This window comes from Schistocerca serialis, chromosome 9 (assembly GCF_023864345.2).
Source record: "Schistocerca serialis cubense isolate TAMUIC-IGC-003099 chromosome 9, iqSchSeri2.2, whole genome shotgun sequence".
Taxonomy (NCBI): domain Eukaryota; kingdom Metazoa; phylum Arthropoda; class Insecta; order Orthoptera; family Acrididae; genus Schistocerca; species Schistocerca serialis.
Genome location: NC_064646.1, coordinates 42,942,408 through 43,202,133, shown reverse-complemented (window position 1 = coordinate 43,202,133; position 259,726 = coordinate 42,942,408). Strand labels below are relative to the sequence as shown.

The following is a 259,726-nucleotide window of genomic DNA, read 5'->3' as shown; positions in this document are numbered from 1 at the left end:
CCACCTTTTGCGACTCCCTGTTTGCTGGTATTGTAAGCAGTTCTCGTGTTTTACACTAATACTATTAACCAGTATTAAGTCTGCCCGGTTGCCCTTGCGGTCTAATGCACGGCTTTCCGGGTGGAAAGGAGCACCTGGTCCCTGGCACGAATCCGCCCGGCGAATTTGTGCCGAGGTCCGGTGAACCGGCCAGTCTGTGGATGGTTTTTAGGCGGTTTTCCATCTGCCTCGGCGAATGCGGGCTGATTCCCCTTATTCCGCCTCAGTCACACTATGTTGGCGATTGCTGCGTAAACAAGTTCTCCACGTACGCGTACACCACCAGTACTCTACCATGCAAACATAGGGGTTACACTCGTCTGGTGTGAGATGTTCCCTGGGGGGGGGGGGGGGTGTCCACTGGGGGCCGAACCGCACAACAACCCTGGGTTTAGTGTGGGGCGGCGGAGGGGTGAAGTGGTGGACTGCAGTAGTCGTCGTGGGGTTGTGGACCACTGCGGCTGCGGTGGGGACGGAGCCTCTCCATTGTTTCTAGGTCCCCAGTTAACATACAATACAATACAAGCAGTATTAAATTACAGTAATTACTCACTGTTTTTTGCTTCTTGATTCATTCCTAATGTTGTTCCACACAAGTGCACGAGCTGTAATTGCGTCTACACATGAAAAAAAAAAATTAGGTTAATTCAAATGAAACCTGGTCAGTGCATCTACCTATGCCTTGCACGTGAGGTGGCGCCATCTATTGATAGGGAGACTGACGTGTGCGCACAGTTTGATGTTGCATAGCGCCAGTGTGGTTTCACACCGAAGAGGTGGTCACACAAGTTATCGTTGTTCACCACCGAACATGCAGGCGAGTAAGCAGGAACAACGAGGAGTGATTCGATTTTTAGCGGCAGAGGGAGTTGGAGGCCGTGAAGTGTGTCGACGGATGAAGGCTGTGTACAGTGAGTACAGTCCGAGTCGTTCAAGTGTTGTGGAATGGCGCAAACGATTCCTCGAGGGGCACAAGTAACTGGAAGACGATGCTCGTCCCGGACAGGCTCATCGTGTCATCACACTGGAAATGGTTGCGGAAGTGAATGCTTTAGTCTCGGACAACCGCAGAATCATCGTGGACGAGATCCATCGGTTATGGGTATTAGTGTTGGCACCGCCCACGCCATAATAAATCAACACTCGAACTTTCGAAAAATCAGTGTGAGGTGGTTTGTTCAAGGATGGAATCGACTGGCTAGTGTCGCAATGGGATAAATGTGCCAACAGTTTTGGCGACTATTTTTGGGTATGTGTACTGTGTATAGCTACATTTTTGAGTTAATAAAATCATTACTGTTACTTTACACTAGTGACCGGGTTTGTAACGCCGGAAATGCATATCATCCTGTTTCCTTCTATTGTACCATAATTTTTTTCCCTATTTTGTCACCTGAAGATATGACATTTCTGTCTCTTTATTGTAATTGTTTTACTATTTGTATATATATATATATATATATATATATATATATATATATATATATATATATATATATGCATTAATGTCGATGTATAATTGGTTTGTTCTGTGAATATTATTTGTATTTATACGCTTGGTCTGGCCTAGGGAAAACTATGCTATCGAACGAATACATCGTTAGGTCGTGTGGAGAACCAAAGTGTTTAGGATTTAGAATTTTTAGGATGTTTGACGGTGTTAACTCTGTCGCGTAGAGTGCGGGCAGAGGAGAGTCTGGCTGGAGTAGTGCAGTGGAGCAGGTGTGTTGTGTGACGCTCCCGCGAGTTGCCGCGCTTTCGGGGTTTGCCAGCATGTAATTGCGCTCGACTTGCTATGTTAGTTTCTGACATGGTGTCGCGGACGGGAGCGTTAGCTGGCACACATCAAGAGCCCGTTTCGGCTGGAGACCGTGTCGAGAAGAAGGCGCGCCAACATCCAGCTTCTGCAAGAGCGACGGCCGACAATGAGTGACTGTCGCCACCTCCTCGATCGACGACTTCAAACCTTCAATCAACCAACAAGAAAGACTGGTAGCACGTAAAGTTTTAGAACTGTATGGCAGACCTCAGCTTTTTAAACTGTTGCATCACAGAAATACAGCAACGTAGCATGAACCTTTGTTGCTCATTGTCCCAATTGCATTTCCAAGCAGGGTCCCTTCCTTTTCCGGAATGAACCCGAGTGTCGTTGAAATTCAAACGCCAGCATTAAAATAAATTTCATTCGATTTCACTGCTTTAATTTCAAAGTTCAGTTAAGGTATTCATAACTGGCTACAATATTTAAATTGCACAAGCACAAATTAAGAGTGCGAGTTTTGTTACCGTATTTTAGCTTACCTGTGACTCCAGCTCAGCTTGGTACGTACTAAATTTTACTATTGTTAATTGTTCAGAATTATTTAATTCAAGTTAAATCTCTTATTTCTAAATTGCGTAGATTCAAGTAGCTTTTGAAATGATTGTTGAGGTAGCCCAAGACTAACCATATTTTACTGAATTTCGATGTGCTTCAGAAACAAAGCTCACTATTAATTTCAGTTACTAAATTAACTTTCAATTTTCCGGTTTTATTAATTCTTTTGCTAAATTAAGTCAGAGTGTAGCGAAATTTATTACTTCTGAAAAACTTTCAGTTTTCACACTAAACGTGTCAACCTTCAGTTGCCACGCTTCTAGTGCTAATTATACGTGTAATAACCTTTCTTTTTCAGTTACTATAGTAATTGTCCATAGGACTGGCGACCATAATTTCCCCCAAATCTCAAATATCTAATTACCGCTAGTTAATTGTTAACGTAACGGCCGCACATTTACTTTCTGTATTAACTTTACCCCTTTTCAAAATTAATTTCCACCAGTTTCATTTGCATTTTTCCTTTCATCAAGATGTAACCCTTTCCTCCCTCTTTACCGACAGATTAACTTCGGTGACGATTGCTTTTCCCAAATTTCCATTAGGTACACGCGGTTTAGTTTTTCACTGTCATTAAGGTCGATAAGTGAGGGGGAGGTTACAGGTTTCATTCGAATGCCTTTTATATATTCAGGACCAATGAAGAGCAGTGTTCTAAACGTCGAGCACCTGTGTGTGGAAGATTAGGAATGAAGTAGACAGGAAAAAATCGTAAATAACTGTTATAATTTAGCCTGAGAGCTGTTTACGATCGTGGCAAACAGACTTGTAAGGTAGCGAAGCTGTTACAGTACAGTGGCCACTGAAGATCTTAAATAAAGCGAAACGCTCATGGTCTAAATATGAGCATTTATTACAGTTGCAAAAGTCGGTAATATACCTGTAACTGCGGGAAAAAGGAGGGCTAGAAAAAAAGTCAACATGTATATAGTTGCAAATTATATAGGAATTAACGAAGGATGGCACTGTGATGAGAAAAGTAATTACTTTTTTCCGAGAAGTTAGAGGTTACTGGAAGATTCCATGCAACTGGGAAATCAGTATTTGTGAGGCAAAACTCTACCATTTGGTGAGCAAGATGTATGAGACAGGCGAAATACCCTCAGACTTCAAGAAAAATATAATAATTCCAATCCCAAAGAAAGCAGATGTTGACAGATGTGAAAATTACCGAACTGTCAGTTTAATAAGTCACAGCTGAAAAATACTAACGCGAATTCTTTACAGACGAATGGAAAAACTGATAGAAGCCGACCTCGGGAAAGATCAGTTTCGATTCCATAGAAATGTTGGAACACGTGAGGCAATACTGAACCTACGACTTATCTTAGAAGAAAGATTAAGGAAAGGCAAACCTACGTTTCTAGCATTTGTAGACTTAGAGAAAGCTTTTGACAATGTTGACTGGAATACTCTCTTTCAAATTCTGAAGGAGGCAGGAGTAAAATATAGGGAGTGAAAGGCTATTTACAATTTGTACAGAAAGCAGATGGCAGTTATAAGAGTTGAGGGACATGAAAGGGAAGCAGAGGTTGGGAAGGGAGTGAGACAGGGTTGTAGCCTCTCCCTGATGCTATTCAATCTGTATATTGAAGAAGCAGTAAAGGAAATAAAAGAGAAGTTCGGAGTAGGTATTAAAATCCACGGAGAAGAAATAGAAACTTTGAGGTTCGCCGATGACATTGTAATTCTGTCAGAGACAGCGAAGGACTTGGAAGAGCAGTTGAACGGAATGGACAGTGTCTTGAAAGGAGGATATAAGATGATCCTCAACGAAAGCAAAACGAGGATAATGGAATGTAGTCGAATTAAGTCGGGTGATGCTGAGGGAATTAGATTAGGAAATGAGACACTTAAAGTAGTAAAGCAGTTTTGCTATTTGGGTAGCAAAACAACTGATGATGGTCGAAGTAGAGAGGACATAGAATGTAGGCTGGCAATGGCAAGGAAAGCGTTTCTGAAGAAGAGAAATTTGTTAACATCGAGTATAGATTTAAGTGTCAGGAAGTCGTTTCTGAAAGTATTTGTATGGAATGTAGCCATGTATGGAAGTGAAACATGGACGATAAATAGTTTGGACAAGAAGAGAATAGAAGCTTTCGAAATGTGGTACTACAGAAGACTGCTGAAGATTAGATGGGTAGATCACATAACTAATGAGGAGCTATTGAATAGAATTGGGGAGGAGAGGAGCTTGTGGCACAACTTGACTAGAAGAAGGCATCGGTTGGTAGTACAATTTCTGAGACATCGAGGGATCACCAATTTAGTATTAGAGGGCAGTGTGGAGGGTAAAAATCATAGAGGGAGACCAAGAGATGAATACACTAAGCAGATTCAGAAGGATGTAGGCTGCAGTAGGTACAGGGAGATGAAGAAGCTTGCACAGGCTAGAGTAGCATGGAGAGCTGCATCAAACCAGTCTCAGGACAACAACAACAAGGAAAAAAAAGTTTTGTATGTTAACACCGTCACTGCCAGGGCCTATTTAAGTTCGAAGTGACACAATGCACCACTTTGGGGCTTCAAGCCCCTGCTGCGAGGGGCGCCTAGATGTGACGTTTGCGTTTAGCGCCACAACCAGTGCCGGCTATAGTGGCCGAGCGTTTCTAGGCGCTACAGTCTGGAACCGCGCGACCGCTACGGTCGCAGGTTCGAATCCTGCCTCGGGCGTGGATGTGTGTGATGTCCTTAGATTAGTTAGGTTTAAGTAGTTCTAAGTTCTAGGGGACTCATGACCTCAGAAGTTAAGTCCCGTAGTGTTTAGAGCCTTTTGAGCCACGACCAGTGGCGAAAACTGACAGAGGTCAAAGTATACGATGCAAAAGTGGGGAGGGCGTGGGGGCAGTAAACGATGAGCCGCTTGTGCGAGGGAAAGTCCTCGGACCAGCCCTGCTCACGGCCAGCTCCATGAATGACATGTCTTTATCGACAGTACTGTCAACGCAGCCTGCACTTAAGTCTGTGGCCTGCACTATGTTTAATATATGGCATACTTTGTTTAGTGGTGTATGACGTTTGTTCCTGTTGTAGAAATTTTTACTTCTGATGGACGACTTTAGTTCTCTTCCGCAATTCAAACACTCTTGTGAACTTTGCACTAAATCCCCGTATTCTAAAACTTATTCTTCTCGAAATCACTCAATCACCCCTCGAAGGGGCACATGTGAGAGAACGCTACAGCCTCTGTCGGCAGCATCGGTACGTAACGAGGTAGGCGCTCTTTCGCACTGACGTGCTCTAGCGTCCGAGCAATGTGCGGCAGCCCGGTACAGCTACGGCTATAGTGCGCGCAAAATGCTGTGGCCGCCAGATGCGCAGTCCGGTGGGGGAAGCTTGGGAGAGCACCAGCGATGGAGGGTCGCCCAGAGCGCTGGAGGGGAAGTGCCGCTCTAAACTGCAGCCTATGCTCACATTTTTTGGCAAAGGCCAGGATGGTTCCTTTGAAAGGGCACGACTGACTTCCATCCCCATCCTTCCCTAATCCGATGAGACCGATGACCTCGCAGTTTGGTCTCTTCCCCAAACAACCCAACCCAACGTCATTAGCCGGCCGAAGTGGCCGTGCGGTTAAAGGCGCTGCAGTCTGGAACCGCAAGACCGCTACGGTCGCAGGTTCGAATCCTGCGTCGGGCATGGATGTTTGTGGTGTCCTTAGATTAGTTAGGTTTAACTAGTTCTAAGTTCTAGGGGCTAATGACCTCAGCAGTTGAGTCCCATAGTGCTCAGAGCCATTTGAACCAACCAACCTAATTTTTTGCAAATGTTAAGTGGGGGCCCCTCCGTGCCCACAGTTGCACGGTGACCATTCAATAAGATCTGCCGTCACCTCTGCTTTCGTTAGTATCTGAAAGGAATTGCGGTGAAAATGCAGCGATTTATTTCCGTCTGGCTTGTCAACTATTTGTAACTTTCAGAAGAGCGTCACGAGTGGCGAATTTTGAGTAAAACCTACATATTTCTCTGGTTTCCATATCAAAATCTGATTTCCTTGCCAAAACACAGCGGAATTTACACTGCCTCACCTCACTAACATGTTGTGCAGACACAGTAGCTAGAGAGTTCTGAAACAGTGGTTTATTAAGTGAGAAACTGAGGAAAAGTAAAGTCAGTAGCTCATGGAAAGCACACCCTCGTTACAAAAATACGTGTAATGTCTTCACTTATGTTGTTCCAAAACGCATACCATTTCTCGTTTCACCAGCTATCAATGGCTCTCAAAAATTGGATTCTATCACCGAAAAAGTCTGTTGTTAGTGGAATAAAGCGGTAGATAATGAAGTTTTACATACTAAGGATGTAGTCAAATACTCTCCTCTTTGCGTGCTATCAATTGGCATAATCTCATTTCGATATCTGAAACCGTTTATGAAATGTGGGGAATGTTATGGATATTTCATTGTGGCTTTATCGCTGGCACAGCGCGATCGCAAATGAGGGTGCTATACATCAGATCAGTTTTCTCGAGATTGGTGACAGATAGATACCTCTACCCAAATCTAAAGAAAAATTCAGTATGTCAGCTAAATTTCATATGCAACAACATATAATATAACACACACCAAACGCAAAATCATAGCGGCCTCCATTTTTCTTTGAGCACTTTTTTCAATTTCACGCAGTGTCCTACTTTCACGTAAATATCACAATAGCTATTACCCTGAACGAAATGATGGGCATATCGTCATGAACCTGACGTATAAAGGTATAAGTAAAGCAGAATTGAAATTTTGTACCGTGTGATCTAATGCACGGCTTTCCGGATTGGGAAGGAGCACCTGGTCTCCAGCACGAATCCGCCCGGCGGACTTGTGTCGAGGTCCGGTGAGCCGGCCAATCTGTGGATGGTTTTTAAGAGGGTTTTCCATCTGCCTCGGCGACTACGGGCTGGTTCCCCTTATTCCGTCTCAGCTACAATGACGGCGATTGCTGCGAAAACAAGTTCTCCACGCACGCGAACACCTCCATTACTCTACCACGCAAACATAGGGGTTACACTCGTCTAGTGTGATATGTTCCATGGGGAGTCCACCGGGGGCTGAACCGCACAATAACCCAGAAAGAGTGGTTCAGTGTGGGGCGGCGGAGAGGTGAAGTGGACCACTGTGGCTGCAATGGGGATGGAGCCTCTCTGTCGTTTCTAGAGCCCCGGTTAACATACAACACAATACAATGCAATACAATACAATATAGTGTGCAGTTTCTGACATTTTTGTTACAGATCAAATGTTGTACCTTTTACTAGATACAGAAGCAAAGGCTTTCACAGATGCTCATATTAGTCTTGTTTTGTATCCTACAGATTAGGTAAAGTACGAAAGTATCTGTTGCATAAGTGAATTACTTTAAAATACTTGCAGAGCTATTTCCATAAATTGATACTTAGGATGTGGTCCTTGGATGTAAAACTTGGTGAATGACTAAGATTTTGAGACGACATATCATTAATATCTTGCCCACTATACCAATATAATCAACGTTTTGTAATCTATTACGCTTCCTATCTTGATATCGTTTCAGTATCTGTACTGGATTAAGCAAAAGGAAGAAAACGCACTTGCGTATTTTATGTAAATGCCTGACATTATGCATATAAAGGAATTTACTTTCTTACAAAAGCTTACTAAAGCATTTCACACATAGCGGTTATACAAGCATGGATGAGATTAAAAATTTATAGTTAAGAGAGCTATAAACTATCCCGAAAAAACAGTTCCAAAAGTGTTTCAGGAATTGGAAAAAGCACTGGGATAAATGTGTAGATGTAATAGGGAATTTTTGAAGAGGGTAACATTACTGTAGATTAACAAATAAGTTCACACCAAAAACTAAAAATTGATATGTGAACGCACCTCTTATGTCAAGCTTTTTACATACAAATCCAAAATAGGTTGTCATGTTTCGAAAGAAATTTCAGCAGTGTTTAGCGTAACTATCATGTATATATTTTAAGTAATGTGTCTGAGAATCAGGTGAATAGTAACTGAGATAGAGATTTAGTGACCGAGTACATTCAATGGCAGCTGTTCCAAAAGCATCAAAGATTTTACGTGATTAAATTAATTCTATTAGCGAAAAATTAATCAATTTTACCATGAAATTGTACAACTAGCGCTGTATTTGACTGCATTTATCGTGGATATCTGTTTAGCACTTGTACTACCATGTAGTACATTTCTACCAAAAGAAATTTTATAGTGTGTGAACATAGATTTGAAACATGTACAACGTATTTGTAAAGAAATTATTCATTGCCTCTTTACATAAATCGCATTTTAGAGGTCACCATCAACAGAGTCACTGTCCTATCGTAGTCGTCGTCGTCGTCGTCGTCGTCGTCACCACTTCCAAAATTAATAACTATGGTGTCTGGTATGTCTTCAATGATAATATCCTTAAGCCAGTACTCTCGTTCTAGTTTCTCTACGTCGAGGCAGTACGCACGCCAGTTATCCTGAGTTATCGTTTCAGAACCTGTAGTGATTGGGAAAAGTGTTCGTGTATGATTTTTTTCGGCTACTGCAAAATTTAGTTTGGAATAAAAAACGGAAACTTATAAAATTGCTACATACCTTCTTTTGCCAACTGCAGTATCTTCGTCATGCGAATATCTGCAATAATATTTCTTTCTTTTTTTTTTAGTTTTGCCCACGCCAGTTCAGTTGGATTTAAGGCAAAGTTGTGTGGTGGAAGTCGGAGTACAGTGTGTCCATGAGCTTTAAGTATTTTATTGATTTCAAATATTTTCTCTTCCGGATTATGTCGTTTAATTATATCAAATAATTTTGTTTTTCTCATTGACAAATCGGCTTCAGCCTTACGTTTTAATAACCAGTCAATCATTTCCCTTTTATTTGAGGACCTTGTTGGAGCTTTGTTAATCTAATTTTTGTGATATGAAGCGTTGTCCATAACAATAATGCAGTTTGGTGGCAGATTCGGAATTACTTTAGTCGATATCCAATTTTCGTAGTTCATTTGCCCACGGTAGTCACCTGTTGCACATCTGCCTTTATAAATTAACTGCACGTTGGGTAAAAATCTAATCTAATGTTGACTACAATAATTCTATTGCTTCCACTAACATTGTCCATAATGTCATCAACGCCAGGACCCTTCCAACATTTACTATGAGTAATGTTGTTATCCACCCAAGTTCAATCAATAAAAAAGCAGTTTCTGCCTACCTTCCTTAATTTTCTGACTTGGATCAGGTACTTACACCGCGAGTCAATTATATTCGTTGTTTCTACCAGAACCTTTCGTTTACTTAGAGACCTTTTCCAGGTAAATCCCATTTCACACAGTGCCTTGTGTCAAACATCTCTCTGCCAAGGAGAATGGACTTTTTGTTTTACGGCAGTGAGTAATTTGCACAATGTCGGCTCTGTTTTTTTTATTTATGTAGAAGTCCTCCTTCGTTTGACGAATGAGCGATTTTGTGAAACTGTTTATAATGATAGGTTTCCTGCCAAAATTATTAGTTTTCCTTCGTGATGATTCCAGTGAACTATGTGGTTTACTTTCGCATTCCTTCCTTTGCGTCCTATTGCCATGAGGCTGACAAGTGCATAAACTGCAGCTCTTTGATTGGGACTGGTAATATTAGCCAACAACAGTCCACTTTGTGTCGCCTCTTTAACAGACGCTGTAATAACATGAATCGAACGCTCGCTACTGCGCAGATACCTCCTCTTCTTCGTATTCTGCTCATTTTCTTGCAATCCAGGGCGATTATCCATTACTCCCGGATTACTCCCGGATACCGGAGTATGTCAGTAAGGACACAAAGTTAACTGAGTGACGCTGGCAGCGAAGATTCCACGAAGAGAAACGAGGTATTTCATTGCACGCGAATGTACACCTCTAGACTGGTAATGGGCAAATTATTTTGGGTGCCCCTGAAGGACAGTGGAAGGATTCTTCCAGAGAAGTCCACTTCCCCCACCAAAAGCGCTGCTCGTTCTTGAGTTTGCAGACAGACACGTGTGAGAGTAGTACTATAGTTCGTTGAATTGTTAAAATCAATGCTTGATGTCAGCTATAAATGAGAGAAACTGTACCTGTCAGCTCCATTTCATACAGCGCACAATGACAGGAACTCGGCTTTTTGCTCCGAGTCACGTGACTTAGACGCCGGATTCAAGCGTTAATACCATGGAGGTAGAATAAGGGGAGATGGCGCTACAGACTTACGCTGTACGTTGTTTTGAAGCCAGTGGGCGGGGCCTGCCGCCATCTTGGATCCCCCAAAACATTAGCAGACGAGGTTTACAATTGCTTCTTGTTCGTTATTTCTGTCGTGTGCACGCGATATTTGTTTTATGTACTAAATGTTACACTGTTTTAATGAACAACACACCATAAGGAACGCTACTTCAAACGTTTTTCTGGTCTTAAATGCCTATTCGATACAATAATACCACATGAAAATATGACGCTTCTGGCCTCAGTGCTGTAATTCCTTTCTGCTTATGTACTTCGAATAACCTAGAAGAGAAGTATGTGCTATGAAAAGCGTGCTTTCGTAATTCATTTCTATTCACTTTCATTGTGTTTATGTCGATAATTGATAAAGCCAGAACTCCAAAAGCAATGATTGATAGTTTAGAGGCACTGAGTTGTAATCGTTGCATTTTCAAGTCAAATGCAAATTTTAAATGTTAAAGTTTGCAAGAAACTTACCTTATTTACTTTGGTGACCCATAGACGTATGCAGGGATGATATAAACAAGCCAGCTGTCATTTCAACAAAGCCAAAGTTTCGTTAAATTACGAAGGAAAAGAACTGAATTTAAGATTCTCAGGCCCATTATAGTTTACAAATTTGCTTTGTTTTTAAATTGTACCTGCCAAGTGACTTTCAGTGTGGTGAATAACAGCAATTTACAGGGTAACACGACAACACAGTGATTAATGTAATGATCTTAATAGCCTGCACTTAGATAGGGAATTTTATTTAACAAATATATAACCCTTTAAGTACTTATAATTTAACCACTGTAACAGGTGTTCCACACATTTTACTGAAGATTTAATTAACTACATGTAGTTACTTCACTCTTATATTAAATTATTGCATTTTAAAACATTAGTAAATCGTGAGTGTGATATTCCTGTTAGTAAACAAAGAAATTGCAAGAAAATGTGTGAAAAGTGCAAACAATTCAGTGTTTACCGTAATAATATGTGCTTGGTGTGTCATATTGCCGGAAAAACAACCGAAATAAAGACTAAGGACATAGAAAAACGCTATAAAGACATTGCCTGCATAGCAACCACGTCCTACAACAGTGATATGAACGTGTTTCTCGATTCCGGTTATTGCTACTGTGAAAAGCGAGCTCACAAAGGAAATGTGTGGAATGTAAAACAATATTTCATTTTCAATGTGCAAATGCGAGTTCAAAATGGAAAATATGGTTATGTGCAAAATGTGATCAAAATGAATTGAATAGTAATCTTAAAAAGGACTGTAAAAACGAAATCATTATGGCGTTAATAGAAGAAATACGTACATTAAAATACAAATGTGATGAACTTTCATATATGATAACAGAAAATCGTAGTACAACTCGCACTGATAAAAGACTAGATCCTAGTACCCAAGTTTCAAATGAGGAAATTTCTTCTCGTTGTAAAAGATGCAAGAAAAATGTGAAAAGTGGAGTGAAGTGCAACGAATGCTGCATACTATTTCACTTTAGATGTGGAGAAGTTGATCCATCTCTTATAGAAGACATGAAATTGTTGACAAACTGGAAACGTGAGGAATGTAGGACAAGACCTAATGCTATAAGCCAACAGGAAGTTTACCATAGAGAATTAACAACAACAATGGACATGCAAAATAATGAAACACCGTCCCAGTCCACAGGGCAAGCACATTTTCAGAAAAGCAGCACAGGATGGATTATGCCTCGAGTGACACGTAAGGTAACAAACAACACAAAAGTGAATAGTTATCTTAATCTATGTACAATCCCTGAACATGAGAATACATACTCAGCTCTAACTCATGTAAACAATGACAGTGCTCATCAAGTGACAGTCCAAAGAAGACATACCCCAAACAAAACTGTGATAAAACAATCTCATCAAACAAACACAAAGGTACTACGAAAAAATAAACACTATAATAACCTAAAAGTTTCTCAGACAGTTTTGGAAGAGGGTTAGCTATAAAACTGAAAACAGATGATACAGCAGGAAGTTTCAAAATTCAGGGACTAGTAAAACCAAATGCAAGATTAAGCCAAGTTGTTGACAGAGTTGAAGAAGAATGCAAGAATCTATCATCAAACGACTATGCAGTAATTACAGGAGGCGCTAATGATGTGTATCAAGTTGCAGCAACAAAAGCACTGAAAGAGTCATTGGGTAAGCTAACACATACCAATGTAATAGTGGCTAAAATACCTCACCATAATGATCTAATATAACAATCATGTGTGAACAACGAAATAAAAAAGGCAAATAACCTCTATGATTCAGTATGTAAACATTTCAAAAATGTAACAGTGATTGACATGAATGATATTTCAGATTCCTGCCACACCACAATTGTGCCCCTTCGCAAACTGTGTCACTGTAACAGAGCTTGTCATACAAGCCATGGTCAGCATCTAAATGGGTTAGGAAAGTCACTTCTGAGCAAAAAAATACTTGGGATTGTAAGAGAAAAATTAAGCTCTGCTAATGAAACAATTTATAGGCTTCAGGGAAACTCCCAGTAGTGACGAATTCTAACACAAGTTGGATTTGGTCACAACAGTTTGCAAGGGACAGTAAAGATAATGCAACAGAAAAAGCAACAAGTATTCCTCCCAGTAACAAAACAGATTTAATGTTATTTCATGTTAATGTACACTCCCTAAGACATAAAGTTAATGAGTTACAGTACTTGGCAGACAAAATTAACTGTAGCATACTGGGTATTAATGAGCATTGGTTGCATAACTTAGAAATAGATATGTGTGTACCTTATGGCTACATGTTAGCCACAAAATATTGTAGAACAAATATTGCACATGGTGGAGTTGCAGTCTACATCAAAGAAAACTTAAATCTGCAGTATTCAGTGATAGACCTACACAAACATTGCATTGAAGGTGTATTTGAAGTAGCAGCCATAGTAATGCATACCCAAAAAATTATCATTGCTACTGTGTACCGTACACCAGCCTCCGATGAGGAAGTTCTTATAGAAAAACCAATTTCACTAATCAAATTATTCACTAAATACAAAAATCACAAAATATTTATTGCAGGTGACTTCAATATAGATATAAGGGAAAGTAGAAAGAATGTAAATGACATGGTTAACAGCCTAAAGGCACTAAACTGCTACTGTATAAATGAAAAACCTACTAGACTAGACGCATGCCTTGACAAAGTAATTTCTAATGTAAATCAGGATCAACTAATGCATGATGTGATTAAGTTAGAGTTATCTGATCATGACGGGATATGGGTCAGAATGGGCAGTACGAACCCAGAGAGAACTAAACAGTTAGTCACTTTCAGAATACTAAAAGAGAGCAATATTGTATAATTGAAACATGAAGTGAAGGTGGTAGATTCACGAAACACACTACACAATATAAAAAAATCTTGATGAATGTTTATCTATGTTTTTATGTATCATTACAAATTCAGTAGATAGCCACTGTCCACTTATCACAAAAAGATGCACCCCTAACAACAGAAAAAAAGCTCAGCACTCTAACAAGTGATACACTCCAGAGCTCAAGCAAATGAGGACACTGCTATGTATACTAAAAAATAATAGTGATAAAAATGAGGAAGCCAGGAGACACTATGTGACCCTTAAGACGTACAAATATGAAATAAAATAAGCTAAATGTAAAGTAAATGATGAATATAATGCAGGCTCAAAAAATGCCTGTCAAGCAGCTTGGAATATAATAAAAAGTGAAATTAATATGAGCAAACAGGAAGCCACAGTGCCTATAGATTGCAACATCCTTAACGAATATTTTATAAATTCTGCCAACTCTTCTTCTTCTTCTTTTGGTAAAAATAATTCTGATAATACTTCAGCTGCTGTAACCCTTCTTAAACAACAAGCACCAGTAACCAAGAAATTCTCTTGGTCAAAAATCACCTCCGGCCACATCATAAAATCCATAAAGAAACTTAAAAACTCAGAAACAGAGGACTATTATGGGCTTAGTAACAGTATTGTTAAACACATAGCCACTGCAATCTTAATGCCACTAACATATCTAACGAATCACATACTTGAAGCAAAAGTAATTGAAAACTGCATACATATCCAAATTTACAATTATTTTGAAAGTAATAAATTATTGAGTAAGAACCAGTTTGGCTTTCAATATGAACTATCGACAACCAAAGCAGTTGAATGCCTCCTTAGTAATATATATGAAGGATATGAAAACAAGAAACTCACTTGTGCTACACTGTTAGATTTAACAAAGGCCTTCGACTCTGTCATACATGAAATAATGATAAAAAACTAGAACATTATGGTACTGTAGATAAACCATTACAATTTTTTCAATCATACGTAAGCAATAGGGTACAATTAGTAAAAACAAACTATCAAAAGTCAACACCCATGAAAGTAAAGAGAGGAATTCCACAAGGCTCAGTGCTTGGCCCTTTCCTGTTCATTATTTACATCAATGACTTCTCAAATTATATGCCACGCAACAATCTTCTGTATGCTGATTATATGACACTAGTGACAGATGGAGAATATATGCAAGATGTCATAGAATACAACAAAGTAGTAACTGAAATGAGCAGTGACTGGTGCAGAGCCAAGCTTTTATCAATAAACAAATTGAAAACTGAAGAAATTTACTTCACTCTGAAACCAATTGAACATAATACAAAAAATGTCAAGTTACTAGGTTTACATATAGATCAAAAACTTACATAGGACAGACACACAAATTATCTATGTGGCAAACTTGCTCGAACTCTCTTTCTATTACACAAGCTGAGACACGTTATCAGTAAAAATCTGCTAATCTCCACATACTTTGCTTTTTTCCATTCACAACTGCAATACGGGGTACTTCTTTGGGGCAAGACAGTGGGTTCAAGTACCATCTTCAACTGGCAGAAGAAAGCAGTCAGGTGCATTTTAGGACTAGCACCAAGACAAAGTTGCAAAAATCATTTTAAAGACCTAAAGATAATGACACTACCTAGTATATACATTTATAATTGTTTAATATATGCTAATGAGAACATAAAGAACTTTAATTTAAGATCTGAAGTGCATGTTCATTATATTCGAAATAATAGTAACATAGACCTACTATACACAGGGCTGACATTAACACAAAAGAGCCATAAACACCTTGGCTTGAAATTTTATAACAAACTCCCAAAGGCTGTGAGCGAACTACCAATGAATAAGTTTAAGCAAACAATAGAAGTGTGGCTCAAATGTACGCCATATTACTCACTTGATGAGTTTCAAAACAGTGACACAAAAGAGATATGCTAAATGAAACAAAAAACTGCCATAAGAATTATACCTATGTGTTTGTGACAGTAATGTACCAACAAAGACTTTTTACATGGATATGTAAGATGTACCATAAATATATCTTGATGCTATTGTATAATTAACTGTTATTATTTATTATTATTATTATTATTATTACTACTACTATTACTATTGTGAATGAATAATTGTTGTATTATAAATATTACTTTGGCATGCATATCTGCTTGCCCTGCACAGGCACAATTATGTACAATAATAATTATTGTAATTTAAACAAAATGTATTGAACACACTGACGATGCCAATTGTATGGAAAACATACTGAAAGGCAAATAAAGATTCTATTCTATTCTATTCCAGGATATTTCTTGCCAGGGCTTTTCAGTTGCTTGGGAATAACCAAACAATGAAAACCAAGTGTATTGCTCACCTCCAGAGAGCTCTTCACATTTGAGTAATAAGAAATCTAAAGTCAAATCACAGAAATAAAACCATACTGTAAAACTTTACACTGCATCAGAATTTCAAGTATATGCATAAGAAAATAGCTCTTAAATAAGTCCACTTACGAACGAAATGTGATTTGTATAAACTTTAGACTAAAATCAGAACGATTAATACACCCGTAAGCAACGCAAGCCGGCATTTTTTCACTTCACGACTACACGGAATGAAACCACCGGAAGCGAATGTTTTGGGGTAGCTAACGTGGCGGATCTTCACTTGGGTCGGCTTCAAGTTTGTGACGTCATGATAACTCCTCTTATTTTTACCTCCACGGATAATACGGCAGAGATAGGGACATGCGCGGTCAATGTTATATATGGTCTTTGACATGGACGCTTTACGAGAATTCGGCTGTTTTTTTCGTGACGCTCGACAGAGACATGTTGCCAGCCACAGGTGGCAGCAGCTGTTTGTGCTGCGGCCCCCTCCACGCAGCTAGGCCGCCGCTCGGGCAGAGCAGGGCGCAGCGCGGGACAGACCAGTGTCGGCCAGACCGACCTGCCGGCGGACGTGGGGACTGAAGAAGGATGTGGCCGCTGCCAGCCGTTGCCGCGGCCTCCGTGTGCGCGCTCGCGGCCGCGGCGCTGTGGTTGCTGCGCCGGCCACTGCGGCGCTGGCGGCGCCTCGTCGCCTTCTCCGCGCAGCTGGCGGGCCCGGCTCTGCCGCGGCTCTCCCTGGGCGAGGACCCGCTGGCGGCGTTCGCGGACGCCTGCCGCCGCTACGGCACGCCCTGCAGGTGGGTGGCGCCTGGCGCGCGCCCGCTACCGAGTCGCCTGCACAGGCGGCTCCCGCCAGACAGTTTGTCGCACCTTGCTGCAAGTACTTGTCAGCTGGTGGAAGTTTCTCTCAAACTTGCACAAGTTATGTGTGTTCGATAGGCACAAAGACAGACGAAGCCCAACAATTTTACCACGGGAACCCATAAACGTATATACATGGGCACAGTCAGCCAAGGAATTGAGGAAAAAATTAGCCGCTTACTTTGTTCCGCCAGAACAAAAAGTAGAATGGCAGTACAGAGTCTTTAAATTTTAGCTGCTTTTTAATCTCGGCGTCAACATAAATGAACTGCATTCGTAATTGTTTGCATTTTTAAGAGTAGTTAAAAGGTGGTCTCTTGGTGATCTAGATCAGGGGTCTCCAAACTACAGCCCGCGGGCCGAAACCGGCCCGTGAGGGCGGGCAAACCGGCCGGCGTTAGCTGGCCGGACACCCCCGGTATTCGGCCCGCCAAATATTTGAGGTGGTGCCTGTACTGCCGACGATTGAGTTTCGAGGCCTATCGCGACCAATACACCGCGACATTGGCTCTGCTATTCGCTACAAGACTACATAACTAAACTTATTCTTGCGCAGCTTGAAATAACAATGCGTTGACATACTCCACATCTGTTACGTCTTGCAGTAATGGTGTTCCTAATAATGATTTTGAGATTTCGTTAACTTTGTAGGACGCTTTCGTGAACAATGTGCAGTGACACACTTTTTTGTCGGTGAAATTCGCCAGAATAAAATACGCCTGAATTTCGGTCAGGTACGTCCACCAATCAAAATTATGTAATTAAATAAAAATCGGAGTCGTTTCAGTGCTAACTATTCCCACAACCTTAGATTTTTGCGATTTCCTCTTTCCTTTAGCCTTACATTACAGTGATCGTGGAGTGCTAGGGTGTTTTAATCCCACTAGGTAGATCTTGGCCCTGATTACTTCGTGGAGGAGTCAATGTGGCCCGCGGACTAAAAAGTTTGGAGACCCCTGATCTAGATTAAAGCACCTTTCTATCCTGATTTCGAATATTTTATTGTACAATGGAGAAGAGATTTCTCGAAAATAGCGTACCACATTCTCGTAAAGTTCTCGATCTGCACCAAGTCCTCTGATTTTAATATTTTCAGTAGTGTTTCTTGATAAATATGTACACCTCTCTGTATCCATTTCTTCGCCCAAACATTTCTTTCTCTTCTTGACTTCTTTTATTTTCGTCATTATTCTTCTTCAATAATGGTAATGCAACAACGATGGCGACTGTCCTGGTCTTTAACACGACAATGTAAAAATACACTTGGCGAACTCACGACGCGTCTTATGTGGAAACACTTCTGCAAATAGTTACAAGGTCCTGAACTTAACTTGTCGAGATGAGTTGCGGAAGTGAATTTGCGCAAGTTTTTGTTCTTGTGTAAACACATCAGTAAGTGCTTCCACAAGTCACTTCCTAGTGGACACGTGCCTTAACACGCGCATCTACGTCTACATCTACATCGATACTCTACATATCACATTTAAGTACCTGGCAGAGGGTTCATCGAACCAGCTTCACAATTTTCTATTATTCCAATCTCGTATAGCGCGCGGAAAGAATGAACACCTATATCTTTCCGTACGAGCTCTGATTTCCGTTATTTTATCGTGGTGATCGTTCCGCCCTATATAGGACGGTGTCAACAAAATATTTTTGCATTCGGAGGAGAAAGTTGGCGATTGGAATTTCGTGAGAAGATTCCGTCGCAACGAAAAATGCCTTTCTTTTAACGATTTCCAGCCCAAATCCTGTATTATTTCTGTGACACTCTCTCCCATATTTCGCGATAATACACAACGTGCTGCCTTTCTTTGAACTTTTCGATGTACTCCGTCAGTCCTACCTGGTAAGGATCCCACACTGCGCAGCAGTCTAAAAGAGGACGGACAAACGTGGTGTAGGCAGTCTCCTTAGTGGGTCTGTTACATTTTCTGAGTGTCCTGCCAATAAAACGCAGCCTTTCGTCAGCCTTCCCCACAACATTTTCTATGTGTTCTTTCCAATTTAAGTTGTTCGTAACTGTAATACCTAGGTATTTAGTTGGATTTTACGGCTTTTAGGTCAGACTGATTTATCGTGTAACCGAAGTTTAACGAGTTCCTTTTAGCACTCATGTGTATGACCTCACACTTTTCGTTATTTAGGGTCAACTGCCACTTTTCGCACCATTCAGATATTTTTTCTAAATCGTTTTGCAATTTGTTTTGATCTTCTGATGACTTTATTAGCCGATAAACGACAGCGTCATCTGCAAACAACCGAAGACGGCTACTCAGATTGTCTCCCAAATCGTTTATATAGATAAGGAACAGCAAAGGGCCTATAACACTAACTTGGGGAACGCCTGAAATCACTTCTGTTTTACTCGATGACTTTCCGTCATCTCGGTGCTTACGTGAGCTCCCATAACCTGTCCCTTCCTTAACTTGAAGGGATACCGAACGAGTTGCGACTGTGTCCACGTACGCATTATTAGCTGTGTCGAGTGTACTTCAGTTGTAATTCGCTAGCACAGCTGACGATAAACAAACTGAGACTCGTGTCCGGCCTTCGACGTGCGAATGCGGCTCCACCTTTAGTCGAGACATACATATTTCTGCCATTTTTGCATGCCGCTCAATACAAAGACAGGCTGACCTTTACAGCCAACCACGACACTTCATGGACAAATGAATCTGTCTGTGACTATACAGAACAACTTCGGTCTTTGAAATAAGTTTTCACAAACTGTTAATGAAAATAGAACACCTGGAGAACATGTTTCGTGAATTGTATCGAAAACTTCACCAACTCCACGGCTATAAATTCATCATGGAAGACTGTAGCGCGTTTAAAATATGGCTTGGCAGTCTACTGTCTAGCTCTCCAGTGCCCTTCCACTATTTACTAATTTAACAGCGCGGTGTTTCCTAGTATTTTCCATTGTCTCACGAAGAATCGAGTTACTCATTAATTCGTAAAACTATATTTAACAACAACCACAATGCGCATAATGTTTTTCGGCTGCACTCCTGCAGCCGAGGCTTTTCATTGAATTCAGTAATGCAGGTGAGTCTATTCAGTTCCAGACCTATACTGAGACGCTGCCAGAGGTTTCTGTAATAAATGTTATATCTTGTTTCGTCCCACAGCGTTATCGTCAGAGTGGGATGTGAACTGTGTCACGGGAATTCGTCTTCTGGACTTGGCAGGAAGTTGCTGCATTTGTCCTACAAACTATTACCCTACTCCATGTCTACTCGCAAGACATATCCTACATTAAAATAATCTGCCACAGTTCAGAAATACACTCCTGGAAATTGAAATAAGAACACCGTGAATTCATTGTCCCAGGAAGGGGAAACTTTATTGACACATTCCTGGGATCAGATACATCACATGATCACACTGACAGAACCACAGGCACATAGACACAGGCAACAGAGCATGCACAATGTCGGCACTAGTACAGTGTATATCCACCTTTCGCAGCAATGCAGGCTGCTATTCTCCCATGGAGACGATCGTAGAGATGCTGGATGTAGTCCTGTGGAACGGCTTGCCATGCCATTTCCACCTGGCGCCTCAGTTGGACCAGCGTTCGTGCTGGACGTGCAGACCGCGTGAGACGACGCTTCATCCAGTCCCAAACATGCTCAATGGGGGACAGATCCGGAGATCTTGCTGGCCAGGGTAGTTGACTTACACCTTCTAGAGCACGTTGAGTGGCACGGGATACATGCGGACGTGCATTGTCCTGTTGGAACAGCAAGTTCCCTTGCCGGTCTAGGAATGGTAGAACGATGGGTTCGATGACTGTTTGGATGTACCGTGCACTATTCAGTGTCCCCTCGACGATCACCAGTGGTGTACGGCCAGTGTAGGAGATCGCTCCCCACACCATGATGCCGGGTGTTGGCCCTGTGTGCCTCGGTCGTATGCAGTCCTGATTGTGGCGCTCACCTGCACGGCGCCAAACACGCATACGACCATCATTGGCACCAAGGCAGAAGCGACTCTCATCGCTGAAGACGACACGTCTCCATTCATCCCTCCATTCACGCCTGTCGCGACACCACTGGAGGCGGGCTGCACGATGTTGGGGCGTGAGCGGAAGACGGCCTAACGGTGTGCGGGACCGTAGCCCAGCTTCATGGAGACGGTGGCGAATGGTCCTCGCCGATACCCCAGGAGCAACAGTGTCCCTAATTTGCTGGGAAGTGGCGGTGCGGTCCCCTACGGCACTGCGTAGGATCCTACGGTCTTGGCGTGCATCCGTGCGTCGCTGCGGTCCGGTCCCAGGTCGACGGGCACGTGCACCTTCCGCCGATTACTGGCGACAACATCGATGTACTATGGAGACCTCACGCCCCACGTGTTGAGCAATTCGGCGGTACGTCCACCCGGCCACCCGCATGCCCACTATACGCCCTCGCTCAAAGTCCGTCAACTGCACATACGGTTCACGTCCACGCTGTCGCGGCATGCTACCAGTGTTAAAGACTGCGATGGAGCTCCGTATGGCACGGCAAACTGGCTGACACTGACGGCGGCGGTGCACAAATGCTGCGCAGCTAGCGCCATTCGACGGCCAACACCGCGGTTCCTGGTGTGTCCGCTGTGCCGTGCGTGTGGTCATTGCTTGTACAGCCCTCTCGCAGTGTCTGGAGCAAGTATGGTGGGTCTGACACACCGGTGTCAATGTGTTCTTTTTTCCATTTCCAGGAGTGTACAATCGATCTAATTCAGCATGACTCAACCATTCAAAATCTACAAATAGGTAGAAACTTGCATGATGAATCCGTATAAATTGTTAACATCCATGTACAGGATTTAACTTGAATCAGGACACGTTCTGTAGTACAGCTCACCAGTTCGCGGGTTATTTGCCTTTGTCACAAAGTACACCTCGAATCTCGTTCTCAAAGAACAGCAGTTCGAATTCGGTTAGAAGGTCGAATACGAGACGTGTCGTTTTGAACATCACATCCCACGGCAACCCAAGCATGGTGTAGTAGAAGACAGAATCCAGTCTGTAGATTCCCAGGCACACACAATATCGAACTGTTCAGATACACCTGCAAGGAGGTGTGCGTACGTGCCATGTAAGACCCTGCATATTCCTCTACGTTAAGGTATTAAACTCCTGCTAAACACACATACTCACACCATGCGCTCTTATTCTGCATCTGCTATGGAATCGTACAAGGTACGTCAGTAGCGTGGTTTCGTCGAGTTTCGCCGTGGACGAAAATCAACGGCCAGAAACGTCTTTCTTCGTGGCTCCAGAAATATGGAAAACGAATGGGAAGAGACTGGGACTATGTGGAGCATGTATAAGAGCCTTCCAGCGAGACTTGTGCAGGCTGTTGTGGGCTGGCCCACAAGTTTCGAGTGTGCTGCAGGAGTTTCCACGGGACGTCTCACACACCCTCCATGCAGTTCCGATCCCTCCCCAGTGTTTCCCATATTTCTGGAGCCATGAGACATTTGTGGCCGTGGATTTGATTCGGACGGAGAGGTACATGCTTTGGTACGATACAGCTCCGTAGGCAACCGCAAACATTCATCTTCGAAGCCACTGACTGTCTTGTCTCACAGTATTAACAGTTATGGCTATTACTTGTGAAATAACAACGAGCTTGCGCACTTTTTTATCTAGCTATCTCGTTTTCATTTCACTGCCCCTTTCCGTGTCGTTCTATACCTACTACTGCACTTGCTTTTCCTCAGTCATTTCTAGAAAATCGAACCACCAGTCAAGCACATTCTAAGTAATTTTTTGTTTTGGTGGACCTGTTTGAATTGCTGCTTGCGTTGGAGCCCTTCTGCAGTCAGCCACTCCCAGTTTAGACGAGCATGAAAAACACACACACACACACACACACACACACACACACACAAACACACAATGTCTTCAGTGCTTGCACTCAGACACTACCTGTAGTCAGTCCATCTGTTGGCACATGACTGACAGCGTCATCTTCGGATGCGACGATTACATCGTCATCCGAGACCATCTGAGTGACATCTGTAATAATACACCTCATGTAAATAAAAACGTTCTAGAACATATTCGAATACACACAAAAGTATTTCAGTTCTCTTGGTCCACACTGCGTCACGCTTCTGGCTGCCACTTAGCTAGCTGTGTCATCAGTGTTGTTGCCACTACTGGGCTTCATTATGTCAATGATACAGTAACCACGAAACGACCCTCGTTATATGCCAGCCACTGGTGAGGTACTGGCTCAGTTGCGACGATATGTGGTGAAGGCGGTGCATCTGCTTCACTCAAGTTAAAGTTGTCAGCGTGCGGTGACGCGGTATGAATGTAACTGACATATATAATATTACTCTATTAAAAAAAAAACCACATTTATTCGTCATTAAATTTAATAAGAGCAGAGTTATTTTTCTTCTTCTTCAAAAGGCTTAGACCTGCACAGTCATACTGTTCTACACTACTGGCCATTAAAATTGCTACACCAAGAAGAAAGCCGGCCGCGGTGGCCATGCGGTTCTAGGCGCTGTAGTCCGGAACCGCGCGACTGCTACGTTCGTAGGTTCGAATCCTGCCTCGGGCATGGATGTGTCTGATGTCCTTAGGTTAGTTAGGATTAAGTAGTTCTAAGTCTAGGGGACTGATGACCTCAGATGTTAAGTCCCATAGTGCTCAGAGCCATTTGAACCAAGAAGAAATGCAGATGATAAACGGGTATTCATTGGACAAATATATTATACTAGAACTGACATGTGATTACATTTTCACGCAATTTGGGTGCATACATCCTGAGAAATCAGGACCCAGAACAACCACCTCTGGCCGTAATAACGGCCTTGATACGCTTGGGCATTAAGTGAAACAGAGCTTGGATGGCGTGTACAGGTACAGCTGCCCATGCAGCTTCAACACGATACCACAGTTCATCAAAAGTAGTGACTCGCATATTGTGATGAGCAAGTTGCTCGGCCACTATTGACCAGACGTTTTCAGTTGGTGAGAGATCTAGAGAATGTGCTGGCTTGGGCAGCAGTCGAACATTATTTGTATCCAGAAAGGCCCGTACAGGACCTGCAACATGCGGTCGTGCATTATCCTGCTGAAATGTAGGGTTTCGCAGGGATCGAATGAAGGGTAGAGCCACGGGTCGTAACACATCTAAAATGTAACGTCCACTGTTCAAAGTTCCGTCAATGTGAACAAGAGGTGACTGAGACGTGTAACCAATGGCACCCCATACCATCATGCCGGGTGATGCGCCAGTATGGCGATGACGAATACACGCTTCCAATGTGCGTTCACCGAGATGTCGCCAAACACAGATGCGACCATCATGATGCTGTACACAGAACCTTGATTCATCCAAAAAAGTGACGTTTTGCCATTCGTGCACCCAGGTTCGTCGTTGAGTACACCATCGCAGGCGCTCCTGTCTGTGATGCAGCGCCAAGGGTGACCACAGCCATGGTCTCCGAGCTGATAGTCCATGCTGCTGCAAACGTCGTCGAACTCTTCGTGCAGATGGTTGTTGTCTTGCAAACGTCTCCATCTGTTGACTCAGGGATCGAGACTTGGCTGCACGATCCGTTACGGCCATGCGGATAAGATGCCTGTCATCTCGACTGCTAGTGATACGAGGCCGTTGGGATCCAGCAGGGCGTTCCGTATTACCCTCCTGAATCAATCGATTCCATATTCTACTAACAGTCATTGATTGGATATCGAACGACGCGAGCAGCAATGTCGCGATACGATAAACCGCAATCGAGATAGGCTACAGTCGGACCTTTATCAAAGTCGGAAACGTGATGGTACGCATTTGTCCTCCTTACACGAGGCATCACAACAACTTTTCACCAGCAAAACCGGTCAACTGCTGTTTGTGTTTGAGAAATCGGTTGGAAACTTTCCTCATGTGAGCACGTTGTAGGTGTCGCCACCGGCGCCATCCTTATGTGAATGCTCTGAAAAGCTAATCATTTGCATATCACAGCATCTTCTTCCTATCGGTTAAATTTCGCGTCTGTAGCACAAAATCTTCGTGGTGTAGCAATTTTAATGGCCAGTAGTGTAGATTGCGTGCTGGAGTGTTTCTGTATACGGCCGGATCCAAGTTGCGTGCACACTACCATTTTCAAAAACAGTTGTATATTTACGACCAAAGTCGTGAGGATTATTCCCATCATTGTGTAAGTTATTTCCGGATCATTCCCGTGTATTCTGTGGTAATTATGTGTCAACCATACTGACATATTCACATCTTGATAAATTTAACATCTCTAAGTGGATTTTGCGATGCTACAATTGTACTGAAAGTTGCTGAAAGCAATGAACTCTATATTCTTGACCATGAAGTTACCATGTTCATCATGGAACCGTTGGGCATCGATGATAATATTTACGAAATTGAGATACCATCGTTAAATGCTTTAGATGTGATACTACATCCATTCATTTATATAGTCTTTGTACAACTGTCTTTTACGGTCGCAGGTTCGAATCCTGCCTCGGGCATGGACGTGTGTGATGTCCTTAGGTTAGTTAGGTTTAAGTAGTTCTAAATTCTAGGGGATTGATGACATCAGATGTTAAGTCTGATAGTGCTCAGAGCCATTTGAACCATTTTTACCACTGTCTTTATTACTGAATAATTGGCCACATGGTCATAATGCATAAGCCGGTTTGTCTCCGGTAAAATTTTTGGAAATTCGAATTCTATACAAACATCAATAGGGCCCATATTTACAGATTTATTCTGGTTTGAACAATACATTACTACAATGGGCACAACATCCGTAAATTCTCCCGGGATAATTATGCAAGCACCTTCTTCATTATGTTCGTAGTGTGACGTGCAAAACATTGCCTACATATCAAACAGCAAGCTGTTCACATTATTATTGCAGTCTTGCTGTAAATTATCACATAGATAGAACTCTCAATTAAGGCAAAGCTTGGCGTTAGTCGGTTTACAATGCAAGTTAGCAAAAATGTTCAAATGTTCAAATGTGTGTGAAATCTTATGGGACTTAACTGCTAAGGCCATCAGTCCCTAAGCTTACACATTACCTAACCTAAATTAGCCTAAGGACAAACACACACACCCGTGCCCGAGGGATGACTCGAACCTCCGCCGGGACCAGCCGCACAGTCAGTGACTGCAGCGCCTTAGACCGCACGGCTAATCCCGCGCGGCTGCAAGTTAGCCTGAATTATGTTTCAGATTCTCTTTCTACTCGGTTTGCGATGCGAGTATGATGAACCAGGATATTTCTAGTTGAACTGAAGTTTCAATAGTCCACGTTTATCGAGTAGCTTTTGGTAATACAGGATATTCAGACAGTTCCCATTACGATAAGCTCAGCGACAATTGGAGTCCAGAGCTTTAAAAGCTCTGAACGTTCCTCATCGGTTACCGAAACGAGGGACATGTTAGGCATCAGGCACAACCTTCTTGTCTTCAGGTGCAGCTACTCGTTAAATTGCCGTCTGTTGCGCTTCTTAGTAGAATGGAAACTTGTTTTACCTTGATGAGGACACATTTCATGCTCTCGGAATACGCCATTAGCAGTTTGAGTGATGTACAGGCATTAAATCGTTTCCATCTGGTCACTGGTCTGCCTGCTGAACCAACCAGGCGACGCACGCGGCGCGCACGTGACGCTCCAGGCATGACCACAACGCCGCCTCAGCTGGAGCTGGAGCTTGCCGCCCTGCTCGCCGGGACCACCTCGCTCACAAAGTTAGTTTAACACGAGTGTAGTCGCCGAGGCACAGGCGGTGTTTGCCAAATGTCTGGAGCTATCACTTACTTATTCTGGTCACGTAAATAGGTTCCTGGGGACAGCGAGTGACGAGTAAATCAAATGTAGTGACCTCTGCAGGTGCGGTTTTCCGTAAGATATGTCGGACACTGTGGCCAATTTTCTGACATGTGCAAATAGTTTTTAAAGTTTATAGCTGCCAAATAATCAAACCTTTTTTTACATGGAGGCATATACTTTTTCTGTGGCATTCCAAAGAGTCTTTGAAGAAGACATTTGTGACTACATGGATGAGAGATGATCGAATGCAAGAAGATAGTAGGGACATGAACCATAGAGGTCATACAAAACTCTTCCTTGCTGTGCCAAATGTTTTCTATAACTTACGGGGCTTAACTGCTAAGGTCATCAGTCCATAAGCTTACACACTACTTAACCTAAATTATCCTAAGGACAAACACACACAGCCATGCCCAAGGGAGGATTCGAACCTCTGCCGGGACCAGCCGCACAGTTCATGACTGTGCCAAATGTTATTCAGGTGCACGTAACCCATATGTTTGTCCTCAATAAGTGCACGAAGTGCTGAACCTGAACAGCAGTACGCGCTACGAAGCAGTTCGAGAGTGACAGCACTGTGTGTCGGACTGAGTGCAGCCCGGCAGAGGCCACTGGTGGCTCGCCGGTGTCTCCTCAGGGATAAAAGTCCAGCAATTTGCGTTTACTAAACGACTCATCCATCTACTTTCAAATGTCATGTTAAGAGCGTTGTAGCCTTCTTACGATGCCATTCTGCAAGGTGTAAGAACTCTTAGTATTAGCTATGAGTTTCTACAAGCTGTGGGAAGTTACAGTTGTAACACGTCTACAGACAGGGAGCTCTCCGGAGGGCTGGCCAGCACAGCTTCGAACAAGCCCAGGATCACTCTGACTGGCGCTCACCTGCCTCCAGTGGAGGTGAGTGCGACCTCGGCGGTGCAGCCACCTGGCCAGAACCCACCAGTCCACCTTCTGCTCTACGAGTCCCTCCGATGCTGCACGCCTTCTGGTGGCACATCTGTTTACTTTGTGATAAATGATAGGCCCGGGAAGAGGTCAGCTAGTGCTAAAGCCACACTATTTTGTTGAGTCCCGTGTACTCCAATTAAGCTAATATGCAAAATCTTCACGTCTCACTCGTAGTGACTTGGACTCGACACTAAATCCCAGAAACCTCCACTGGTGCAACTGATTCGAAGTAATTGCCAGTATTGGAACAAAGCTGCTACGGCTCCACTATCCATTGTTGCCAGAAGTATGCAAGATGGCGGCGATGACGTCATCCAGGATGGTGTTGTGTCGACTTGGCAACAGCGCGTGACTTCATCCAAGATGGTGGCCATGACGTCATCCAAGATGGCGGTCATGACGTCATTCAAGATGGCGGATTTTGGCGGGAAAGTGCCACTACCCCTCCCCCAGAAAAATCGTGGGAAATTAAACTTGCAACAGGATAATGCATCACATCAAGGTTATCTCTACTAAGATAAGAAAATCGCAGGAAGATAGGCCACTTAGGCTACCCCCACTAACCTAAGTCACCCGACCACCGCCTCCTCCTATTAACTGGTGCTAAGCTTGAATTTTAGCGGTAAACAAAGGTCACTTGTGGTTTCACTACCATCTTAAGAAAATTGCAGGAAAGAAAGGACACTGCTACTAACCTAAGTCATCCGACCGCTACCTCCTCCTACAAACTGGCGTCATGTTTGAATTTTGGTGGTAAAGAAACGTCACTTTGGCGTTTTGCTACCAACCTAAGAAAATTGTGGCAAACGTAGCTCACCTCCACTAACCTAAGTCACCCGACTGCCACCTCTTCTTAGAGATTGGTGGGAATAGGACTCAGCCTGCACTGGGCTGGTGGAGAGAGGAAGGAGTGTATTTATTTTGGAAGAATTTATTTATGGATGGAGTATATTTATCACAGTGATACAGAACACATGCTCTGACATGTCACACAGCACACAGACCTGAAAACTACTAGTAAAGAAGTCATGTATAATGCTGTATACATGCGCTTGCTAATTGTAAACTGTCAAAAATAACGCATCGCACAGTCTACAGACATGCGAACCACTCGTAAATAATGCAGTACATTTACGTCCAGATAAAGATAACCAAAAAACTCCTAAATTGTCAAAATAATAATCCATCTAAAACATTCTGCAAACGTTCTTGCTAATCGACAACTGTCGAAGTCATGCACCAGTCTTTATTTAAACAATTAGAGATACCACCACCATCTGGCATGTTCGCCAGGAGGTCCGCACTCCAACTGACCTAGTACTCAGTACTACCTACAGAGATGGTGGCCATGACATCAGATGATTATGCAAGTACCGTTATCCAAGATGGTTTCAAACAGTGTGTTCACCACAAGGTCTGGACCTAGTACTTGGTACCACCACCAGAGAGCACTGTCGTCCATTTCGTGACGTAACCCAAGATGGTGGGGGTAAATGGCGGGAAAACGACTCTGCCTGTGCTGAACATGAGATTTTATTTTGCAGGCAGTGTGTCCACCATGAGATCTAGACTCCAACTGACATAGTACACAATACTGCCACCAGAGTGTGCTGTCATCCTTTCTGTGACGTAATTTGTGATGGTGGTCTGTAGGGGGAAAAATGACGCGAAAATGTCTCAAACTGTGGTGGGCTGTTGGGGAGAGTAAGGAAGGAGTGTACTCTATTTATTTTGGAACATTTTATTTAGGGATGGAATATATTTATCACACTGGTACAAAACACATGCTCAGGTCACGCCACACAGCCCACAGACCCGTAAACTACTCCTAAATAACGCTCTGCACACATGCAAACAACTCCTAATTTTCTGAAATAATTTCAGTACAGACCTGCAAACTGCTACTAGATAATGCAGCACAGTGATGTGTAGACACGCTCGGATCTCGTAAAATGTCCAAATAGCACACGGCACAGCCTACAGGCCCGCTCGCAAAATAATGCAATCAATGCACGCAAGCACCGCTCTGCCACACCCTGTCCAGTGGACCGCCCGCACAGGAGGATACTGACAGACCTGCAAAGTGATGTGGCCGTCAGCTGTCAAGACACACACAGATGCCCGCATGCACACTCGGTACCTGAGAAATTCCTCTCGGAATACGTAATCACCAAGGTGCTGTTGATGATTCAATCAGATGGGAGTGAAGACTTATTTACAAAGTGTAGATGCTCCAAGCTGGACCACGTGCGTGGGTTCCTCTCTACCCTCCCTCTAACTGTGGTCTGGCAAAGATGCTGCAGAAATCTGTTCTAGAATAGCACAAGCTGCTTTCTCCTTAGCGGTTCTAACGGACCATGCATGACATGTGGCTGATGCATCACCATGCGTAGCAGTCCTAACATGATACCCCAGTCCATCATGTGTTACCCTTCCTGCTTTCAACACGCACAAACGTTCCCACCGCTATGTAGAGGCTCCTATATCCCAGCACAAAGGATGTTAATGAATCAAGCATTATAATTGGCTCTTATCGAATTTACCCACCGAATTACTGATGCCGTCAGTACTGAATCACCAGCCACCTCTTCTTTCTTTCTGCAGATGGGACTCTCAGCTTTAAAATAATTTTGCACAGATCGCTAAAGTGCATTGACAGTTAAACCCACAAAATTGTTTATAGATCATCAAATACATAGAAGACTCACAAGAAAATTGGAAGCCAGGAGCATATTTATCAGTGTAACTAATTTTAAATATTACCATTGCCGCTACAGTCTGACACCAATCGAGATACAGGTAATGTCTCCTCTTGATGGCTGTGCTTCTGGAGTGAATCTCAGTATCTATAGCACTCATAATTTTCCACATAAAAATGTTTCATACCCTCACAGTTATTGATGTGCTGAATCTATACGTCCCTCGCAATAGGACACACAGTCATCCTCTCTAGTCATGCCAGAACATAAACCACAGTAACTTTACAATGCAATATATACACATTTTACACAAACTATGCAGTTGTCATTTATATCTGTACAGCATCCGAAAAAATTACCATACTCCTACATTCACACCGACTTTATGTCACGATGCTCCTCAGTCCTAGGGAAGCACCATCCACCTTTTCTTTCTTTGTACAGAATTGACATTCAGCAGCAATAAGCTATTTTACACTGATCGCCATATTGCACCGACAACTACACCTCACAAAGTGCCATGCATATCGCCAAATACGGAAAGACACCTGCTCAATTACATTTTCCTCCCACTGCGGCCAGGAGCTTAAATATTAGTGAGTGAAACCGATCTCCAACTCTGCAATTTATCAACGCGTACCATGTCGCTGTAATAAACATACAATTCGTATCCTATGCCATACAAACTCACCCCTTTTACATCAGAAAGCCCTCAGTGAATCAAAGTGACTCTCAGAACTGATGTGCAAAGACAGGCTCGTTTCCTTCTCAGTACAAACGTGCTACTGTTTCTGTTCTGGACCTGCCTGCCTGCTTGCATTTCTACAGCCATCTCCAGAGTCTGGGATTACACGAACACAAGTATTTCCGCATCGTTTGCCATAATATTATATCATTTTCGCGGTACTTCTCGATATCAAGCTCACAGCAGTAGCCTCCCAATCGCTCATGCAACATAATTCTGAAGATATACACTGGAAATTGTTTCTCAACAAACCCCAAACCTTAGCTAGGTGGAGTGTGCTCTAGACCACTGAGTAACTAGAAACAAACAGATGAAAAATGATATTTCCATCCACGAATACCGATCTCGCTGATGTAACAGATTCCAAATCATCTCTATACTTTACAAGCCAACTAAGGTCTTGCCCATGTCTAGAGAACAGGCAAACGTGTCTCCCACATGCGAAATGCACACACCACAATCGATCTTCTCTCAACTAAATAAAGGCGTGAAATGTGCAGAAGCAGTCAACTAAACAATTTACATGGGAGGGAATAATGGTCCAGTGCAAACACACCTCCATACACAATGTTCTCAAGTTTCCATTTGATGACGAAAGCCACCCATCTTATGATGGCAGTCTCAATTGAACGTCATTTGACAATGTGCGAAGTATGGGAAATACACCGTGCTGTCGGCAGTGGCTCTCGAAATATAATTATCACTACCTTTCCTATGACTCGATATACTCTTCCCTTTGCTATCACAGTACTCCAAGTCAAATTCATACCCACCTTACGACTGGACATAGTCATTTCCTTTACAAAAACGTATAAACTGATGCTCAAATGCGAACATATCATGCACCCCCTACTACTAAGTACAATACTTTGTCAGTAGCTGATTGCCTTTGATATCAAATAATACTGACCGAAAATCAACGATGGGTGTGCATGTCTCTTAGATTTCTTCCTGTGAAGGCTACCACCGTGTCTTAGAAAGAGAGACGTAATCGGTCAGATGTTAAAAAAAAAAAAAAACCGATCGCAACAACTACTCCGTGTTATTGTCACAAGCGATCTTCGTTCTACAAGTGCACACAACTATCCATGTTAAAAGCTATACCCGCTTTACGAATCGAGGTACGACATTACCTCTGAATGAGGTGGTTTTTTCTGGACAAATACTGTGACGGTGTACGTAGGAATGTGTATTATCAGACCACAATGCACCCTCATGATAAAATTATCACATTTTGAAATTGATTCGGCTAAGGAATGGTGTATGTAACCGGTATTTGCCACTCCCTCAAACCGCCCCCAGGTAGATAATTCTATAGTATTTGTAGTGCATTCTGTATTGAGACCATATCATAGGTTCCGCGATATATCCACCGAGTTATAGGCAATGTTTGAGATGGAACACCACCGGTAGTAGTAGATAATGTGCTGATTGAGGTCGTAGGAAAAAAAAAATGTACACTAGTTTCTCAGATCTCTAGTGTTACACTATCCGCTAGAAAGGGTGTCTGGGATTTGGAAACAGCTCTTTCCATTCAAGCACATACCTGTGTTGGATCCTATTGACAATTCCTTTAATGATTACAACCACTACTCAATCATATTTCTGGCACTCTCATATCTCGCAATGAGTCACATTCCTCGAACCTGTCTGCTTCAGTAAAATTACAACCTGGTTTTAGCCAGTCCCTACACATCCTGCAGCTGCGTCCATTTCTACAGCTTCGCGCATGTGATCGTTCCGTTTTAAGTCGGAATTGAGCAGAAGTCGGAGAAAACTATACTCACCACCTTCCGCAACCCGTGTAGAAACAGAGCGACCTGAGTTACAGCGACAGGAGCATTCGATGGAAATGCGCGCATTGTGGTGCATTCCCAAACTACATACAAGTACTACAGATCCGCGTCCATTCAAATATATTACCCCCAACATGCTATCATCGTTATTCTCTAGCCCCAAACAGAGAAAAATTCAGAACTATAAAAGTTCCACTAACTTCATCTGATATACACTCCTGGAAATTGAAATAAGAACACCGTGAATTCATTGTCCCAGGAAGGGGAAACTTTATTGACACATTCCTGGGGTCAGATACATCACATGATCACACTGACAGAACCACAGGCACATAGACACAGGCAACAGAGCATGCACAATGTCGGCACTAGTACAGTGTATATCCACCTTTCGCAGCAATGCAGGCTGCTATTCTCCCATGGAGACGGTCGTAGAGATGCTGGATGTAGTCCTGTGGAACGGCTTGCCATGCCATTTCCACCTGGCGCCTCAGTTGGACCAGCGTTTGTGCTGGACGTGCAGACCGCGTGAGACGACGCTTCATCCAGTCCCAAACATGCTCAATGGGGGACAGATCCGGAGATCTTGCTGGCCAGGGTAGTTGACGTACACCTTCTAGAGCACGTTGGGTGGCACGGGATACATGCGGACGTGCATTGTCCTGTTGGAACAGCAAGTTCCCTTGCCGGTCTAGGAATGGTAGAACGATGGGTTCGATGACGGTTTGGATGTACCGTGCACTATTCAGTGTCCCCTCAACGATCACCAGTGGTGTACGGCCAGTGTAGGAGATCGCTCCCCACATCATGATGCCGGGTGTTGGCCCTGTGTGCCTCGGTCGTATGCAGTCCTGATTGTGGCGCTCACCTGCACGGCGCCAAACACGCATACGACCATCATTGGCACCAAGGCAGAAGCGACTCTCATCGCTAAAGACGACACGTCTCCATTCGTCCCTCCATTCACGCCTGTCGCGACACCACTGGAGGCGGGCTGCACGATGTTGGGGCGTGAGCGGAAGACGGCCTAACGGTGTGCGGGACCGTAGCCCAGCTTCATGGAGACGGTTGCGAATGGTCCTCGCCGATACCCCAGGAGCAACAGTGTCCCTAATTTGCTGGGAAGTGGCGGTGCGGTCCCCTACGGCACTGCGTAGGATCCTACGGTCTTGGCGTGCATCCGTGCGTCGCTGCGGTCCGGTCCCAGGTCGACGGGCACGTGCACCTTCCGCCGACCACTGGCGACAACATCGATGTACTGTGGAGACCTCACGCCCCACGTGTTGAGCAATTCGGCGGTACGTCCACCCGGCCACCCGCATGCCCACTATACGCCCTCGCTCAAAGTCCGTCAACTGCACATACGGTTCACGTCCACGCTGTCGCGGCATGCTACCAGTGTTAAAGACTGCGATGGAGCTCCGTATGCCACGGCAAACTGGCTGACACTGACGGCGGCGGTGCACAAATGCTGCGCAGCTAGCGCCATTCGACGGCCAACACCGCGGTTCCTGGTGTGTCCGCTGTGCCGTGCGTGTGATCATTGCTTGTACAGCCCTCTCGCAGTGTCCGGAGCAAGTATGGTGGGTCTGACACACCGGTGTCAATGTGTTCTTTTTTCCATTTCCAGGAGTGTAGTAGTCACCTAGGTGCCATTGCTCGCACAATGACGTGTAGCTGCAGTGCGGTCCAGCGCGGAGAAAGAGATTTCGCAATGCTTCCCCAGAATAGCGAAGCGTGCAGCCCTCCAAGCATTCCTAACGGTATACCCAGTCCTTGACTGAATTCACACCTCAAACTGCTGCTGCTACTACCGCCTCTGTGGCATGATCCTATTAAATATACAGGCACTGCAGAGGTCACTTTAAAGTTTGATCACCTATACTCTAGGCGAATGATCGTATCCCACAGTCTACACTAAATCGCATTAGACGCTCCCTCTGCTCCTGTTTAGTTGTTTGAAACCCTGTTTTCTAACACGCTTTTGTACAATGCCAAACATTTCGTTTTCCTGCCCTCAACTTTGAGGCCTGTGTCGAGTTCTAAACTGATATCAAGAAGTTCTGATCCACGGCTTATCGCAGGAAACTACACGTTGCACGGTGTAAATCATATTCTTACGGTGGATAGCATAACACGCCACACATTGGCTTATTTTAAATTAGACAGTTACAACATAAGCAAACTGGAAGAGTTTTACGGTGTTGGCATAGGTTTCCAGACTACAGTCCGAAGATGTATAACAAGCTCTAGATTTAGGCTCGTCTCCACACTGATGGAATAGCTGATGGCTCTGCGTTCCCTTTCAACTGATTCCTCGTATTGCAATCATGTACGTGATCAGTGTTTCGGTGCTATCCACGCAAAAGGTGCTGTCCATCCACCAAAACCGCTTCCCCAACTCATACAAGCGATATCAGTCAATCATTACATGGCAACCAACAGCCTGCCAGTACACAGATGGGATGGAAAAGACACCATCAATGTACTCTAATAATAAGCATCACAGTTGATAGCGTGAACAATTTTAGCAATTTTACCGTAACTTCAACACCGGCCAATGATGTGACAGCATGTTTCCCCAATTTAAGTATCATAGCTAAACCACCCTTTCTCCACTTTGCAAACATCATTGCGAACATGGATAGATGACTGTGCAGCATGTCCATTCATTGTTAATCCTCAAACACATAAATCATCGAAGTATACCAGACAGCGCTCCTCATATTTCTGTCACATCGAGCATAGTGTTTTAATTTACTATCTATCTTACTGCGTATGCGAGTCAGAGAGCATCTCGCTCTAATTGGGTAAAATTAGAGAATGGAAGACCCTCATCACACTGTCATTGACCAACCCGCCCTGCAGCACTGTTGGCGAATTAATCTACAACCGATCAGAAGTATACCCCTACACTCCACGTCTCGTGAATGAATAGAGCTCTCCGAGTCCTCAACCATCCAAGTGCACAAGATTTCATGTGATGCGTCCATGTCGAGGAGGTTAGCACTCCTTATCGATGTATAGTAACGGATTTCAGAGTGCCACGATGTAATAGCGGACAGTAAAGAAGAACAAGAAGAAGGTGATTTTTATACGCGCTGGAGTTGGACGTATTTTTACGTAAATCAACCAAGCTATCAACTCAAAAATATTGTTCTAGAGTCAAGGGTCGGTACCTGGAAGGCATTGGTAAGAGAGAACATAAACACACGCACTCCTAAGGCTACAGCGTTCTGCACTTAAAACGGGCTATAATGTTAGATCGCCTGCGTTTCCAACCTATTAGTCGTATGGAATGTAGCGCTGTTAATATTCCAATGTAAGAAATATATTTCAATCACAGGATTAACATCCTTCTTCCCAGTTTCTCTACAAGGAAAGAGATTGAAGCATAGCAGCAGTGTCCGATATTCGAAAATTACAAGTCATCCGTCACTAGCTCTGCAAACAGCACATATGTTGGGCAAATGTGTACACGGGGATTGCAGCTTCTCACAACCACCTATCGCGAACGTGGTTATGACTCTGAAGTCTCGATTTTACACCCAAGATGCGATAGGGAGGGATCGCATAAATCAAAGTTCGTTTAGAAGAATGTGTCAAGTTTCATCACACATGAGATGGAAGCCCTCTGATGAGCGACAGGTTTACAGTTAACGATCGCAAGTAGACAGTGCTTTAAACCACGTAGAGAACACGTGGCTGTATACGACTAGACTATGTCACGCGACTGATGCATTTGTACAGAGCACTGGAAAAAAAAATTGACCTGCAGCAACTTCTCCTTCTCTAGAATGCAACAGTCAACCATTAAATCGTACCTCGTTACAGCGCCATCTCAATCGATCACCCGGTCCACTCTCTGTTATCCTTTAACGCAGATGCAAGTAAGTTTAGAGGTGAATGGATCATCAACTACAGTAGTCAACTCGCGTATCCAAAAGTCTTCGACATCTTGTGGTTTCTCACTGTTGTGATCGTTAGCGGTACATGTGCATTGATTGATGACTTTGTACCTTTTGTTTCCTGATTTGTTGGTTATTGTAGAGATTCATTCTGATACTGGACAGAAATCTAGGATGTTGTCTATAACTGATTTGTGAACCGCAAATCCTGTGACAAACGTTGTCACCGTTCCTCTTCTGACAGCAGGTTTTCCTTTGTTATTTTCAGTGTCCAAGTGGTTTTCTTCTGTGAAACGCGTCTCTTATATTGCGAGGATTTTGACGTGAAATTTTTTCAGTACATCGGTTAGATGGTTGAATTTGCCTGCCTTGACCAGTGTTTTTGTGTTGAGCGTGCCAATACAGTGTTTTCGAAGTGATTTTGAGAATTGACTCTTCTCCTTTTCATGATGTTCCTGGTCCTCCGGAATCTGATGATCGAGAAAGTCCACAATGTTTACTGGGGCTTGGAGTAGTGGATATTTTTCCTGTTGTTCCATCATGATTTTCTTAAGTTTAAAGCGGTTGTGGTGATCTGTGAAGGAGAAATCAAGACATATCTATTGCTGCCACGTGAAGTTGGTGAACAGGTAATGTTGGAAGCTGAAGAAGTGAGTTACAATTTGTGCCAAGGCGGTACTTGAACCCAGGTCTTCCTGCTTACTAGGCAGGTATGCTAGCCACTACACCACCATGGTGTAACGGACATTGCTGCATGGAGTACCCTAGTCCAATGCCCTCCCTAACACAAACTTCAATCCACATCTTCATCTTATTTAGGGAGGGCATTGGACGAGGTTAGTCCACGCAGCAGTGTCGATTATTGAGCCGTGGTGGTGCACTGGCTAGCATGCCTGCCTAGTAAGCAAGCAGACCTGGTTTCAAGTCCCAGCCCTAGCACAAATTTTAATTCATTTCTTCAGCTTCCATCATTATTGTAGATAAAGGTGAGACTCAAATGTCTCGAGATGTAAGATCCAACAGCTATTGGCGAACAGGCGCTGAGCGCTAACCGTTGGATGCTAGATCAAACACTAAAGGGTTTAGGCCTACGTTAGTATCTGGTCCACCCTCGGTAATTCATTTCCTCAGTACCACCCATACCTGTGAGGCTTTCTCTAGTCCGCCACATGGCGAGGCGCCCGATGGGTCATATATATAAGACAAATACTCGATTGACGCCTTCCTAAGAGAAATCGTCCATTCCTTCTGAGCTAACTATGTAAGCGTAGACCAGATGTGGCTTAAATTCAAAGAAATAGTTTCGACAGCAATGGAGAGATTTATAAGGAATAAATTAATAACAGATGGTGCTGATCCCCAATGTTACACAGAAGAGATCAGAATAATTTTGCAGAACTAATTAAAAATAACGCAAAACCTAGACAGAAATTCGAAATTTAGTGCGAACTTCAATGAGAGATGCTTTTAATAATTTACGCAGTTCTAACAGTTCTGTTTTAATATTTTATATTGGTTTTATGTTTTTTGATGCTCTGTAAGATAAGAGGTTAGCATTAATTATTTTCTTTACGTAAGTGAGACCGTTAGAAGCAGAGTATCTTATAGGAGGCCAAAATAAATGTTTATTTTCAATTTAAATGAGCGCCATATTATCATAACCGGTTTTCATCGAAATACAGTCAAGGCCAAAATTCACAGATCTACGACAAATGGTATCTCTAATGTATTTGACCTCTCGCATAATTAACTCATGGAACTCTTCAGATTTAAATTAAATAATATTTTAAAATAATTTTATCACTTCTGCTCTTGTGGAAAGTAGTAAGAAAAGTTAATATTAAGACCGCCGCTTAATGGCGGCCAATTGTTGGCAGTCAGCGATCACTGCTTTCGTCTTCTTGATCGCTGAAGAATACTAATAATTCTCTCTTTTCAATTAAAACATTGCGATTAGTGGCTGGCATGTTCTTGAAATAATACAATGAACTCACTTTTACACATATATTTCCATCAATACCCTGATACACACCTTTTTATCGTCTAGTCGAAAGAACAAAAAGAACATCTGCTAGCGTTCAACGCTACACACAATATCTATCTAACAATAGTAACATGAGAATCAGAAACATCAGAAGAGCGAGTAGTAACTTTTCTTTTCCATCTTCTACAGTTATAAAAAGATATAAATGTTTTATTTCACCCTATTCTTTACTGCGATTATTGGCTTTCCCTACCGTAGTATCGACGTAACATTTTTTGTAAATAATTTTATATTTTTTTCACAATTTACTTTAAGTCTGTTCTGTTTGGTCTTATTCAATATTTTTATACACACTTCACACGCATTATTCGTAAACATCGCAAAAGGGACACTACACAGTGAAACTTTACCTCGAAAAAAACTGGCAGAAAATCCAAAGAGATTCTGGTTCTATAGGAAGAACACCAGCAGCAATAAACAATATTTTCACGACACGATAGCGATAGTCATGTTACCTGTGACAGTCCCACTAAAATGGAGTTTTCCACAATTCCACCACCAAAGAAGACGAAGTAAATATTTCAGAATTCGGATCAAGAACTGCTGCCAACATGAATAACTTAGAAGTGGTAGATATCCTTGGTGTAGCAAACCAGTTTAACCACCTAATAAAGGAAAGTCCTTCGGCCCACTGTTAACACCAATTAGATTCTTTTTTGCAGTATGCCGTTATACTAGCTCCATACACATACATCATATACAGCCACCCACTCGACGAAAGATTCATACATAAAGATGGAAACATGCACAGGTCGCACCAGTACCCAAGAAAGGAAGCAGGAGTAATCAGACCAATATCACTAACGTGGATCTGCAGTAGGATTTTGTAACGCATACTGTGTTCGAACTTTGTGAGTTAACTCGAAGGAAACGATCTGTTGACACACAGCACGGAATCAGAAAATATCGTTCTTGTGGAACACAGCTATTTCTTTATTCCCACTGAGTAATGAGTGCTCCTTACAGGGTATTTCAAACTGATTCCATATTTCTAGATTTCCAAAACGCTTTTGATATCGTTCCGCACAAGCAACTTCTAATCAGACAGCTTGCCTATCACTTCAGTAGTGCGACCGCTAATGGTAGGCGACGGAAGGTCATCGAGCGAAACAGAAGTGATGTCTGGCGTTCGCCAAGGAAGTGTTATAGGCTCTCTGCTGCTATATGAAAGGTTCAGGACACAAACTGAGCAGCCATCTTAGATTGTGTGCAGATGATGCAGTCATTTTCCTCAAAGTAAAGTCAACAGAAAGTCAAAACGAATTGGAAAGTGATTTAGACAAGATACTTGTATGGTGCGAAACGTGGCAATTGATTTTAAGTAATGAAAAGTGTGAAGTCTTCCACATGAGTAGCAAAAGGAATCCGTTAAATTTCAGTTACACAATAAATCACAGGTATCTAAAGGCTGTCAATTCACCTAAATACGTGGGGATAACAATGACGAGCAACTTAAAATTGGAACCATCACATAGATAATGTTGTGGGGAAGGCGAACCAAAGAGTGCGTTTCATTAGCAGAGCACTTAGAAGGTGCAACAAATCAAGCAAAGAGACTCCCTATACTACACTTGTCTGCCCTCTGCTAGAGTACTTCTGTACAGTGTGGGATCCTTACCAGACGGGATTGACGGAGGACATCGAAAAAGTCCAAAGAAGGGCAGCTCGTGAGAGTGTCACAGATATGAACCGAGTTGGGATTGCGCCAGTCATTAGTACAAACGCATTTTTCGTTGCCGCAAAATTTTCTTACGAAATTTAAATATCAGGCTTTCTCCTCTTAATGTGAAAGTAATTTATTGCCTACACAATGATAGATGGTCATCACAATAAAGTAAGAGAAATCAGAGCTCGCACAGAAAGATTTAAGAGTTCGTTTTTCCCGCGCGCTGTTCGAGAATGGAACGGTGGGGAAATCGAGTGAAAATGGATCGATGAACCCTCTGCCGGCCACTTAAGTGTGAACTGCAGACCAGTCACATAGATGTAGATATAGAACCCGTCAACGTTAATCAGGATTTAAATGCTGCCGGTTAGACCTTAGTGGGCAGTTTGCAACTGCGAGTGAACTGTCTGGAAGAACTGATGTCAATCTATCGCTCCTTGCGCTCTCCGTCGACTGCGCAGTCTGGTGTAGTACTGAAGTTAGGCACATTTTATTGCCGAATACCTCTCTGTTGAAGTGTCACATGTGAAACCTGAGGGGCAGGGGGAGGGGGGGGGGGGGGAGGGAGGTTCACACGCTGAGGATGTATGAGGGGTACACAAAAAACGGAATTATTTTTTAAAAGCTATATATTTTCAAATTGTTTACAAAACAACCTTATCCCCTTCAAAATACTCTCCATTACAAATAATACATTTGTCCCACCGGTGCTTCCACTGTTTGAAACATTTTTTTGTAGTCATCGCCGGCCGCTGTGGCCTAGCGGTTCTAGGCGCTCCACTCTGGAACCGCGCGACCGCTACGGTCGCAGGTTCGAATCCTGCCTCGGGCATGGATGCGTGTGATGTCCTTTGGTTAGTTAGGTTTCAGTAGTTCTAAGTTCTAGGGGACTGATGACCTCAGATGTTAAGTCCCAAGTGCTCAGAGCCATTTGAACCATTTTTGAACCGTTTGTAGTCATCTTTGAAATAGCTGACAGCTCCTCCCTTGTTTTTTTTCTTGATTTCTCCAATGTTGCCAATTCTATCACTTTGTCGTGCCCCTTTTCACGTGTGACAGTAAAAAAAAGGCGCACGGAGCCATGTCAGGTGAGAAAGCTCGGTGGGATAGTGGCACCATGCTATTTTTAGCCAAAAACTCTCTAACAGAGATTGCTGTGTGTGCAAGTGCGTTGTTGTCGTGGAAGAACAAGTCTTCTGCCCACACCGTCAGGCGGCTTGCGAAGTATGGATGTAGATGTTCTGTCTGCCACAAATCGGGTCTTTTTCGACGAACACTGTTGCACAATCTTCTTCAAACTTCCAGATAAGTGGTTTGATTGACGGTCTGACATGGGGAAGAAACTCTGAATGAACTACGCACTTGGCATAAAAAAAATCACATCAGTATTGTTTTGATGTTTGATATCCCTTGTCCACATTTTTTGGATGGGGTGACGATTACGTCTTCCATGGGCTTGGGTGTTCAGATTACATTATATTTACTTTCATTCCAATTGATCCGTAGTGAGGAGGTCCTCCAGGATGTAGAACATGTCAGAAAAACAACAATACATGGCAAATATTTACAACTCAAACAAATAAGCTAATGTACCATTCCACAGGTCCCAAGTGGCATGGTAGTCATTTTTTAAAGAACGCTATATGAAAGTATTTTACAAATACTAATGCACTGAATTTAAAATACGAAAAGTTTTTTTTATTTATTTATAAGGTAATAAACGTGTAGTACAACTACTAAATACTTATTTACAATGAACACATTACTGCACTGAATTGGTGCAGAAGTTAGATTGTACTTACACACACACACACACACACACACACACACACACACACACACACACACACACACACGCCACATGTTTCAGCTATACGTTCCTTTTGATTGTCATTCAGAACCTGAGGAACAAACTTGGTAGCAAGCCTTTTCATTCCCAAATCTTCCGTTAAAATTCACTGAACCGAGCTCCGAGATAACCTAATAATCTCTGACAGTTGACCAATTGTCTGTCGACGGTCTGTGAGCACAAGCTCACGAAATTTTTTCAATGTTTTCGTCGATTCGGGTGGTTGATGGGTGTCCAGATCGAGGTTTGACATCAGTAGACATGCCATTTTTAAATCGAGTAAACCACACGTACGCTTGAGTTTTTCCCTTAGCGTCATCTCGATAACCTGTTTTCAGCATTAAAACAGTTTCAGCAGCATTTTTGCCAAATAGAAAACAAAATTTCACAGCTGCATGTTGTTCACTTAGACTTGCCATCATGAAAAATGAAACTGGAACAATCACTGCGGATGAACAGAACAGGCCAGCTCGACAACACAGGCGGCACTGTATGGCAATGAGTTGTGCTATACACGCCTAGCGGCAGAAATGAGTACTACACAAGCTCCGCCAATGGCATTGTTATTCCGTTTTTTTTTTTCGCACCCCCTCGGAAGCGCAAGAAAAACTCATCATACTGACCTGTGTCTTGGTTGGCACAGGAGTTGCATTGTCTCGCTTCTACGTGGCCGCTGTCTCGTTCGTGCGGATAATGCGGAAGTATGGGCGTGGACTAGTGTCATCCAAAGGCGGCTGTGTGCGAAGCGGTGATCTACCAGTGCTGCCGGGTATAAATTCTCCGCCTCTGGTACGCGTAAGGACTCGTCGTTTCAGATCTGGGGAGATATGAAAGGGACGGTCGAAACCCGCACACAAGATCGATTCTCGAACATCGGCGACCAAAAGCTACCGTGGAAATTTGTCGCATGGACAGAGGTCTACGGTTCGTGCAAGAGTTCCATAAAGTCTGATAGGAGAATCGGTTGTGGTACACACCCCGTTGGGTGACTGCTGTGTTAAGCTCCACAGGTGGGTTCTGCCTCCCATGTTGCGCTAGGAATTTACTGGCGGGTGGCCATTGTTGTTGCTGCAGGAGTGCAAAAGGACTGTCGGCGAGGACTTGGCTTTCCTGAGAGATCACTGACATCTGTATCTATAAGGCGGCAGTCCGATGAGCCACAACGTCGGAAGCGGCTGTCTGGCACGGGCGACGAGGTGGCAGAAGTACGGAGTTGTCTCCAGAGCTGAGACGGTGTTCTGTTGCGCAGTGTGTTCGTCGCAAACGACCCGTCGCAACTGATGCTTCCGGTTTGTTTGCGAGCGTGTGGATCAGCGCCTCTTTGGCGGCAGCGAATCTGCCATCAGTCGGAAGGTGCCAGTACGATAATATGGGCGTGCTGCCCTGTTTTGCTCAGTAGAGGGATAAACTTGGAAGTGTCGTCGACGATGCCGTGGCTCTGTAGAATGACGTCAGTGGCCACGTTCGGTTTTGCAGGCTGTTCCCCGCGGTAGTTTGGGATGGAAACTTTGTCGTGTATGTGCTCCACAAAAAGCCTATCGTTGATGTGCCGAGTACAGCGGTTAACTTTCAGTAGCTGCTGTTACGCGCTGAGGGATCGTGGTGGGAATGCTCGTAGTTATTTATTATTTATTTAGCGTATGATACATAACAATCACAATAACACATAAACTATAGTACCGCGGACACATTAAAATACAGTTTAAATCCTTATATCTAAACCATTGATCCAATACTCCCCTTCGGAAGTAACCAGGTTCGATTTCGCTAGATCTCCAGGGAAGGCACGGAGGGGACAGTCCACTACTGTATGCTTCATTGTTTGTGGAACGTCAGCACAGTCACAGTATGGGGTGTCCACCCAACTCCATTTATGAAGAATAGAAGCACTTCTTCCCACACCACATCTGAAACGGTTAAGCCTGCTTCAAGTGTGTCTTGGCAAGCTAAAACCATTGAGCCCTACTGTTGGATCTTCAACTTTCAAGATGCCCTGTGGAGTAGTGAAATGCAGAGTGTAGGTGAATCGAATTGACACGCAGTTTACCGCATACCATGGAATACAAGGAGGCGCTCGTACACGATTCAGTAGCATACAACAGACTGTGAACGTCATACTCTCCTCGCAGTAGCCCAAGCACGGACCAAAGTCTCGCTCTCGTGTTTTGGATGGTGAGGTCTCCCAAGTGTAACTGAGACATTAGCTGTTTGGCTGCTGTCTGCTTGTAGAGTGCTGTGGTGCCATATTTGTTTGTGTTATTATTGTACCGTGCAGAAGGCTAGAAATTTTATAAGCAGGCTGCACGAAAACGAGGATGTGGTATAACCAAAACTAGTTTTTAGTTAAGTCACGATCTAGCTTGGGATATAATTCAAAAGTAATGTAATATACGAGGGTGAGTCAAATGAAAACCTTAAATTTGTAATAACAAATCGAAATTTCGCGCCGTTATCCTGTAAGTTGATAAGCGTGCTACAAACAGCGTGCAGAATGGCCTGTAGGTGGCAGCATAGTGCAGATGCACACGTACCGTCGCAGTATCAGTATAAAGATGGCCGCCCCACTTGTTACTTGCACCAGGGAAGAACAGCATTCTGTTATTCGGTTTTTGCGTAGTCGAAGTGTGAAACCTATTGTAATTCACCGAAGAATGAAGGTTCAGTACGGTGATGCATGTTTGTCACAGCGGCAAGTCTACAAATGAAGGAGGAAGATCGCAAATGGTGCGACTTCAGTGGAAGATGCTCCTCGTCCAGGTCAGGAACAATGAGTTGTGACTCCACAGAACATTGCAGCAGTTGAAGCCATAGTGAAGGAAAACCGCCGACTGACAGTGAATGACATTGCAGCATGTTTACAGATTAGTCATGGGTCAGCACACCACATTGTGCATGATATGCTCCAGTTTCAAAAAGTGTCTGCAAGATGGGTCCCACGGCAGCTGACTCCTGAAATGAGAGAACGACGTGTTGATGCTTGTGAAGAACTTCTTCGGCGCTTTGAACGAGAAGGTGATGGCTGCCTTGCAAGAATCGTTACTGGGGACGATACCTGGGTTCACTTCCACCAAGCGGAAACGAAGAGAGCGAGCAAGGAATGGCGCCATTCCTCATCACCAAAACCAAAGAAGTTTCGAACAGAACCATCAGCAGGGAAGGTTATGCTGACTCTCTTTTGGGACGAAAAGGGCGTCATTTTGGAGCATTACATGCCTAGTGGGACCACTGTCACCAGTGCATCATACACAGATCTCCTAAAAAATCATCTGAGGCCTGCAATCAAATCAAAGCGACGTGGATTGCTGTCAGCAGGTGTCATTTTGCAACATGACAATGCAAGGCCCCACACTGCCCGTACAACAGTTGCAACAATCACAGATCTGCATTTTGAGAGTCTTCCTCATCCAACATACCCACCAGACCTTGCCCCAAGTGATTTACATATGTTTGGACCACTCAGAGACGCAATGGGAGGAAAGAAATTCCGCTCTGATGAAGAGGTACGCCGCGCGGTCACGAGTGGTTGCGCGGACTACCAAAAGAATTTTTTTCTAAAGTAATTTATGCACTGGAGGACTTGCATTGAGCGTGGGGGAGATTCTGTTGAAAAGTGATACAGCTTTGTACCACTTCTGCACAATAAATAATACTTAAAAACATATTTAAGGTTTTCATGTGACTCACCCCCGTACTTTTTATGAGAGTGATACTAGCGCACCGTCATTTGCATAGATGCAGAGTTAGTTACGTTCTCCGGCTGGAATCTACACTAGCTGGTCAGCAGTGTCCGGACACCACTATGTGATGCGGAACCGACGACCAATGTTCACGAGAGGCGGACACGCCAGAAAGAGTGAAAGCAGAGAAGCAGTAAGAGCAGAGAGGTTCGGTCGGAAGACGAACGTGGATTTGCACCAAGTAGTAACAAATCCATCACTGAAGCTGTCCAAGTCCAGTGTCGGTGACGTGACTGTGGAGTGGAGATGCGAAGCAACGGCCGCAACCAACAGAGACCGGGCAGACCTCATCCACTGACGGACGGCGGCTGTCGACCATCGCACAGGATCGTTGCAAAAACCCGCACGAAATCAGAGGGAGGAACCACTCGAGGGTTCCAAAGAGCTGCCAGCAGAGCGGGTAGCACAACCAATCTGCGTGGGAGAGTCAAAAAGAATGTGCTGCAGTGGTCGAGCGGCTGCCCGTAAGCCACGCGCTTCCGTAGTCATTGCTGAGCGGCGTCTGAGGCTGACTGTCGCCCCTCCACAGGCACTCAGACACCTCACTGAAAGAGTCCTCAGCAGAGCACAAGCCGCCCTAAGGACGGAGGCTGGACACGCCTCACTTTAATCTCCACTAATAGGAGGTGACCAGACACTTTCGATCAGGTAGTTTACAAGGAAAACGTTGGAAAGTGGTGAAAAGGTGAGGGGAGAAATGCGGCTCGGCACACACCTGGTGGCTGTCAGATTACGTCAACGTGCTGATATGTGACGAACCACGGGAGGCGATCACATCAGCTGAGGCTGACTCTCACACGACTCAAACGATATACAGGGTGATCCACTGATCGTGACCGGGCCAAATATCTCACGAAATAAGAGTCAAACGAAAAAACTACAAAGAATTGAACTTGTCTAGCTTGAAGGGGGAAACCAGATGACGCTATGATTGGCCCGCTAGGTGGCGCTGAAATAGGTCAAACGGATATCAACAACTTTTTTAAAAATAGGAACCCCCATTTTTATTACATATTCGTGTAGTACGTAAAGAAATATGAATGTTTTAGTTGGACCACTTTTTTCGCTTTGTGATAGGTGGTGCTGTAATAGTCACAAACATGTGGCTCACAATTTTAGACGAACAGTTGGTAACAGGTAGGTTTATTAAATTAAAATACAGAACGTAGGTACGTTTGAACATTTTATTTCGGTTGTTCCAATGTGATACATGTACCTTTGTCAACTTATCATTTCTGAGAACGCATGCTGTTACAGCGTGATTACCTGTAAATGCAACATCAATCCAACAAATGCTCAAAATGATGTCCGTCAACCTCAAAGCATTTGGCAATTCGTGTAACGACATTCCTCTCAACAGCGAGTAGTTCGCCTTCCGTAATGTTCGCACATGATTGACAATGCGCTGACGCATGTTCTCAGGCGTTGGCGGTGGATCACGATAGCAAATGTCCTTCAACTTTCCCCACAGAAAGAAATCCGGGGACGTCAGATCCGGTGAATGTGCGGGCCATGGTATGGTGCTTCGACGACCAATCCACCTGTCATGAAATATGCTCTTCAATACCGCTTCAACCGCACGCGAGCTATGTGCCGGACATCCATCATGTTGGAAGGACATCGCTCGGTAGAACATTACGTAGGAAGTCAGCATACACTGCACCATTTAGATTGCCATCGATAAAATGGCTGCCAGTTATCTTTCCTCCCATAATGCCGCACCATACATTAACCCGCCAAGGTCGCTGATGTTCCACTTGTCCCAGCCATCGTGAATTTTCTGTTGCCCAATAGTGCATATTAAACCGGTTTACGTTATCGCTGTTGGTGAATGACGCTTCGTCGCTAAATAGAACCCGTGCAAAAAATCTGTCACCGTCCCGTAATTTCTCTTGTGCCCAGTGGCAGAACTGTACACGACGTTCAAAGTCGTCGCCATGCAATTCCCGGTGCATAGAAATATGGTATGGGTGCAATCGATGTTGATGTAGCATTCTCAACACCGACGTTTTTTGAGATTCCCGATTCTCGCGCAATTTGTCTGCTACTGACGTGCGGATTAGCCGCGACAGCAGCTAAAACACCTACTTGGGCATCATCATTCGTTGCAGGTCGTGGTTGACGTTTCACAAGTGGCTGAACACTTCCTGTTTCCTTAAACAACGTAACTATCCGGCGAACGGTCCGGACACTTGAATGATGTCGTCCAGGATACCGAGCAGCATACATGGCACACGCCCGTTGGGCACTTTGATCACAATAGCCGTACATCAACACGATATCGACCTTTTCCGAAATTGGTAAACGGTCCATTTTAACACGTGGAATGTATCGCAAAGCAAATACTGTCCGCACTGGCGGAATGTTACGTGATACCACGTACTTATACGTTTGTGACTATTGCAGCGCCATCTATCACAAAGCGAAAAAAGTGGTCCAACTAAAACATTCATATTTCTTTACGTACTAGACGAATATGTAATAAAAAATGGGAGTTCCTATTTTAAAAAACGCAGTTGATATCCGTTTGACCTATGGCAGCGCCATCTAGCGGGCCAACCATAGCGCCATCTGGTTTCCCCCTTCAAGCTAGACAAGTTTGGTTCTTTGTAGTTTTTTCGTTTGACGCTTATTTCGTGAGATATTTGGCCCGGTCACGATCGATGGACCACCCTGTATATTGTTGTAAGAGAACGAAATTGTGCCCTTCCACGCGCTTCGTTCTCAGTAGTTGGAAATTAACACTTTGATGAGCAGCGTTTGTACCTCTCTGGCGGCAAACATCAATTATTTTTTTCTGTCCACTATTTCTCGTTTAACACCTCGATTACTAGTCTAGTGAAACACTAGCAGTAGGAGGTGGGGAAAAAAGTTGTGCTTGGATTCCGCAGAGAACGCCTCGCGTTTAGCGGTCGGCCTTGGTGGCTGTCTCTCGCTTCTGACGCCGCGCCGATGCATGTTCCCTTCTAGCGCGGCGACTGTGCAGCGCTGCTCCGAGCAGGCACAGGTTTCCGTCCCGTTGTGAGTGATATACGCCGCCCTCCTGCGTCCTCAAGTACTTTGTCATCAGTTACACGATCCATTCGGGAGATTCAGGGATGAGGTATTGACTCGTCTCATGAATCTCAGAGGCGCTGCACATTGGGCACACAAACTACGCGCTACGCTTGAAAATTATACAGCTTACAAGCGGAAGCGGAACAGAGTCACTCAAGCTCTGAGCAGAGGAAAACTCAGACGTGCACATATATTAACAACAAAAAGTAGACCCATTGTCCTATGGAAAAACCTGTGTGGTCTGGGCCGGCCGTTGTAACGGAGCAGTTCTAGGCGCTGGAGTCGGGAACCGCGCTGTTGCTGCGGTCGCAGGTTCGAATCCTGCCTCGGGCATGGATGTGTGTGATGTCCTTAGGTTGGTTAGGTTTAAGTAGTTCTAAGTTCTAGGGGACTGATGACCTCAGATGTTAAGTCCCCTAGTGCTCAGAGCCATTTGAACCCAACGTGTACAATCGCAAGATATTTCATTAACATCCAGTGCTCCTCACCCCATAGTCAACCGAGATACCTAAAGAAGAGCGCCAATATGTTCACAGTTTCTTGTAAAAGCAATCCAGTACAAACGTAACTTCCTCAGATTTACAAATAAGGTAAAGAAGCACGAATTCTGTTGCTGCTGGACCATGAAGTTGTTTTTGTATGTCAATCCTTAAAACAGGTGGAAATTTAGGTTCAGGAGTATACTATTGTTAAGAAGTTTAATGAATTGCACAATTAATTGATTGCAGAAATCTCTCGGAACAATGTGTGTTGGTCAACTACCGCCAATAGTTTCACATTTTCCTGTGTCAGAGAGGGAGACACCACAATTATGAGTATGCCTGCAACAGACCTGGCGTTCGCCGTGCCTAGCTGACGTGACGTCACCAACAGGCGCCGAGGCCTTCCTTTGAGTCGATGTTGGTCCGATGCCGTACAGTCACAACGGAGGTGCCTCGTATCAATCGCTCCCCAGGGCTCGGTGTTAGGTCTTACACTCTACCCATTGTGTGGCAGTGATGTGTCCTAAATTGTCCCACTGTAAATACCACGTGTATGCTGATGACGTACAGTTGTATCTAAGCACAAAACCAATAAACTTCAAGGCAGCTATCGAGAATTTGAGCACCGAATTGTGTGCACCGACAAAATCCACACAGAATATAGGGTTAAAGCCTCAGTTCATCCAAAACGCAAGCGGTAGTGCTTGGTCATTCTAGGCTCATTACCACGAAATATCGCGAATCTCTACCATCTCTAATCTTCAATGGGACAAATGTCGAGTTCTCTCCCCGGGCAAAGAGACTAGGAGTAATAGCAGGTAAAAATCTAAATTGGATTGAACAAAGCAAAGAGTCTGGGTGTAATAGTAGGTCGAAATCTAAATTGGACTAACCACATGACTACAATGTGCAAGGTGTTTCTTCGATATATCTGTGACGGTCGGCTCTTTGATCATATTTCACCGTCACATGCACAGCTATGGTGGCTGCGTGTAGACGAGTGCAGAGATTTCCATACACCCTCTGTCTCCTCTACCGTCTCGTCGACGTACACCGTCCCTTATATCTCTCGTCTACGTTAACGCTCTAGTATGAGAAGCACGGCAGAAAGATCCGTTCCCGTCAGAGAAAAATCGTTTCTGTCTCACTTCATCGCTCAGACACTTTCTCGAAGTCGTTATCAGTAGCAGGACTATGAAATAACCCCCCCCCCCCCCCTCCCAAATCATTATATCACAGCTCTGAATAACAAAAAAAAAAAAAAAAAAAAATGGCTCTGAGCACTACGGGACTTAACTGCTGAGGTCATCAGTCCCCTAGAACTTAGAGCTACTTAAGCCTAACTAACCTGAGGACATCACACACATCAATGCCCGAGGCAGGATTCGAACCTGCGACCGTAGCGGTCGCGCGGTTCCAGACTGCCTAGAACCGCTCGGCCACCCCGGCCGGCTCTGAAAAACATCTTCAACTTCAATAGCTGGCCAATGATATATTCATTGGAGCAACGACAGTGTCTACCTGTAGCACTCGTTACCACATTACATCCTAATTTCCAACAAGATCTTTCTCATTTTCCAGTGCTCCTAGCTGTTGCAGTCTACTTAAATTTCTCAGAACTCGCTACATCAGAAAATATTTATTTTGTATCCCCATAAATTCTTTCTATATCTGCCACTATCATAATTATTGCTATATTATTATTGTTATTTGGTCATCATCATCATCATCATCATCATCATTATTTCTTCCAGTCTATCGTTGCGGCTAATTCAGCAATCAGTGTAAGACAGGAATTAAAGTTACAGTCTTGGTCGCGGAGGTTTTTATTTTCAAATTTCAATGTCGCATTTCGCCTGTGGTAGGCATCTTCAGATTACAGAAACTTCTCTCGGCGCACGCCGTCCATAAACTGATCACACGATGCGAATACATCGGAAAGATGCGACTGGGATATGAAGTAGTTGAAAGTACCCAGTGTCTGTCAGGTGGGTACCTCACTCGCTGCCAAGCGTAGAGGGCGCCGCAGAAGTCGGGAGCAGGTGCACAGGTCCAGACCAGAGCTTCGTGGCACGCGAGCGAAACGTGTAGGAGCTGCCCCGCTCACAAAACACGGAATGCGCAAAAGTGCGGTAACCGGGCCTCGAGTGCCGGTACAGCAGTAGAATCAGGCAGATGCCGCTGGACTACTTGCACCACTTCTGCGCATTCCGTGTTTTGTCAGCGGGGCAGCTCCTACACGTTGCGCTTGCGTGCCACGAAGCTCTGGTCTGGATCTGTGTACCTGCCCTCGACCCGTGCGGCGCCCTCTACGCTTGGCAGCGAGTGAGGTGCCCACTTGACAGACACTGGGTACTTTCAACTATTTCATATCCCAGTCGCATTTTGCCGATGTATTCGTATCGTGTGATCAGTTTATGGACGGCGTGCGCCGAGAGAAGTTTCTGTAATCTGAAGATGCCTACCACAGGCGAAACACCACATTGAAATTTGAAAATAAAAACCTCCGCGACCAAGACTGTAATTTTAACACATATTATTATTATTGTTATTATGTTATTATTTTATTATTGTCATCATTACTGGCGGAAACAGCAACAATAACAGTGTAAGTAGGCTGTTTAGATTTTTATATTGGTAACGCCACGTAGCGCTCTGTATCAAAAGCACTGGCTGTGCTGTGTGCAGTCTGTGGCTGGTTTGCATTATTGGAATATTCGCTATTGTAGTGTTGGACAGTTGGATGTGAACAGCGCGTAGCGTTGTGCAGTTGGAGGTGAGCCGCCAGCAGTGGTGGCTGTGGGGAGAGAGATGGCGGAGTTCTGAGAGCGGACGATCTGGACGTGTGTCCATCAGAGACAGTAAATTTGTGAGACTGGATGTCATGAACTGATATATATATATATATATATATATATATATATATATATATATAATGACTTTTGAACACTATTAAGGTAAATACATTGTTTGTTCTCTATCAAAATCTTTCATTTCCTAAGTATGCCTATCAGTAGTTAGTGACTTCAGTAGTTAGAATATTTTATTTAGCTGGCAGTATTGGCGCTCGCTGTATTGCAGTAGTTCGAGTAACGAAGATTTTTGTGAGGTAAGTGAATCGTGAAAGGTATAGGTTATTGTTAGTCAGGGCCATTCTTTTGTAGGGATTATTGAAAGTCAGACTGCGTTGTGCTAAAAATATTGTGTGTCAGTTTATTGATGATCTAAATAAGTGAAGAGAGAAATGTCTGTGCACGTTCAGTTTAGCTCAGCTGTTTGAAAATCAAATAACGTAAGGGGTTTATCAGCACAATCATTCATAAATTTTTCTAAGCGGAGGTTTAAACAGCTATAGTAAAAGTACTGCTAGTATTAACTTGATTAACTAGTAGTCAGTACTATGTATTCTAATAGTCTGTATAGATGCTCAAATCATTTTCTTACTGTCAATCATAATAAAATTATTATCATTTCTTCAGTAACTGTCAGGTCGAGTATCTAAAAAAAAATCAATCAGTGAATTATGTTTGGTTATAAAATTCCCATCGTGATCGTCTTGTAGATACGCCGTAGAAGTAATAGGTTAGTTTTTATTACATTGGAACCACTGCGCGGTTTCGTAATCTCTGGTTCCCAGCACGTAGCCATTCAAACATACGAATCATTCATATTTTGCCTTAAACGGACTTGGTCTGCACTATTTCGATGAAAACGGTGGAAATGGGTTTTGGAAAATGAAATAATGTAACTAGCTAGCGCGGTCTCACAACACTTCAGAAGGACTGTAGGGCGGGTGCTCGGCTGTCTGCCACTTGTGTTGCTGGACTTGTGCGTCGCGACACTTGCTGTTTTCTGGCAGTTTGGCGCACCACTTGACGACGATGATTTTTAACAGACATGCTGTCCCGTGCAGATTCTTCACTTTCTGACGGACGTCTGGCGGTGCTTGTACTGTGGCTGTCGAGGGAAGAGTAACAGCGTGTCATCCTTGTGTGGACTCATCTGGTAATAGCGTCGCCACAGTTCACGTTTCGGCATATACCGCACGCACGTCGGAAAGAAGTAATGGCCGCTATCGACAGGGGATCTCAAGTTGATTCCGTATTTCTAGATTTCCGGAAAGCTTTTGACACCGTTCCTCACAAGCGACTTCTAATCAAGCTGCGGGTCTATGGGGTATCGTCTCATTTGTGCGACTGGATTCGTGATTTCCTGTCAACAAGGTCGCAGTTCGTAGTAACAGACGGCAAATCATCGAGTAAAACTGAAGTGATATCAGGTGTTCCCCAGGGAAGCGTCCTGGGACCTCTGCTGTCCCTGATCTATATAAATGACCTGGGTGACAATCTGAGCAGTTCTCTTAGGTTGTTCGCAGATGATGCTGTAATTTACCGTCTAGTAAGGTCATCCGAAGACCAGTATCAGTTGCAAAGCGATTTAGAAAAGATTGTTGTATGGTGTGGCAGGTGGCAGTTGACGCTAAATAACGAAAAGTGTGAGGTGATCCACACGAGTTCCAAAAGAAATCCGTTGGAATTCGATTACTCGATAAATAGTACGATTCTCAAGGCTGTCAATTCAACTAAGTACCTGGGTGTTAAAATTACGAACAACTTCAGTTGGAAAGACCACATAGATAATATTGTGGGGAAGGCGAGCCAAAGGTTGCGTTTCATTTGCAGGACACTTAGAAGATGCAACAAGTCCACTAAAGAGACAGCTTACACTACACTCGTTCGTCCTCTGTTAGAATATTACTGCGCGGTGTGGGATTCTTACCAGGTGGGATTGACGGAGGACATCGAAAGGGTGCAAAAAAGGGCAGCTCGTTTTGTATTATCACGTAGTAGGGGAGAGAGTGTGGCAGGTATGATACCCGAATTGGGATGGAAGTCATTCCAGCAAAGACGTTTTTCGTCGCGGCGAGATCTATTTACGAAATTTCAGTCGCCAACTTTCTCTTCCGAATGCGAAAATATTTTGTTGAGCCCAACCTACATAAGTAGGAATGATCATCAAAATAAAATAACAGAAATGAGAGCTCGAACAGAAAGGTTTAGGTGTTCGTTTTTCCCGCGCGCTGTTCGGGAGTGGAATGGTAGGGAGATAGTATGATTGTGGTTCGACGAACCCTCTGCCAAGCACTTAAATGTGAATTGCAGAGTAGTCATGTAGATGTAGAAAGACACAAATGCCTGTAGGTCGGTGCTTATGTACTCGCTTCGAAGTCGCGCTATGTTGCATACAGCTTGCAACAACGCCCCGTGACAGGAACTTTTTGATTCCTCATTATATATAGTGTTTGATGCTCCTAGACAGCCAGAACTCAGTTAAGAATTATAGAGAAATTATAAATCAGTTAAAGAAATGAAAGGAAAAAAAAACCACAAAAGACCCTTGTGCAGATTTTCTAACTACTCAACTGCTTTGGAGCCAGCTGGACGCAGGTCGCCCACAGACCCGGAGGAAGTGGTCACTGGAGGGGCCTGGACCAGCCCCAGTGGCGGTGGTTCAAAATGGTTCAAATGGCTCTGACCACTATGGGACTTAACATCTGAGGTCATCTGTCCCCTAGAACTTAGAACTACTTAAACCTAACAAGCTTAAGGACATCACTCACATCCATGCCCGAGGCAGGATTCGAGCCTGCGACCGTAGCGGTCGCGCGGTTCCGGACCGAAGCGCCTAGAACCGCTCGGCCAGAGCGGCCGGCGCGCCCGCCCTCTGCCTCCGTGGGCCGCCCCCGTGTGTCCCGCCGTGGCCGGCTGTGGGGGCGGCAGCTGCTTCTCCCACCTGTCACCCCATTCGGTTCGCACCGGGTGACGCATGTAAGACTGCAGCCTGGTTCGGTTTTCGTCTTGCAGGAAGCTTTGCTGGGGAGAAGGCGACCACCCCGATTTCCAGGCGGTCCAGGCATTCAGAGTGCTGGCAGTTTTGCAGACGAGTTAACGAGATTTCAGTCGGATTGTAGAACCACAGTTTGTGATGCCGCCTGTAGGACGAGAAAGAGTCCTTTGTCTGAGAAAGGCGTTGCTCTCTTTCTGCGCGAGGTGGAAGAACGTCGCTCAGCTCTGGGAGGCAGTGAACTGCTGCAGGCAGAAGCGTACTGCGTACAGCGTGGGTGTCCTTTCTGAGCCGAATGCACACTTAATGGCTGTGGGTACCTGTTGAGCCATACCGCTGAACAGTAATGAGATGACGAATAAACTAAAGCCAGTGCTGTTGTCCTCAGATTGTTCGAAACGCCATCAAAGTAGTGACCGGTTGGTAGGACACATCATCAGGCTTCGGCGAATCTCGTCAATTAAGTGATGCAGTGATTTTTTTTTTCCTGGTGGGAGGGATGTAAGAGGTCTGTTAAAAAAATTCCGGGACTTTTTGTCCGCGAAATTTTTCTACGCCTAGCTTTTACTTATTGTGAATGGGCTCCTTCTAAATACCCCCCTCCACAATTGATACGCCGCTCCGAACGCCGTTTCCTGTGCTGGAGGCAGTCTTGGTACGCCTTTCGCTGGATCGCGCGGAGCGCCGTCTGCGAATTTTTTTTCCTCTCGTCTATCGTCGCAAATCTTCGTCCTTTCAGCGGGATTTGCAACTTTGGAAATAAAAAAAAGTCCGCAGGGGCCAGATCTGGAGAGAACGGAGGATGAGGCAGCACAGTGATTTCGTTTTTTGTGCAACAGTCACGCACCAACAGGAATGAACGTACGGGTGCGTTATCGTGATGCGAGAGCCACGAATTGTCTCGCCACATTTCAGGCCATTTCCTGCACACGTTTTCTCGCAGGCGTCACAAAACGTCCCCATAGTACCATCGATTAACAGTTTGTCCTGTAGCAGGAGTTCATGATGAACTAATCCTCCAAAGTCAAAGAAAAAAAAACTATCAGCGTGGCTTTGAGATTTGACCTGACATGATCAGAATCTTTCCCGACTTATTGCGAAGACTGAACCTCGGTCTCAACATCAGCGTAGGGATCCTGCATCGTTTGGTGTGTCTCTGTAAAGGTTTTCTTCAGTTTCACGCAAAACTTAATGCAGACGCTTTGCTGCTGTAAGTGTGCCATCTCGAAATTCGCAAACTGTGCGACACAACGTTATGCTCGGTACAGCACTGAACAATAACTAGCAGACATGCAACAGTGAAACTTACGGTAGTTTTTCATTAAACACAGGCGTGTGCGGGGATGCCAACCGTAATTTGTTTCAACATACCATTGGCGCGAAATTACGAATGTTGCGGAATTTCCTGAACAGACCTCGTATAAATTTTCGAGAGGGACCGAGAATCCATACATATTGTAATGATGGATGTATGTATGTGTACGCATTTCCGACATCTCGTCCTAAATCACTGGACAGGTTTCAAGCAAGGTTGGGACAGTTACACCTTAGTGTCAGGCATCACTCACCGTGAACCACCTGCGTATCAGAGAGATGGGGCTGGGAGTGAAAAAGAATCGTAGCCCAAAACGCGTGAATTACCAGACTTATTTAATTCAATATTTCACAATGAGGGCACTTAGCGACTTGCAGCAACCTTTACACATAATTTCAAACCTTTACAATTTTTTTTCCTAGATGACAACCCCTAGGAAATGTCGTAAGGAGTTCGATTTGGACTTGCTAAGATTGCGAAATTCGTTCTGCAAATATTTTGTAACGCACGTTTCGCCACTTTGATGCTCATTGTTAAGGTCAGGCACTGTCAGTGCAGCCTCAGTAGGCCAGGGTTCAAAATGAACCCGTAAGGTTCGAAACTAGTCGCCAAATGTAAGTACTGCAACTGTTGACAGATTCGTTAAAAATTGCTTTACGAAAGGAAAAAAAAAAGGTTTATGGCTTTTTTCCTCTGTTTTTGCACTGTTTGTACAGTAAAAGAGGCCTGACGCTCTAATTTAATACTTCTTTACTACTAACTGTATTCCCGTCACATTCTGCGGACAGTGTGCACATATAGCTCTGAATGTTGTTGTTGTTGTTGTGGTCTTCAGTCCTGATACTGGTTTGATGCAGCTCTCCATGCTACTCTATCCTGTGCAAGCTTCCGCATCTCCCAGTACTTACTGCAACCTACATCCTTCTGAATCTGCTTAGTGTATTCATCTCTTGGTCTCCCTCTACGAGTTTTACCCTCCACGCTGCCCTCCAATGCTAAATTTGTGATCCCTTGATGCCTCAGAACATGTCCTACCAACCGATCCCTTCTTCTTGTCAAGTTGTGCCACAAACTCCTCTTCTCCCCAATTCTATTCAATACCTCCTCATTAGTTATTTGATCTACGCATCTAATCTTCAGCATTCTTCTGTAGCACCACATTTCGAAAGCTTTTATTCTCTTCTTGTCCAAACTATTTATCGTCCATGTTTCACTTCCATACATGGCTACGCTCCATACAAATACTTTCAGAAACGACTTCCTGACACTTAAATCTATACTCGATGTTAACAAATTTCTCTTCTTCAGAAACGCTTTCCTTGCCATTGCCAGTCTACATTTTATATCCTACTTCGACCATCATCAGTTATTTTGCTCTCCTAATAGCAAAACTCCTTTAATGCTTTAAGTGTCTCATTTCCTAATCTAATTCCCTCAGGATCACCCGATTTAATTCGACTACATTCCATTATCCTCGTTTTGCTCTGAATACAACTCCAAAATTGCGTCATTGTACGACACGTACTTCAGAAGATATGATGGCATAAAGAGTGAGAGCGTGAAAAAGTGCTGCATCGTGCATTACATTTAAGTTTTTTACTTCGTCGTTACTAACTGTATTCGCAACACATTTTGCTACGAAAATAAATCATTGTATGACACATATTTCAGGAGGTATGACGTCACACACATCAAGCGCAAGGCCAGACGATGCGAGGTACGGGCGCGGACGCACAGCTGTAGACGAACACCTGGGCGACGCAAGGTTTCCCTGGTAGCTGTCTATACTAAGGATGTTCGAGTGGACGTAAGCTGCAGTAGTTAGGCAAAGACGAACAGAACTCCACAGGACAGGACGTTGTGCAGAGTCACGTGTGTCCAGAGTGCAGTCCGGAGAGCGCAGTAAGGACGACACGCATGCTGGCCGGCGACTTCAGCTTGCTGCTGCGGTGCGGTCTGTACTGGCGAGGTGAGCGGCCGGCTCTCGCCTGTTGCAGGGTGTGGGTGGGCGCGCGGCTGTACGTGCTGCTGACCGACCCGGAGCACGCGGCGGCCGTGCTGGGAGGCGGCGGGGGCGGCGGGGGTGGCGGGGGCGGCGGCTTCCACGAGAGGGCCGGCCTCCGGCAGTGGGACGCCCTGCGGCCCTTCACAGGGCGCGGACTCGCCACCGCGGCAGCGGGGGACGGCTGGAGCCGCAGGCGGAGGTAAGTGGCTGGCTGCACGCGCCGCTGGCCAAGTGCTGCCCCACGTCTAGTACAGAAACTTCCTCAACTAGATTAACGAAAAATACACAAAAGCTAAAGGCGGTTGCTTTAATGCCTCGGCTGTTCTACGTACTCTCCCCTCACCAGAGTACAATGCTCACAGTGTTCAAACGGCCGTCTGGAACTGTCGGGGAATTCCAATTGATTGGAGAAGAGCACAGGTAGTCCCAGTTTTAAAGAAGGGTCATCGAGCAGATGCGCAAAACTGTAGGCCTATGTCTCTCACATCGATCTGTTGTAGAATTTTAGAACATGTTTTTTGGTCGCGTATCATGTCATTTCTGGAAAGCCAGAATCTACTCTGCAAGAATCAACATGCATTCCGGAAACAGCGATCGTGTGAGGCCCAACTCGCTTTATTTGTTCATGAGACCCAGAAAATATTAGATACAGGCTCCCAGGTAGATGCTATTTTCCTTGACTTCCGGAAGGCGTTCGATACAGTTTCGCACTGTCGCCTGATAAACAAAGTAAGAGCCTACGAAATATCTGACCAGCTGTGTGGCTGGATTGAAGAGTTTTTAGCAAACAGAACACAGCATGTTGTTCTCATTGGAATGACGTCTACAGACGTTAAAGTAATCTCTGGCGTGCCACAGGGGAGTGTTATGGGACCATTGCTTTTCACAATATATATAAATGAGCTAGTAGATAGTGTCGGAAGTTCCATGTGGCTTTTCGCGGATGATGCTGTAGTATACAGAGAAGTTGCAGCATTAGAAAATTGCAGCGAAATGCAGGAAGATCTGCAGCGGATAGGCACTTGGAGCAGGGAATGGCAACTGACCCTTAACATAGACAAATGAAATGTATTGCGAATACATAGAAAGAAGGATCCTTTATTGTATGATTATATGATAGCGGAACAAACGCTGGTAGCAGTTACTTCTGTAAAATATCTGGGAGTATGCGTGCGGAACGATTTGAAGTGAAATGATCATATAAAATTAATTGTTGGTAAGGCGGGTACCAGGTTGAGATTCATTGGGAGAGTCCTTAGAAAATGTAGTCCATCAACAAAGGAGGTGGCTTACAAAACACTCGTTTGACCTATACTTGAGTATTGCTCATCGGTGTGGGATGCGTGCCAGGTCGGGTTGACGGAGGAGATAGAGAAGATCCAAAGAAGAGCGGTGCATTTCGTCACAGGGTTATTTGGTAAGTGTGATAGCGTTACGGAGATGTTTAGCAAACGCAAGTGGCGGGCTCTGCAAGAGAGGCGCTCTGCGTCGCGGTGTAGCTTGCTGTCCAAGTTTCGAGAGGATGCGTTTCTGGATGAGGTATCGAATATATTGCTTCCCCCTACTTATACCTCCCGAGGAGATCACGAATGTTAAATCAGAGAGATTCGAGAGTGCACAGACACTTTCCGGCAGTCATTCGTCCCGCGAACCATACGCGACTGGAACAGGAAAGGGAGGTAATGACAGTGGCACGTAAAGTGCTCTCCACCACACACCGTTGGGTGGCTTGCGGAGTATAAATGTAGATGTAGATGTAGGTGTTCAACTTGTGCGTCACACTGGCTCGAATGTCGGTTACGTCGCCGACGCGTTAACCTTCCGTGTAAATTTCTCCACATGGTCATTTTGCGGCACGTGCGGTGTAATGGCCTTGCTGGGGACAAAAGGTGTGAGCTGAAAATAATTCCGAGTTAAAGTCTTTACAAAATATTAATTTTGAACTATGTAGCTAAAATAAACGTTCTTAAAATTTGGTGAGTGTAACTCAGGTCGTTGAAAATAATAAACGTTGACCAGAACTTGTCTTCATTTCGTTGCCTCGCTGTAGTTGACGTTTCCTGTAAGTTTCTTAACTGAAAACGGACCAGAGAACACCGTGGTTCTCAGAAGACGTGAAAAGTCAATTATTATTTCAGCTGTACAGTTTATTATGTCAAAGATCTCTCATCGTACCGGGCCTCTCACACGATTTATTACATACACTACTGGCCATTAAAATTGCTACACCACGACGATGACGTGCTACAGAAGCGAAATTTAACCGACAGGAAGAAGATGCCGTGATATGCAAATGATTAGCTTTTCAGAGCATTCACACAAGGTTGGCGCCGGTGGCGTCACCTACAACGTGCTGACACGAGGACAGTTTCCAACCGATTTCTCATACACAAACGGCAGTTGACCGGTGTGGCCTGCTGAAACGTTGTTGTGATGGCTCATGTAAGGAGGAGAAATGCGTACCATCACATTCCCGACTTTGAGAAAGGTCGGATTGTAGCCTATCGCGATTGTGGTTCATCGTATCGCGACATTGCTGCTCGCGTTGGTCGAGATCCAATGACTGTTAGCAGAATATGGAATCGGTGGGTTCAGGAGGGTAATACGGAACGCCGTGCTGGATCCCAACGGCCTCGTATCACTAGCAGTGGAGATGACAGGCATCTTATCCGCACGGCTGTAACGCATCGTGCAGCCACGTCTCGATCCCTGAGTCAACAGATGAGGACGTTTGAAAGACAACAACCATCTGCACGAACAGTTCGACGACGTTTGCAACAGCATGGACTATCAGCTCGGAGACCATGGCTGCGGTTACCGTTGACGCTGCACCACAGACAGGAGCCCCTGCGATGGTGTACTCAACTACGAACCTGGGTGCACGAATGGTAAAACGTCATTTTTTCGGATGAAACCAGATTCTGTTTACAGCATCATGATGGTCGCATCCGTATTTGGCGACATCGCAGTGAACGCACATTGGAAGCCTGTTTTCGTCATCGCCGTACTGGCGTATCATCCGGCGTGATGGTATGGGGTGCCATTGGTTACACGTCTCGGTCACCTCTTGTTCGCATTGACGGCACTTTGAACAGTGGACGTAACATTTCAGATGTGTTACGACCCGTGGCTCTACCCTTCATTCGATCCCTGCAAAACCCTACATTTCAGCAGGATCATGCACGACCGCATGTTGCAAGTCCTGTACGGGCCTTTCTGGATACAGAAAATATTCGAGTAAAAATAACTGAAATGATACGTATAACCAATGCTGATTACGTTGTTGTTAATTATATATGTTATTTTGTGTGTGTGTGTGAGAGAGACAGTTATTTTATCTCAAGTTTTCTTTTGCAATACGCTTTTGACAACAGTAAAAAAATGGTTCAAATGGCTCTGAGCACTATGGGACTCAACTGCTGAGGTCATCAGTCCCCTAGAACTTAGAACTACTTAAACCTAACTAACCTAAGGACGTCACACACAGCCATGCCCGAAGCAGGATTCGAACCTGCTACCGTAGCGGTCGCGCGGTTCCGGACTGAAGCGCCTAGAACCGCTCGTCCACCGCGGGCGGCGACAACCGTAAATCGCTAAGTACAGCCATCTATGTGACGGAGGTACTTTAAAATTTCAGGTGTAATATCTTGCTAGTTGCGCTGCAGAACACTGGTCATCGAATGCAAGACGCCACGGTGCTGGGGTCTGGTGGAAAGTCCAACGAGGCGGACGCAGTGTTGCAATAGACGCCGCTGCTACGACCTCAGTGTAAACAAAGCACAGAGGCCGGCCTCTGCGCTAGCCCTGTCCTCGGCGGTCAACAAAGGCGGACATCGGCGTGCCAGGCTCGGCGCGGGTCCGTGTGAGGAATCCGTACTGCTGCGAGACGCTGCTGCCTCGAGGCGTGCTCCGGCGCGGGAAGCAGCTCTCGGCCCATTAGGAGGCGCCAGCTGCTACTCTGCGGCCGCAGTGCCGACACGGAAGCTTGTCAAAAGACGAGGATGACCAAAGTAATAGCCGACGTGAATCGTCGAATGTAAAGGACCCACTTCTCGAGAGGGATTTCTACAAGCTTTAAGCAGATAACTAACCGATCAGCACGTGATGGGAAAGACAATGTCTTCCTGCGTGTAGTTTGCGACATACGCAGCGGAGAAGAAGGAACAGTACCTCTGATTTTGAAAATAAACCGTATCAAAGTTCCGTCATTTTAGCACTCTGACTGTTCAGTGTGTAGACAAACAAACTCGCGAATGACGTCGGAAGATCCGCGGCACTGTTTGCAGGCGATGCTGTTGGAGACAGGAGACCTGTAACGCTAGCAGACAGTTCCGGGACGCAAGAAGACCTGCAGAAATTCGGCAGTTCGTACCAGGACTGCCAGTTTACACTCGACGTAAATAAAAGTAACTTATCGCGCATAAATTTGAGGAAATAGCACTGGTTGTTTCTTTACAACAGGACTGTACAGAGTTGCTCGTATTGTGCGCTCCAAACCCCTCAATGTGACAATGCAAAGGGAACAAAACACACACAATTAGTTTGCAGTTTCCGTTCGGCAAATAATTCTTTATGTAACAAATATAATTACAACAATATGAGGCGAGATATTTGAAAACTTATTTCTTTTGCAGGTTATGTGTCTTTAACAGGTTTTCTGAACATCGCTTGCTGACATGTCAGTTCTCGTTTCAAAGAAGGAATTTCCTGTTAATGTAGTTTGCACTGTGCCACTATCAAGTACGATTGACAATTTAATTTATGTTACACTTTATAAATAAATTCGTCTGTCATTTTTTGCTGCTTACTTGACGTAGCTGTAAGCCTTTGCCCTATAGTTCAACTGGCCCCTCTCTGCTATCACACCTGAATATAGATTTCCCAGCACAGAATATTTGGTATACATATAAGCAACTTTAATCATTAACGTATTATATTCTCACAAAGATTCTTCATGGATTACTTATAAGTATAAGTTATTTTCTAAAAAGTAATAATAGTATTCAGAAGTAGTTACAGTTATCCATGCCATTAAAAGAAATTATCTGCCTAACAATACATTCGATGGCCTAATGGAGTTTCTTTAGCTGTGATAAATAACTTAAATGCTTTTAAAACTTAACACGCAGTGCTAACTACATGTTTCAGACTAGTACCAGTGTTTTATCGAAAATTCAGATAAGCCCGTTCAAAATTAACATAAGAATCGATATTAGAATCAAAACCCTTCTCTCATCGAGATCGTGTCAACATCAGTAGCAAAAACTACGTGCGTAAACCTTTTACTTATGAAATTTCCGTCCAGGGAAAATCACCCTCTTTTGTTCTGTAAAATGTATCATAGCCTCACAGAATTAAGCTACAAGTCAAGTCAGCGATATAGTTTACTATCTATTCTGACTTTGTCTTATTTTGTGAAAATAAACCTGATTTTTTTGAAAAATGCGGTTAGTTTTGTAATACTTATAAACCAATCAGAATATGTTTATACAGGGTGAGTCACCTAACGTTACCGCTGGATATATTTCGTAAACCACATCAAATACTGACGAACCGATTCCCCAGACCGAACGTGAGGAGAGGGGCTAGTGTAATTGTTTAATACAAACCATACAAAAATGAACGGAAATATGTTTTTTAACACAAACCTACGTTTTTTTCAATGGAACCACGTTAGTTTTGTTAGCACATCTGAACATATAAACAAATACGTAATCAGTGCCGTTTGTTGCACTGTAAAATGTTAATTACATCCGGAGATGTTGTAACCTAAAGTTGACGCTTGAAACCTCCGACGTTCAGTTGCGTGTTGTAACAAACACGGGCCACGGTCGGCGAGCAGCATCTGCAGGGACATGTTTACGATGACGACCGTGTTTACGAGTGTGGCTGTAGTGCACTGTTGTGGTTTGGTCTAGCTGTCGCAGTGTCCACATGTAGCGCTTGCTGCTATTGTTATTCTGCATTCGTCTCCGCGCGCGGACCAACTGTAGTACACCGTGTTACCAGACGTCTGTGATAGCGTAGTGTTGTAGGAACTGTGACCGTGGTGTATTCGAACTCTGAAAAGGCGGAGATGATACTCATCTATGGCGAGTGTCGAAGAAATGCAGCTGAAGCCTGCAGGGTGTATGTAGAACGGTACCCGGACAGAGAGCATCCAACGTGCCGCACATTGCAAAACATCTACCGCCAACTGTATGCAACAGGTATGGTCGTAGCACGCAAACGGGTCCGTAACAGGCCCGTCACAGGAGAAGCGGGTGTAGTTGGTGTGTTAGCTGCTGTTGCCATGAACCCACGCATGAGTACACGGGACATTGCGAGAGCCGGTGGACTGAGTCAAAGTAGTGTCATGCGCTTACTGCATCGTCACCGCTTTCACCCGTTTCATGTGTCGCTACATCAGCAATTACATGGTGATGACTTTAATCATCGAGTGCAATTCTGTCAATGGGCATTAACAGAGAATGCGTTGCAGTTCTACCTGTTTACCGATGAAGCGGGTTTCACAAACCACGGGGCAGTGAATCTACGGAACATGCATTACTGGTCCGTGGACAATCCTCGCTGGCTCAGACAGGTAGAGCGACAGCGACCGTGGACTGTAAATGTATGGTGCGGAATCATTGGCGACCACCTCATTGGTTCTCACTTCATTGCAGGGGCGCAAACAGCTGCAACATACTTCGCGTTTCTACAGAATGATCTGCCAACGTTGCTCGAAAATGTCCCACTGGAAACGCGTCGACGTATGTGGTATCAGCATGATGGTGCACCTGCACATTCCGCAATTAACACTTCGCTGACCCTTGACAGGATGTTCGACGGGCGTTTCATAGGACGTGGAGGACGCATAAATTGGCCAGCCCGGTCTCCTGATCTTACACCTCTGGACTTCTTTCTGTGGGGTACGTTAAAGGCGAATGTGTACCGTGATGTGCCTACAACCCCAGAGGATATGAAACAACGTATTGTGGCAGCCTGCGGCGACATTACACCAGATGTACTGCGGCGTGTACGACATTCATTACGCCAGAGATTGCAATTGTGTGCAGCAAATGATGGCCACCACATTGAACATCTATGGGCCTGACATGTCGGGACACACTCTATTCCACTCCGTAATTGAAAACGGAAACCACGTGTGTACGTGTACCTCACCCCTCATGGTAATGTACATGTGCGTCAGTGAAAAAGACCAATAAAAAGGTGTTAGCATGTGGACGTAATGTGCTGTTCCAGTCTCTTCTGTACCTAAGGTCCATCACCGTTCCCTCTGGATCCCTACGTAATTCGGTGCTCTCCGATACACACGATCGAACAGCGGAGGAGTGGTACTCAAGCGTCAACTTTAAGTTACAATATCTCCGGATGTAATTAACATTTTACAATGCAACAAACGACACTGATTACGTATTTGTTTATATGTTCAGATGTGGTAACAAAACTAACGGGGTTCCATTTAAAAAACGTAGGTTTGTGTTAAAAAACATACTTCCGTGTATTTTTTTTAATGGTTTGTATTAACCAAGTACACTAGCCCCTCTCCTCACGTTCGGTCTGTGGAATCGATTCGTCAGTATTTCATGTGGTTTACGAAATATATCCAGCGGTAATGTTAGGTGACTCAACCTGTATATGGTCGTAATGAAATTAAAACACTTTGCTCTAAATTTACCGCAAATACGGCTACCCAGGGTACATTTATAATCTATGCTATCACTTTAAAAAGAAACCTTTCAAGTTATTATTTTTCAATTGCGTTTAGTCTTGATTTAAAAAAATTTCGATAAAGGGCAATTTATTTCAGTTATAAGTTGGTCACTGAATTGTATTTTAAGTATCGTAGCTTTGTTTTATTTCTTTTGATTTCAGCACAGCCAAGTCGCAAGAGTACGAGTGCTAGCAAAATTGTAAGTCCCCACTGACAGACTGTAATCGTAAACAAAAATACCTAGGCGCCACCTCCACTTTGGCCCATACAATTAAACAATTTGAACAAAATTGAAACCTCTTCAGGCGTTGGTGATATGAGACCCACAAACGATCCCTAGTTAAAATGGTCACTTGACATGGTTAATCAGCAGTAATAGCTATGCAGTACGAATGCCTTCAGTAATGGCTGCTTAAGAAGTGTGCTCTTTCTTTAACTACGAGGGTAATCCCAAAATTAAGTCTTCTATTTTTTTTTTTATAAGTACAGAACTCTGTTTGTGTGGCAGTAGGTCACACTGTTACGAAGAGCGCTTCACGAGCTGTGTGTAAACATGCGCACCACGCGCTGAGGCGCTCAGTCTTGGCTCGGCAGCCGTTGAGAATGGAGCTCCCGTTGGATGTTACCGCCAAATGCGAATTGCGCGCAGTTATTCGGCTTTTGAACGCAAAGGGCACTGCGCCGATTGAAATCCATCGCCAACTAACGGAAGTGTATGGTGAGTCGTGCGTGGATGTCAAAAATGTTCGTAAGTGGTGTAGAGAGTTTGCAGCTGGTCGGACCGAAATTCACGACGGAGAAAAGAGCGGGAGACCGTCAATTTCTGAGGAGACAGGTTGAGCAAAGCATGCGTGAAGATCGGCGGATCACCCTGGGTGATCTCTGCACGTTGGTTCCTGAGATTTCCCGAAGCACCGCTCACAGAATTTTAACGGAAACATTGAACTACCGGAAGCAGTGCGCAAGATGAGTGCCACGCATGCTGACTGAGGACCACATGCGGCAACGAGTTGATGCTTCCCGCGCATTTCTTCACCGCCTTGCAGCCGAACAGTACAACTTTCTGGACTCAATTGTGACGGGTGACGAAACCTGGGCATACCACTTTACGCCTGAGACCGAGCAACGATCACGCCAGTGGCGGCATCCTTCCTCGCCAAAGCCGCGGAAATTCAAACAAACACAGTCTGCCGGTAAAGTCATGACCACCGTTTTTTTGGGATCAGAAATGGGTATTGTTGGTCGACTTTATGCCCACTGGGACCACAATTAACGCTGACAGGTACTGTGAGACTCTGAAAAAACTCAAACGGGCAATTCAAAACCGGAGAAGAGGAATTGTTGAGCAAGGGCGTACACATTTTCCATGACAACGCTCGCCCACACATCGCTGGCAAACCCCTGCTCTCCTGCAGCAGTTTCAGTGGAACATAATCTCCCATTCACCCTGTAGTCCTGAATTGGCGCCCAGTGAGTATCACCTGTTCCCTAGGTTTGGCTGGAAAGCGATTCAGCTCCGACGACGAGGTGAAAGAGGAAGTTTATAACTTTCTGAACAGCATGGTGACGAGCTGGTATGACATGGGCATACAAAAACTGCCACAGCCTCTATAAAAATGCATCGACAGAAATTATGTCGAAAAATAGCCAAATGTTTAAGCTGTAAACTGATGTAAACCACTGCAGAAACAAACAGGTCTATGTACTTAGAAAAAAATAGGAGACCTTACTTTTGGGATTACCCTCGTATATCAGGGCGGATCCTTATGAACTAATGAGAAAATTTTCACTGTAGGAACAGGCTAACTTCACGCTGTCAAATGACAAGGTTTGTCATCTTAAATGACATGCACGTGAGTCATCAACTCGCTCGAGGCCCCAAAAATCCACCTATACGCAACCACAAAACAGCAACGTTCCAGTCCTTAGTGCGCGCCACACAATAATAAAAACAGCCACAACTCAGCCACCTCTGAGTGTGCTTCCAGAACCACCAATCAACAACGCACAATCAAAATAATTAACTCTTGTGCCATACAGCCCATAAACATACTTCTGTACCAATAAATAACTACGCAAGCCCGGCAAACATTACTCGCTATTAAATATCTCTCTACACTATCTGAATTGTTAGGTGAATCCTAATTTTATCAGCCACGAAACTAAAAACGAGATCCTCTAAAATTTATTTTGGAAGGATAAGCGAAAGAAAATACCCTGAAGAGCCAAAGAAACTGGTGCAGCTGCTAATACCGTGTAGGGCCTCCGTGACCGCGCAGAAGTGCCGCAACACGACGTGGCATGGAATCGTCTAATGTCTGAAGTAGTGCTGTAGGGAACTGACACCAAGGATCCTGCAGGGCTGTCCATAAATCGGCGAGAATACGAGGGGGTGGAGACCTCTTCTTAACAGCACGTTGCAAGGCATCTCACACATGCTCAATAATGTTCATGTCTGGGGAGTTTAGTGGCCAGCGCAAATGTTTAAACTCAGAAGAGTGTTACTGGAGCTACTGTGTAGCAATTCTGGACGTGTGGGGTGTCGGATTGTACTGCTGGAATTGCCCAAGTCCGTCAGAATGCACAATGGACATGCATGGATGCAGGTGATCAGACAGGATGCTTACATACGAGTCACCCGTCAGAGTCGTATCTAGAGGTATCAGTGCTTCCATATCACTCCAACTGCACACGCCCCACACCATTACACAGCGTCCACCCGCTTGAATAGTCCTCTGTTGACATGCAGGTCCATGGATTCATGAGGTTGTCTCCATAGCCGTACACGTCCATCCGCTCGATACAATTTGAAACGAGACTCGACCGACGACACAACGTGTTTCCAGTCATCAACAGTAGAATGTCGGTGTTGACGGGCCCAGGCGAGGCATAAAGCTTTGCGTCGTGCAGTCATCAAGGGTGTACGAGTGGGTCTTCCGCTCCTTGGTTCGCACGCTGACACTTGTTGACGGCTCGGCATTGAAATCTGCCGCAGTTTGCGGAAGGGTTGCACTTCTGTCACGTTGAACGATCTTCTTCGGTCGTCGTTGGTCCCATTTTTGCAGGATCTTTTTCCGGCCGCAGCGATGTCGGAGATTTGATGTTTTGCAGCCTTCCTGATGTTACGGTACACTCGTGAAATCATCGTACTGCGCCATTCAAAATGTTCAAATGTGTGTGAAATCTTATGGGACTTAACTGCTAAGGTCATCAGTCCCTAAGCTTACACACTACTTAACCTAAATTATCCCAAGGACAAACACACACACCCATGCCCGAGGGAGAACTCGAACCTCCGCCGGGACCAGCCGCACAGTCCATGACTGCGGCGCCTGAGACCGCTCGGCTAATCCCGCGCGGCAACTGCGCCGTCACAGGACGTATATTCGCCAATGAAATTCACCATAAATAATCCATGACGATTTGAGAAGAAACAGTAATGGGCATGACTACAGCACTAGAGGGAAGAATGGCCTTTGTTACTCATTGTTAAAGCTTTCAGTGGCTCACAAAGGACTTCAGTGTGCAGTAACAAAAATTTTTCGTCATTTGCCCAATAGCACAAAATTTCTGACAGGTAGTGACGCAAGTTTTAAACTTAAAATAAAATAATTTGTCCTGGTCAAGCCCTTGTGTTCCGTTGACGAATTTCAACTTAAAAACTGGCTGGCAGTTAAAACAAAGATTGTGTAGTAACATGAGTGGGACTAAAAATAATAATGTGTTGATTAATGTTAACACTAATCGTGTATACATACCCTGTAAACTGACTTCTTCTACATCATTTCGATAAAAGAATCGTTCAGATCATTTATGGAACATATAACTAAGTCAGTAACTAACTAACTAACTAACTCAGAAAACTTACATGCCTTATTTTTCACATTTCTTGGATATTAAACTTACTTTGAGATGCTAATTCAATAAGTAAAGGTGCCACCGAAAACATTTGTGCTTTTTCAACTTGACACAGCGCAAGTGCTACTCTAATGGTTCAAATGGCTCTGAGCACTATGGGACTTAACATCTGAGGTCATTAGTCCCCTAGACTTAGAACTACTTAAACCTAACTAACCTAAGGACATCACACACGTCCATGCCCGAGGCAGGATTCGAACCTGCGACCGTAGCAGCAGCGCAGTCCCGCACTGAAGGGCCTAGAACCGCTCGACCACAGCGGCCGGCGCAAGTGCTACTTCTGGCAGTTCAGAAAATGTAGAACGTAGACTTTCGTAGTGTATCATTAATTTGTATGCCTTTGCGAGACGTACAACACTTTCGCAAGTAAGGCAAGTGATGTTTGTCAGCGATTCTACAAAAAATATTTTTTCCTCCATCTATGCTCAAACTGCCGCGGTTCGTCCTGTAACTGACGCTTCCTGCTTGGTCCCGTTTCCACCAGTCTACACACACTGAGGTGCGTAACGCAAGTACCAGCTCATCTACACTTCTGTATGTTGACAGTTGCGGGATAGTGGCGCTCCTTAGCTTGTAGATTGGGCCTCGTTACACCGTCCAGTGTGTTGACCTCATTGCTATCACTCGAAGGCCTTCCACGCCTCCGCCGTCGGTATGTTGCCGTTCCGCCATCTAGGCCGCCCCCGTCGGCCTACGGTGCGCCCTTCGAGCCTCGGTTGACGCGCGACTGGACCCTACACGCGCCTGCCCTGTCCCTGAGACCCTGGAGCCGTCCTCCTCACACGGGACGTGTTTGTGATCGCGGCTGCTGCGGGCTACGGAACGGCCTGCCCACGTCTCACGGAACGTGACGCGCTGCTCAACGTGATTTGCGATCTCGGCGCTCTCCGGCGATAGCTGCGCGCTCTGTCTGCCGCGCAGACAAACCACACAGTTTCTGTACGAAAATGGCCGCGCGTAAAACAGCAGCTTTACCTCTGTCAGCGATTGTCGAAGAAGATGGGAGAAAATCACGAAGAAGACTCTCGATTCGTTGACGGCTCGAACAGTGAATTCCTGGTACAGGAACACCACATAATGCTGTTCATAGATCTGAGATACATACTAGTACAAGCAGTGCTTTTTTTTCTAAAAAAAAAGTTTGCTGGTACTCCGACATGGGATATAATGCAGCGAAAATTAGTTATAACTGAAGCATGGGATACCACCATCGGACTCTTCAGTTGACTTTACAGCTCAAATGAAGAAGGCGATACCGAGAAACACACAAACATACAAGACAAAGTGGTATCGAACACTTCAGTTTACATCACCTCAAATGAAGCATGCGATTTGAACGTACGCACATCCGTTTAGCACTACCAGCGCCCACTATTAGCGGGCGAAGGCACTACGTGCTTGTCGAACTGGCTGCCAACGATTCAGTTGTAGAGAACGGTTGCCGCAGCTTCGAAATGCTTGAAACAGTCAATGACATCGATTTTCCCACCAAAAACTGCACTGGTATCGTTCGTATTGCAATTACCAACACGAAAAAATGAAAGAAAAAATTTACGTCCTTAGCACTCTTCCAAGTTCTCAACATCGTAAAAAAATTACTTTGTCGACGAAAAAGTTTAGGGGTACGCATCCCCCAGCGTTCCCCCAGAAAAACAGCACTGGTATTTCACTAACTCAGCTGACTCGTCATCTCATTTTCGGTTTTAAATTGAGTATAGTTATAATACGGTGTCTAATGTACATTTGCGCATGCATAATATCGGTATTCTCGATCTTGCATTAACTACCACCACTATCAAGTATCGTACTTCATCACATAGATTTCATGATCGAGATTCGTTTCGTAATTTCGTTTGAGTGCAAGACGAGATTTCTTTCGAGACTGTTCATAACCGCTTTATATTTACCGGCAAAGTACAATTATGAGGTAGTCTATAAAACCGAGAGGTAGGTATATACATTTTGCAGAAAATTTTGTAACTTCCAGTGTGTAATTCGTGTTTACTTTCTGACGCAGTGTCAAGATTTCTGGCCACTGTGGAAAATTTCCAGTCTTTAGCCTTTGAAATAGGAATTGCAACAAATACATTATTTATAATAAATTAGGTCGACTTTTGCAGATAATAATCCATTATCTATTAAATTAATGATAAAGATCTAGAACTTTTTACAGCGAGAAGATGGAAAAAAAATTGGAAATAGGTGATCGTTAAGAAGCTGTCTTTGTACCCCTAGTTCACAGCGCCCGACCCTATCGACTGCACTACAGCTTCGAAATGGCAGCCCCTCCCTCCGTATGTCGTTCACAATGTGTAAAGACTGTATCTACAGATGTCATTATTTGATATTTAATACAAAAACTGCAGTAGAAAGACGCGCTTTCGATAGACCATCATTGTGCAGTAGCATTCAACAATATGATTCAATAGAACAGAAGTTATAACATTCAAAACAACTACAGGAAGTGTTTACCTACGATATATAGTTTCCTCTCATTTTTTAAATAGCATATTGTAACATTTTCGAGAAATCCTCAATTTGCTGATGCTTTGAAACAACTTATATTCACAGCACGTACTCTATTCGAATGATAAAGAAAACCCACGAGACAAGACGTTTAATGTCATAGAATATGGCGACTCCTAAGTTTTGCTTGTGACGTCAAAACAATGTCGCATCTCGTTGGCATACGTTCGTGTCCACAAGCCAAGAATCTGACGTACCAGATGTTTTATTTCACGCTTCGCAGCGTTGTGGAACGTAGAATTCCACTCTGTGATATTACAAGCTTCTCGTCCCCGTGCGTTTTCACGTGCCGCTAGGGGACGGTTTCAAAGTGCAACTAAACTGACGACACAGCTTCACGTGATGGCTGATACGGGACTGGCGCCGTGTACTGCTGTTTCCACGCACTCGTGTCAAAATTCTATTTGCACGGCTTTCAATATGGCGTCTACTCAGACCATCCGAACAGACCCTGGTATTGTTATTCAGGTTATGGGAGTAAAGTTGAGCCTAGAATCCAATACGAAGGAGAGAAATCATAACTTTTGGATTTGGAACTGTATTTTGGACAGAAATAACAAAGGGACGTATGACCCAAGCAACAATAGTAAACGAAAATCCGTTCTTGAACCACTTTCGGATAACGAAAGCAAATTTCGAGTAACTCCTGATCTGCGCATCGAGCTGTATTAAAAAATCTGATACACTGAAGATGCTTGCTTGAGTCAAACTACAGGTGACACTTTGATGTTTGACATTCGGCAATAATTTGTCATCTCTGCAATGTTTGTTCCACGTCCTCAAAACTACACTTTCAGTGTAGTTGTGTGATGTTTTGATGCTATTTTCTATGTCTTGGAAGATAATAATTTCATTCTTGCACCGCACATGAGTTAAGTATGATGAAACATTAAAGTTATTCTACATCGAAATTTGGATCTATGCTTCGTGCCTTATAGTTGATTTCTTTTATTAAGAGCCACACTCAGTCCGAAATTATACTGCTACCAGAAACCATGTTACTTAGTTTCTGACATCGACTGGCCAAGTGTTTAAGAGCATTTAAGAATCCAATGCAATCTGAATATGCTGACAGTACTGTATTAATTTTCATCATTTGGAGACATAAGTAAGCTACTTTGCAGCTACAAGTCACCTTTCACTAATCACTCACTGATACTAGCTTACTCACAAAAAAATTATATCCATGTGTCATATTTAAGAACATCATATACATTCTCCACACAGATTAACTATTATATGGGCAAGAACTTTTTATACGTCGAACTAGCATTTCCTGCCACTGTAGCACAACGAACGATATTTAAAACGACACCCACTTTGGACAGGTCTTGTATCTCTGGACTCCATATTTTCGTAACACAGGGACATAAATGTGTAAAAAACCATAAACGACAATAACTTCAGAAGTTTTGAAATGAATATGGCAGCTGCTTGCTTCTAACAGTGATCTTTACGGGGCTAAGGAGAGTGGCATCACAAAGTCGGAGTGTCTTTAACTGTTGTGGCACCGCTAAAAGTGGCACCACTTGTGTAGCACACAAGAATTTTGGTGTTCGCTTGCACAGCTTCGGTGACACCAGTCGAATGGTGCATGTGGGAACCTGGCTTTACTTAGCACAGAACTAAAGACCCGGATAAACTAACTGGGCTTAGCTTTGAATTAAATAATAAAAATTTACGTTAATTTTCTGTAATGTTATATTTTATAGCTTGCATAGTAGCTGCTTAGTCTGCTTTAAAACGTATATTTTAAGGACTCACTAGCTAGCACTAGCTGTTCACTTACTTCGCTTCTCCAAATATCAGCAAACACCCTGTCACTGTTTCTTTAGAGAATCCAAAAAGTCAGGCCAACGCATGTGCAAATTCAAGCGGCCCGTCAGAGATGGTGTCGTCAAACATGTTCTTTGTTTGATCTCCTAAAACCAAACAATGGAGTGATACGGAACGGTAGTACGGTTCGAACCCAGGCCAAAGGCGGAGGAGTCTTGTGCGCTATCATCTGTGCTACGAGAACAACTGATGACACTAATTTTATCTGGTGTGTCGCTTGAATCTGAATGCACAATGACGTGAACGGGTGACTTCGGTGGTAATTAACTCAGAAACAGTGGAGTGTATTGAATATTTTTCTTAAAAATTATTTGTGAACACAACCTGCCACTGACAAGCTTTTGAGACTGTTTCTCACCACCCTTTTATTTATGTGAGGACACAATTGTCCCTCCAGACGGTCTGCCCCAGGCGGTTGCGTAAGCCCACAGGCTGAAGCGGCTGAGTCTAGATGGCACAGCAGCTACCTGGCTGGCGTTTTGCCTGCGGCAGCAAATATTTGCTGTGTGTTAAAAAACAGAAGTGGCGCACAGAGCCACAAAACACTTCAAAGTTGTTTATAATCGAAACTGAAGTCAGCTAATGCATTGACATGTTTAATAAACATGGCACAACTGTCAAAAGGATGTAACCTCCCAACAGTTAAAATATTTATATCATTCACATTCAGTGTAACCTCCCAACCGTTTGTTATTCCGTGACTAACCTCCGAATAAAAAATGTGACTCATATATAACCTTTCAATAATTAACTGACTGTGAATCTAAACTGATAAATTTGGACGTCAGCAGTGCTGCGTCATGGCCCTGAAAGATCATTCTGAATAAATTGAAAATTCTTACCTCAATGAAGTCGCCGGATAACGCGTATATATCTGCTCCTATAAGAAATTTTTCTGGCGCAGCCCAGTGCAATGCTGGCCGCTAGACTTGTCATCTATAAAATGAAACAACTGATTTTTCTTTACGGGATGACTATCGATTGCAGAAATTAGTAAAGTCTTTAAATTCAGAGGAATGATTGTCAAAAAGTTAGTTTTATAAAAAAGATTATTATTAAAAGATTTTTTTGAAACATTTACATGGGACTTGATATAACAATAGTACAAATTTTGTTGTAACAAACTACATATGCGCGCGGCTGCTTTTACCTTATATTACTTCGCTCATGCTCCGCCATCGCTCCCCACGATCGGCCCAGCCAACTCCATACACACGACTGCTATAGTTCAATTCTTTTATCTTGGCGGTTCGCGCATGCCCGCCCAGACGCGGGAGACTGCTGCGTTGCCAGTTGTGCGCGCCAAGAGAAACGGCGCCATAGTATAGTATAGTTCGCAAACTTACGTTTAGGGGGGAACGCGCAGTTTATGAAGTAAAGCCACCACGGCCGCATTAACCCTTTCGCTGCTACAGAGACGTACTCCCCGCATTCCGCGCTGTGCGCGATTTTGTCATCACTGCACTGCTCGCCTGTGCAGACACATGGTGTTTCGACTGCTTTGACACACTTTATCATTCGATTTCACAAAAACTATTTGGCCCAAAAATTTGATTTTTACACATCTTCTTACTGATACCATCCCCCCATAAATGACTTAATTTTGTTTCAATGTTCAACGCAGTTATTGAGCAGCATTAGATGTAGTAAACCATTGCACGAAATTTTGAAGAGTTTGCAGAGGTAAAAATCCATAGCATATACTTTGCATATGGTCGATTTTAGTTGCAACTAGAAGTTTCAAAAAATTACATTCAAACGAATAAAATTCATAAAGTAAGACACTTCGATATTGTTTTTAAATAAAGAAAATATTAAACACCGAACAACGTTTGAACACTGATCACTTCGCTTAGCAACCATACACTTTAACCATTACGCTAGCGCAGCTCGTTATTCAACAGATCTCCCAGAGGACTTTAACATATGACGCAAAATACCGACAAACACTGTTGGTATGACTATGAATTACTCACGTTTCGTCGAAGTACAATAGGAAATAAACAATTACTGCTGTTCGTTATTGCGAAAAAGTGGTAAGTGAGAATGATACAAACACCTTTCTTTGCTATCGCCTGAATTAGGAGGCTTATTGCTTGTTTGGTTTAATTAATTAATAGAAAATGAAGCAATTGGTATAAATAATGGTTTTTCCAAACTTTCAAAAAACAAAGTCTGTTATCAAGACATTGCTTTTGTTCAATTACTTTATTTATGACTGAACGTTTCTAAAACTGAAAACACGCGTCCGTGCTCTGCACTGCAGTCGAGCTCTGGCAACGTCATTCTCTGTCCATTGGCTGACTGTGTTTTGTGACGTCAGATGCGCAGAACGAACCTAAACTCGGCAGCCGTCGTAAATGACGCGCACTTTAGCTACTACTTACTCCTACTGCAGCCGACACTGCTCTATGGTCTGAGATTCTCTTATAGCTTACATATCACAGGCAGCGCGTGAGCGATCCATTGAAATTATATCTGCTCGAGTGTGCTAGCAATAAATTCCTTAGTCCTGGACCTCTTACATAGTGCTACCAATAAATTCCTCAGTCCAGGACCTCTTATAAGGAAAGATAACAGTATAACAGAAAGTGCAACACAGTAACACAGCAGAAAATTATGGCTACGTCACACATTACTGGCAGCTAGGTAATGTTGGGGAAACGAACGATTACTGGCTGAATGCCTTTTAGAGATTTATTAATTCTTTCCAGTGATGTGGTGACTTACTGACTGGATGTGTACGCAGACTGGTGGAGCAGACGCTGACGCCGCAGTGGGTGCAGTCACAGAGCGGCTGGCTGCGCCGGGTGGCGGACCGGCTGGTGGCAGCCCTGCAGCAGGTGGTGCCCCCTGCAGAGCAGCAGCTGCAGATGCTGAAGGAGCTGCGCGCCTGCACGCTGGACGCCCTGGCCGGCTCGCTGCTGGGACAGCAGGCGCGCGCCACGGGCCGCCCGCCGGCCGGCTTCCCCCACCACTTCCTGCAGGCCACGCAGCTGATCGACCAGCAGGTGAGCGCCGCCGCTCCACGCCACCACTCCACCCCACTCTGGACTAGTCTGCACTGGGAGGACGGTGGGTTGGGTCTTCATCTGGCCCTCCAGTGTTTTGTGGTTTCCCCAAATCAAAATGGCTTTGAGCACTATGGGATTTAACATCTGAGGTCATCAGTCTCCTAGAACTTAGAACTACTTAAACCTAACCAACCTAAGGACATCACACACATCCATGCCCGAGGCAGGATTCGAACCTGCGACCGTAGTGATCGTGCGGTTCCGGACTGTAGCGCCTAGAACCGCTCAGCCACACCAGCCGCTTTCCCTAAATCTCTTCAGGTCGATACTGTGATGGTTTGTTTGTAAAGAAGTTGACTGATTTACTTCCCATTCCCCCCTCCCCAATCAAAGCTCGTGTGGCATCTCTACTGGCTTTATCATCGTTAGGCTGTCTTACTTCAAAGCACTTGTCCCATTTTCTGAAGTCAAAGTCAAAAACGAAAAAAAGATTAAATAAAGGAAAAAAGATTTAAATTCTGAGCCACCATTCAAGTGACGTCAAAAATCCAACTTTTCAGTTTCATCAGTAACATTGTCAATTAAACTGGCTGCAGGCTCATTCAGGAGTTCGCAATCGGAGTTCATAAGAGCAACAGACATCAGCTATGTTTTTTTCAGTGTCCATAACATACTTGTGAAAGACATTCACAAAAATACAGGTATTATCGGTTTCATCGAACTACCTCAACAGCGGCTCTCACTGCACTCTCTTCTGGCATCTCTTAAAAATCTCCATTGAAACGCCAGAGAAACTGGTATAGGCGTGTGTATTCAAATACAGAGATATGTAAACGGGCAGAATACGGCGCTGCAGTCGGCAACGCCTATATAAGACAACAAGTGTCTGATGCAGTTGTTGGATTGGTTATTGATGCTAAAATTGCAGCTTATCAAGATTTAAGTGAGACTGAACGTAGTGTTAAAGCTCGTGCACGAGCGATGAGACACAGCACCTCTGAGGTAGCAATGAAGTGGGGATTTTCCAGTACGATCATTTCATGAGTGTATTGTGAATATCAGGAATCTGGTAAAACATCAAATCTCTGACATCACTGCACCCAGAAATAGATCCTGTGAAAGCAGGACCAATGACGACTGAAGAGAATCGTTCAACATGACAGAAGTGCAACCCTTCCACAAATTGGTGCAGATTTCAATGCCGGGCCATCAGCAAGTGCCAGCAAGGAAACCATTCAATGAAACATCATCAATATGGGCTTTCGGAGCCGAAGGCCCACCCATGTACCCTTGATGACTGCATGACACAAAGCTTTACGCCTCGCCTAGGCCTGTCAGTACCGACATTGGACTGTTGATGATTGGTAACATGTTGCCTGGTCGGACGAGTCTTGTTTCAAATTGTATCGACTGGGTGGACTTGAATGGGTATGGAGACAACCTCATGAATCTGTGGACTCTGCATGTCAGAAGGGAACTGTTCAAGCTGGTGGAGGGTCTGTAATGGTGTGGGACGTGTGCAGTTCGAGTGATATGGGGCGCCTGATACGTCTAGATACGACTCTGACAGGTGACACATACGTAAGCATCCTGTCTGATCACCTGCATCCATTCGTGTCCATTGTGCATTCTGACGAACTGGGACAATTGTGGCAGCACAGTGCAACACCCCACACTACCAGAATTGCTACAGAGTGGCTGCAGGAAAACACTTCTGTCCTCCAAACTCTGCAGACATGAACATTATTGAGCATATCTAGGATGCTTTGCAACATGCTGTTTTGAAGAGGTCTCCAACCACTCGTAATCTTACGGATTTATGGACAGCCCTGCAGGATTACCTCCAGCACTACTTCAGACATTATGTTGTGGGGCATCGATGGTTGAACCCGGGAAGCCAGATGGCCGAGCTGAAGCTGGGGCCCACTGCGCCTCTTCTTGTCAGGAGGCTGAGCAAGTTCAATTGCGTCGAGGGGCTGTGCAGAAAGATACAGCAGTATTCTGTAGCATTGCTCTATTCACATAATTCGCGGTACTACGATGGGTGCAGCGCAGTGTCGGCGTGCCGCCCACAGCATTGTCCCGCGAGTCCAAACGGCTCAGCAACTCCTGGTATGCTGACACCACTGCTCTGTCACCAAGGCCGCTCAGCTGGAAGGCAGCCGCGCTCTGCTCGGTCACTGTTCACTGAGGTGTCACGTCTTGCGCCGCATAGCTGCCCGCGATTCCGGAGACTGTTACAGCCCCTGGTCCCTGCCACCCTCCACCCCATTTGGCCTGCTCTGTCCGACCATGGGATGAAGGTAGTTGCACTCGTCACCCGTGGCCCTCGGCTGCTGCTGCTCCCAGGACAGGACCAGACTCGAACCCGCACCCTTCTGGATGTGGTGCTGCAACTTGCCGCTAGTGGTGTTTGCCAGATGGCAACACCTGCCGCCGCCTTTGGCACTGCCACAGCGCTGCCGCGATTCCTGCAGCGCACGCCTCGCCCGGATTGGGTTGTAGGGGCACGACGGTATCGCCTTAGTACTGCACTGCAACTGGCATCTGACCTCGCAGCATCCCCTGGACGTGTTGTATTGAGGCAAACGGTGTAGACAATGCTTCGACAGAGTGGCCTTTACTGTCGGAGACCTGCTGTGTGTGTGCCTCTGATGCGTCTTCTCAAAGGGGAACTATCTGGTGCGGAGTCGTCAACATGGCACCTGAACAGTCGACAGTGGGCCGATGGTCTTTTAACAGATGCGTCCCGATGTGGTCTGGATAGCGATTCCCCGGCGGGTTCGCATCTGTAGGGGACGAGGAACTCGATTTCGGGAGGTGTGGGCAGGGATTACGTCAACCGCATGAACACCTCTTCAAGAAATTGTACGGGTGAACATGCAAGGCTTAACTGCTGTGACGAGACCTTGCGACCTCATGCACGGTTTTTGCGAGGTGCTGTGGGCCCAGACATCGTTCTGGTGGACAGTAATGCTCAACTTCATAGAATACAGGTGGTTGACGTTTTCTTGGAAATGGGAGATACTGCACACATGGTGTGGCCCGCTCGCTCTCCCGATTTGAATTCCTTAGAGCATGTCTGGGATGCAATAGGGACACGGGCTGCATCACTTCAGCATCCACCAACCACTCTCCAAGACTTACGAGCGGCTCCACAGGAAGAATGGGCGTTACTGCCTCAGCATTACGAACAACTTCAGTTGGAAAGACCACATAGATAATATTGTGGGGAAGGCGAGCCAAAGGTTGCGTTTCATGGGCAGGACACTTGGAAGATGCAACCAGTCTACTAAAGAGACAGCTTACACTACACTCGTTCGTCCTCTGTTAGAATATTGCTGCGTGGTGTGGGATCCTTACCAGGTGGGATTGACGGAGGACATCGAAAGGGTGCAATAAAGGGCAGCTTGTTTTGTATTATCACGTAATAGGGGAGAGAGAGTAGCAGATATGATACGCGAGTTGGGATGGAAGTCATTACAGCAAAGACGTTTTTGGTCGCGGCGACATCTATTTACGAAATTTCAGTCACCAACTTTCTCTTCCAAATGCGAAAATATTTTGTTGAGCCCAACCTACATAGGTAGGAATGATCATCAAAATAAAATAAGAGAAATCAGAGCTCGAACAGAAAGGTTTAGGTGTTCGTTTTTCCCGCGCGCTGTTCGGGAGTGGAGTGGTAGAGAGATAGTATGATTGGAGTTCGATGAACCCTCTGCCAAGCACTTCAATGTGAATTGCAGAGTAATCATGTAGATGTAGATGTAGCATGAAATTGATTACACCATTCACAGCATGCCCCGTTGTTGTCATGCCTGTATTGCTGCCAGATATGGTAGCACCCCATACTGAGCACATTAACCAGTTTTCAGAATGTATGTGCAAATCTGTTAACTTGGAAAAAACGAAGAACATTTTTGTCTACAGCTATGCACTTTGCTGTTGTTTACGTTCTGTATACTTTACATCGTTTCTACTTTACTATCACCTGTGTATACTGTTTTGGTGACAAAATAAGCGCAACATAGCAAAAATTTCCGTTTGTTGCTTTACTTTTGGACACCAGTGTATGTAGACATGAAGAATAAAGATGTAGAATGTTAATAGCGTTTGCTTTATTTAAAAAGCCTTAAGAGTTTCCACATAAAAAATTCGGAGGAATTATTCTTGAGTAGGCAGACCCTCATACAGTTGATATCTTTTTATCCAGAGTTTTCATCCCTCTCCCGAATATTTCTTTTATCCCCTTAATTGGTTATTAGATTTGAGTATTGAACAGGACGGGCGAAAGACTGCAGCCCTCTAATCCGAGAATTTCGTTCTTGGTGTATTTTTTTTTTATTACTTCAGTCTTGCTTCCATTACCAAGCACAACTTCAGGAGTGCCTCTCTGGTGCCATTACCTTTCCTAAAGCCAACCTGATCGTCGTCTAACAGATCTTCAGTTCGCTTTTGCATCTTCTGTGTGCTAGTGTTGTCAGCGCCTCGGATGCGTGAGCCGGTAAGCTGATTCTGCGATAGTTCTCGCTGTTATCTGCCCCTGCTGTCTTCGGTATTGTGTGGATGATATTCTGCTTAACGCCTGATGATATATCTCTAGACATACAAACCAATGAAGAGTCGTTTCGTTGCAAATTCTCCAACGATTTTAGAAAATTCGAAGGAGTGTTATCGACACCTTCCGCCTTATTTGATCTCAACTGTTTCAAAGGTCTGTTAAACACTCACCCAAATAAGGTGTCCCCTCTGTCTTTCATATGGACTCCAATTTTTTTCTGCAGATGCTTCATTAGACAGTTCCTTCCCCTTGTAGAGGATTTCGGTGTACTCTTGCCACCTATCCGCTTTCTCCCATACATTTTGCAGTGTATTTCCTCTAGCAGCGACAGTGTGACGATTTTGCTTTTCATTTCACTGAATGTTGTTTTGGCTTTTGTAAAAATCAGCTCTTCCGACGACCATTTTCTACGATTTCTTTACATTTTTCCTGTAGTCTTTTCGCCTTGGTTTCACTGTATTTGCTATTTATTTCATTCCTTAGAGGTTTACATTGCCGTTATTCACTGAGAATATTTGTACTTCTTTATTTCATCGACCAACTGAAGAATTGCTTCTGTTATTCATGGTTTCTGCGGTACCTTTCTTGTAGCTCTGTTTGACTCGAGAGTTGACTATAGAGTTGGAATTTCCATTTTTAGATATGTCCATTCCCCTTTAACTGAACTACCAACTGCGGTATCCATTACTGCTGTGTCTACAGCGTCATAGAACTTCCTATGCACCTCATAATCCCCCAGAACTTCAGTATCCAATTTTTTTCCTTGGTGATCCTACCGGACCATTTTTTCTCAAACTTCAGCCTACTCTTCATCATTATTAAACTGTAATGTGAATCTGTATCTGCTCCTGGGTGCGCCTTAGAATCAAGTATCTGATTTCGGAATCTCTGTCTCACCGTGATGTGACCCAACAGGAAGTTATCATCTACATCTACATCCATAATCCGCAAGCCACCTGACGTTGTGTGGCGGAGGGTACCTTGAGTACCTCTGTCCGTTCTCCCTTCTATTCCAGTCGCGTATTGTTAATGGAAAGAAGGATTGTCGGTATGCCTCTGTGTGGGCTCTAATCTCTCTGATTTTATCCTCATGGTCTCTTCGTGAGTTATACGTAGGAGGGAGCAATATACTGCTTGACTTCTCGGTGAAGGTATGTTCTCGAAACTTTAACAAAAGCCCGTACCGAGCTACTGAGCGTCTCTCTTGCAGAGTCTTCCACTGGAGTTTGTCTATCATCTCCGTAACGCTTTCGCGATTACTAAATGATCCTGTAACGAAGCGCGTTGCTCTCCGTTGGATCTTCTCTATCTCTTCTATCAATCGTATCTGGTACGGATCCCACACTGCTGAGCAGTATTCAAGCAGTGGGCGAACAAGCGTACTGTAACCTACTTCCTTTGTTTTCGGATTGCATTTGCTTGGGATTCTTCCAATGAATCTCAGCCTGGCATCTGCTTTACCGACGGTCAACTTTATATGATCATTCCATTTTAAATCACTCCAAATGCGAACTCCCAGATAATTTATGGAATTAACTGCTTCCAGTTGCTGACCTGCTATTTTGTAGCTAAATGATAAGGGATCTATCTTTCTATGTATTCGCAGCACATTACACTTGTCTACATTGAGATTCAATTGCCATTCCCTGCACCATGCGTCAATTCGCAGCAGATCCTCCTGCATTTCAGTACAATTTTCCATTGTTACAACGTCTAGATATACCACAGCATCATCCGCAAAAAGCCTCAGTGAACTTCCGATGTCATCCACAAGGTCATTTATGTATATTGTGAATAGCAACGCTCCTATGACATTCCCCTGTGGCACACCTGAAATCACTCTTACTTCGGAAGACTTCTCTCCATTGAGAATGACATGCTGCGTTCTGTTATCTAGTAACTCTTCAATCCAATCACACAATTGGTCTGATAGTCCATATGCTCTTACTTTGTTCTTTGTGAGCCACTGTCAACATCCTGGGAACCCACCTGGCACAAACTTTTTTATTTTTTTATTTTTTAAATCTAATGGGACTTAACTGCTAAGCTCATCAGTCCCTAAGCTTACACACTACTTAACCTAAATTATCCTAAGGACAAACACGCACACCCATGCCCAATGGAGGACTCGAACCTCCGCAGGGACCGGCCGCACAGTCCATGTCTGCAACGCTGTAGACCGCTCGGCTAATCCCACGTGGCAAACATTTTTTAACGCCAACACGAACACTTTTAGTATTCCGCAAACACTTCCTTCCCCTATCCCAATGTAGCACGACCATTCGTTCAGTGTGGTACGTCTGTCAGCAGTCACCAATTCGTTAACTCTCTGCACATTGTGTGGAGTGTGTGCATTACGAGGCCTGCCGCTGCGAGGACAATCCTCAATATTGCCGTGCCCGCTTTCATCACGTAACCCGCTTGCCCACCGACTAACTGTACTGCGATCCACAGCAGCATCTCCATACACCTTTTTCAACCTCTTGTGGATGTTTCCCACTGTCTCGTTTTCACAGCACAGGAATTCTATGACAGCACATTGCTTCTGACGAACATCAAGTGTAGCAGCCATCTTGAAGACATGCTGTGATGGCGCCAGGTTGAACTAAGTTTGAAAACAAGCGGGAAGGATGTATCTACACTCTGTAAAACTTTCACACATGCGAATGAAAACTGTATTTTTACAAAAATAGTGTGCATTTCGTTTGGAGTGACCCTGTTGTGTACATAGTTCCGTGTAGTCAGCGCGTACACAACTTTCCCAATAGAGCGCGCCCCGCCAAGCACAACAGTGCAGGCGCAGCGCTCGTCCGTCTCCACACCACGAGATGGCGCTGCCTTAGAGACGGACCAAATTCTGCTTCCGCTGATCCGTGTATTAATATGTAACGCAGCCAATGAGATTGCTGCTAACGTAGAACCTTTTCTCCTTGCAGATCAGACTCGCGCAGTGATACCTAAATGCGCGAGGTATTATAACGAGTGTACAGACCTCCGATTAGTCAGTCTGTATTAGTCTGCTTTATTCTGCATTTGTCTGTACCAGTCTATAGTCAAGTTTCAGTCTGCGCCTAATAAGATTACCATATTCCTGTACATAGCCATGAAGAGAAATGTATAGGCACTTTGTCAAGTATCAGAGATATGTGAGAATAAGATTAATGTACCAAGACCAAAGGAACTTCAGATTGTCAATTGTAAATAGCATCCAGAACCAAGTTAAGTAATTTTAATGCTGGTTATTATTTTAATAAATGTGTGTGGAAATTAATCAAGTTCTGTTTAAAGTTGGTCACCGTCAATCTGCTACTCTAAGCGTGCAAGTGGCGTTTCTATCGTCTGACCTAACGGCAGAAGATAAACACGCTACGATAAGACCACGAGACATATTGCTGACACTCACCTACTTCGTTAGAGCGACAAGTCAAATAATCTGATGGTGTGTGTACCGAAGGTCCTACAGTACACACCCCAGAGACCCTCGTGCTTTGCAGTAGGTAAAGAAAAAAGGCCCTTGTCCAGCCGATGTTGTCAGACTGTCACAATACCACGTTCAGCCTTCAGACATTCCATGCTGCAAGAGATAGAATTTTGCCTCTTCGTTCGTTATTCAAGTTATTCAATCTTTTCCCTCGGTCATGTCCCCTTGGAAGCCCTTCCCAAATATCTGAATGGAGGTTAATCTGATATCTTTTGATAATTGGGAGGTCACCACGAGACTTTCCCAGCTACAGGACACACGGCATGTATGTGCAGGTTTTGTGACTTTAGGACTGTGATGTCCATTGCTACCGTGGCGTGAGGTGGCGCCTGTGAGTGGGGCGCCCAGTTGGGGGTGCTGCTGACCAACGCAATGTTAGCGACAGCCCCGGACGGTGCACAAGTCCCGCCCAATCACCCGCCTCCACACCAATCCATATCCTAAGCTCCGCCCATGGTCTGCCGCATGTTCCAACATCAAAGTTGTTCGTATCACAGATATGCCAGTCATAAGAAGGGAGAAAATCAGTAGTTAGTACGAAATACAGTTTTTCCGGTACCATTGTGAAAAGAATTAGAAATATGCTCATTGAATATGCGAGCTGAAAAATCATCAATAAGAATGAAAAATAAAAATGGTATCGACACTGTCTTTTTTATTTCATGAGCTTTCATCTGCACTATATCAAAGAATCTGACATTTGTTAACTGCAGTGAGCGCAAATTTCCGTCACCTTGCGTAGTGTAAGAAATTCTGTTATGGCCAACCCAGTGTGCGATTTGCAGGGGGGTGGGTTCCCCCCCCCCCCCTCTGCATCAGACCATCCCCTCCTCTGGTTTTGGTTTATGCATCCCAACCTGGGATGTTTATTTCTCAAGCACTGGAGTAAAACTTTACATGTTGTTGTTGTGGTCTTCAGTCCTGAGACTGGTTTGATGCAGCTCTCCATGCTACTCTATCCTGTGCAAGCTTCTTCATCTCCCAGTACCTACTGCAACCTACATCCTTCTGAATCTGCTTAGTGTATTCATCTCTTGGTCTCCCCCTACTTTACATATAATTTAAATTTGTGGAGCCTAACACTGAACACTATGGTAGTATCGCCAAGTATGCTGTCCATTATCTCAATTGTCTAAAGTCAATGTTGTGCATAAACAAGGCAAATTCGATGACTTGGTTTGCTTCTGATTACCTCATTAAGACTAAAGAATATAAGAGTGAGATAATGCAGAAATGCGTAATGCAAGCAGTCAGATATTTATGCAGTGACATTCTTCATTAATATTTGCCTGTGTAATGGGTGAATTTTTACTTGTGAACTCTTATGACTGCTTGCTTATAGCAGACACGAGATTACTTTGAGTTTTTCTTCCTATTTGAGTTCTTCTTCCTATTGTTAAACATATGTACATAATTTCGTCAGTGTCATTCCAGCACATCTTATCGTACTTTAATGTCTGTTAGATATCAGTTTTGATAGCGGTTGGCCCAGGGTGCGATTTGTGCTTTTACCAGTGGGGGGGGGGGGGGATGTCTGAGGAGGTTAGTAGAATTAAATATGTTACTAGCTTGGACCGTGGCGTTACGCATGGTTAAACAGCTATTTATAAATAGATGTTAATGCCGAAACACAATATTGACGCATATGCACCATCAGAAAAGCCATCCCTTGTTATATCTTCAAAAGTACATTATAGGTAAAGCTTATTTACAAAATCATCTACATACGGTTACAGATATACGAGGGGAATTCAAGAAGTAGAGGCACATTTGTGAAAAGTTGTACTTATTCTGATGATAGAAAACTGAAACATATTAATAGTATTAATAGTAAGACTTATTAAAAACTTTCAGTGTTCGGCTCCACAAATTTAAATTATATGTAAAGTTTTACTCCAGTGCTTGGGAAATAAACATCCCAGGTTGGGATGCATAAACCAAAACCAGAGGAGGGGATGGTCTGATGCAGAGGGGGGGAAATCCCCCCTATCCCCCCTGCAAATCGCACACTGGGTTGGCCACAACAGTCAAGATTAGGTACCTTGTGGATGATAACTTTATTGAGAGTGCATATCTATGTTTCATTTTGACAGTATTACACAAACTGCTAAGAAGTACTAACAGCACAACGCTGTTAGTATGAACAGCCGCGGTAAAACAAAAAACGACGAACAAAAACACGACAGCGACGAGGACTACGAAAGATCATATTGATGCACTCTTGGTTGTTGGGGGGGGGGGGGGGGGTAGGTGTGGAGGGGGGTAAATGGGCGGGGCTTGTGCAAATGTCCGGTGCTGTCACTAACGTTTCCTTGCTGACCGCCCGCCCGTGTTTCGCAGGCCGGCCGCCAGCCGGCGCTGCTGTTGCCGCTGCCGCTGCTGTCTCTGACGGGTGGCGGCCAGGCCGGCGCGCGGCTGGTGCGCCAGCTGCGAGGCTACATCGACGCGGCCGTCGACACCGCGGCGCACAGCTCGACCCGCGGCCAGGAGCGGCACATCGCGCTCAGCTGGGAGCGCGCAGCCGACAGCGGCGACGACCCTGACAGGTGGGGGACCCTAGCGGACTCGCACTCTTTCACTTTTCTAATCTTGTTTGCTTTTATTTGGTCCCGAGCAGAATCCATTACACCAGATACATTTCCTGCACACAACGACACGAAAAGTACTGACACACACAGTGGTTACGGTTGCTACAGGCCACACCACAAGTTGGGAAACGGGGCCAAATTTCTAGTAGTTTACTGTCGAGTTGAGATTTTCAAAAATGTTTTATTTGTATCTTACAGAAACTACCAGGACGCCAATAAACAGCCTTTTAAACACGCCGCTAAGGGCAATCAAGTAATTTATAGCAATACAACAATGTAAAAAAAAAAATTTAAAAAAAAGCAAGCTAGCAGTACGGCAATAAACTACCTTTTAAAACACGCCAATCAAAGTATTCCAGAATGAGATTTTCATTCTGCAGCGGAGTGTGCGCTGATATGAAACTTCCTGGCAGATTAAAACTGTGTGCCGGACCGAGACTCGAACTCGGGACCTTTGCCTTTCGCGGGAAAGTGCTCTACCAACTTAGCTACCCAAGCACGACTCACGCCCCGTCCTCACAGCTGTGGCTAAGCCATGTCTCCGCAGTATCCTTTCTTTCAGGAGTGCTAGTTCTGCAAGGTTCGCAGGAGAGCTTCTGTAAAGTTTGGAAGGTAGGAGACGAGGTACTGGCAGAAGTAAAGCTGTCAGGGCGGGGCGTGAGTCGTGCTTGGGTAGCTCAGTTGGTAGAGCACTTGCCCGCGAAAGGCAAAGGTCCCGAGTTCGAGTCTCGGTCCGGCACACAGTTTTAATCTGCCAGGAAGTGCCAATCAAAGTAACTTATAGCAATACAACAATTTAAAAAAAAATTTAAGGAACATTAGTAAACAGGCTACTAAAGTAAATACAGAACTTTGTTAATAAAGTACGGTGAGGTAGTGAAGCTACCAACACCGTCATTAAAAAGATTAAACAAGTCTCAGCAAACACACGATTAATGGCAATAAAAGGATTTTACAAACTTCGAGGAATTAAAAATTTTTTGAAACAAAAGTGTCCTGGAATATCATTAGAACATAACAGATATGACGGATCCGTGTAAGGCGGCCACAACAAATCACCCACTCAGGGCTGCTCAGGCTAGACAGAATACTGACCAATTCAAATACGCCCGTAAACGCAATTGCCACTCTCAGGCTGGTCACTGCACCGACATTTAGCCAGCGAAAACTTGTACTAAGATGGCTTAACTTGCTGACAGAATTAGAGCTAACCCCGTGCAAGGAAACATTACACCACACAGTCCTGAATGAGCGACCACATGATCAACCAACAAGAAGCACGAATTTACTCATAACACACGACAGAATAGCGAAACAAATAAACTGCCAAAACTACACCTCCCATCGGACAGTAACGAGAGGAGGAAAGATCGCTGTCTTCAATTACACCGCTGCCAGGGACAGGAAACCCGATCGCCGGAGGCCACAAGGCAGAAGAGAAACTGGTTACACAAACTTATTACTTAATGATTAAACCTTTCACGAACTTAAGTTGCAATTATGCTCGAACAGGCAGTACACGACCTCCGGTGGCACTGATCCGCACATCCGACCGCGCACGCGTCGCCGGCGTACCCAACCCGCCACGGTCACGCGACAACACGCTCTGTCACCGGAGTTCACGTCTTCTCTGCAACGTTGACGGGTAGTGACCGCTCCTTCATGTTAGGTGTCTCCTTCTAAACGGAAGTGTTGAAACGGAGGATTTAAAGAAGTTTGTTAACTTCCCACCAGGGCGAAATGAACAGCAACTACTCGTGGGGCGATTCTGTATACAACCAACACGCGGGGAGCTCTTCCGTCAACTCGACCCGCTCGTTACACACAGCCGACATACATCACGTGGCGACTCGGTACAACCGACGACGCCTGCTTCGCGCTGGAGAGCCACACTGCCCTGCCGTGTCCACCACGCTCCCTCACGCAACACCCCTCCTTCCGCGCCACTACACGAGGTTACAACCGGGCAAAGACCTCACTTCCTCCGTAGCAATTTCCCGGAAGCAAAAACGCAGATATCGCTAGCAGAGGGAAAAGACAACAAAGCAGCCACTTAATGACAGACAGCATATCAAACAAACATGTCAGGGGAAGAAAAGGAAAACCAATGCAATCTAAACACAAGGTGTAGCACGAGTCGATACACGGCTCAAGTACATTCGTCTTGTTTCGTTACAAGATATAAAGCATAGTCGAACAAGGTAACGAGTCAGTAAAGTAAATTAGTCTCCCCACACCATTACAATAAAAGCCACGAAATCCAAACATGTAATAAACGCGGATGTATTTGTGTGTGTATGTATGTATGTTTGTTGCACATGTGCTCCTAAACCTCTGGATCGACTTCAATGAAACTTCATACACGTGTCACTTGCTGTCTGCATAGAACCACTGTGGGTTTAAGACCCACCTAACACTCAAAAATGTATGTGTGTGTGTGTGTGTGTGTGTGTGTGTGTGTGTGTGTGTGTGTGAGGGGGGGGGGTGAAAAAGAAGCGCAGTTCACGGCACGTAAATAGTCAGTCTATATTGATCCAGTGTTTGAGAATGAGAGCTTTTGTTGACTTGCAACACACTTTACACATAATTTCAAACCTTTGCGATGGTCTGGGTTCCCGGGTTCGATTCGCGGCGGGGTCAGGGATTTTCTCTGCCTCGTGATGACTGGGTGTTGTGTGCTGTCCTTAGGTTAGTTAGGTTTAAGTAGTTCTAAGTTCTAGGGGACTGATGACCATAGATGTTAAGTCCCATAGTGCTCAGAGCCATTTGAACCATTTTTGAAACCTTTGCGAAACTTTTTCTTGCTCAAGTCCCCCCCCCCCTCCCCAAAAAAAACTATGAAACGAAAAAAGTTTATCACTTTCTACTTTTTTCTGTTTATGTAATTAAAGTGCTGTATCAGACATACCCTTTTAATCGATTGCATCTTTACTGCTACACCTATTTGCAACACATTTTGCAAACACTGTTCACATATAACATATACCACTGAATGTACTTGAAAAATGTATCATTCTACGACACATATTTCAGGTAGACCACAGATTCTACAGTTGCATTGCACTTGCTCTGTTTTCTGTATGTCTCTGTCTCTCCATGTGTCAGGGATGGCTCCCATAACCCAGAGTAGACTCGAGTAACTGTTTGAGTGTGGATCCGCCACGCGCTACGTGCGGAGCGATGTTGGAATGCGGATCCACAATATGCTTCGTCCAGGTCGATCTGCCACGCATAATATCCAGAGTGATGTTGGGATGCAGATCCACAACATACCACATCCGGGATAGGGTTTGAAGGTGGGTCTGTTGTGCATTATATCCAGAGCGATGTTCAGAGACAGATCCACAACACGTCACATCTGGGATAGAGCTGGAAGGTGCACCAACCACACATTACAGCCGGAGATGTATTGTATGTTCGAAGTTGGATCCACCAATGGGAGGACTGGGTCATGGGAGCCATCCACATCACATGCACAGACACACACATACAGAAAACAGAGCAAGCGCACTGCAGCTGTAGGGTATGTGGGTGGAGGGGCTGGATGCATTCGAGTTCAGTGCTGTACTATGCTGTTCAACCAGAAAAATAGTGCATTTACATACACAACGAGAAATGATGTCATGATCGCATGGATAGAAGTGACATAAAATCGATAAAATTACGAAAAATTGCGGAAAAGGAGGGTAAATACCCTGAAGTGCAGGGAAATTGAGCGTGTACTTCTATATCTTCTGCTTGGTGTCGAACAATTCTTAGACATGGGAATGACGATGTGACAGCAAGAGAAATACGAGAAAACTTGATGTGGAAACAGGAAACAGTCTGTTTTTTCATCGAGGCAACATTCTATTGTATGTCTATTGAGGTATAGTGATACATGCCAGTTGACTACTGTATTTGACACTTTTAAGGAAAACAGAGAACCGTTTGCCTTTAAATTTACTTGCATCTGTGTTGCAAGTAGGATTGCATCTGTCAGGATTGCCGAGGGTGGATGGCGTGATAGTTTGAGATGAAGTTTTAATGAGGTAGGATTTAATGGTAGACTGATTATACATACTAGAGAGAGAGGGAGATGTTGCTGCAGGTCATTTGATAACTTTTTTCCGTTGTTCTGTCAGGACGCATCAGTTATAACTGCGTGTTCTGTGTGCGACTTAGAGCACTGTCTACTTGCGAACGTTAACAGCAAACCTCTCAGTCATCAGAGGACTTCCGTCTCATGTGTGATGAAACATGTCCACGCTGTTTCGACATATTGCTCTAGATGGACGAAGATATATGCGATGTACCCCATTCATCTACTGCATCTTGGGCATAAAATCTAGTTCAAATGGTTCAAATGGCTCTGAGCATTATGGGACTTAACTTCTACGGTCATCAGTCCCCTAGAACTTAGAACTACTTAAACCTAACTAAGGCCGGTATTACACTATCAAATTTCTTTGTCAAAGATGTGATCAAATATTCCGTCAAATATATTTGACAAAGATCTTAACGTAGCGCTAGAAGGGGTATTACACTGTCATCAAATTTTTCGTCAAAGTTCAAGATGGCTGACAACAACTTGTTATTAACCCCAGCAGTTGTACGTACCCAAATTGCATTGTGTGCACGTGCGGAAAAGAAGTGGGGGAACAAATGGAACCATACATACGAGGTTGACAGTCTTAAAAGTCCTGGGATTACAACTTGATAATAAATTCAGTTAGGAGGAGCACATCCCAGAACTGCAGAAACGCCTTAACAAATCTGTTTGCAATTCGAGTGTTAGCAGACATAGGCAACATAAAAATGAAAAAGCTTGCATAATTTCATTCCATAATGTCATATGGTATAATATTTTGGGGTAAATCTTCAAGTCAAACAAAAGTTTTCAGAGTCCAAAAGCGTGTAATACGTATTATTTGTGCAGTAAATTCACGGACGTCCTGTAGAAACCTCTTCAAAGAACTGGGTATACTAACTACTGCCTCTCAGTATATTTACTCCTTAATGAAATTTGTCCTAAATAATAGATCTCTTTTTCCAACAAACAACTCAGTTCACACATACAATACCAGGAACAAAAATGATCTGCACAAGGACTTAAAAGCACTTACTTTAGTTCAAAAAGAGGTCCACTACTCAGGAACACTCATCTTCAATAATTTGCCAACAAACATAAAAAATTTAGTTACAAATAAAGATCAGTTTAAAAGGAGCCTGAAAGACTTACTAGTGGCCAACTCCTACTCCACTGACGAAATTTTTAATAGAAACAAATGATGTTTTGTATTTATTCATACTATTAGTATTGTTATTTCAGCTTAAAAAAATTGACATGTTCCACATCCACGAGGATCTCCTCAGCACGGATCTATGGAACGAAAAACTAATCTAATCTGGGTGAAGCCGTGGGTTTTACGACAACACGATAAAAGCATTCAACAAGACTTCTTACGTGAGCTTACAGTGGAAGACGCCAAGTGGTACATCAATTACTTAAGAATGGATGAGCATACATTTCTGTATGTGCTCTGTGAGGTGTATCCTCATATCACAAAGCACAATATTCACTTAAGAACTGCTAAATCTTCAGAAGACAGGCTCACTGTAACACTCCGATTCCTTGCTACAGGAGAGGGTTATTTTATGTTAAGTTAGGTTAGGTTAGGTCAGGTCAGGTCAGGTCAGGTCTCGTCTCCAATCTTCTTATTTTATTTTTGTATTCAGGGTGCCTCACGTTGTAAAGCGCCTCATCAGCTTCATACATATCTATTAATTTTGTAGTTGTCGGCACACACCAATTGTATTTACCGGCAATGTTTATAAAAACACTACAGACGACAGAACGTTGCAGCGATGCTAGCGCTCCATGTGGTAACATGTCACATTGCAGTGAACAGAAGACAAGCGATTTCTTTGATCAAATCTACAGCGAGGCCTTAGATTTGATCAAATATTGGACGACATTTGACAAAGTTCCTATTACACCATCAAATATCTTGGACAAAGATTTTGGACAAAGATATTTGACAAAGAAATTTGATAGTGTAATACCGGCCTAACCTAAGGACATCACACACATTCATGACCGAGGCAGGAGTCGAACCTGCGACCGTAGTGGTGTCGCGGTTCCAGACTGAAGCGCCTAGAACCGCTCGGCTGTAGCGGCCGGCCAATGTTTCTTGACAAATGACTTTCTATTAGTTTCTGTTACATTATTATTTTAGACTATTCTTTCATAAATGAATCCAGAAATAAACGTAGCAACCAGTACAGTATTGCGTAATTAATAACAGAAATTTTAAGTGTGCCAGTAGTTCGTAATTCAAATGTTTCTAAGAGAAAAGTAATTTTAACTGTACAGAACTAGTACTTATCGATTATGAGATCGAAAATAAAGTAATTCCTTTTCATGTATTTTAGCTTGAAATATAACGTACTGTGTATAAAATTGTGTGAATGTTTTAAGAAAAGAAATTTTAAGTGTGCCAGTAGTTCGTAATTCAAATGTTTCTAAGAGAAAAGTAATTTTAACTGTACAGAACTAGTACTTATCGATTATGAGATCGAAAATAAAGTAATTCCTTTTCATGTATTTTAGCTTGAAATATAACGTACTGTGTATAAAATTGTGTGAATGTTTTAAGAAAAGCATCTGAGGTGATACTGATCTGTCCAAAGTTCGAAAAATAATACTGGTATCGACAACTACTGTTGAGGAAAAGTAATGCCAGAGGAGGATGTCCAGGACACCGTGCTAAGAGGGCACACTGTGCTACAGCGTGGGACGCTTTCCGGAAACCTTCGGATACAGAAACTACGCGTCCGCTCGCGACCCCGTTTCGCAGGCTGTCGTACATCTGTGGTGTGTCGTGGTCTCACTCGTCTTCCGTTTTCCTTTTTAAGTGGAAGAGCTGATTAAAGTATTCGAGGCTGTGAGTTGCTTTTCCACGAAACAGGATTTCCACTGCCGCCACCAGCAACGGGCGCCACTTCTCATTAACCGGTTTGATTGCCGAGAAACCTAGATGGCCAACCTAAGGCTAGACTAACTGCTTGTTTTTGTCAGCGCCGTCAGATCAGAAACGAAGGAAAGCTGGCGACCTCGTGTTTACGTAACCTCTGTGTCCTCCGTCACCTTGGACGCCAACAGCTGCTCGGCCAGGTTGTCGTCTGAGAGTCCAGTCTGTTGACAACGGCACTAAAAACAAACTGTGTTACGCGTTGGAGATCTAGTTATCTTGAGACCAACCCATTCCTTGTAACTGCCAGCATAAGATGTTAGTACGTACGCCCACATCTGTATTCCGTAATGCACGCCACATTACGGCACGGTGTGTGGCCGAGGATACTTCCACAGCCACAGCCAGCAACCGCCCTCTACTGTTCCGTTTAGGAGTGGCGCGTTGGAAGAACTGCAGGTCTCTGACTTTTCCCCAACGCTTTAATTTTGTCAGAGGTCTGAGAGATGAGTCAACATGTTGCTGATTCTTCTCGGAAAGATCGCTCTTGTAATTTTTAGCTGTAAACCTGTCCATTATCAAGACGTCTCTCTTGTGACATCTGCAGGAGTATCTTACAAAAATTGATAGAAAAATGGTTGAGCACTATCGGACCTAACAAACTCCGAAGGTTGAAAGCCTCGAGCAGGAAGTGGAGGACGTGACGGAAGAGAAGCTGTGGTCCTTCGTATGTCGCGCCCTTGCTGGTCTTTCTTACCCCACAGCTCACAGCTACACCCTGCGGATGGAGAACCCTCCGCTCCCTCATCTAGGGGACAGTCCGCTATAGCCCTGAAGCTTGTCCAGACTCCCTCGACCTTCATCTCGACATGACTTTCGTCTTGACGAATCACTGCCCCAGAGCTTAGCTGGCGACACGACGAGAGCCGCTCGCGTTTTAACCTTGCTATGGGAAGTGGATATTAATTGATTTAAAGCACACGTTTCAGTAATTGACTTACGGGCTGAACATGGGGAGGGCGCACTGGGCACTCCCTTCGGCTTGTTTCGCCTCAGGGGGGAGACATGGGGTGTGGGAGGGAGAAAGAAGGGGGTTCTAACCTAGTTTCAAGACAGTCCTGTGTACGCAATTTGGGTGCATAAATCCTGAGAAATCAGTACCCAGAACAACTACCTCTGGCTGTAAGAACGGCCTTGATACGCCTGGGCATTGAGTCAAACAGAGCTTGGATGCCGGGTACAGGTACAGCGGAAGAAGGTTCTTAGATATGGCCTATGGCGACAATGTAGAGGAGGTCGAGCGGTCAGGACTCGTGAGTGGGTATCGAGGTCTGCCGTTAAGTGTCAGAATAGAAAATTAAGTGAAATAGAGAGAATATATTTCAGTGTACGGTATACAAGGGGCGCACCTAGGGTCGGAAGTTACAAAGTTTAGGCCAGTCTAGGAAGTCGAACAACTACACTACTGGCCATTAAAATTGCTACACCAAGAAGAAATGCAGATGATAAACGGGTATTCATTGGACAAATATATTATACTAGAACTCACATGTGATTCCATTTTCACGCAATTTGGGTGCATAAATCCTGAGAAATCAGTACCCAGAACAACTACCTCTGGCTGTAAGAACGGCCTTGATACGCCTGGGCATTGAGTCAAACAGAGCTTGGATGCCGGGTACAGGTACAGCTGCCCATGCAGCTTCAACACGATACCACAGTTCATCAAGAGTAGGTTGGTTGTTTTTGGGGAAGGAGACCAGGCAGCGTGGTCATCGGTCTCATCGGATTAGGGAAGGATGGGGAAGGAAGTCGGCCGTGCCCTTTCAGAGGAACCATCCCGGCATTTGCCTGGAGTGATTTAGGGAAATCACGGAAAACCTAAATCAGGATAGCCGGACGCGGGATTGAACCGTCGTCCTCCCGAATGCGAGTCAAGTGTCTAACCACTGCGCCACCTCGCTCGGTCATCAAGAGTAGTGACTGGCGTATTGTGACTAGCCAGTTGCTCGGTCACCATTGACCAGACGTTTTCAGTTGGTGATAGATCTGGAGAATGTGCTGGCGAGGGCAGCAGTCGAACATTTTCTGTACCCAGAAAGGCCCGTACACGACCTGCAACATGCGGTCGTGCATTAGCCTGCTGGAATACAGGGTTTCGCAGGGATCGAATGAAGGGTAGAGGCACGGGTCGTAACACATCTGAAATGTAACGTCCAGTGTTCAAAGAACCGTCAACGCGAACGAGAGGTGACCGAGACGTGTAACCAAAGGCACTCCATACCATCACGCCGGGTGATACGCCAGTATGGAGATGACGAACACACGCTTCCAATGTGCGTTCATCGCGATGTCGCCAAAGACGGATGCGACCATCACGATGCTGTAAACAGAACCTGGATTCATCCGAAAAAATGACGTTTTGCCATTCGTGCTCCCAGGTTCGTTGTTGAGTACACCATCACAGCGTCAAGGGTAACCGCAGCCACGGTCTCCGAGCTGATAGTCTATGCTGCTGCAAACGTCGTCGACCATTCGTGCAGATGGTTGTTGTCTTGCAAACATCCCCATCTGTTGACTCAGGGATCGAGACGTGGCTCCACGATCCGTTACAGCCATGTGGATAAGATGCCTGTCATCTCGACTGCTAGTGATACGAGGCCATTGGGATCCAGCACGGCGTTCCGCATTACCCTCCTGAACCCACCGATTCCATATTCTGCTAACAGTCATTGGATCTCGACCGACGAAAGCAGCAATGTCGCGATACGATAAACCTCAATCGCGATAGGCTACAATCCGACCTTTATCAACGTCAGAAACGTGATGGTACGCATTTCTCCTCCTTACACGAGGCATCACAACAACGTTTCACCAGGCAACGCCGGTCAACTGCTGTTTGTGTATGAGAAATCGGTTGCAAACTTTCCTCATGTCAGCACGTTGTAGGTGTCGCCACCGACGCCAGCCAGCCTTGTGTGAATGCTCTGAAGAGGTAGTCATTTGCATATCACAGTATCTTCTCCCTGACGGTTAAATTTGGCGTCTGTAGCACGTCATCTTCGTGGTGTAGCAATTTTAATGGCCGGTAGTATATATATAAGGAACAGCAAAGGGCCTATAACACTACTTTGGGGACCGCCAGAAATCACTTCTCTTTCACTCGATGAGTTTCCCTCAATTACTACGAACTGTGACCCCTGTGAGAGTCATACAGTCACACAATTTCATTACAAGCTGCTTCTGCGGTACAGTGTCAAAAGCCTTCCGCAAATCCATAAATACGGAATTAATTTGAAATAGCAGAATATAAAATCGGTGGGTTCAGGAGGGTAATACGGAACGCCGTGCTGGATCCCAACGGCCTCGTATCACTAGCAGTCGAGATGACTGGCATCTTATACACATGGCTGTAACGGATCGTGCAGCCACGTCTCGATCCCTGAGTCAACAGATGGGAACGTTTGCAGGACAACAACCATTTGCACGAACAGTTCGACGACGTTTGCAGCAGCATGGACTATCAGCTCGGAGACCGTGGCTGCGGTTACCCTTGACGCTGCATCACAGACAGGAGCGCCTACGATGGTGTACTCGACGACGAACCTGGATGCACGAATGCCAAAACGTCATTTTTTCGGATGAATCCACGTTCTGTTTACACCATCATGATGGTCGCATCCGTCTTTGGCGACATCACGGTGAACGCACATTGGAACCGTGTATTCCTCATCGCCATACTGGCGTATCACCCGGCGTGATGGTATGGGGTGCCATTGGTTACACGTCTCGGTCAGCTCTTGTTCGCATTGACGGCACTTTGAACAGTGGACGTTACAGTTCAAATGTGTTACGACCCGTGGCTATACCATTCGATCCATGCGAAACCCTACATTTCGGCAGGATAATGCACGACCGCATGTTGCAGGTCCTGTACGGGCTTTTCTGGATACAGGAAATGTTCGACTGCTGCCGTGGCCAGCACATTCTTCAGATCTCTCACCAACTGAGAACATCTGGTCAGTGGTAGCCGAGCAACTGGCTCGTCACAATACGTCAGTCACTACTCTTGATGAACTGTGGTATCGTGTTGAAGCTGCATGGGCAGCTGTATCTGTACACGCCATCCAAGCTCTGTTTGACTCAATGCTTAGGCGTATCAAGGCCGTTATTACGGCCAGAGGTGGTTGTTCTGGGTCCTGATTTCTCAGGTTCTATGCACCCAAACTGCCTGAAAATGTAATCACATGTGAGTTCTAGTATAATATATTTGTCCAATGAATACCCGTTTATCAGCTGCATTTCTTCTTGGTGTAGCTATTCTAATGACCAGTAGTGTATGTAAACGATCTGGAAGACAATCTGAACAGCCACGTTCGGTTGGTTGCAGACGACGCTGTGTTTTATCGAATGGTTCAAATGGCTCTGAACACTATGGGACTTAACTTCTGAGGTCCTCAGTCTCGTAGAACTTAGAACTACTTAAACCTAACTAACCTAAGGACATCACACACATCCATGCCCGAGAAGGAGTCGAACCTGCGACCGTAGCGGTCGCCCGGTTCCAGACTCTAGCGCCTAGAACCTCTCGGCCACACTGGCCGGTTGTCGTTTATCGACTAGTAAAGTCATTAGAAGATCAAAACAAACTGCAAAACGGTTTACAGCAGATAAATGTATTGTGCGAAACATGGCAATTGACCCTAAATAACGAAAAGTGTGAGGTCATCCCATGAGTGCTAAAAGGAATCCGTTAAACTTATGTTACACGATAAACCAGTCAAATCTAAATGCCGACATTCAACTAAATATCTAGGAATTACACAGACGACAAACTTAAATTGGAAAGAACACATAGAAAATGCTGTGAAGAAGGCTAACCAAAGACTGTGTTTTATTGGCAGGGCACCTAGAAAATGTAGCAGACCTGGTAAGGAAACTGCCCACACTACGCTTGTCCGTCCTCTTTTAGAATACTGCTTCGCCGTGTGGGATCCTTACCAGACAGGACTGACGGAGTACATTGAAAAGTTCAAAGAAGGGCAGCAGTTGTTGTATTATCGCGAAATAGGCGAATGCGAAAGTATTTTGTTGGCGCCGACCTACATAGGAGCCGGCCGTTGTGGCAGAGCGGTTCTAGGCGCTTCATCCGGAACCGTGCGACCGCTACGGTTGCAGGTTCGAATCCTGCCTCGGGCGTGAATGTGTGTGATGTCTTTAGGTTAGTTAGGTTTAAGTATTTCTAAGTTCTAGGGGAATGATGACCTCAGATGTTGTGTCGCATAGTGCTCAGAGCCATTTGAACCAATGATGCGGGGTAACGCAGAATGCTGCAGTGTGACCGATACTCGTTCCCGGGTGGCAGGGGCGGTGGTGGTGCTGGTGGTGGTTGGGGGGGGGGGGGGGTGTTGACGGTGTGCCTGGTACACAGTGGGGCGCTCATCCATCGCGGGGGTCAGTAGTGGTCGACCGGAATCTGGGACAGCGATCAAGCCGTCCCTCAGATCGTCACGCAACCCAACGTGTTCCTTTACAAAGGCGAACCGAGAAGAACTGCCCCAATTTAATCTTCGTACCACCAAACAAATGAGCAAAATTAGTATTAGTGTGAGTCGTGTTGAGGAACGGCTGAAATCGTTAAAACTGAACAGAGTCCCAGGGACCGATCGAATACCTATCAGATTCTGAGTTAGCTACTCTTCTGACTACAATCTATCTTAGATACTTCCGACAAAAAACCGTGCCCAGTAAGCTGGAAGAAAGCACAGGTCACATCGTTCTACAAGAAGGGTAGTAGAAGTCATCCACGAAACTACCTTGACATCGATTTGTTGTAGAATCTCAGAATACAAGGGTGAGTCAAATGAAAACGTTAAATTTGTAATAACATATCGAAATTTCGCGCCGTCATACTGTACGTTGGTAAGCGTGGTACAAACAGCGTACAGAATGGCCTGTAGGTGGCAGCATAGTACAGATGCACACATACCGTCGTAGTATCAGTATAAAGATGGCCCCTCCACTTGCGACTTCCACCAGGGAAGAACAGCGTTCTGTTATTCGGTTTTTGCGTAGTGAAGGTGTGAAACCTATTGAAATTCACCGAAGAATGAAGGTTCAGTACGGTGATGCATGTCTGTCACAGCAGCAAGTCTACGAACGGAGTAGGGAGTTCGCAAATGGTGTGATTTCAGTGGAAGATGCTCCTCGTCCAGGTCAGGCACAACGAGTTGTGACTCCACAGAACATTGCAGCAGTTGAAGCCGTAGTGAAGGAAAACCGCCGACTGACAGTGAATGACATTGCAGCATGTTTACAGATTAGTCATGGGTCAGCACACCACATTGTGCACGATGTGCTCCAGTTTCAAAAAGTGTCTGCAAGATGAGTCCCACGGCAGCTGACTCCTGAAATGAGAGAACGACGTGTTGATGCTTGTGAAGAACTTCTTGGGAGCTTTGAACGAGAAGGTGATGGCTGCCTTGCAAGAATCGTTACTGGGGACGATACCTGGGTTCACTTCCACCAAGCGGAAACGAAGAGAGCGAGCAAGGAATGGCGCCATTCCTCATCACCAAAACCAAAGAAGTTTCGAACAGAACCATCAGCAGGGAAGGTTATGCTGACTCTCTTTTGGGACGAAAAAGGCGTCATTTTGGAGCATTACATGCCTAGAGGGACCATTGTCACCAGTGCATCATACACAGATCTCCTAAAATCATCTGCAGCCTGCAGTCAAATCAAAACGACTTGGATTGCTGTCAGCAGGTGTCCTTTTGCAACATGCAAGACCCCACATTGCCCGTACAACAATTGCAACAATCACAGACCTGCATTTTGAGTGTCTTCCTCATCCACCATACTCACCAGACCTTGCCCCAAGTGGTTTCCATATGTTTGGACGACTCAAAGACGGAATGGGAGGAAAGAAGTTCCATTCTGATGAAGAGGTACGCCACGCGGTGCATGAGTTGTTGCGCAGACTACCAAAAGAATTTTTGTTCTAAAGGAATTTATGCACTTTGTAAGCGCTGGAGGACTTGCATTGATGTGGGGGAGATTATGTTGAAAAGTGATACAGCTTTGTACCACTTCTGCACAATAAATAATAATTAAAAAATTATTTAAGGTTTTCATTTGACTCACCCTCGTATATTGTGAACTCAAACATAATGACGTATATTGAACAGAATGACCTCCTCAGTGGCAACTGGCATTGATTCCGAAAACACTGATCAGGCGAAACCCAACTCGTACTTTTCTCACGTGACAATATTGAAAGCTTTTGATCAACGCAGTCATGTATACGTAGTATCTCTTGATCTCCGAAAAGCGCTTTACTCAGTACCGCATCTACGCTTATTGTCTAAAGTACGATCAGATGGGATACCAAGCAAAATTTGCGTCTGGACTGAGGACTTTTTGGTAGGGAGAACGTAGTATGCAGTCTCGGATGCTGAGCCATCTTCAGATATTCAAATATACAAGTAACTTCGCGTGTGTCACAGAGAAGCGTTTTCGAAATCTTGCTGTTCATCTTATACATTACTTGCCTTGCGGACAATATTAATATGAGGATTATTCAATAATTAAAGAGACGAATTGGTCTGCAGAAGTAACTGTTGATACGGCAAATTTGTTAATTTTATGGTCTTAAGTTGGCATCACTGGGATGAGCCCTGATCAGCTGATGTACCAACATTGTTTTGTTTATAACCTCAAAAATACATTTCAAGATGGCGAGTCCGCTTGAAACGTCCACATTAGTTGAACAACGTTCCGTTATTCGTGTTTTACTTGCTGAAGGTGAGAAACCAGTGGATATATACTGTAGAGTGTCTAAAGTTTATGGTGAAGGTTGTATGAATTGTGCAAATTTTTACAGTTGGGTAGAGTAGTTCAAAAAGGGTCGCGACTCAGTGACTGACGAACATCGTTCTGGTCGATCAGTTGCAGTTTCAACCCCTTCACTTGAAAGTCGAATTGATGACACCATTCGTGCCGACCGCCGTGTGACTCTGGAGATAATAGTTGATAAGATTCAAGTTAGTGCTGGTACATTTGATAATATTATCTGTAACAAGCTAAAGTACCACAAAACATGTGCAAGATGGGTCCCAAAGGAATTGACGCGGCTACACAAGGAAATAAGGTTGAGAGCGTGCACAGAGCTAAAGCGACGCTATGAAAGAGAAGGTGAGCACTTCCTCAACAAAATTTTAACTTGTGATGAAACTTGGGTTCACTATTATGAGCCAGAATGAAAAAGACAAAGCGTGGAGTGGAAACACACCAACTCACTCGTTAAGACAAAATTCAAAATCCAAGCATCAGCAGGAAACATCATGTTGACGGTGTTTTCGGATGCTGAAGGTCCAGTTTTTTGTGATTATCTCGAAGAGCAGCGTACAATGAACAGCAAATACTACTCGGATTTGCTTTAAAACGAGGTGAAGCCTGTCATGAGAGAGAGACGTCGTGGATCTCAGGGGAGAGGTGTGATTCTCCAGCAAGACAACGCAAGTCTTCATATTGCTCAACTAACCCGTGAAACCATCGATAAAATGGACAGGGAAGTACAGCGTCATCCCCCTTACAGTCCAGAGTTAGCACCTAGTGATTTCCATTTGTTCCGTGCACCGAAGGAGGCGTTATGTGGGGAGAGGTTGCAGGACAACGAGGACGTGAAAAAATTTTTTGGGAAATTGGTTCACACATCAAGATAAAGAGTTCTTTGCAGCCGGAGTAAAAAAGGCTTGTAGCCCGCTGGAACAAGCGCATAAATATTGAAGGGGATTATGTTGAAAAGTAGAAAAAGTATTGTTTTGTAAAAATAAACGCTTTTTTCTCCAGACCAATTTTTCTCTTTAATTGTTGAATGACCCTCGTAATAACATCAGGAAAACACCTTATAAACTGTTGGCTTTAAAGCGCCACGGACCTGTCCATTTAGTCCAATCCCTAGACAGTCTGCTTCTGTCCTGAAGTAATATATGTCTGATACTGTGTGTGAGACAGTGTCTGTCTCTAAGAAACATCGTCTGAGATCGCAAGTACGGGATACATGCACACTTCAATCACATAGAAAATAAATATATATAAATGAGAGATATAAACAGGTAAACGCTACGGTCGCAGGTTCGAATCCTGCCTCGGGCATGGATGTTTGTGATGTCCTTAGGTTAGTTAGGTTTAACTAGTTCTAAGTTCTAGGGAACTAATGACCTCAGCAGTTGAGTCCCGTAGTGCTCAGAGCCATTTGAACCATAAACAGGTAAAACGTCTATAAATCTTATTTAGCAAGAGCTGTTTTAACAATAAATAAGTCTAGATTAGTGTTCGTTCGTTAGTGAGGGTCGTTATATGGGTAGGCAGCTCAAGCTCTTTATACGAAATCTTCTTTCACAAAACTAGTGAATTTGATGCATATTGGCTTATTACAGTGAAATGAATACTCCGAGCTGCATACAGGCGGTGACATAAATCAACGTGGACGGTTGAAAATGTGTGTCCCGATCGGGACTCGAACCCGGGATCTCCTGCTTACATGTCAGACGCTCTATCCACCGAGGACACAGAGGATAGTGCGACTGCAGGGACTTATCTCTGGCACGCCTCCCGTGAGACCCACATTCCCAACTTATTGTCCCGCACTATATTCATAGTGTCCCTGCTTACCATACTCACTACTCGCGGCTTTACCGCCGATTCCCTTAAGAGTTCGGGCTCTTTTTGTCCATCTGCGTAGAAGAAGATGGTGAAATGGCCGGTGAGCGTTATATATATATATATATATATATATATATATATATATATATATATATATATGGTGTTACAAAAAGGTACAGCATTTCCGGACACATGTCCACATAACATCTTTTCTCTATTTGTGTGTGAGGAACGTTTCCTGAGAGTTTGGCCGTACCTTTTTGTAACACCCTATATATATATATATATATATATATATATATATATCCGGAAATGCTTAATTTCCATGTTAGAGCTCATTTTAGTTTCGTCAGTATGTACTGTACTTCCTCGGTTCACGGCCAGTTGGCTCAATTGAAGGAAGGTAATGTTGCAATTGTGCAATCACGTCATCAACACAGATTTTCTGTGAACGTTTGGACAGGCATTCTTGGTGATGTCTTGATTGGGCCCCATGTTCTTCCACCTACGCTCAATGGACCACGTTATCATGATTTCATACGGGATACTCTACCTGTGCTGCTAGAACATGTGCCTTTACAGGTACGACACAACACACACACACACACACACACACACACACACACACACACACACATATATATATATATATATATATATATATATATATATATATATCCATTTCTTACCTGGATAATTACAGTTCCTTAACATTCTTCCAGTGAATGTCCATTTGGTATATAATTCTCCTGCAATTAGTATTGTATGATCACTACACTTTCTATGGATCAGGACGGATTGTGCTAGATGTTTTGTTACTGGTGTTTTATCATCAGTAAGATAAACCAACAGTAATGGATCTTTCCGCCTGTTTATCTGCAATACGTTACTCTCGTTTACGCTAGGGGCAAATGTCAGTACCTGGACCAAGCGACGATCGTTTGGATGCCTTCCTGTATTTCGCTACTGTTTCCTGGCGCAGCCATTAGATATAGGCGTTCAAGCTGCGCGCAGCACGGAGAAGTTTCTGTGGTACAGACCTGCCCCAGCGCAGCTTGGGTGTGGGCGGCAGGGCAGCCCTAACCGCGGCCTAATGGCTTCCTGATGGGACAGAGAGTCTGCAGCCGGAACTCGTTAGACCAGGCGGGCTGTCTTGGTACATGCAATGCCTGTGGCACGCGAGTTTCGCTGCTCGCCTGTCTGACTCCCTTGTGTGCACGCCTGCGGGCAGTTCCTCACGGGCAGACCTTGTAGTGATGCAGGCGTGCTGCTGCTGCGAGTGCAGAGTACGTCGCCATTTGTGAAATCTGCAACCGTACCAAAAGCAGGCCCGCGCAGCAAACACTGCAAAAGAGCGCACGTCACTCCAGTTCACAAAAAGCGTAGTAAGTGTGTCGGGTGCACAAAACTACTCACAGACCGAAAAGCACGTCTCCCGCAGAATGCTGGTGCACGTTCTGAACTCAGGTGTCACCGCAAGACGGTCTCCGCTGAAAGAACCAGCACAGATCCAGAAGAAGACTGCTCGTGTGAAACACAGCCTGACCCACTCGTACACGATTTCTTGCGAACACTACATGTAGGGGAAGGGGTACATCGCATCCTTCCAATTTTGTGAATCTCGCTCGAAACTGTACTACATTTTCGACCAGTGAACGAAATAGTATCATTAGCAGTATCTTCGTAAATGTGTGATTCGGTCGATCAATATTAGTCTGATACAAACCCAGTACTTTACACTGGACGGTGAACATTTTACAGAAACGAAAATAACGTCGGGTGAGATACAGCGAAGTTTAAAAACACTGTCGTGTTCTCATTATACAAAAACTATCTGTCAAGGGTCAAAGCAGTACAAGCTTGTTCGCTGACGATGACGTCTTCAGTGAAGAATCGTCGCCGGAGGGTTGCAAGGAAATGCAAAAAGATTTGCGTAAAACTTCCGCTTTGTGTAATGAATGGCAGTTGGCTTTAAATCTGAAATAATGCGAGATAATGAAAGTAACAAAGAGAAAGAATTTTACAGTATCCGTTTATAGGAGCCGGCCGCTGTGGAACAGCGGTTCTAGGCGCTTTAGTCCGAAACCGCGTTGCTGCTACGGTCGCAGGATCGAATCGTGCCTCGGGCATGGATGTGTGTGCTGTCCTTAGGTTAGTTAGGTTTAAGTAGTTCTAAGTTCTACGGGACTGATGGACTCAGAAGTTACGTCCCATAGTGCTCAGAGCCATTTGAACCATTTTTTGAACAACGTGAAAAACAGTTTTAATTCTCTCCTTCAGCAGAGCTGAGTTGTTCATTGTTAAAGAAACTTTACTGAATGAAATTTTTTTCAACAATTTATGTCCTTATTCATGTGCAGTGTAAGCTCTTTTCTGACCAGGTATTGTTAAACATAAATCAGTTTTTCGCTTTCAGCTATCTGTTTTGCTCTGTGCAAGAATACACATGGAAAAAGTATGCAGGTAGTCATGGAATACTTGCATTGTGCCACTGTACAAACGCAATAATGAAGTAACTAATAAGAAGACAAAAAAGGACGGGATGGTCTACAACGACACGAGTGAGGACTGACGTCGGCACGCGGCGACAGCACCGTCCCTCCCTCCCTCCCCCCCGCCATCCCCACCCCCACCTCAGGGCATCACGATGTCAACGGCAAAACTTTCCTCTCGAGCGACCTTGATGTTGTCGTCACGACAAGTGTCCTTACGTTGACAGCCTGTGTGAATGCCGCCATTTTAGCTGTGATGTGGACTCTATCGACATTCTGTTCTTTCCGTCAGCTGTGAATCGGCCTTAAGGCGGCAGCTGCTACTGCGTCACGTCTATTTGCTTTTTTCCTAATGTTACAACAAACCCTTGTATCGCTTGAATGAATCATATTTATTCGCAAAATGTCAGTAGTAGTAGTAGTAGTAATGATAAGCATAGTGGTATCTTACTGGTGAAATACAGGGTGTTACAAAAAGGTACGGCCAAACTTTCAGGAAACATTCCTCACACACAAAGAAAGAAAATATGTTATGTGGACATGTGTCCGGAAACGCTACCTTTCCATGTTAGAGCTCATTTTAGTTTCGTCAGTATGTACTGTACTTCCTCGATTCACCGCCAGTTGGCCCAATTGAAGGAAGGTAATGTTGACTTCGGTGCTTGTGTTGACATGCGACTCATTGCTATCCAGTACTAGCATCAAGCACATCAGTACGTAGCATCAACAGGTTAGTGTTCATCACGAACGTGGTTTTGCAGTCAGTGCAATGTTTACAAATGCCGAGTTGGCAGATGCCCGTTTGATGTATGGATTAGCACGGGGCAATAGCCGTGGCGCGGTACGTTTGCATCGAGACAGATTTCCAGAACGAAGGTGTCCCGACAGGAAGACATTCGAAGCAATTGATCGGCGTCTTACGGAGCACGGAAAATTCCAGCCTATGACTCGCGACTGGGGAAGACCTAGAACGACGAGGACACCTGCAATGGACGAGGCAATTCTTCGTGCAGTTGACGATAACCCTAACGTCAGCGTCAGAGAAGTTGCTGCTGTACAAGGTAACGTTGACCACGTCACTGTATGGGGAGTGCTACGGGAGAACCAATTGTTTCCGTACCATGTACAGCGTGTGCAGGCACTATCAGCAGCTGATTGGCCTCCACGGGTACACTTCTGCGAATGGCTCATCCAACAGTGTGTCAATCCTCATTTCAGTGCAAATGTTCTCTTTACGGATGAGGCTTCACCCAACGTGATTAGACTGTAAATTTTCACAATCAACATGTGTGGGCTGACTAGAATCCGCACGCAATTGTGCAATCACGTCATCAACACAGATTTTCTGTGAACGTTTGGGCAGGCATTGTTGGTGATGTCGTGATTGGGCCCCATGTTCTTCCACCTACGCTCAATGGAGCACGTTATCATGATTTCATACGGGATACTCTACCTGTGCTGCTAGAACATGTACCTTTACAAATACGACACAACATGTGGTTCATGCACGATGGAGCTCCTGCACATTTCGGTCGAAGTGTTCGTACGCTTCTCAATAACAGAATCGGTGACCGATGGATTGGTAGAGGCGGACCAATTCCATGGCCTCCACGCTCTCCTGCCATCAACCCTCTTGACTTTCATTTATGGGGGCATTTGAAGGCTCTTGTCTACGCAACCCCGGTACCAAATGTAGAGACTCTTCGTGCTCGTATTCTGGACTGCTATGATACAATACGCCATTCTCCAGGGCTGCATCAGCGCATCAGGGATTCCATGCGACGGAGGGTGGATGCGTGTATCCTCGCCAGCGGAGGACATTTTGAACATTTCCTGTAACAAAGTGTTTGAAGTCACGCTGGTACGTTCTGTTGCTGTGTGTTTCCATTCCATGATTAATGTGATTTGAAGAGAAGTAATAAAATGAGCTCTAACATGGAAAGTAGACGTTTCCGGACACATGTCCACATAACATCTTTTCTTTATTTGTGTGTGAGGAATGTTTCCTGAAAGTTTCGTCGTACCTTTTTGTAACACCCTGTATAATCGATGTATAACGAGAGTATCGATAAAACGAACATTTATTTGTCGATATATTTATACGTGTATTAAAAAATTATCGCAGGGAAATGACTAAATTCATACTTGTGCGTTGTCGTTGGTAGACCGACAGCATGTGGGGCCGTATGTTACGTAACAGCGTGGAAAACGTAACAAGCCTGCATGCAACAAACACTTTTTACAAAAATGTTTTCTTGCTTTTGGCGTACATACCACCGCAATTGCTGCCGTGTTGTGACCGACCACGAAGAATTACAAAGGTAATGACTTAACTACGATAACTTTTTTAATAGGCGCTAGAGTGTATCGGTAAATAAATCTTTGTCAGTTTCATGGTGATTCATTACTATACCACGTTAAACCTCCCCACGAAGATACTACTGTGCTTAGCAACATTATTATTACTGTTCCTCTCCGAAGAAACTTGGTTCACCATACAAGTGCTAGGTTGAAAGATGAGATAAAAAGAGTGACGAGACCGGAAGGCAGTGCGGTGTGAGAGGGTTGTAGCCCTACACGTGTGGCGTCGGAGGCGCCCCGAAGATTCTGGACTTCGATTTCTCGAAAACACTTCAGCAGCGCACCGCACTGGACCAACATTTGCTGTTTGTAACTATGTTGCACAGCGAAATATGAACAAAATCGATGAGGTACTGGATGTGGTATGTCCGTCCATAAAGTGCCGAGACTGGTTTTATTCCTGGTGTGTAAGCGGCGTCGGCGCAGTAACTGCGGTGTAAGCTTCGGCTAACAGCTCCCAAACCAGAGCCGTGCAGTCCGGTGCAGCAGCCGGCTGTGAGCGAGCGGGCAGTGTTGTATGTAGGTGGTCGGCGACCGGCCGCCTTGTGTCGACGTGTCAGCGTCCCAAATCGCTGTGGAGAAAATGTTCGATACGCTCTCCGGGAAGTTTTGAATAAGAGAAACGTGTGTGAAAAGTTCGTCCCCAACAACTTGACACCCGAAAAAAAAAAAAAAAAGAGATAGAGTAAAAGAACGCGTGGCCGCCTGCCGTGACTTTACTGAAATGAAAAACACGGAGTAATTCTTTTTTGGGAAAAATCATCACGGCTGACGGGACTTGATGCTAATAATGTCAGCCTACGACAAAGTGCGAAGGGGGAGGTGAACAGCGCCTCAGATAAGGAATTTCCTGACAGCTTTACGTGGTAGTGTGGTGTCACCGCCAGACACCACACTTGCTAGGTGGTAGCCTTTAAATCGGCCGCGGTCCGGTAGTATACGTCGGACCCGCGTGTCGCCACTATCAGTGATTGCAAACCGAGCGCCGGCACACGGCAGGTCTAGTCTAGAGAGACTCCCTAGCACTCGCCCCAGTTGTACAGCCGACTTTGCTAGCGATGGTTCACTGTCTACATACGCTCTCATTTGCAGAGACGACAGTTTAGCATAGCCTTCAGCTAAGTCATTTGCTACGACCTAGCAAGGCGCCATATTCAGTTACTATAATTACTTCAAGAAAGTATTCTGAACAGATAATATTGTGAATCATGCACCTTCAAGAACGACGTTCATCATTAAAGCTAAGTATCAAACAATTACGTCCGCTTTCTGAATTCTCATTCCTTGTCATGTTCCAGACCTCACGTCACTATAGTTCTTCCCTCCTCACGCCAGACTGCGTCAGCTAAAACGCGTGCATTTCGGCCTCCACTCGTAACACGGTGTTGGCTCTTCTGCCAACACAAAAGGTAGTATGAACGTCCTGTGCATTGAACTCAAGTGGAGGAAGACTCTGTAGAACACACGAAGCGCTGAAGCCACCATCTTAACTATTCTCTATTTTTTTTTTTTACTAATCCAATGGTGAAACTTTCTAGTTTGACGGAGTAATGTTGCCTTGTGAGATGCCATTCGGCTCAACCTTTTTCAAACTTCACCACACTATCGTGTCTTAGCAACCTTAGCTGAAGAATGGAGTCTAAATCATTTGTAAGTAGTAATAGGAGTGGTAGGCTACTTTGTAATTGCAAATGAGGCAGACACGCTAAAGTAGGCTCATATTCATCAAACGTCCGCAACTATGTTTCCAGCGAAACACGGATTCAATACAAAACGTTAGGAGTGTGTGCTCTGTAAGAGGAGTTTTCGACACGGCATCCGCCAGCTTTGGTGTGAGGTTCGAAAATGCGTAGGATGCTATGAAAGCTCTACCTGGCACGGCCTGAAATTTTCCCAGATCTGGCTGCACAAACAGGTTGCGCCGTAACGCGGCGTCCTTGGCTGGGAGCAGATTGCTGCAACGCACAGTAGAGAGACAGAGGCTGCCCCGAAGTCGTCCGCCTGTCGTAAGCCAGAGGGAGGGGCCGGGCTGCCTCCAGCCGCGAGGTCCCACTGGAGTCCAGACGGCAGGCGGCGGCCACAGAACGTACGCGGCCGCAGTGGCGCGTCTTAACACCCGGTACCGACCAGTTTGCCTCTTGGCGCCTTTCGAAACTGGTATTGTCAAGCGAGAATCAAATACAAAGTGACGAAACCAGTCTACACTTCTAATGGGAACAGGAAGCGGGTAGGAAGGTGATTTGTCACTTGAGTTCGTTTCCTGTGCCTTGGTGAGATGACGCCAAAGTGACGAGACACTGCTGGAAGGAGACATATGGTGCGAACGAAATCGGGAATAAGAACTTAATGGTCTTCAAGATGCCAACGACGTAAGTTAAATTGTATTTGGGGACTGCATCCCTCCTCTATTTTCTAAAGCTGCAAAACATAGATTTAGCCTATTCCCCGCCTATGTCATTGCCCTCTTCACAGAAGCACACCCCAAAAATACGTGTTTTAAATCGATGGGACTCATGGAACATCGGCCAACATTGTACTACATGCTTTCTACGAGAATAACTTTGAGTAATTAGTTCAGGAGCTCACACGAAGTGTAAATTGTTGCGATAACGTACTGGACCTCTCACTGACAAACAGTCCTCAGTAAACAGGGAGAGCCACGACAGATACAGGGATTGGTGAACGCAGTGTCGTTACAGCGTGACTCAGTACCGTAACATCCAAATCCGCCAAAAATAAACGCAAAACAAATCTATTTAAAAAAAATCAGATAAAAATTCGATTGATCCCTTTTTAAGAGTTAATCTTTATTTCTTCCAGACTAACTACGTAAGTGTTGACCAAATCAGATTCAAATTGAAAGAAATAGTGTTGACGGCAGTTGAGGCTTTTATCCCGAATAAATGAATAAAAGACAGAACAGGTCTCCCGTAGAGCACAAAGCAGATCAGGAGAGTATTTTAAAAAATGGTTCAAATGGCTCTGAGCAGTATGAGACTTAACTTCTATGGTCATCAGTCCCCTAGAACTTAGAACTACTTAAACCTAACTAACCTAAGGACATCACACACATCCATGCCCGAGGCAGGATTTGAACCTGCGACCGTAGCGGTCGCGCGGCTCCATACTGTAGCGCCTAGAACCGCTTGGCCGCCCCGGCCGGCGAAAGTATTTCAGAAGCAACGAAAAACGCGTGGCAGATCGAAAATAACGCAAAATTCCTGTGATTGGCGACACTTTACAGACGATAGACACTTAGTGTGTGCTTCAATGCGAGACGCTTTTAATGCTGACCACAACGAATCCTTGTCTCGAAATGTGGCAGAAAAATCTATTCCGAAGAGGTTCTGGTCGTACATAAAGTGTCCCAGCGGCAAACTACAATCAATACCTTCACTGCGCGAAAGTAATGGTAATTACAGTGAAATGAATACCCTTGGCTGCATACAGCATACGTCAACGGGGACAGTTGAAAACGTGTGCCCCGAACGAGAGTAGAACCCGCTTGCATGGCAGACGCTCTATCCTTCTGAGCCACCGAGGACACAGAGAATAGTGCGACTGCAGGGACTTGCCTCTGGCACGCCCCCCGCGAGACCCAAATTCGCAACTTAATGTCCCGCATAATATTCACAGTGCCCCTGCCCATTACACTCATTACTCGCGGCTTGCTGCCGATTCCCGTAAGAGTTCGGGCACTGTTTGTGCATCCGCATATATAAATATAGTTAAGGCTCGCCGGCCATTTGATCATCTTCTAATTCTGTGCGGATGCACAAACAGTGCCCGACTCTTACGGGAGTCGGCAGCAAGCCGCGAGTAATGAATGTAATGGGCAGGGGCACTGTGAATATTATGCGGGACATTAAGTTGCGAATTTGGGTCTCGCGGGGGGCGTGCCAGAGGCAAGTCCCTGCAGTCGCACTATTCTCTGTGTCCTCGGTGGCTCAGATGGATAGAGCGCTTGCCATGTAAGCAGGAGATCCCGGGTTCGATTCCCGGTCGGGGCACACATTTTCAACTGCCCTGTTGACGTATATCAACGCCTGTATGCAGCTAGGGGTATTCATTTCATTGTAATTTCATTGTAACGAGCTGCATGGTCACCGATGGTATCTGTTCTTGCGGACATGCCCGAAAGAACAGATACCACCTTGATATACGAGGGCTGTCCAGAAAGTAAGTTACGACCGGTCGCGAAATGGAAACGACTATGAAAATCCGATAAAGCTTTGCAAAGATGTGTTGGACAGTGACTCTAGTATGACTGTAGGTAGAATTATGTCGCTCTATTCATTCCTGAGCTATTAGTGAGCGCGTAAAGATGTTATAGAAAATAGTGTCTCCCGTCAAGTACGAGGGCCTGGTGAGAATTTTCCCCTGAAGCTATGCAACCAACATTACACAACTGTCGTGCTGTTTCTTCTTCAAGACAATTCTCAGTCTGATTCTGCAAGGGCAATGAAGATGTTCCTGCATCGTTTCAATTGGAAATGTTTGGTTACCCACAATACAGCCCGTAATTGTCTCCCACTGAGTTTCATCTCTGCTCAAACGAACCGCTGGCTATGAAGACAACATTTTGGCACAGACAACGAGCTTTAGGCCAGCGTAGAGAATTGGCGGAAAGCACTGGCGGCTGCCTTCTATGATGAGGGTATTGGAAAGTTGGTACAACGCTACGATGAATGTCTGAGTCAGATCGGCGACTACGTAGAGAAGTAGCTGAAAGGTGTAGCTAACTGTTACAAATGAAGCATTTCTGATTTTCACTGTGATTTTCATTTCGCGATCAATCGTAACTTACTTTCTGGACAGCCCTCGTATAAAAGCAGTGCCAATGTTGCTGACGACAACGCTACTAAAACGATGTTACTAAACAAGGTTTTCCCAAATTCCTTCACCAAACAAGACACAACGAATGTTCTGTTCTTCGCATCTGGAACAGCTGCAAACATGAGTAATCTGGAAGTAGCACAGGGCAGGAGCACGTACAGGAACTCTGGCTCATGTTTAAAAGAATACTTGACCATGCACTGGATTCATACGTACGCTGTACAACCGTTCATAATGAGAGCGAACCTCCATGGTATACAGTCAGTGTAAAGAAAATTCTAAAGAAATAGAAATTACTGCGTAATACGTGTAAAAGAAAGTGTAGGGCTATAGATAGAGAGATGCTGAACGAAATGCATCTGGCTGTCAAAGCAGCAATGTGTGATGCCTTCAGTGACTACAGTAGCAGAATATTGTCATATGAGGCAGGAACTGGAGCTGAGAGTAGGAAAGCAAAAGCTGAAATGCTTAACTCCGTTTTCAAATATCCGTTTACAAAAGAACCCCAGCAGAATTGCCCCGATTTAATCCTCGTACCACTGAAAAGATGAATGAAATAAATATTAGTGTCAGTGTCGTTGAGAAACTACAGAGATCGTTAAAATTGAACAGAGCTCCAGGGTCCGATGGAATCATTGTAAGGATCTATACTGAATTTGCATCTGAGTCAGCCCCTCTTCTGACTATAATATATCTTAGATACCTCGAGCAGAAAACCGTGCCCGTTTACAAGAAGGGTAAGAGAAGTGATCCACAAAACTGCCGTCCAAAATCCTTGACATCGATTTGTTGTAGTATCTTAGAACATATTCTGAGCTCAAACATAATGGAGTATCTTGAACAGAATGACCTCCTCAACGCCAGCCAGCATCGATTCCGAAGAAATCAATCATGTAGACCCAATACGCACTTCTCTCACACGATATACTGAAAGCTTTGGATCAAGGCAGTCAGGTAGATGCAGTATTTCTTGATTTCCGAAATGGATTTCACTTCAGTACCACTCTTCAGCTTATTGTCAAAGGTTCGATCTCATTGGATATCAAGTGAAATTTGTGACTGTATTGAAATTTTGGAAGGGAGCATGCAGCATGTTATCTTGGTCGCAGAGTCATCGTCAGATGTAGAAGGAACTTCGAGTGTGCCCCAGGGAAGTGTGTTGCGACTCTTGCTGTTCATGTTATCTGTTAATGACCTTACAGACAATATAATAGTAACATCAGGGTTTTTGCAGATGATGCAGTTATCTACAATGAAGTATTAGCTCAAGAAAGCTGCATAAATATTCAGTCAGATTTCGATAACATTTCAAAGTGGTGCAAAGATTGTTCACTTGCTTTTAAATGTTCACAAATGTAAAATCAAAACGAAAAATCTTAGTGTACTGTAACTACAATATCAGTGAGTCACTACTGGATTCAGCCAGCTCATACAAATACCTGGGTACAACACTTTGCAGGGATATAAAATGAAATAATCACATAGGTTCAGCCGTGGGAAAAGCTGATGGTGTACTTCGGTTTATTGGTAGAATTCTGGGGAAGTGCGGTCAGTCTACAAAGGAGATTGCTTACAAATCACTAGCGCGGCCAGTTCTAGGATATTGTTCAAGTGTATGGGACCTGTACCAAACAGGACTAACAGGGGACACTGGACATATATACAGAAGGGCAGCAAGAATGGTCATAGGTTTGTTTGATCTGATGGAGGGTGTCACAGAGATACTGAACGAACTGAACTGGAAGTCTCTTGAGGATAGACGTAAGCTATTTTGAGAAAGTCTGTTAACAAAATTTCAAGAACCGGCTTTAACAGATGATTCTAAGAATATACTCGTACTGCTATCCCCTACATATCGCTGACATAGGGATCGTGAAGATATGATTAGAATAATTACTGCACCCGCAGAGGAGTTCAAGCAATCGCTCTTTTGGGACTCAATACGCGAATGGAACGGGAAGAAACCCTAATAACTGGTACAGTGTGACATATCCTCTGCTATGCACCTCAAGGTGGTTCCCAGAGTTTAATGTAGATGTAGATGTTGATACCCTCGCTGTGGCAAAGCAACTGAAGTCACTTACTAAAGCCAGGTACTCCGGTCCACACTGTATAACAATTAGGTTTCTTTCGTGTTGCAGCATTATAAAGTATCTCGAAGAAAAGGATTAGTACAGGAATCTTTAAGTTACACCTTTGATTTTGAGGACATTTATGGGGAGTAGTGAGGCTCTTACTTTTCAGGTTTGATTTTTTTATTTGTCGTACCTCTTAGTTTGCTTCCCTTGCACGAAAAAGTGAGTTGTGTCTAATTTGGGCTTTACGGGGAAATAGGAAGCAGAATTCTTAGGCATCTATATTAAAAAAGCGAAAAATCACAAAAATCTTCCTTTGTATAAAAATTTATTTAACTGAACTAACTGATTAACTAATTACTTTCAGCTTAATTACTATATTTATTCTATTAACCTTAATAATTTAATTTAATATACTTCTACGTGCAATGTTTGTGAGACAAATATGATGAGAAAATCAAATTCTCTTTCACAAATCTTTATACTTTGACAAAGCCTCTTTTTTATGTCCTGGAAACTTACGATGTGGCACGGATACAACCTGAACCACATACTGCTTCTCTTTCTCGTTTTTCTAAATAATTTGTTAGAGCTTTCCAATATCTTCACTGCCCTTCCTGCCGGATTATTTACGGCTTTCAGTTCACTGAGTAAGTGTACAGGTTTTTTAGTTTTCATTTCCATGCGACTCTGAAGGAGTCTTGAGGAACTTGTCACTCGACTAAAATCTGGCAAGGAATAATCTCTTTTTAGTAGAAACAAAATGTTCGATGCCATTTTTGATGATACCTTGGGTTTGATCGACTCCTACATGAACCTTTTTTACATTTAGGTTCCGTGATTCAGTACATAAATCGATGTACGGTGCTTTGTTTGCAGAAGAGGTAGAGAGCCACGCTTTGAAATACAAACTGACAAGAAAAATACCAATATTCTAAACTGAATTCTTTTATTGTGGTGATAACTTAAAATCATCACGGGGTGTAAACATTTCCAAGCAATAAACGGTTGTCATCCACCTTGCATAAGGAACAGCCCCTGAAACATGGAAAGGTACTCCACTACATGGCATGTCGCCAATAAAAATTACTGTCAACTCTAAGAATTCTTTACAGTCCTCTCTAGGTTGCTCTTGTGTCAATGTACGTCGAGTAAATTCGGGTTTTCGAGACACATTGATTAGATTCAAGTGTTCATTGACTTCTGCGTACTGAATTCCAGTTTAGAATTTATTAACATCTATTACAGACCAAGTGTTTTGGATCGTATTTTTTTGTATATTGTTCTAGTAGGACCTGAGCTTCTGTGACCCATATTTTCCTCAAAAACACTTTGAGAATGATTTCATATATACCTGATGCCTGTAAAGTAAATAAAAGAGGCATTTTTCTCAGAAGTTTACAATCATAGCACGCACACGTTTGAAACTTCGTGAAGTTGACGATGTTCTTTTCCAGTCGCAGATCGCGATGGAGACACTTGAAGAAGTTGCTCAGCAGCACAGTCTGAAAGCATCACGAGAAGTCTTTCTGCAGAGTCGTCGTTCGTTAATGTCAGTAGCCGTTTATCATCCCAGTGCACGGTAGCGGCTTGTAATTCCTCATCGTTAAATTGGGTCTTTATTTCAGTAGGCTGTTTATCACCGAATGTGTCTCGGGAATTGCGACTAGAATGTCTTGAGGTAGCTTTAGGCTTGTAGCTGCGAGGATGTGAGCAGCTTCCCTGTCCTACATTTATCTCATAGATAAATTTAAGTTTTATGGGGTTTGTGATATAGCCAAACAGTAGGTAAGGTCATATATAACCAAAAAGTTGTATTTGGTAATACAACTAATATAGTCCGGGGACGTAATTCTGACTGGCGAGGAATAACTTATGGGGTTACCCAGGGCTCAATATTATGTCCACTATTGTTCAAATGGTTCAAATGGCTCTGAGCACTATGGGACTTAACATCTGAGGTCATCAGTCCCCTAGAACATAGAACTACTTAAACCTAACTAACCTGAGGACATCACACACATCCATGCCCGAGGCAGGATTCGAACCTGCGACCGGAGCGGTCGCTCGGTTCCGGACTGTAGCGCCTAGAACCGCTCGGCCACAACGGCCGGCCCACTATTGTTCCTCATATGTGTAAACGATCTTCCCTTTGACATGCAACAAGCAGAGTTAGATCTTTTTTCAGATGCCACTTGTAATCAAACCAAGCATCCTCACATAAACAGAAGAAATGGTACACAAAGTTCTTAAAAGTGTCATTGATTGGTTTTTTCCGAATTGTCTCACCCTCAATTTTAAAAAGACGCAACGTATTCACTTTTGCACGTGTAAGGGTACTACACCAATGATAAGTGTACCAAATGTTGAAGAAAAAATAAATGGGATGGGAACTTCAAAATTGTTTGGTGTTCGTTTCGATGACAATATAAATCAGAAAAAGCACATCTTGGAACTCCTAAAACAACATATTCCAGCCACCTTTGCACTTATAAGCATTGCAAATCTTGGGGGAAGACAAATCAGTAAGCTGACATATTATGCATATTTTCATTCAGTAATGTCACATGGAATAATGTTTGGGGTGCTCATTCCTCAAAAAGGTGCTGTAAGAATAATATGTAGTGATCATTCACGATCATCTTATAGACATCTGTTTAGGGAGATGGGCGTGATGATTACTGTTTCATGGTGTATTTATTCCCTGATGACATTTGCTGCAAATAAACCACTAAAGTTCAAAAGAAACAGTTATGTATGTAATTAAAATACCAGCAAGAAAAATGACGTTCATTACTCCACGCTAAGGTTGTTTTTAGCACAAAAGGGGATACACAATGCTGCAGCTATAATTTTTTATCATTTACCCAATGATATAAAATGTCTGACAGAAAAGTAAAATCTGAATACAATCTGAAAAAGTTTCTCTTTGACAATTCCTATTACCTAGAAGAATTTCTACTATCATAATGGGTAGGAATTACTCTCACCTGTGTATAAAAATACCTATAAATGTTCGCCGTTAATCATTTTTACGAATTAATTTGCGATGCGAGTGTAAAATGAGCCGCTACACTTCATTAAGATTTATTGTGCAAAATGATCCATGGACCATGACACTAACTAACTGTCAAAGGCAGCTGCAAGCTTGGGAAGCAACTACTACTGCAACTTGATGTCCGCTTCTCTCTTTTACTTGCAACAATTAAATTTATGAGATATTGTTATCAGCTGACGTTCCTGGAGACTTCTCGAACTCAAATAACTGTGACCCAGCAATACTTGAACTCGACGTAGTCAGTTCAGTAGGCTACCCTGAGAAGAAAATGGCAAGAAAGACATGAACGATTGTAATCAAAACGATAAAATGCGAGTAAAATTATCAGCACTGAATGAGTAATGAACTTTTATTTTATTTTGTTTTCGTATCTATTGATGTTAAAGATTCATAAACAAATGACTCAATTTCACTGAATTTCGTAACGTTCTCGCCCACGCCTCTTCCGAGCTGCCTCTGCTGTCTCAGCTTGTCCTCTCTCATTCTCAGATAGATGGTGGTTGAGGACCTGGCCGTTGTTTGAACTGTTGTTTGATAAACTATTTTTCTTCTGTGGTAACGACATTTAAGGCATTAGCATATGCTACGTCAATGACGCCATCAGGCGCTTCTTCTTGTTTTCGTTCCGTCCTACTTAGGACCACGGGGCTCGTTTTGACTCTTTACAAGGGTCTCCTGCTTCTTTTTAGCTCAGAAAGATTTCATTTTCTGTCTGTGAGCAAGCTTCCTCTCTTCTGTCCCCTCGGTCTGCTGGTTACTGGGCTCCTTTTGCTGGCGAGGGGCTCTGGGAATTGGGACTGATTGTAGTGGGTTCACTATTCTTTGTGGGTCACTCTCTATAGAAGGCCAGTCGCTTTTTCCTCGTAGATGTGATTATGTCAGCCTGACGATGGTACTCCTCAGTGGATAGTGTCAGAAGTTCCGTGCGGCTTTTCGCGGATGATGCTGTAGTATACAGAGAAGTTGCAGCATTAGGAAATTGCAGAGAAATGCAGGAAGATCTGCAGCGGATAGGCACTTGGTGCAGGGAGTGGCAACTGACCCTTAACATAGACAAATGTAATGTATTGCGAATACATAGAAAGAAGGATCCTTTACTGTATGATTATATGATAGCGGAGCAAACACTGGTGGCAGTTACTTCTGTAAAATATCTGGGAGTGTGTGTGCGGAGCGATTTGAAGCGGAACGATCATATAAAATTAATTGTTGGTGAGGCGGGTACCAGGTTGAGATTCATTGGGAGAGACCTTAGAAAATGTAGTCCATCAACAAAGGAGGTGGCTTGCAAAACACTCGTTCGACCTATACTTGAGTATTGCTCATGATTGTGGGATCCGTACCAGGTCGGCTTGACGGAGGAGATAGAGAAGATCCAAAGAAGAGCGGCGCGTTTCGTCACAGGGTTATTTGGTAAGCGTGATAGCGTTACGGAGATGTTTAGCAAACTCGAGTGGCAGACTCTGCAAGAGAGGCGCTCTGCATCGCGGTGTAGCTTGCTGTCCAGGTTTCGAGAGGGTGCGTTTCTGGATGAGGTATCGAATATATTGCTTCCCCCTACTTATACCTCCCCAGGAGATCACGGATGTAAAATTAGAGAGATTCGAGCGCGCACGGAGGCTTTCCGGCAGTCGTTCTTCCCGTGAACCATACGCGACTGGAACATCAAAGTGAGGTAATGACAGTGGCACGTAAAGTGCCCTCCTCCACACACCGCTGGGTGGCTTGCGGAGTATAAATGTAGATGTAGATGCTGTGTCTAATCCCGTTGGTGCCATCCTCTTGTCCTGTTGGCCCTGGTATTATCCTTAGGACTTCCTGTCCCATGAGCTCTAGTTTCCTGAGTGGACCGTTCCTGTTCATTCAGAGCGATGCAGAGGCTTGGAATATGGAAGACCATACTAATGAGTCTAATGCTTGCGTTTAAGGTTCCTGGAGAGGTACATTGGAATGTAAATGCTCTATCAGGGGTGGTAGATCCTCTCCTACCTGGCACATTTGGTATCTATTACCAAATTCTCACTCTTATTTGCTGAAGGCCGTGTGACCAAATATAGTCAGGACTTTACGAATGGTGGTGCCGTCTAGTACGCTGAGGTTATCTTTCTTGTATCCAATATTAATTCCAGTTGCTGATGGTTATGTGCAAGTCCACTCCCTCATAACACTAGTTGACAAATTTAAACTTTTTTTCTGCATCTGGTTTGTAAATGGGTGGATTTACCTAATTTTGGGGTCCTGAATACACTGGTAAACTCAGTTTTTCTCCATGACGTCACATTTCTTACATACATAGCAGAATAAAAAATGGTAATAGCGAAAATTGACACAATTAAGCCAAACAAAAATACGCATTCAGAACGTTTGAAATCAATACTGTTGTGTATGTACGTACGGACATGACGCCAATAAAAGGTCCGAATTAGTTCAGAAGATATTCTCACCTTTAATCGTCTTTGGTTTTTGAAAAATGCGACGACGGAGCTCTTCTTTTGTTTGCCGTTTCATCGCTCTCTCTAACAAGACCCCAGCAGTAGTCATCCATCATCAAAGGGTTCCAATGGCCTTGGTAACGGTGTACCACGGTAAGAATGTCTTGGTGAAACCATTCACCATGCTCATCGCTCACGGCTCCCAAGTTTTCTGGGAAGAAATCAAGGTGAGAATGTAAAAAGTGAATTTTAAGCGACATTCTACACCCCATGTTCTTATAGTTGTCCAACAGATCATTCACAATGGTAACATAGTGTTTGTCTCTTCTGTTACCCAAAAAGCCCTTCACAATTGCTTTAAAAGAAGACCAAGCAGAGAATTGGATATCTGTGAGTTTGGTATCAAAGGTTGGATCTTTCAGCAATTTTCTTATTTGTGGTCCAACATATATACCCTCTTTCAGCTTTGCCTCACTTATTTGGGAAACTTTTCTTTTAAGTGATTGAAGGCCTCACCTTCCTTATCCAGAGCTTTTACAAAGTTCTTGATAAGGCCCAACTTGATATGAAGGGGAGGCAAAATGATCTTATTGGGCTCAAACACTGGGGTATTGTTCACATTTACGTTTCCAGGAACATATGACTTCCTCATGGGCCATTCCTTGACTGTATAGTGGTTCTTGGTGTCACGGCTGACCCAAAGGCTGAAAAAGCAGCAGTATTTCGTGAATCCAGCCTGTAAACCTGTAAGGAGTGCAACAACTTTTAAATCACAGCAAAGCTGCCATTCGTGATCCTTAAATTTGATTGCCTCTAGCAGCAAAGCCATGGTTTCATAAGATTCTTTCATGTCTACTGCGTAAGCCGAAGGTACCAATGGAAATGCATTGCTGTTATGCAGTAGTACTGCGTTCAAGATGGTTTTACTGGAGTCAATAAATAGTCGCCACTCCTGTGGATTATGTTGTACACCTAGCTGCATCATCAGACCATTGACATTTCTACACACACACACTGAATTCTGCATATCGAAATACTGAGCGAAGGATTCACTTCTTGATCTGAAACAGGAAATTTTTGTCCCTTGAGCTAGAAGTGGCTTTCAAGTTATGGACAGGAACAGGTACAAAATGGCTCTGAGCACTATGGGACTTAACTTCTGAGGTCATCAGTTCCCTAGAACTTAGAACTACTTAAACCTAACTAACCTAAGGACATCACACATATCCATGCCCGAGGCAGGACTCGAACCTGCGACCATAGCGGTCGCGCGGTTCCAGACTGAAGCACCTAGAACCGCTCGGCCACCCTGGCCAGCCATGGGGCACAGGCAGATGCACTGAAGATACATTTGGATACTTCATTTTATGTCTAGTTTTGCTTGAGTGTCCTGAAATGTTTGTAAGACAGAAGTAACAGTTTGAATAAAGGTCATTAGGCTCTCATCACACCATCGGAATAGCGAATGGCATGGCTCGGCGTTTTCCTTTCAACCACTCAGTTAAAGTTGTAGTACAGGTTATGCAGGCAATATAAGGTGCAAAATTTTTATTGTGATCACCAACAGTACAATCAAAATACAATTTACATGCCTTCTTAACGAAATCAGTGATTGGTTTTCTTTGGACTTTTGGAGTGAATTTCCCACACACACAACAAAAGTTGTCAGGGTGGTTTAGAGAGCAACGAGATCTACTAGTTGCCATTTTTCTTAGTGTAAGTTTTAAACACAAAAAGTGTGCACTGTCTTTCACAGGAAACAATCACTGAGGATATCTCTCACACCACTGGATTACCACACCAACCATTTACTGACGATCTGTAGATCTTCTAGCTCTCCTCTGCAAATCAAAAACAAACAATTACATATCGAAACAGAACAGCAAAAAGCGAAATACTCAATATGAAAAATAAAAAACCTTAAAAACTCGAAAATGGCACGTGCTAGAACATTTTGAAAGGTATATTCAGATTCTTCACACCAAAATACGTAGTGTAACACCCCACCCGTTGCTTGTCCGATGTTTGCGTGTGTTCGCCCCTGACAAACAACTAACAGAGAAATTGGGAGTGGAACTGTACGCGAAAATGGATAACGCCAGATTTAAATGTGGCCCTGTCACCCCTAATTAATCTGCGGTGGTAGTGTTGACGATGAATCACACCTGTTTTTACTTCCAAACGTGAATGATCACAAACACTAAGAGTGTTCAATGACATCAAACACATACACAAAAATAAAATAACGCAAAAGGGTGAATTCAGGATCAACTACTGAAAGTAAAGGCTCTACTGAATAACAATAATTTTATTATAACCTTCCGATCAATGCTGAATTAAACACAATGAACAATTTACAAATTATCCTCCTGACTGGCATTGGCAGTGAACAGTGTTAAAATTGGTCCAAAACGCGATCTCTTATAACTTTGCTGACCGACTGACATCGACACAAAACGTAAAATACGGAGAACCACTACATCCCAAAGTACCGTGAAACCTTGTGGAAACAGCAATTGCACGTGATCCAACTATTTAACGTTACTCCTAACACAGGCCGAAGCGGGAGCCATCTCACCGTAATGTTCCTGTTTCAGCGGCGGTCTCCGACGGCGACGGCGCGGCTGTGTGTTTGGCGTGTGGCGTCTGGGAAAGTACACTCCTACACTACTCGGACAACAGACTGTTGTCCATAAAATTCTCTATTTGCAACGATCTTCCCGGCAGCAAAGAGCTAGTGCGGCTAACGTCCACTCAGAACGAAAAAACCAAGACGGGAGACGACTTGGCTAACGTCCTCTCAGTACGAGAGCCCAGAACGGAAGACCTTTACCGAGAGTCCAGCAAGATCGCTCTTCACCTTTGTTTTCTCCCCTCAACTCTTACCGAGCGAATCACATCACTAGAAGCTCTCAAAGTACCCAGTTTGCCAGTGCCGACCAATGTACAGCCTGGGAACAGAACTCTTTTCCACCATTCTTTTATTTCCACAAAATTTCACAAGTAAACTCCGCCCCCGCCGGCTGGGGAGAACCACAGCTGTGGGCAATAACACGTTTACTGGAAGTTTTCTCCCAAGAGACCACTCGAGATTTTCCCGGCAAGATTCCCCGTCGTAGCGAACACAGATTCTTGCATTGAATGTTTGTTATTCGGAACTCCTGGCCTGCCCCACTCGAGTTACTCGAAGGCGTAAAATTAGTGGGACACAGGCGAGAGCACGCACAGGAAAGCCTGTCCAGCTATCCACTGCTCTGTTTTCGTAACACTCGAACACCTGCAGCCGCACGTCCTTCAGAGGTTGGCGACCGCTGTGGCCTCTCTAAACGGATTACAGAAATCCCCCAGTTCACCATTCATACCGTCAGGCTGTGGCCTTCGGCGGCTAGGCGGGGAGGTAGCCGAGGTCTGTCTCGCGTACTGCCTTTCCGCAAAATCTTATAATTACAAAATCGCGTGCCGATGCATTTCCACATAGCTTTCCTACACCGTAATTTAGAGTATTACTCTAACAAAACCTAAAGTGTCGCGTTAAATGGATTCATGTAAGGTGTAAGGCCGTTGCCACCTTACAGTAGTAGTTGATGTATCATACCCCAGATGCAATATGGCTGTTGACTAGTGTGATCTTCTCCAATACCCAACTGAAGAGCAGGCGCAAGAGGCTGTCACCTTGCCTGACTCCCAATGAACGGTGAAACTCTGAGAGAGCCGACTCTGGGGACAGTGTTGGGGCTGGACCAGTGTGGTGACCTGCCGGTGTGCCCGCAGGCTGCCCGGGTCGGCGCTGGAGCAGCTGCTGTCCGCGACCGAGGACCGCCGACTGGTGAGTGAGGAGCTGGCCTCGCTGCTGCTGGTGGGCCAGCCCGCCACCGAGGCGGCGCTCTGCTTCACCCTGCAGCTGCTGGCGCTACACCCGCAGGTGAGTGGCGGCCGCCCCGCTGTAGCAGAGTGGCGAGGGCGCGCGGTTCTGGGGGCTACGCAGGACAGCCGCCAGTGGCTCTATAGTGCGCGTCATTTACGACGGCGGACGAGTTTAGGTTCGTTCTGCGCATCTGACGTCACAAAACACAGTCAACCAATGAACAGAGAACGACGTTGCCAGAGCTCGACTGCAGTGCAGAGCACCGACGAGTGTCTTCAGTTTCAGAAATGTTCAGTCATAAATAAAGTAATTGAACAAAAGCAATGTCTTGATAGCAGACTTTCTTTTATACAAAGTTTGGAAAAAGCTTTCTTTATAACAATTGCTTTATATTCTATTACTTAATTAAACGAAACAAGCAATAAGCCTCCTAATTCAGGCGATAGCAAGAAAAGGTGTTTGTATCATTCTCACTAACCGCTTTTTCGCAATAAAGAACAGCAGTAATTCTTTATTTCCTATTGTACTTCGACGAAACGTGAATAATTCATGATCAGACCAACAATGTTTGTCGGTATTTGGCCTGATGTTTTAGAGTCCTCCAGGAGTTCTGTTGAATGACAAGCTGCGTTAGCGTAATGGTTAAGATGTTTGGCTGCTATGTGATTGGTTCTGAGTTCAAACCTTGATTAGTGCTCAATGTTTTCTCTATTGAAAAACAATATCGAAGTTTCTTACTTCACGAATTTTATTCGTTTGAATGTAATTTTTTGACATTTCTAGTCTGTTGACTCTTCATTATAATCGTAATAAGTTTTCGGTTTTTCTAATTTTGTCCTCCAATATTTCTTTTCACAGCAATTAAAAACAGTGAAAAGGCACACATACACTATTCATGTTATCTGTTTTGTTTGTATTTCTTGTCTTCCGCAGTCGCTGTTTTACTATTCGCATTGAGATATATTGTTTTGCGACAGTATTAAAAGTATTATTTAGAGCAGAATTTCGGCTCGTACGTTGCCGAGCTTCTTGATTGACTCAATTCTGTGCTTTGCTGCTTTGGCAACATCATATTCAATGTTTTCGTCGACTGATCTATGTTTTGGTAAGTATTTGCTATCCGTTGTGACAAACACACATTGTTTGCGCACTGCACCTCACTGACAATATATTTTTGTTTCTGTGTTTTATTACGTCTACAATTCAGTTTCGGGTACTTTGCCAACTTTGGTTTAATCAGAACGTTTTAGAAAAAAGCGAAATAACTCTGGTATAAATAAAACTTTTATTACAATCGCTGAAGATGGAATATTTCCCAATATTACATACGACACCTATCTGGTACTTAAATTAAATGAGACATTGTTATACAGTAAATTTTATAAGAAACTTAGGTATCTTGTCCACAGTTCATTCCCAACATTGTGGCAACTAAAATCGACCATACGGAAAGGATACACTATGGACTTTTACTCTGCAAACTCTTCAAATGGTTCAAATGGCTCTGAGCACTATGGGACTCAACTTCTGAGGTCATTAGTCCCCTAGAACTTAGAACTAGTTAAACCTAACTAACCTAAGGACATCACAAACATCCATGCCCGAGGCAGGATTCGAACCTGCGACCGTAGCGGTCTTGCGGTTCCAGACTGCAGCGCCTTTAACCGCACGGCCACTTCGGCCGGCGCAAACTCTTCAAAATTTCGTGCAATGGTTTGCTACATTCAATGCTGCACAATAACTGCGTTGAACATCGAAACAGAATTAAGTCTATTATAGGGGGGGAAGGTATCAGTCAAGAGGATGTGTAAAAATCAAATTTTCGGGCCAAATACTTTTTGTGAGATGGTATGATAAGTGTGTCAAAGCAGTCGGAACTCCATGTGTCTGCACAGGCGGCGAGCTGTGTGGTGGTGACAAAATCGCGCACAGCGCGGAATGCGGGGAGCGCGTCTCTGCAACAGTGAAAGGGTTAATGCGGCCGTGGTGGCTTTACTTCATAAACTGCGCGCTCCCCCCTAAACGTAAGTTTGCGAACTGTACTATACTATGGCGCTGCTTCTCTTGGCGCGTGCGTCGTTTGCAACTGGCAACGCAGCAATCTCCAGCGCCTGGGCGGGCATGCGCGAGCCGCCAAGATAAATGAATTGAACTGTAGTCTTGCTGGACGTCGAGTCGAACTCAGATCGGACGACAGGCACCGGTTACCCACTCGACGCTGCTTCGACACTGTGCGAGAGTGGCTGCCGCGTGGTGGCATGTTACTCGTCCGGCAATCTGTGACTGGATGCTTTCCAACCGTGGTCAGGGCAACAGCCGATCACTGTCTGCATCGGGGCACGTCAGGACGGCACTGCATCTTGTTGAAAGAGAACACCGCACAGACCGTGAAGAGAGGGCTAGGCCATTGACCGTAACAAGTGAGCACTGTAAAGGTTGCTGTCCAAACCAACAGCTCGGGAACCAGAGGAGGTCGCATTGTGTAGCCAATGCCAACCCATACCATGACACGTGCTGGGCTCCAACGCAGCCTCACTGTTGTGCCAAAAGAAAAAGGCTTGTTGGCGCTCTGGTGGGTTCTGAGATTTACTTCTGAAGAAGACCGAAATGACACTACAGTACACACACAATGGTTGATCACTTTATTATAACTTGAACTGTAGTGTCACCGCCAGACAACACGCTTGCTAGGTGGTAGCCTTTAAATCGGCCGCGGTCCGTTAGTATATGTCGGACCCGCGTGTCGCCACTATCAGTGATTGCAGACCGAGCGCCGCCACACGGCAGGTCTAGAGAGACTTCCTAGCACTCGCCCCAGTTGTACAACCGACTTTGCTAGCGATGGTTCACTGACAAAATACGCTCTCATTTGCCGAGACGATAGTCAGCATAGCCTTCAGCTACGTCATTTGCTACGACCTAGCAAGGCGCCAGTACCATTTACTATTGATACTGTAATCATGTACCGTCAAAAGCAACGCTCATCATTAATGGATTAAAGTTAAGTATTCCACCAGCTACGTCCTTTTTTCTAAAGTCTAATTTCCTTGTCCTGTTCCAGACCTCACGCCAGCCTGCGTGAGCGTGCCTTTCGGCTTCCTCTAATATCACGGTGTTGGCTCTCCTGCCACCCCACAACATGAACTACACCAAACACTTAACTTTGCAACAATTTCTCTCTGCAGGAATGTCATGTGTACCATTATTTGATTCTGTCACTGAACACTTTCTTATCACTTGTTACAGTACAAGACAACAGTGCCTTCTCTCAAAGTACAATCAAGTATAAATTTCGCTACACAGTTCCATCCAATCGAGGGTGAGTCAAATGAAAACCTTAAACTTGCAATAACAAATCGAAATTTCGCGCCGTTATCCTGTCAGTTGATAAGCGTGCTACAAACGGCGTGCAGAATGGCCTCTAGGTGGCAGCATAGTGCAGAGTCACACATACTGTCGCAGTATCAGTATAAAGGTAGGTAAGGTAAGAACACCGTTCTGTTATTCGGTTTTTGCGTACTGAAGGTGTGACACCTATTGAAATTAATCGACGAATGAAGGTTCAGTACGGTGACGCATGTTTGTCACAGCAGCAAGTCTAATAATGGCAAATGGTGTGACATAAGTGAAAGATGCACCTTGTCCAGGTCAGGCACAACGAGTTGTCACTCCACAGAACATTGCAGCAGTTGAAGCCATAGTGAAAGAAAACCGCCGAGTGGCACTGAATGACATTGCAGCATGTTTACTCATGGGTCAGCACACCACACTGTGCAGGATGTGCTCCAGTTTCACAAAGTGTCTGCAAGATGGGTGCCACAGCAGCTGACTCCTGAAAAGAGGGAACGATGTGCTGATGCTTCTGAAGAACTTCTTCGGCGCTTTGAACGAGAAGGTGATGGCTTCCTTGCAAGAATCGTTACTGGGGACGAAACCTGGATTCACTTCCACCAACAGGAAACGAAGAGAGCGATCAAGGAATGGCGCCATTCCTCATCACCAAAACCAAAGAAGTTTCGAACAGAACCATCAGCAGGGAAGGTTATGCTGACCCTCTTTTGGGACGAAAAAGGCGTCATTTTGGAGCATTACGTGCCTAGAGGGACCACTGTCACCAGTCCCCCCAAGGGGTCCACAACTCTTTTGTGGATACGTGCGTAGCGAGCACGGGACCCCGAGCTAATGTGGCCCTCCTTCCTTTCTCGGCTGCATACCTTCCTTTTCCACATCCTTCCCTATCCCCCATCTTTGCCTCCCCTCACCTCTGCCTCTTTCCTTCCCTTTCTCCCCCTCTGGGAGTATGTTTTGCGCCTGCATCCGGAGACAGACGCTCGAAATTGTAAAACATTCTTCGCTTTCTCTGCTTGCAAGCCTTTGTCCTTCCTTTGTCCTTCTCTTTTCCTTACCTCTTCTCTTTACCCTTTTCTCCGCTGCGGCGTTGAGACCTCTCTTCTTTCCTTTCCCATTCTTTGTTCCTCCCTTTCTCTTTTTTCCTCCCTGTGCATGTCTGAAGGCCGACCCACGCATTCCCATGCATAGCCGGTGACGGGGTAACGCGTAATTCCTCGCCCCGGGTAGACAGGTAGGACACGTATGTACCCCCTGGTAAAGGCCAGGCCCAGGGAGGGGTGATTCCCCGAGCTGATACCTTCCGAAAGTGCCGATTGGTCCCTCTGTCCGTTTCTCAGGAGAAGTGACCTGAGGTGTGAACAATCACCTAAGGCGGGAGTGCCCTCAGAGAAGGCCCCCACAAGGGAGGAGCGCGCCATCGGAGACGCCGGTATCGTGGGGGATTCTTCCGCAATGGTTTCCTCATCATAAGTTCAATGAGTCTCAGCCACAGACAGTTCTTCCATCGTTGCCACAGTTCCTTGTTGTTTCTCGGTCTGACGACGGTCAAGACTTCTCCATGGTCAACCCTTTCATGATTCAGAAAGGTATCGACGCAATTGCAGGTCCTGTAAAGTCTTGTTCCCGGTTACGAAATGGCACCTTGTTGTTAGGAACAGTCAGTGCCCTCCAGGCACAAAAATTGCTGCGTACTTCACTGCTCCACACCTTCCCTGTCCAGGTGGAAGCGCACCGTACTTTAAATTCCTCACGAGGAGTCGTTTATACACGCTCCCTCGACGGATTGTCCGACGAGGAAATCCAACACTACCTGTCTGACCAGGGCGTAACGGCTGTTCATAGAGTCATGAAAAGGGTTGACAAAAACATCGTTCCAACCCGTACTGTCTTCTTGACATTTGACAGAGTTCAACTCCCATTGAAAATAAAAGCGGGCAACGAGATAATTTCCGTTCGCCCTCACATCCCGAACCCTATGCATTGCTATCGATGTCAGCGGTTCAATCATACCAGCCAGTCCTGTTCCAATCTGGCCAAATGTGTTATGTGTGGCAAGGATGCCCATGAGGGTGCTTGTCCACCTCCGTCCCCTCGTTGCATCAACTGTATGGATGACCATGCAGCTTCCTCTAGAGATTGCCCCATTTTTAAAGACGAAAAGCTCATTCAGGAAATCAGAGTGAAGGAAAAGGTGTCGACCTTTGCTGCTCGAAAATTATTCGCAAATCGAAAGCCCACTGTGCCTCAGACAGGTAAATACAGCACTGTCCTTGCCTCTCCTCGGCCACCAAAGGAGGCAGCCACGCAGACTTGTGATATCACCTTCAGTGCCACGGTTGTCAGATCGGCCAGCGCAAAGATCGCCCGTTCAACCTCCCCACTCTCGCCTGCTCACTCTATGGCTCACCCTTCATCGGGTTCTGCAAAATCTCGAGCCCAAAAGTCAGACACCCGGACTTCCAAAAAAGAGCCTACTTGTGAAGATTTTTTTACGTTCCCCAAATTCACAACCATTCGTTCCTCCTTCATCTAAACATCCTGTTTCCAAGAAGGCTAATAATAAACCCAGTTCCTCTCCTCCGCCAAGGTGTGTCTCATCTACAGCACCACCTGGCGGAAATAGCCCTCGGCCGTCTTCTGTGTCGCCGAGGCGCACTGCTGGCGGCCGATCAACCGGCCGATCGCTGGTGGCAGGAGCAGCTCCTGAACAACCTATGGATCAGGATCTTCTGCCTTCGACTGAATGCCGTTCGCAAGCTCTGAGCAGTTGTTGAGTTGAGGGCAACCTTGGTCACATTCTTCCATTTTCTGTCCATCCTATGTCCATTATCCATTGGAATATCCGCGGCATTCGAGCCAATCGGGATGAATTGTCGATCCTCTTACGATCCTACTCGCCGGTCATCATCTGTCTTCAGGAAACAAAGCTGCGTCCCCACGAGCGCTTTGTTTTCCCCCATTTTCAGTCAGTCCGATTAGATCTCCCCTATGTTGAAGGCACTCCAGCCCATGGAGGACTCATGATTCTTCTCCATGATACTCTCCATTATCACCCAATCCACTTAAACACTTCCTTCCAAGCTGTCGCTGTCCGTCTTTCCCTTTCTGGCTACACCTTCTCTCTTTGTACTGTATACATTCCATCGTCCACACCAATGGCACGAGCTGATCTCCTTCATCTTCTTGGTCAGCTTCCGCCCCCCTATTTGCTGGTTGGGGACTTCAATGCCCACCACCCGCTTTGGGGACCTCTGCATCCTTGTCCGCGTGGCTCACTATTGATAGACGTCTTCCACCAAGCGGATCTTGTTTGCCTCAACACTGGGGACCCTACATTTTTGTCTGCCTCCACGACAAATTTCTCTCATTTGGAACTTTCGGTCGGTACTGTTCCGCTAGCTCGGCGCTTCGAATGGTTCGCCCTTGCTGATACACACTCGAGTGACCACTTTCCGAGTGTCCTTCGATTGCAGCCACAACTGCCATATGTGCGCCCGAGACACTGGAAGTTTGCCCAAGCCGAATGGACACTTTTTTCGTCTCTAGCGACAATCGATGACCGTCACTTTCCTAGCGTCGACGATGAGGTCACTCATATTACGGAAATTATTCTTACAGCTGCGGAACGTTCAATACCTCGCACCTCCGATTTGCCCCGACGCCCCCCAGTTCCTTGGTGGAACGAGGCGTGCCGTGACGCAATACGTGAGCGGCGACGTGCTCTTCGCGTTTTCAGATATCATCCTACTTTGACCAACTGTATCCGCTATAAGCTGTTCCGTGCGCGATGCCGTCGCGTCGTCCGCGATAGCAATAAGGCAAGCTGGGACTTCTTTACTAAATCATTTAACATCTTCACTCCCTCCTCGGAAGTTTGGAGTCGGATTCGACGGTTATCTGGCGCGCCTAGTTTCTCCCCGGTCTCTGGGCTCACTGTCGCGCATGATACATTAATGGACCCCGTCGCAATTTCTAACTCATTGGGTCAATACTTTGCTGAGATTTCTTCAAATTGCCCGCCAATTTTTCTCCCGAAGAAACGTGCAGCGGAAGTGCAACCTCTCGCTTTCTCCTCTCAAAATCGCGAAAGCTACAATACTGTTTTCTCCATGCGGGAACCCCAACATGCACTCTCTCTTCTCGCTCCTCCGTCCCAGGACCGGATGGTATCCACGTCCACATGTTGCTGCATTTATCATACCATAGTCTGCGTTACCTCCTTCGCCTTTATAATCGAATTTGGACCGACAGTACTTTTCCCAGACGATGGCGGGAAGCTATCGTCGTTCCTGTTCCGAAACCTGGAAAGGACAAACATCTCCCCTCTAGCTATCGCCCCATTTCTCTCACGAGTAGTGTATGTAAGGTTTTGGAGCGTATGGCGAATTGCCGTTGAGCCTGGTGGCTGGAGTCCCGCAGTCTTTTAACACCTGCCCAATGCGGTTTCCGAAAGCATCGTTCTGCAGTTGACTATCTTGTTGCTCTCTCCACTTATATCATGGACAATTTTCTCCGGAAACGCCAGGCAGTAGCAATTTTTTTGATCTGGAGAGAGCATACGATACGTGTTGGAGGACAGGCATCCTCCGTACACTGTTCTCTTGGGGCTTTCGAGGTCGGCTGCCCCTTTTTCTTCGCGAATTTATGGCAGAGCGCACATTTAGAGTGCGGGTGAACACTACTCTCTCCCGTACTTTCTCCCAAGAAAACCGGGTACCCCAGGGCTCCGTGCTAAGTGTTGTACTGTTTGCCATTGCCATAAATCCAATTATGGATTGTCTCCTTCCTGATGTTTCGGGCTCCCTCTTTGTGAACGATTTTGCGATCTACTACAGCTGTCGACGGACTAGCCTTCTTGAACGACGTCTTCAAGGCTGTCTCGATCGCCTCCACTCTTGGCGCATCGAAACAGGCTTCCGCTTTTCTCCAAGTAAGACCGTTTGTGTTAATTTTTGGCGTCGTACGGAGTTTCTTCCGCCTTCCTTACATCTAGGACCTGTCAACGGACGTCGCTAAATTCTTGGGTCGTATGTTTGACAGAAAACTGTGATGGTCCTCCCACGTTTCCTATTTTTCGGCTCGCTGTCTGCGATCCCTCAACACCCTCCGTGTCCTGAATGGTACCTCCTGGGGAGCGGACCGAGTGGTCCTTCTCCGTCTCTATCGCGCCTTAGTGCGCTCGAAATTGGACTATGGAAGCATAGTTTACTCCGCTGCTCGGCCGTCTATTCTTCGGCGTCTCGACTCTATCCACCACCGTGGGTTACGTTTAGTGTCTGGAGCTTTTTACACCAGGCCTGTGGAAAGCCTTTATGCTGAGACTGCTGAACCTCCGCTGTCCAATCGACGAGCTGTGCTTCTGAGTCGTTATGCTAGCAATCTGCCTTCCATGCCTGCTAATCCGGCCAATGACATTTTCTTCGACGCCTCCTTGGATGTAGGGTATGCAGGCCGCCCTTCCTGCCTACTACCACCGGGAGTCCGCTTCCGTCAACTGCTCCATTCTCTTTCCTTCCGCTTTCCTAAAACCTTCTTGACAACATGGGGTACAGCACCGCCTTGGCTCCGTCCCCGGATCTGCCTGCTCCGTGACCTTTGTCAGTTTCCCAAGGATGGTACCCCTTCACTTGTTTATCGTCGGGCATTTGCTGCTCTCTGCGCACAATGAAGGAAGCCACATTTATTTACACTGATGGCTCAAAAACATCGTTTGGTGTATGGAGTGCCTATATTGTTGGCGACCCCCCAAATCGATTTCGGCTTCCCGACCAGTGTTGGGTTTATACTGCGGAGCTTTACGCTGTTGTCCAGGCTGTCCAATACATCCGTCGCCATCAGCGGATACAGTATGTTATCTGTTCAGATTCTCTCAGCTCTCTCCTCAGTCTCCAAGCTCTCGACCCTGTCCACCCTCTGGTCCACCGGATTCAGGACTGCCTCCACTTGCTCCACTTGGGGGGCGTCTCTGTGGCGTTCCTCTGGATCCCAGGACGTGTTGGTATCGGTGGAAATGAGGCGGCCGATATAGTTAGTGGCCAAGGCTGCAGTCTCTCTTCTTCAGTCAGCTATTCGCACCATTCCCTTCGCCGATCTGCGGAGTGTTTTATATCATCGTGTTGCTCTTTTATGGCACGCGCATTGGTCGACACTTCCCCATAATAAATTGCGGGACGTGAAAGCTCTTCCCTGTGCTTGGACCTCTTCCTCCCGAACTCGTCGTCGGGAGGAGCTAATTTTAACTAGACTCCGGATAGCGCACTGTCTTTTTAGCCATCGACATCTTTTAAGCGGCAGTCCTCCCTCACTCTGTCCCCACTGCTCTCAGCTGTGGACGGTAAGACGCCTTTTACTTGAGTGCCCCTATTTTACTCCGTTACGCGCCCGTCTACAGCTGTCGCCTGAAATATCGTCCATTTTAGCAGATGACACGCGCTCAGCCGATCGCGTTCTCGAATTTATTAGTGCCAGTGAGATGACGTCAGTCATTTGAAGTTCTTTTTGGGGACAACCAACCCCCTGCTATAGTGGTTTTTTTAAGCTTTCCTTCTGTTTTTAGTTTCTCCAATTTTTTTAGTTTCGTTCCCATTGCTGCTGGTTTCCAGTTTCGTTTTTTTACCTTTTCCTAAGGCACAGACCGGGCGGTAATGACCGTAGCAGTTTTGCGCCCTAAGACCATAACAAAAAAAACTGTCGCCAGTGCATCATACACAGATCTCCTAAAAAATCATCTGCAGCCTGCAATCAAATCAAAGCAACGTGTATTGCTGTCAGCAGGTGTCCTTTTGCAACATGACACTCCAAGGCCCCACACTGCCCGTACAACAGTTGCAACAATCACAGACCTGCATTTCGAGTGTCTTCCTCATCCACCATACTCACCAGACCTTGCCCCAAGTGATTTCCATATGTTTGGACCACTCAGAGACGCAATGGGAGGAAAGAAGTTCCGTTTTGATGAAGAGGTACGCCACGCGATGCATGAGTGGTTGCACAGACTACCAAAAGAATTTTCTTCTAAAGGAATTTATGCACTTTGTAAGTGCTGGAGGACTTGCATTGATGTGGGGGAGATTATGTTTAAAAGTGATACAGCTTTGTACCACTTCTGCACAACAAATAATAATTAAAAAAATATTTAAGGTTTTCATTTGACTCACCTTCATAACTTCCGCACTGCTGGCTGTGTAGTGAGACGAATTCGACATCTTCAGTGATGACTGCAGAGTAGGCTGAGCAGCACTCGCTCTGATGTAAGTAATCATTCTGCAGCAGTGGCGTAGGGATCTCCTGAGAGGGGTGTCTACGCCATCATCTCTAATTTGTCATTGCGTGTTTCACTGACTGTGGCTATTTTTGATTCTGTCGCGACAAACCAACTTTGCCACAGGATTTCCTCCATCGGACGACCCCACATTCCTCCCCGCCTGATCTCCACTCCACCGTCGTGTAGTGCTGTCCCACGTGACGACGACGGGGAGGGGGAAGGCCTGAATGCAGACATACACTATGTGGTCAAAAGTATCCGGAAACCCCCAAAAACATACGTTTTTCATATTAGGTGCATTGCCACGTACTCCACATCAGCGACCTCAGTAGTCATTAGACAGAATGGGGCGCTCCGCGGAACTCACAGACTTCGAATGTGGTCAGGTGATTGGGTGTCACTTGTGTCATACGACTGTACGCGAGATTTCCACACTCCTAAACATCCCTAGGTCCACTGCTTCCGATGTGATAGTGAAGTGGAAACGTGAAGGGACACGTACAGCACAAAAGAGTACAGGCCGACCTCGTCTGTTGACTGACAGAGATCACCGACAGTTGAAGAGGATCGTAATGTGTAATAGGCAGACATCTATCCACACCATGACAAAGAAATCCCAAACTGCATCAGGATCCAGTGCAGGTACTATGACAGTAAAGGCGGGAGGTGAGAAAACTTGGATTTCATGGTTGAGTGGCTGTTCATAAGCCACACATCATGCCGGTAAATGCCACACGACGCCTCGCTTGGTGTAAGGAGCGTAAACATTGGATGATTGGACATTGGAAAACCGTTGTGTGGCGTGACGAATCACGGTACACAATGTAGCGATCTAATGACAGGGTGTCGATATGGCATATACCCAGTGAATGTCTTCTGCCAGTGTGTGTAGTGCCAACAGTAAAATTCGGAGGTGTTGGCGTTATGGTGTGGTCATATTTTTCATGGAGAGGGCTTGCAGAGCTCGTTGTTTTGCGTGGCACTTTCACAGGACAGGCCTACATTGATGTTTTAAGCAGCATCTTGCTTCCGACTGTTGAAGAGCAATTCGGGGATGGCGATTGCATCTTTCAACAAGATCGAGCACCTCTTCTCAATGCACAGCCTGTGGCTGAGTGGTTACACGACAATAACATCTCTGTAATGGTCTGGCCTGCACAGAGTCCTGACCTGAATCCTATAGAACACCTCTGGAATGTTTTGGAACGCCGATTTCGTGCCAGGCCTCACCGACCGACAACGATACCTCTCCTCGGTGCAAAATTCCGTGAAGAATGGGCTGTCATTCTCCAAGAAACCTTCCAGTACCGGATTGAACGTATGCCTACGAAAGTGGAAGCTGACATTAAGGCTAAGGGTGGGCCAACACCATAATGAATTCCAGTATTATCGATGGAGGGCGGCACGAACTTGTAAGTTATTTTCAGCCAGGTGTCCGGGTACTTTTGATCACATAGTGTAGTTGAGGAGACAGCGAGTGAAACAACAGCTGATGGCAGTTCCTTGTCCACACACTGGTATCTACCTTGCGAGTGCTGAGGAATTCTGGCCGGAAAACCAGCCACGCCGTGCATGCCTGCGTCCAGTTGTAACCTCCCCCTCACTTATCGACCTTAATGACAGTGAAAAATTAAACCGCGTGCACCTAATGGAAATTTGGGAAAAGCAATCGTCACCGAAGTTAATTTGTCGGTAAAGAGGGAGGAAAGGGTTACATCTAAATGAAAGGAAAAATGCAAATGAAATTGGTGGAAATTAATTTTGAAAAGGGGTAAAGTTAATAAAGAAAGTAAATGTGCGGCCGTTACGTTAACAGTTAATTGGCGTTAATTAGATATTTGAGATTCGGGGAAAATTACGGTCGCCAGTCCCATGAACAACTACTATAATAACTGAAAATGAAAGATTAATGCACATATATTTAGCACTAAAAGCGTGGCAACTGAATGTTGACACGTGCTGTGTGAAAACTGAATGTTTGTCAGAAGTAATAAATTTCGCTACACTCTGACTTAATTTAGCAAAGGAATTAATAAAACCGGAAAATTGAAAGTTAATTTAGTGACTGAAATTAATAGTGAACTTTGTTTCTGAAGCACTACGAAATTCAATAAAATAAGGTTATTCTTGGGCTACCTCAACAATCATTTCAAAAGCTAGTTGAATCTACGCAATTTAGAAATAAGAGATGTAACTTTGAACTTGAATTAAATGATTCTGAACAATTAACAATAGTAAAATTTAGTATGTACCAAGCTGAGCTGCAGTCACAGGTAAGCTAAAATACGGTAACAAAACTCGCACTCTTAATTTGTGCTTGTGTAATCTATATATTGTAGCCAGCTATGAATACCTTAACTGAATTTTGAAATTAAAGCAGTGAAATTGAATGATATTACTTTAATGCTGGAATTTGAATTTCAACGTCACTCGGGTTCATTCCGGAAAAGGAAGGGTCCCTGCTTGGTAATGCAATTGGAACAATGTGCAACAAAGGTTCATGCTAAGTTGCAGTAATTTGGTGACACAAATTGACCAGTTTGAAAAGCTGAGTTCTCCCATACAGTTCTAAAACTTTACGTACTTTTAGTCTTCCTTGTTAGTTGATTGAAGGTTTGCAGTCGTCGATCGGGGAGGTGGCGACAGTCACTCATTGTCGGCCGTCGCTGTTGCGGAAGCTGGATGTTGGCGCGCCTCCTTCTCGACACGGTCACCAGGCGAAACGGGCTCTTGATGTGGGCCAGCTAATGCTTCCCGTCCGCGACACCGTGTCAGAAACTATCATAGCAAGTCGAGCGCTATTACAAGCTGCCAAACCCCGAAAGCGCGGCAACTCGCGGGAGCGTCACACAACACACCTGCTCCACCGCCCTACTCCAGCCAGACTCTGCTCTGCCCGCTCTCCATGCGGCAGAGTTAACACTACCAAAGATCCTAAACACTTTGGTTCTCCACACGACCTATCGATGTAATGGTTCGATAGCGTAGTTTCCCTAGGACAGACCCAGCATAAAAATACAAATAATATTTACAAATCAAACCTATTATACATCGACATAAATGCATAAATATATATATACAAATAGTAAAACAATTACAATATATAAAGACACAGAAATGTCATATCTTCAGGTAACAAAATAAGGAAAAAAAAATTATGACACAATAGATGGAAATAGGAGGATGTGCATTTCCGGCGTTACACAGTGAGGCAGACGCTGTGGTCGGGTCGCCAGCAAGTGGAAGTCACGGGGTGGTGTGATGGCTGTGCAGGGACAGTGCCTACGTGGACACCGCCTCAGGCCTGAGGACGTGCGCCAGCGTCAGTGACGTCAGCGAGTGCGGCGGTGGCAGGACGTCGATCTCGATTCGCACCAGTCGGCACGGCAGCAGCTGCGACAGGCGGGGAGGTGCGGACGGCTGCTGTCGCACACCCCAGCGGCGTGCCGGGTGTACTGAGCCAGACTCACTGACACGAGAGCACTGCAGCTGATCCCAGTGACTGCGATGCAGCCCGACGGAACCTTGAACGGTGCGAAATGAACGTCCCGAGACCTCTGTGATGACACCGTGCTCCCAACGCTGTTTCTTGTCGAAAACTCTAAAGAAGACTTCATCCTGCAGCTGAAATTTTGTCTAACCTGGCGGAACGAATTGCTTCCGCGGTGGCCACGGAAAATGCGACGGGGTATGGTGACGACGATTTTGTAGTAGTTCTGCTGGCGACTTTCCGACACGTGGCAAGGAGCAGTAGGCTGAAAGAAAAATCTTTAAGCCTTGCTCCCGTTTGTGTGGGGAATGAAGTTTCTCCACGTGACTTTTGAACATTTCAGTGACCTGTTCATCTTCACTGTTAGACTGAGAGCGAAAAGGAGCAGCAGTCACACGGCCTTTGCCACTGGCGGCACAAAACTACTGACAATCGGCTGACCTGAACTGAGACCATTTCCCGAAACAAGACCTCAGGAAGACCTTCAAGTCATAAAATAGAAAGCAAAAGCCAATACCGCCAGCCGGCCGGAGTGGCCGTGCGGTTCTAGGCGCTACAGTCTGGAGCCGAGCGACCGCTACGGTCGCAGGTTCGAATCCTGCCTCGGGCATGGATGTGTGTGATTATGTCCTTAGGTTAGTTAGGTTTAAGTAGTTCTAAGTTCTAGGCGACTGATGACCTCTGACGTTAAGTCGCATAGTGCTCAGAGCCATTTGAACCATTTGAACCAATACCGCTTAGCAGTAGTGGTGGACGTCATAGGGACAGCAAAAGCTAATTTTCTGTATGTGTCTACTACCAAAAACTATTGAGTGTTCGCCGGCCGCTGTGGCCAAGCGGTACTAGGCGCTTCAGTCCGGAGCCACACGACTGCTACTGTCGCAGGTTCGAATCCTGCCTCGGGCATGGATGTGTGTGATGTCCTTAGGTTAGTTAGGTTTAAGTAGTTCTAAGTTCTAGGGGACTGATGACCTCTGATGTTAAATCCCATAGTGCTCAGAGCCATTTGAACAATTTATTGCGTGTTCCAGAAAGGACCCACAAAATCGAATGGGTGCGTTGCCACGGTCCAGGCGGAAGTGACCACTCAGTAAAACGTTCTGGCGGAGGTGACTGATATTCTGCGCACGCATTAGCACAAGAAGTTCTTTTCTCTGTCTGGGCGTGCATACCCTGCCATGTTCATTGACGTTGCGTGGGCTGCCTTATGCGAATTACTCCCAACGACCTTGGTGCAACAAAGACGTAACTTGCCACTGGGAAGGGAGATGAATCACAGCCTGTGTGTCGTCATTCTCTGCACGCAGCAACAGAACACCTGGATAGCGTGTGACAATGCGAAAAATAGCACGTGTTGCAAAACTACCTGAAGAGCTGGGTCGGAAGCAGTTGCTCCAGGAATACGCCGCAAGTCAAGAAGGAAAGCTTGGAAGAAATTGAAAATTCTGAGTACCTGTATGATAAGGTGATTCCCCACATGAAACGAATGCTGTGTCGGTACTGTCTGGTAACTGAGGCAACAACCGAGAGTTCGAATGGTGCGCAGAGGGCTTGGTCAACAACTCTTATTGATAACTGGAGGGTATCAGCGCAACAATTCAGTTATTGCTCTGGCCATTCTGGGACAGGCTTGGAAGGATTGAACAAAGGCGTTAAAGGCAGATGATCTGCAGTCAAATAGAGCTTTCGGCCGTACAAATGTTGGTGGAACTTTGTTATACCGTAGATAACGGAGAGTGTCTCTGTTTCAAGTTGACTGTAATTACACTATGCTTTGTTGAGGGTTTTCGAGGCGAAAGCAGTGGGTCTATCAGATGAAGCTATTCTCCCAAACCCGGAAGAAGACGCATCCACGGCTAACCCAACAAGCTTAGCTGTATCAAAATGAAGCAGAAAACGGCGTCTTAATAATGTGTCCTGTAATTGCTGAAGTGTGCCCTGACATTCTTTCGACCGCACAAAGGGAACACATTTGCAATGAACTTAATGTAATATGTAAACCTTCCTATGACAGCTTGGAGCTCATTAACGTTAGAGGCTGCTGGCAGATCTCTAATTGCAGGCAAGTGAGAATTAGCAGGATGAATACTCTGTGTGATGTGCCATTTATAACTTGTCTTAAATATTCGAGTTCTTCATAGAGAACGGTCGCTTTTGATTGTTGCTCTTTAAACCAGACGCAAAAAGAACTTGAAACAAGCAGTCTAAATTGGCCAAATATTCAGCAGGTGTGCGACACGTGAAACAGTATCAAATGGTTCAAATGGCTCTGAGCACTATGGGACTTAACATCTGAGGTCATCAGTCCTCTTAGAACTTACAACTACTTAAACCTAACTAACCTAAGGATATCACACACATCCATGCCCGAGGCAGGATTCGAACCTGCGACCGTAGCAGCAGCGCGTTTCCGGACTGAAGCGTCTAGACCCGCTCGGCCACAACGGCCGGCAAACAATATGATCGAGGTAGTTTGTACAGAAAGGGACTTTTACTCTTTTACAGAAACCGTTGATAAATAACAGGTGTGCAGCACTTCCGAATAATAATCTTCGAAACTACAACACTCTCAGATTAGTGTTGATCACAAAATATTGCTTTGACTACTCGTCCAGTGGTAACTCTAAGTATGCCGAATGCAAGTCAGTTTTGGAAAAGAACCTGCCGTTTCCCATTGAGCCCAGTAATTCCTCCGGTCGTGGGAGAGAAAATGGATCCACGACAATTTGTGGGTTTACTGTTGCTTTAAAATTAGCGTACAGGCGTAAACATCCTGATGGCTTTTTGAGAACGACCAAGAGGGACGCTAACTGACTTGCGTGAACGGGTTGTATCGTTCCATTGTCTTTCCACAACTGCAGTTCCTGCTAAAGTTGCTCATGGATGGCATAAAGGACAGGCCTTTTACGGAAAAATCGCGTTTGGTTATTTTCTCTAACACTAGTGTGGGCTTCAAAATCTTTCTTCTTAATCGTGATTCTAGCAGTTCGCTGTACTTATCACACAAGTGACAAACAGTAGCACGAGACACTGACATACTGATTTGCAACGCGCAGTCTTTAACGCCCAGGCTGAACAAATCAAACAAGTCTGAGCAAAATGTGTTTCCAGTGTTCGTAGAACTGAATACGTGATATGCAACACATTTTGTAATGTTACGAAGAGTTGCTGGCAAACTGCACGTGACCAGTACTGGTATTTGACGACTTTTAAATGCAAACAAAACAGAAGTAGGCTTCTGTAGCCATTGGATACCGATCCTTTCATACGTGTTTGTACTGATAAGAGAAATAGATGAAACAGTATCTAACTGAAACGTAGATTTCATATATCCGTAATATATTATAGTATAATATATGTTAAAAAATGTAATCAATTCTAGTAAATTTACATGATCAAAAGTACGATCAGGTACACGGCAATGCTCTGAACAGAAGCAATCTAGGTAATGTCAGTTGAAATAAACGGTCATATATGTAATCTATTTGTTGTTCCTCTAATATATATACACACACACACAAACACACAGCCACTCAGTAAAATACAAGCTGTGTAATTCTTGTATTAAGTATGTGATCTCGTCGAGTGTCAATTCGAGTTAATTATGATCAATGAAGCGCTTAATCTCTATTTACTGTAGGCAAATAGTCTATTGGACCAATCACTACTACAACATGGGAACTCATTCATTTTACTTAATTCAGTTGTTGTATAGATTGGAATTGATTGTTTTAGACCCTGGTTATAGCCTTCGATGAGATACCGACATAGAAATCATTTCAACGACGTGTTAACTTTTACTTTTATTGGATTGAATAGTTTTTTAAATTGATTAGGATGTATTTTACACTATTGACTACCTTGTATCAACTGGGTTTCACACCATATTTTCGGCCCCTTACCATTTCTTTCGTGTTGTTAGGAACGAAGTTGTGTAAGTAAATTACGCCACTGTTACTTTAATATGATGACAGTACAGAATTTTGCAAACTTAACTCTAGTCTACTTTGCCCACCGTTCACTACTGGAAAACAATGAAGTTTATCTAACATATGTCTAGTTGGCAATACGTATGTTCTCCTTTTTATAGTTCAATACTTAAAAAAAATTACAATGTTCCACGCCTATATTATTATCCATTAGAATAACGACTTGTCACTTAAGCTTTTATATACTCCCATTTTTTAATACCTGATATTAACCTATCATAAAACGACTGTGCATATACAGCTTCACTTGTATTTAGTGATACCACGTAAATGGTTAATGTCCAGAGTGATGGCATTTTAACGGAAATGACCAAAAATATAATTAGTTCATTAAAATTACCCATTATGTAATATGGTTATAATAGAATTGTTTTGCATAATAACTCATAAATTGCTGTCGTTGCATTGGTTGTTTGTGTATGGTATATTGTATTCAGGGCCTGAAGATGATGTTGTGACAACATCGAAACTAGTCGCCAATAAAACCAACACCTTAATACAGCTGGAGGAATTTCGTCATTTTTTAACATATGAAACGTAATTGTCTGTAATTGTCTGTTGAGCCACTCTTAACTGGACAGAAAGTTCGTTCCTCTGTCTGTGTACTACTGCGGGACATGTAATGCCGCTGTCAACACGGCGCGCGCTTCCTGAGAGCCTCGCTGGAACTCAGCAGCGAGCAGCCCTGCGCGCGGTCTGCCTGCCTTGTAGACAAACTGTCTGGCAGCCTACCACACTGGAAACATTTGCCATCATGACAAGAGCAAGCTTTTCTGTCGTGACTTGAAAAACGCTGAGGGCAAGAATTTGTCATGTACAATGAGACTGATAGCTTTTACCTTTACGTTCATTGTTAACCTGAGCTCTGTTATTATTCTCTTTAACATTTGCGTGAATTGTGTGTGTCGTGCGTTTTTAATGCGACAAATACAAGGAGCCTCAAAATCATTTTCAGCTGTATCCACAATATTTTGAGGTTCAACGGTAGACAAAATTGTTTTCAGATCTGGATCTGGCAATTTTAAAATAGCAGCACAACTGCATGTGTCGCACACTACAGAATCTGAATTCGCTATAATAATAAACACGACCGAAGGTCAGAGAATGGGGGGGATAGAAGAGATGGACAGATGGGTGGCAGAAAATGGGTATAGAAAACGGGAAGGAGAAGATGGACAGAGAGCGAGGGCAGCAGGCGATGGACAGAAAGAGTGTGAGAAGATGGACAGGTAAAGGGGATGAGGTGATGGACAGCGAAAGACGGAAGGGGGGGGGGGGGAGGAAAAAAGAAAAGGGGAGGGGAGATGCACAGAGACAGGGAGCAAGAAGGGGGCTAGGACGTATATGCAATTCCCGTACATACCAGAGGAACGTGTGCTTTCTCTTATCCTTCTTTTCCATTTAAGCAGACCGGGCCACAGCAAAGCGTGGCAGGGTACAACTTGTTACGGATAAAATCAAAATAAATAAGTTTTCTGTACTGAGTTATCGATGGTAGCAGATGACAAACTGCAAAACACTGATTGCTACAGGAACCACAACATGTGTTAACAAAGTATGAAAAAAATCTGTTTCAATTTCTCCGTACTTCAGTTAAAAACTGACATTACGGACAGTTCAAATGGCCCTCAGCGCTATGGGACTTAACTTCTGAGGTCATCAGTCCCCTAGAACTTAGAACTACTTAAACCTGACTAACCTAAGGACATCACACACATCCATGCCCGAGGCAGGATTCGAACCTGCGACCGTAGCGGTCGCGCGGTTTCAGACTGAAGTGCCTAGAACCGCTCGGCCACAACGGCCGGCATTACGGACAGTAAAAAGCAATTTTTCCTGTTATAGGCGGAAAACAAATAAGAAACCCTCTGAAGGTGCTGTAGCATCTACGAAACATGTCTGGGTAATAAAGAAGAAAAAATTGTGTTTGCTGAAGGCCGAACCTAACGAAAAGCAAAAATTGACTCCCACTTCTGTTATGATGCGCCGAGTCACGCATGAAACTGGTCCTCAGATTACTGTAAAATATGCGAAATATAGATTGCACTGAGACGCACGCCATCATTGTGACGTATGCCTCGGTTGTCGCCACGACAATGGCGTCCCAAGCCACGATTCCAGAACAAGCTGCCTCGGCTGAAGGGAGGCATACGGCGTCGACCAGAGTCCGCTGGCGGGCTGTGCTGAGCTGTGCTGTGTCTGCTACCACTCGTGCTGTGTCAGCAGGCGTACTCACTTCAGACATTTTTATCGTGGTAATCCTGACGTCAGTCACCTTAAAATTTGAACCAATGACCGCGCGCTCCTGAGTGTGTGTGTTTTAAAATCGCACGAGGTATGGACAGAAGCCTGTGAAGAAAACAAAGATATCAAAAACAGAAATATGCCCACAGAAACTGCTGCACCTGCCTAGTATCGTCTAGGGCTCTCACGAGCACACGCAAGTGCCCCAACACGACGTGGCATCGGCTCCACTAAAGCCTCAATCGGTACCGGAGGTAACTGACACCATGAATGCTGCAGGGTTGTTCATAAATCCGTGAGAGTACGAGGCGGCTGAGATCTCTTCTGAACAGGACGTTGCAAGGCATCCCGAGATATTCTCAATAATGTTCATGTCTGGGGAGTTCGGTGGCCAGCGGGAGTGTTTAAACTCAGAAGTGTGTTCCTGGAGCCACTCTGTAGCAATTCTGGAAGTGTGGGGTGTCGCATTGTTCTGCTCGAATTGCCCAAATCCGTCGGAATGCACAATGGTCACAAATGGATGCAGGTGATCAGGCAGGATCCTTACGTACGTCTCACCTGTCAGAGTTGTATCTAGACGTATCAGGGGGGTCCCATATCACTACAACTGCACACGGCCCGCACCATTACAGAGCCTCCACCAGCTTGAACAGTCCCCTGCTGAAATGCACCGTCCATGGATTGATGAGTTTGTCTCCATACCCGTACATGTCCATCCGCTCGATACAATTTGAAACGAGACTCGTCCGACCAGGCGCTGCAGTCATGGACTGTGCGGCTGATCCCGGCGGAGGTTCGAGTCCTCCCTCGGGCATGGGTGTGTGTGTTTGTCCTTAGGATAATTTAGGTTAAGTAGTGTGTAAGCTTAGGGACTGATGACCTTAGCAGTTAAGTCCCATAAGACTTCACACACGTTTGTTTTTCAACATCGTCCGACCAGGCAACTTGCTTCCAGTCATCAGCAGTTCGATGTCGGTGTTGCCGGGCCCAGGCAAGGCGTAAAGTTTTGTGTTGAGCGGTCATCAAGGGTACATGAGTGGGCCTTCGGCTCCGAAAGCCCATATCGATGTTGTTTCGTTGAATGGTTCGGACGCTGACACTTATTGATGGCCCAGCACAGAAATCTGCAGCAATTTGCGGAAGGGTTGCACTTCTGTCACCTTGAACGTTTCTCTTCAGTCGTCGTTGGTCCCGTTCTTTCAGGATCTTTTTCCGGCCACAGCGATGTCGGAGATTTGATGTTTTACCGGTTTCCTGATATTCACGGTACACTAGTGAAAGGGTCGTGCGGGAAAATGCCCACTTCATCGCTGCCTCGGAGATGCTGTGTCCCGTCGCTCGCGCGCCGACTATAACATCACGTTCAAACTCACTTAAATCTTGATAACCTACATCCTGCGGAAGCTCACTGGCAGCGTTTGGGGTGCAGATCCCAAACTACTAAGAACATCAGCCTTGGCCTTGTGTTATTCCGCAGCTGAATACGCATGTCCTGTATGGTACAAGTCATCTCATGCAAAGCAGGTTGATGTGGCCCTGAACGAAACCTGCAGGACAGTAACGGGATGCCTCAAAGCTACACCTATTGATAAACTCCATAAACTAGCAGGTATTGCTCCTCCAGACATAAGGCGTGAAGTCGCAGCCAAACTTGAGAGACATAAAGCAGATCATAACACCGATCACCTGCTACATGGATACCAGCTACCAATTAGTAGACTCAAATCTAGGAGGAGCTTCATGAGAACTACTACACCCCTCACCGGTCGGACTGGAGCAGCCAGACTATCTCAGTGGACAGCAAAATCTGACAGTAACGATTGGATGACTCCTTCTGAGACCCTTCCTCCTGGTGGAAATCAAGTCTGGACAGTGTGGAAGTCTCTAAATCGGCTCAGGAGTGGCGTCGGACGAACTAAGGACAATCTGTTTAAATGGGGCTTCATGAAGGAATCTTCCACCTTGTGTGACTGCGGAGAAGAACAGACAACCAAACATTTAATTAACTGTCCTAGATGTCCTGTATCATGTTCCACACAAGAGCTTGTTGATGTTTCAGACAATGCTGCTGCCGTTGCACAATTTTGGGCTAATACCGTTTAGTTTGTTCTTTTATGATTTGACCTGATTTGTTATATTGTATATATTGTAAATATTGTTGTAATGTTTTTGACTCGAAATAAATAAATAAAAATCTTGGTAACCTGCCATTGTAGCAGCAGTAACCGATCCAACAACTGCGCCAGACACTCGTTGTCTTATGTATGAGTGTTGCCGACCGCAGCGCCGTATTCTTCCTGTTTACATATCTCTGTATTTCAATATCCATGCCTATACCAGAAAGCAGATGGCAGATGACAGATGGCAGTTATAAGAGTCGAGGGACATAAAAGGAAAGCAGTGGTTGGGAAGGGAGTGAGACAGGGTTGTAGCATCTCCCCGATGTTATTCAATCTGTATATTGAGCAAGCAGTGAAGAAAACGAAAGAAAAGTTCGGAGTAGGTATTAAAATCCATGGAGAAGAAATAAAAACTTTGAGGTTCACCGATGACATTGTAATTCTGTCAGAGACAGCAAAGGACTTGGAAGAGCAGTTGAACGGAATGGACAGTGTCTTGAAAGCGGGCTATAAGATGAACATCAACAAAAGCAAAACGAGGATAATGGAATGTAGTCGAATTAAGTCGGGTGATGCTGCGGGTATTAGATTAAGAAATGAGACGCTTAAAGTAGTAAAGGAGTTTTGCTATTTGGGGAGCAAAGTAACTGATGATGGTCGAAGTAGAGAGGATATAAAATGAAGACTGGCAATGGCAAGGAAAGCGTTTCTGAAGAAGAGAAATTTGTTAACATCCAGTATTGATTTAAGTGTCAGGAAGTCGTTTCTGAAAGTATTTGTATGGGGTGTAGCCATGTATGGAAGTCAAACGTGGACGATAAATAGTTTGGACAAGAAGAGAATGGAAGCTTTCGAAATGTGGTGCTACAGAAGGACGCTGAAGATTAGATGGATAGATCACATAACTAATGAGGAGGTATTGAATAGAATTGGGGAGAAGAGGAGTTTGTGGCACAATTTGACTAGAAGAAGGGATTGGTTGCTAGGACATGTTCTGAGGCATCAAGGGATCACCAATTTAGTACTGGATGGCAGCGTGGAGGATAAAAATCGTAGAGGGAGACCAAGAGATGAATACACTAAGCAGATTCAGAAGGATGTAGGCTGCTGTAGGTACTGGGAGATGAAGAAGCTTGCACAGGATAGATTAGCATGGAGGGCTGCATCAAACCAGTCTCATGACTGAAGGCCACAACAACAACAACAACCAGTTTCTTCTGCGCTTCAGTGTATATTCTGGGTGGTCCATTTACTAGCCAAAAACAAACATTGTGTAGATACCAGTGGAAGTTTAGAAACTGGCAATGACTGCCGCTCTTCTGTCTTTTCGGACAAGTCCTTTACGAGGTTACACGCGCTTTTGGTGATTTTGGGTGGGTCTTGGACTGCATCCGCGCCCGGTCATGACACTTTGAGCGCCTGTTGAGCGCTCTGGCAGCAGATTTGGTGAGAAACGTGGAGCGGGTGACAGGCCGTGTTCACGGACTGGCTGGCTGCCCGCGTCCTTGGGAGAGAAGCCGTCCAGGCGTCCAGGCGCGTGTCAGAGCTGGTTTTCTGTCCCGCAGGGCGCCTGCCTGTCTCACTGCGATCGAGAGAGTCGCCGCCGAACGCATCTCCGCCGTGATGGCCCCACCGGACGGAAAGCCAGAGGCAGACACCGCGGATCCGATCACAATTAACCTGGTTACTACCTCACTCGATGCTAAAGTTTTCGTGAAACATAGGTCACACTACATCAGTTTCTGATTGCCTGTTTTAAACTTCAGTAACTCTATTAAAAATAGACAGAATACCGTCATCTTGGTTTCGTTATGAAGTGACAGAACTAAAATCTGTGGCAGTAAATCAGCGATTTCTAAAGCCCGGATGTTGGGAAGTCCGCACACATGAATTAAATCCGCCATCTCAGATTTTAAGGATTAGACACTTGTCTGCAATCGACATTATATTGTAAAGTTGATGCATTGAGTTGTTCTGAAAGCGGTGCTGATATTCAAGACAATAAAAGCGGGCTAAAAGCTGTGAGCTATCTGGGTAAGTTAACCTTGGATTACTGAGCGTCTGTTTCATATATATATATATATATATATATATATATATATATATATATATATATATATATATAAAGAAAATAAATAAAAAGAAATGAATCAGTTTATATTTGGACATTTATTTTAACATTGATCATTATTCCGTTAAAATTTCAGCATATTAAACTTGATTCATAACTAAACTGGTGCCTTATTTAGGATTGTGAAAATGTGAGTTTGTAATCTTACGGAACACATCAAATATGGAGCCAAGACTGGGAGACTGCATACTACACTGCATTCATAAAATAAAACACCAAGAACGTTGAAACATATGCAAGAGGAAATTAATTAACCACAACCAACCGATTCAATTTTCACCCAAAGAAGTTACGTTCGTAGCGCAATCGTGTCCGTCATGAAATTACCACACTCTGGTATACTAAATTGCTACCAACTCTCTGTGAAATCTTCCCGAAAAGAATAGCTGAGGGCTACTTTGATGCTTAAACCACATGCTTCATGTGGTCAAGTTGGTTTACACAAAGAGTGTAACTCCACAATAATTTAGATAATTAAAATAAATTACATCGAAACGCAATTTACAAAAGAAAAACCTCGAACTGGTCTTACTATTAACCTGATGGGTCAAACAATTGTATAAGCACGTGGTACTGGTCTCACAAAGTACACCCTACGTGGGTTGAACATTAAGAAAAGTTGCTATATTGAAAAATATTGTCAAGACGAGACGTTATAATCTCACATACATTCGCATTTAAGATTGATGATCTTAGTTAGAGTTACGGATCATCCACATGTGGTTCCACTTTGCTCACAAAGTAGTGACTAACCAACTACTGGAAGATATTCTGAACTTTACACTCGAATTACACTGCGTTGCAATTTACGATAACATAAGATATTTTAGATCTAAACCTGAAATGAAGGTGATTAAATTTTCAGTTAGGCTGCACTTAAGAAATCCATTGTCCTACGGACTTAGCAGACACGCGCTTAGCCGGAGATCTTACCACTTCAGACGCTCGCCGCGAACCGACTGACCTGTGCTCCCACCTGAGGGGTGCCTCCCAAATACAAACGGAAGTGACCAGACAGGCAGCTTCCTATACCAACATGACAAGGGACGGACAGGACCATACTAAGAATAGAAACCTCTCTGCTTTTAGAAAGCGTAGCTACCTGTTCCGACGTTGGTCCTACTGTTCTCTAGCAGACAGGCTTGTCTGCTACCCTCAAGCATGCAACTAGAAATACATTTGCTCATTCATCCTCTCACACAGAAGGGAAGGGGGATGACAGTATCTTATCATATCCACTATATAAAAGAAAGCGCATGTAGGTTCCATATCAGACTGTGTGACAGGAATTACATATAAACTGAGTTTTAAAGTGTAGTAGTGTGACAGATCGTTCTTGTTTATGTGTAAAAGTAACACGTTCCACAGCTCAGTCTCCTCCCAGATAGAGTCAGAAACACCACAGTAAATTTAGAAGTGGAATTTATGCCGTAAATGACAACAGATTTAAGAAATTAACATGAAAGGAACCCAACAGAGACCTTTCAATACGTCAAGGATTAATTGCGTAATTCAGGTGAATAATGTGTTGTTTCCAAGAGGAATGTATCTCGGAATATGTATCTCAAGCACTCACAAAAATTAAACGAGAGTGTGAACGTTAAGTTTGAAACTTCTCCATGTTCTTACAATGCAAGGTGTAACTTTTAAGTTGACAAATCAGAATAACTCGAAAAATAAGCTTCACACGAAAAAATGTGTAGAATCTAAAGTTGATTATTTTCGAGGGTGACATCTGCTGGTGCTGAAATTAGCCCGCCTCCCCAGCCCCCTGAGTGTGGGGAGGGAGGTAACTTTAAAATTTCGAATGGGAACCCCCATTTTTTATTGCAGAATCATATTCTACATAAAAAACTACGTACATTTTGTCTTAAGCATTTGTTTTGATTCTTGGTAGTTGGCGCTGTAATTCAAGAAAATCCATGTTCTCATTTTTGCCTGGAAAATGGTTACAGATAAATAAAAAATGCTTATTTACTTCGTAAATTTCGATTCGCTAAAACTAAAGGTCTCCCTCTCTCCCCATAGGGTATGGTTTCATATACAGCAATTAGAGTTTTTACAAATGTTGATCCAAATATTAATTTTTTCCGCAGATTCGGATAAGTTTTGTTTGTTTGGTGGTAAAACTGTAATTGCCCTCTCTCAAACCCCTCCCTACGGGGAGAGAGGGAGAGTTTTAGTTTTAGCGAATCAAAATTTACGATGTAAATAAGCATTTTTTTATCTATCCGTAACCATTTTCCAAGCAAAAATGAGAACGTGGATTTTCTTGAATTACAGCATCAACTACCAAGAATCAAAACAAATGCTTAAGACAAAATGTACGTAGTTTTTTATGTAGAATCTGATTCTGCAATAAAAAATGGGGGTTCCCATTCGAAATTTTAAAGTTACCTCCCTCCCCACCTTCAGGGGGCTGGGGAGGCGGGCTAATTTTAGCACCAGCAGATGTCGCCCTCGAAAATAATCAGCTTTGGATTCCACACTTATTTTTCGAGTAGTTCTCGTTTGTCAACTTAAAAGTTACACCTGTGTATGAGAGTAAAGTGTAATCAGAATTACACGGATCTTGTAAAAACGCACAGAACACAAAGTTCTAAAGACAATGACACCAAAAAATTCCTAGCTCACGCACAAAACCAACGCTGCAAACATATGTGCACGTTGTTTCGACTAATAAGTGTGGATCAAGTAAAGTTGTGGATTTCGTTGCTGATGATAGAGAGTCTAATGAAGGCGAACGCAGACACACCGGACCTATTTGGTACAACCATTATCGCTGCATGCCGTCAAAACTGAACTGCGTAGAGCGGGCCACAGTTACTTCACAAAATTTTACTTTTGTGCTGCAGCCGAATATTTTCCTCAAATTAACTGGAATTACAGTAAATTACTGATTAAAGTGTAGTTAGCGTTGTTCTTTTCAATGAAGCAGCATTGATTTCAATTTCTGATGACCACATCGGACTTTTCTGGATTTAGAATGTGTGGAACGAAATCCGCTGGCTCTGATGAAGCCAAATGAGACACCAGTTGAGTGAAACAAGAAGCGAAATTCACGAGCAAGTTGCAGAAAGTTATATCAAACTGAAACACTTGCACTAGGCTGCGATCAATATGGAATTCATTTTGCCATTTTAGATTGTGGGAAGTCGGAGCTCATTCCAGCAATGGAGAGTCTCCATGACGGTTGGCTGCCGACTACTTTCGTAACAAGACAAAGGGAAGGAAGAAAGAGAGAGAAGCTGCCACGCAAGCTTCTGTTTTTGTAGACCAACTAAGAAATACATACGTTCGCCAGTCACTCACATTATTAGGGTCAGCCGCTATGGTCAGACGGTGAGTTGTTTGTAAAATCAATGCTAGCTAACGAGACATTGTAGTTTCTAAGTGCTTTTAAAGGTGCAATCATAGTGGGAGGTCTAAGCTCTCGTACGCATATCCTTTGTGGAATAATAAACATCGACAGTAGCAGAGGTTAATGTCATGGAATACATCCCACTACCGACAATACTTTACCATCCATGGGTGTGAAGACAGACGCCAGCCCTCCCTGAGAACCCTCATGTCCTGGAACAGCCTCCGGCATCGTACACTCAGCCCCATCGAAACAGAGGCACTCATCTTGACAGCCAACGAGCGGTACTAAGTCTTTCTTATTTCCGCCTCACAATCCATCGACTGTATAAAAGTATCTTGGACCAAATCTCGGCCGGAAACTAACTCTGTAACTTCATCCTAAACCATCCAACAAAAAACCCTACAGTAGACTTAAACTACTGATGGGCTGTTCGTGGGGATGCAGTCCTGCTAACATCGTCCTTTCTGCCTCTGACAGATTTCCTGCGACTAGCCAGTACTTCGCCAATGTAGTTTGGCCGCCTGTAGCCTCCATAATTTCAGCACAGCACATGCAGCATGTCCTCAGAGACCCGCTTACTGCCGCGCACATGCTCTGCCCGTTCACTAAGTCCCCTCCTCTCTTCCATTAATCCTGTACCAGTACTCGTATGTCGACAGTTCGATGACCAAAGTACTACTGTCTCCTCAAACCCTTACAAACCAGTGCAACTGCCACGACTACACCAACATACGTGTATCTCCCTCTACTACCTGCTTCTCTTACCGCAAGGAAACTTCAGCACTGCCCTCCCCCCCCCCCCCCTCCCCCCACCCTTATTCAAAACTCTGTGACGACGCATACCCCTCCTGTCAGCTATCGACATAGTCCCCCTATCTTCTCCTTCTCCCCCAACATTGCAAACCACGTCATTAGTTACAGGTAACCTTTTTTCTCCCTCTACAGTTTTAAGCCCCCCCTCGCTCTCCCGCTCCCCTCCCCCCCCCCCCCCCCCACCTCTCCACACATACACACTTTTCTTCATTACCAATTCCTTGTTGCCCCAGCATGTGTACCATCAACTGATCCTTTCTTCTAGTCGGGTTTTGTCGTAAATTTATTTCCAGTCTTATCGGATCAATGGACTGAAGTCTACTACCTGCTTCACCTATGATTCAGTCTATGTGGTCATTCCATGTCGTATCGCAACAATTGTTACGCTTAGGTATTTGTATCAGTTCATTGGTTCCATTTGTGACCCACTGAAATTGTAGTAATAGAATACTATGTTTTGAATTATGCGAAATGTATCATTATACACTTCTCAACATGTAAACGAAGTTGCCAGTCATTAGTTAAAACTTCCGGCTGAGAGGCCGTGGTCGATCGCTAAAACTTCTTCTTCCCGGAAGTTTTAAACAATGAAGACGCCGGCCGTGGAGGTCTACACGTTATGATAGGATGACTCTATGGGGAGGATATGTCGGTTATGGTACGGCAACTGGAGGGTCTACGTAAGAAGAAAGCTTTGTACGCTCACTTTTTTGCTGTTGTCGTGACACGGGGACAATTCCGAAGTTTTTGAAGGTGAGAAGACTGTTTCACTTGGCGCAAGATAACCGTATCTACTCTTGCATGAAGTGCTTATGCAACGGGAGCGGATTCACCAAATACGTCTAGGACTGGCGGTAACTAACAGTCAGCTGTTAAATCTCCATTTATTTATTAGCAATGCAATGCAGTTTTGTGACTGGAATAAGGTGGACAGACTAACGTTTAGATCTGTGGAACTAAGTGCAGAAGTGTCTTCTGATAAGTAGAAGAAGAAAATCGAGAATTTACAGAACGGCAGACAGGAAACACCAGTTACAGATGATTCCCGTGTGGTTATCAATCTGTCGGGAAGGGAATTACGTAGGCAAAAAATTTCTGTTCTCTCGAAAGGAGGAAATTTTGCAATTACTCCATCAAAGGTTCCTACGGAGGTTCAAATGGTTCAGATGGCTCTAAGCACCATGGGACTTAACATCTGAGGTCATCAGTCCCCTAGACTTAGAACTACGTAAACCCAACTAACCTAAGGACATCACACACATCCACGCTCGAGGCAGGATTCGAACTTGCGACCGTACCAGACGCTTGGTTCTGGACTGAAGCGCCTAGAACCGCTCGACCACAGCGGCCGGCGCCTACGGAGGATATTGTAGCTAATGTAGAGGCGGGGATTCGGCAGTTATCACCACATTCTGCTGATAAAATCAGGATGGAAACAGCCAGGATACTACGTAAAGCTAAGCCACCTAGCAGTCTCAAGGAGAAAGGAAGGCGTTACTAGAAATTAATGTGGCCATGGATGTTATTGTACTTTCTGCTGATAACGGTAACGCTACCGTTGTGAAGAAGAGTGAGGATTACCGTAGTGACTTTTTGGATTCTAACACTTAAAAATACTTCAAAAGGATCCTACAACAAAAGTGTTAGGAGCTACCAATCGATTAATAAAAAAGTCTTCCATTCCTACAGAGGATTAAAAAAATATCTATGTAAAACGGAAGCTTACCCTCCTAGAGTATATAAAAAACTCCGTCCGAACAGGCCTTGGAAGGCCCAACGGTCCGACCGGCCGCCAGATCACCCTCAGCCCAAAGGGGTCGCTGCATGCCGTTATGGAGGGCCATGTGTTCAGCACACCGCTCTCGCGGCCGAACGTCAGTTTCTGACACCTGAGCCGCAACTCCTCAATCAAGTAGCTCCTCAGTTTGCCTCACAAGGGCTGAGTGCAGCCCGCATGCCAACAGCGCTCGACAGACTGGATGGTCTCCCATCCAAGTGCTAGCCCAACCCGACAGCGCTTAACTTCGGTGATATGATGGGAACCGGTGTTACTACTGCGGCACGGCTGTTGGCCCTAGATTATATAGGTTATGGAAAATACTTAAGCCCAATGTCCCATTGAGACCGATAGTGAGGGCTATTGGATCGCCTACTCAAGAGTTAGCTAGACATCTCGCCTCCTTGCTACAACCACATACTGGTAAAACCGATTATCACATTAAAAATTCTGTGCACTTCATTGAAAAATTTAAGGAGATTACTGTCAGCCCAGGTGATAGCCGCCAGGGTAGCCGAGAGCGCTAACGCGCTGCTTCGTGGACTCGGGTAGGCGCGCCGGCCCCGGATCGAATCCGCCCGGCGGATTAACGACGAGGGCCGGTGTGCCGGCCAGCCTCTATGTGGTTTTTAGGGGGTTTCCACATCCCACTAGGTGACTACCGGACTGGTCCCTACATACCGCCTCAGTTACACGGCTCGCAGACATTTGAGCACGATCGCGCTATTTTATGGCTTACACTAGATGCAGACAATTGGGGTACACTAATTCCATCCTGGAGGGGTGCAGGGTGGCAACAGGAAGGGCATCCAGCCGCCCTCTGACACTAACATCGCCAATTCCGTAGTAACAAGGCCAACCCCGTGCTGAAGTGGGACAAAGGCCCAAAGCACATGATGATGACTGTCAGCCCAGTTTTGATGTGGTGTTTGCGATGTTTGTGTTTACCATGGTTCCTGTTGACAAAGCCCTTTCATACATAGCTGATATGTTTCCCACTGATATAGTAGCTCTGTTTCGACATTGCCTGCCCACGACTTATTTCCAGTATGATAATGAGTTTTATGAAGAAACCAAAGGAGTGGCCATGGGAAGCCCTCTGAGTCCAGCTGTTGCTAATCTATTCATGGAATTTTTTGAACAACAGGCGCTGCAGTCTGCCAGTAAAAGCCCTTTGAGGTGGAATCGATAAGTGGATGACACTTTTGTGGCATGGAATCAGGATGAAGAGGAATTGTATGGTTTCTTGGTGCACCTAAATACTATTAACCCAAAGATACAATTTACTATGGAGAAAGCAATGGACAACTAAATTTTTTCGATGTATTACTAATTAAACGGGCAGATGGGAGTCTAGGGCATAAAGTGTATAGAAAATATACACACACTGACCGTTACCTCCATAAGGATTCGAACCATCATCCCAGGCAAAAGAGAGGTGCCATTAAAACATTGGTGGACAGAGCTAATAAAATCTGTGAACCAGTTTATTTGCAAGATGAACCAAATCATTTGTTAACGGGTTTTAAGAAAAATGGATATGCTGACAACCAGATAGATCGAGCACTCCATCTCATAAGGGAAGTGTCTGACAACATTCAGCAACAACAACTGTCAGCTAGAAAACTTTTTCTTCCTTTTATTCGCAATATAACGGACCGTATTGGAAAAGGTCTCGCCAAGTTTCAAGTTGAAACAATCTTTAGATCCACCAAGATGGATAGTGAGTGTTTAAGATCGGCGAAAGACGCACAACACCCCTTATCAACTCGTGGGTTGTATAAAATCCCGTGTACCTGTGGGAAGGTTTATATTGGAACAACAAAAAGAAATGTCAATACCCGCATAACCGAACACAAAAGGAACTGTCCACTAGGACATACCGACAAATCAGCTGTAGCGGAACATGTTTTTAAAGACGGTGATCATGAAATAAAATTTAGTGAGACGAGCGTGCTAGCCAGAACATCGCATTATTATGCACGTATGTATTATGGTGGCAGGGGTAAAATACAGGGAGCGAAAGGCTATTTACAATTTGTACAGAAAGCAGATGGCAGTTATTAGAGTCGAGGGGTATGAAAGGGAAGCAGTGGCTGGGAAGGGAGTGAGACAGGGTTGTAGCGTCTCCCCAATGTTATTCAATCTGTATATTGAGCAAGCAATAAAGGAAACAAAAGAAAAGTTCGGACTAGGCATTAAAATCCATGGAGAAGAATTAAAACATTGAGGTTCGCCGATGACATTGTAATTCTGTCAGAGACAGCAAAGGACTTGGAAGAGCAGTTGAACGGAATGGACAGTGTCTTGAAAGGAGGGTCTAATATGAACATCAACAAAAGCAAAACGATGATAATGGAATGTAGTCGAATTAAGGCAGGTGATGCTGAGGGAATTAGATTAGGAAATGAGACACTTAAAGTAGTAAAGGAGTTTTGCTATGTAGGGAGCAAAATAAGTGATGATGGTCGAAGTAGAGAGGATATAAAATGTAGACTGCCAATGGCAAGGAAAGCATTTCTGAAGAAGAAAAATTTGTTAACGTCGAGTATCAATTTAAATGTCAGGAAGTCGTTTCTGAAAGTATTTGTATGGAGTGTAGCCATGTATGGAAGTGAAACATAGACGATAAATAGTTTAGACAAAAAGAGAATAGAAGCTTTTGAAATGTGGTGCTACAGAAGAATGCTGAAGGTTAGATGGGTAGATCACATAACTAATGAGGAGGTATTGAATAGAATTGGGGAGAAGAGGAGTTTGTGGCACAACTTGACAAGAAGATGGGACAGGTTGGTAGGACATGTTCCAAGGCATCAAGGGATCACAAATTTAGCATTGGAGGACAGCGTTGAGGGTAAAAATCGTAGAGGGAGACCAAGAGATAAATACACTAAGCAGATTCAGAAGGATGTAGGCTGCAGTAGGTACTGGGAGATGAAGAAGCTTGCACAGGATAGAGTAGCATGGAGAGCTACATCAAACCAGTCTCAGGAGTGAAGACCACAACAACAACATGTATTATGTATAGGGAAGCTATAGAGTCTCAGAAACAAAACAATGATGGTGTCCTTTATGCGCTCTATATAAGCGGGACCTCCGCGGCCTGGCAGCCTCTCCCGAGCGTTTGACTTTGTTTGGCACGACGGTCTCGTGTTCAAACTTTTTGAACAAGGGATACCGACGTCCCATATGGCGCTACTGCGGTCGTACCTGTCTGAACGAACCTTCCACGTGAGGGCCGACGTCGGTACGTCCACAGACCGGCAGGTACGTGCAGGGGTGCCGCAGGGGTCGGTTCTCGGCCCCTCGCTGTACTCCCTGTACACTGCCGACGCCCCTAAAGCGGCAGGAGTTGAACTGGCGCTGTACGCGGATGATACGGCACTGTTCACTCGCACCATGAACGGCCAAGTGCTGAGAAACCGCCTCCAACGCGGGTGCGACGGCTTGGGCTCACAGGCAACAAAATGGCGGCTGAAATTCAACCCCACGAAGAGCCAGGCAGTTGTCTTCACCTGAAGACTTCTGCTGCCAGGGCTTACGCCAGTCGAAATTCCGGGAGAACCTATTCCATGGAGTGGGACGGCGAAATACCTGCGGGTTACCCTAGACCGCAGGCTCACCTGGAAGCATCACATCCGTGATGTCAAAGTGAGAGCAATGGGAAGCCTTCGCGCCCTGTATTCGCTGATAAGCCCGCAGTCGTCATTGCCACCGCAACACGGCATCACGCTATAACTAACATTGGTCCGCCCACTGTTAGAGTATGCGACCGTGGTCTGGGGGAAAGCCGCAGGTGCTCACATTGTGACTCTGCAGCGGATACAGAATCGCGCCCTGAAGACTGCCATGCATCTTCCGAGGCGCTTCTCGACGCGCCAATTCCACGAGGACACCGGGATCCTGCCTCTCCGAGATAGGGTTCGCGCCATCGCCAAGAAGTTTTACGAGAAACCGGGCCAGTCTCGCAACCGGCTCATCCGAAGACTGGGCCAACAACCTCACCACAGGCCAACCACGCGTTGGCCTGACCTGCTGCGGGATTAAGTTTTTAACTAATCCCCCATCAGAGTGTATTTACCTCCTTTACAAGCTCCACCAGCAAGGACAAATCAACAAGAATGGTGAGATCTATTCTTCCCCCCCCCCCTCCCCCCTAGAAAGCACAGGAATGACAATTTTGTCTAAACTGCACCATCTCGAGCCAAGGATAGGCTCGTCTTTTCAGCGTCAGCCTGGCAGCCAGTCGCTGACTCACTTCGGAAGATGTTGTCCGCAGTTGGCAACGAAACGTCAGGAAGAAGAAGTCTTACAGATTGACCAAAGCCTCTCAGCCCGGAAGTTGTAACTAATGAAGACGCCGGCCGTGAAAGCCTACACGTTATGAACAAGTTGCCAGTCCTTGCACTGCTTTGAAATCTTACCAACATCTCCCTCAGTGTTGTGCAGCTTTCTTCAGGTAGCAACTGATTACAGATAACTGCATCATCTGAAAAAAAAGAAAAAATTTCGGACGTTACTGTTAAATTGTCTGTCGGATCACCGATGTACAGCACGAACAGGAAGTGTCCCAACTTACTTCGCTCCTGAAGAGACTTCTACATATGTCAGTGACTATCCATACAGTATACATGCTGCGTTCTCCCTAGCAATTAATCCTCAGCCCTGTCACAAACATTCTTCGTTCTCCATATAACCGTACTTCTATTAACAGGTATTGGTTGGACATCGAATCTGCCGCTTTCGGAAGTTAAGGAATACCGAATCCACCTGATTGCCTTAATCTAGGGCTTTGTGGATTCTATGTGAGAAAAGCACAAAATCGGTTATGCGAGACCATTGTTTTCGGAATCCCTGGTCGTTGGCACAGAGGCGGTCATTCTGTTCAAGGTGTGTACCTCGCTATGTATGAGTTCAGATAACTCTGATGTTGTTAAATACGCTAGAAAAATGGCGATGAAGATAGGAAGAGGCCCAGTGGTGAATAAAAAACTACAATACTATAATAGTGAAGACACATGTGCCACGAATTGTACAGTGAATATCAAGTCCCAACCTGATTTTGGCGGCCATGGATAGCAGTATGCAGGGGTAGGGATAGAGTTGTAAACAGTGCACATCTTAGCTGGCCGCATGGCGTGGTATCTACAACTACATCTACGTGTACGTGATTACTCTGTAAATTCACAGTTAATTTCCTAGCAGAGGCTTCATCAAACCACCTTCAAGCTATTTCTCTACAGTTCCACACTGAAACACCATACGAAAATACCGAAAACTTAAATCCTTCCGTGTTAGCTGTGATTTCTCTTATTTTATTCTGTTGCTTCATATTATATTTTTTCTCTTTAGTAAAAATTTCATTCCGCTCCCCCTGCCCCATATGGATGGAGGGCGGAATGACAGTGTCCTTAGTTCTGTTTGTGATAATAAATGATATATTTGTAATCTTAAGTAAATAAAATAGTGAGAATTAAAGTCGTTAAAAATGACTGAAGTTTCCCTCAATGTCATTATTGTATAAAGCGTTCGCAGATGTTCATTTAGGTAATCAGGTGTAGTTAATTGAAACTGTGCTGAGTATATTGCATTTGTAGCCTTTTCCCCACAGATTCACCCACGTATGTGTTCAGTGTGTATACTGAACACACTTCCTCCTCCCTCTCTCTGTGTTCATTTCTTCCTGCCTCTGTCTGTCCACCTCATCCTCATCTATCTCCTCTGCCCTCTCTCTTTATCCAGTTTCTCTGCCCCTTCTCTCTGGGTGTATGTGCTTTCGCACTCCACCTGACCATATCCTCCTCTCTATATCTCTTTCCATCTTCGCCTCCCCCTTTTCCTTTCCCATCAGCCCACTACTCCTCGACACCTTCCACCTGCTTCACGCATCTGCCTCCCCTTCCTCCCCTCTCTCTGTCCATTTCCTCCTCCTCCCTCGCTCTGTCCATCCCCTCCTCTAACTATCTCAACCAGTCCCTAGCCATGCTCATGGTCAGCATGTGTGGCCCCTGCAATACAGTTCAATAAAGCAGGCCGATACTACTGCCACAACACACATGTCATGCAGGGTAGCATACACATCAGGGGCTTGAAAATCATTTATTTTCTCCTGACGTAAAGGTCACCATGCGAAGCAGGTCGATAAGACAGGCCAGTACTATTCCAAGACAACACAGATGTCATGCGGGGCAGCCTACATCCTCCAGGGGCTGTAAAAATCGTGGTTTTTGTCGTCTCTGCTCGTGTTGGAGTTAGGAGGTTATAAGTACCACAGTGCTGATACTCATGAGGTCTGCTGTTTCTGTGCCAAATTTGGTTCAAATCGATCCAGGAGTTTGGGAGGAGATCTCAGACATCCCCCCCCCCCCCCCCCACACACACACTGATTTATATAAATCAACGTGGAACTTCAGGTTGTAGCATAGGCACCCCCTCCTGAGATTTGCATACTATAGAATTTTCTCACATTGCTGGCAGTCATTGTTTGTGAATTCACTAAACTGTCTATGACTCTGCTAAACTGCAATGACTGCCAACCATGATGAGAAACACTGCAACTTTAGCAGTCACTAAGTATTTTGAGTTGATAGCTGGAGACACAACTGTGTTATTAAAGGTAGTCTGCAAAAACCAGTTCATAGATGTTCGCTACTGATGAATTGTGTATATGACTGGAGCTAACCTCCTCGGCGTCAGTTAAGGCATGAAGATGGTGCACTGAAGCACCAAAACTAGTAGCCATACAATATATAACATCATAAGGACGGCTGTAGATGTTCCATTTTATTACATTTTTAGCGATTTGCAAATGGCAATATAAATTAATGAATTGAATAATCAGTGTGTGATCAAAGGAGTAGTGTTTCGCTATTTAGTTATTAACAACACTGTTGTGTGTTACTTACTTTATCTTGTAAAGCTGACACTGTTGAAGTGAATTATATTTGTAGGAATTGCACTATTCTTCAATGTAATTCTCATGATAAAATTGTAAATCGAAAATCATTCATTTCATTCAACAATAATTTTTCAGTTACTTAGGTTTATTCATTTTGATATGTGACAAAAGTCATGGGACAGTGAAATGTACATATACAGATGGCAGTAGCATCGCACACACAAGGCATAAAAAGGCAGTCTGCATCAGATCATATGAGTTTAGGAGATCTACCAACATCTTTCTCCTTGCACGATCACATACAAATCTAATATTGAAGCCACCACATATAATTAACTTTTGGTGCTTCCTATAAAATGGACCAAAAACCCTCTCTAGCTTGAACAGAAATGCTCTGAAGTCAGAGTTAGGGGACCTATAAACTACAACAATTAGAAGTTTAGTTTCACTAAAATCAACTGCCCCTGCACAACATTCAAATATCTGTTTAGTGCAGTGCCATGGTACGTCTATGGACTCAAATGGAATACTGTTTTTTATGTACATTGCCACTCCCCCACCCCACAAGGAACTCCTTGAAAAACAGCCAGCTGATCTGTATCCTGGTAAAGGAAGCCTCTGAATTTTCAAATTATTTAAGTGGTGCTCCGATATTCCAATAATTTCAGAGTCAACATCTGTACGCATTTCTCTAACTTTATCTCTAATACGAGTACCTCTAATATTTTGCTGATGTTTGCTAATTTCTCCACTAATTGAATACCTGGTCTCCTCTGAAGGTGATTCTTGTGTCAGAGGGATTTTCTTTAAACAGATATACCTATCAGCTGACTTCAATCTAAAAAAGGTGCAGCTCTAATACCAGCCACTACAGGAAGTTTTCCATGGGTGATCCCACCACTTCCTACTAAGTTATCACCTATAAGCTTTGCCAGCATCCCCTTCCCATATCTATTGAAGTGCAGGACATGCTTAGTGAAACCCAATCTATTGATAGACTCATCTGGCACCACTGTAATGTGAGCTATGCCCTCCGCCAGCAGTGTCTTCTCCACCCCCATATTAATACGCCTAAAAGCAGCAGTAGGCGCCTGCCATGACGCTGAAACAGTTGCATGAAGTGCACATTAGTGGCTGCAGTTTGAGTAGCTGTCTTTACCAGGTTACCAACTACAAGATGTTCCCTGTCCCTATCAAGACTATTTCCTGCTCCACCTACAATCACTACCTGATCCTCTTTCGTAAAATTCCTACATAACTCTCCTAAGCTGTCAGTGACCTGAGCCAATCCCACACTAGGCTTCACAATGCAGGTGACCTTGTAACGTGCGCTTGGGGCACACAATACTCATTAAAGCCTGTACTATGATAAGTGAATGGGGTTCACTTTACAAGACAGGATTTTTGTATAGATATTGACCGCGTGTACCTGAATGGTGGCTAATAAGACTTACACCTACTCTGTAATAACAATGATACGTCAAATAAATCCGAAATGCAACTACACGTCAGGACGGACAAGAAACAACACAGAAGATGCTACCAATTTGCTAATAATACGGTCGCCAGCCTAATTAGGCATTAACTGAGTTTCTTCCCTGTACAAGTTGATGTACATTCATGCAAAACAACACGTAGTAACACTGCATAATACAGTAAATTTTAGAACCAGAAAATCTATTGAACTGATAGTTTCACCTTCTGTACTGATATGGAAAAACCATGAATACATAACACTACACTATAATGTATACTACCAAACTTCGTACTGTCTATTGATCTGATTAAAATCGGGCATAGGTTACCCTAGAAATAGCACTTTCGAGCCACACACAAAATGTCAATTTTGATAAAGATAAAACACTGATAAATTTTGGATTTTATATTGACTTTAACTTTGCTGGTCAAATCAGTTTAAAACACTGCAGAATTCAAATGAATAAAAAGGTGGTGTGGACCCTGAAACTGTTATGATCACTGTATAAAAAAAATTAATTACTGACACCATTATGCGCTCAAGATTTCCAATATATGAGTTACTACTCTCTTTATCTTATTTCCTACTCATTTAAATACCTTTATATCTGTCTCGAAATAATTAAACTTCATTACTAAATCAATATTAAAGTTATCTTCCAACTTTATCAGACCTTCGTTATTCATTTACAGGTTCATTAACAAAACAGTTCTTTAAACACCATTCTAACATAGTTAGATCTGCAGGTAATTATTATTAACACAAACTTTAATTTTACATCTCGGGACACTCGGATTGCACAACATTTGGAAAGGACCCTATCTAGGTTAGTTGTGAGGATAATTAAATGATAGGAAAGTTCTGGTAAAATTTAAGTTATTATTGCTTAAGTCATTCTCTGGTCCATGTGAATACAGTACTAAAAGTTTCAACCTGCTTGTATCGATGCGACGGTTGGCGGGCGGCGAGATGGCGAGGCACAGAGCACACATACCACCACAGCTATGGCTCTTGATGTATCGGCACTTTAATTCTTCTTAGCGTCGCAATACTTTTCCATTTAGTGCCTATGGAATATTGCCATGCTGTATGGGCACTGGAACAGCATACCCGAGGCTCAGTGAAACTACGTCTTCCAGGAGAGCCTCCTCGCTCCAGAACGTGTTGCTCAGACCAATGCCAAACTCCAACTACTGCTGAGCCCGTTGTGCCGTGCAGTGCCCGCGTGCATTTTCCCACGCTCGCCTGCCGTCCACCTTTTACCGCTCCCTTACAGACAGGGTATTCACCCGAGGTTTTGCATTCTACATATCCTAATACATTGCCTACGTATGGACCAGACGCACAATTACAATTTTAATATCTTACAACAGTCTCAACATTTGTTACGCTTCAATTCTATTACAATATTGTTTGACATTTGACATAAACATTAATATTCACATTGAAAATTGTTTACAGTTTTCTTAACACAATGGCATGAAACAAGAAAACAAATGAAATCAGAACATCAATTACTCAAGTTTAACGAAAAATCAGATGGAAAAAAATTATTTATATGTACAACAGTACAACGTCGTTGTTGTTACAACCTAATACTCACTCCTCAACACTTCCTGCAACTGCTGGCCCACTCCTCCAACATGCGAACTACCTAGCAGCACAACCTTCTTCGTTTTGTTAAACTTTGCAACTGACCTAGGCCACCTAACTGCTGAGGACTGTTACATGTTCCCTACATCTACAGCTACAAGACGCTCCTCTCCACTCAACTCTGACAGTTGGTCAAATCTGTTGAATAAACGCAAAGTACAACTGTCTGAATACCTCCTTCTCCTCTTAGCTGCCTTCTTGGCATGTGCCATTTCCCATTCCCCAGCACCCTTCACCATCCTCATCCTATCTTGTTCGTCCTTTGCGTCTTGCAACTACACCTGAAGGGCACAGATATTACACTCCTGCTCCTCTATCAACTTGCTTCTACTACAGATTCTGCATTCCCAGGGTAGGATCTCACTAGAATGCCCACTGGCTTCTCCAGTACACCCACCCCCCTCCTCAATGAAAATACTTGAATATTCTTTGAACAAATTCCACACCGTAACCCACTACTGACAAATCTACAACAGAACCCACGCTTGAATGTCATCAAAACGATTGCTGTTAATAATGGATATAACCAGAATATGATCGATCAATTGCTTAATAAGAAAATTTCCCAAAATTGTTCGACTTTGAGTAATGACCTCCCCACAGATACCATAGAAACTAAAAAAAAAAAAAAAAAAAAAAAAAAAATTATTTCCATCCCTTTCTTGGGTAACATTTCGTATAGGATTAAACGTCTTCTAAATAAAAAATATAACTGTAACGTCTCCTTTTCTACAGACAACAGCTTAAAAAGAAATCTTATACATTCAGTAGAAATTGCTAACGATTGGTTTTCTAATTCAGGTGTATACAAACTAACCTGTAATAACTGCCCCTCATATTATATTGGTCAAACAGGCAGGGCTGTTAAAACACGATATAAAGAACATCTATTAGGTAAAAAAGGAGCTAATGTTCACAACTCTACTTTTGCTGAACACCTCTTGATAGCCGGCCATACGCCTAAACAGTTATCCTACACGGTTATCCTACACAGACAAGTTAAAGGACGGAGACTAGATCTGTGGGAAGAGTTATTTATTTTTAAACATCTAGCGCTCAAAGACGGTAATATACTCAATGATCAGTTGAACCTTGCCTGTAGACAATTCTTTGAAGGCTTTAAACCCGTACTATTTACTTCATAACATTGGTGTTGATAACCTCAGTTGTCTATTTCCTCAGGAAGCTATGATGCATTTTTGTATCTCTAAGCTCACTACCTTTTATGCAATGTGATTTACTTATGATGTATGGCTGCCACTACACTGGCCCTCATGTAATTCTCGCTTATCCTAAAATCTCGGATCCCAGTGAATATGTATTAACTAGATTGTGGACCAGCTTTCGTAATTTATGTCTTAAGACGCCATTACTGTTTATTTTAAAGTTTTGACTTATATACGTTTTATGTGCTTCACTAATATGGTAATATAATTTTACTTTGGCTGTATATGCCACTGCATGTAACTCATGGCGTATACGCCACCTACTTTTTTGAAATATGTTCCTACGTTATTGTTTCTAAGGCTCCCACATTGTCATAATGGTAATGTTAAATGCTTTCCTCTTATTTACTGTCACTCTATCTAAGGACGCAATTAACATTTATAATTTACATGTAGCTTCAGTGCCCCAATCGGCACTTAGTACGCAACCTGAGCGCCACCTGCCCTGGTCGCAGTGCTACCACGCAGACCGATTTTACTCAGTTGCTTATGCGCTCTCCAGCTTCCATGTACTTAATTTTATTTATCTGACAAACCCTACTCTTAGGGCAATATCTGATTTTGACTAATGGAGCTACGGAGACGTTTGTAAAAATGGCAACGACGTGTTATTCCATGTTAATATAATAGTGTAAGTACAAGAAATTCTTCTCATATTCTGTAACACAAGGTTCTCTTAATATATGTTAAACTCTAAGCTTGACTTATGTGTATACCTTTCATATAAATCACGATGTTCATTTCCTCAGGCCGACTTCTGAAGAAGATAGGTTTAAACTTATCGAAACCTAGGTAAAGATTACTTTATCCTGTGCAACGGGTCGGATGTTTTTAAATCTAATTACTTCTCACTCGTGATAAAATTTTAATAGTTTCTGAAAAAACTAAACATATATATTACTTAAGTTCAATGACAACAGTACAACTATTTAAAGAACTTACGATAGCGTTCTCGAAATTCTCTGTCTACTAAGGAAGCAACAACTTTTATTAATACTGTTAAACCACAACTAATACCAATACCACCAAAACTTCACACAATTTCTTAGCTGAAACCAAAAATTCAAGCAGCCACTGGAACACCCAATGAAATTAAAACAGTAAATGAAAATTTTACTCAAATATTTCTCTAGGAACAATAAGAAACGTCACCTGAAAGCTACCGCACGAAATTTACTACATGACTTCAATGCACAGACAACTCTAAAAAAGCACAGTTCCCAAAAGTACGTTAGACCATTATTTCGCCACAAACAACACGAGACACCGTTGAAAACTACTAAATTTAATAACTTCATAACAGTTGACGAACAACATTGTCAGGCCTTAACTGAAGAACCACTACAGCTACAACTGCGCTCTGCAAAATGTAAACACACTGCTAATATTTGGATGAACGAGTCAAAACTTCACTCATGCTCATAAATTAAGGATAATTGCAGAATATGGTGCCACACAACGTGGCACTACAAAACACTGGCGCTAATAGTATAGGCACATAGGGAACACACACGACACAGATCTGAAAGTCCATGGTATTGGTGATAAGTTGAGAAAACCGTCCCGAAACACATATGCTACAAAACGCCACTGTTACCTGCGCAAGTACCCCGACATCAATATGGGATATGATCACCATGCACATGTACAGAGGCCGCAAAACGGGTACGCATATTCTGGATCGGGTGGTCGAGCAGCTGCTGGGGCATAGCCTCCCATTCTTGCACCAGTGCCTGTCAGAGCTCCTAAAGTGTTCTAGGGGTTTGAAGACATGCAGCGATACATCGACCGTGAGCATCCCAGACGTGCTCGATGGGGTTTAGGTCTGGAGAACAAGCAGGCCACCCCGTTCGCCTGATATCTTCTGCTTCAAGGTACTGCTCCACGATGGCAGCTCGGTGTGGCCGTGCGTCATCATCCATCAGGAGGAAGGTGGGACCCACTGCACCCCTGAAAAGGCAGACATACTGCTGCAAAATGACGTCCTGATACACCTGCCTTGTTACAGTTCCTCTGTCAAAGTCATGCAGGGGTGTATGTGCACCAATCATAATCCCACCCCATACCATCAAACCTCGACCTCCATACAGGTCCCTTTCAATGACTTTAAGGGGTTGGTATCTGGTTCCTGGTTCACGCCAGTTGAAAACCTGGCGAGAATCAAGGTTTAGACTATACCTGGACTCGTTCGTGAAGATAACCTGCGACCACAGTTCCAATGACCATGTACTGTGTTCTTGACACAAGGATTTAAGGGCTCTCCTGTGACGTCAGCGGAATGTACCTTTCAGGTCTCTGGGCGAATAAACCATGTCTGTTCAGTCGTCTGGAGACTGTATGTCTGGAGAAGACTGTTCTAGTGGCTGCAGTAAGGTCCCGAGCAAGGCTACCTGTAGTATTCCGTGGCCATCTGCGGGCACTGATGGTGAGATATCGGTCTTCTCGTCGTGTTGTACACTGTGGATGTCCTGTACTGTAGCGCCTGGACACGTTTCCTGTCTGCTGGAATCGTTGCCATAATCCTGAGATCATACTTTGTGGCAGATAGAGGGTCCATACTACAACCTGCTGTGTTTGACCAGCCTTCAGTCGCCCTAAGTATTCTACCCCTCATAACGCCATCAATATGTGTTCTTTGAGCCACTTTCAACGCACAGCCACCATTAGCACGTCTGAAAACGTATGCACACCTACTCCCTGCACCGTACTCCGACATGCATCTATACACCTCTGCGTATGTGGACTGCTGTCAGCGCCACCGTGCGACGACCGCAGGTCAAATGCACCGTATGGTGGTACCCCGAGGTTATTTAAACCCGTGAACCGCCCACCAGAGCGTTGTTTCACCATGTATCAGCATTATACTTAATTTATGAGCATGAGTGTACTAAATTTAATATCCGAATACAGTGCACAAACAACCTTTAGAGCACCTAGCCTTAGGACCGCTACAGCAGCAACCGCACGCCGTGAAATGTAGACACACTGCTGAGGGCTGAATTTGGATGAACGATGTAAGTACACTCACAAATAACAAATCACTTGAATCAGTAACACAGAAAGAAAGACTCAGATGAATGAAAATCCACTAATAAGGAACTTTTGTAGCAAATATTGACACAAATGAGTTTTAAAATAAGTAACTGAAGTAATAAGAGTTCTTGAACATGATTTCAAAACACATTTTTGTATATGTGACCTGCTCCAAGCTACTCTTCTATCACAGTGAATATACTGCAGGTAGGAGGGCTGAGGTTGTCGCTCACTGTACAGTAGTTCGCACTAGGGCATTACGCGGCTGCATTGGACAGAGAGAGTGACAAATGACCAGTGTACACCAAGTTTGAAAACCGTAATTTCAGGTCATAACTGTGTAGTATTAGACTTATGGCTCAAATTTTCGCGTAGGGTCGATTCCTGGGGCTGATATCTCGCAGGTGTCCTTTTTTTTCTCCTTAGTGTATGGAGTCAAGTTAACTCATCCCACAGCTAAGTAGCAGAGCCCCTTCCGCCATGTGACGGCAGCTGTCGTGTGACACCTGCAGGTGCAGACAGCGGCGGCGCGGGACGAGCAGCTGCTGCGGCGCGCTGTGCTGGAGTCGCTGCGGCTGTTCCCAGTGCAGCCTCTGCTGGCCCGCCAGCTGTCCGAGGACGTGAAGCTGTCGCCGGCAGGTGGCCGGGGCCAGCTGCTGCTGCCACAGGGCTGCATCGCCGTCGTCTGCTCGCCGCTCACACAGCGTGATCCCGAGCACTGGCCCGACCCGGACGCCTTCCAGCCCGACAGGTACCCAACTGCCGCTGCCATCTATTTGTTTTCTAACATGTTCACCTCTCAGTTTTACGTATCGACTCCTCCGAGGCAGGTGGAAAGTACAACACATACACATGCGCACACACTCAACACCTTTACCCACAATAGCTCGTAGCTGTGGCTGCCAACTAAGTTCTAAGCCCATATGGATCCTGTGCTAAAGTGAGTCCACCTGTTCGTTTCTGTCAGTCGCCACACTTCAGCGATGCTGCACCTTGCAAAAACTCACCTGCCTTTCCTTCAGAGCAAATCTTTTTAAGTGGTACTCCAACTCTGAATGATACGTCCCACCTGGGAAGCAGTGATACCAAAACATACTGTTTTTTACAGTCGGTTGCTGGTCAATTGTTTTTTCATTCAGTCGATTTTTTCAGTTGACTGAAGCAACAAAATGAAATGTCTTCTCAGCCACATCAGCTGTATAAATGTTTTTTACTCACTCTGTGGCTCTGAGTAATTTTATTCACACGTTTTTTCGGCCTTTTTGGCTATACATGGTCCATGACTACAGTTGTCACATTTTTTTTAGACAAATAACCGTATGAAGATATGAGTGTGTTTATTCATAAATGTGTGTATGCCGTGGAATGACACCAGAACGTTTTACTGCTTTATCCCTGTGTTTGAAAACAGTATGAAAAAAGCATCAGGACTGCTTAAGGCACTGTACTACACTTGATGAATTGTTTTGCACACCTCCCTCCGACGCGGAGCTCCTCACTGCGGTCACCGATGTGGATCTCGAGGGCTGATGTGGTACAGCGGGTTGTGCCTTGTGTGTCGCTGTGGTCCTGATTGCACGCACACGTTGTTTAACACAACACTCTCATGCGCACCTTCCACAACACTAGCTGCTCTCATTGCCATTTGGTTAGTCACATTTACACTTCTATGGTGACGCTGTATGGGATGAGAGGGGTTTAATGATTGTTGTAGACTGACTTATTTGTCTTCTTTATGCCACAAAATGGTGCTAGAAACATTGTCTATCATTATCCACCATTCATAGTATCTTAAAAGCTCATATAGTGATCAGTTACGGCTGCTGCTACCCTACAAGTGTCACAGTTAAATATAAAGTGACTGGCAGTTTCCACATGACCAAAGGTGTCATTGCCTTTCTTGTTGAATTTGAACAGATAAACTGAATATGGGCCATGCCCCATTAGGCAATGTACCATGTTCTAACTGGGGTTTACATGGCCAAGGGCTAGACATTCTAGAGTGCATGGGAGAATTGGTGGACTCTTTGCCTTTTTCACTGTTGTCTCATATTTTTTGCCTCATACACACTTTCCAGTTCACGAGTTGAGCCTTAGTTGTTACCATTTGGTCTAAGACTGATTGGAGTTTTGTCAAATTATTTTATGTAACCAGTGGGAGGCTGCATGACATGTTACTGTAATGCATACCATATAGATTCCTAGGAGCACTTGTGAAGTATCGGTTGCTGTAGTGCTGAAAGCCCCAGTGAGTCGGAGGAGCACACCCCTCTGAGCATTTTGCAGCATTTTCCTGTTCTGCACACACAGAAGTCTGTACACCCAGAACCACTTGCTGCGAAAGCCGTGTTGGATGTGAAAAGGGCATTGTGATAGATTCAGCAATAACTTCTAGTTCACTGTCGAGATGCTGTTTTGTTCATGATATTGCTTGCTTTGTGTGTGAATTGTTTGGATTTGCTATATGAAGTTCGTCTGAGGTATTATATAACAGAAGACTGTGGTGGCAAATAGGTTTACACCAGATCTTCACGTCTCTGATCATGTAGATTAACAAAGGTTCACCATGATTCCTGTAGAATCTGTTGTTGATTCTGTAGGTATGGCTCAAATACTCCAAGAGAAATCATAACCAGAGAATCTTGTAATCTAGAATCCATAATTTCAGACGCAACTTCTCTATGTATCGTCCTTAGGCACACCATATTGTTTATGATTCGTCACACTTTTAAGCAGTTAACAAATTCACATCTCGTGACACGGAAATCACGTCCACATCTACACTCAACACTACCCTGTCTGTAACTCCCTACGTTATGTCCACCATGTGGCAAAATGAGGTCAACTGAACTACTCAGAAAAGCAAAATCCATTGTGGATTGCTATCTTACATAATGAACTGTTTCAAAACTGACTTTCATGAATATGTTCCTCAGGAATATTTCAATCATTTCCAATAATGTTTACATTCTTTGTTACGCTGTTCGAATGTTTAATATATATCAATAGACATTCATTTAGGAGATTCAAAAGAGTGACAATATTGGCAGTAGTTAAGTGTCTGGATTTTGATGCAAAATATTTATCGAAAAGTCTTACGAATATTAGGGTGTTTATTTGTAAAATAAATCTGTTACGTTACAGTATGACTGTCTGGTGAGAGGGAAGTTTTCTAGTTTAGCTGTAGGATATCTTCCTGATTAAAATTGCCCTTTAAGGCATATGTGGGTGGTTCTCTGTGGGGCTCAGTTAATTTGGTATCTATGCATCAGTGCTCGATCCGCAAGAGGACCTCATACGCCATTTCCTCAAGCTCAGCTCTTCAGCACATCATTCTTGTCAAAAATATTATAGGGATGCATGGCGTCCATTCTTTTGGGTTTGTCTGAAAGAACAGACAACACATATAATCCACAGCTGTGATTCAAATGATGTTAATTAAAAGTGGATGGTGGGAGCGAGAAAGGAAAGGAAATGGAAGGAACTGATAATATTAACTGCATCAGGACGTTATTCAGAATCAGCGGCGATTGGTGAAAACGTGTCCCAGACTTAGACAGGAACGTGGGATCTCGTGCTTACTAGGCGTCTGGGTTAACCACCCAGACAGTGTCAATCGCAAATGCACAGACTGTTGGCACACTCCTCGGCTGACTCACATTCCTGGATAGCAGCACCTATCTGCATTCCCCATCCATGTCCTCCGTGCTGACCACATTGAGATTCCACAGGACGTCGAATGTAAGTGAGCATCTGCACCGATAGTTGTGAGTTCATAGCCCACCATCGGATATCAATTACAGACATGTTCAAAAGAACAGACACCGTACAGAATCCTAGGAGCAAGGAGCATGCCAAAATACACTACTGGCCATTAATATTGCTACACCAAGAAGAAATGCAGATGATAAACGGGTATTCATTGAACAAAGATATTGTACTAGAACTGACATGTGATTACATTTTCACGCAATTTGGGTGCATAGATCCTGAGAAATCAGTACCCAGAACAACCACCTCTGGCCGTAATAACGGACTCGGTACGTCTGGGCATTGAGTCAAACAGAGCTTGGATGGCATGTACAGGTACAGCTGCCCATGCAGCATCAACACGATACCACAGTTCATCATGAGTAGTGACTGGCTTATTGTGACGAGCCAGTTGCTCGGCCACCATTGACCATACGTTTTCAATTGGTGAGAGATCTGGAGAATGTGCTGGCCAGGGCAGCAGTCGAACATTTTCTGTATCCAGAAAGGCCTGTACAGGACCTGCAACATGCTGTCGTGTATTATCTTGCTGAAATATAGGGTTTCGCAGGAATCGAATGGAGGGTAGAGCCACGGGTCGTAACATATCTGAAATGTAACGTCCACTGTTCAAAGTGCCGTCAATGCGAACAAAAGCTGACCGAGACGTGTAACCAATGGCACCCCATACCATCACGCCGGGTGATACGCCAGTATGGCGATGACGAATACACGCTTCCAATGTGCGTTCACCGCGATGTCGCCAGACACGGATGCGGCCATCACGATGCTGTAAACAGAACCTGGATTCATCCGAAAAAAATGACGTTTTTCCATTCGTGCACCCAGGTTCGTCGTTGAGTACACCATCGCAGGCGCTCCTGTGTGTGATGCAGCGTCAAGGGTAACTGCAGCCATGGCCTCCGAGCTGATAGTCTGTGCTGCTGCAAACGTCGTCGAACTGTTCGTGCAGACGGTTGTTGTCTTACAAACGTCTCCATCTGTTGACTCAGGGATTGAGACGCGGCTGCACGATCCATTACAGCCATGCGGATCAGATGCATGTCATCTCGACTACTAGTAATACAAGGCCATTGGGATCCAGCACAGCATTCCGTATTACCCTCTTGAACCAAGCGATTGCATATTCTGCTAACAGTCATTGGATCTCGACCAATGCGAGCAGCAATGTCGTGAACGATAAACTGCAATTGCTATAGGCTGCAATCCGACCTTTATCAAAGTCGGAAACGTGATGGTATGCATTTCTGCTCCTTGCACGAGGCATCACAACAACGTTTCACCAGGCAACGCCGGTCAACTGCTGTTTGTGTATGAGAAATCGGTTGGAAACTTTCCTCAGATCAGCACATTGTAGGTGTCGCCACAGGCGCCGACCTTGTGTGAATGCTCTGAAAAGCTAATCATTTGTATATCACAACATCTTTTTCTTATCGGTTAAATTTCGCGTCTGTAGCACGTCATCTTCGTGGTGTAGCAATTTTAATGGCCAGTAGTGTAGTATGTGCATTTGCCGTAATCACTGTCTCGGTGGTGTAGTGGTATATGCTTTTGTTTAATAAGCAGCAATTCCCAGGTTCGAGTCCCTATCTGGCACAAATTTTCACTTGTCGCTGCTGAATTGGCGTAAACTCCCGATGCAGTTGATACCGCCCCTCCTCCCCCCTCCCCCCTCCATCTTCAATTTACGTAATGTGAGAAGTCTTCCCCGAAAATCCTTGATGTTGGTGTCCCATCCTGTGCCACTTTGTTGGCCCCACAGTGTGAGTTCCGGGATGTGTGCCTCAGGTTCCTGGAGGAGCACGAGGCGCGCAGGCACCCGTTCGCCTACCTGGCGTTCGGCGGCGGCGCGCGGCGCTGTCCCAGCAGCGAGCTGTCGCTGCAGCTGCTGTGCGCCGCGCTGTCGCGCCTGCTGTCCGCCTTTCGCGTCGCCGCCGCGGGCGACAGCCGCGACCACCTGCAGGACCTGCGCCTGCGCGCCGTGTTGTCCCCGTGGCGCGGCTTCCAGCTGCGGCTGCTGCCCAGGGCCTGATCGCAGCCGGCGGCGGCTCTGCTCCGCTGCCACCGGGCTGTCACTGCAACACCACAAGACAGTTTCCAGCTTCGCTCGTTCTCGAGTGTGTGGTAGAAGTGGTTACGTCAGCCTCATAAGCTGTAAAAGACAAAAGCCACACACCATACGCAGTTATTCGTAGTTTGAACGTCAACGTACATGACCTCGAAACAGAAAGCTCCAAATTTCCTCGTGCACCACTTTCGAGGGGTATTCAATAAGTAATGGAACACAATTTTTTCTGATGGCAGGCTGGTTTTATCCAGGATTATTTCCCACTCTTTTGGCTTCAAGACCCCTTTTTTTTCAGCCTTATCTCCATTCAATACGACGGCCTTATGCCACCTTACTGGGAGAGCCGGTGTGCTGATGTGATGTTACTCTACTGGTTGACGTCAGAGCCAATGTCCTGCTGCATCAGTAAGTTCCGCATTATCCAAGGAATGCTTCCTTCAGTATGGTCAAACAGATGGAAGTTGATAGATACAAGATCTGGGCTACATGTTGATCAGGAAGAGCAGTGCACTGAAGGTCTGTGCATTCCTATTGGATGCCCAGACTTGTATGAGGCCTTCCATTGTCACGAAGAAGAAGTTTGTTTGGATTTTTGTGGTGGCCAACATGCTGAAGTCGTTTCTTTAATTTCCAGGGGGAAGCACAAAATTTTAAGTCCACCAAATGGTGGACAAACGTGTCAGCGCTACCAACAATGCGTCCAGTTGAGCCTTAGGTGTTTGATCATGGTCTGTGCATCACCTCCAATAAGAGTGTCTGCAAATTCCATAATTGCAGGAGTCACACCTGTGACTCGCATTCAGGAGGCCGATGCTTCAATCCCGCGTCCGGCCACCTTGATATAGGTTTTCCGTGATTTCCCTAAATCGCTCCAGGCAAATGCCGGGATGGTTCCTTTGAAAGGGCACAGCCGACTTCCTTCCCTCATCCGATGAGACAGATCACCTTGCTGTCTGGTCTCCTCCCCGAAACAATCCAATCCAATCACACCTGTGTTCAGCTGGCAAGCATACAGGAGATCAGACACGTTTACACGACACTGGTACGATGATGGGAAACCCCTCGTTTAACAACTCACCGTGCTTTTGTTCACTGCCAGGTCTCCGTAGACATTCTCCGAGCGCTACGAGTATTTCCGATAGTCCCGTTTTACTCCGAGAGGAACTCGGTGACAGCACTGTGCTTGGAAAGCACCTCCATTAGAGACTCCATTTTGAAGACTGTGTATAGCGCCGCCATGTGTCAGAACTTTATGAAACTATAGGGGCAGAAGCGGGAATACTGCACGACGTCCCACAACAAATTTCACATTTTTTTATCTGCAACTGCGCGAGGAAAAAGATGTGCTGCATAACGTATTGAATGCCCTCCTTGTAAACGTGTTGCAGAACTGCAAACAGCCCTGCGAATGTGTAATTTCTGGATTCCTGATCTGAGGTCTTGTACATTGACAGCCATGCTATGCATAACTGTGTGTAGCACACCACTATTGTTTTATACAACTTATGAGAAAGATGTGTCCACATCTATTATATTAGTGTTTGATGAATCACCATTTCAAATCAATGGTGTGCTGGAAACAATATGCTTCTTCGAAAGACATACGGCTTGGTGACGGTAGCATGTGGGGAAAACTATGCCAGAAGAATCCACAGAAGAAGAGTAAACTGACATGATTACAGTTGCGACAGCTGTCCACAAAGAAATATTTCCTTTATTACAACACATAAAAGTTCATTGTTACTGAAAATAAAAATACATTATCCAGCCTCTGGTGATTGTTTAATTCGTTAAAAGCCCAGCTATGCCTTGCCCCCAAACAATAGGTTACTTTAGCCTGCTGCGACGTTTATTTCATGTCTTCTCTGTAGTACAGACGATGAGATGTTGGCAGTTCCCCTCCGTGGAGACTGTTTCTTGGGGGATTTGGGAAGGTCCTTTCGTGCAGCCCTTGTGGCACCCTGCCAAGCCCCATCACGACTCCAGCCAGAACCCGTGCACTCTCTCCAGTGACACGGGGCGCAAGCGCCAAACTATGCAACGTGCTACTCGGCAAAATTAAATGGCTGCGTGTGCTGGCGGACCCGCATTAATCTTCTGCTCTGCTACACTGCGCATTCTAGCTTTGACCCTCGAGACTAGGACTTTAGCATTTGTTTAAAAATACTTGCATTGCGCCTGAGCGGCTGGAATTTTGAGAGTACACTTCTTTCAGTGTACTCCTGCTGCTTGAGAAATTTTCAGGGCAAGTTTCGACATATCGGATTGGACCATTCCCTCGTGAGTCTGATGCCACATGCTGCGACGGAGTGCGGCCCACTTCAATTATTCCAGCGTTGTCGCACGCTATTGCTGTCACTCTGTGTGTCTGGTTTGAGGCTAATAGCGATCTGTGGGCTGTTCATTCTCTCCCTCTCTGCTCTCATTGCTGTAAGCATCGTGCTGTGATGTTTTACACCCTTGTGGTGGGTCGTGGTTACAGATTTTATGCGTGTGGGGTGGCCGCGCGAGACTGTATTTGCGTTTCTTGTTCAGACCAGTAGCTCCGGCGCTAGGCGCACGATAAGACTGGAAGGATGTGCTGTTAGTGGCAGTGCCTGTGAAAGTGTTACACGCCTTCTATATCCTGGTACAATATGCCAGGGAATGTATCTGCAGTTTTCCACATTCAGTGTGAGCAAGGAACTGATTATTTTGAAAATCTGTGATGAAGCGCAGTTGTTTCCTGCGCCCTGCTTCCGAGTGGTGCGCCATGACCCCCTAGGGCGGTACACGGATTAGTAATCGATCATCAGTGCCATCCACAGAAATCTAGTGCTGTTGTACTGGTCTGCCTGAAAGTAAAGCTGACTAAGGTGCGCTAAGCTGTCCAAGTTCCGCTGCATGTGAAATAGCAAGTTTGGGCTGCGGACAGTTTCCCATGTAGAGAGCATTGCGCGTAGCGGCATACCGCTAAAGTTTTACATTGGGCACTGGTAGTGTCCTGCGGTGATGGATGAGTGACTGCTACATGTGGTGTAAATTGTGTTGTGGGGTAATTCTCATTGATGGGGATAAACTGATGAATTCACTTCCCTTATTTAAATGTGGGAGTCTGTTAAAAGGAAAACTCAAGAATTTATATTAATCTCTTAATCTGAGTGTGTATTATCACATGAGTAATGTTTAACCATTCGAGTAACAGTGGTTCAAATGGCTCTGAGCACTTTGGGACTTAACCTCTTTGGTCATCAGTCCCCTAGAACTTAAGAACTACTTAAACTTAACTAACCCAAGAACATCACACACATCCATGACCGAGGCAGGATTCGAACCTTGCGACCGTAGCGGTCGCGCGGTTCCAGACTGTAGCGCCTAGAACCGCTCGGCCACTTTGGCCGGCTGAGTAACGATGGCATCGACAGTCAGTTTTAGAATGTTTAGTACTGAATGAAAACCTGCAGTTTTCAAAGAGTGTTTTTTTTTAGGGCTATACAGTTTCTTAATATTGCATTTATGAAATTTTAAATGAAAGTTCCCTCAGAATACCTTTGATATAAAGTTATTTAATCTTTTGATATTCATCTCTAATCTTGTGTTGTCTGTCATATTTAAGGGGTGTTACCACCGTTAGTGGGCCGTGCTTCTTACACTGATCTCAGTTCCGTTGTTGTATTCTCCAACAGTTTATTGAACGTAACTTCTTCTACAATACAATAGCTGGCTCTACAATAGATGTAGACGTCCGTCGATCTAGCTGGAGATGTGGTTCCTCTCGGTCGGCTAGTACTTAGATTGGCAGTGCAGTAGAGCGGCTTCAGTGATATCTTCTTGGAGACTCTGCTATAGCGGTTGCCATTAGCAGCGGACGAAGACTGGTTTGCCTTCAACCGGCCGGGCCTATATAGTGAGCTGGAGCCAATAGAAACCCGGCATAGGAATCCATGGCCGGATATGTCACGGCGACCTCTCCAAGGAAGGTTCCTATTAATCTACTGGAATCTTCGGCGTGTTTACCTGATGTCTTCGCCTGTTTGGGTGTTGGTTTGTTTCCCTCATAGCATGGCTGTTATGCAGTGCTGCCTGCCATTTAGGGGAACCCGATGGCAGACAGTACACACGTCAAGGCGTCTGCGGCCATTACTGCGGGATCACTGGCGCGTGACATCGTTTCACGGGCTGGTGGACCAGCAGCGACGACCGAATCTCCACTCTAGCCTCCGAGGCTACTGTACTTGCTTCAAATGTATTTTTCAGTAAATGCTATTCAGATCAACCTCACGTGTTACTAAATACTACACTTCCTCTCCCAACCAGTAAAAAGTCGGTTCAAGACTCAAACGCAAACTCCGCTTTAGGGGGCCCATCACTTGCCGCCCAAGCCCACAACTGGGATTGGCCGAGTCCACTGATGTTACCGAGCTCCAAAAACGCTTAACGAGATTACTTCACATCCAGGCATTCCTCCCAGTCAGCTTCAGAAGCCGGATGGATTTGTTTCAACAAACCACTTCCGGTTGCTACTAGCAGTCCTAGGTGCCACTTCTTGCTGGCACCTTCAGAAGTTTCTTTGCAGCGACTGCCGGTTAACACCTGTTACTGTGGATAGTCGCCGCTGTTTGAGCCAGCGTTGTCGGCCCCAGCAACAACCGGTTTAGTAGGATTAGCGACAGACTGGCCCACTACCTCCAGGCTGGAGAGAGAGCTGCCCTGCGCCCCCCCTCCCACCCCTCCCCATGTGCTGGCAGCTGGCTCTGGCACAGGGCGAGCACACACGCGGGTAACCACCAAGTGAGGTGTCGCAGAGAGAGTGGGGGACACAACCTGCTTTCATAGAACTAAAACACGATACTAGTAGTAAACTGGCTACCTGCTCCCGCTCAGTGTGGCTAGCGGTACGTCCCTATGGTCGGGCAACTCGTCTGTGTAGCAGTGACAACACACGTGCACAAACACTCCTCGTGAAGCAGTCTGTCTGTTACCGTAAACTGTGTCAGAATCTTTGTATAACTTCCTGAGGTTAGCCTTCACGCACAGACAGAAAAACGCAGCGTGGGAGTTGAACTTATCATATGTACATCTACATCTACGTCTACGTTATTACTCCGCAATTCTCAATCAAGTGCCTGGTACAGGGTTCATCGAACCGTCTTCAAGCTATTTCTCTACCGTTCCACTCCCCAACGGGGTGCGAGAAAAACGAACGCTTAAAGCTTTTTGTGCGAGCTCTGATTTCTCTTCTTTTGTTATAATTATCATTCCTCCGTATGTAGGTGGGCGCCGACAGAATATTTTCACACTCTGAGGAGAACGTTTGTGACTGAAATTTCACGAGAAGACCCTGCCGCAACGATAAACGCCTCTATTTTAATGATTGCCATCGCAAGTCGTTTATCATATCTGTGGTTCTCTCTCCTCTACTTCGCGACAGTACAAACCGAGCTGCCCTTCTTTGGACTTTTTCGATGTCCTCCGTCGATCCTGTCTGATGCAGATCCTACAGCAGTACTTCAGAAGAGGACGTACAAGCATAGTGTAGGCAGCCCTTTTACTAGACCTGTTACATTTTTTCACTTAAATCGTAGTCTTTCGTTTGCTTTACCCACAACATTATCTATGTCATCGTTCCAACTTAAGTCACTCGAAACTGTCACCCCTAAGTATGTACTTGAATTTACAGCCACCTTCTGAACTGTCAGAGGTACTGCTTATATCATCGCGGTCACAGCGAGTGACAAGTGGGTGTACTTATTTGTCTTGAGTCGGCCGTCTAAACATTTGACGTATTCTGACACGCACAGTCGTGGCACGGATTCAAGTCGGTTTGGCAGACCAGCAAACGGGTCCACCTGCACACTGGAATCCGTCGGGGTTTCAGAGGCTCACAGGGAAGTACCTGTGTTCTGAATGAACAGAACGCAAGACCGCGTACTTGTATTTTTCGGGAACGCGCATTTAATAACAGATTGCCGCCGTCCATGACTTCAGTCGCCGAACGCATCGTGGTGTGCCGCCTTGACCAGTTGGCAAAGTAGTAAAGTATTCGCTGCTGCGACGTAGGGCTATAATATCTATTTCTCAGCACCCTGTTCTTTCGAACCATATTTTTCCTTTTTTTATATGGTAGAATATAGATGCTTGGTGGTCGTGTGGTTTGCTGCCATAACCTGGATTCACGTGTATGAAGTGAAGTGGAGCGAGTAGTGTTCTGGTTAGTGTCGTGTGTCGATCCCCTGCAGATCACTTTATCCACCATAGATCCTATTTTAGTAAGGCTTTTGTTAAATAAATATTTTTTGTATGATGTTTCTTTAATAATTTTGTTGTCTTCTCTTGTTTAAAATCAATAAATCGATTGTGAATTAGACTACAACTTCTCCCTGAGTTCTGATTAATAGTTCCGTAGCATTTTTATGGTAGTCTAGATCAGAAACATAAGGAGTAGCTTTTTAATTTCGGGTCCACTGCGTTGATCTTTTACTTCATTAACAATAATCGTCTTTCAACTTTTTACTTTTTACTTTTACAGATGTCTGAGTAGGCTACAGTAATACATACGTCTTTGCCTACCATCGGGTATAGCTTGTATGTCGTTAAAGACAGTGTCTTTTCAGCTTTCCCCACGAGGAAAGCGTCTACAGGCGTTAAATCTGTGGAATGGACCAGCCAAGGCACAGGTCCTCTGCTGCAATCCAACGATTTGGAAGTAGTTCGTGAAGACATGCTGTGATACTCTGTGCACTGTGGCCTGGACAACCATTATGTTAGAACCAAAGGCTCCTCCGAGTCTGCAGAGAAACGTCTTCTAGCAACCGCGAAAGCTGGTCTTTTAGGAGGCTGGGATACTTGTGTGTGTTTAGTGTTCTGTTTATGAAAAATGGGCCTATCAGCTGATGACTCACTACCCCACTCCACATATTTACACTCCACGGACGGTGATGTTCCACCTAAGAAAACCAACGGGGACTGCCAACAGACCATTAATGAATGTTTTGGAGGTTTACCTGCCATGGCTGGTAAATGTGTCTTCATCACTAAATAAGATACATGGTACATCTGGAGCTTTCTGTCATAATGCCCATGCACAGTTTCCCATAATTGTTTCCACGCAGCTCTTGATGGGCACAGATGTGACAAGAATGAAACCCACGTCGATCGAGAATGCATAAGAAACGTGCCTGACTCATGCGACTTCCTCGTGCAATTACGTAGGAGCTAACGTGTGAAACAAGTGCAACAGCAGCAAGAACATTAATTTCCATCTCGTCTGTCATCACTTCTTTCCTTCTGTTGTGTTGTCTATGGGTTACGCTACCACTTTCACGTAACTGGTTGAAGAGATTGATAAATACCTCTCAAGATGGTTGACGTCTATTGGGATATCTTGCAGCATACGCCGTACAAGAATGAACTGCATTCTTCCTACACTCTCCATACACCGTGCACATGTTGGCTTTTCCTGCACTGGTAAATCCAATCGTCCATTTTCGACCTACTGCTTGCAATGCAACACACTAGCTGACTACCAAGTCGCAATGCACTTGAGGAACACACAAACCCACTGTAAGAAAACATAACAACATCGTACATAGCAACTACGCAGGTTGAATGGCACAAACAAGGGTTGGCGTGGAAACTTTTCAAAATACGATATCACGTAAACCATTCACACAATCAATTTCCGTAATGTCTGCGGTGCAAGTTTTCAGTAATTCACCCTGTATTTAATCGGCCCATTACTTTCGATATTTACGCAATGTGTTTTCAAAGAGGGGACGGCAGCTGCTCTCTCGCACCCATTTTAGAAGCGAAGTCCTACAACTGCCCCGTGCAAGACAACTTGCCCAGCACATTCACACTGATTGCTATTACTGTTATATAGAAACACGCAAACAGCAGAAACTACTCGTAATGGGTGATTTGGAGTTCTATTTAATGTTGTTGTTGTGGTGTGTAAGTGTTATTGTAAATGGATTCCTGAATAGCGCAGATCTCTCTCCTCCCCTGCATCTCCAACTCTAGTGACTGTTCATTTTGCACACAAGTACGGGATCACCGTTTTCGGTGCTAGCAACCCCAGAAGTTGCGGTCCATCAACGAAAATTTGTTCCCCAAGTCAAACAAGCATTGTCGCTCAATCATTATGTGGTACCAAATGCACGGATGGGCTGAATAAGACACCACCGATCTACTGTAATATTATCCATCACAGCTGATATCGCGAAAAATTTTACAGTAAGTCCGACACTGGCCAATCATGTGACAGCATGTTTTCCTAATTTCAGTATCATAGGTAAACCATACCTCCTCTACTTTGCAAGTATCATTGCGAGCATTGATAGATGACTGCTCAGTACGTCCATTCACACTTAATTCTCGAACACATAAAAACGATCAAAGTATATCAGACGACGCTATACATACACTCCTGGAAATGGAAAAAAGAACACATTGACACCGGTGTGTCAGACCCACCATACTTGCTCCGGACACTGCGAGAGGGCTGTACAAGCAATGATCACACGCACGGCACAGCGGACACACCAGGAACCGCGGTGTTGGCCGTCGAATGGCGCTAGCTGCGCAGCATTTGTGCACCGCCGCCGGCAGTGTCAGCCAGTTTGCCGTGGCATACGGAGCTCCATCGCAGTCTTTAACACTGGTAGCATGCCGCGACAGCGTGGACGTGAACCGTATGTGCAGTTGACGGACTTTGAGCGAGGGCGTATAGTGGGCATGCGGGAGGCCGGGTGGACGTACCGCCGAATTGCTCAACACGTGGGGCGTGAGGTCTCCACAGTACATCGATGTTGTCGCCAGTGGTCGGCGGAAGGTGCACGTGCCCGTCGACCTGGGACCGGACCGCAGCGACGCACGGATGCACGCCAAGACCGTGGGATCCTACGCAGTGCCGTAGGGGAGCGCACCGCCACTTCCCAGCAAATTAGGGACACTGTTGCTCCTGGGGTATCGGCGAGGACCATTCGCAACCGTCTCCATGAAGCTGGGCTACGGTCCCGCACACTGTTAGGCCGTCTTCCGCTCACGTCCCAACATCGTGTAGCCCGCCTCCAGTGGTGTCGCGACAGGCGTGAATGGAGGGACGAATGGAGACGTGTCGTCTTCAGCGATGAGAGTCGCTTCTGCCTTGGTGCCAATGATGGTCGTATGCGTGTTTGGCGCCGTGCAGGTGAGCGCCACGATCAGGACTGCATACGACCGAGGCACACAGGGCCAACACCCGGCATCATGGTGTGGGGAGCGATCTCCTACACTGGCCGTACACCACTGGTGATCGTCGAGGGGACACTGAATAGTGCACAGTACATCCAAACCGTCATCGAACCCATCGTTCTACCATTCCTAGACCGGCAAGGGAACTTGCTGTTCCAACAGGACAATGCACGTCCGCATGTATGCCGTGCCACCCAACGTGCTCTAGAAGGTGTAAGTCAACTACCCTGGCCAGCAAGATCTCCGGATCTGTCCCCCATTGAGCATGTTTGGGACTGGATGAAGCGTCGTCTCACGCGGTCTGCACGTCCAGCACGAACGCTGGTCCAACTGAGGCGCCAGGTGGAAATGGCATGGCAAGCCGTTCCACAGGACTACATCCAGCATCTCTACGATCGTCTCCATGGGAGAATAGCAGCCTGCATTGCTGCGAAAGGTGGATATACACTGTACTAGTGCCGACATTGTGCATGCTCTGTTGCCTGTGTCTATGTGCCTGTGGTTCTGTCAGTGTGATCATGTGATGTATCTGACCCCAGGAATGTGTCAATAAAGTTTCCCCTTCCTGGGACAATGAATTCACGGTGTCCTTATTTCAATTTCCAGGAGTGTATTTCTAAGACCTCACGCATAGTACTCGATTAATATCTTTGCTTTTGGCGGTCACAGAGCAATCTCGCCCTCTTACGTTAAAAGACCATCCTCACCTCGGCATTGACCAGCCTACCCCGCAACATCGCTACCCAATTAATCCTCAACCGAGCAGACGAATATAGCTACACATCACCTCACTCGACTGAATAGAGCTTTCCTAGTCCTAACCCCTCCAAGTGCACCACTTTTCTAGAGATGTAACCAAGTCTTGGAGCTTAGCACACCATATTGATCTATAGTAATAGATCTCAAACTACCTTAATTTAATAGCATACAGTTAAGAAGAACAAGAATGGAGTGATATTTATACGCAACGTACTTCGACACATTTTTACCTCAATAATCCAATCTATCATGTGTAAAGTATTGTTGCTGCATATGACTAGAATGCAGGCTATATCACGTGACTAAGGCATCCAAATAGAACACTGGGGAAAAAAATTTGACCTTCAGCAATTTGTCCTTCTCTAGAATAAATGAGTCAACGTTTAAATCGTACCTAGTCACAGCTCTATCTCAATCGATCATCCCGTACACTCTCTGTTATCCTTTAACACAGATGTGAGTCAGTTTAGATGTGAATGATTCTCTGTCCTCCTGAAAAGCATCAAATACAGTATTCAACTCGCGTGTATCACTGCTACCTCAGTGGACATACACTACAAGAAAAATTCAACGAGAAAAAATTGACTACCTTCCTGATTCCGCTCGCTTCGATGTCATCGTTTTCCTACATTCCTCTTGTTGCCTCATACTTGACTCCATGTACAAATTGCTCCCTGCGAACCAGAAGATAAGCAAGTACATCCTCATTTTCACAGCGTTTCGGTCTATATTAGGTTAGTTTATATGTATGTGCTAATCAGTTTTCGCATTTCTTTCTATTTTATGTCAGAATGATCCATGCTACCGCGACATAACGTATCGTTCTGTGTTCTAAAATTGCGTGTAAATGTAACCCAGGCGTATCCAGTCACCTTCACATTCGGAGAGCGCTTGCTCTGTTTTCTGTATGCCTTGTGTACATGCACGCCTCGCGGACGGCTCCCGGCGGTAGAGTAGGGTTAACGTTCGAATGTGGATCCGCCGCGAGTTATATCCGGAGCGGTGTTCAGATGCGTATCCGCAATATGCCGTGCACAGGGTAGTCTTTGAAGATGATAATAAATAATAATAAATAACTGGAACAGCTGTCCGAATGCAGAGGCCTGTTGGAGTGTATAGATCTATAAGAGTTAACTTTGATGTCCTCTAGACGACTGAATAGCGAAGTAATAGTATGTGTTGGGCGGCTTTGGTGATCAAGTCAGAATTTGAGAAGATGATTGATTTGGGTTGGAGTGTTATTCGATGGGATGTAGATTGTTCGGTTGACTACTTCTGCACATTTGCTTCCTTTATTTAGTTGAGTGACGATCGATTGTGGTGTGTTGGATACACACTTGTCTGTTCTCGAGACCTGGGACAGACCTTAGTTGATGTGTAAATTATAGCCAAGATCTCGAATATGTTACATGACTGAGACCGGTATTCGAGAGTGGAAATATCATTTTGCGTATGTTTGTTTCTAGTTAGTCAGTGGTTTACAGCATACTGCACATAGATAAAGTTCGGGGTTTGTAGAGAATTAATTTGAAGTCTATATCTTGGGAATTATGACGAGCTAGTGATCGGTAGGGTGTAGCCTAGTGCATGATATTGAGAAGTACAGCTAAAATGGTGTAATATTATGGAGAAAGTACATGTGTTCTTGCAGGTTATGAGTCTAAGAATGTTTGTAGAAATGCGAACAGACAAGGGAGGAGAGACAGTAAGGCGTTTGTGCTGAGGGGGGACGATACCGAATTTGTAAAAAGAGTTCTGATGGTGACTTAGGTCCACTGATGTAAGAGGGAAGATTAGCTCTGAGTGTCTGGTCTGCAGAGAGAAAGAGCAGGTTGACGGTGCTTTCCTAGGATTGGAGAGCATTGCTGTATATAGACGCTGTAGGAATAGGATACTTTTTCGCATGCTGTAGAGATATACCGGATAAGTGCACTGTTTTGTGTCAAATTTGTATATACTGTACTGTAAAGTTAATGTGGTTTACCTTGTGTAGCGTTTGTATATATTGCATTGTAAAGTTAATATTATTTATGTTATGTGATGAGTAGAGAGGAAGTCGTAAGGACGGTAGAGATATTTCCAGAGTAACAGGGGTCAAGAGAGTGTATTTGCGATACTCAGCTCATTGTCGAATGCCAATGAATTGAGACCATGATCGTAACATTTAACTGTAAGTATAATGACATCAGCAACTTCGGTATTCGAGAGTGCCAATATCATTTTTTGGTCTGTCTGTTTCTAGTTACTCAGTGGTTTATAGGATGATGTACTTCGAAAAATTTTGGTGTTTTTTTGTAGTCCATGAGTCTGGAAATGTTTGTAGAAAAAAAAGCGAGCAGTCAAGGAGGAAGAGACAGTAACGCATTTGTGTTGAGGGGAAGCGATCACCGAATTTGTGGAACAGTTCTGAGAGGGACTTCCATCCGTTGGTGTAGAAGGGCTGATTACCGCCGAGTGTCGCGTGTGTAGAAAGAAAGAGCAGGTTCACAGTGTTTCCTTAAGCCGTCGGCACACAGACCGTGAATCCGAACGTTGAGCATTGAGCGTGCCGAGTTTCTGACGTCATAGCGTGGAATGGCAATTTCGGGAATCTTTCCGAACGTGCAGAGCAATATCTGGCGTGTCAGATATTCTGAGCGTGCGTCTGAGCGTCGACCAATGAGATGGCACAACGCCACCTACGTCACACGCACGCCGTCTCCCTTCAGTACAGAGTTGTGAGGCACCATATTGGCATTCATTTCAAGCCTATATGTATATCTGCCGTTTCTGAGCGCCAGCTAATTGAGAATCACTGGAAAACCCGTTGTTAGTTGTGTTACTCGTTCCAATAAAATAATGAGAAACATCACATTCTTGGCAAAAGAACAATTTGTTATAATTAAATTTCAGTTAGTAACATATTTATCTACGATTAACGTTTTTAGCAAGGGTAATACAATATGGCTAAGTGAAAAGTGAATGTTGTTGGTTTAGCGTAAAGAGAAGCGTCTCTACCTACTAATGGGTGTTTGTTGGGGTGGTGGTTCGCGTCTAGAGACTTCCAAATTCTTTTTCCCTATCATTCGCGTTTTTATTAGGTTCTGATACTTTATTATTAGTTTAATATAAGTATTTGTTATAATATTTGATGTTATGTAAATATAAGCTCACCTTTTTTTGAAGGTTGACTTTGTTGCTTTGGCTTAATCTACAGGACAGCTTGCGCTACTTGTATAAAGGTATTTTGCTCCTTTTTCTTTTACGCTTCGTAATTGACATGTTGCAAAGGTTCTGCTACTGGGTAGGAACAGTGATCAAGTAAGACTGACCTTGGGATTTTACTAAATTGTGGGAATGATGAAATAACGTTCATCTTATGCGGAGAAGTATTCCAAATTTGTACCGCACTGTTTGTATTGGAAGTTTTATACGCCTGTGTCCTTATTGATTGGACATGGTACTTCCCTTTTCGTGGACGATGGAGGAAATGTGCATTTTAATAGAGCTAACGTGGGAATTCTACGCGCGCGTCGAGTAAACAGTGTGATTTACGAACTAGAAACATCCCTCAACTGCCGCTGGAGTGCGTTGCGATCGCGTATACCAGGTTGGGGCCCACGTACCGTGTGCACAAGTCACATCGTTCCTGAGCGTTCAGCAGCACGTTGAACTTGGCACGCTCAACGTTGACGTTCGACAGCACGGTCCGTGTGCTGATGGCTTTAGGGGTGGAGAGCATTGGGGTATGTAGTTGGTATTGTTAAAGTTACTGTGGCTTACATTGTGTAGGCTTTGTATATATTGGATTGTAATGTTACTATTGCCTATGTTATGGGATGAGTAGAGAGGATGACCGTGTGCGTGCGTGCGTGTGCGTGTGCGTGTGTGTGTGTGTGTGTGTGTGTGTGTGTGTGTCAACACGCCTTGCATTCAGCAGCAGAGACGAGCGGTACGTGGAGGTGCCTCGAATATGAGGCTGGTGTGCGCGCTGCTTGGAATGCAACTTTCACCGGTGTTCGGCGCCGGCGGCTGGCGGGTGCGCGCTGTGGCTGCCTCACTTCGCGGGGGTTGTGCCGCGCGCGGTGAAGCGTCAGTCAATCGTCACTTATGGTCCGTCAGAATCGCTAAGGGGGGACAGCGGGTTCTGCTATTGTGGAATGGAATTCCGAAGCGTCTTCGCCGGACCGCAGTTAAGAGTGACGAAGGCCGAACACGCGCGGCATTGCTTGGAGTGTGCATTGTGTGTGTGTGTGTCTGTGTCTGTGTGTGTGTGTGTGTGTGTGTGTGTAAATAAACGCTCGGTCATTTAGGGCGCCTACATACAGCTTTGGCCTGCGTTCGGTTGAAGCTCGAGGTTGCACTTCCGCCCGATCACATCAGCACGTGTATGTAGGTGATCACGTATTTGGATAGGAATTTCACAGGTGTTACGTATGAGGGAGTTGCCGCCACTTCATGTTTGCGGAAGCCGAGCAGGGGCTGTGAGCGTTTCGAGCTCTTAGGTATACGTCAGTTATCGCTGCCTGCTGTGTACTCAATGGACTGAGCTTGCGCGCGTTGATTGCATTATTTCGGGATCGGGTCGGTAGGTCTTCATATGCGGTCTTCATATGCGCTATTTGAATAGTTTATGAGTACTTAGCGTGTCTACACATCACTGTGGTGTATTATTTAGGAGCAGTTTGCATATCTGGACCGAAATTATTTGCGAAAATTAGGAGTTGTTTGGGTATTTGGAAGTAAATGTTTTGCATTATTTACGAGCGGTTCGCATGTCTGTAGGTTGTGATATGAGTTATTTTTAACTGTTTACAATTAGCAATCGTGTGTATAGAGCATTATAAATGAGTTATGTGGGTGGTTTGCAGGTCTGTATGGTGTGGGGCATGTCAGAGCGTGTGTTCTGTGATACATATACTCCATCCGTAAATAAATTGCTCCCAAATTAATACAGTAAACTCCTTCCTCCTTCCATCAGCCTAGTGCAGGCTGAGTCCTTTTACCAACTGCCCCCTAGGAAGTGTTGGTGGTGGTACGCATCGTTTTCAGCAATTTTCTTAAGTTGGTAGCAAAGACGCAAGTGAGCTTCGTTTACTGGCAGATTTCACACTTGGCGCCTGATCGTAGGAGGAAGTGGTGGTCGGGTGGATGAGGTTAGTACAAGTGTCCTTTCTTTACACGCAATTTCCTTAGATCAGTCCCAGAAGCATAAGCGACCTGTCTTTAATGCCAGAATTCAAACTCAGCGAGGGTTCCTAGCAGGAAGTGGCGGTCGTGTTTCTGAGGTTAGTAGAAGTGCCCTTTCTTTACGCGCAATTTTCTTAGGTTGGTTGCGAAAGCGCAAATGAGGTTTCTTTACTGACAGAATTCAAACTTGGCGATGGTTCCTAACAAGCAGCGCCGGTCCTCTAAAAGTAGTTGAAAGTAGGTAGTTGACCACCTTTGCATACGTATATGAAATTGTAAATTGAATTATTTAATATGATTAAAATTGAAATGGAATTAAGTACTTGGGTAATTGATAGGTTAGATGGGCGATGCGGGTGTTAGTGTATTTACAGAAGACTATGTCTGTCGTGTGTATTGAGGGGGCAATAGAGAGTGTTTGACATAAGTGGTTGGACGTCCGTGGGGCGCATGCCCGATTATAACACTCGCGTGAGAGAGAGTCAACTAACTTAGCGAGGGGTATTGTGATGCAAACGTGCTCTTGTACAGTCATGGCGGATTTAACTGTTGAGCAAACTTTGGCGCCAAAAGTGTGGCACGGCGTTCTCAATCGGTTAATAATAATAATAATAATAATAAATGATAACACATGATAATGAATGTTGATAAATGATAATGAGTAATAATGAATAATAAATGATAATGAATAATAATAAAGAAAAGGAAGGTTTTGCATGCATTATCCTATTGGAATTTGAATTTGGCGCCAATTTTATGGAGAGGTGGGAGTTAGGTTAGGTTAGTGGACGTAGCCCAATTGGTCTATTTTCCCGCCAAAATTCAAAATTGCCGCCATTTTTTCTCGAGGGTTAGGTTAGTGGATGTAGCCCAATTGGCCTATTTTCCCGCCAAAATCCGCCGTCTTGGATGAAGTCATGCGCTGTTGCCAAGTCTACATGCCGCCATCTTGGATAACGTCATCGCCGCCATCTTGAATAAATTTGGCAACAATAGGGAGTGGGGTGACGCTCTCTTAGTCCCACTACTGACGACCATCGATCTAGTGTAGCAAAAACGTGATTCATCTGACGAGGTGACCCGTTTCCATTGATCCATGGACACTGGAATCGTGGTTAATGCTGTCATTGGGTCCACATGTGAAGACATAGGGGTGGTCTGCTGTGGAGCTCCGTGTTCAACAACGTACGATGAACGGCCTGCTCTGAAACATGTGTGCGTGCACCAGTACTGTGCTCTTTCGGAAGAGATGCCACAAACCGCCACCTCTCCTGCTTTACAGAGCAGACAAGCCTCCGAAGCCCACGTTCTCTGAAGAGTCGTGGACTTACAAACATTTTGCGCCTAATGGTAGTTTCGCTGTAATTCTACCTGTTTCTGTAGATGCTGACTACATAGGCCCATGAACTTACGATCAACTACGGCGTTTTCGAGATACTTGTTCACGGGCTCTGTTTAATAATGGTATCATTTTTGTCAAAGTCGCTCATGTCAGTACAGTTCCCCATTTGCGGCCCGTGTCGTCACTAGAATGATTCCCCATTCGTCACTGATCCACTTATACATTTTCGTTACCGCTTCACGTTCCTGTAATGCCACCAGAAGACATCCCACCTCGTGGTGGGCAATGGTCAAATGTTTTGGCATATCAGTGTATATGTAGCAATAAGAAAACGTGATAATGTCAGTACGTGCACTTCAACAATATAGATCATCAATGACACTGCAGTGCTCCAGTTTCTTTTCGTATATAAACGGCAATGCAGTGCAGTGCAACACAAAACATCCTTACTAATTTTGTAAACGTTACTAATGAACTTAACAATGAGTTTCTGCTTTTATAGCAGTTCTTAAGAATAAAATGATTCATCCGGGTAGAGGACACAGTCAGGTCAGGTCAATTAAATAACTACGCATAACGTTGCAAAGCGATGTGAAATGGAACAAGCACGTAAGGACGGTAGCAGGGAAGAAGACTGATGGACTTCGGTTTATTGGAAAAATTCTAGAAAGGTGTAGCTCCTGGTTGTGGGACACCTGCGTGCAAAATCAGAGCGACCTATTCTTGAGTACTGTTGAGTGTTCGGGATCCCCATCAGATCGGATTAAAGAGAGATATAGAAACAATTCAGAGGCGCACTGCTAGATCCGTTAGCGGTAAGTTCGATCAACATGCTAGTATTTCGGAAACGCTCCGTGAACTCAAGCGGGAAGTCCACTTTCTTTCTGCGAAATACTATAAAGAAAATTTTAGACTACCGGCATTTGCGGCTGAGTGTAGAACGATTGTTCTAGCGCCAACGTAAATTACGCTTAAGGACCACAAACATAAGTTAAGACAACTTAGGGCTTGTAATGAGGTAGGTGTTGGAAACTGCCCCTAAAAGGCGGAAAAATCAGCAGTGGTCAATGGTATGAGGATGCAGAAGGCAGTGGAAACCACAGCATTAAAGACACATTGTGTGTATCCACAGGACATGTGGCCTGTAATCGAAAAAAATGTCATGATGATCTCTTCATTAGCAAAAGATTCCAGGCAAGCCCCCATTTGGATCTCCGGGAGAGGAATGCCAAAGGGGAGGTGACCATGAAAGAAACATTGAATAAACGACGAAAGGCTAACTAACGTTCTACGAGTCAGAAGTTTGAACGGAGTAGGGAAGCTAGAGAATCTGAAAAGGGAAATGCGAAGGCTCGTTCTAGATATACGAGGGTAATCCCAAAAGTAAGGACTTTTTTTTTTGTAAGTAGATAGACCTGTTTATTTCTACAATGGTTTACATCACTTTACAGCTCGAACATTTAGCTATTTTTCTACATAATCCCCATTTCTGTCGATGCATTTTTGTAGACGCTGTGGCAGTTTTTGTATGCCCATGTCATAGCAGCTCGCCGACATGCTGTTCAGATAGTTATGAACCTCTTCTTTGACCTTGTCGTCGGGGATGAATCGCTTTCCGGCCAAATGTTCTTTTAACCTAGGGAAGAGGTGATAGTCACTGGGCCCAAAGTCAGGACTACAAGGTGGGTAGGTGATTACGTTCCACTGAAACTGTTGCAGGAGACCAACGGTTTGCCGAGAAAAGTGTGGGCGAGCGTTGTCATGGAGAATGTGTACGCCCTTGCTCAACAGTCCTCTTCTCCGGTTCTGAATTGCCCGTTCGAGTTTTTTCAGAGTCGCGCAGTACCTGTCAGAGCTCATTCAGGGTGATCCGCTGATCTTCAAGCATGCTTTGCTCAACCTTCAACACTCTCTCCTCAGAAATTGACGGTCTCCCGCTCCTTTGATTGTCGTGAATTTCTGTGCGACCGGCTGAAAACTCCCTACACCACTTACGAGCATTTTTGATATCCATGCATGACTCACCATACACTTCCGTCAATTATCGATGGATTTCAATCGGCGCAGTGCCCTGTGTGTTCAAAAACCGAATAACTGCGCGCAATTCGCACTTGGCGGTAACATATAACGGGAGCTCCATTCTCAACGGCTTCCAAGCCAAGACTGAGCACCTCAGCGCGGCGTGCGCATGTTTACACACAGCTCGTGAAGCACTCTTCGTAACAGTGTGACCAACTGCCACACAAACAGAGTTCTATACTTACAAAAAAAAAAGGAGAATTTGCTTTTGGGCCGGCCGGTGTGGCCGAGCGGTTCTAGGCGCTTTAGTCTGGATCCGCGCGACCGCTACCGTCGCAGGTTCGAATCCTGCCTCGAGCATGGATGTGTGTGATGTCCTTAGGTTAGTTAGGTTCCAGTAGTTCTAAGTTCTAGGGGACTGATGACCCCAGATGTTGAGTCCCATAGTGTTCAGAGCCATTCATTCTTACTTTTGGGATTACTCTCGTAGTAGGGGTCAGTGAAGTGAAACGGAAAGAAGACAAGGTTTTATGGTCAGACGAGGATAGGGTAATATCTCAGCAGTAGAAAATGGTATAATGGGAGAAGCATTCATTATGAATAGAGTGGTAGGATAGAGAGGGAGTCACTGTGAGCAGTTCAGTGATTGGGTAGTTCACATCAGAATCGACAGCAACACACTAGGTTGTCAGAAAGTGGCCAGCATTGCAGTTTTGTTGGTCATGCAAAAGGCCGCTTCACATCCATGTGTTCGAGGAAACTGTGCGTGATTCCACTAATTTTTCTAGGTCGTATTGTTTGTGCTGACGTATCACACAACAAAAAATGTTCATGCAAAGTTGCCTTCAATAAATATGCACCTTTCCTTCTACGTCAGAATGGAAGGAAGTTGAACAGCGCATGGACACGTGGAGAGTCTCGCCTGAGGTACGTGGGGACAGCGTCGACGACGACGATATCGACGACGGACACGCACGCTCCGGAGAGCACCACGCACGCCATCGGCAGCAGCAGGATCTGCAGCTCCGTCTGGGCCCAAAGCACGGCAACACCGCACAGTCCCGATGCTGTCGGGCTGACAGCTGCAACACCAAAGTTCGTCTGTGTATGCGGACGTACGCGTACGTGTGAGAGTGCACTTTGTGCGTGTTCATTTTCCAGAGTATCTGCTGTGAAGCACGCGGAGCCATCTCAGCTATTAATGGGGCACCTATGACTTTACCATAACACGCGACTCACTACAGGGTGTCTCACAGTTTTCAATCGGCCAATCTGATGATACATAGTTGGGCTAGCACCGCATGGTGATCAGAGCCATGTAGCTGGCCAGTGCAGGTATGAACTCAGGCAGTGGACTAGTTCTGTTGAGAGGCACCCACATGCCTTGCTCATACTGTGGCATCAAGCAGTCAGGCCTGCAAGATGAGTGGTTTGCCATGCGAGTGGGCTCATTCTTATTTATCGAGTAACATGAACTCTCGTACTCACAATTAAGTTACAAATTATTCTTCTGTTTGAATATTACGCAACGGAAACGCACATCTGACTATTAGTAATTTACACAAGACTGACTGTTCACTATACACTGGCAATACCACATTTTCTTTCTTATTTAACAGCTTTTATCAACACGTGACCATCGCACTGAATATGAATGGCGCACACATTATAAATTCTGGATATCATGACAACATACAATTCGAAGGAAAAGGCCACCAATCTTTTTCTTTTCACTATCTTATTTATTCCGATAAATTCTATAACCTAAACACACAAAATCTATAACCTACAACAATAACACATGAGAAATTCCGCCCAGTGGGCATAGCTTTACATGGGTGATTCTCTATCTTATGATCTCGTGGTTATTTAAAGCTACAGTGCACTTTCTGGATAGGATGGTGGATCTTTTGCTATATCTCACACTTCGACTCTCACAACCATCATCACGAAACTTTCCTCCAGACCGAGCGGTACAAAAGGAACATGCATAACACACTATCTCTGAAACTACCTTGCTACTCTCACATGCAAAGCACACATACTCAAATTACATGACATACACCACACTGCAACATGGAATACAACACAAGGAATAGTCACAACATTATAATCACATCACTTCCACCTTTCCCACTTCAATTAGTATTCATCCCAGTTTCACACGACACTGCCCCACTTCGTAACTTTTCTTTCCTACTATGAACTCTGGAGGATATATGCACGTCTTCCTGTGCAATGCAAGCCAAGTGGCGTTGCTGGATAGACGGCTGACTCACCTTGCTTCTGTCTCAGAGTATTATAGTTTAAATCAAGCGTCACACGGAAACATAACACGCAAACTAGTATTAAGAACAACATATTCATCACACACACGAGTCCTCAACTGATACCATGGACGAGTACTTCTCTTTATCCTTTGTCTCATACACAGATTGAGACTCACACAGTACTCACCACGTGGAAGTACTCGTCTCTAATTTCAAGTCCTGCTCACGCCATTTCTTAAATATATCCAACTTATAGTACTCACGCTAGTAATTCAACTTAACTTAAGCACTCGGAAGTATTTCAACTTATAGCTACACATGGTTTCATTGTGACCGTTGGTCACTTCCGAAGATTACTACGATCCCCTTAATATTACCTGCATGACATTTAATTCTCCCCACAAAAGTTCCTGAAATAGAGAAATTATTATTCCAAACTACTCTTAAGTATTTCACATGCATACTATGTCTCCACTCTTTTGTCTTTATGGAGCACACCTAAGACAGGTCTTACCAACACTAGATCCAGCGGCAGAGTGCTGAAACACGGCCGTTCTTCAGGTCCTCTCGCACCTCTGCCGAAGTGGGGGAGCACCTTGCTACCGTATTGTTCAGCCACATTTCAGGCGCTCAAAGCTCCGGTAAATTTCATCCCTTTGGTTCCACCAAAGGTGGCCAAAGGATAGTCTCAAAGATGATCATATATTCACATTCACCATCTGCGGTTAGCAGACGACCATACATTCATTCATTTCACAGATCTCACCAAACTGGATGTAGGGATTTATTTTGTGAGAGTGCACATCTGATCAATTAAATAAATAAATTGTCATTCTTTCCCACACTGGTATCCGGCTTCGCTGTATTAATTGAAATTGAGTTATTTTTACAAAAAATATGTTGTTCTGACAAGAATAATGAAGTATGTTGTACCTATTTTCAATGTCGGCGGTACTGTACCCTTTCACTGTCACGCACAGAGCACTGTGGTTGTCCAATGCGCAATACGCCGTGGAAGAGACCGCCATTTCCGTGCTGCAGGCAGAAGGACCATATCCAGACGGATAGGACATCGGATTTGACGGGTTCTGTACCCACTGTGAAGCAGCATAAGGGACCTGAAAAGACACTTCAAAAGCCGGAAAATACCCAATGATTTCGAGCACCTGCACGATGAAGACCACAGCGACCTGTCTGCCGCAATTCCAGACTGTTACATTAGAAATCCCTCCCACTTCTTTTCAGGGGCTTGTGAAACAGGATTTAAAGTGTCATCCTTATATGCTGGAAGTGGCTCAACAGTTAGGGCTGGGAGACAAAGTGAGCAGGCGCAATTTCTGCACAACGTTACCGGACAGAACGGACGAGTCCTGTGATGCGTGGTTGGGTTCATCTGAGTGGGTTTGTCAACAAACGAAGCTTCCGATGTTACTCCCACAGACCCGCAGCTACTTAGTGAGGAACCCAAGGATAGCCCGAAGGTCGTTGTCTGGTGTGCTACTGAACAGCCCATTGTAGCACTTTTTTGTTTTGTTTTTCGGACAATAACAGCCAGCCAGTGAGCATCAATTCCGAGCGATATGCGGACATGATTAACCATTACTTCATTACATAAAATGTATTCACAGTTGTCTGTACGAACTACCAGCAATTGGATAATGGAATGACGACAATCAAAATTTGTACAGTACCGGGACTCGAACCCGCGTTTCCCGCTCTACGCGAGCGGTCGCATTAACCGCTTTTTTGTTTTTTGACGATTACCACTTTTTTACTTTTTTATTTTTTATTTCTTTCCATCTTTTTATATTTTTCTCTGTTTATTTTTATTTTTTATTCTTTTTTATTTTTTGTTTTTGATTCTTTTTTATTTTCTTATTTTTAGAAAGGCCCTTAGGGAAAAAAACCTAAATGCCACCGCCACTTTTCATCCTATAACAAAAAATCTGGTCCACTTCAGGCGTTGGCTCCTGACCAAACCTACCCCAGAGAGCTGCCTATATACCAGGGGCAATATGGGAAATCAAGGTTAGGGCTATCCTTACAAACAAAACAAAATCTTCCTTTTTCTGAATTTTATTATTATTTTTATTTACTTTTTTTTTGTTTAGTTTTGATGTGTAATTGATCAGAGTCCTTCTGCGCCCCGCTGGTAATATGTTGAGACACGTCTTCTCGAAATTGATGTGTTCCGTTAAATTGTTCAGAAATGTTCATTGGTTCAAACAGGAAACCTTCTTCTCTCTTGGCTTAACACATTCCAGCTGCGAGGCGGGTCGTGGAAAGCACTCCCAAGGAAGTTCGAGAAAAATTGTCTGTTTTTTGGGTGGCGGACAACGACATAATGACGGTCGTTGAGGTATGTCCAAAAATCGAGAACAGAGTCTACAGTTTGTCCCAATAGGTAGTGAGTGGCATGTCCGCGAATCCAATTCACAGCGTTGGTCTTTGTCCGAGGAAAATAGTCACGTTCCGAAAATAATAATGAAAGGGGACTAATCCGAACCGGAATGTCCCGCGTTAGAAAAGCCACAATACGACGAATCAAGTGCCAAACCTCCGCCACCGGTCCGCAAACAAACCGATGTTCGTCACTGTCTGGCACTCCACACGTGGAACATAGAGGTGATTGGGCGAGGTGGATACGATGAGGGCGAAATTGGTTGATTTGCTTGCCATTGGCAGTTAGGTACCAGACAGACTGAACATTCGTGTCAAGGTAACAGGCGAACACTGCGCGCCATACATGACGCCAGTCAACCTGGGGGAACTTTTGTTCAATCGGGTTAGGGGCCGCTTTGGCTATCGATGCACGATCTATGGCCAGACCCAGACTTACATATGTCGACGTTCCTGCGTTCCAGCTTGTTTTCGTACGTACATTATGTAATTCCCACACAGGACAGGGCATTTTAATTGAAAGTCGCTGTCTGGTATCGACAGGAAAATACGAGGTCTGTTCAAAGAATTCCTTAACTTTGGCCACAAAATTTCTCAACACTTACCTTTTACTTAGTGTGCGTGGTCTCCTTCGAAATACTCTCCTCCACAATTGATAAGCCACTCCCCAGGTCGTTTCCACTTTCGGAAGCAGTCTCGGTACGCTTCTTGCTCGATCGCGCGAAACGGTCTGCGAATTTCCTTTTATCTCATCTATCGTTGTAAATCTTCGTGCTTTCAACGAACTTTGGAAATAAAAAAAAAAGTCCATAGGGACCAGGTCTGGAGAATATGGAGGATGAGGCAGCACGGTGATTTCGTTTCTTGTGCAATTGTCACGCACCAACAGGGATCAATATGCGGGTCCGTTTTCGTGATGCAAGAGCCATGATTTGCCTCGCCACATTTCAGGCCGTTTCCTGCCCATACGTTCCCGTAGGCGTCGCAATGCGTCCCGATAGTACTATCGATTAACGGTTTTTCCCTGTGGCACCAATTCGTGATGAACTAATCCTTCAAAGTCAAAGAAAACTATCAGCATGGCATTGGTATTTGACCTCACCTGAATAGCTTTTTCGGTCTCGAAGTCCCTTCCCGCATCCATTGTGAAGATTGAACCTCGTTCTTAACATCATAACCGTAGACCCACGTCTCATCACCAGTTATGATTCTCTTAAGGAACACCTCTTTCTCATGTGCGCGATGCAAAAGCTCTTCACAGATTGCGAGGCGAAGGTTTTTCTGGTCTTGGCGACAACACGATGCACTCCAAGATGCTGTGTCCGCATTTCATGACACGATCCCAGCCAATATTCGATTGGTACGCGCAATTTCGTTGACGTTCCTGACACAAGCGTCGGTAAGCGTCGAAGGACGTCCTAAGCGAGGGTCATCTTTAATTTTTTTTTATTGTATTTCGATTCCCCCCCCCCCCCCCCCAAGGAGACGGGCTGGCAGCAGCGTATTACGCTGCTCTGCAGCCTACAGACTTTTTAAAAGTAACAATGAGGATAAGAAACAATAAAAGCTGGCGATAAAACGGTGACTGAAATTGTAAAACGGCGGAAAATTGTGGAAAGTTAAAAAATAAAGCAAAGGGGTGCCAAAGCTAATTAATACACAGGAAGCAGACAGGGAGCATAGTACACAGAAAATCAAAATACATGCCGACAGTCTGGTTTCTGTTCGCAAGAAATATAAAAATCTCACTCAGCGACAGTATGATGTCCGTTCGCAACACTTCGGAGAAGACACACAACACTGAACACTCACTGTAAACACTGTACCAAAATGTCGGCACAAAGATAACACACCATAACTGAGGGAAGATGGGGGGGGGGGGGTGGACATGGGCAGATGGGGGGGGGGGGGTCATCTTTAACTTCCGTCCGGCCATTTGTAAACCGCGTGAACCATTCGTAGCACCGAGTATGGCTTGAGAGTTCATCACCGTAGGTTTCCTGCATCATTTGATGTGTCCCTGTAAAGGTTTCCTCGAATTTCACTCAAAATTAAACGCAGACCCGTTGCTCCGCTAACTCTGCCAGCCGGCCGCGGTGGCCGAGCGGTTCTAGGCGCTTCAGTCCAACCACGAGGCTGCTACGGTCGCAGGTTCGAATCCTGCCTCGGGCATGGATGTGTGTGATGTCCTTAAGATACGCAGGTTTCAGTAGTTCTAAGTCTAGGGGATTGATGACCTCAGATGTTAAGTCCCATAATGCTTAGAGCCATGAGAACTACTTAACTCTGCCATCTAGAAATTCGCAAACTGTGACACACGACGTTCTACTCAATACGGCACCCAACGATAACTACCAGCCAAACAACAGTGAAACTCGCGGCAGATAGACATTAGACGCAGGCGTGTGCAGGAATGCCAACTGCATTTAGCTCCAACAGACCATTGGCGCGAAATTACGAATGTTCCGGAATTTCTTGAACAGATCTCGTACCATATTGTAGTGGCTGCATTGTTAAGGAGAACGATGCAAGTCTCCTTCGGACACGCGGGTTCTGACGCAGGACCGACGACATATGGAAGTTTGGGTGTGGCCGTGAGTTGTTGCACGGATAGCCAAAGCGGGAAATCCTTGTTCGAACCCCGGTCCGGCACTCATTTTCGCTGTTGCCATTCCATTCTACAACTCATAGTTCGTATTCGCAACTGCGAGTGCATTTCACGTATTTCATAACAACTGTAGTCACCACAGTGCATCTACATCTACATCTACATGATTACTCTGCAATTCACATTTAAGTGCTTGGCAGAGGGCTCATCGAACCACAATCATACTATCTCTCTACCATTCCACTCCCGAACAGCGCGCGGGAAAAACGAACACCTAAATCTTTCTGTTCGAGCTGTGATTTCTCTTATTTTATTTTGATGATCATTCCTACCTATGTAGGTTGGGCTCAACAAAATATTTCTCACCCCACAGTGGGGAGTGAAAGTTCGGATGATCTCATTGGCCATGGTATATCACGACATCGTGAGAGTAATCTATGTGGGGAGTGGCTTCTCAGTGTAGTCAGTGAATTACGCGCTGAAGGAACATTGCATCGTCGCAGGCATTGCAATATCGAAATTCTTCATTCCACAGCTGCGTGGAGGTTGCCTAATGTACACAATATGGTTTCAGCAAGATGGGGCTGCAAACCATACGGCGCGTAATACACTGACTACGCTGAGAAGCCACTCCCCACATAGATTACTCTCACGATGTCGTGATATACCATGGCCATTGAGATCATCCGAACTATCAGCCCCCGCTGTGGGGTGAGCTCAAATTATTATTATTATTATTTTTTTTTTTTTACGGCGGCTCCACAATACTGATGAGTCGACAGTCACAGTCTAGGAAGAGACAGAGGCCATTTCTCAACAAATGATTGAGAACGTAATGAAGAGCTTCCGTGAACGTGTTTAGCAAAGCTTTGCCAATGATGGAAGCCATTTGTGTGACGCACTTTGTAAGAAATCATCCTGCGGTTGGCTTTCTAGTAACGAAAATGTGTGTAGACCAGTTATCTAAAACTTATGTTGGGATAAATATGCGATAGACCTCATATAACATTACCGTCTGCTACTGCTGTACCATAACCTTAAAGTAGGAGGCAGATCGTGAAATAAAACTATCTTCTTAAAACAATTATGGCATAAAGCAACAGAGCAGTGTTACCCTCTGAGAGGAATTTTGTTATGTTGGCCATGTTGTACCTAACGGAGGTGGCTTATTGGAAATGAAAGTCAGAATTACGTAAGTATTTGAACAGTACAAACAATATTTTACCTATCTACACTGTTCAAAGAACAAGGAAAACGGTCGCCAGCCTAATTAGGAAAGAGGATGATTGATATTCTTGTTCAAGAAATTAAGTATGAGTAACCTTGACGGACACACACAACCTATATTTTGCCACATGCGAGTGCAACGAACTCTGACACCTGCATATGTTCACGGTTAAGACTGGAAGCTAACAGAGCAGAACAAACTATTTGCGTAAATATAACAGATAACGAAACACACTATTACTTTCAGGATTTATTCAAACTAAATGGTCTTTATAACATTACTATTAACATTCACTGCAGAATCATAAATTGGACATAGGTTAAGTATCATTTTTCAAACACTTTCCTAATTGACATATAATTATAAATGTTGTTCACTGCAAAATTATGAGCTGGTGACAGGTTAAGTCTCTCTCAACTAAATACTTTACTATTTAAAATGAATGTTAATTGGAATTCACTAACAGGTTACTTCTCACTGTCTTTTGAATAAAGAGATTATTGTTTTCATAAATAGTGGTAAAGGATAACCGGTGGATCTTATTACACTATTAATATGCACTTTCAATACCCGAAAGAAACAAGTGCTTAGCAAGCAAATATAACTTTCCACAACTACAATTCACGACTTTTGCTGCAGTGAGACACAATGTTGACAAATTTACAAGAAACTGGCTCACCTTTTAAAATTTACTACAGGCAGCACTATGATCATTAACTAAGCAAAGCTCTATAAGCTTCAGTTATAAGAACTTTTAAATTTTAAAAGAAACGGCAAATTGTCTTTATTACCACAGGCTTCTACTTTCAAGTAAATGATTAAATAGGTGACTTTAACACTCCAAAAAAACTTTAAATTGGACTGTTTCCATCACTGGGAGGCTTTCATCTTTTCCACAAACTAGGACACTCGGTAATCATAGTTCAAATGGAGAGGAACGTGAGACGTGTTGTGATAGGGAAAAAATCAAGGTAGGTAGATGAATTCAATTATAAGTTACCTTATATTTGAGCACACTAACACTTCCAATAAGCTGATCCTTCACTGTACATTATTATAGTATTCCGTTACAGTGATTGCGCAATGTGGTGGCAATTGCATGTTGGTAGGTGGATTTTCAGGCAGAACTGCTGGACTCTGTCCCTTCTTGGTGGCGATGATGGATACCAATTCCAGAATCGTTCCAGCTATTTATCCATCCGTCCGAGGCATTGGAAAGTGGCAGAAAAAGCCTCTCTCGGAACCAGCACAATATACAACTTTTACATGGCAGTGCACAGTCTGGTAGCTCGTCCCCGATTGACTCTTGTTCCACCTTTTCCACCTAGGCCAACCACAATTTGCGCGCGCTACACAGTTCCGTTCCCGAGGGGAACCACACTATCTCTTACACACAAGATAACTAAGAATTCTAAGCGAAGGTCAGCAGTTTACATAACAGCAAACAATCATTTTAAACAAAACGTATCATTTGCTCATATAGGTAGTTCTAATATACAGTAAGTTTTGTCTCCCTCCAATTGGGACAAAGAATTTAAATGACAGATATCTGTCATTTGCATTTGTCATCTGCATTACATAGAATCAAACCAAGACATCAAAGTTCTTACAAAGAAAGGAGTATACAATTTTGTGTTATCTATTCAATCGAACACATTTCCAGAAGCTCAACGATGTAACATTAAATGAAACAAAAAGACAAAATAAATCAGTAGAGTATTAGAGCTATGGTGTTACACTCATAATAACCAAATGAAAAGTAAAACTTTCTGTGAGCCATCCTGTAATTGTAAAGGCATATTGGGATACGGATTGACAAAGTTCTGACACGTGACGCTATTCTAAAACGACCGATGAGGTTGTTTACGCAGCCTTCACTCCCAACACTCGTTTGACGCAGCTCCCCACTCCAGTCTTTACTCCACAAACCTACTGCAAACCACACCCACTTAACCTGCTTTCTGTAGGCAAGCTTTGGTCTCGTTCTACAGTTCTTAGGCCTGCACTCTCCTCCGTTACCAAATTAGCTATTCCTCGATGACTCATCACATATCATATCAGTCTGTTAGATGTATCATATCATATCAGTCTGTTCCTTGTTTAGTCAGGTATTGCCGCAAACCTCTTTCCACAACTACAATTCACGACTTTTGCTGCAGTGAGACACAATGTTGACAAATTTACAAGAAACTGGCTCACCTTTTAAAATTTACTACAGGCAGCACCTGTTCGTTACTTATTCGATCCATCCATACAATATTCAGGATTTTTCTGTAAACGTTTCAGTAATACCCGACATTAATTAATTAGAGCTACATTGACACTTGAGTTCAGTATGTTTTGATAGAACTCTGCGAATTTCTAGAGACGAATAGAAGCCTACACCGCTTTTAGAAACAAGTAAATCTTCAAAAACAATCGTTTTCTAGTGCCTTTACGGTCTGAGGAATCGTTCATGTTCTCGTAGTTGTAGATATTAACAATATCATTTCTAAATTGTTATTGGAGTGAAAGGGGAAGCAGGTGACTGAGACATCATTCGTCAAATAATGAAAGAGGATGTGAGTCAGTCCCATCCCTCTGCTTAGGTGGTTGCAGTATTTTCAGAATCTGTGGTCCCAGACATCAAACCATCTTACAGTCCGACTCGCAGGGAACTGTTCAGGAGAAACTATCTCTAAGTGTGAGCTTAAGTACTAAACAATATAAAAATAGTAAATCCCCAGGGCAATATTCATTCAATCCAGAGCTGTTTAAGTATGCGAGCAAGTCATTTGTAGACAGATAACTAAACTTCTTAAACATGACCTGGTCAGCAGATGATATACCTGAGGACTGGGCTAAATCCACTGTCATTTTCTATCCTCAAAAGAAGGAGAGCTGGAAATAAAACAGTGATAACTGCCAAGGAATACGCGTACTGTCCTCTGCATATAAAATACTTGTCAACATCATCAAAAATAAATTGTACACACGTTATGAATCCATGATGGGTGAGGAGCAAAATGTCTCTCGAAAAGAGAAATGATGCTGTCATGGCTATTTTTCATTGCAACTGCTAACATAAAAACACGGAGAATTCAGTCTAGAAACACACATTGCCTATGTCGACTTAAATAAGAAAAAAAATTCTATCAAGTCAACAAAAACAAATTATTACAGATTCTGGCAGATCATCATGTTCTCCAGCAGTTTATCGACAATACATACGAAATTTACACAGCAAATTTAAACTATGTCAAGAAAGAGGACACTTTTTGAGAGTGGGACAGAAAAAAAGCTTGAAGGAATACGACAGCGATGCTTGCTTATAATCTATGTGAATAAAATCATCCAAGAGTGGATGCTTCACGCTTTGCAGATAGCTTATCCCTTGTAGCGAGTTAAGAGGATGACCTGCAGCATTCTGCACACGATTTACAACCTGTATCCGGTGACTACAGCAAGGACCTCAATAAGGATGAACAAAAACCTATGGCCTTCTGCGGAAAATACCCTTTACAAAGTGAGAAGTGCCTGAGAAATAAAATTCTGGAAAGACTGAAAACATTCACATATTTAGACTATGAACTATCCTCTCTGAAAGAAGCAGACCTAGATGGAAAACCCACCAGATATACAAAACCAATGGGAGGAGTCATTAATAATGTATCATTGATAATGTAATGAAACCTTCCCTAACTCAAAAGCGCACCAGATGCGTCTTTATAAGACCTTATGTGGCGTTCGCTGTGTTATTCAGTGGTTTGGTATTTAACTAATTTGTAAATGGAAATGATAATCTTATTTTATTACATTGAGTAATTACTAAATAATTTTTCTCCCGGCTAAAGATTTGATCAAGTTGCTAAAGAACTCCAAGTTAACGTCGTGTTAAAGTGTTGTCTGTAAGTTGTGTAAGTGTCACTAAATCACAGTTCATACAACAGATTCTATACAACTATTGATTAAGATGGAAGCAGTTATCTTCAGCAAAATGATCATTAAAACCACCGAATATCAGCCGCGCACAACACTGACATATGTTACCTGAAACAATATTCTTCGCAACTCGTGCGTAATTAATTTCGGCTCCATACATCAGCTAGAAAAGTTTCTTATAAGGATCGTGCTATGAGCACAGTTTTTAAAGAACCAATCTGGTTCGAATCATTTTCATTAAAATGAGTTCGGGACCACCGGTGCACATTTATTTTTACACATTTGTATTACGTTCAGCATTTATGTCTGCAGAGTTGCGTAATTTGAATTTGCCGCTGTGATAATTGTGAAGATGACGGCAGACAATTGATAGAGACTTTTTATTGTTAGAGCAAATAAGTATTTTAAATGCTTATTGAACTTTACAGAAACTCTACTTTCGTATTGTGCACTATTTAGACTTCATCAAGCAAACATTTGATTTGTTTCCAAGGAAAACACAGACAAAAACGCGATACAAATCGCTATCATCAATGGCTGCGCTCCTTGCAGCGGAAAGAAACAATTAACACAGATAACGCTTACTGAGAGAGGAATTACAGTTACAAATAATTATTCACCCATGTTTATAATAATAATGAACTCTATTTTCAAGTAATAACTAACAAATAATTACAATTTCTTAACAGACCACAGTTCGATATGCGTCTTGCGTGCTGAACCTACAAAAGCCAACCAACAAAAGGTAAAAACAAAGGAAGACAAACGCAGATCATAAAAGGAATTTACAATTATCATTGTCTTTGTATGATACACATCGATATGTCTAATTACATCATAGAATATTATATAAATAATTAATATTTATAAGTTTTCATTGTTTTTTCATACGTCGAGTACATAATGTTTATAACTGTTAGAGGCATAATTTCCTCTCGTCGCACTGTAGCCAAAAATTTATCTCGTGGATGTTACACTTAGCAAGATCTGTGTTGTGCCATGTTATGACAGTGAAGCCTGACCAATAAAGGCAAAAGACTAACAGACTGTGAAATGAAATTCTTGAGACGAATAACTGGTTACATCAAATGGGATCACGAAAGAAACGAAGGCGTGTTGAAGGAACTAGAAATAGAACTCATTCAAAACTACTCAAAAGTATCGAAACAACTGGAGGAAACATAAACTGAGGTGACAAAAGTCACGCTATAGTGATATGCACATATACAAATGGCGGTGGTATCGCTTATAAAAGGGTAGCGCATGAGCGGACATATCATTTGTACTCGGGTGATTCACGAGGAAAAGTGCTCAAAGTGATTATGGTCTTACGATGGCAATAAACAGACATGGAACGTGGAATGGTAGTTCGAGCTAGACATATGGGATATTATATTTCGGAAATCGTTGGTGAATAGAATATTCTGAGATAGACTGTGTCAAGAGTCTTCCGAGAATACCAAATTTCAGGCGTCACCTCTCACCCCGGACAACGCAGTGGCCGATGGCCTTCACTCAAAGACCGAGAGAAGTGGCGTTTGCGTAGAGTTGTCAGTGCTAACAGACAAGCAACACTGCACGAAATAACTGCAGAAGTCAATACGGTACGTACGACGAAGGTATTCTTTAGGACAGTGCGGCGAAATTTGGCGTTAATGGTCTGTGGCAGCAGACGGCCGACGCGACTGATTTTGCAAACAGCACGACATCGCCTCCAGCGCCTCTCCTGGGCTCGTGACCGTATCGGGTGGACATCAGACAACTGGAAAACCGTGGACTGCCCAGATGAGTCCCAATTTCAGTTGGTAAGAGCTGATGGTAGGGTTAGAGTGTGGTGCAGATCTCACGAAATCGTGGACGCAGGTTGTCAATAAGTACTGTGGAAGCTGATGTTGGTGTGTTTACATGGAATGGAGTGGTCCCTCTGGTCCATCTGAGGCAATCATTGACTGGAAACGCTTACGTTCGGCTACTTGGAGACCGATTTGCAGCCATTCGTGGACCCCATGTTCCCCAACAACGTTGTCATGTCAATGGGACACAATTTTTCGCAGTTGATCTGAAGAAATTCTGGACAAATCGAGCGAATGTTTTGGCCACCCAGATTGCTCGACATGAATCCCTTCGAACATTTATGGAACATAATGGGGAGGTCCATTTGTGCACAACCTCATTCAACAGTAAACTTTTGCAGTTGGTGACGGCTATGGAGACAGCATGGTTCAGTATTTCTGCAGGGTCTGTAAGACGTTGTGGTCTCCTGACCTTCATTGCTTACATATTGCGCTCTCACAATCATATTCCGCACATCAAGACGCTTCATTCGAACCCGAACTCGATAAGATAAAGTCAATGTTGTATGAATTCATGTAAATGATACGCAAATAACAAGTGCGCACCGGGGTTGAAATACTTGAGGCTGGCGCACACACATACATTCCAGACACGACGGTCACAGGAGCTTTTAGTTCGAGAGAGGCAGACCACACACCGGGAGGCCGGTCCCTTCAGAGGACGAGTCAACCTCAGCCGCCCGTGGAGCGGACAGCGTGTGCCCGAGTGAAAGGGGGAATGACCCCGTGTTCGGCTTAAAAGCAAATTCCGTTACATTGTGTGGGAGCGTCCAACCTACACACTCTTTACACATATCACGCAGTCTCAGAGATTTTCACAGTGAGATAGCACACGCCAAACGCCGATACTACAGACTTCCAGATTGGTCGCCTTAAACGAAACGTCATTCTCCCGTTTTAGAAGAGCAATGCTGATTGGCAGACGATATTTCTGACGCCTTGAGCTGAAGGAGTAATGGAAGAGACCGAAAGATATACCCCCTCACATCTGGTGTGGAGAGGCGCCATTGCTTTGTCGCTCTTGGAGTGAGGAATGAGTCTCTCCTCAGTACTTCACTGGGAGAGCACCTCTGTGGAGAGCGAATCGAAGTGCGACTCTCTATATTGAGTCCATGCGATTAAGCGTTGTTTGCTGTGTTGGCCGACACACTTATTGTGCAGTGTGAATGGGCACAGTTGTAGTTAAATGCCTGCGAGCGAATTTTTGAGTGGCATCGCGGTGGACTGGTTATGTGACCGGTGTACCACGCCAATAGTTAGACTAGGGGCGAATAGGAATCCTTGACGTCATCAAGGCGTAGGGAGAGTTTGATTGGCGAAGGTCAATCCAGATAGAACGAGAGTTATCTTATTTGTCAGCGGCTAGCGGCGCGGACAGCAGTCATCGCAGCTTACAGTACTGTGCACTACAGCTATTGCGAGCCCCACATTTCCTCCACAACAGTACACTTCACTGCATTTCACACGCAACAACCTCAACCGTACCTAGCAACAGTCTAAAGGATAATTATTCAAGTTGAGTAGGCGCGACTCTCAGCTATTCTGCCAAGTCAATAACAATCTTAAACTTTGTATAGAAACTTCATTAACGAATCCTATCCTTGAGAGGTGACTTCGCATTCCGAAAAGAACCAGTATATAACTTGTCAAAATATCCACGGGTGTGCTGCCGGTCTACAGTGTCCAACGGGCACAATATTTCGGCGATCATACATGTCGCCATCATCAGGTGAACTGACGGACTGAGCTCCTGTGAACGTGCCGGCACGGAGATCCGTACGCTATGGCTGCTCAGAGGGAACTGGGTTCGGTCGCGGCGGCGGCCGATTTAAATACCCTCCGCCCGCGGCGCGCTCCCTCCGCCGTCCGCGCCCCGCGCCATGGTCGCGCGGTGGAACAGATTGCGACGGCGTCTGAGATGACATCGGAGTGATGGCTCTGTCCGCCGTGGTCGTCACAACTATACGTTTGCTCGATTTACTCTTGATTAACCCGATCGCTGGTTCCCAAGCCTTGCTAAGATTATAGCCACAGTCACGGTTTATGAGGTCGTCATTGGTGCGAATTTCGATGGCCTCTCTAACAACGCTGTCCCAATATCTCGACGTCTGTACCAGAATCCTCGTGCGGTCATATTCCATGGCGTGATTTTCCGACAAACAATGTTCAGCGACCGCCGACTTGCTCGGATACATCAGACGAGTGTGCCTCTGGTGTTCACGGCATCGATCCTCGACGGTACGCATCGTCTGACCAATATACGACTTGCCACATTGACACGGAATCTGGTACACGCCGGCCTTCCTCAAACCGAGGTCATCTTTGGCGCTCCCCACTAGTGCACGAGTTTTATTTGGAGGACAAAACACAGTTCCGACCCGGTGTTTCTTCAGAATGCGAGCGATTTTCCCCGAGAGTGCGCCTGTGTATGGAATAAATGCAGTGCCTACCTCCTCCCTCGTGACTTCATCCATCTCAAGGGGTTGTGCTGCAGTGGTTGGGCGGAGAGCACGTTGAATCTGCCACTCTGAGTACCCATTTTTTCGAAATACAGTTCTCAGATGTTCCAATTCCTGGGGTAGACTCTCTGCGTCAGAGATAGTGCGCGTCCTATGTACTAGAGTTTTAAGTACCCCATTCCTCTGTGAAGGGTGGTGGCAGCTGTCTGCATGCAAATACAGATCAGTGTGTGTAGTCTTCCGATACACCCCATGACCTAGGGTACCGTCAGCCCTTCTCTTGACCAAGACGTCAAGGAAAGGTAATTTACCCTCCGTTTCAGTCTCCATAGTGAATTTGATTTTGGGGTGTATGGAGTTTAGATGTGTAAGGAAGTCACGGAGTTTATCCATACCATGTGGCCAGATGACGAACGTGTCGTCCACGTAACGGAAAAAGCAAGTAGGTTTCCATACGGATGACGACAGGGCTTCCTCCTCGAAGTTCTCCATGTACAAATTCGCTACCACCGGTGAGAGTGGGCTACCCATGGCGACTCCCTCCGTTTGTTCGTAGGTAGGCACTGCATTTATTCCATACACAGGCGCACTCTCGGGGAAAATCGCTCGCATTCTGAAGAAACACCGGGTCGGAACTGTGTTTTGTCCTCCAAATAAAACTCGTGCACTAGTGGGGAGCGCCAAAGATGACCTCGGTTTGAGGAAGGCCGGCGTGTACCAGATTCCGTGTCAATGTGGCAAGTCGTATATTGGTCAGACGATGCGTACCGTCGAGGATCGATGCCGTGAACACCAGAGGCACACTCGTCTGATGTATCCGAGCAAGTCGGCGGTCGCTGAACATTGTCTGTTGGAAAATCACGCCATGGAATATGACCGCACGAGGATTCTGGTACAGACGTCGAGATATTGGGACAGCGTTGTTAGAGAGGCCATCGAAATTCGCACCAATGACGACCTCATAAACCGTGACTGTGGCTATAATCTTAGCAAGGCTTGGGAACCAGCGATCGGGTTAATCAAGAGTAAATCGAGCAAATGTGTAGTTGTGACGACCACGGCGGACAGAGCCATCACTCCGACGTCATCTCAGACGCCGTCGCAATCTGTTCCACCGCGCGACCATGGCGCGGGGCGCGGACGGCGGAGGGAGCGCGCCGCGGGCGGAGGGTATTTAAATCGGCCGCCGCCGCTACTGAACCCAGTTCCCTTTGAGCAGCCATAGCGTACGGATCTCCGTGCCGGCACGTTCACAGGAGCTCAGTCCGTCAGTTCACCTGATGATGGCGACATGTATGATCGCCGAAATATTGTGCCCGTTGGACACTGTAGACCGGCAGCACACCCGTGGATATTTTGACTATCAAATACGCCGGGAGAAACTCAAGAATCACAGTATATAACTTGTTCAATTCATAACTAAAAGCGCCATTGTGATTTCTCAGAATTTTTGCAAAATAAATAATACTTTTCGTTAGTTCCATGTTTTTCTTACACTAACTAGCACCACTCCAGCACCCAAGTATCCCACTAGTTACGTAAGACATTTTGTGAATTTTTGTGTCATTTCCTTACAGCGGACGACTCCAGAAGATATTTATTGCTGAAAGTTTTTCAGGCATTTCTCTTTAGAACGTTAGGATCGTCTGTGTAACTTCTGTAGTAGCGTGGGGGTGGAAATTGCATCTTGCAGGAACCACAGGGTAAAGGGTACATCTCAGATTAATCCGTTGCGCAGAATAACAGAATAGCAGATCAACCCCAACACACCACAGGTCATCCGAGGACTTGCTGAGTCCACGCCACGTCAAGTTGCTGCACTACTCCAGGCAAAAGGAGGTCTGACACTATATTAGGTCGTATCCCATGACCTCGGTGTACATAAGGAATAAGATCGAAGAATATCACCAAATCCGTGCTACACTGCCGCTCCAATAGTGTAAGATCACCAGGTCGACCTATGGGAAAATTACAGGAGAACTTCTCGATGAGACTGTAACAGGTCAAGAGGGCACATGTACTAGAGAGGTAGGTGGTGATAACAATAGCTCTCTTAGGGATATTTATGCCATATATATCCCTCTGCATAGCTGAGTGGTAACGCATTTCCCTACTGTAGTGTGGGCCCAGGTTCGATTATCAGCTGGGTTGGAGATTTTCTCCACTCGTGGACTGGGTGTTGTGTTGTGCTCATCGTCATCAACGCACAAGTCGCCCACTGTGGCGTCACCTGAAGTAAGACTTGTAACCCGGCGGCCGAACATCCCCGGGTGGGGCCTCCCGGTCATCATTGCCACACGATCATTTAGTTTTTTCGTGGCATACGTAGCATAGGAGTGTAGTCACCTTTCAAATACACGGGCCATGGAACATATTACAAATCTTACTTGTGCCACTTGAGCCTTCGACCTCCATAAGTGTTTTAATTAAATACACAGCACAGCAACAATTACTGTAATTATAGAGCGTTAGTTCCTCTGTTTCCACCATGCTAACGTTGCGTAATAATTTTAAACATGAAAACAGAATAAGTCTTATATCAATATCAAAATATAAACGTTCAGAGTCAAATGAGTTATAATTTGACGAAAAATGTTTCACCGTCGCTGTATTGATTTTAATCTTCATTATTTTCATTCATGATGAGCTGAGACACACTCGTATTGAGATACACAGCAATACAGTAGAATTCAAAACAGTCTTTACACACAATAGTTTCTTTATTTTATGTCTGGTTTCGATCTATGGCATCATCGCCGGCTGCATCAGTCTACATAAACTAGTAAACAAAACTGTAAACAACCTGCAGCCAATATGCTGACAGTGACCCTGCACCACAGATTTTTTTGTTATGTTTTTACGTCTTTTGTTTGCCTGTATTCTGGCTAAATGATTTTTTATGTTTTCTTTAATAATTTAGGAAGACAGTCTCATCTGATGAAGGTTTCATAGATCATAATCGGTCATAAAATAAGAAAAAATTTCCGATAAATGACTTTGTTGAATCCTACAAATGGTACATATTTTCAGTCACTTTATGGCCTGTAGTTATTTTTAACAAAAGTTTGATAAACCAGTCTTCTAAAAGAGGTAGAATTAAAAAAAAGAAGACATTCTGGAAGAAACTACTTTTATTTGGTGTGATGGAGCTATGTCCTCTTGTGGCACAGACGGACTAGGACTTCAGTCCAACCTTGTTATAATTGTTGGGTGGAAATCAGTAATGGGCTAAGTGCCAAAAAAAAAAAAATTTAGTTGGACCCGAAAATCTAAGCTAAGTGCCGTTGCCAACATGAAAAGCTGGCTGAGCGCCAGTAGTGCATATAAGACCCGAAAGATGGCATGAGTGGTATGTGCCGCCCTCTGGTGAAGCTCAATAGGGACAAGTGCGACAAAGCTTTATAATGGTTTGCGACCTTTGTCTGCGACGATACAGTGCAGCCACACTCGATTGTACGCAGTGACACGAGAAGAGGAAGACACAAGGGAGAATGCATTCATGATGAAAGCAACTTTCTTAGAAGTGAAGAGAAACTTGACGTGAACAAGTGGCAGTGAAATGGCTTCGTGCCTTCTTAAAGCACTCAGCAGACCTTAGGCCGGTATTACACTATCAAATTTCTTTGTCAGATATCTTTGTCAAAAATCTTTGTCAAAGATATTTGATGGTGTAATAGGAACTTTGTCAAATGTCGTCCAATATTTGATCAAATCTAGGGCCTCGCTGTAGATTTGATCAAAGAAATCGCTTGTCTTCTGTTCACTGCAATGTGACATGTTACCACATGGAGCGCTAGCATCGCTGCAGCGTTCTGTCGTCTGTAGTGTTTTTATAAACATTGGCGGTAAATACAATTGGTGTGTGCCGAGAGAACTACAAAATTAATAGAGATGTATGAAGCTGATGAGGCGCTTTACAACATGAGGCACCCTGAGTACAAAAATAGATGAAGAAGATTGGAGACCTGGCCTGACCCGGCCTAACGTAACCTAAGCTAACCCTCTCCTGTACCAAGGAATCGGAGTGTTACAGTGAGCTTGTCTTCTCAAGATGTAGAAGTTCTTAAGTGAATATTGTACTTTGTGATATGAGGATACACTTCACTGAGCACATACAGAAATATATGCTCATCCATTCTTAAGGAACTGATGTACGACTTGACGTCTTCCACTGTAAGCTCACGTAACAAGTTTTGTTGAATGCTTTCATCGTGTCGTCGTAAAACCCATGGCTTCCGTTCCACAGATCCGTGCTGAGGAGATCCTCGTGGATGTGGAACATGTCAATTTTTTTAAGCTGAAATAACAATACTAATTTTATTATTATTATTATTATTTTGAGCTTTTCCTCATTACAGAGGCTTATCTCCAACATAATAATTTACTTGGAAATTACAATACAAACAATAAACGTTCTTAAACTATAATGTCAAAATATTTCTCCAGGTGTTTCCATCTTGTGTGTCCTCTTCCTCTGCGCCCATTCTCCTCATTATGTGCTGTACATTTTGGAGGCAGGTTGTCATAGGTCGTCCTCTTCTTCTTCTCTCCTCTGGCTCCCACTCCAGTATCAGTTTTGGTATTCTGGTTTTCTCCATTCGTCATACATGCCCGCACCACTGTAACTTCTTCCTATCCATTAAGTCATATATTCTTTCTTTTATTTCCATTCTCCTTATTACTCCGGTGTTCCTTATCTTTTCTTTCCTGGAGATTCTTGCCGATCTTCTCCAAAAGTCCATCTCTAGAGCTTGTAATTTTTTAATGTGCTTCATGTTAACTGTCGAGGTCTCCGTTCCATACAGAACCACACTCTCTAACATGGATTTATATATTAGTTTTTTAGTTCTGCTCATTACATTCCTGCTCCATAAGACTCTGTTAAGCATCCCAATGACCCTCCGTCCGCTACTAATTCTTTTATTGATTTCTGACTCTGATTTTCCCTCGATTTCTAACATGTATCCCAAATAACAGAAAGTGTTTATCTTTTTGATTTTCTTTCCTTCAATGTATAGCTCATCTGAATCATTAGTCAAGTATTCTGTTTTTTGGTAATTAATCTTCAAACCCCAAGTTTTGTATGCTACTGCTAGTTGATTGCACATATAGTTAGCATCCTCCCCATCTTGTGCTACGACTACTCGATCATCAGCAAATAATAAATGATGTAGGTAAACTCCATCTCTTATTTCTAATCCCATACTATTACATTTACGAGACCATGTTCTAAGGCTAATATCTATATAGATTTTAAATAATGATGGTGACATGGGACAGCCTTGTAAAAGGCCTTTGCTTGTTCTAAATTTCTGTGAAAGTTTATTACCAACTTTCACTTGGCAAATGTTATCTTTATACATCTGTTGTATTATTTTAATCAAGGGAGGGTTTATGTTTGCCATATGTAGTGCTCTCCAAAGTAATTTTCTTGGAACAGAATCATATGCTTTTTCTAGATCTATGAAAATTAATCCTACATTTTTTGATTTTTCCCTATGTTTCTCCAAAATCTGTCGTAATGTGAAAATATGGTCTACACATGATCTCCCAGCCGTGAATCCACATTGTTCTTCTTGGGTTCTAAAATTTTTTTTCCAGTTTGTTTTTAATTACTTTCGCAAAAATTCTCATTAATGTGTTTGTAACACAAATTCCTCGATAGTTTGCAATCCCTTTTCTTAAATATTGTATTAATGTAACCTAGCTTCATCTCGTTGGGTATTTAATCTCCATGTATCATTTTGTTGAAGAGCTGTGTTATCAGTTTCACAATTTTATCACCACCATATTTCAGGCACTTCAGATTGATATTGCCTGGTCCCGGTGATTTACCATTCTTTCCTGTTCTCAACGCCTGAAGTACTTCACTGTCTAAAATCTTGATCTCATCATCCTCTTGTCCTTTATCTTCCCCTGTTCCTTCTTCTAGATATTCTTCTCTGTCCTCATTTTTAATAATTTTTGGAAATAATCTTCCCATTCCTGTTGTGTTATCAGTTGGAGATTAGTTTTGCTTTTTGTATCCTGTCGAAGCCCTTTCAATACTGACCATGCTTCTTTTGCTCTCCCAAATCCTAATTTGCTATTCACCTTGGCACATGTTCTTTCCCATGCTTCATTTTTTGCCATCCTTATTTTTTTCATCACTTCATTCTTCTTTTCCTTGTATATTGATCTTGTTTCTTCTGATTTATCATTCAACCACTGAAGGAACGCATTTCGTTTTTCTCTAATTAGGACCTCTAGTTCCTCTGACCACCACTCTGCTGCACAGTTGTGGTTGCTATCTTTTTTACCCAACACCTCCGTTGCTATGATTTTCACATTAGCTTTTATATAGTCATATATTTCCTCTGTACTTCCTTCAAATGATTCAACCAGTTTCCTTTCCATCCTGGCCACAAAGAGTGTTCCGATACATTCGTCTTGTGGGCTGTCAATATTAAAAGGTAAATTTTCATCTTTCTCAGTCTGGTTCGTTTTATTTATGTTACTTGTATCACTCCTTGCATTCTTCCATGGCCAGAAAGACTTTATTTTAACTAGATAGTGGTCTGATCCACACTGGGCTCCTCTATAAGATCTGACGTCTACTGCTTTGAAACTACTTGTTTGCCTAATGATAATATAATCTATTATAGAACGAAGTTCTTTGGTGTTCTGTTGCCAAGTATATTTATGAATGCCCTTATGTTTGAAAAATGTGTTGGTAATTTTTAGATCAAATTGCAATCAATCGTTCCCCATTGTCATTATATTCGTCCTCTCCATGTTTTCCTATTATTCTACAAGATTCTCTAATTCCTACCCTTCCATTCAGATCTCCCATGATAATCAGTTCCTTTCTTCTTGGGATTTTTTCAATAGTCTCCCTGAGGGTGTCCCAAAATGTATCTTTCTCCTTATCTTTTGTGTCGTTCGTGGGTGCATATACGCCAATAATCACAACTTCCCTAGCAAATAATGTCATTTCAACAGTTATAATACGTTGATTGATGAATGTCCAATTTGTGATTCTTTCTTTCCATGATTTCTTTATCATAATGGAGACTCCTGCTTTGGCTCTTACTGCTTTTGATACCCCACTCCAGATATGTACATAATTATCCAGTTCTTCTTCTCCTTGGCCTTTCTTCTTTGTTTCAGAGAGTACAACAACATCCATGTTGAACACGTCAAGTTCTGCAGGTAGTAAATTTATTTTAGTGGAAATACCTTGCACATTCCAGCATCCAAACATAATTTTCCGTTTCCCATCGCCAGTTCGTCGTCCAAAGTTCCAATTTTTCCGAGGCATATTATTAGTTTTTTTAGCATTTTTATGTTTTTATGTGAGTGAGGAGCTGGCCCACTGCACAACCCCCAACCCGGAGGACCAGGTAATTTTTACTCAAGGTTTTCTTCCTTTAGCCTTTGATAAGCCAATATCATACTACAAGGCAGCAATTGCTAGTTTTGGTCCACCCCGGGTATTTTATTTCCCCAGTACCCACCATATCTGGTGAGCATTCCCCTATCCGCCACCTGGGGAGGCGCCCGATGGGAGACCAGCAAACTCCACACGGGAACAATACTAATAGTATGAATAAATACATCATTTGTTTCTATTAAAAATTTCATCAATGGAGTAGAAGGAGTTGGCCACTAGTATGTCTTTCAGGTTCCTTTGAAACTGATCTTTATTTGTAACTAAATTTTTTATGTTTGCTGGCAAATTATTGAAGATGAGTGTTCCTGAGTAGTGGACCCCTTTTTGAACTAAAGTAAGTGCTTTTAAGTCCTTGTGCAGATCATTTTTGTTCCTGGTATTGTATGTATGAATTGAGTTGTTTGTTGGAAAAAGAGATATATTATTTAGGACAAATTTCATTAAGGAGTAAATATACTGAGATACAGTAGTTAGTATACCCAGTTCTTTGAAGAGGTTTCTACAGGACGTCCGTGAATTTACTGCACAAATAATACGTATTACACGCTTTTGGACTCTGAAAACTTTTGTTTGACTTGAAGATTTACCCCAAAATATTATACCATATGACATTATGGAATGAAAATAGGCAAAGTATCCAAGCTTTTTCATTTTTATGTTGCCTATGTCTGCTAACACTCGAATTACAAATACAGATTTGTTAAGGCGTTTCTGCAGTTCTGTGGTGTGCTCCTCTCAACTGAATTTATTATCAAGTTGTAATCCCAGGAATTTAAGACTGTCAACCTCGTATGTATGGTTCCTTTTTTTCCCCCCGCTTCTTTTCCGCATGTGCACACAATGCAATTGCGGTATGTGCAACTTCTGCGGTTAATAGCAAGTTGTTGCCAGTCATCTCGAACTTTGACGAAAAATTTGACAGTGTAATACCCCTTCTAGCACTACATCAAAGATCTTTGTCAAATATATTTGAAGCAATATTTGATCACATCTTTGATCAAATCTTTGACATAGAAATTTGATAGTATAATACCAGCCTTAGCGTCGCAGGAAACGAAAGCTTACCATTTGGTATGAGACAGATATGATGAGATAAATCGTGAACTGCTGATCTCTTGCCATTCGTTTATGTCATTTGACAGAGGTTTTGGCCAGACTGAAAGATGTAAGAGGCAGGAACAATGTAAGTACCTAAGGAGTCTGGAGAATGTGTCACCTAAGAGTCGATTTACGGTCACTGTGCTCCAGCCTGAGGACTTTTTTTTATTTTGCAAAAAGCTGCCGATACACGTAGTAACACAACGATGGTAAATATGTAGTTAGATCCAAATTTAAAAACTGCTCCTGGTGTCATCAAGTCGAGAACAATGTTTAACGAATTTGAAGACGGGAACACTTAAGGTTTTGAAGGAAGGAGTTACCACTGACATAATAAAGAACTTTGTTTTACCGTCCCAAGAATGTAAAAACAACATGGCAGCTGAAAAGAAAAGGTATCTTTAACAGATGCTCATGTACTTGAACGTAGCTGATAGAACATTTTTCGAACAGTTAATCAGTTGAGTTTGCTTTGTACGCTATTGAATTAAAAGAAGAATTAAAAATATTTCAATCACAGTATAGTGTATTTGTAAAATGTTACTATTAAAAAGACTGGCAAATACTTGAGATTTGTTTCATTGGCAGCTACCGATAACTGCCGATAACTGCGTGCCATTAAGCAAGTTCTGCGTTTTTCAAAATAAAGTATTTATTTTCATTGATAAAAGGAAGCGAGTTTAAAAACTTTTTGCAATAGCTGTGTGACTCTTACTGGAGACAATAAGTAAAAAATCTTGTTCAGGTTTTTTCATTAAAATATTTCAGACAAAACAAACAAAACAAATTGAATAACTCGGGACCAGGATTTTGGCACTTACACCCCATACCACCAGATGGCAGACACTGTGGTCGCCAGCAAGCGTTGTGTGTCGATAGAGTATCAACCGAAACACCGATCCAGTTCGTGCTGCGTGCTGTCGCCCAGTAGGACATGTCTAAATCGTAATGAAGTGGAACACCAGAGCTACGGAGTGTAGGAAAAGTGTATCTGTGCGCTGTGAATCCGAAAATCAATGGGAGGTGAATAGGTAGAGCGTCAGGCCATCGTGCGAAAGGCCCCCTGTTCGAAACTCACTGACGGCGATTTATTATTTTTTTTTTCACAGTTTACGCTTGAAATTGTTATATGGGAGAACATTTTTGTGACGTGTAAAAGCAAGTTTCGGAGTTTGTAGCATTATATTTTTGGCAGTCTGCTTTCTGTTCGCTAGTCCAAACTAGCAAACCTATAGCGTACATTTGTACACACAGGTGTGGTGCTGTCTGTACAAATGTACGCTATATGTTGATGGAAACCCAGTTCTAAGCAAAGAAGGGAAAGCAGAAAGGTGGAAGGAGTATATAGAGGGTCTATACAAGGACGATGTAATTGAGGACAATGTTATGGAAATGGAAGAGGATGTAGATGAAGATGAAATGGGAGATATGATACTGCATGAAGAGTTTGACAGAGCACTGAAAGACCTGAGCCGAAACAAGTCCCCCGGAGTGGACAACATTCCATTAGAACTACTGACAGCCTTGGGAGAGCCAGTCCTGACAAAACTCTACCATCTGGTGAGCAAGATGTATGAGACAGGCGAAATACCCTCAGACTTCAAGAAGAATATAATAATTCCAATCCCAAAGAAAGCAGCTGTTGAAAGGTGTGAAAATTACCGAACTATCAGTTTAATAAGTCACAGCTGCAAAATACCAACGCGAATTCTTTACAGACGAATGGAAAAACTGATAGAAGCCGAACTCGGGGAAGATCAGTTTGGATTCCGTAGAAATATTGGAACACGTGAGGCAATACTGACCTTACGACATATCTTAGAAGAAAGATTAAGGAAAGGCAAACCTACATTTCTAGCATTTGTAGACTTAGACAAAGCTTTTGACAATGCTGGCTGGAATACTCTCTCTCAAATTCTGAAGGTGGCTGGGGTAAAATACAGGGAGCGAAAGACAATTTACAATTTGTACAGAAAGCAGATGGCAGTTATAAGAGTCGAGGGGTATGAAAGGGAAGCAGTGGTTGGGAAGGGAGTGAGACAGGTTTGTAGGATAGCCCCGATGTTATTCAATCTGTATATTGAGCAAGCAATAAAGGAAACAAAAGAAAAGTCTGGAGTAGGTATTAAAATCCATGGAGAAGAAATAAAAACTTTCAGGTTCGCCGATGACATTGTAATTCTGTCGGAGACAGCAAAGGATCTGGAAAAGCAGCTGAATGGAATGGACAGTGTCTTGAAAGCAGGATATAAGATGAGCATCAACAAAAGCAAAACGAGGATAATGGAATGTAGTCGAATTAAATCGGGGGATGCTGAGGGTATTAGACTAGGAAATGAGACGGTTAAAGCAGTAAATGAGTTTTGCTATTTGGGGAGCAAAATAACAGATGATGGTCGAAGTAGAGAGGATATAAAATGTAGACTGGCAACGACAAGGAAAGCGTTTCTGAAGAAGAAAAATTTGTTAATATGGAATATAGATTTACGAGGTGCGGCTAGAAAAAAACCGGACTGATGCTGGAAAAAACATTTATTTACAATTATTTACAATTTCATGTTATCTCCTTCAATGTACTCTCCTCCTCGGTCTCTACACCGCTCCATACGAATTTTCCACTGTTCATAGCAATGCTGCAGATCATTTTCGGTAAGTCCATACATTACTTCCGTCGCTTTTTCTTTTACTGCTTCAACAGTCTCAAATCTAGTTCCTTTCAAAGCTGACTTGACTTTAGGGAAAAGAAAAAAGTCACAGGGGGCCAAATCAGGTGAGTAGGGTGGATGATCTAAGATGGGAATGTTGTGTTTTGCCAAAAACGTCTTCACTGACAACGCACTGTGAGCTGGGGCATTGTCTTGGTGAAGGATCCATGACTTTTTTCTCCACAAATCGTTCCGTTTTCTCCGTACTCGCTCACATAGGGTAGCCAGGACGCTAATGTAGTAATGCTGATTCACTGTTTGTCCCTCTGGTACCCAATCAATGTGCACAATCCCTATGACGTTAAAAAAAAACAATCATCATTGCCTTGAATTTCGATTTTGACATTCGTGCTTTTTTTTGTCGTGGAGAACCAGGAGTTTTCCAATACATCGATTGGCGTTTAGTTTCGGGATCGTAAGTAAAAACCACGATTCATCGCAAGTAATAACATTTTGTAAGAAGGTGGGATCACTTTCAATGTTTTCAAGGATATCAGAACAAATCATTCTTCGGCGTTCCTTCTGTTCAATTGTGAGACACTTTGGAACCATTTTTGAACACACTTTGTTCATGTTGAAACTTTCATGAAGAATCTGCCTAACACTTTCCTTGTCAACTCCTGTTAACTCAGACACTGCTCTGATTGTTAAACGGCGATCTTGTCGAACAAGTTTACCGATTTTTTCAATGTTTGCATCAGTTTTTGCTGACAATGGTCTGCCAGTGCGAGTGTCATCACTGGTGTCTCCGCGGCCATCTTTAAATCGTTTAAACCACTCAAACACTTGTGTTCGCGATAAACAATCATCGCCGTACACTTGTTGTAACATTACAAACGTTTCACTTGCAGATTTTCCTAGTTTGAAACAAAATTTGATGTTAACACGCTGTTCTTTCTGTACATTCAACATTTTCCGACGCACAGACAAAACGTCAACTACTTAAAACAGACGCCACGGGCAGACTGAGTGCAGGAGGCAGATAAAACTCGAGCAGTAGGCGGGGCGAGAGTCACGTGACAGGCCACGCGACTTTCAGCCTTATTGCATTTGTTTTATTGTTTCACCAGTACTAGTCCGGGTTTTTTCTAGCCACACCTCGTAAATGTCAGGAAGTTGTTACTGAAAGTATTTGTATGGAGTGTAGCCATGTATGGGAGTGAAACGTGGACGATAAATAGTTTAGACAAGAAGAGAATAGAAGGCCGGCCGGAGTGGTCGAGCGGTTAAAGGCGCTACAGTCTGGAACCGCACGACCGCTACGGTCGCAGGTTCGAATCCTGCCTCGGGCATGGATGTGTGTGCTGTCCTTAGGTTAGTTAGGTTTAAGTAGTTCTAAGTTCTAGGGGACTTATGACCACAGCAGTTGAGTCCCATAGTGCTCAGAGCCATTTGAACCATTTTTGAGAATAGAAGCTTTCGAAATGTGGTGCTACAGAAGAATGCTGAAGATTAGGTGGGTAGATCACATAACTAATGAGGAGGTATTGAATAGAATTGGGGAGAAGAGGAGCTTGTGGCACAACTTGACTAGAAGAAGGGACCGGTTGGTAGGACATGTTCTGAGGCATCAAGGGATCACCAATTTAGTATTGGAGGGCAGCGTGGAGGGTAAAAATCGTAGAGGGAGACCAAGAGATGAATAAACTAAGCAGATTCAGAAGGATGTAGGTTGCAGTAGGTACTGGGAGATGAAGAAGCTTGCACAGGATAGAGTAGCATGGAGAGCTGCATCAAACCAGTCTCAGGACTGAAGACCAAAACAACAACAACATGTTTGCTAGTTTCGACTAGCGAAGAGAAAGCAGACTGCCAAAAGAACATTGCTAAAAACTCTGAAACGTCCTTTAATGTGACAGAAAAACGTTCTCCCATAAAACAATTTCACGTGCAAACTGATAAAAAGTCGCCATCAGTGGGTTTCGATAGAGGGACCTTGCGCACAATGGTCTGACGCTCTACCTACCAGTGATCTTCAGATTCACATCTCACAGATAGTCTTTTCTTACACTCCGTAGCTCTGGTGTTCCACTTCATTACGATTTAGACATGTTCTACTGGACGACAGCACACATCACGAACTGGATCGGTGTTTTGGTTGATACTCTATCGACATAGAAGTTTCGGTACCGGTCTGAGTGTCTTACATGTGGAGGTTTGGGTGTCAGCCCGTTATTCGTTTGCGCTCTGCAGTTATTTGTTTGTGTGAGGTGTCGGGCTGCTCACCCAGCAGGAGCCTCTTGCTGACGACCTTGACGAGGTGGATGATGGCGACGTAGGTGATGGCGAAGCCCGCGCCGTTGATCATCGAGTTCTGGAAGCTTACCTCGCTAACCGTGGCCACGCACGCCTCGGGCCCAGCGGTAGAGCTGTCCAGTGCGCTCGCTGTCCAGTTGGCGCCACTGTTGACGAAACGGTCCACGGAGGTCAAGTTGGCGAAGGCAGATACTTTGGTGGCAGTGTATTCGGCTGTTATGCTGCGACATGTTGATTGTTTCTGTATGTCCGTCTTTTCAGAGATGGTTGTGTGCCTCGGCTGTTCACTACAGAATGTCAAAACAAACACCTTTCATCAAATAAAACAACAAGTTTACTTTTACCAATCATTGCTTTTTTTAACTCCACAATGAGTTTGAAAGGTTTAAACCTCCATCATCAGGTGGATTTACATTTGTTGGTATGATGTGTGTGTGTGTGTGTGTGTGTGTGTGTGTGTGTGTATGTGTGTTGCGTTACGATTTTTTGGAGTAACTATCTAGTGGAGAAACAAAACAGTATGGTTTTGGGTTTATTTTGACAAAAGACTAAACGTATATCTAATGGTAAAACTAAAATAACTAAAATAGAGTACCTCCAGTGGTCACAGGCTCCTTTCACTGTCATAATCCATCACATGTATACTGTTATATTTTGTGAATAATTTGCCAAAAAGCATCGAGCTTTGAGCGGGAGCATTATCGTCATGCAGTTTTCACGATTAATTGCACCACAATCCTGGTCGTTTTCTTCGGATTCCTCCACGCAAACGGCCCATAACTTCCAGGTAGTATTCCTTACTGCCCGTGCGACCATAAGGCAATACCTCATGATGCACTATCTCACTGTAATCGAAGAAAACAGTGAGAAGAACCTCTACGTGTGATTCGACTTGCTGATGTTTTTCCGTTCTTGGCTCTTCAGGCAGTTTACTTTGGCACGACTGGGCCTTGGTTCCGTCGACATACCCATATACGCTTGTTTCAAAACCTGTTATAGCCTTCTTTAGATGTTCCCGATCGTCGACTACATTCAGCAACTTCTGAGCGATGTCTTGGCGAAGTCATTTTTGGTCGAAATTTAACAGTTCCTGTACAAATTTTGCTGCTACAAGTTTCATGTTCAAAACATTAAAAAAAAAAAAAATTGCTTGGCTTGAGCCAAAGGATAAGCCGACGCCATCAGCAACCCCTGTGAATGGTGATTCGCCTATCTTCCAGCCTAATTTTCTTTACTTCTTCCACATTGTCGTCAGTTACTGATGTCTTAAGGCATGTCGTCTGCGGCGACTTCTCGACCCTCTGTGAAAAGTTTAAGCTACTCGTAGACTATTGTCCTACTCACAGCGCATTCACTAAAAGCCACTGTCAACAATTCGATTGCGGTGCTGCACTTCATTCCATTTTTCAACTAAAATTTCATGAAAATTCTTTGATCCATCTGTTCGAAAGTAAAAGTTCGCTGAGCACTCGAATACGCATATAACCTTTTCGACTGTCAACAATAAACTAAATATTCAAAACAGCTGAGTATGCAACCATACATCACGAACATCTGTACTAACAAGATAAAAACAGTTATGAAAATCGAATATACAAATCACGTGAAATTAAAAAAATTTCCATTAGTTTTTTGATCACTCCTCGTACGGGATGTTTCAGGACTAATAGTAAATATTTTAGATGATGTTAGTTTCGACTATTTCGAGTAAAACGTCTCATGTACTGTGTATCCATTTGTTATTGGTTACAGAGATAGAGGTGATTCTCATCCACATCTGCATCTACATGATTACTCTGCAAATCACACTTAAGTGCCTGGCAGAGGGTTCATCGAACCACCTTCACTATAATTCTCTATTATTGCAATCTTGAACAGCGCACGGAAAAAACGAACGCCTACATCTTTCTGTGCATGCTCTGATTTCCATTATGGTATTATGATGATCGTTTCTGCCTACGGATGTCGGCGTCAACAAAATATTTTCGCATCGGAGGAGAAAGTTGGCGATTGAAATTTCGTGAGGAGATTCCGCCGCAACGTAAAACGCCATTGCTTTAATGATGACCACCCCAAATCCTGTATCACGTCAGTGCCGAAGTAGAGGCTCTGAGGCCTGGGGAGCAGATAGCTGTGTGCTGCCCCACACCCCACCCCTCCACTGACGTCACTGACGGAGGATGAAAGCTGTCGGTCGATGACTGGTCCGTCAGGGCCAACAGCTAGATGGCTGACTGCCTTCCCATCTTTTGGAAACTTTGTTCTAGTCGTTTTTTCTTTTTTTCGTCATTCTTCTGACTTACCTGATGTGGCCCACCACAGTGTGTCAGAGTAGCGTTTAGACCCGCCAAACTCGATAGTTAGTTGTACATACCCCGGTATACATCTTCCTCTGTAATATCATCGAAGTTGCTCGCTGACGTCTTAAGACATTCTGTTCCTTCCTCTTGTCGGCTTTCTCAACAAGTTCCTCTCATCTTAGTGAAACTTGGTTCGAGTCGTTTTTTCTTTTTTTCGTCATTCTTCTGACTTACCTGATGTGGCCCACCACAGTGTGTCAGAGTAGCGTTTAGACCCGCCAACCTCGATAGTCAGTTGTACATACCCCGGTATACATCTTCCTCTGTAATATCATCGAAGTTGCTCGCTGACTTCTTAAGACATTCTGTTCCTTCCTCTTGTCGGCTTTCTCAACAAGTTCCTCTCATCTTTTGGAAACTTGGTTCGGGTCGTTTTTCCTTTCTTTCGTCATTCTTCTGACTTACCTGATGTGGCCCACCACAGTGTGTCAGAGTAGCGTTTAGACCCGCCAAACTCGATAGTCACTTGTACATACCCCAGTATACATCTTCCTCTGTAATATCATCGAAGTTGCTCGCTGACGTCTTAAGACATTCTGTTCCTTCCTCTTGTCGGCTTTCTCAACAAGTTCCTCTCATCTTTTGGAAACTTGGTTCGAGTCGTTTTTTCTTTTTTTCGTCATTCTTCTGACTTACCTGATGTGGCCCACCACAGTGTGTCAGAGTAGCGTTTAGACCCGCCAAACTCGATAGTTAGTTGTACATACCCCGGAATACATCTTCCTCTGTAATATCATCGAAGTTGCTCGCTGACGTCTTAAGACATTCTGTTCCTTCCTCTTGTCGGCTTTCTCAACAAGTTCCTCTCATCTTTTGGAAACTTGGTTCGAGTCGTTTTTTCTTTTTTTCGTCATTCTTCTGACTTACCTGATGTGGCCCACCACAGTGTGTCAGAGTAGCGTTTAGACCCGCCAAACTCGATAGTTAGTTGTACATACCCCGGTATACATCTTCCTCTGTAATATCATCGAAGTTGCTCGCTGACGTCTTAAGACATTCTGTTCCTTCCTCTTGTCGGCTTTCTCAACAAGTTCCTCTCATCTTTTGGAAACTTGGTTCGAGTCGTTTTTTCTCTTTTTCGTCATTCTTCTGACTTACCTGATGTGGCCCACCACAATGTGTCAGAGTAGCGTTAAGACCCGCCAAACTCGATAGTTAGTTGTACATACCCCGGTATACATCTTCCTCTGTAATATCATCGAAGTTGCTCGCTGACGTCTTAAGACATTCTGTTCCTTCCTCTTGTCGGCATTCTCAACAAGTTCCTCTCACCTTTTGGAAACTTGGTTCGAGTCGTTTTTTCTTTTTTTTCGTCATTCTTCTGACTTACCTGATGTGGCCCGCCACAGTGTGTCAGAGTAGCGTTTAGACCCGCCAAACTCGATAGTTAGTTGTACATACCTCGGTATACATCTTCCTCTGTAATATCATCGAAATTGCTCGCTGACGTCTTAAGACATTCTGTTCCTTCCTCTTGTCGGCTTTCTCAACAAGTTCCTCTCATCTTTTGGAAACTTGGTTCGAGTCGTTTTTTCTTTTTTTCGTCATTCTTCTGACTTACCTTATGTGGCCCACCACAGGTTGTTAGAGTAGCGTTTAGACCCGCCAAACTCGATAGTCAGTTGTACATACCCCGGTATACATCTTCCTCTGTAATATCATCGAAGTTGCTCGCTGACGTCTTAAGACATTCTGTTCCTTCCTCTTGTCGGCTTTCTCAGCAAGTTCCTCTCATCTTTTGGAAACTTGGTTCGAGTCGTTTTTTCTTTCTTTCGTCATTCTTCTGACTTACCTGATGTGGCCCACCACAGTGTGTCAGAGTAGCGTTTAGACCCGCCAAACTCGATAGTTAGTTGTACATACCTCGGTATACATCTTCCTCTGTAATATCATCGAAGTTGCTCGCTGACGTCTTAAGACATTCTGTTCCTTCCTCTTGTCGGCTTTCTCAACAAGTTCCTCTCATCTTTTGGAAACTTGGTTCGAGTCGTTTTTTCTTTTTTTCGTCATTCTTCTGACTTACCTGATGTGGCCCACCACAGTGTGTCAGAGTAGCGTTTAGACCCGCCAAACTCGATAGTTAGTTGTACATACCCCGGAATACATCTTCCTCTGTAATATCATCGAAGATGCTCGCTGACGTCTTAAGACATTCTGTTCCTTCCTCTTGTCGGCTTTCTCAACAAGTTCCTCTCATCTTTTGGAAACTTGGTTCGAGTCGTTTTTTTCTTTTATTCGTCATTCTTCTGACTTACCTGATGTGGCCCACCACAGTGTGTCAGAGTAGCGTTTAGACCCGCCAAACTCGATAGTTAGTTGTACATACCCCGGTATACATCTTCCTCTGTAATATCATCGAAGTTGCTCGCTGACGTCTTAAGACATTCTGTTCCTTCCTCTTGTCGGCTTTCTCAACAAGTTCCTCTCATCTTTTGGAAACTTGGTTCGAGTCGTTTTTTCTCTTTTTCGTCATTCTTCTGACTTACCTGATGTGGCCCACCACAATGTGTCAGAGTAGCGTTAAGATCCGCCAAACTCGATAGTTAGTTGTACATACCCCGGTATACATCTTCCTCTGTAATATCATCGAAGTTGCTCGCTGACGTCTTAAGACATTCTGTTCCTTCCTCTTGTCGGCTTTCTCAACAAGTTCCTCTCACCTTTTGGAAACTTGGTTCGAGTCGTTTTTTCTTTTTTTTCGTCATTCTTCTGACTTACCTGATGTGGCCCGCCACAGTGTGTCAGAGTAGCGTTTAGACCCGCCAAACTCCATAGTTAGTTGTACATACCTCGGTATACATCTTCCTCTGTAATATCATCGAAGTTGCTCGCTGAAGTCTTAAGACATTCTGTTCCTTCCTCTTGTCGGCTTTCTCAACAAGTTCCTCTCATCTTTTGGAAACTTGGTTCGAGTCGTTTTTTCTTTTTTTCGTCATTCTTCTGACTTACCTGATGTGGCCCACCACAGGTTGTTAGAGTAGCGTTTAGACCCGCCAAACTCGATAGTCAGTTGTACATACCCCGGTATACATCTTCCTCTGTAATATCATCGAAGTTGCTCGCTGACGTCTTAGGACATTCTGCTCCTTCCTCTTGTCGGCCTTCTCTACAAGTTCCTCTCATCTTTTGGAAACTTGGTTCGAGTCGTTTTTTCTTTTTTTCGTCATTCTTCTGAATTACCTGATGTGGCCCACCACAGTGTGTCAGAGTAGCGTTTAGACCCGCCAAACTCGATAGTTAGTTGTACATACCCCGGTATACATCTTCCTCTGTAATATCATCGAAGTTGCTCGCTGACGTCTTAAGACATTCTGTTCCTTCCTCTTGTCGGCTTTCTCAACAAGTTCCTCTCATCTTTTGGAAACTTGGTTCGAGTCGTATTTTCTTTCTTTCGTCATTCTTCTGACTTACCTGATGTGGCCCACCACAGTGTGTCAGAGTAGCGTTTAGACCCGCCAAACTCGATAGTTAGTTGTACATACCCCGGTATACATCTTCCTCTGTAATACCATCGAAGTTGCTCGCTGACGTCTTAAGACATTCTGTTCCTTCCTCTTGTCGGCTTTCTCAACAAGTTCCTCTCATCTTTTGGAAACTTGGTTCGAGTCGTTTTTTCTTTTTTTCGTCATTCTTCTGACTTACCTGATGTGGCCCACCACAGTGCGTCAGAGTAGCGTTTAGACCCGCCAAACTCGATAGTTAGTTGTACATACCCCGGAATACATCTTCCTCTGTAATATCATCGAAGATGCTCGCTGACGTCTTAAGACATTCTGTTCCTTCCTCTTGTCGGCTTTCTCAACAAGTTCCTCTCATCTTTTGGAAACTTGGTTCGAGTTGTTTTTTCTTTTTTTCGTCATTCTTCTGACTTACCTGATGTGGCCCACCACAGTGTGTCAGAGTAGCGTTTAGACCCGCCAAACTCGATAGTTAGTTGTACATACCCCGGTATACATCTTCCTCTGTAATATCATCGAAGTTGCTCGCTGACGTCTTAAGACATTCTGTTCCTTCCTCTTGTCGGCTTTCTCAACAAGTTCCTCTCATCTTTTGGAAACTTGGTTCGAGTCGTTTTTTCTTTTTTTCGTCATTCTTCTGACTTACCTGATGTGGCCCACCACAGTGTGTCAGAGTAGCGTTTAGACCCGCCAAACTCGATAGTTAGTTGTACATACCCCGGTATACATCTTCCTCTGTAATATCATCGAAGTTGCTCGCTGACGTCTTAAGACATTCTGTTCCTTCCTCTTGTCGGCTTTCTCAACAAGTTCCTCGCATCTTTTGGAAAATTGGTTCGAGTCGTTTTTTCTTTTTTTCGTCATTCTTCTGACTTACCTGATGTGGCCCACCACAGTGTGTCAGAGTAGCGTTTAGACCCGCCAAACTCGATAGTTAGTTGTACATAACCCGGTATACATCTTCCTCTGTAATGTCATCGAAGTTGCTCGCTGACGCCTTAAGACATTCTGTTCCTTCCTCTTGTCGGCTTTCTCAACAAGTTCCTCTCATCTTTTGGAAACCTGGTTCGAGTCGTTTTTTCTTTTTTTCGTCATTCTTCTGACTTACCTGATGTGGCCCACCACAGTGTGTCAGAGTAGCGTTTAGACCCGCCAAACTCGATAGTTAGTTGTACATACCCCGGTATACATCTTCCTCTGTAATATCATCGAAGTTGCTCGCTGACGTCTTAAGACATTCTGTTCCTTCCTCTTGTCGGCTTTCTCAACAAGTTCCTCTCATCTTTTGGAAACTTGGTTCGAGTTGTTTTTTCTTTTTTTCGTCATTCTTCTGACTTACCTGATGTGGCCCACCACAGTGTGTCAGAGTAGCGTTTAGACCCGCCAAACTCGATAGTTAGTTGTACATACCCCGGTATACATCTTCCTCTGTAATATCATCGAAGTTGCTCGCTGACGTCTTAAGACATTCTGTTCCTTCCTCTTGTCGGCTTTCTCAACAAGTTCCTCTCATCTTTTGGAAACTTGGTTCGAGTCGTTTTTTCTTTTTTTCGTCATTCTTCTGACTTACCTGATGTGGCCCACCACAGTGTGTCAGAGTAGCGTTTAGACCCGCCAAACTCGATAGTTAGTTGTACATACCCCGGTATACATCTTCCTCTGTAATATCATCGAAGTTGCTCGCTGACGTCTTAAGACATTCTGTTCCTTCCTCTTGTCGGCTTTCTCAACAAGTTCCTCGCATCTTTTGGAAAATTGGTTCGAGTCGTTTTTTCTTTTTTTCGTCATTCTTCTGACTTACCTGATGTGGCCCACCACAGTGTGTCAGAGTAGCGTTTAGACCCGCCAAACTCGATAGTTAGTTGTACATAACCCGGTATACATCTTCCTCTGTAATGTCATCGAAGTTGCTCGCTGACGTCTTAAGACATTCTGTTCCTTCCTCTTGTCGGCTTTCTCAACAAGTTCCTCTCATCTTTTGGAAACCTGGTTCGAGTCGTTTTTTCTTTTTTTCGTCATTCTTCTGACTTACCTGATGTGGCCCACCACAGTGTGTCAGAGTAGCGTTTAGACCCGCCAAACTCGATAGTTAGTTGTACATACCCCGGTATACATCTTCCTCTGTAATATCATCGAAGTTGCTCGCTGACGTCTTAAGACATTCCTCTTGTCGGCTTTCTCAACAAGTTCCTCTCATCGAAGATTCCGCAGAACCCCCTCATTTCCTAGTTTATCCTTCAAACATTCAACAACCTTCTGCAGCAATACATCTCAAACGCTTCGAATGTGTCTTCTTCTCCTTCTCTCAAAGTCCCCTAATCACTTCCATACAACGCTGTTCTCCAGACATACGTTCTCAGAAATCTCTACCTTAAATTAAGTCGTACATTTGATACTGGCAGATATCTTATTGTGAGGAAATTTCTCTTTGCTTGACTTACTCTGCTTCTGAAATTCTCCTTACCGAAGTAAGCACAGTTCACTTGCATTATCTACAATGAAGCTCTCTATTTTGATGTTCACTTTATTGATAAACTTATTTCTGCTATTCTTCGCTCCTTAGGTCTCTCAGTTGGTAATGTGTGCTCATTCCAATCAATAACTCTCGTATTTGAATAGGACAGCTGAAACAACTTATCAGACTGTACGCTATTTATTAATGTAGCAACATTTTCGAAATGAATATTTGTATCTCTTTGATGGTGAATATTTCAGCACTCGCTGTTGTGTTGGTAGCTGTGAGAAAAACACAGAACCTACAGTTTTAAGGAGATCGACGACTCCATCACTGCTGAACTGCTGCCTTCTAAGAGGAAGAGGAATCACGATTTCCAATTGTTATATTACACTGTGCGTTCTTTCCCCCGGAGCACTTACTTGGAGTAGTTGGCTTGGAAGCGTTCCACGGCGACTGGTGGCGACATCTGGCCTGCCAGAATGGCGATGACGTCACACACGGCAGCATGGTGCTCTGGGTAGGCTTCGTTGTACTGGCCCACTCGGTTCAGCAGCTCCAGCAGCCACATGTAGAACTGATTGGAGCTGCAAAGCCATCACACCGAGCATGTAAAGACCGCCATACTGTAAAATAAACTGCCAGAAAAAGAATTAGTATACCTGGAAAGACGATGTCGATTTTGATCCGATGGTGGCATATGCGACCTGGCGGATAGTACATGTATTGATAATTGTTCCAACGTCATCCACCAACAGATAGTGTATCGGCACAACTACCAGAGTATTATCTGTGTCCACCTTTTAATAAGTAATGCTCACAGCCAGAAGGCTCAGTACGATGCAAAGCTATGAAGCAAGCAGGACGCACTCGTGCTTCCTACGGCCAACTGAACAACTTTGAAAAGGGTCATACTGTAGTCTTCCAATTGGTGCGATGATCCTTTCAGAGAACTGCCACACATGTTGGATGTGCTGCATCAGTTGTGCAACAGTGTTGCTATCAGGGTCATGTGAACATTCTCACACATGCAGGCAAGTTTCTGGATGACCATACAGCACAGACCACTGCCAGGATAGTTGTATCATAAAGGCAACAGTGGCAGATCGCACAGTTACCACTGCACAGATAAGAGGGCTTGTGAACCAAGACCATCAACACAAACTGGTGCAAACCAGTTATTAGCAGTGGGACTACAGGCATGCTCACCTCCAGCCCGTCTTCCACTCACACAACAGCATCAACACGTACAGCTTGATTTGTGCTGTCAGATCATCACTTAAAAATGGAATAACGCACAGTGGTCTTCAGTGATGAAAGCAAATTCTGCCTGTACGTTAGTGAATGTCATCTGCGTGCATGATGGAGACCTTATGAGCGCTCTCTCGTAGAGCACATTTGTCCAAGACTCACTGGGGGAAGTTAATCAGCATTCGGTATGTGCAGAATGGTGTTAGACTCATTTTTCTGCCATTATTGCAGTAGGAATGTGAGATGTTGTTCCACCAGGATAACGCTGACCCAAACACAACCTTTGAAACTCAGTATGCTGTGCAAAATGTGCATCAACTTCCCTGGCCAGCACAATCTCTGGTCGCCAATTAAGCACATGTTTGATATGATGGGGATGTGAAGAGACTCGTGTGACCCGAGAACAACAACTCTTAGAGAACCACAGGAACAGGTCAATCAGGCGTGGCACCGCATATCCCAGGACAGTATTCGTCAACTGTGTGATTGAGTGCATGCCATAGTCAGCGTCTGAATTGCAACTCGTGGAGGCTACACCACATACTAATACAGACGACTTTGCACGGGTCGATGTCTGCCGTGCGGAGTGGCTGTGTGGTTTGAGGCATCGTGTCACGGACCGTGTGACCCCTCCCACTGGAGGTTCGAGTCCTCCCTCAGGCATGTGTGTGTGTGCTGTTCTTAGCATAACTTAGTTGCTTTAGAAAGCATAGCTCATGCGAAACGCAACTCGCCCTTTGTTCACATGATATCTTGCGAACCATGGATGAAGGGTATCCCACGGACGCCATATTCCTTGACTTTCGGAAAGCGTTTGACTCGGTGCCCCACTGCAGACTCCTAACTAAGGTACGAGCATACGGGATTGGTTCCCAAGTATGTAAGTGGCTTGAAGACTTCTTAAGTGATAGAACCCAGTACGTTGTCCTCGATGGTGATTGTTCATTGGAGGTCAGGGTATGATATGGAGTGCCCCAGGGAAGTGTGGTAGGTCCGCTGTTGTTTTCTATCTACATAAATGATATTTTGGATAGGGTGGATAGCAATGTGCAGCTGTTTGCTGATGATGCTGCGGTGTACGGGAAGGTGTCGTCGTTGAGTGACTGTAGGAGGATACAAGATGGCTTTGACAGGATTTGTGATTGGTGTAAAGATTGGCAGCTAAATCTAAATACAGATAAATGTAAATTAATGCAGATGAATAGGAAAAAGAATCCCGTAATGCTTGAATACTCTATTAGTAGTGTAGCGCTTGACACAGTCACGTCGATTAAATATTTGGGCGTAACATTGCAGAGCGATATGTGGTGGGACAAGCATGTAATGGCATTTGTGGGGAAGGCGGATAGTCGTCTTCAGTTCATTGGCAGAATTTTTGGAAGATGTGGTTCATCTGTAAAGGAGACCGCTTATAAAACACTATTACGACCTATTCTTGAGTACTGTTCGAGCGTTTGGGATCCCTATCAGGTCGGATTGAGGGAGTACGTAGAAGCAATTCATAGGCAGGCTGCTAGATTAGTTACTGGTAGGTTTGATCATCATGTTACGGAAATGCTTCACGAACTCTGGTGGGAGTCTCTGGAGGAAAGGAGGCGTTCTTTTCGTGAATCGCTACTGAGGAAATTTAGAGAACCAGCATTTGAGGCTGACTGCAGTACAATTTTAAGGCCGCCAACTTACACTTCGCGGAAAGACCACAAAGATAAGATAAGAGAGATTAGAGCTCGTGCAGAGGCATATAGGCAATCATTTTTCCCTCATTCTGTCTGGGAGTGGAACAGGGAGAGAACATGCTAGTTGTGGTACGAGGTACCCTCTGCCACGCACCGTATGGTGGATTGCGGAGTATGTATGTAGATGTAGAAGTTAGTTTAAGTAGTGTGTAAGTTTAGGGACCGATGACCTAATCAGTTTGGTCCCTTAGGAATTCACACACATTTGAACATTTTGCTAATATCTGGTACTGCATGTGCTGATGGTCTGTAAATGTAGTCATTTCATGTACTCCATGTGCACTGTTACTATAATAACTTTTGAGTGAATTGGAAATCTGTAAAATGGTGTACTATTTTCTTCTTGCAGTGGACTATATTATGGCATTATAATATGTATAAATGTATCACAAGAACAGAACATGAACATTTTGTGGCCAGATGACCGTTAACTTTGGAATGCTGTAGATGGCGTGGGACTGGTGCCAGACAGTGAACCCATCATCTGCCACTGATGCAAGTCATCACAATGGAGTGATGGGTTCGATGAATCCTCTTCTAAGCTCTTAAATATGAAATGCAGGGTAGTGATGTAGATGCAGAAGTAACTGTCAGCTGTATCGAACCAGCATGGTAAGATTGGTGGACATGTAGATATGACAGAATGGCAGAAAGCAGCTGTCACGATAGAAGTGCCCAGAAGCACCCCATTGATGATGATGTCTGATTTGTTGGTATAACAACACAGACTATCCAACGTGTCTACACTGTGTGGTGCTACGCTCACAGGAATGCAACACGGCCTAAGAGCAATGGTTGTAAAAAAGATGCTGACTGACAGGTGTACGAGATGAGTGTTCTGCCTTGTCAATGAGAGTCGCTTCCCAGCCCCAAAGGAACTGCTGCCATCAGTGAATGCGTATGCATGTCGACGAGTTTCTAAACTAAGAGTGGGAAGGGAGCTCCTGTTGTCATCTTGAAAGATGAGAATGTGTTTGAAGAGGCGGTAGAAATGATAACACGGAGTCATAAGGAATGACGAAATAAACGTTCTGGTCCATGTTCACACTCACCAATATCAGTGGGCTCAAGCCAAGGTACGAAAAACACGTAAACACCTCTGTTTTGAACCATGCTCTCCAACTACTGTTGCTTAACCGCCTTATTGGGTCATCAGTGCACTCGACGCCTTCTATCATTAAAAAAAAAGGGGGGGGGGCAAAATCGTTATTAGTTGAATGACACTGCACACTTCTAGTCGGCTACTAGTTTTTGTTCATTGGTCAATTGGCCTTTTGCGAGGCACCCAGCATAAAATATCCATTACTTGCATCTCCCTTTCAATACCCACTCTCAAACTGGTTGAAATGAACCTGTCTTCACTTAGAGCAACACTTCCTGTTGGATGTGGAACTGCTTGTTGTTGAGAATGTGCTAGACTGGACTCTTGTCCCGGTCAGTTAGGGTCTCTTAATGACCGCTGTTCTTACGCTGTGAACACCACATCAGTCCCTGTACTCACATAGGATACTTTGCAGTGATACACTAACAAATTGGGCCACTTCATGCACGAAATTGTCATGGTGACGTCCAGACACGGTAGCTCCTTTCTATCATTCCGTCATCATCTGGCTGTGCTCGTTACACACACACACACACACACACACACACACACACACACACACACACACTCGCGCGAGCGCTGGCTACTTCATTGCCGTGACTTACGTCGCCAATGGGGCATGACACGACTGCCTGGTATCAGTCCTCCACCATCTACAGCAATCGAAAGCGACCAGTTTGCTTTTTTAGATGGTAGGACAAATTTTGTCCACTGAGCTTATTTTTTAGAACTTCGTTAGTAAATAGCATTTTCCAACATTACCCCAACACAGGATTAATGTTGCTGTTGTGTATTTAGTCCCAGTTGGCGTTCACTTGTACTAAAGTCAGTTTGGCGCCAGATTCGAATGTTGTTTAAGTTTTTACCTGCCTCTGTGTGTGTTCAGCTGTTTCTGTTGTATTTTTTCTGTACAATTCATTTAAAAAGTTAAATAACATGCCACTGCATAATGTAATGTAGTCGTTTATAACACTCTGGGGGTCCAGAGTGGAGACACTTCTAACTGTCAGGAATGTATAGGGCAAGCTGTAGAGCATCTTTCAGTGCTAATAAATCATGATTAGTAAGTTAACATTTATTCATTCAGATTTACAGCTTTGTGTCTTCTCGTTAGCCTCAGCTGATGTGTCACACCAGTGACACAGTGAAATCCCACTGACTCTTGTTCTCAGCTCGGATGGCTGGCCACCAAGTCCACTGCTCTAGCAATTGAGCCAAAGTCTTCTGCGCTGCTGTGCGGCAGTTTGTAGCCGAAGTCATAGCATGAAACTATGCCCCCACACCCTTAGAGCATCCTCGATCCCATTCGGGACCCATCGGGATGTACCAATCTGATGGAGATTGTGAGGCGAATTGATCCTGGCCCCACCAGACAGGTAAGCCCTTGGCACCCTGAAGTGACTTCAGGGGGGAGGAGGAAATTAGTGTTTAACGTCCCGTCGACAACGAGGTCATTAGAGACGGAGCGCAAGCTCGGGTGAGGGAAGGATGGGGAAGGAAATCGGCCGTGCCCTTTCAAAGGAACCATCCTGGCATTTGCCTGAAGCGATTTTAGGGAAATCAAAGAAAGCCTAAATCAAGATGGCCGTCCTCCCGAATGCGAGTCCAGTGTGCTAACCACTGCGCCACCTCGCTCGGAGGTGACTTCAGGAACAGAGGCACCAGATGACCCCCCTCGCCCAGTTGTGATGATGATGTTAATGTGACAAGCACCACGAGACGTACCACGACTGGAAGACCATCAGTCTCCCAATTAGCAATATAGTACATGACAGCCAGTGCAAGTATCATGAGTGGCAGGTTGTGCTTACTTGGATGTTGTCACTTCAGGAAAGGTAAACAGTTTGTCCACGAGAAGTGCTGGAACATCTAACACATGGATGTCACTACACTATAATAATCATTGAACTGAGTGCTTTGGTATGAACGGTACCAAACCTCATGACCAACTGAATTCAGAGCTAGAGGCCAGCAGTATTCATGGAGACAGTTGGAGGTAATAACGTGAGGCTCTGTTTGCTATGGCCGAATGTAGCCCACTTCTTTGCTAATGCTGAATGGTCCCCATTCTGCTGTGTTTCTTAACAATTGTTACTGGCTCTTATTGCACTGTCAAGTCTTTGAAATGTTCTGTTGCATCTGAGGTAGTGTCTGTTGCTTCACATAAAAAGAGCTAATGAATCTCTCTCTCTCTCTCTCTCTCTCTCTCTTGGTTGACTTTTTACTTAATGTGTAGCTTGTGGCTGGCGATTGGTGCTGATATGGCAACGTGTGCTCATGTACGTAACCAGCTTACAGTGTTGATTGTTTCTTTCTGCTGTGTAGCTATATCACCAGGTTTGCCTGATGTCATCTATGGCTGTGCTTGGGTAAACATAAGAAAAATTTTAATTTCTTCTCCATTTCTATTCTGTGACGTAACAATATATTTACCTTCTGCTGATATCCTCTGCATGTGGAAGTTTTCTTCTATTGCGAAGTTATAAAGTTCATGGTATGTGGTGTGATTGGATTTTACCGTTTTTAAAACTCTTTCAACTTTAGCACAAACTTGCTGAAACACGTTTGGGTTTATTTGTTTGCAGAGCAGGCCGACCTTATATTTAGTAATTTTATCTGCGAAGACGGCCACTGGAAGTGCAGCAAAGCCAAACTGCAATCCCATGAAGATATGGAATGTTGTTGTTGTGGCCTTCAGCAGCTCTCCATGCTGCTCTACCCTGTGCAAGCTTCTTCATCTCCCAGTAGCTACTGCAACCTACATCATTCTGAATCTGCTTAGTGTATTCATCTCTTGGTCTCGCTCTACGATTTATACCCTCCGCACTGCCCTACAATACTAAATTGGTGATCCCTTGATACCTCAGAATATGTCCTACCAACCGGTCCCTTCTTCTAGTCAAGTTGTGCCACAAATTTCTCTTCTCCCCAATTCTAATCAATACCTCTTCATTAGTTATGTGATCTACCCATCTAATCTTCAGCATTCTTCTGTAGCACCACATTTGGAAAGTTTCTATTCTCCTGTCTAAACTATTTATCGCCCACGTTTCAGATCCATACATGGCTACACTCCATACAAATACTTTCAAAAAAGCCTTCCTGACACTTAAATCTATACTCGATGTTAACAAATTTCTCTTCTTCAGAAACGCTTTCCTTGCCATTGCCAGTCTATATTTTATATCCTCTCCACTTCGACCATCTTCAGTCACTTTGCTCCCCAAATAGCAAAACTCCTTTACTACTTTAAGCGTCTCATTTCCTAGTCTAATACCCTCAGCATCACCCGATTTAATTCGACTACATTCCATTATCCTCATTTTGCTTTTGTTGATGCTCATCTTATATCCTGCTTTCAAGACACTGTCCATTCCATTCAGCTGCTTTTCCAGATCCTTTGCTGTCTCCGACAGAATTACAATGTCATCAGTGAACCTCTAAGCTTTTATTTCTACTCCATGGATTTTAATTCCTACTCCGAATTTTTCTTTTGTTTCCTCTACTGCTTGCTCAATATATAGATTGAATAACATTGGGGACAGGCTACAACCCTGTCTCACTCCCTTCCCAACCACTGCTTCCCTTTCATGCCCCTCACCTCTAGTAACTGCAAACTGGTTTCTGTACAAATTGTAAATAGCCTTTCGTTCCCTGTATTTGACCCCTGCAACCTTCAGAATTTGAAAGAAAGTATTCCAGTCAACATTGTCAAAAGCTTTCTCTAAGTCTACAAATGCTAGAAAGGTAGGTTTTTGTCTTTCCTTAATCTATTTTTTAAGATAAGTCGTAGGGTCACGTGCTCCAACATTTCTACGGAATCCCAACTGATCTTCCCCGAGGTCGGCTTCTACCAGTTTTTCCATTCGTCTGTAAAGAATTCGTGATAGTATTTTGCAGCCGTGACTTATTAAACTGATAGTTCGGTAATTTTCATATCTGTCAACCCCTGCTTTCTTCGGGCTTGGAATCATTATATTCTTCTTGAAGTCTGAGGGTATTTCGCCTGTCTCGTACAGCTTGCTCACCAGATGGTAGAGTTTTGTCAGGGCTGGTTCTCCCAAGGCTATCAGTAGTTCCAATGGAATGTTGTCTACTCCCGGGGCCTTGTTTCGACTTAGGTGTTTCAGCGCTAGATATCGAATAAAGACCAGCAAAAAAGGAATAGGAGGGATGCTTATTTGTACGAAGGTCGGTGCCGTTTTGTGTGAAATGTTTTCTTGAACATACGGCAGCCCGGTGCTCACCTCGTGTACAGTCCGAACTGTATGAAGCAGGCGACGGTGGTGCGGAGCAGGTACGGCGGTCTGCCTCCACATGTGGCGGGCGTCAGTCCGTTCACGCCGGCTGGCGAGGCCTGCAGGCCGTCCTCCTGGACAGCGGCACACAGGATTCAGAGGGCTGCGAGGCGTCCGAGTAGTCGGCCGTCAGGGACACTCTCTGCAGTCTCCGGGAGCGAGCTGGAATTAACTTCCAGACCACGGAAACGTCGTCTCTACGAACCGACACGAATTCCACACGCTGCAGTCTTGTGAAACGCAGGTCACTCTCTACGTCCAAGAACCCAAGCTGATAACATGTTCTTTGACTAATGGGACGATTACGATTGAGTTCCGCGCTGTCTGTCAGTGAACAAAATACGGTTCAAATGGGTCTCGTTCCATAGCTGCTCACGCTAACCACGGGACCACGGCGCTCCTGAGCTCACATTATCCTTGATGTTGGCTTCTTGCGCATGGACTACTCAGTTTGTATATTTTGCTTATTTTTTTCATAGCTCCACACACCTTCTTCCTGTTTTCTCGATCGATCTGTGTTCAGTTTTTCAAGGCCTATCCACTGTGCCAACTTATAACTAAATCTGAGGGGGGGGGGGGGGTGCGATGGGGAGGCTCCCTTGTAAGCACTATGAGGCCATCAGTCCCCTAGACCAGGGGTCTCCAAACTACGGCCCGCGGGTAAAACCGGCCCGCGAGGGCCGTCAAACCGGCCCGCATTAGCTGGCCGGACATCCCCGGTATCCGGCCCGCCAAATATTTGAGGTGGTGCCTATACCGCCAACAATTGAGTTTCGAGGTCTATCTCCACCAATACACCGCGACATTGTCGGAGCTCTATCTTTACAAAGTGGAAGGTCATGGTTAAACTTGTGGCTATCCACAATAAACATACAGTCCATTCTCCGTGCGATAGTGAAAATAAAAACGGTTAACAGACTAGCTTGGCGAAAACATTTTAAGTAAAAAAATTCTTTGCATTTTTTTCTACTCACGAGTTTGGTGCAAGTCTTTCAAATGGATGCCACTTCGGCGACTAGCCTTAGTAATCAATCATTATGGAAGATACTTCTTAAGCCAGGTTTCACTTTCTTTACGTATTTCGATTTTCAGATGTTCCTTGTCTCTTCGAATTCAAACTTTGAATTGTCCCACACCTACTATTACAGCGCATAAAACACTAAAAAACTCGTGACACACTCGCAACATAGACACAATCAACCAACAGAACCATCAAATATATGCTCTGGCTCTGCTACTCGCTACAAGGCTACATAACTAAACTTCTTGTTGCGCTGCTTGAAATAACAATGCGTTGGCATACTCTACCTTTGTTACGTCTTGTAGTAATAGCGTTGCTAACAATGATTTTGAGATTTCGTTAACTTTGCAGGACGCTTTCGTGAAGAATGTGCAGTGACACTTTTTTGTCGGTGAAATTCGCCAGAATAAAATATGCCAGAAATTCGGTCAGGTACGTCCACCAATCAAAATTATGTAATTAAATAAAAATCGTTGTTCCCACAACCTTAGATTTTTGCGATTTCATCTTTCCTTTAGCCTTACGTTACGGTGATCATGGAGTGCTAGGGTTCTTTAATCCCACTAGGTAGATCTTGGCCCTTATGACTTTGTGGAGGAATCAACGTGGCCCGCAGACTAAAACGTTTGGAGACTCCTGCCCGAGACGTAGAACGACTTAAACCCAACTAACCTAAGGACATCACACACATCCATGTCCGAGGCAGGATTCGAACCTGCGACCGCAGCAGCCGCGTGGTTCCAGGCTGAAGCGCCTAGAACCGCTCGGCCACTGCGGCCGGCTGAACGAAATATGGACTTACAGAATGGTAATTTTTTAAGGACTCTCTACAAGATGGAAATCAAACATTGCTCTCAGGTGAACGACATCGTCCGAAGTAAAAGTAACTGTGGCAATTGCTGAAAACCGTTGTTGGAGGTATGATACAAGGGAAATGAATAACTGGCAAGCGGCAAGAATGCAGAAAAGCATCCAGTTACGTCGTGCTGTATACTCGAAAAGCACCCTTGTCGTATAAGTCGTGGATAAAACAAAATTGTCTTCATAGTGGTCTGCAGGTATGAAACCATTCTTCTAAGACAAACAGGCGAAAAAAAGAACAACAACAGTAAAGTAAAATGAGATTGGAGAGTAGGAAAGGCTGTGACGTTGTGGTACCAATACAGAGCCCATTTTGAAAGCTATCATCTTGGGTGCAACACTTAATTTTCGGAAGAAAAGGAAATCGCGTGACATATCAGACACACACAGAATTACACGAGCAAAACAAGAAAATATGTAGAGATGCGGAACAAGGCACACATGTGTGAGAATTCAGTGGAATACCAGACATACTGGCGCAAGTTACGACTAAACAAAAGTGGTTAGTTTGGTATCAGCATGTAATGCGAAGAGGTAGAAGTTGTTCTAACGGCTGTGTTGAAAGGTAACGTGGACGGGATAAGCTCAAGGGGAGGACTAACGCAAAGACTGGTAGACAACATGGCCTGCTTCGAAGTGCTCCAACAGTTCATGAACCAGTCCGTTTCTATGGTGTAAAAAACCGCCATGGTACCTGAGGCTTTCCACTCTTAAGATTCCCACTCCCATTACTTACAGAACTGAGTGATCTTCAGCTTACCATAATTACAGGGTGTTACAAAAAGGTACGGCCAAACTTTCAGGAAACATTCCTCACACACAAATAAAGAAAAGATGTTAAGTGGACATGTGTCCGGAAACGCTTAATTTCCATGTTAGAGCTCATTTTAGTTTCGTCAGTATGTACTGTACTTCCTCGATTCACCGCCAGTTGACTTCGGTGCTTGTGTTGACATGCGACTCATTGCTCTACAGTACTAGCATCAAGCACATCAGTACGTAGCATCAACAGGTTAGAGTTCATCACGAACGTGGCTTTGCAGTCAGTGCAATGTTTACAAATGCGCAGTTGCCAGATGCCGATTTGATGTATGGATTAGCACGGGGCAATAGCCGTGGCGCGGTACGTTTCTATCGAGACAGATTTAGACGTTCGAAGCAATTGATCGGCGTCTTAGGGAGCACGGAACATTCCAGCCTATGATTCGCGACCGGGGAAGACCTAGAACGACGAGGAGACCTGCAATGGACGAGGCAATTCTTCGTGCAGTTGACGATAACCCTAATGTCAGCGTCAGAGAAGTTGCTGCTGTACAAGGTAACGTTGACCACGTCACTGTATGGAGAGTGCTACGTGAGAACCAGTTGTTTCCGTACCATGTACAGCGTGTGCAGGCACTATCAGCAGCTGATTGGCCTCCACGGGCACACTTCTGCGAATGGTTCATCCATCAATGTGTCAATCCTCAATTCAGCGTAAATGTTCTCTTTACGGATGAGGCTTCATTCCAACGTGATCAAATTATAAATTTTCACAATCAACATGTGTGGACTGACGAGAATCCGCACGCAATTGTGCAATCACGTCATCAACACAGATTTTCTGTAAACGTTTGGGCAGGCATTGTTGGTGATGTCTTGACTGGGCCCCATGTTCTTCCACCTACGCTCAATGGAGCACGTTATCATGATTTCATACGGGATACTCTACCTGTGCTGCTAGAACATGTGCCTTTACAAGTACGATACAACATGTGGTTCATGCACGATGGAGCTCCTGCACATTTCAGTCGAAGTGTTTGTACGCTTCTCAATAACAGATCCGGTGACCGATGGATTGGTAGAGGCGGACCAATTCCATGACCTCCACGCTCTCCTTACCTCAACCCTCTTGACTTTCATTTATGGGGGCATTTGAAAGCTCTTGTCTACGCAACCCCGGTACCAAATGTAGAGACTCTTCGTGCTAGTATTGTGTATGGCTGTGAAACAATACGCCATTCTCCAGGGCTGCATCAGCGCATCAGGGATGCCATGCGACGGAGGGTGGATGCATGTATCTTCGCTAACGGAGGACATTTCAAACATTTCCTGTAACAAAGTGTTTAAAGTCACGCTGGTACGTTCTGTTGCTGTGTGTTTCCATTCCATGATTAATGTGATTTGAAGAGAAGTAATAAAATGAGCTCTAACATGGAAAGTAAGCGTTTCCGGACACATGTCCACATAACATATTTTCTTTCTTTGTGTGTGAGGAATGTTTCCTGAAAGTTTGGCCGTACCTTTTTGTAACACCCTGTACAATACATAAAGAGTAGCTCGTAGTTCTTGCAGACGCAAGAGTTATAATTAATCGTGTTAAAGACGGTAACAGACGAAATTGCTATCGAAAAAACAGTTCATGTATATCCTAAGGAAGAAGCAATAAGAACAGTAGAATATTCAAGATAGTTGGGTGTTCGCACTAATGAAATGCGAAATGGAAGAAACATATTGTTGAACTGCTGAAACAAATAAGCCCAGCAACTGTTTCTCTTCGCATACTTGCTAATCTAGAAACAAACAAATATAAATCTTAAGATGTTTTGAATATTTCCACTCATTAATGGCGTATGAGATATTTTCCTGGGGCAACTCATCACTTAGGAAGAAAGTATTGGTTGTACAAAAACGAAATAGGGGAGAGAGTGTCAGTGAAGTGATACAGGTTTTGGGGTGGGCATGGTTGAAACAAAGACATTTCTCATTGCGGGGGCGTCTTTTCACGAAATTTCAATCACCAACTTTCTCCTCCGAATGCGAAAATACACTCCTGGAAATTGAAATAAGAACACCGTGAATTCATTGTCCCAGGAAGGAGAAAATTTATTGACACATTCCTGGGGTCAGATACATCACATGATCACACTGACAGAACCACAGGCACATAGACACAGGCAACAGAGCATGCACAATGTCGGCACTAGTACAGTGTATATCCACATTTCGCAGCAATGCAGGCTGCTATTCTCCCATGGAGACGATCGTAGAGATGCTGGATGTAGTCCTGTGGAACGGCTAGCCATGCCATTTCCACCTGGCGCCTCAGTTGGACCAGCGTTCGTGCTGGACGTGCAGACCGCGTGAGACGACGCTTCATCCAGTCCCAAACATGCTCAATGGGGGACAGATCCGGAGATCTTGCTGGCCAGGGTAGTTGACTTACACCTTCTAGAGCACGTTGGGTGGCACGGGATACATGCGGACGTGCATTGTCCTGTTGGAACAGCAAGTTCCCTTGCCGGTCTAGGAATGGTAGAACGATGGGTTCGATGACGGTTTGGATGTACCGTGCACTATGCAGTGTCCCCTCGACGATCACCAGTGGTGTACGGCCAGTGTAGGAGATCGCTCCCCACACCATGATGCCGGGTGTTGGCCCTGTGTGCCTCGGTCGTATGCAGTCCTGATTGTGGCGCTCACCTGCACGGCGCCAAACACGCATACGACCATCATTGGCACCAAGGCAGAAGCGACTCTCATCGCTGAAGACAACACGTCTCCATTCGTCTCTCCATTCACGCCTGTCGCGACACCACTGGAGGCGGGCTGCACGATGTTGGGGCGTGAGCGGAAGACGGCCTAACGGTGTGCGGGACCGTAGCCCAGCTTCATGGAGACGGTTGCGAATGGTCCTCGCCGATACCCCAGGAGCAACAGTGTCCCTAATTTGCTGGGAAGTGGTGGTGCGGTCCCCTACGGCACTGCATAGGATCCCACGGTCTTGGCGTGCATCCGTGCGTCGCTGCGGTCCGGTCCCAGGTCGACGGGCACGTGCACCTTCCGCCGACCACTGGCGACAACATCGATGTACTGTGGAGACCTCACGCCCCACGTGTTGAGCAATTCGGCGGTATGTCCACCCGGCCTCCCGCATGCCCACTATACGCCCTCGCTCAAAGTCCGTCAACTGCACATACGGTTCACGTCCACGCTGTCGCGGCATGCTACCAGTGTTAAAGACTGCCATGGGGCTCCGTATGCCACGGCAAACTGGCTGACACTGACGGCGGCGGTGCACAAATGCTGCACAGCTAGCGCCATTCGACGGCCAACACCGCGGTTCCTGGTGTGTCCGCTGTGCCGTGCGTGTGATCATTGCTTGTACAGCCCTCTCACAGTGTCCGGAGCAAGTATGGTGGGTCTGACACACCGGTGTCAATGTGTTCTTTTTTCCATTTCCAGGAGTGTATTTTGCTGACGCCGACCTACATAGGGAGAAACGATCGTCATGAAATCAGAGCTCGCACAGAGAGATACAGGTGTTCGTGTTTTCTGCGCGCTGTACGGGATTGGAATAACAGGGAATTACTGTGAAGGTGGTTCGATGAACCCTCTGCCAGGCACTTAAACGTGATTTGCAGAGTATCCATGTAGATATGGAGCAGTGGGAATAGTGTGTGGTGTGAACTGACAATAAACCTGTGGACACCTCTTCAAGAAGTGATGCATGTTAATAGCTGCTTCCTCACGCGTATATTCGCTAGTAAAATTAGTCATAAATAATCCAGCATAATTTGAAAAGAATGGTGGCGTCAACAGCTAAACAACTAAAAGAAAATATACGGACTTAGCTAATTAGCAACCGCGCTCTCAGGGTTCCGTACATACTCAATTATGTACGCAGATGCTTCATCTTTGCCGGCCGGAGTGGCCGAGCGGTTCTAGGCGCTACAGTCTGGAACCGCGCGACCGCTACGGCCGCAGGTTCGAATCCTGCCTCGGGCATGGATGTGTGTGATGTCCTTAGGTTAGTTAGGTTTAAGTAGTTCTAAGTTCTAGGGGACTGATGACCTCAGAAGTTGAGTCCCATAGTGCTCAGAGCCATTTGAGCTTCATCTTTGGATTCTGGTGATTGAATTTGCGAGTATCAATATATGAAACTTAAATGGCCGTATTTTTTGATTGCGTTGACTCAGAAGCTTAAAGATTTTACACTCGGCAAGGGACTGTAGACTTCCTAGTAGAAGGACAAACAGGCAGACGGACAACAAATATAAAAAAAATTAAGTGATATAATTGCAAAGTAACAGTTCTCGGATTTTCCCTTGCTTCTACAGTGAAAACTTGCTTCTCGCCAAATTTCATGATTCTAGGTCAACCCTATACGTTTCCACGAGTGAATTTCAGAGTATCAAAGTTGTTACATAAACGCCCGTATGTTCTGACTGTGTGGAGTTCGAAGCTTAAATTTTCCATGCCGCCAAGGCATGGTAGAGTTTAGTACGTGACATACATTTCAACTTTATACCTCTACAGATGGACATAAAAATGATCCTATAAGGGTCCGTTTTTACCGGTTTAGGTACCGAAGGAATGTTCACGTTTTTGCTAAGGGTGTCAGTGGTTCAAAACAAAGACCAGTATCGGGGCTACAAAAGTGTTCGATCATCTGATCAACATCAGAAGTATAACACATATTAGAGAAAATTTTAATTTTGCTTAAAAGCAGTTCTACTGGACAACAGCTAAAAATGTTTGTTTTTAGATCTGTATTAAATTTTTTTTGTTGTATCAGTAGTTACAGTTAAAGACTAAAGTGCTCATGAAACTTCCTGGCAGATTACAACTGTGTGCCGGACCGAGACTCGAAGTCGGGACCTTTGCCTTTCGCGGGCAAGTGCTCTACCATCTGAGCTACCCGAGCACGACTCACGCCGAGTCCTCACAGCTTTACTTCTGGCAGTACCTCGCCTCCTACCTTCCAAACTTTACAGAAGCTCTCCTGCGAACCTAGCAGAACTAGCACTCCTGAAAGAAAGGATATTGCGGAGACATGGCTTAGCCACAGCCTAGGGGATGTTTCCGGAATGAGATTTTCACTCTGCAGCGGAGTGTGCGCTGATATGAAAGCTGTGAGGACGGGGCGTGGGTCTTGCTTGGATAGCTCAGATGATAGAGCACTTGCCCCCGAAAGGCAAAGGTCTCGAGTTCGAGTCTCGGTCCGGCGCACAGTTTTAATCTGCCAGGAAGTTTCATATCAGCGCACACTCTGCTGCAGAGTGAAAATCTCATTCTGGTCAAGTGCTCATTATTATTACTTTTACACCACTCCTCACAACCCGTAAATTTTCAGCATGTAGCCGCAGGTGAGGTGTAACGTACGACCTATATGTTACGAAGCCAGAGACTTTCAACATGTTTTCCACACGAGAGAAAACTGCATGCTTTTTCAAATAATGAAGTAGACACTGTGCTGTAGGTGACTTTTCCACCCGCCTGGATGGCCGCGTGCGTTAGCACCCCGCGTTGGGGATTCTGGAAGGGGCGCCGGTGCGGATGGAATCTGCCCAGCAAATTAACGACTGTATGGAGGCCAGTGTGGATGTGAATTTTGGATGGTTTCCAACATCCCACAAGCTGAACACCGTGAGGTACACAAAATGCGTCCCAGGGGGAAGTGGTGCCGAGAGGAAGGGCATCTGGCCACCCTCTAGCGAATCCAGTAATTACACTCCTGGAAATGGAAAAAAGAACACATTGACACCGGTGTGTCAGACCCACCATACTTGCTCCGGACACTGCGAGAGGGCTGTACAAGCAATGATCACGCGCACGGCACAGCGGACACACCAGGAACCGCGGTGTTGGCCATCAAATGGCGCTAGCTGTGCAGCATTTGTGCACCGCCGCCGTCAGTGTCAGCCAATTTGCCGTGGCATACGGAGCTTCATCGCAGTCTTTAACACTGGTAGCATGCCGCGACAGCGTGGACGTGAACCGTATGTGCAGTTGACGGACTTTGAGCGAGGGCATATAGTGGGCATGCGGGAGGCCGGGTGGACGTACCGCCGAATTGCTCAACACGTGGGGCGTGAGGTCTCCACAGTACATCGATGTTGTCGCCAGTGGTCGGCGGAAGATGCACGTGCCCGTCGACCTGGGACCGGACCGCAGCGACGCACGGATGCACGCCAAGACCGTAGGATCCTACGCAGTGCCGTAGGGGACCGCACCGCCACTTCCCAGCAAATTAGGGACACTGTTGCTCCTGGGGTATCGGCGGGGACCATTCGCAACCGGCTCCATGAAGTTGGGCTACGGTCCCGCACACCGTTAGGCCGTCTTCCGCTCACGCCCCAACATCGTGCAGCCCGCCTCCAGTGGTGTCGCGACAGGCGTGAATGGAGAGACGAATGGAGACGTGTCGTCTTCAGCGATGAGAGTCGCTTCTGCCTTGGTGCCAATGATGGTCGTATGCGTGTTTGGCGCCGTGCAGGTGAACGCCACAATCAGGATTGCATACGTCCGAGGCACACAGGGCCAATACCCGGCATCATGGTGTGGGGAGCGATCTCCTACACTGGCCGTACACCACTGGCGATCGTCGAGGGGACACTGAATAGTGCATGGTACATCCAAACTGTCATCGAACCCATCGTTCTACCATTCCTAGACCGGCAAGGGAACTTGCTGTTCCAACAGGACAATGCACGTCCGCATGTATCCCGTGCCACCCAACGTGCCCTAGAAGGTGTAAGTCAACTACCCTGGCCAGCAAGATCTCCGGATCTGTCCCCCATTGAGCATGTTTGGGACTGGATGAAGCGTCGTCTCACGCGGTCTGCACGTCCAGCACGAACGCTGGTCCAACTGAGGCGCCAGGTGGAAATGGCATGGCAAGCCGTTCCACAGGACTACATCCAGCATCTCTACGATCGTCTCCATGGGAGAATAGCAGCCTGCATTGCTGCGAAAGGTGGATATACACTGTACTAGTGCCGACATTGTGCATGCTCTGTTGCCTGTGTCTATGTGCCTGTGGTTCTGTCAGTGTGATCATGTGATGTATCTGACCCCAGGAATGTGTCAATAAAGTTTCCCCTTCCTGGGACAATGAATTCACGGTGTTCTTATTTCAATTTCCAGGAGTGTAGTTTACCGACCGAGTGAAGATGTGGGATACGATATGGCGTTTCAGTCTTCGATCGCTATAGGCGCCCTTTCATTTTATTATAAAAAACCTGCGTAAACTACTTAAATCTAACAGCCGGTACATAACAACGAAAAAACGCACATGATATTACAGGTCATCCGATAAAGATTCCTTGTTAAAAAGGCGAGGTACGTCAAAACTTCATGTGCAGATGAATGAACATGTAAGTGCTACATAACCTGCAAGCAGATCAGTTGGTGACAGCTGACGAATCTACAGTCCCGCGTTTCTGCGCGTGAGCAGATTTCAACAACCTCACGATTGCTGAGCTCTGCAGTGGACACAGTCGACTGCCCAATGACGTCGGCGAGCTCCTCACGATGACGATGGCGGCTGGTTTACACGCACCAACCCCACGCGCAGCCACCACCATCGAAAACAACGAAAGAGGAAACGTAACCCGAAATCACGCAGCCTCCAATATACACCGAGGTGTGAAAAGTCATGGGATACTTGCTAATATCGTGTCGGACCCCCTGTTTCCCGAGACAGTGCGGCAACTCGACGTGGCATGGACTCAACATGTGGCTGGAAACCTGCTGCAGAGGTACTGAGCCATGTTGTCTCTATAGCCGTCCATACGCCGCTGGATAGATCAGGAGTCCACTACAACCAACAGGCGGCCACACGGGTAGCAGGGGTTGTGTGGCGTGGACTGGGCGGTTTTTTAGGTTAGATGGCCTCGGGCAAGTACAGAAAGGGCAACAGCCTCAAAGGGAGCGGGTCAAAGTCAGGACATGCGGGGACCAAGCAGCAGTCGGTATTGTAATTGTAAACTGTCGAAGCTGCGTTGGTAAAGTACCGGAACTTCAAGCACTGATAGAAAGCACCGAAGCTGAAATCGTTATAGGTACAGAAGGCTGGCTGAAGCCAGAGATAAATTCTGCCGAAATTTTTACAAAGGCACAGACGGTGTTCAGAAAGGATAGATTGCATGCAACCGGTGGTGGAGTGTTTGTCTCTGTTAGTAGTAGTTTATCCTGTAGTGAAATAGAAGTGGATAGTTCCTGTGAATTATTATGGGTGGAGGTTACACTCAACAACCGAGCTAGGTTAATAATTGGCTCCTTTTACCGACCTCCCGACTCAGCAGCATTAGTGGCAGAACAACTGAGAGAAAATCTGGAATACATTTCACATAAATTTCCTCAGCATGTTATAGTCTTAGGAGGAGATTTCAATTTACCGGATATAGACTGGGACACTCAGATGTTTAGGACGGGTGGTAGTGACAGAGCATCGAGTGACATTATACTGAGTGCACTATCTGAAAATTATCTCGAGCAATTGAACAGAGAACCGACTCGTGGAGATAACATTTTGGACCTACTGATAACAAACAGACCCGAACTTTTCGACTCTGTAAGCGAGGACGTCCCCCCATGAACCATGGACCTTGCCGTTGGTGGGGAGGCTTGCGTACCTCAACGATACAGATAGCCATACCGTAAGTGCAACCACAACGGAGGGGTATCTGTTGAGAGGTCAGACAAACGTGTGGTTCCTGAAGAGGGGCAGCAGCCTTTTCGGTAGTTGCAGGGGCAACAGTCTGGATGATTGACCGATCTGGCCTTGTAACACTAACCAAAACGGCCTTGCTGTTGTGGTACTGCGAACGGCTGAAAGCAAGGGGAAACTACAGCTGTAATTTTTCCCGAGGGCATGCAGCTTTACTGTAGGGTAAAATGATGATGGCATCCTCTTGGGTAAAATATTCCGGAGGTAAAATAGTCCCCCATTCGGATCTCCGGGCGGGGACTACTCAAGATGACGTCGTTATCAGGAGAAAGAAAAATGGCATTCTACGGATCGGAGCGTGGAATGTCAGATCCCTTAATCGGGCAGGTAGGTTAGTAAAATTTAAAAAGGGAAATGGATAGTTTAAAGTTAGATATAGTGGGAATTAGTGAAGTTCGGTGGCAGGAGGAACAAGACTTCTGGCCACGTGAATACAGGATTATAAATACAAAATCAAATAGGGGTAATGCAGGAGTAGGTTTAATAATGAATAAAAAAATAGGAGTGCGGGTAAGCTACTACAAACAGCATAGTGAACGTATTATAGTGGCCAAGATAGACACGAAGCCCATGCCTACTACAGTAGTACAAGTTTATATGCCAACTAGCTCTGCAGATGACGAAGAAATTGAAGAACTGTATGATGAGATAAAAGAAATTATTCAGGTAGTGAAGGGAGACGAAAATTTAATAGTCATGGGTGACTGGAATTCGAGAGTAGGAAAAGGGAGAGAAGGAAACATAGTAGGCGAAAATGGATTGCGGCTAAGAAACGAAAGAGGAAGCCGTCTGTTAGAATTTTGCACAGAGCATAACTTAATCATAGTTAACACTTGGTTCAAGAATCATAAAAGACGGTTGTATACATGGAAGAATCCTGGAGATACTAAAAGGTATCAGATAGATTATATCATGGTAAAACAGAGATTTAGGAACCAGGTTTTAAATTATAGGACATTTCCAGGTGGTCTCTGACCACAACCTATTAGCTATGAACTGTAGATTAAAACTGAAGAAATTGCAAAAAGGTAGGAATTTAAGTAGATAGGACTTGGACAAACTGACTAAACCAGAGATTGTACAGAGTTTCAGGGAGAGCATAAGGAAAAAATTGAGAGGAATGGGGGAAAGAAATACAGTAGAAGACGAATGGGTAGCTCTGAGGGATGAAGTAGTGAAGGTAGCAGAGGATCAAGTAGGTAAAAAGACGAGGGCTGCTAGAAATCCTTGGGTAACAGAAGAAATATTGAATTTAATTGATGAAAGGAGAAAATATAAAAATGAAGCAGGCAAAAAGGAATACAAACGTCTGAAAAATGAGATCGACAGTAAGTGCAAAATGGCTAAGCAGACATGGCTAGAGGGCAAATGTAAGGACGTAGAGGCTTATCTCACTAGGGGTAAGATAGATACTGCCTACAGGAAAATTAAAGAGACCTTTCGAGAAAAGAGAGCCACTTGTATGAATATCAAGAGCTCAGATGGAAACCCAGTTCTAAGCAAAGAGGGGAAAGCAGAAAGGTGGAAGGAGTATATAGAGGGCCTATACAAGGGCGATGTACTTGAGGACAATATTATGGAAATGAAAGAGGATGTAGATGAAGATGAAATGGGAGATACGATACTGCGTGAAGAGTTTGACAGAGCACTGAAAGACCTGAGTCGAAACAAGGCCCCGGGAATAGACAACATTCCATTACAACTACTGACGACCTTGGGAGAGCCAGTCCTAACAAAACTCTACCATCTGGTGAGCAAGATGTACGAGACAGGCGAAATACCCTCAGACTTCAAGAAGAATCTAATAATTCCAATCCCAAAGAAAGCAGGTGTTGACAGATGCCAAAATTACCGAACTATCAGTTTATTAAGTCATAGCTACAAAATACTAACGCGAATTATTTACAGACGAATGGAAAAACTGGTAGAAGCCAACCTCGGGGAAGATCAGTTTGGATTCTGTAGAAATGTTGGAACACGTGAGGCAATAGTGACCTTACGACTTATCTTAGAAGAAAGATTAAGGAAAGGTAAACCTACGTTTCTAGCATTTGTAGACTTAGAGAAAGCTTTTGACAATGTTGACTGGAATATTCTCTTTCAAATTCTAAAGGTGGCAGGGGTAAAATACAGGGAGCTAAAGGCTATTTACAATTTGTACAGAAACCAGATGGCAGTCATAAGAGTCGAGGGACATGAAAGGGAAGCAGTGGTTGGGAAGGGAGTGAGACAGTGTTGTAGCCTCTCCCCGATGTTATTCAATCTGTATATTGAGCAAGCAGTAAAGGAAACAAAAGAAAAATTTGGAGTAGGTATTAAAATCCATGGGGAAGAAATAAAAACTTTGAGGTTCGCCGATGACATTGTAATTCTGTCAGAGACAGCAAAGGACTTGGAAGAGCAGTTGAACGGAATGGACAGTGTCTTGAAAGGAGGATATAATATGAACATCAACAAAAGCAAAACGAGGGTAATGGAATGTAGTCGAATTAAGTCGGGTGATGCTGAGGGAATTAGATTAGGAAATGAGACACTTGAAGTAGTAAAGGAGTTTTGCTATTTGGGGAGCAAAATAACTGATGATGGTCGAAGTAGAGAGGATATAAAATGTAGACTGGCAATGGCAAGGAAAGCGTTTCTGAAGAAGAGAAAATTGTTAACATCGAGTATAGATTTAAGTGTCAGGAAGTCGTTTCTGAAAGTATTTGTATGGAGTGTAGCCATGTATGGAAGTGAAACATGGACAATAAATAGTTTGGACAAGAAGATAATAGAAGCTTTCGAAATGTAGTGCTACAGAAGAATGTTGAAGATTAGATGGGTAGATCACGTAACTAATGAGGAGGTATTGAATAGGATTGGGGAGAAGAGAAGTTTGTGGCACAACTTGACTAGAAGAAGGGATCGGTTGGTAGGACATGTCCTGAGGCATCAAGGGATCACCAATTTAGGATTGGAGGGCAGCGTGCAGGGTAAAAATCGTAGAGGGAGACCGAGAGATGAATACACTAAGCAGATTCAGAAGGATGTAGGTTGCAGTAGGTACTGGGAGATGAAGGAGCTTGCACAGGATAGATTAGTATGGAGAGCTGCATTAAACCAGTCTCAGGACTGAAGACCACAACAACAACAAGAAGCGCAGAACAGGGAATCAGTGATCATAAGGCCGTTGCAGCATCCCTGAATATGGAAATTAATAGGAATATAAAAAAGGGAGGAAGGTTTATCTGTTTAGCAAGAGGAATAGAAGGCAGATTTCAGACGACCTAACAGATCAAAACAAAAATTTCTATTCCGACTCTGACAATGTTGAGCGTTTATGGAAAAAGTTCAAGGCAATCGTAAAATGCGTTTTAGACAGATGTGTGCCGAGTAAAACTGTGAGGGACGGGAAAAACCCACCGTGGTTCAACAACAAAATTAGGAAACTACTGCGAAAGCAAAGAGAGCTTCACTGCAAGTTTAAACGCAGTTAAAACCTCTCAGACAAACAGAAGCTAAACGATGTCAAAGTTAGCATAAGGAGGGCTATGCGTGAAGCATTCAGTGAATTCGAAAGTAAAATTCTATGTACCGACTTGACAGAAAATCCTAGGAAATTCTGGTTTTACGTTAAATCAGTAAATGGCTCGAAACAGCATATCCAGACACTGCGGGATGATGATGGCATTGAAACAGAGGGTGACACGCGTAAAACTGAAATACTTAACACCTTTTTCCAGAGCTGTTTCACAGAGGAAGACCACATTGCAGTTCCTTCTCCAAATCACCGCACAAACGAAAAAATGGCTGACAGCGAAGTAAGTGTCCAAGGAATAGAAAAGCAACTGAAATCACTCAACAGAGGAAAGTCCACTGGACCTGACGGGATACGAATTCAATTCTACACAGATTACACGAAAGACCTTGCCCCCCTTCTAACAGCCGTGTACCGCAAGTCTCTAGAGGAACAGAAGGTTCCAAGTGTTTGGAAAAGAGCACAGGAAGTCCCAGTCTTCAAGAAGAGTCGTCGGGCATATGCGCAATACTATAGACCTATATCTGTGACATCGATCTGTTGTAGAATTTTAGAACATGTTTTTTGCTCACGTATCATGTCGTTTCTGGAAACCCAGAATCTACTCTGTAGGAATCAACATGGATTTCGGAAACAGCGATGGTGTGAGACCCAACTCGCTTTATTTGTTCATGAGACCCAGAAAATATTAGATACAGGCTCATAGGTAGATGCCATTTTCCTCGACTTCCGGTAGGCGTTCGATACAGTTCCGCACTGTCGCCTGATAAACAAAGTAAGAGCCTACAGAATATCTGACCAGCTGTGTGGCTGGATTGAAGAGTTTTTAGCAAACAGAACGCAGCAAGTTGTTCTCAATGGAGAGACGTCTACAGACGTTAAAGTAACCTCTGGCGTGCCACAGGGGAGTGTTATGGGACCATCGCTTTTCACAATATATATAAATGACGTAATAGATAGTGTCGGAAGTTCCATGCGGCTTTTCGCGGCGGATGATGCTGTAGTATACAGAGAAGTTGTTGCATTAGATAATTGCAGCGAAATGCAGGAAGAGCTGCAGCGGACAGGCGCTTGGTGCAGGGAGTGGCAACTGACCCTTAACATAGACAAATGTAATGTATTGCGAATACATAGAAAGAAGGATCCTTTATCGTATGATAATATGATAGCGGAACGAACACTGGTAGCAGTTACTTCTGTAAAATATCTGGGAGTATGCGTGCAGAACGACTTGAAGTGGAATGATCATATAAAATTAGTTGATTGTAAGGCGTGTGCCAGGTTGAGATTCATTGGGAGAGTCCTTAGAAAATGTAGTCCATCAACAAAGGAGGTGGCTTACAAAACACTCGTTCGACCTATACTTGAGTATTGCTCATCAGTGTGGGATCCGTGCCAGATCGGGTTGACAGAGGAGATAGAGAAGATCCAAAGAAGAGCGGCGCGTTTCGTCACAGGGTTATTTGGTAAGCGTGATAGAGTTACGGAGATGTTTAGCAAACTCAAGTGGCAGACTCTGCAAGAGAGGCGCCCTGCATCGCGGTGTAGCTTGCTGTCCAGGTTTCGAGAGGGTGCGTTTCTGGATGAGGTATCGAATATATTGCTTCCCCCTACTTATAACTCCCAAGGAGATCACGAATGTAAAATTAGAGAGATTCGAGCGCGCACGGAGGCTTTCCGGCAGTCGTTCTTCCCGCGAACCATACGCGACTGGAACGGGAAAGGGAGGTAATGACAGTACCACGTGAAGTGCCATCCGCCACACACCATTGGGTGGCTTGCGGAGTATAAATGTAGATGTAGAATTGCAAAGGTATTGCCGGCGCATGACCTTGTGTACAAACTGACCTCTGTTACATTCCATAAAAAATGTTCGATGGGATTCATGTTGGGCGATCTGGCTGGCGATATCATTGCCCTGAACTGTCCAGAATGTTGTTCAAACGAATCGCAAACTACTGTGGTCCGGTGACAGGGCGCATTGTTATCCATAAAAGTTCCATCGTTGTTTGGAAAAATGAAGTCCGTGAACGGCTGCAATTTTTTTGAAATTTGGAATTTGTGGTAAGTTCCTACGGGACCAAACTGTTGAGGTCATGGGTCCCTAGGCATACACACTACTTAATCTAAATTACGCTAAGGACAACACACATGCCCATTCCCGAGGGAGGACTCGTACCTCCGATGTGAGAAGCCGCGCGAAGCGTGGCAGGGCGCCGTAGACCGTGCGGTTACCCCGCGGCAGGCTGCAAA

The 259,726-nt window shown here is 44.4% G+C and overlaps 2 protein-coding genes and 1 non-coding gene across 3 annotated transcripts; 2 read left to right on the top strand and 1 right to left on the bottom strand.

Annotated features, from left to right (window-relative positions):
* Positions 1-8,675: 8,675 nt before the first annotated feature.
* LOC126418820 (uncharacterized) lies at positions 8,676-9,259 on the bottom strand. Its single transcript, XM_050085764.1, has 2 exons — positions 8,989-9,259; positions 8,676-8,890 (listed from the first exon to the last, which is right to left on the bottom strand). The coding sequence occupies exons 1-2, from the start codon at positions 9,257-9,259 to the stop codon at positions 8,676-8,678; spliced, it is 486 nt and encodes a 161-aa protein (XP_049941721.1).
* Positions 9,260-16,760: 7,501 nt separating this feature from the next.
* On the top strand, positions 16,761-178,959 carry LOC126418819 (cytochrome P450 4C1-like). The gene is made up of 7 exons (XM_050085763.1): positions 16,761-17,169; positions 59,131-59,337; positions 77,885-78,146; positions 88,532-88,737; positions 126,427-126,577; positions 171,863-172,101; positions 176,910-178,959. The coding sequence occupies exons 1-7, from the start codon at positions 16,961-16,963 to the stop codon at positions 177,151-177,153; spliced, it is 1,518 nt and encodes a 505-aa protein (XP_049941720.1). The 5' UTR covers positions 16,761-16,960; the 3' UTR covers positions 177,154-178,959.
* Positions 114,191-114,264, top strand: Trnat-ugu (transfer RNA threonine (anticodon UGU)). The gene has a single exon. It is a non-coding gene; the product is annotated as a tRNA-Thr (tRNA).
* Positions 178,960-259,726: the final 80,767 nt, after the last annotated feature.

What these genes read in the sequence shown, in the direction of transcription:
- LOC126418820 (XM_050085764.1), bottom strand. Translation starts at nt 9,259, where the DNA reads ATGATTGACTGGTTATTAAAACGTAAGGCTGAAGCCGATTTGTCAATG. An exon ending in ACTGCAGTTGGCAAAAGAAG is followed by an intron (nt 8,891 to 8,988) that starts GTATGTAGCAAT and finishes CAATCACTACAG; the next exon opens with GTTCTGAAACGATAACTCAG.
- LOC126418819 (XM_050085763.1), top strand. Translation starts at nt 16,961, where the DNA reads ATGTGGCCGCTGCCAGCCGTTGCCGCGGCCTCCGTGTGCGCGCTCGCG. An exon ending in GGCTGGAGCCGCAGGCGGAG is followed by an intron (nt 59,338 to 77,884) that starts GTAAGTGGCTGG and finishes ATGTGTACGCAG; the next exon opens with ACTGGTGGAGCAGACGCTGA. An exon ending in AGCGGCGACGACCCTGACAG is followed by an intron (nt 88,738 to 126,426) that starts GTGGGGGACCCT and finishes GTGTGCCCGCAG; the next exon opens with GCTGCCCGGGTCGGCGCTGG.